Source organism: Dreissena polymorpha, chromosome 4 (genome assembly GCF_020536995.1).
Source record: "Dreissena polymorpha isolate Duluth1 chromosome 4, UMN_Dpol_1.0, whole genome shotgun sequence".
Taxonomy (NCBI): domain Eukaryota; kingdom Metazoa; phylum Mollusca; class Bivalvia; order Myida; family Dreissenidae; genus Dreissena; species Dreissena polymorpha.
This window is the reverse complement of record NC_068358.1, coordinates 57,055,361-57,299,153: the sequence shown is the minus strand read 5'-3', so window position 1 is coordinate 57,299,153 and position 243,793 is coordinate 57,055,361. Positions and strand designations below refer to the sequence as shown.

The 243,793-nt window shown below is 35.3% G+C and overlaps 8 protein-coding genes and 1 non-coding gene across 18 annotated transcripts; 6 read left to right on the top strand and 3 right to left on the bottom strand.

Annotated features, from left to right (window-relative positions):
• Positions 1-531: 531 nt before the first annotated feature.
• LOC127878917 (kinase D-interacting substrate of 220 kDa B-like) lies at positions 532-85,762 on the bottom strand. 8 transcript variants are annotated; one of them, XM_052425465.1, is made up of 27 exons: positions 85,683-85,762; positions 56,586-56,656; positions 51,176-51,323; positions 47,612-47,710; positions 46,949-47,047; positions 45,983-46,081; positions 45,097-45,195; positions 44,622-44,720; positions 43,379-43,477; positions 42,791-42,889; positions 42,077-42,175; positions 35,416-35,514; positions 34,882-34,980; positions 34,562-34,739; positions 33,714-33,875; positions 33,031-33,210; positions 30,078-30,234; positions 28,826-28,974; positions 25,451-25,468; positions 19,753-20,453; positions 17,160-17,222; positions 14,352-14,381; positions 10,873-11,080; positions 10,202-10,364; positions 9,580-9,767; positions 7,922-8,241; positions 532-6,527 (listed from the first exon to the last, which is right to left on the bottom strand). In XM_052425465.1, exons 3-27 carry the CDS (start codon positions 51,296-51,298, stop codon positions 5,244-5,246), a joined length of 4,914 nt encoding a protein of 1,637 aa, XP_052281425.1. In that variant the 5' UTR covers positions 51,299-51,323; positions 56,586-56,656; positions 85,683-85,762; the 3' UTR covers positions 532-5,243. The 8 variants fall into 8 exon arrangements, with proteins under 8 accessions (XP_052281425.1, XP_052281426.1, XP_052281430.1 ...); XM_052425466.1 differs by lacking the exon at positions 85,683-85,762 and adding an exon at positions 76,624-76,674; XM_052425470.1 differs by lacking the exons at positions 14,352-14,381; positions 17,160-17,222 and adding an exon at positions 18,578-18,610.
• LOC127878442 (uncharacterized) lies at positions 69,306-69,845 on the top strand. The gene has a single exon (XM_052424966.1). It carries the CDS (start codon positions 69,306-69,308, stop codon positions 69,843-69,845), a length of 540 nt encoding a protein of 179 aa, XP_052280926.1.
• Positions 85,763-93,924: 8,162 nt separating the features above from the next.
• Positions 93,925-106,125, top strand: LOC127878919 (NK-tumor recognition protein-like). 2 transcript variants are annotated; one of them, XM_052425475.1, is made up of 5 exons: positions 93,925-94,052; positions 97,578-97,652; positions 97,990-98,148; positions 101,656-101,916; positions 102,585-106,125. In XM_052425475.1, exons 1-5 carry the CDS (start codon positions 94,021-94,023, stop codon positions 104,884-104,886), a joined length of 2,829 nt encoding a protein of 942 aa, XP_052281435.1. In that variant the 5' UTR covers positions 93,925-94,020; the 3' UTR covers positions 104,887-106,125. The 2 variants fall into 2 exon arrangements, with proteins under 2 accessions (XP_052281435.1, XP_052281436.1); XM_052425476.1 differs by having other exon boundaries at positions 93,932-94,052; positions 97,582-97,652.
• A 1,533-nt stretch (positions 106,126-107,658) lies between these two features.
• Positions 107,659-116,880, bottom strand: LOC127878932 (uncharacterized). The gene is made up of 4 exons (XM_052425499.1): positions 116,551-116,880; positions 109,623-109,730; positions 108,832-108,916; positions 107,659-108,404 (listed from the first exon to the last, which is right to left on the bottom strand). The coding sequence occupies exons 1-4, from the start codon at positions 116,654-116,656 to the stop codon at positions 108,167-108,169; spliced, it is 537 nt and encodes a 178-aa protein (XP_052281459.1). The 5' UTR covers positions 116,657-116,880; the 3' UTR covers positions 107,659-108,166.
• A 6,493-nt stretch (positions 116,881-123,373) lies between these two features.
• LOC127878927 (carbohydrate sulfotransferase 1-like) lies at positions 123,374-135,385 on the top strand. Its single transcript, XM_052425493.1, has 3 exons — positions 123,374-123,682; positions 131,643-131,880; positions 134,244-135,385. Exons 1-3 carry the CDS (start codon positions 123,529-123,531, stop codon positions 135,133-135,135), a joined length of 1,284 nt encoding a protein of 427 aa, XP_052281453.1. The 5' UTR covers positions 123,374-123,528; the 3' UTR covers positions 135,136-135,385.
• A 39,128-nt stretch (positions 135,386-174,513) lies between these two features.
• On the top strand, positions 174,514-187,227 carry LOC127878928 (carbohydrate sulfotransferase 1-like). The gene is made up of 2 exons (XM_052425494.1): positions 174,514-174,739; positions 183,938-187,227. Exons 1-2 carry the CDS (start codon positions 174,582-174,584, stop codon positions 184,827-184,829), a joined length of 1,050 nt encoding a protein of 349 aa, XP_052281454.1. The 5' UTR covers positions 174,514-174,581; the 3' UTR covers positions 184,830-187,227.
• On the top strand, positions 185,487-185,577 carry Trnav-gac (transfer RNA valine (anticodon GAC)). The gene is given in 2 exon segments: positions 185,487-185,523; positions 185,541-185,577. It is a non-coding gene; the product is annotated as a tRNA-Val (tRNA).
• A 15,533-nt stretch (positions 187,228-202,760) lies between the features above and the next one.
• On the top strand, positions 202,761-213,183 carry LOC127878923 (cyclic nucleotide-gated cation channel alpha-3-like). 2 transcript variants are annotated; one of them, XM_052425487.1, is made up of 4 exons: positions 202,761-203,084; positions 208,043-208,155; positions 208,970-209,181; positions 210,882-213,183. In XM_052425487.1, the coding sequence occupies exons 1-4, from the start codon at positions 202,863-202,865 to the stop codon at positions 212,513-212,515; spliced, it is 2,181 nt and encodes a 726-aa protein (XP_052281447.1). In that variant the 5' UTR covers positions 202,761-202,862; the 3' UTR covers positions 212,516-213,183. The 2 variants fall into 2 exon arrangements, with proteins under 2 accessions (XP_052281447.1, XP_052281446.1); XM_052425486.1 differs by having other exon boundaries at positions 208,037-208,155.
• A 1,908-nt stretch (positions 213,184-215,091) lies between these two features.
• LOC127878930 (uncharacterized) lies at positions 215,092-219,421 on the bottom strand. The gene is made up of 3 exons (XM_052425497.1): positions 219,242-219,421; positions 217,236-217,351; positions 215,092-215,886 (listed from the first exon to the last, which is right to left on the bottom strand). The coding sequence occupies exons 1-3, from the start codon at positions 219,337-219,339 to the stop codon at positions 215,369-215,371; spliced, it is 732 nt and encodes a 243-aa protein (XP_052281457.1). The 5' UTR covers positions 219,340-219,421; the 3' UTR covers positions 215,092-215,368.
• Between the last annotated feature and the right edge of the window lie 24,372 nt (positions 219,422-243,793).

The window sequence follows — 243,793 nt, the reverse complement described above, 5'->3', positions numbered from 1 at the left end:
GCATTTGTAGTCCCTAGAAAGTTTTATTTAATTAAAGATCTTTCAAACCAGATTCAAGTTTGTAAGGCTTCATCTCCAACCCTTAGATACTGATAAGCAGCAAACAGCATAAAACCTGAACAGAATGCGAGTGACTGGCAGGCTGTTCTGGTTTTATACTGTTTGCACATAGCCATTTTCACTTTGCCTCTGAGTGGGAAAGGGTTAAAACAGCACATTACAAATAAGACAACTAACAAGCACCATTAACCGGACAAAAATGAATTATGTAAGCATAAATGATTGTTTTGTATTGTATTCTAGATGCATTCTCTGTATTTTTTGTGCACCACATTTTACAACAGTTACCTTAGTATAGTTCAGTGGTATTCTCTTAACTATTTTACTCAATTCCAGTACATAAACTAATGTATTCATCGTAACGGTATTTGAGCATATTTCTATTGTCAACATAAGCTTAGCAGTGTATATTTTCACTATTCAGATTATTTTTAAACAGATAACTTATTGATAAGAAAACAAGGAAACACAAACTTTGTTATCATTTATTGCACCTTAAGTACTGTTCTTTCTGGCTTCAATAAGGTGGTGTAAATAATACATAAAAATAATAATAATATATCAAAACAAAAGAATTTTGTATCCATCAATATTTGATAACTACAACAATAAATATGAGACCACACAAGGTACATGTCCAAGGAATTGTGCTTGAAAAACACATAACACACAACATTGGTAGTGTAGGAATTGTCAACTTCATAAAACATGTTTGAACATAACAAACAACTCTGCATATTTTGTTCTGAATACAGATAACATTAAATTGATCATTTATTTTCACTTGATGGAACCAAAAATGACTTTGAAATAACGGTGTTCAACTGTATTATGAGTAATACAGAAGTATGCTGAAACCTTATGAAAAATACAAAAGTATGTTGAAACCTTATGAATAATACAGAAGTATGTTGAAACCTTATGAATAATACAGAAGTATGTTGAAACCTGACATGTTGACTAAGATGTCAATAATTGAGTACAAAGAATTGTTTGTTTAATTTAGTTTAAACTTCATTTCATTGCGGCGAAAGCCTAAGGCTTATTTGAAATTCTCGAGCCCGTTTCCTGGGACTAGAACAAGTACTTGGAGTCTATGGGGAGATCTAGAGAACGTTCCCAGTGGGGATCGAACCCATGACCTCCTACTCGGTAGGCAGACAACGTATCCTATATGCCATGGCGGTTTTTGAATTTTTTTAATCAAAAGAATTATTTATCTTTACAATACAAATACTTTTCAATTTTCGATGCCTAGATATAAGTACCGCTCAGATTTGTGTTCGTTGACATAACAGACAAAACTATGTTGGATACCATGGGCTCCACACAAAATTATCATAACACTACTTTTTTGAGAAAATGACTTTGGCATTTTTCATAGTATTTTAATGCTATACATATACTGTAAAATTACTTGCACTACATTTCCAATTTTTATAGTTGAAATGCTGATAGCGCAGAAATAACGTAACTCAAAAATAGCTGTTTTCCCTGCAAGACTATTGTAACTCGAGTTACGATAGTCTTGCAGACAAAACTGGAAAAAATACTTGTATTATTGCATGCAAAACTATCGTTACTTGAGGAAAGATAGTTTTGCAGACACAAATGCAAAAGATCATGCAAAACTATTACAATATATCAGAAATAGTTTTATTTCATGCAGAAAGCATGTTCAGAGTTGTTTTCAAAGATAATATTAATTACAAAAGATTGTTCAAAAAAAGGTAAATTATTACTCTTTTCAAAGATATTAACACAACATAGCACACTTCCACTTTGGAATAACAATAATAGAACAAAGGACATTTACACTTTTCAACAATAATTACAGTACATAGCACAATTGAAAAGAACAGCAAATTTTAAGTACAAACACAAATTTAAACAAGAGGGCCTGAAACGCCCAAAGTCGCTCACCTGAGACAAAAAGAAATGACCTGTTCTTTGCAGCCCAAGATATCAATAGAACAAATGTTCTAACCAAGTATCATGAAGAATGAACAACAAATGGCCCCTTGGCGTCCATGTTTTTTTAACAGACCTGAACCATTTTTAAACTCTTCCAAGACTCTTCCAAGATATGTCCAAATTTCATGAAGATTGGGAAAAAAATGTGTCTTCTAGACTGTTCACATGTTGTCACTATATACATATAAAGAAAACTGCCCCACTTCCTGGCGGCCATGTTTTTACACTGATCATGACCATTTTCAAACTCGTCCGAGACATCCACATAACTAATGTTTTAACAAAATTTCATGATGATTAGGCAAAACATGTGACTTCTAGAGTGTTCACAAGCTTTAAATATAAGGAAAAAGACCCCCCTGGTGGCCATTTTTTTTACCGATCCAAACCATTATCGAACTCAACTGTCCTATCCAGGTGTGGTAGTGTGGTCTCCTTCGCTGACGCAAATGAACCGGTCACAGGACGGTTACAAGTTACTTTGTGAGCACTTATGTAATGCGGAAATATTTATTTGACGAACTCTTATTTCCGGTCACGATGACTATACTGACTGGTTGTAATTCAATTAACTAAAGGCGTTCAGTCAGGGACGCCTAAATACACTCAAAGAATTTATTTATAAGTAAAAAACCAAGGCAGCTTTAACAAAAATAACTTATTTTTATTCCAAGAACTCGGAAAATGAAGAACAATGACAGAAAATTAAGAACGGGTACAAGCCAAGTCTAAAGAATCTAAGTATCGTTACAAAAATGAACATTATACAGCAAATACCTTAATGAATGTAAAAAGAAGTTCAAAATCTGTCAAAAAAACTGATATAAATATAAGTTACTGTTAGTCTAGAAAGTGCCTCAAAAATCTAGTTTACAAAATAGGTCTAATTTAATCTAAAGAACAATATTTATGGAGATTAGAAAACTTCAGTGAATCAAATGTAAAAATAAGAAAAATTTACTAAAGTTATTGAAATAGAATAGAGTTTTTCTAATTTAGAAAATGTCAAATAAAAATATTCTAAATAATAAGAATAATTTCGAAAATAATGCCAAATGTCTTGATGCTGGTGTAAAAAATAATTAAGAGTTAAACTATTTCAAAATTCCAACCTTTTTCAAGAGCTGTTAACTTTTCAAGAAAGCATCAAGAGGTGTTTAAATCAGCCAAAACAGCTTATTTTATACAGTTCAGAAGAGATCAATGGCAGAGTAGTCAATTTTCCCTCAGAACAGTGCATTTATCAATGATAAATATCTTCCCAAATTCCAGAGCAGAACTAAAAATAGATAACTGAACCAGGTTAAACAAGGGAGATAAATACTGCATAAATACTGCAAAATCATGTACATGTCTTTCTTTCAGTTATCTCTTAGTTGAAAGGCTTATCATAAGTGTTAATGACTAAAACAGTTATGTTAACTATGAAAATTCTGTGTTATGAAAAATTACACAATACAGTTAATGTCACATAATATTGACATAATAAAACCAAACTTTACTACACAGGAAACAAATGTTCTGACCAAATTTCATGAAGATCGAGCAAACTAGAAAGTAAACAAGATTTTACTAAAGCCATATAAGGAAAAATGCCCCGCCCCTTAGCAGCCATGTTTTTCAAGCCAAGGTTACCATTTTTGAACCCATTCAAGATATCATTGGGACAAATCATCAGAGCAAGTTCCATGAAGATTGGAAAATAAATGTGGCCTCTAGAGTGTTAACAAGATTTTGCTATAGCCATATATAGTCATATAAGGAAAAATGCCCCGCCCCCTGGCGGCCATGTTTTTCAACCAACCAACATCATTTTCAAACTCGTCCAAGATATCATTGGGTTCAATCTTCTGACCAAGTTTTATGAGGATCGGACAATAAATGTGGCCTCTAGAGTGTTAACAAGATTTTGCTATAGCCATATAAGGAAAAATGCCCCGCCCCTTGGCAGCCATGTTTTTCAAGCAAACGTAACCATTTTCGAACTCATCCAAGATATCATTGAAACCAATCTTCTGATCAAATTTCATGAAGATTGGACAATAAATGTGGCCTCTAGAGAGTGAACAAGGCAAGTGTTGACGTCACACAAGGGACAAAAGGCGATCACAAAAGCTCACCATGAGCACGTTGTGCTCAGGTGAGCTAAAAATGCATTTTCTTTTTTTTTAAAGAATACTTCATTTGAACAACTTCAAGTTCACAGCAACAACAGAATTGTTACAAAGGAAATACAAAAACAACAGTTTCAGTTTCGTTGGTTATAAAATCACTTCATACCTAACAATTTAAAGTATTAAACCTCAAAATAACAAACACTTAATGTTACAAACTTATATACATATGGTCCAAGTGATAAAATCTGCTGATTTTAAAAAATCAGACTTTAGTAAACAAATATTGAATAAATGTGATTAACACAATAAACACTTTTGAATTAAAAGCCTGATTATAAAAAAATCATAAAAAAACACTTCATATTTTAATATAAAATTACATAAACCACCTCCAAGACTCAATCCAACATAACATTTGTAACCCACATTTTTAAACGCAGTATTACAGTTGACACATTTATTAAGTTATTAATGGACTTTCATAAAATAAACATCGACAAGCTTCAACTGTAATTATAAATAACAATCAAATTACATTAATAAGCATCAGCATTAAAAAAAGAGACAATACAGGTGAAAAAGCACGTTAAAATGCAACTATGTCATCCATTCCGTTTTCTCCATTTCCACAAATGATAAGTCCCCCTTATTCCCAGAATAAATTCAACATTTGTAACATGTACATAACTTCAGTTTTTTTCAATGATGCAATAACCTTGATTTCCGATAATTCTTTAACAGACAACATATTTGTAGATGCAATGCCGATGCAGAACAAGTACAAACTAATTCTAGTATCCATATATCTAGACCAACAGCACAAAAATCAGCTGTTATTCACAATGCCCTTATCAGGAAAGACAAATCATAAAGCAAATAAATTATTCTAGCTATCTCCAAGAGTTTCTGACAACTTATCAGAATTGTAGACAAATATAGATTGTTTAATCTGTAAATTTGCGCAATGATGTTTGTTCAAGGATTTCTAGTAAATCAAAAACGATTGCATTATGCAACCATGCGCTATTGCTCATCACCGGAATTCTAAATCCATCATTGGCAAACACAATCCTTGATTTAAATCAAATACAATCAAACAAACGATTCTGACTCTTTTTCCCCCCACTTTTTATCTTTCTTTGTTATCAACTGAGCGCTGGAACTGGTCGTCTCAAAGGACCCAGCCCCCCCAAAGGACCACAGTGATGAATCCTCAACACGCGGCTGCCTGGCTCTTTCCAGTGTAAACTGTGATATGCTCTCCTGAAGGCTCAGTTTCTTGCTGGAATCTTTGCCCTTGGGGTCAAGCGTCTCATTGACTAGAAGCAGTCGCTCATCAAGGCCGCTGTGATCCAAGTCCAAAGAAGCTTGCTGTGTGAAGTCTGCTTCAGCAACGAATCCTCCAGAAGAAGTTGAATCAGCACTACTCAAGGTTGGCACTATCATGAAATCATGTCTTAAATTATAATTTTCAAGGTTTGTGTCAGACATTGTCTTTGATTCCACCGTGTCCTGTTTGGTAAATTTGAGAATTGGTATTGGCGATTTCCTTGGTATCACCAAAGGATCAATGTCAGTCGACTGCAGCAGTGGTTCAAACTCTGTGCTAAGGTTGTCATCAGTGTGGCCCTCATGATCGTCCTGCTGCTGATTGGACACATCTGACAGGGAAAACATGACAGAACTTGTTGTCTGCTCCTCCTGGTAGTTTGAGTTGGAGTTGTTGAAAGAACATTCCTCTGTGTTGCTTAACCCATCTTCATCTCCCTCTGAAATGTTCTCAGTGAAATTTTGCATAAAATCATGCAGAAGGCCACTTTCGTACAAGGCCTCAGCAACCATACTATCGTTTCGCTTCATTCCCTTGGGCAACGTTCCACCCAAAGATGACATGTCGGTCGACCCCCTTGATTTTGTGTCCTCGTCTTCCTCTAGGATCGGATCGAAACCAACCACAGGCTCTGCTTCCTTTGAAGAATCTGACTGGGGAGTCTGCGACGATGACTGGATATCATTCATGTCTGACGTGGATTTGTCTGACTTCGAGAAATGGATGGACCTACTAGACATACTAACAGTCCTAGAAATGGGCGAGGGAATGCCTTCAAAGTCATCATCATCATTAATATCAAGTTCTCTCTCTCTGAGTGAACTGATCGCAGATCGGAATAATTGCCAGTCTCCAAATTTCATCTGCAGGCACTTTCCTAGTTCGTCAAGGCCACACTGCGTTAAGACTAGGCCATTGATGTTGTTTTCTACAACAGCCTGCTGATACTGGGATAGGAGACGGTGATTCAGACCATTTATACGCTCCAGCAAAGTAGAAACTTCTTCAGTACTCATTTTGCTCAGCTTTTCTTTATCTTTAAAGCCCTGGAAATTAAATGTAAAGGTAAAAAGAAGTCCAAATAGAAATGAACACAAAGACAATACATGACCCAATCAGCTTTTGAAAACATAAGATTTATTAAGCTAGTTTCAAATGCAATCAAAGATTGTGAGCATTATTTTTATGAAATTTGGTCTCAAACTAGGTCACAAGGGGTCAAATAGGTCATTTGAAGAAAAAGCTTGTGAACACTTTGTATAGGTTACATTTATTGCCAAATCTTCTTAAAACGTCGTCAGAACAAAAGTTCGGACAAGAAAGGTTCACCTTGAATCAACGGTTTTTCTATTGTTAGTAACAGTGACTTTCAACTTGACCTGACAGACCACAAATGCTATCCCAAGCTAAGTCTTTATGTAAGCTACCTACAACCAAAACTTTCACTGCAATATGTCCATTCCAACTGAAGTTATGAAGCATAACTGGTCTCCTTATTCAAAAAGTATTGATCTTCACCTGATATGCCCCAGATACGATTCAAAGCTAGGTCGTCATGCAAGCTTGCTGTTTCACATGTTTAATTTAGATCTTTTAAATCAAACTAAACTGATCATCCTGAAATCAGCTGTTGGACGCCACCTCCACCCCCCATCCCCCCCACCAGCCATACCATAACCTTATATCCAGGATTTTCAACTTCGATGTAAACCTAGTAAGGAATGTTACCCCTGGGTTGAAACCAGTTTTGAGAACAGGGGCATGTGGTGTTTATTTAAATGTACACAATTTTATATACCACATACAAAACTGTGGTTCCAGACTCAAACATTTTCAACTTATTTAATATACAAGTCTATAAAAATAATGTTATCGCAGGGATGTGGCCTTTTATGGTCTTATGGGAATGCTTCAGAAAATATAGACCAAAATGATGTTACATAACAATTATTAAATCTCTGAGCCTTTTGGTTTGAGAGGGAGAAAGAGTAAGTTACTGGTCTATAGAAGTCCATATCACCTTGTGACACCCACGGCTAGGCCAATATTTACCCAAGGGGCATAATGCAACAACATTACATACCAAATATAAAACATATTAACCCTGTGGTTTGAGAGAAGCTAAACAAGAACAACTTTACAAGCACAGCTTCATATTATTAGGAACAATTTTAAAGTTTATGAAAAAAACAAACACCTGCACACAAGTTTGTGTCTACAAACAGTGGACAGAGGAACTGAACGAAGTTCACAAGTATACACCATTTACTTCGTAAAGTGTGTGTGTGGGGGGTGGAGGGTACAAAAAGCAGTACAAGTATTAAAATTACCTAAATCTTCAGCAGTGGTTATCTGTCATTATGTTTCTGAGAAATAAGATTATTTTTCCATGATTAACACTGCCACTCTAAAGATAAGGCAAGACAGCATGCAAACTTACAGCAATGAGCTGGCCAGGATGTGTGGATTTTTTCACACCAGCATCTTCTGTTCCCATGAATTGCATGCCCATCCCTTGCATATTCATCATATAAGGCTGTGGAGACATGGCCATATACGGCGGGTACATCATGGGCTGATAGTTCATCATGTTTCCACCGGGTGAGGTGACCATAGGTGGCTTCATTCCGGGCCAGTTTGCACCTGCCCTGTACTTGGACAGATCTCCAGAATCAGGCTTGGATGCTGGCCCTCCTGGTCTGCCATTCGATGTAGGTGTGAACAGGGCAGGATTCATATCTGCATGGTGCGAGCGGAAACCTGAAACATTGAGTGATCAATTGATCAACTGTAAAATTAAACAAAATGATTTGGTTTTTAAAATATGACCCTTTCTTGGGAAAGTGAATAAGCAGATTTCCAAAAGATTAAAAACAGTTTCTTTCAAGAAATGCATTGCGTATCATGGTACCGCCATATAGTGCTCGTCACCGATTATGGTAAAAAATTGTTCCATAGTGCTGGAAAAGAACCCCATTATTAACCTGTCAGTTCAGCATTTGATGCCCATTATGCAAACATGACAAGGCAATGCAGTAAACAGATTTGACAATAAACCCATGTTCAAAACATTGGAAAAAATTACCGGCAAGTTTAATCAATTGCTATTGTCAACAAACTGTAGAACATCATAATTACTTACATCAATTAGCAAAGGTGGGAATATCTTTTAATTTTTCATCAATGCAACACTGAATTGTCACTTAAATGGTAATATTGCAACATAGACAGTGTTTTATTTGCATATAAATCGTTCTTGGCTAACTGAAAAAAATTAATAACATAATCAGTTAAATTATTATGTCAAATGTCATTCATGTACACAGTGAATTACCTGTAAGCCAGGCTTTAGAATGAAAGCACATAAAGACAGATTTGAATACCACATGCAATTACACTAGATATTATCCCTTTCCCCCATATGAAGCAAAGTGAAAACGGCTTTTGCAACCAGCATAAAACCAGAACAGCCTGCGAGTAACTCGCAGTCTGTTCAGGTTTTATGCTGTTTGCTACTGATCAGTATTTAAAGATTGGAATAAAGCCTTTAAAACTTGATTCTAGTAAGAAAGGTCTTAAATTAAATTAAACTTTCCAAGGGACTTCAAAATTGGAAACTAACGTTTTACAATTGGTTGCCCGTGTGGGCAACCATCTTTCCATTTTGGTTGCCCAGCTAAAGACTAACGAGCCCAGTACAATGTACATGTAGTGTCATGTGTATCTAATACTTTCTTTAAATAAAAGATAAATGAACAAAATTGCTTACATTACACACTTTCTGTGTATAATGTCTTAATAGTCAGTTGAATAATTTCCTTGGTCTTTATGAATAAATATTATTAAAATTATTAATCAACAGTCGCCAATTTTATTAAATGTTTAGAATCTAATTGTACTTGAATGTTTCAAGCTTAAAAAATCTAGTTGCCCGGCTGGACTACCAACTTTTGAATTTAAGTTGCCCAGGCTAAAATCTACTTGCCCCGGGCTCACGGGCAACCACTAATTTCCATCGCAAATGCGTCAAACACGTATCTAAGTGGTAAAGGGTTATATTTCTGCACCGATATATAATGCTCCAACAGGGCCACTTACTTCTGATCAGTTTGCGTAGGTAGGGATCCAGGTTGATGGTGCATGGCAGGAACTTCTTGAGGTCTGCAATGGCCAGCATGGGGGAGCTGGTGGACTTGCTAGACAAGATGGCCTGCAGCTTGCGTATGTTTCTGTCTATCTCAATCAGGGGCTCAACATCACTGGAGCTTGGGATCTCATGCTCTATCCTGTGGCAGATGAAACAATATGTTGTAAATATTATTAATTAATGATTATTTGTTGAAAAAATGTAGGAGAAAATTATTGTTTCAAGTTACATGCCAAAAACAAAAAGGATTTGAACATTTTGCAACCTTATCATGAATAACAGTGACTCTCTAGTTTCCATCTGTGAATTTGGTGAAAGTGTATACACATAGTAGGTAAGGAATTTGGAAACATAACTATAACATATACACTAACTTGTTATAATTGAATCTTATATAGCTTTGCATCATCACTGTAACACCCACACTTACGTCTTATAAACGAACCTTAGTATGTTGTCCTTATTATAACATAATAACATTTATACTGTTTATAAATAAAACTTGATTCTTGAAGATGCAAAGGAACATAAATATTACTTACTTTTCAATAATCCCTCTAAGCCAACACTTACTTCTCATAGATGAACCTTAGCGTGGTATCGTCACTAAGGTCGTCGTTCTCTTCAAAGTACATGATGATCCAGGAGAGACGGTATGGCCACTGCTCCACCACGTTCACCCACGCCGCCAGACGGTACCAGTTGAAGTCGATGTTGTATGCTCGCAGCAGACGACCTGGTGGATAGTAATTGCAATCATTTCTTATTAACAATGCTGTTGTTAGTAACATAAGTATATTATTTTCATCATCATTTTCCACCTTGAATCAAAATTAATATTAAAAGCCAGGAATTTGTTATATAAATTATCAAATAAATCTCTATTTTTCATAAGCATGCAGAAAAGGACCTGAATAATGTTGAGTGAGTGATTTGTTGAGTGATTTGTTGAGTTATTTGTTAAGCATCACAATAATTGTAGTGTAGTTGTGTTTTTTTTATTATAAATTTCATCATTAGCATATTGGTATCATTACAAAATTGTAATTATTATTATTCTAAATTCTTAATCAATGCATTTTAAGTACTATCTATTTGTTCTTATTTCTTATACTTCTTAATAAACATGCAAAACACACATACTTGATGCCCAAACCATAATCTCATTTAACAACACTAACAGACATTGTTCACATCCAAGAGTTCACATTCAACATCATCTATTCCCTAGCGTTCGCACCCACCTGTCACGGCCACAATGTTCATCAGTCGTCTCATGCTTTTGGGATTGATGTCACTGAAGTAGTCGTTCTTGGTGAGTGTGTTGGAGATGTCAAAGCTGGAATGCGTTGCCTGGGTGATGCTGTTTTCCCGAGGTCGAGACCGAGCACGTTTGGGAAGCTGGTCGATGACAGTGATACCTGAGATCTGAGATATCATGGACTCCTGATGCTGGAAAGTAAATGAGTCAGGGCTGAATTCAAGTGCGTTAAGTGTTGTCCCTGATTGAGCCAGGGCTGAATTCAAGTGCCTTAAGTGTCGTCCCTGATAAGCCTCTGCAGTCTGAACAGGCTTATTAGGAAGACAGTCTCTGCCTAGACTGGTTGTTCTGAACAGGCTTATAAGGAAGACAGTCTCTGCCTAGACTGGTTGTCTGAACAGGCTTATTAGGAAGACAGTCTCTGCCTAGACTGGTTGTTCACTGCAGTCTGAACAGGCTTATTAGGAAGACAGTCTCTGCCTAGACTGGTTGTTCTGAACAGGCTTATTAGGAAGACAGTCTCTGCCTAGACTGGTTGTCTGAACAGGCTTATTAGGAAGACAGTCTCTGCCTAGACTGGTTGTTCACTGCAGTCTGAACAGGCTTATTAGGAAGACAGTCTCTGCCTAGACTGGTTGTCTGAACAGGCTTATTAGGAAGACAGTCTCTGCCTAGACTGGTTGTCTGAACAGGCTTATTAGGAAGACAGTCTCTGCCTAGACTGGTTGTCTGAACAGGCTTATTAGGAAGACAGTCTCTGCCTAGACTGGTTGTTCTGAACAGGCTTATTAGGAAGACAGTCTCTGCCTAGACTGGTTGTCTGAACAGGCTTATTAGGAAGACAGTCTCTGCCTAGACTGGTTGTTCACTGCAGTCTGAACAGGCTTATTAGGAAGACAGTCTCTGCCTAGACTGGTTGTCTGAACAGGCTTATTAGGAAGACAGTCTCTGCCTAGACTGGTTGTCTGAACAGGCTTATTAGGAAGACAGTCTCTGCCTAGACAGGTTGTCTGAACAGGCTTATTAGGAAGACAGTCTCTGCCTAGACTGGTTGTCTGAACAGGCTTATTAGGAAGACAGTCTCTGCCTAGACTGGTTGTCTGAACAGGCTTATTAGGAAGACAGTCTCTGCCTAGACTGGTTGTTCTGAACAGGCTTATTAGGAAGACAGTCTCTGCCTAGACTGGCTGTTCATTTAGAAAAGACTTCTAAACTCCTTCCTAATTAACCTGTGAGGACTGCACATTCATTAAGACCCATGTTTTAAGAGTTGCCAAAATATATTTGTTACTAATTACTTTTGCTTGCATGAGCTTCATCATTTATGAACTGGGTCCAGGATTATTATCAGAAGTATATCTGCTAATGCAGCTTTAACATTACTATATTGGAAACAAATGTTTCGAGCTCAGCAATTGAATGGCCAAGAAGTAATAACTTAGTGTAGTACAAATATCTTAAAAAGTAATTTTTCAGCACTTGAAAATTTAAAAAAAATAAGCAGATAATGTCTTAGTTATAAACATGTTTTCATTACAAAGCAAGGAGGAATGTCAACACAAACATTCACTGTTTGCCATGAAAATTATGATAGACCTGATTATCAACTTAAGAAAAGGTTGCCACCTTACTGGTACAGATTGCCTCAGGCAGGCCTGAATTTGGCCTTGGATTCCTCATCATTCCCAAAATGCTACAAGCTGGCCAGTAACATTACTGAAAATCTTAACAATCTAACACCTTTAATTGGCTAATTGTTATCATTAAAAAAAAGAAATTTTATAAATAATAACCAATTATATTAAAGTCATTTTCGTACAATGATAGTATATTTAGACATTTACTATATCAATTAGACCCAAGAATTGAGTCCATGATAAGATTCATGTGAAATCTGTAGAACTGCGCATTTCATTCTACATGAACTTACCATACTCCATAAAGACATGCTTTGAAACAAAGTAAAGATCAATGGCAAACTGCACTCTGGTTCAATTAATGTGCATTCAACAACAGTTAATTTTAAATAAGATTGTAAATATGAAGTGCTGCGAGGTGTGAAAATGACTTCAGTGTTTCACTCTTTTATGAAATACATTTGTGTTAATTATATTCAGTTTCATGTTTTCAGCCAACTGTATCAATCTGTATCTATTAATTGAATGGTATTGTATTGCTTTTTACCCTGAATTGATGACATTCTGAGCACTATATATAAGTTATTAATATGGTACAAAAACTAAGTATAAACTCATTGACCCCAATCGACTCAGATTTGAATCTGATATGATTGGTCTAAACTTTATGTTCTGATGTTTGTATTATGGATATCGGGCAATACATTTGTCCTTTAGAATGTTATCAATTCTCCCCTTCAATTTAAAATTGCAACCTAGGTTTTGACCCCACAAAACCCAGTTTGGAACTTGGCCAATTTATCAATTGGACAGATGTTCTGACCAAGCTTCATGAAGATTTGGCAAAAAACTGTGACCACTAGATTGTTCACAATCATTTCTTGAATTTTACCCAGTGACCTAGTCTTAAAAAGCTTTTTTCTTCACTTTGGCCTAGTTTCATGCCTTTCATGACCCAGTTTCACAGAAAACATGTTTTACAAAGTTGCATAATGATTTGATAACTGTGAAATCTGTAAGTTTTTACAAACTAAACATGGACGATACATGACAGTTATGTTCAACAGAATGTCCATATTGCAACATAATTATAGACAATGTTGTCATGCAATTGAATTATTTTTCTTTTGCAGAAGTGTCCAGTCTATATTTGTTATGTACATAAAATGTATATTCATGTATACATCCAAACACCAAGATATCACATGTTTGTACACTATTTAAATACAACAAAATTGTCAGAATAACAATAAATAAAATATTGATCAACAAATACATGTTGTCTGTTTCATCCCATGCACTATTCACAGTGAAACAAAAAGTCAAGGATTTTCAAATTGGATTCAATGTCACATTCAAACATAGGCATACAGACATTTGGCAGAAAGAGTTATGCAAGAAAAGGCATGTCTGAAATAAAATCATTTTTTTATTAATGTATAAATTCAATCAACAAATGAAAAAGAGTGAGCAGCCCAAAATCTCTCCTCTTCCACTTACATGACTGATAAAAAGCAAAAAATTCAAACAAACAAACATAGCAGAATGCAAATATATAAAGGGTAGGAACAAATGAGGAATCACAAAAAAAAACATTTGCGAACCTTGTTTGTTTTTTAATTACTGTTTTCTTGTCTTGACCGAACAACTAAAATTTTCACCTTGAATAATACCATGGACATAAGTTTTTTTAATTTAATAAATAAAAAAATTCAAGGGTTAAACAAGCGTACAGTCTGGAACCAGCATGTTCTCAATAAAAAGCATCAAAGCGTTTAAAAATGAACAAGCGAGTGATGATGCAAAACCTATGCTTCTACTGCACCTTTTCTGCTACTCTGTGCTCTCCTTCTAACTGTAAAACCATATTGTCAGACATAGTTTTACTTAAATTATATAAAAAAACTATTAAAGATAAAATATTTGCTTTAATAAAAATCTTAAATGTAGTACTAACCTTAATCACAATAATTTTATTATTTCATAAATATTGGTTTTATTTGTTCCTTATTCTACATTATGAGTATCATCAAGTGAGGCTGGATGGCTTAATTCCTACCATGCATGACTACAAATCTATAGGCAGTATAAATCAATGCCTAGCCCACCAACATTACTGCTCCTACTTCAAAATAAAGTATACTGCTTATTCCAAAGCTTTGTGTTTTGAAACCGTCCTAGAAAATGACCAGAGCACTTGTTTAAGACTTTGACAAGTTCAATAAAAACAAGAGATGTTTGAAAATCAAATGTGCATCCCTGACTTGCAGGCAAGTTGCTGGTAAATTTCAAGTTGACACCTCTATATAATTTTATTGAGATATGCTCCAGAAAAAATTAATATGAAAATAAACAAGGGCATGTTGTTTTACAATTTACAAATTGAAAAATAGAATACCTTTTGATATTTTAACATAAGACAATAAATATTGCACAATTTCATATCATGAAAAAGATGCCTGCAAGTTTAAATGTTGTACGCTCAACAGTGTATGAGCACTGCAACGGGCAGGCTTTGCTCTATGGACAGACAGACGCACAGACAGTCAGACATACATGAGGATTCCAGTAACTTAGCTACATTGCTGGAGGCATAATGAAATTAATTATGCTATAATCAAGTGTATGCACCTACAAAAGTGACATCTACAATTAAATAACAGCTCTTTACAAAGTTACAATACACAGTTATGCAAATAGTTAAATGCATATTAAAATAAGGCAATCCAGTAACAGCGAAAATAAAATATGTACACAATTGAACATAGATATTGTCGCAACCTATGTAATCTGTTACTAGGATTTTTACAGGGGAAGTCATTTCATACACCAAAGGTTAGGAGAAGTCCTGAACCAAGGTCACATAGTTAAAGGACCAAGGAACCAGGTAGACTGAATAAGCCTCATTAAACTGGATTTAATGAATGTTCATTAAGTGCCATCCCAGAATAGCCTGTGTAGTCTGCACAGGCTAATAAGGGTCAATTCTTTCAGTCTAAGCTTGATTTTTTGCTAAGAAGAGACTTAAAACAAAACAAGCGATGTGTTTGTGAAACACTATGTCCCCATATATTTGACCTTTGACCTTGAGGGATGACCTTGACCTTTCACCACTCACCATGTGCAGCTCCATGAGATACGCATGCATGCCAAATATCAAGTTGCAAAAGTGTACATTAAATGAGCGATTTTGACCCATATATTTGACTTTTGACCTTGAAGGATGACCTTGACCTTTCACCACTCAACATGTGCAGCTCCATGAGATACACATGCATGCCAAATATCAAGTTGCTATCTTCAATATTGCAAAAGTTATGGCAAATGTTAAAGTTTGCACAAACAAACAAACAAACCAACAGACAGGGCAAAAACAATATGTCCCCCACTATAGTGGTGTGGGACATAAAAAAGCATTACAACTGAAAGTGTTGTCCCTGATTATCCTGTGTGGGCTGAACAGGCTAATCTGTGACAACACTTTACACATTGCATTAAGCCCCTTTTCCCAAAACGATACTCAAATGATGAAATGATTGATTCATAAGAGCCTATAAAAAAGCATCTCAAAGCTGAAATCAGTTATATGTATAACAGCAAAATAGCAACTGCAAAACTAGTAGAACCACATTAACACATGGGTTAAATATAAAAAACTTGTGATCTGAAAAACTGCAGGGTGCTGCTCAAAGATAATTATGAGAAAAAGGGCAGACATTTTCTGAGTCAAACAAGTACAAGTAATAGTACATGTGATACTTTAATGCCAACCAAAGTCAAATAAAGGACTTTTGGAAAATGCAATGAACAATAACACATTCTTTTGTACCTTCCTATTTACGGAATGATTTTCAAGCTATGCATCCATTAAAAATATAATCGTAAAAGCCCCATTTGTAGTAGTCAACTGCATCCTTCATTTATTATACAAAATAGTACAGTGTCGCTATAACATTGTATTTGTATTTCTGATGTAAGCCAATATAGCCATAAAATACGAAAAGTTGAAAAGTTAATTGAAAATGACTCAATACACATGAAAACTCGTATTTTTGATAGAAATATTATAAAATGAAATAATTAATCAAATAATGTTGAAGAAACTTGCTTAATATTTGTTCCGCGTATGTGTCAACATGGGAATTATAATTCTAAGTGTGAACCTTAAATATTATTCTGGCTTCACAGTAGACCATTTGGGTCGTGTTCGGAGAAAACTAGGCATAATGCATGTGCGTAAAGTGACGTCCCAGATTAGCCTGTGCAGTACGCACAGGCTAATCAGGGACAACACTTTCCGCTTTTATGACATTTTTTGTTTAAATGAAGTCTCTTCTTAGAAAAAATCCAATTTAGGCGGAAAGTGTTGTCCCTGATTAGCCTGTGCGGACTGCACAGGCTAATCTGGGATGACACTTTATGCACATGCATTATGCCCAGTTTTCTCAGAACACCACTCATTTAAATCTAGGGAACAGTGTGAAACAGTAGCATCTCCACTACATCTAAATATCAGATACAAAAGTTTCCCACCAAACTGGAAAACATTATTAACGGTAAAGAGGGACTGTTAAATACGCCTAAAGCAGCACCCAACTGTTTTTCACTTGTCTTTCCCAACAACATACTGCACCTGGTATACAGGGGGCTCAAAAAGTGAGAAACCCGACACTTTAGACACAGTCGAATCCTTATGCTGCAAAATACACAGTGCACAAATTACACAATCATATAGGCCACAAAAAAGTTAGGCCAAAAATAAATTTTGTGTTACCAGCAACAATTTTTAAAAAAGGTGAGTTTTTTCCATTTGTAATTGGTATAATACCTGAACCACACCACTGTTTTCCATTTGTAATTGGTATAATACCTGAACCACACCACTGTTTTCCATTTGTAATTGGTATAATACCTGAACCACACCACTGTTTTATTGGTATAATACCTGAACCACACCACTGTTTTTGGGGGGAGGAGGATGGGGAAGGGACGTGTTGGCAGACAACCCTTAGGACTTTTTTTTATAGATTTCTTCAGCTCACTAAATATAATTGCTGATAATCATTCAAGAAAAGGACCATAAACTGCTCAAATACAGACATTTTTATAACAAAAGTTAAAACAAAACTATTGCCAAGCAATATAAGTCCCTTACCAGTGAAACTCCACCATTTCTAGTCTATTTGATGCCAAAGCAACCAGAATTCTTGATGTAGGAACAAATTGAAATGAAGTGCATAATCTCCATATTGCCATCTATCCATGTTTCAAGCTTCATGAAAAAATATGAAGAACTTTTAAAGTTATAGCATGATCCACTATTTTCAGCAATATTTCTAGTCTATTTGTTAATATTTCTAGTCTATTTGTTTTCATAGCAACCATAATTCTTGATGTAGGAACAAAATGAAATGACGTGCATAATCACCATATTGCCGTCTGTCCATGTTCCAAGTTTCATGAAAAATATGAAGAACTTTTAAATCTATGCAGGATTCAGAAGTGTGACGGACTGACGCACAGAGCGCAAACCGTAAGTCACCTCCGGTTTCACCAGTAAGGGACAAAAATAAGCTATGCACAAGTGATTTGTTAGCTTATTTTACAGCCTTAGTGTGGTTTTTGGAATAGTGTTATAAACCAGGAAATTGAGAAATTTTAAATTGTATAAATATTACTAAAATATAACATTATTCAAATTGTTTTTCAGTAAAATTATGGAACAGAACGAATCTTTGACTATAAGAAAATTGGTAGAATATTCAAATCCAAAGTTAATATTCAAATATGCACATTTTATGCATAGGAACTTCTAAACAATTTAAAAGTGCAAAGACACATTTTTGGTTCAGTGAAGACGACTTTTGTGTATCAGTCATTGTTTTGAAAAACAGCTGCCATCAATTAAAGAGATGATATTTTGCATACTGAACAGTATCGGAAGACGGGTAGGGGAAGGATAGTGTCTTTTTTGGTTTTATCTGGCAGTGTGCTTGGGTGTTAATACAACGTGTTTAATATAATGTGTAAGATAATTGACATGATATTCACAGTTTTTATATCGTCATGGTTCTTAAGTCCGTTCTGAAATTTTTCACAGAAACAAAATAATAAATGTTAGCTAATAATTTAGTAAAGTAAGGAAATAAATAACAAGAGATGTGTTTGTCAGAAACACAATGCCCCCTAATGCGCCGTTTTTTTTGCATTTTCTTTAATTTGACCAAGTGGTCTAGTTTTTTTGTCTAAAATTACCCATTTTTAAACTTGGCTGAAGTATCATTGAGACTCAAATTCTCATTGACCTAATTTTTAACCCCACATGGCCCAGTTTCAAACAAGGCCGAGATTTTTTTTAAATGTTCTGACAAAGTTTCATGAAGATTGGACAATAAATGTGGCCTATTGATTGTTCAGAGTGTTTATTGTGACCTCACACGACCGAGGACAGATGACGAACGATGGATAAAAGACAATCAAAAAAGCACATCGTGACCTAAAAAATTCAACGGCCACAAACAGAAAATTCTGCATTTTATGTTATGCATTTTACTGCATACTATTGTTATTTAATTAAGATAACTACAACTGAAAGAGATTGAAGGGATATTCACAAGCTCAGATATTTTGCAAAATCCAAATAAAACGTCACACAGTTTAACAAGAACTTATAATTCCGAAAAAAAATAAATGGAATATACGTTGTTGCTGTGTTTTTTTTTCTTGTGTAAATGTGGCCAACCATTTAATAATACATCATGCTGTTAACTTCAGCTGTCAGTAAAAGCAATACAAATCCACATTAAATTCATTAAAAACTGAAAACATTAAAACTAAAAAGAAATAAAATGCTAATAAAAATTATGACTGCTTAAATCAAACAAGACAAAAACCAAAGCCGGACATAACATATTGAAAGATAAAAGGATATGGAAACAAAAATAATCTTTTTGCATTATCAAGTAAATGAATTAATTTGGCCACAGTTTGTTAATAAAAGTTTCTTGGTTCTGCAGAAGGATGATAATTGTTTCCATATCATAATCACAAACTATACATTGAATAAATAAAAGTCAATTAGCAAATACATTTAAATAATTTTTTGTCATCAATTTAATCACCCCCAGCCCTGTTCCAAATGGCAAGATTTTCTTACATGCCTAAGAATCTAAAATGAAAAACCTCAGGCCTAATCATCAATTTAAACAAATGACAATTTATCTTACCCTGTATGCTTTCTGGTTGTGTTGTGGGGACTCATAGCCCACATCATATGTTGAGATACTCTTCGCCAACTCCTGTCTCTTCACTTGAATTCCCTGGCTTTGCAAGTAAAATGGCAAGTGAACAATGTTCCTCAAGTAATCAAATCCGTTCACGTTCGTGTCGTGAAAAACTGACTTCAGATTCTGATCTATGCCCTTTATAATGATCTGCGGATCTACGGCAAGAACGACGACAAAACAGGAATTATCCTCGTTGAACAATGCATGAATGATATCTAAGACGTGCAAAACCTTCTCCTGCTCACAACTGTCCAAACCGTCCACAACCACCACCAGCCTGGTTGTGTTCTTTGTGAAATTGTCAACCATTTCTACGAAGTTGTTCATGAGCGCAACCTCACGTTTGAGGACCTGCATAAAACCGTCGATCTTGATTCGATGCACATTGCTAGCAGCTTTCATGATGCGTCTCTTTTGTGGAATGCTAAAAGATATCACAGCCTTCCCAAAGTTGTGGATGTTTAGAAACACAGAGCCCCCGACAATACATGCAAACCCAATCATGAGACCGTTTGCTGCTTTGTTTTCGAATTTGTACGTCATTAACAACGTCACTCCAGTGACCAGACTCAGGAGAACAAAAACTACGAGAACAAAGAGTGGAATACAGCACAGCGTCTTGAAGCGTCCAATGTAGGTCTCTGAAAAAGACAAAAAAGAAAATTTAACAAACGTGATCAATATTTTTACTTATATTTTTATAGATGTTGTGCATTGTGTTTATTTTTGTACAAATAAGATTTAGAAATTAAGTCAAAAGAAACAGTAATATTTTGAAGGAATAATTATATGCTTAAGTTTCACATTCATTAAATTTGTTCTAGTCAAATTCATCTATTTGTATTTAGGACAAAATATCACTTAAAATACTGCAATCATGCACTTGCAATAAACTGCACACTAAATGCCAAGCTATATAGACTACCTATAAGACAAATTGGAACAATCTTGTTTATAAATATTACTAATAAATATATTCACTGCATATTTAAATGAGCCAAACAAAAAATACATATTTCTACCATTTCAGTTCATACATTATTTAAGCTACCATCAAATTCATAAAATGTACATGCACATGTATAGACCATTTTATAATGTAAATTATAAACTGGTTTACAAGTCATCACACCTTCTACAATACACAATTAAGTCATGACATGATAAAGATGTTCAACGTGAAACAGTCAAACTACAGTGATACAAGAGATGCAATAAAAAATCATATAGGAATCCAATAATATGTGTTTCTGAGTTTGAGATGGAGCATGCATAATGAAATAACATGAATTGTTTGTGGAATAAAATGTATAGAATAAAAACAGTTGTTTAACCTTACAGGTGTAGCCTGCCCTATCAGTTTATTTTACTTCTGCACACGTTTTTTGTAAAGGGTTATTTCTTTGATTTATACACTTTCACTGACACAGATACTCCATTCACAAAGAATAGCCATTTAGTTTATGTGTTTTGAAACAGAATGGAGCCCAAATAAAGTAGTTGTTAGCATGTTGTACGCCACGATGTGACAAACAACTAATTACCAAATAGTGAAAGTTTGTTAATTAAAGAAAAACTAGTTAGTTGAAATGTGCTTCATTTCAATTCAGAGCCATTCATGCCAGTTGTGTTATCCACCACATGGTTTTTCAGGGTTAAATTATATATTTGGGCAATGATCTGTGAAAAGGGGGTTAAATGCATGTGCGTAAAGAGGCGTCCCAGATTAGCCTGTGTAGTCCACACAGGCTAATCAGGGAGAACACTTTCCGCCTTAACGTAATTTTTGCTAGGAAGAGACTTTCTCTAAACGAAAAATATCTTATACCAGGCTAACCTGGGACCACACTTTACGTACATGCATTGAACCCCTTCTTATACCTGGCTAACCTGGGACCACACTTTACGCACATGCGTTGAACCCCTTTTTCACAGAGCACAGCATTATTTACATTTTAAAAACTTACTTCTTTATTGGGTAACTGGCTGATGAGATGGAAACAAACACACAACTGACAATAAACACTTTGTTAATATTTTTGAAAGAACATCAACAAGTTAGACACTGTCGGAATGATATTTCTTTTAAGTTTGGTAACATCCGCAGATAACCAAACTTGAGGCCATGCATTTTTCCAGCCTCTGCAGATGTAAGTGGCGAAACAAAGGTGCATCGTCACTATATATAAAAAATCACTTTTTTATTATAGTGTGATCAAATCAAAAGTGAGTGGCAATTAACTGTAAACAAGAGGCCCATGAGGGCCTGAATTGCTCTACTGCTATAAACACTGTGCAAGTTTGGAAAGAATAAGATGGAAACTGTGTACTTAATCGCGCAAACAAGGAGAATTTTCTCAAATTCAAGGGGAGATTATTGTGTACTTATTTCTCCGATACTGCTCATATTCAATAGGGTTCAAGTCCTCATTGATATAATTATACTGTGCAAATTTAGAAATAATTGGATGAAAACTGTGGAATTAATTGTGTAAACAAGCGGGATTTCAAAATTTTCTCATATTCAAGGGGAAGTCATTCTGGACTTATTGCTTCGATATTGCTCTTTTTAAAAAAGAGTTTGAGTCCTAATTGATACAAAGACACTGTGCAAGTTTGCCAAGAATTGGATGAAAATTATGGACTTTGTCACATAACAAAACTGAATTTTCTTTTTATTCTCAAATTCAAGGGGAGATAATTCTGGACTTATAACTCCGATATTGCTCATTTTCAATAGGGTTTGACTCATCATTCAGATAAAGACACTGTGCAAGTTGGGAAATGATTGGATGAAAACAGTGGACTTTATTGCATAAACAAGCCTTATTTCACAATTTCCTCAAATGCAAGGGGAGATAATTCTGGACTTTTTACTCTGATGTAACCCATTTTCAATAGGGTTCGAGTCCTCATTAATTTAAAGACACTGAACAAGTTTGAAAAGAATCGGATGAAAACTGTGGACTTAATTGCGTAAACAAGAAAAAGTCTAAAGCACGCACGCACACACGGACGACGTAAACCACGCCATGACATAATCTCTTCAGGCCTCCGGCCAGTAGAGCTAAAAATGATTAAAATAGTTTTTTGTAGCAAAATTTATTACGTACCTTATTTTAATGTTAATTATCAGGTCTTGTTACACACAAGGAAAAGCATGGCTTTATTGGCATGTGAATACATTGAGTAGTACAACACCTTTTTTGTTGACAACAGCCAACTTTTAGATAGTTTATCAACTGAAAAGCAGGGTCCAATAAACATGTATGTGTAATGTGAGATGAACACATAGAAACATTAACATTGGAGCTGTAATTCAATGGCACACTAAACGATTGACTTAGTACCTTCTTTCTTGATGCTAAAATGTTGTTTGTATTATTTGCATCATGCAATTTAATCTATTCTGGGTGCTTGGGTGATTCTAATATAGTACTCTATGGCTATGTATTTGACTATAACTAATAAACACAAAATTTCTCAAGGCAGGCAAAAATATACCATAAAACATCATAAACACAGAACATGACTGCGTTCAAAAGAATACCTTCAATGACTGGTGCTATTTTAAAAGATAAACACAATTGTTATTGATTTTTTTGCGATACACTTCTTCATGCAATCCTGTTCGTCTCCATAGATGTTACAAAGGTGGTTTACATAAATGAATGAAAGATGATTTCTTGGAAATGTGGTACATATTTACCTGCTAAACATATAACTACCGTATATATCCATGTAAAAAATTTAATATTTGCTTATTTAGCTAATCAGCAATATGGATTTTTTGTTAAAACCGCAGTGCATATAGAATGCTTTAAAGTATTTTAGGGCCTCAGCACACATTTGACGATGCAAACATGGGCCATAGACCTGAATAAAGCATAACAAATAAATCTAAGGAAATTTAATAGAAACAAATAAGAAAATTGCTTGAAAACACAATAGATTTTTAGATTAGTGTAGCCCAAAACTGAGACACCTATGACAATTAATTAATTGATTTAGCTAAAATTACTGGCATTAATGGAGCAACTTTTTCCTAATGAATTAAGTTTTCTTCCGTAAAATAAAGAGACTGAACATTGACTTTGTGTGCAAAAATCATGACAAAAAAAAACACCTGAAAAATAAATCGGTGCAATGCATTGTCTCTTCCTTTCAATCGCACACAGTCTCACTGCACAAATTGAACACATTTCCTTGTTTGCAATTGCCATTGATATATAAATTAACTTGTTTAAAAAATTAAATTGTATTAACAGATTAAGTTAAACTAACATGGCAAATTTGTAAACAGGTAAAATATTTGTAACTAATACAATCCAAAAGGGCATATGTCACCCATTTTAAGACTGCAGAATAAATTAATGTAAGCACTTTGTAAATACATGTCTCTTCTTCAATCTGTAAAACAGCAAATTCACTAATGACTTTCAATGTTCTGCAATACTGAGTGCCATGATGCCATATTTGAATTTGCGATCACATTTGGATACTCTATATAGCTGGCCAATATTGACCTGATACTATCCTAACTGCATGTTTTATATATGAGTCGTGTTCTGAGAAAACTGGGCATAATGCATGTGGGTAAAGTGTCGTCCCAGATTAGCCTGTGCAGTCCGCACAGGCTAATCAGGGACGACACTTTCCGCTTTTATGGTATTTTTAGTTTCAAGAAAGTCCCTCCTTACCGAAAATCAAGTTTAGGCGTAAAGTGTTGTCGCTGATAAGCCTGTGCGGACTGCACAGGCTAATCTGGGAGGAAACTTTATGCACATGCATTAAGCCCAATTTTCTCAGAACAAGGCTCATATAATAAAATACTGATATAAAGAATAAATTAATTTCCATACTGGAAGTTCAAATCAATCAAGCATACCTCACCAAGTCTACTGTTTAAAGGCCGAATAAAACTCTGCGCAACTAACACAAAAATTGATGCAAATATTAGAAACAATCCAAGCCTAGGATTTATTCTAATAAGAGTTGACATTGTCAGGTAAATGATTTCACCTACAACACATGAACATAAGAACGATGATTGCAACAGATGTTAAAAGTGGCACTTTAACAAAGCAGGTCCCAATTCTTATCAATACCCATTAAGGTGAAAGCTTATGCCAATCACCTGCTAAAAGCTTACATACAAGTGACATTCCAAGCTACATGTAGTTCAGTATCAAACTTGAGCTTTGTTACAAACATGACTACCAATAATACCCCTTGAATACTATGCAACACTATGTAAGCTATTTTTACCGGCGAATACATAATTTAATAAGCCAAATAAAAAAATGGATCTGTCAATTTACACTTCACGGTGATGACATATTGAAAATTAAATGTTGATTGAGAACTGTGTAAGTATTTCACACCACAAACATATAACAATTTAAGCAGACAAACCCACCAAAAGACACACCGACGAACAGACAGAAATGACGGACAGTGTGACTCCATTATTTCCCCTACCTGCATTGTTATTACTATTCAGTGTGAGGCTGATGTACCGTGCAAATTTCAACCACTGTTGCTGTAGTAACTAGTGCTTGATAGACAGGATTCAAACATGGAGGATGAAATAGGATCACTTTAGTGTATCGATTGTCATACACATGTATATACGTACCTGGGTCATCATGAACGTCTAAGGAATATTTAAGCCAAAAATGCATTAAGTTACGGCATCACAATGATTGCAAGCGGAATAAACAAGAGCTTCAGAGGACAGCGCGCTCGACTATTCAAGTGCTGACAGTATAACTTAAGCCATCATTGGGACATTGTTCATATTCAATAATTTATAAGACAATCTTTAAAAAAAAAAAAGGAAAAAAAAAATATATTGGGGGGGGGTAGGGGGGGGTAAGGGGGTGAGAGGAGGGTATAATGTGGGGTGTAGTAATTTATTACCGTAAAATGCTGTGTATAACGCGCATTTATGTATCACGCGCATCTCCTTTTTGAAGCATAAAAATCGGGAAAAAAAGTTTTTGAAGCAGAAAAAAATTTATGCAAAATTTCCGTACCGTAGGCTCACTGAAAATCGTTTTATTTATATTGCTGATCTCACGTGTTATTTTATTTTTCAATACTTAATCATCTTAAAGACGATAACAATAAAGATACAACTTGTTTGTGTGTTTTTTTTTATATAAATATTACGCGTAAATGTTTCGATTTAAATGAATTATGCATGAAATGCACAATTTCCACGAGGATACCATTGAGGTTTTCATCATAAGTCTACGAAGTAACTGTCCACGATTTTATCGTGGAAATATACACATTGCGGACCGATTAGTGTGCTTGGTATAACTAAGACACTGAAATTTTTTATTGGTATTGGCACTGGGTTATTCACACATGACTAATTCACAACCGCGCATTTATTTACATTTCCCATCTCACGCGTTCTATTTGAGCGTCTATAATTGACAGGAGACTTTAACGGCTCAAACTTCTCAACACCATTACTGTCATTACCGGCGTTAAACAAACAATGGAGGTGTGAAGTCATTTGCCGGTTCGCATGTTTTGATAATAGCCCAGCTACACAAAACTTGACAGGTGACGCAAATTGCTCGATAATCACAACCCCAATCTTGACAAGACGTATGAAAACGTGTAAACAAACACAACATCAATTTTATTAACACATTAGAAAAGCAAGGAAAATAATAAAAAATATATCGCGAAAGACCTTGCCAACATACTATTGTAAATCGACAAGTTCCCCAAAATAAATTATGTAACCCTAGTACAGTAGGGTATAATATTGTGGGAAAAAAAACAATAAAGTTAAAATAAAAATGGCTTCCTTGTTTTCATTTTCTTCTTCAAATTTATTTGATTTCAATGCTCTGTATGTACCTGAAAAAGATAGAAAATATTAATGTTAACTTTATAACGTTTGTCCATCTATAATCAGATTGTAAATATAACACAATTATTAACATAGTTACAGTTAAAACAACAGGGAACAGAATGATGCGAGTTACCGTAACTGGGTAACTGACAGGGAAAAAATGTCTTGGCATGGCTGTAGTTGTGCATAACGCGCATCAAGTTTTTTAAATTAAATTTGGGGGTAAAAATGTGCGCCTTATACACAACGTTTTACGGTAGATGATGTTTAAATGACAAAATGCTTGATAGAGTTGTCTGCTCTTGTTTATAGGTTGGGGTCATGATGGTTAACAAGTATGCAAAATATGAAAGCAATATGTCGAGGGACATTGAAAATAGTTGGGGTAGTACGCAAACTTTAACATTTGCTGCATATGCTAAGTGGAAAAGGGGCCATAATTATAACAAAATGCTTGATAGAGTTGTCTGCTCTTGTTTATAGGTTGGGGTCATTTTGGTAAACAAGTATGCAAAATATGAAAGCAATATGTCAAGGGACAAAGAAAATATTTGGGGTAGTACGAATACTTTAACATTTGCACGCTAACGCTAACGCAGACGCCGACGCCGGGGTGAGTAGGATAGCTCCACTATATATATTTCATATATAATAATCGAGCTAAAAATGCAAGATCATTAGACATTCCAAACAATTTTACTAAATTGAAAAACAGAGGATATTAAGTCAGTTACTGAAAACCGTTGGATGGAGACAGTTTATAAAGACCATGTTAAAAAGTTCAATATGCTTATCATTAAATTTAATTAGCAATCATGTGTGCATACCAAATGGAATAAATAATGAAAATAACAAGATGTGTTTGTGAAACACAATGTCCCCCTATATGATGTTTGACCTTGAAGGATGACCTTGACCTTGTGAAGGATGACCTTGACCTTGACCTTTCACCACTCAAAATGTGCAGCTCCATGAGATACACATGCATGCCAAATATCAAGTTGCTATCTTCAATATTGCAAAAGTATTCATAAAAAAAGAGATTTGGGACACATATATTTGACCTCTGACCTTGAAGAATGACCTTGACCTTTCACCACTTAAAATGTGCAGTTCCATGAGATGCACATGCATGCCAAATATCAAGTTGCAATCTTCAATATTGCAAAAGTATTTATAAAATAAGCGATTTGGGCCACATATATTTTACCTCTGACCTTGAAGGATGACCTTGACCTTTCACCTCTCAAAATGTGCAGCTTCATGAGATACACATGCATGCCAAATATGAAGTTGCTATCTTCAATATAGCAAAAGTTATTGCAAAATGTTAAAGTTGGCGCAAACAGACCAACGTACAGACCAACGTACAGACCAACAGACAGGGCAAAAACAATATGTCCCCCACTACTATAGTGGGGGACATAAAAATAATGCAAAATTTGTTTAAATTTGATAAATAAAGTGTTAAGAACTTATGATGTTTGCAATATGTGACAAATTCCTCTCCTGGCTTTGTACACTTCTTTGAATAAAAGGGACTTGTTTACAGATTTTAACATTTAAAAAAATCATAAAAGGAATTACCGGACAAAACTGTAATAAAGGGACAATTATATGCAGAAATGTGCCGGTCCTAGGGTTCAAACTTGAGACCTCTAGAGGCAAAAGCCGACATGGTACCTCTGCACCACGCAGACTTTAAAACATGCATGATTATTTCAAAACTTTGCTGGTAATACCCAATTTTGCTAAAATTTTGATGAAAAATGTTACAGACACTTAATTATTTTTCTGATTTGGATTGATGGTTATCAATCAACAAACATGTATGTTCAACATATTTAATTAGTCATAATCATTATTTTTCTTAAATGTAATTCATACACGTATTTTTGAATCATTTTACTCTTTTTAATGCCAGATTCCAAACTGTGAACAAGTTCCTTTAAATGGATACCAAAACATGTGAAAGCTCTTGTAGCAACAGAAGGGATCTCCAAAAACAGTATTGAATGGCTGTCCACTTCAACTTATCTGGTACGTTGACTTTCAGAAAAACATAGAGGGTTTGCAATAACAAAGATCCGTTGTATCTAAAAAGCTTGAAACACCAACATTATCATATTTACTTACTGTCAGTGGAATGCTTCAGCACTGTGAAGATTCTAGAAGCAAGCATGCCATACTCTTTCTCCACTGACTCACTTAGACCTGCCACCATGGCGCCCAGTGCCTTTTCTCCACCCACACTGTTCAGCTTTGTGCTTTCCGAGAACAGGAATCTTCACAAGAAAAAAAATTGCCAACACCAATACAGCAGTGGTGATTTACTCAGATCTATATCTCATATGAGCAGAATTTTTTTTCAGGTTTGTAAGATTTAAGTACACCAGCCTTATAAGTAAGAAAATAATTAAAATAAACAAAATCTATTTTTATGTTATCAAAACATTATTGTATTGTTTGAAATGCTCAAATAATGAAATCAAAAATGGTTAGAGTTTAAATCTTGAAATGGGTTGCTAAAGAGAATCTGTGCCAAAATGTTATTTTATGGGATAAAAAAGCAAAGCACAACATAGCGTATGATACTCTAGCGTAGTATAGCTGATAACATAACGTAAAAATAACATAACATAAAAGAAAAATATAACATAAAATAACATAGCATAACATAATAGAACATACCATAATATATAGCACATAACATTATATGACATGACATAGGATAAAATAACATAACATACTATAACAGATAATATAACATAACATACCATAACATAACATACCATAATATAGCACATAACAGTTTATGACATGACATAACATAAAATAATATAACATATAACTAACATGTAACAAAACATAACTAGAGCTTTGTCACAGACATGACGAATACCCCCACATGCCGCATGGACAAAGAATATTTTGCATGTCTTCACAAAAAACAGCTGACACCATGCTCAATGTTTAAAACGCACTAAGTGACCCCATGACCTAGTTTTTGACCTGCTATGATCCATGTTCGAACTTGGCCTAGACATCATCTAGATACAACTTCTGACCAAATTTGGTGAAGCTCGGATGAAAACTACTTGTATTAGAGAGCGGACACCATGCTCAATGTCTAAAACGCACTTAGTGACCCCATGACCTAGTTTTTGACCCTGCATGACCCATATTCGAACTTGACCAAAACATCATCTAGATACAACATCTGACCAAGTTTGGTGAAGATCAGATGAAAACAACTTGAATTAGAGAGCGGACACTTAATACAGACAAACCGACAGACAAACTCACTCCTATATACCACCCTAAACTTCGTTTGTGAGGGTATAACAAAACAAAACCTAATAGAGTGTACCCATTGTGATTGACTCACTTGACTAGTGGCTGATCCTTAGAGCTGGATCGTTTCACAGGGTTACAGAAGAGAACCTGTAGAGGCAGCGCCAGTATCTGGAGACGCTTGCCAATCTCCTGGCTGATACGCGCAGCAAACTTCACGTTGTATCTAGTTGAGCACAGCCATATCAAACCTGTGGGGGATATTTTTTTAACCTTAACCCATTTATGTCTAGTGGACTCTCCCATCCTTCTAAATTTGATCAATTTATTTCCAAAATTAGGGATGTCTAGTATATTTATTTCTATATTTAGAATATTTCTTACAGAAATTCCTTTAAGCAAACAGCGCAAACCCAGATGAGACGCCGCATCATGCTGCATCTCATCTGGGTCTAAGCTGTTTGCCAAGGCTGTTTTTCTAGATGCTAGGTATAAATGGGTTAATTGCATGCTTTTTAATGTTAGACCGCCATTTTCTTTCCAAAGCTGTCATGACAAACAAAACAAGACGATGTTTTACAAAATCTTCATCAAAGTTACAAATCACTATGACTGAAGATGCAAAACATACACAAATGATCATGACCACAGGTTAGAAATACAAATTGGTAAATAATTGTGATTAAGGCTTTGGCCACAAACTCTGGAACAAATAAGACTTTAAAATGAACATTATTGACAAGAGGGCCATGATGGCCCTGAAACGCTCACCTGACTAACCTTGCTACATCAACTTAAATTTTATCCGACCCATATACAATCCCAAGAAAGAGTTCATTAATTAATACATTCTGACAAAATGTCATTAAGACGTGATGAAAACTGTGACCTCTTTCATCTACACAAGGTTTTACTAGAATTGGCCCAGTGACCTAATTTTTGACCCCAGATGACCCATATACGATCCAAAATCAGATATTATCAAGATAAACATTCTGAACATACTTCATTAAGATCACATGAAAACTATGACCTCTGTTGTCTACACAAGGTTTTTCTATGATTTGACCTAGTGACCTAGTTTTTGACAACAGATGACCCATATACGATCCAAAATCAGATATTATCAAGATAAACATTCTGACCATACTTCATTAAGATCAGATGAAAACTATGACCTCTATTGTCTACACAAGATTTTTCTATGATTTGACCTAGTGACCTAGTTTTTGACAACAGATGACCCAAATACAATCTCAACCCAGATTTCATCAAGATTAACATTCTGGCCAAATTTAATTAAGTTTGGATGAAAACTGTGACCTCTACTGTTTACAAATTTTATTTTTTTTAATTTGACCTAGTGACCTAGTTTTTGACCCTAGATGACCTAAATTCAATCCCAACACAGAGTTTAACAAGACAAACATTCTGACAATATTTAATTAAGATCTGATAAAAACTGTGACCTCTATTGTCTACACAAGAGTTTTTCTATGATTTGACCTAGTGACCTAGTTTCTGACCCCAGATGACTCAAATACAATCCCAATCCAGATTTTATCAAGGTAAACATTCTGACCAAATTTCATAAAGATTGGATGAAAACTGTGACCTCTATTGTCTACACAAGGTTTTTCTTTTATTTGACCTAGTTTTTAACCCCAGATGACCCAAATACAAGCCCAACCCAGATTTCATCAAGATAAACATTCTGACCAAATTTCATAAAGATTGGATCCAAAAAATGTGACCTCTATTGTCTACACAAGGTTTTTCTAATATTTGACCTATTGACCTAGTTTTTGACCCCTGGTGACCCGAATACAATCCCAACCCAGATTTCATCAAGATAAACATTCTGATCAAATTTTATAAAGATTGGATGAAAACTGTGACCTCTTTTGTCTACACAAGGTTTTTCTATTATTTGACCTAGTGACCAAGTTTTTGACCCCAGATGACCCAAATACAATCCCAACCCAGATTTCATCAAGACAAACATTCTGACCAAATTTCATAAAGATTGGATGAAAACTGTGACCTCTATTGTCTACACAAGGTTTTTTCTATTATTTGACCTAGTGACCTAGTTTTTGACCCAAGATGACTCAAATACAATCCCAATCCAGATTTCATCAAGATAAACATTCTAACCAAATTTCATAACCATTGGATGAAAACTGCAACCTCTATTGTCTACACAAGGTTGTTCTATTATTTGACCTAGTGACCAAGTTTTTGACCTAGTGACCTAGTTTTTGACCCCAGATGACCAAAATACAATCCCAACCGAGATTTCATCAAGATGAACATTCCGACCAAATTTCATAAAGATTGGATGAAAACTGTGACCTCTACTGCCTACACAAACAAATTGTTCACGGTTTTTCTATTATTTGACCTAGTGACCTAGTTTTTGACCTCAGATGACCCAAATACAATCCCAACCCAGATTTCATCAAGATAAACATTCTGACCAAATTTCATAAAGATTGGATGAAAACTGCGACCTCTATTGTCTACACAATGTTTTTCTATTATTTGACCTAGTGACCTAGTTTTTGACCTAGTGATTGGTTTTGACTCCAGATGACTCAAATACAATCCCAACCATGATTTCATCAAGATAAACATTTTGACCAAATTTCATATAGATTGGATGAAAACGGTGACCTCTACTGTCTACGCAAAAAAATTGTTGACGGACGCACACACGCACGCACACACGCACAACGGACGCCGGACATCACACGGTCACAAAAGCTCACCATGTCACATCGTGACTGGTGAGCTAAAAAACAAACAGAAATGTACAAACTATGTGTTAATAGAACAAAATAATGACAAAGGATGGCGCTACTTAAAATTCAACTAATAAATTCAAACTCGCAGTCTGTTGAGGTTTAATGCTGTTTGCTTCTCCTCAGTATCTTATGATTTGAAATGAAGCCTTTTAAACTTGAAACTAGTAAGAAGGGTCTTTAATTTAAATTGATTTTCTAAGGGACTACAAACACGTCAAAAAATGTATCTGTAAACTGTACCCAAAAATCCATATTCAAAGACAAACAGTCCAAATCCGACCCCCAGCCCGACCTGGTACATCACAGTGAGGGCCAACAGGGAACCAACTATGCTGTTCATGATCAACAGGAATATAAACAGACTCCATGTGAACTCCAGTTGGTTCTCGTCATTGGCTTTTGTGAACGACTTCATTTCACCTGGAATGAGATAAGGTTTATTTTGTAAAGAGTTTGATGTTAAAAGTAATTGACCATTAAGAGTGTTCTTAATTTACAGACGCTTCTTGCATATTTGTAAATTGATTACGTGTTTAAAATGAAAGATGTGCTAAAACAGGTCTTATGCCATATGAAGCCAGCCAAGCTCAAAACCAGCCAGCACATTTGCTCAGTCTCATCAGGGGCTTTGCTGTCCAGTGTAAGTCAAGAAAGGTTTCGTCTCCTCATGGTGAGACAGGCAGGGATTGAGCTATGCTGGCCTAATATGGCATAAGACCCATCGTGGCATTATGTGACTCAAATCAATGTAATCATTCCTAGGGTAACTGTAATTAATAAGTAATATTTCAATGATTTGAACAGTAAATAAATAGCAGTTAAATTAAGAAGACAGGTTGGAAGTCAACAAGAAGGACTAAAGTACAAAAGAGATAAACGCAATGATCATTTCACCGAAGAAAATCTCAAATGGAAGGGCTCACTTTGTAGCTTGTTAATTAGGAAGGACTTCCCACTGCCCCACTTGGCATACAGGCCGACCGTGATGGGCGTGTTGAGGGAGGGGTCACTCAGGATGTCGGCCAATGAGCTACTGTAGATCTCATACCCCAGCAGGTTCTCACCATCACTTGCATTCAGCTGTCCTGTAATGGCAAGTACATATAAGCCTCATTTTGGGAAAACTGGGCTTAATGCATATGCGTAAAGTGTTGTCCCAGATTAACCAGCCTGCACAGGCCAATCAGGGACGACACTTTCCTGTTTTATAAAATGTTTCTATAAAAGGAAGTCTCTTCTACACAAAAATCTAGTTAAGTCAGAAAGGGTCGTCCCTGATTAGCCTGCGTGGACTGCGCATATAAATTTATCAGAAGGAGGCTCGTATTATCGTGAACAAATCTTTACATTAAAGAATATTACTTTCAATTAAGCGTTTTTTTTTGTATTATTGAAATTTCAACGCTAGTCTTAAAAAGATTGTGAATCAAATCCGGAAATCATTCTTGTTGAGACAATAAATAATATTCTTTTGATGGCCATTTTTCGGAATTCTGAAATGCAATTTTTTTAGCCTATTTCAGCTTTATGGTAAACCTGGTTAACCCATTTATACCTAGCGTCTAGAAAAACAGTCTTGGCAAACAGCTTAGAACCGCATGATGCGGCGTCTCATCTGGGTCTGCACTGTTTGCTTAAAGGAATTTCTGTAAGAAATATTCTAAATATAGAAATAAATATACTAGACATCCCTAATTTTGGAAATAAATTGATCCAATTTAGAAGGATGGGAGAGTCCACTAGGCATAAATGGGTTAAATAGTTTTCATACTATGCCCGTGAATCTGTGTGAGGATGCTCTTCTGGTGATAGGCGTCGATGTTGTAGGGGGTCTCCCCGGACTTGTTGGGCCTGTACAGCAGGCGACTGTTCCGTGGGTTGCGCAGCAGCAACTCTGTGATCCGCTTGCTCCTTGCTCGTAAGGAGATGTGTAACGCTGTGTCCCCTTTCTGTAACAATCACTCAACATCTAACCCAGTATCACTCAGATCAGCACTTTGATACGTTTGGAAAGCCTTAGAATAAAATGAGCCTAAGCGCATTGTAGTTTCAGAGAAGTTTTGAAAAGAGAATCATAACGCATACACATACCTTATCAAAGACTCCCACTTTAGCCCCCTTGTCAAGCAGTAGTCGCACAATCAGCTCATACCTGCTTCTCACTGCACGCATTAACGGTGTATCACCATCCTAGAATAGGAGGTAAACAAGAAGTGATTGCATTTTAAAATATAATATTTCAAATTGAACTATTTTGGGAAATACCACGCATACGAAAAAATGAAGCAAACAAAATACAATGTCTTAGATGGAGTCCAAGTTAAATGGGCTTGTTGTTGGTTTTTATTTTGGGAAAGGGCTAATCCTGTCATGTGGTGAATATTATATTAACAAAACTGAGAACTGGATTAATGTTTCAATCTTAAACCAGAAATTTGTGGAAAAATGCATTAATATAAAGAAATTCTCTGGGGGGGGGGGGGGGAAGGGGCCTATATTAGAAAGGGGCCAATATTAAACACAGCTAAAAAAGCATAAAAAAGCCTTGTGGGTATATATATTCACTAATCATAGTAATACTCTAGTCATCAGTATTACATAAGTGTATGTAAACAAGAGTAAAACCTTAGTGGAAATTTCCATGTCTGCATCGTTTCCTAGCAACAGCTTCACAATGTCAGCATGACCCTTTTCTGCGGCCCAGTACAGCGCGGTCTTGTGATCCTGCAAAAGAAATAGGTCAGCTTTGGGTCAAAAGGTCAAGCAAATGTAGAGGGAGTTCCGCACAAAGATTTTTAAATGTAATTTTGAACAAATGGCAATAACTCTTTTAAAAAATTAAATAATCCCACAAACATGACAATATGAACAGCAGCGCTTTAAGATAATGTATTTGTAATAGTTTTAGACAAGAGCACCGCCTTGCGGGTGCAGACCGCTCATCTATTTTTCTTTTTAAAGGTGTAGGGACCTATCTCACTTTCAATCACAAAGGAGGGAGGGGTGGAGTGGAGAGGGGTGTTTAGTGTGGGGGTGTGGTCAATCATTACATTATCTTCCAAAAATGCAAAAAAAATGCAAAAAATAATATTTTTTGGGGGAGGGGATTCTTGGGTGGGATGGTTGGACAGTATTTCAAAAATAAAATAATAAAAATAAATATTTGTGTTTTTTAACCATGTTTGAAAAAAACAAGAGATGTGCTTGTCAGACACATCATGCCCCCTTTTGCGCCACTTTGAAAAAAAAAAATGTTTTTTTTACATTTGACCTTGAAGGATGACCTTGACCTTGAACTTCCACCACTCAAAATGTGCAGCTTTATGAGAACACCGCTTTGAAATATTATTTTTTGACCTTTGACCTTAAAGGATGACCTTGACCTTGAAGGATGACCTTGACCTTGAACTTCCACCACTCAAAATGTGCAGCTTCATGAGAACGCCGCTTTGAAAAAAAAAAAAATATTGAAATTTGACCGTGAAGGATGACCTTGACCTTGAACTTCCACCACTCAAAATGTGCAGCTTAATGATAACGCTGCTATGAAATTTTATTTTTTTGACCTTTGACCTTGAATAATACCCTTGACCTTGAAGAATGACCTTGACCTTGAACTTCCACCACTCAAAATGTGCAGCTTCATGAGAACGCCGCTTTGAAATTAAAAAATAATAATTGACCTGTGACCTTGAAGGATGACCTTGACCTTGAAGGATGACCTTGACCTTGAAATTCCACCACTCAATATGTGCAGCTTCATAAGAATGCCGCTTTGAAATTTTATTATTTATTTATTTTTACCTTGAAGGATGACGTGACCTTCAACTTCCACCACTCAAAATGTGCAGCTTCATGATAACACCGCTTTGAATTTATATATTTTTTTTTTTACCTTTGACCTTGAAGGATGACCTTGACCTTGAAGGATGACCTTGACCTTGAACTTCAACCACTCAAAATGTGCAGCTTCATAATAACGCCGCTTTGAATGTGTTTTTTTACCTTTGACCTTGAAGGATGACCTTGACCTTGAAGAATGACCTTGACCTTGAACTTCCACCACTCAAAATGTGCAGCTTCATAAGAACGCCGCTGTGAATTTTTTGTTATTTTTTTTACCTTTGACCTTGAAGGATGACCTTGACCTTGAAGGATGACCTTGACCTTCCACCACTCAAAATGTGCAGCTTCATGAGAACGCCGCTTTGATTTTTTTGATTTTTTTTTTGACCTTGAAGGATGACCTTGACCTGGAACTTCCACCACTCAAAATGTGCAGCTTCATGAGATACACATGCATGCCAAATATCAAGTTGCTATCTTCAATATTAAAAAATGTATGGCCAATGTTAAAGTTTTCGGACGGGCAAACGCCATATATTTGACATTTGACCTTGAAGGATGACCTTCACCTTCACCTTTCACCACTCAAAATGTTCAGCTCCATGAGATACACATGCATGCCAGATATCAAGTTGCTATCTTCAATATTGAAAAAGTTATGGCCAATGTTAAAGTTTTCGGACGGACAGACACCATAAATTTGACATTTGACCTTGAAGGTTGACCTTGACCTTTCACCACTCAAAATGTGCAGCTCCATGAGATACACATGCATGCCAAATATCAAGTTGATATCTTCAAAAGTGAAAAAGTTATGGCCAATGTTAAAGTTTTTTTGGACGGACTGACAGACTGACTGACATACTGACGGACAGTTCTACTGCTACCTATATGCCACCCTACCGGGGGCATAAAAATTATTTTTTTGGGGTGGGGGGTGGGGGGGTATAGTGTGAGGGTGTGGTGGTCATTTATTTTATCGGGGGGGGGGGGGGGGGGGGGCGGGGGGCGTGGGGGATGGTTTGGGTGGAGTCTATTGTGGTATGTCAGGTAAAAGTTGTTTTGTCAAAGTATCAATCAAATCTAATCATAAATAAAGAAGTTATGGCAATTTTAGCAAAATTTAATAATTTGACCTTGAGTCAAGGTCACTCAAAGGTCAAGGTAAAATTCAACTTGCCAGGTACAGTACCCTCATGATAGCATGAAAGTATTTGAAGTTTAAAAGCAATAGCCTTGATACTTTAGAAGTAAAGTGGATCTAAACACAAAATGTAACCATATATTCAAAGTTACTAAGTCAAGAAGGGGCCATAAGTCCGTAAAAATGACAACCAGAGTTATGCAACTTGTCCTTTACTGTCCCCTTATGATAGCTTGCGAGTGTTCCAAGTATGAAAGCAATATCTATGATACTTTAGGGGTAAAGTAGACCAAAACACAAAACTTAACCAAATTTTCAAGTATAAAGGGCCCATAATTCCGTCAAATGCCAGTCAGAGTTACATAACTTTGCCTGCACAGTCCCCTTACGATAGTTAGTAAGTGTTGCAAGTATGGAAGCAATAGCTTTGATACTTTTGGAAACAAGAGGGCCATGATGGCCCTGAATTGCTCACCTGACTAACCTTGCTTCATGAACTTAAATTTTATTAGACCCATATACAATCCCAAGCCAAATTTTATTAATTAATACATTCTGACAAAATTTCATTAAGACGTGATGAAAACTGTGACCTCTTTCATCGACACAAGGTTTTACTAGAATTTGCCCGGTGACCTAATTTTTGACCCCAGATGACCCATATACGATCCAAAATCAGATATTATCAATATAAACATTCTGACCATATTTCATTAAGATCATATGAAAACTATGACCTCTATTGTCTTCACAAAGTTTTTCTATGATTTGACCTAGTTTTTGACCCCAGATGACCCTAATACAATCCCAACCCAGATTTCATCAAGATAAATATTCTGGCCAAATTTCATAAAGATTTAATGAAAACTGTGACCTCTACTGTCTACAAAAGTTTGTTTTTTTAATCTGATCTAGTTTTTGACCCTAGATGACCCAAAGTCAACCCCAATCCAGATTTTAACAAGACAAATATTCTGACTATATTTCAATAAAATCTGATGAAAACTGTGACCTCTATAGTCTACACAAGGTTTTTCTATTATTTGACCTAGTGCCTAGTTGCTGACCCCAGATGACCCAAATAAAATCCAAACAGGGCTCCTCTTGCCCAAAAATTTCTTTGGCCAACATTTTAGCCAAATGAAATTTTGTGTAGCCAAATTTTAGAAACTGTAGCCAAAGTTTTAGCAAAGCATTTGCAGGGGTCAAAGTTGGATATTTTGAAAATCCTGAACTTAAAGCTGGGGGCCAGGGGGCCGCAGGGCCCTCGGTGGGTCCAGGGGACAAGGGGGCCAGAGGCCCCCAGAAGCTCCTGGATTCGACACATTTAAAGGGTGCCTGTACCTGTTCTGGTGATTCTATTTTCTTAAAAAAAAACAACATACACATATATTTAAAAATCTTCATGTATTTGATAAGGAACACACAAAACTTAGTCAAAAGGCAATTCATTCACATGCACCCTATGTCTGGCATGGACTCGACTGCAGGTGTTGCTTTTGAAGAACCAGATAAAACCTGTAACAGTGGTTACAAATTATATTTTTCACACATACTTTAAAAAAGTCAATAAAACATGTTTAATTAATGCAGAATCAAATGTCACCATTTATATTCACAGAATCATGCTGCCAGAAGCCTCCACATACACCTAAGAAAATTGGGTATGGTGGCTTCTGCTAAACAGTTAAAATTGAAAATTTCAGCATGGGTTCCCCTAGTTTTTATCCCAATCGTTGTTTGAATGCTAAATAATTGTATCCTGGTGTGACCCAAATTTGACGATGCAACGGTTACATGAAGCAATATTTAGCAAATAATTTAAGAAATAATGAATGTTAAATAGCACAAAAAAATAATTTTAAACTCGGCTGTATTACTTTGAAATGATTCCAAGACAATAATCATCCATTTAATCGATAAAAATAGAACATCGTCGAATTAAGGTGTCGGCGAATTTGGATTACGGTAGGTTGCCCATATTTGTTTTACAAAAAGTAAAAAAAACAACATTTCTTGCTGCTGGGCTCATATGTTGGGGACAATAAAACATTTTATTTAACTAAAAAAGACCTGTCCCAGTCAGCAAAAATGGCGTATTTGATCGTATTTTCAATTACTGTTAAAATTCTTTTCCTGATTTATGCTTTATTCAAAGGTCAAAATGTTTTAAAAGCTCACAATCAATGAATCATACGTTATTAATAAAAAAAAATTGGCAAATTTGCTAGATCTATCTTGCCGATTTTTGATGCAAAACAACCTAAACAGTAAACTTTAGCAACAGAAAATACGACCAAATTCGGGGTGTTAGTTTGAAAAAATAAAAACCCTACCTGGTTGGTCTTGATGGTTCTTATATTCTTTATGTGATAAGGGCCCTCTGCGTGGAGACGCAATGCCTTCTTCCCACAAGACTGATAATTCAGGGTTTTCTTACAAACTTCTCAAACCGCTTTTCCACAAGCTTCCACTTTTCTCAACCAGTTCACTACCCACCCATAGACTACAGCTGGGAATGGCCACCCATTATAAACTGTACGCTGAAGTTTCTTTAGCTACCAACAGGCAAGTATCTCGTTGCCATTTTTCTCAACTTAAGTCTAAACACAGCTTCCCATTCGGCATCAAATATACGCAAAAAGTACTCAAATTGATTTAAATCGGCAGCAATCTTTAATCTTTAATCAGATGTAATTGTTTATTTAATCCTCTACGATGTACGATTTGTTTTCACATCAGTAATTTGTCTCGATGACCGGTGTTAATGCCGACTGCGTATGAATTTTTCAGGTCAATAACACGGCGATGTATTGATGCACAGTCTACAGCTGAAAGCGGTTAATATCTGGGACGGCATGTCAGGAAAAAAATCAATACCGATAATTCGCATTGTTCATTAATTAAGCAACGATTGATAACACTTATCCTTTATGGATTTTCATGAAAGAAAAACCATAATAAAGAAAATTTTATTCTCTTTAATCTGATATATAAACAAGTTTGGAAAGAATTGGATGAAAAATTTGGACTTTATTGCATAAACACCATTTTCTCAATTCAAGGGGAGGTAATTCTGTACTTCATGGACCAATAATGCTCATTTTTTGTAGGGTTTGTGTCCTCATTGATATAAAGACACTGTGCAAATTTGGAAAGGATCGGACAAAAAATGTGGAAGATTTTTGAAAGTTTTCACAAAATAGGCAAAAACGAATAAACATGCAAAGTTCAACGAGCTCCTGCGGCCATGTTTTTTGACGAATCAAATTTCTTTGAACAACTTTTTCAGGGGAGCCTTTAAAGGTCATCCCTGTGAAATTTTTTGAAAATCTGATAAGCGGTTTCTGACAAGAAGATTTTTTAAGGTTTTTACCATATATGGTCATTGCGGCCATCTTGGTTATGTGATCAAATTTTTTTTAACAATTCTTTTGTACCATGACCTAGGGATGCTCCACATGAAATTTAGTTGAAATTGGCTCAATGGTTTAGTAGAAGAAGATGTTTACAAATTGTTTACAGACAGACGGACGGACGGACGCCGGACGCTGAGTGATCACAATAGCTCACCCCGAGCTATCGCTCAGGTGAGCTAAAAAGTGGACCTAAAAAGTATAAAAAGGGCACATAATTCTGTCAACATGCCAGTCAGAGTTACATAACTTTGCCTGCACAGTCCCCTTATGATAGTTAGTAAGTGTTGCAAGTATGAAAGCAATAGCATTGATACTTTATGAGAAAAGTGGACCTAAACGCAAAACTTAACCGGACGCCGACACCGACGCCAAGGTGATGACAATAGCTCATAATTTTTTTCAAAAAATAGATGAGCTAAAAATGGGGTGAAAATGGAGTAGCAGACTGAAGCTTTTATATGTAATTATAAACAAAAGACAATAAGTCCTTAACAAATAATGCAATCTTGAATCCTTGACATAATGCACTGTTACCCTTGTATATTATCACTCTGTAATAGTTTGTTTAAAATCGCATGCAATATTAAAGTGTTGTGCATAGAAGCTATAGGTTGTTGTTTTTTTAAAGCAAGACAGTAACTCTTAAAAAAATAATGCAATTATTGAAAAACTTCCACAAAAGGCGCTGTTCCACTTCGAGATGATACATCTGTAAACGTTTGACAACATTGACAACATTGATAAGCAAAATAAAGGACGAGTTACCAACACAAGTATATGATGGACAGAAGCACTCATGCAAGAAATGATGCCCACAATTTCTATATCCCTACGCCTTTCGGCAGGAGGCAATAAAAGATCACACATGAATACCCACCGTTCCAGACACATCTACGTCAGCAAATCTGTTGAGCAGTGCACGAACAATACCATGGTAGCCGCCCTTGACAGCATGAATCAGGATTGTATCCCCTGCCTACAATACAGTCAAACGCTAATGTATTCTTCAATTACTGCTCAATAGCTATGAAAAACATACTGGAACAATCAAGCATAATACACTTCAACCAATGACAGCAAGAAGGACTTATCAGTCTTGCAACTGTGAAAAATCTTATGAGAGCCAGTGTGTTCTATCTGCTTTCTTTGCATATTTGCAAATAGGACCTTATGGCTTTTAACGAAAACTATCTGTAATAATATATGTACATAATTAACCATTTTTTTAGCAAGATATAAAGAAAACAACAATAAATTATTAAACCAAATTATATGTTTATTATTATTTATAAGTTTTCTTTGAATCATGTAATGAATAAAAACTAAAATCAAAGTGAGCAAATACAAGCAATAAAGAATAGTTTAACTCTTTCAGTGCTAAAACCGAATTTTGAAGGCCTTTGCAAACAGTTTGGATCATGATGAGACGCCACAGAACATGGTGTCTCATCAGGATCCAAACTGTTTGCTATTCTTAAAGTATTATTTGAAAAAAATGGAAGAAAATGCTAATTTTAGAAATTCAGCAGACGACATTTTAGCAGACAACAAATTTCCCAGCATGCAAAGAGTTAACTACAAAAACACATACCCTGTCAGCCACATTGACATAGGCCTCTTTGGCCAGCAACTCCTGAACAATGTCTTCATAGCCCTCTTTGGCCGCTATCATGAGAGCTGTAAATCCATCCTGCAAGGAGATCATAAAGGATAATGTCAGTTAACCCTTCAACATTCTGATATGTATTTTGACCTGTTTGAAGTCCCTTAGCAATCTAATTTAATTTATGAACTTTCTAAATAGATTCAAGTTTTAAATGCTTCATTTCGAACCCTAAGATACTGATGAGCTGAAAACAGCATGAAAATCTTTAAAGACAGCGAGTTCCTTGCAGATTGTTCTCGTGTTATACTTGTTGCATATAACTGTTATCACTTTGCTCCTAGGTGGAAAAGAAATTACTGATTTCACCAATTTATTGGATCATCTTAAACCTATTCATTACAGCTCTCAGAGCTCGCACTCAGAAGGTGTTTTCGCAACTGTTTATACCCGAAATACAGCTCTGAACAAATCAATTAAGTAAATAGAGACACATTAGGTCATCAAAACGCTTCCCTCATGAACACTATTCACTTTGGGGTCATGATTCCACATTTGTTTCACAGCAATGCTCACCTTATCAACTCCGGCTACGTTGGGGTTATGTTCCAGTAAGGACTGTACGACCTCTGTGTAGCCTCCCTTTGTAGCAACCAGCACCGCAGTCAGGGAGTCCTGGGAACAGAATGTGGTTTACAATCAAATACAAGATAAGAATCAAAAGGGTTTGATCCAGGCCCTACAACGACCCCTATTTCCAGGCCTAATCCTACACTACATCGTAAGTTTGGGTTTGATTGTTCCTTTTTTTAGTCAAATCACAGCAGTCAGTTTGTTAACTCAAACTTTTCTTAGTTTTAATCAACAAAATGAACTTTTAAATGTCACAAAAAGGTTATGAGCAAATTTTATAAAGATATGTTTAAACTGTGATTGGACAAACAAGTGAATTCTAGGTCTTTTATAATTTTTAACTTTAACCTGCCGGCCATGTTTTTAACAAAATGAATCATTTTTAATTCAGATGAGATATCGTTACAACAAATGTTCTAGGCATGTGTGATGATGATATGAAACAAAATGTGACTTCTAAGGTTGTAGATTATTCAGAAGGTTCCACTATAGCAATATAAAGAAAACTGATCCGCCATGTTTTCCAACGGACTGGAACAATTTTTTTTATCTGTAAACTATCAGTGTAAATGTTCTGTGCAATGTCCATGATAACTGGCCAGAAAAAGTAATTTCTAGTGTGTTCACAAGATTCGCTACACCTATTTTAGGAAATTTGCAGCATTTTTTTCTAACAATTGGCAACCAATTTCAAACTCAGCAAAGAAATCATTGCAACACATATTCCATGCAACTTTCAAGATGATCTTGCATAAAAAATGACACAACATTTCAATTATGCAAGAAGGAAAACTGCCTCACCACTGGAAGCCATGTTTTTCAATGGACATTACCAATTTTTAACACTGCTGAAAAAATCATGAACACATGTTCTGAGCAATTTTTATGACCGTTAGCCTTAATGTTTGATCTCTACAATGTTCAAGGTTTCACTAAACCCGAAAAAGAAAACTGACATGTCCCAAGTGTTTTTCATTAACGTTTTCAAGCTTGGCCAAGAAATTGGTAGAACAGATACAGAAAAAGTGTCATGATCATAGGGCAAAGTTTTCCTGAAATTTGCGTAGTGACGTAGCCTTTAATCTTATACATGTTCTTACCTGATTTCATAAAGAGATAAATGCAGCCTTTGTTAGCAAGTCACATGTTGACAAAAGACGAAGAATGACGGACAAATAGGACCTACCATGCCCGTGTTATCCACAAGAGCCCCGCTTTCAAGGAGAATTTTGACAATCTCTGCATGGCCCTTCCTGCAGGCCCAGATCAACGGGGTGGTGCCGTACTGGAGACATAAACAGGATCAAACTGGAGCATCGCTCTGAGATAACTGGGCATAATGCAAATGAGCAAAGTGTTGTCCCAGATTACCCAGTGCTGTCCGCACTTTCTGCTTATATAGAATTTTTGTTAAAAGGAAGTCTTTTCTAAACAACAATCCAGTTCAGAAGGAAGATATTGACCCCCTATTAGCCTGTGCAGACTGTGGAACAAACCTAGTACAAGTACCATGTACAAAAAGATAACATTCTTAAAATACCGCAGCTTATATTTTGTTATTATTAATAGTAATTACCCTAAGATGTCCAATTAATCAGACTCCACTTAAACTTAAATCATTCAAATGTTTAAAAAAAATATGGATAAGAAGATGGCTTCACCTTGTCAGTGCTGTTAACCTTGGCCCCTTTTTCGACCAGCGACCTTACCACCTCCAGGTGACCCCTACCAGCAGCCCAGCAGAGACAAGACATGTTGTGCTGAAAGGGTCATAGATGGATACATTTATAACAATACTGATGCTTAATTGCTTATAAGTAACTTATACTTTTATCTTTTCTATTTAATTACCTTAAATGGCTACAGTCTTAAATAAAGATGCACTGTGATTTAAATACAACACTATGATAGCCAAGCAAAAATTGAGAAAAATACAAGGTCATGGACATAATAAGTCTGTCGTATAAAAGTGACCCCACATCTGGTAAGTTTGCGGAGGATTTGATAAAAACTGTTCAACTTCGACAGCAAAAATACTAAACATGCTCATCTGCCTGTTAATCCACAAAGGATGATACTATCATGATACTAATAAGAGGCCTGAGTATGACATTTAAACATAAACATGAAAATCAGTCTCACAGTCACTAAATGTATGGTTTGCACAATAATCTGCTAGAATTATCTAAGAAATATAGTGTATTTCATGTTGCCTATATAACAAGCTGCACACCAGACTGTTAAACATGGTATGTTTGGAAAAAAAAAGGTATTGTGAATGTCTTTGAACCCTTTCCAGCTTAGAAGGAAAGGGAAAATGATACACAATGGATAAGGCAAACAGCACAAAACCAAAACAGCCTGCAAGTAACTCCCAGTCTATTCAGGTTTAACACTGTCTGCTACTCATCAGTATCTAAGGGTTGGAAATAAAGCCTTTAAAACTTGAATCAGGTAAGAAAGATCTTAAATTTGTAGTCAATTACAAAATCTAATTAAATTTAGAAGACCTAACTTACTAGTGGTAAAGCGTCAAACACCACGTACCTCAGCTTTGATGTTTGGGTCCGCTCCCCGGTCTAGCAGCTCTTGAACGACCTCTGTACGACCCTTGTACGAGGCCCACATAAGGGCTGTCCAATAGTACTGAAATAGTTGCCCCACTTTAATTTGAAAACTGGGCTTAATGCAAAGGCGTTATGTGTCATCTTAGATAAGCTAGTGCAGTTCGCCCAGGCCAATCAGGGACAACACATTCTTCCTACACTGGATTTTGGCTAACAAGAGAAATACCACAGAAGCGAAAAGTGTTGTCCCAGATCAGCCTGTGGAGGCTGCACAGGCTAATCTGGGACAATGATTTACGCATATGAGTTACACCCAGTTTTTTAACAGCAAGGTTCAACGGCATTTGAAACTGTACCAAGCACACAAAAGTCACACAAAACTTTAAGAAATGTTTTACTTCATTTGCTGTTTTTGTTGTTGTTTTGTGGTAGTTTTACTGTTACTTTACAGTCCCTCATGTTTCAAGAAAATTTCTTGCCATGATTTACGAAGATCAAGATTGAAGGCCCCCTACACTGCTTCAGATGTGTATTTGGTATACCATTTTGTATGAGACTGCAGTGGAGTAGTGCATGCATGAAGTCTGACTAACAACCTGGAGGTTGCATGTTCGATATCCACTCGTGCTTTGTTCTCAATACTTTGCTTTAAGATATCAAATTCTTGTTCTTTCAATGAAACATATTTGAGAGCGACTCAATACTCTCCGGCAAACAACAAGACAAACAGACAGTCAAACAGGACAAACGTTCAAGGCCATGAAAATTCATAGACATAATTATATTGCTGTGATGTTGTTTTTTTCCACTCAAATTCTGGCTTGTATTGAGTTAACAGGGATATCAAGTGAAGATATAAGCACATAAATGGCCAGAAATGTAATGGGTATTTCTCTAAGAATAGTACATGAACTCTAGTACAAGGAAAAGACAATCCATTGGTTACCATATCCCTGTGCTCAACGTGTGCACCTTTCTCGAGAAGTTCTATACATATCTCCAGGTAGCCATCTTTAGCAGCGTAGGTCAATGCTGTCCAGTTATCCTAAGGGAAAATGTGATCACATGTATGTATATGTATAGTAATTGACTGTTAATCTATAACATTTCTCTGATTTAAACAGAATTCAAAAGAGTTTAAATGCATGCTTCCATGACAATACCTCTGCAAAATTAAATACACAAGAAAATTGCAACCATCAGTGATTGTTAAGTCCCCACACACATTAACGCTTTCATAAAACAAATTACCTTGAATAAACAGTTACAGAGTGTGAAATATTCCTTATTATTTCCATTAAAGTTTCAATTTAAAAAGGTTATTGACAGCTCTATCTGATCACAACAAAACCAAATCAATAAGCTGCGTTGGCTGCATAACTAGAATATAAGGCCTTATTATACTGAGGAACAAGTACATATGTTTTTACAAATTTGTTTAGCAAATATGACCAAATTATCTAATCCTCAATGCATTCATGAAATAGTGACTGAAATAAACAACACAATGAATAACTAATTTCAATTCACTGACATTCCCTATAAATCAACAGTAACTGAAAAACAGTGCAGGGTTTAACACAGTTCATTACTCAAGTAGAGCACTCACATTGTCCTTAGCGTTGGGGTCAATGCCGGCCTCCAGTAGCTCCCTTACTAAGCTTATCTCCCCTTTCTGACATGCCAGCATCAGGAACGTCTGGCCGCTCTGAACGCAACAAACATACTTGTAAACTTGTTAAGAAAGCCAAGTGTGTGAAACCTGCATTTTTTTCATTGGTTTTGAACACGTTTTCTTTGACACGTTAAACTTTTTTGAACTTAACTTTTACAAGCGTTTGTATGAACATTATCTGATCTCGTACTTACATTGGGGACAAATATGGTTATTCTGTCAGGGTTGTGGTTTTGCCATATTCTTTGCAATAGAGGTAGACAAGTGCAAAATGTTCTAAAAGTCATTTAGCAGTTAAAGCTTCAGCCAAATCTTGCTAGCAAATGGCCAAATATAAGAGGTCTTAAGTGCACAAAGTTGTGAGGCTTATTTATAATATTCTAAAACAGAAAAAAAGGCCATTATTCTGCAAAAATTTGTTACACCCAAAATGCCTTCCTTCAAGACAATCTAAACACTAGAAATGGCGCGGCCGCGGCCGATGCCTATCCCCACGCTGCAACTTTTGACCCAGGGTCAGATCAAAATTCTAAATAGTGCACTGTTGCACATAATTATGCTCATAGCTACCATGTGTTTAAATTTCAAGGTTCTAGTGCTACTAAAGGAGGAGATAGTGGCCAGAACTGACGGATGTACGGCGGAGATAACCACATAATTAAGGCCATTCAGCTGTGAAAATTTAAGCTATATTCACCAAGCCATTAAAAAGAAATTGAAACATTAGCTTAAAGACATGCATACAGACGTACAGATGAACTGTTTTATGAACAGATGGACACGTGCAGTGCTAGATGCCTCCCAAGATCTGTGTACTACACCTAGTCTCTTTTTGCTTCCACATGATGCGCCTTAAGGCAGGGCACACAGAAATGTTGGATATGTTTTTAAATTTTTATATATTTTTTGTTCGTAATATATATCATTATTTCCAAACTAAAAAAATTAATCCTTGAAAAAATGTTAACAGTCTGGGCCAGGTTTCCACCCTTTTCTTAATGACTTTTTCAATTGCTATCGTAAGATAATAATACTTGCACATGTACAACTTTATATCGGAAGAAAATGTTATGAGCACTTTGTCAAACAAAGTTGTGTTGAGCACTTTGTCAAACAAAGTTGTGTTGAGCACTTTGTCAAACAAGTAAGACAAGATGCGTTTGTGAAACACAATGTCCCCCTATATGACGTTTGACCTTGAAGGATGACCTTGACCTTGACCCTTCACCACTCAAAATGTGCAGCTCCATGAGATAAACATGCATTTCAAATATAAAATTGCTAGCTTCAATATTGCAGAAGTGACATTACATGAGCAATTTTGACCTATATATTTGACCTTGAAGGATGACCTTGACCTTGACCTTTCACCACTCAAAATGTGCAGCTCCATGAGATACACTTGCATGCCAAATATCAAGTTGCTATCTTCAATATTGCAAAAGTATTCATAAAATAAATGATTTGGGCCACATATATTTGACCTCTGACCTTGAAGGATGACCTTGACCTTGACCTTTCACCACTCAAAATGTGCAGCTCCATGAGATACACATGCATGCCAAATATCAAGTTGCTATCTTCAATATTGCAAAAGTATTCATAAAATGAGCGATTTTGGCCACATATATTTGACCTCTGACCTTTAAGGATGACCTTGACCTTTCACCACTCAAAATGTGCAGCTCCATGAGATACACATGCATGCCAAATATCAAGTTGCTATATTCAATATAGCAAAAGTTATTGCAAAATGTTAAAGTTGGCGCAAACCAACCAACCAACAGACCAACCAACAGACCAACAGACAGGGCAAAAACAATATGTCCCCCACTACTATAGTGGAGGACATAAAAAGTTGTGTTGAGCACTTTGTCAAACAAAGTTGTGCTGAGTACTTGGCCAAACAAAGTTGTGGTGAGCACTTTGTCAAATAAAGTTGTGGTTAGCACTTTGTCAAACAAAGTTATGTCTACTGACATACATACATCTATGGTGGTTCCAATATATTCCTATCCTACTTAACACAGGTTGAATAATCTTTCAATTACTGATTTGAAGAAGATCAACTGAAGAGTCATACAAGGGCTGTTTGTAAAACATGCATGCCCCCCATATGGGCTGTCAGTTGTAGTGGCAGCCATTGTGTGAATACGTTTTTTGTAACTGTGACCTTGACCTTTGACCTCGTGACCTGAAAATCAATAGGGGCCATCTGCCAATCATGATCAATGTACCTATAAAGTTTCATGATCCTAGGCATAGCATTCTTGAGTTATCATCCGGAAACCATTTTACTAGTTCAAGTCACTGTTACCTTGACCTTTGACCTAGTGACTTGAAAATCAATAGGGGTCATCTGCCAGTCGTTATCAATGTACTTATGAAGTTTCATGATCCTAGGCGTAAGCATTCTTGAGTTATCATCCTGAAACCATTTTACTATTTCGAGTCACTGTGACCTTGACCTTTGACCTAGTGACCTGAAAATCAATAGGGGTCATCTGCGAGTCATGATCAATGTACCTATGAAGTTTCATGATCCTAGGCGTAAGCATTCTTGAGTTATCATCAGGAAACCATTATACTGTGTCGAGTCAACGTAACCTTAACCTTTGACCTAGTCTCCTGAAAATCAAAAGGGGTCATCTGCCAGTCATGATCAATGTACCTATGAAGTTTCATGATCCTAGGCTTAAGCATTCTTGAGTTATCATCCGGAAACTGTTTTACTGTTTCGAGTTACTGTGACCTTGACATTTGATCAAGTGACCTGAAAATCAATAGGGGTCATCTGCGAGTCATGATCAATGTACCTATGAAATTTCATGATCCTAGGCGTAAGCGACCTTGAGTTATCATCCAGAAACCATTCGTTGGACAGACCGACCAACTAACCGACCGACATGTGCAAAACAATATACCCCCTCTTCTTTGAAGGGGGGCATAAAAATTGAAAGAGAAGCGAAGGGCTGTTACAAAAGGAGAGCAAAACACTTAAAGGGGCTTGTTGACAGTTGGTAAAATGACGATTTTCAAAATAATTGTAATAGGTTAAAGAAAAGAATGTATACATTATGTTTAAACAAGTAAAATAACGCTATTGACTAAGACTAATGTTAATGATATTGTTTCATTAAAAATAATGTATAATTGTCTTTCAAAATCTGTAAAATAATAAAGCGTTTGTAATGCTTTTCATCCATAATTTGGAAAATTAGTGCAGTGGTTACATAACATATGTAATTCACAGTTCAGTGTGAAAGCTGGCTTAGCGCAGTTGATGCACACTGGCTTTTGCTTTCAGAGAACCCAGGTTCCAATCCTGGGAGAGGCAATTTTTTTCATTCAATTTTTGTCTTGCTGTTGTCATTAGTTTAAACTATTAAAAACATTATCAATTTATTAATAAACATATTTAATTACATTTTCAAAAATACGAAAATCTATTAACAAGTCCCTTCCAGTCACATTCTATACAACCAAAGCAATGCTTACATCATCTCTTTCCTCCAAGTTGATGGTTTTATTCTGTAGCAGTGTTCGGACATTGGAGAGGTCGCCTCGCCTGATGTTTTCCCACAACATCTGTGACCGCAAATTGTTTTGTGCAAGTGCCATCCTTGACTATGTGTTGCATTACCCTCTGGAAAAGTTCCATAAAAACAAATGGAAGTCCTAAAATTGATCACTTTACAATCGATTACACTGCATCAATTTCTTAATCAGTAAACTGCTGAAATGAAAGCTATATATATAGCTGCAGTGTAAAGTGGCCCAAAAGTCAAAGTATGCATGAATCATGTGTTGCATACAAATGGAAATATATGGAATCAAAATGTAATCTTACATGTACCCATAAACAACACAGATGCATTAAGGTGTAAGGAACAGTGTGTTTGCACTGCAATGGTGGGACTCCCTGGTTGTATTCCTTTGTATTATAACCTTTATATAAGCACATTAAAGTCCCGTTAGCGGAGATATTAATGGGCAGAATCGTAAGAAAACGTGTTTTTATTGAGGATATCACTGAAAATCCGGTTGAAGACAAGCGATTTTTAATTTGGGGTCGAGTACGGTAAATTACGAAAACGACCTAATTAATATTCATGAATTGACACGTTAATTCAAACCTAAACAAACAAAATTGCGGATACGGGCGAATTAAGCGGAGAGAAGGTAAGAACAAATGCAAATACATCTGTTACAGACGGGAACCGAGTTGCAACGCTATGTTTTTGCTAAATGTATTTATCTTACATATGCTAATAATCTTTAGCGAAAGCTAAATATAGATATAACTTGCATAACTCGTGACGCTGCAATGATTTATAAATGAAGTTTATTTCTCGCTATACTATTTATTTATAGGGACTTTAAGCAAGAAAACATGTAACAAATAATGCAGTAAATAGATACATGGCTAGATAGGAGAAGTTTTTCACCAAACTCGAGAGAAAATGATCAATACAATACAAAATAGTGAGTTCCATTTACCAAAAGAGTCACAATTTAATAGGTTAAAACCTTAATGTAAACAAAATAAAAAATTGCATTGTTCTGCCATTTTTCAAATGTTACTATTCAACAAAGTTATTTTTTAATTTGACAAAGTGACCTAGTTTTTAAATGAATCTGATCTAGAATCAAACATGGCCTAGACACAGTCAATATAAACATTCAGACAAAGTTTCATGAAGCTTGCGTCAAACATATTAAACGTACAAATGTACAGTGGTAAGATTTGTTATGAAGATTTGACCTGGTGACCTACATGTAGCTTCGAAACACAAATGACTTAAGTTCGATTTTGGCCTAAGCATTGTCCAGATCATCATTCTGACCAATTTTCATATAAACTGGGTCATAAATGTGGCTGCAGAGTGGTAACAAGGTTTTTCTAAGATTTGACCTGGTGACCTAGATTTTTGTCATGTGACCTTGCTGAGGTATTACCAAAATGAACATTCTAACCACTTTGAACTATTTGATTGATGAGTTTTATCTAGAATGGTAACAATTTTTATATGATTAGGCCTGGTGACCTAGTTTTAAACCCACATAGATTTTAACTTGGCCTAGATAAACATTTAGACCAAGTTTCATGATTGAGTAATAAATAAGGCTTTACCCAGAATAAAACTCGGCTTAAAAAAAAGCTAGACATTCTGACAAATTTAATAGAGATCGAATCATAAATGTGGCCTCTAGAGTGACAACAAGGTTTTTCTAAGATTAAACCTGTTGACCTAGTTTTGTGAACCAGATTGGTTTCCAGGGCTTTTCACCCTTATATAACAGGGACCGAAATTTGGCCCTTCCCAATTAAAAATAAGGTTATTTTTCCTAAAATTGATAAAGGAATTTCCCAAATTGTAAAAAAAGAAAAAAAACATTTATTTTTATTTTTTTACTTAGACATATTGGGCATCTCCCAAATTGAAAGCAATGAGCTCTAATATGATTAAGAAAGCACCACAATGTGTCTTTTAATACTTCTGCACAATGAAAAAGACCCTGTTTCAAAAACTTTTAAAAACACGGTCTTCCCAAAATGAGCAGTTATCACACATGAAATTCCCAATTTGAAAGGCTAGGGCCTCTTCCCAATTTCCTGATGAAAAGCCCTGGTTTCCTAAAGATTGAATCATAAATGTTGCCTCCAGAGTGATGACAAGGTTTTTTTAAGTTTTGCCTTGGTGACTTAGATTTGGACCAAGAGAGCCAAGATGGCCGTAGTTCGCTCACCTGAGAGGAGTCGGTTCATTCAATCTTTACCAAACGTCAAACTTGACCTAGATATTGTCCAGACAAACATCCTGGTCAAGTTTCATCATTATTGAACCAAAACTCTGGCATATGGATTTTTTTTTGTTTTTGTACGATTTGACCTGGTGACCCATATTTTGAGCTGAACCCCCTTACCAAACATCAAACTTTGCTTTCAAAAATAAATATTATGACCAAGATTCATAAAATCTGAAACAAAATTGTGACCTCTAGAGTGTTTACAAGGATTTTGTATAATATAATGAAAATTTGGACAATCTAAGGGCAATAATTATGGCATTGATTATGTGATATATATAAAACCAATCTTTGTACCAAGTTTCATGATGATTGGGCAAAAAATGTCATTACTAGAGTGTTCACAAGCTTTTTTTACCATATAAATATATGAAAACTGCCCTCCCCCCCCCCCCCTGACAGCCATGTTATTCAACTGACCGGAACCATTTTCATACTCAACTCTCATATCAAGTAAACAAATGTTCTGACCAAATTTCATGAAAATTGGGCCAAAAATGTGACTTCTAAGAGTGTTCACATGTTTTCACTATATACATATACAGTACACTCCACGCGTTTTCCCCAAAAAACGCGCTCCCTCCGTGGGGTTTTTTCTGCTAGCGAGTGTTCACGCGGCGTTGGAAGAGCGAGGTGAACTCGATAAAACGCTCGGCGTTACGCCGCGTTCGCTAATTCCCGCGGCGTGTATTACTTTAGGCTAGTCGGTAAATGCAGACACTTTCCGTTCTTATCAGTGATCGCCGCGCAACGCCGCGTTAGCAGTGTGCTACTGGGCATGCCAAAAAATAAAAACATTGTTATAATAAATTGTTTAAATACTGTAGTACATGTATAAAAAAGATAATTGTATAGAAAATTAATACGTATAAAAATTATGTTTTTTAATTCACAGGTACGTCTACAATATGAATTAGTCTAATATAATACATTTGACAAATTAATATTTAAATCATAACACATATGACACAAGAATAAATGTTCCGTAAAATTTCCAAATGAGAATAATAATTAGTAATCCGAAACACACTACGATTTTTAATTGTTAACACGACGTTTACAAATGCTTCCAATATACAGTCATGTATATTTCCCGACAAAAGCGCGCGAAAATTATGCTGCAATGTACAAGGTCAAGGTACAATGTATACTCCTGCAAAGCGTGCGTGTATTGATTTTTTTGATACAAACTTTGTAGCGCAGAGAACATTGAATTTTGTTGATTTCGGTTAAAAGTTTCTTTGGTATTTATTAACGAAATTATATCGCGAATAAGTTGATATTTCCTCTAAAATAGTTTCAAATCGAACACGCCGAATGTTTATCGTTACGGTATTTTAGTAGAGTAATTATTTTAACACTAATTGTATAGTAAACTGATTAAAGAAGACATCTGGGCGGAACTGGATTTTAAGTGTTTGACGTTATGAAAACACGCAAAGCTTGTCTACTGACCTATTGTGTAGACTGCTGTCTGCGGTGTTTTGACAAAAGGGATTAAAATGTGTGATGTCACTCTGCCGATTTGGTCCATAATTACTGGTATTGGTAAACATTGTTTAGAATGTCGACGCAACAAGAATACAACTGTGAATATTAAATGCAATTATCAACTCAATAGTTACCACCTTTTATCAATCAATGGAATAACCTACAAACAAAGAGAAAATCAATGCATTAGCTAGCAGAGAATTGACTTTGTTCCGACAATTAAAACCATTCCTTATGCATTCGTTGAACGTGTTTACTTGAGTAAGACAGGAAGCGGCTTTTCTTTGATTACGTCAAACTGTAAATTCACACAGATTTGCGAGATTTTTAGGGTCCTTGGTCATTTGTATACATGTTCAGTATAGAAAATCACCTGCTAACATGAAAACTTTGGATTAAATTATCAAAATAAAAACAATGTTGCAAACTGTGTTTATATCAATTGGTAATTATTAGTTAAAAGACGACGTTTTGTGTGTCGTAAATCAACGAGTTTTCTATACAACAACAACTACTTCTACAACCACGTCGGGATCGATCTATCTTGGTTGTTTTTTTAATTGTAAATATTATACTACATGTACATGTATTTACTTGTAATAAATGTAATTTTATTTGAAAATCAGGAAGTCAAACAAAATTAATTTGATCGTTATCTCGTAAAACGCGGAGTTTCCCCTGCGTTACCAACGCCGAGGACCGCCGCGTCGGCCTATCAGTTTTGCCGATCGTTAACCGCCGCGTCCAAAATCATGCAAACGCCGCGTATAGCGGGATTTTCTTAATCTCCCTCCAGGTCGAAACCCGCGGAGTATGGAGGGAAATTGGGGAAAACGCGTTGAGTGTACTGTAGAGAAAAATGCCCCGCCCACTGGCAGTCATGTTTTTTCACCGATCTGGACCATTTTCGAACTCGTCCGTGATATCAATAAAAACCAATGTTTTGACCAACTTTCATTATGATTGGGCAAAAATTGTGACTTCTAGAGTGTTTACAAGGTTTCTCTATAGCCAAATAAGGAAAACTGCCCCGCCCACTGGCTGCCATGTTTTTCAACGGACCGGAACCACTTTTGAACTCGACCAACATATCATAAAGGCAAACATTTTGACAAAGTTACATGAAGATTGGGCATGAAATGTGACTTCTACAGTGTTTACAAGGTTTTTCTTTTTTTGACCTAGTTTTTGACCTGGCACAACCAAGTTTCCAACTCGGCTGAGATTTTATTGGGGCAAAGCTTTTGACCAAGTTTCATGAAGATCCGACATGAAATGTGGCCTCTAGAGTGTTTACGAGCAAATGTTTACGGACGGACGGACTGACGGACATACGACGGACAAAGACGGGTCAGAAAAGCTCACCTGAGCAATCAGGTGAGCTAAAAAGCCATTGAGAAAGTTTCACAAATGAGGATTGAAAAATTAGGCTTTGACTGGGATAACAAGCTAAAAGTGCACCATGTGCATTGCAATTACGTGCTTAAGTTTGGAAGGGGACTATCAAAGAAACATTTGTGCATATTTCCGTGAAGAAGACCACAATTTTTGTATATTGTTTCACAAATCTTACCATATGGTTAGGAAAAGAAGGAACAGAACTTACCTCAAATAATTTTCAGCAAATTGTATCAACTGATTCTTCAAAACTGGACCGTTTTGTCTTCAAAATCTCATCTGAAGCACAATAGTTAAAAATCCACTTACATCACTATAAAATCCATTTACTAATACACATTATCCTCTGTTAACAGTTGTCAATCTCATTTTAAACAGGAAATACGGTTTATTTGCTAAAACATAAATATGTTCATGTACTGGGTAGGTGGCAAATCGGTCAAGATAATCAGCTGTAAACAAATCAAGTGTTACCTAGTAGAACATGTTTGACAGATAACCCATGATATAAAATAGCACAAGCACACAAAATGTGACCCTGCTATCATTCTGTACTTTAAGTTAAAACTACAGCATGACAGCATGCAAACAAGACAGAACCGTGTTAAGGCATTCTTTCAACTTCTGTTTCTGAAATCTTTATCCTGAAATAAGTCCTTAAAGGCTTTACAGTATAGGTCAGTGACATACTGAACAAACATGAGAAAGCATTCGTAATCATGCATTCCAAATCATGTTTATATAATGACAAGATTTAAAGGCACATGATGAAGCATTTGTAATCATGCATTCCAAATTATGTTCATATGATGCATGCCATTAAAGGCACTACATCACAGATTTTCATAAGTATCCAATAACAGTCTTAACTTGATTGAATAAAGCACGTCTGGAAAAAATGCCTAAGTACAGGTATACAACATTCAAGAAGGGCAAACAAAGGCACTAGGTCGCTCACCTCAGTTGAACAAGATATGACACTAAAATCACTATAATGAGATTTTGCCTTCGGTAACAAGGATATCAACTCACATGATTGTACACAAAATAAACATCTGAGATTGCAAAATTATGAATAAAGCAATATAAGAAAAACTGCTATGCCCACTGGCAGACAATTGTTTAAAAATAAATCAGATATTAAACTGGACTGCTTTCCTATAAAAAAACAAAAACAAGATGACCTTGACCTAGACCCGACTAGTCCAAAAACAATCCCAAGAGAGGTCTGCATGTGTGTTTGCTGCATCCAATAATTCATCAAGCCATACCACTGTCTACAAACTAAGATTTTCAACAGAGTTGAAAACCTGGTTATAAACTTTTAAGTAAGCATTCTATGAACAAAACCCTTTAATAATAATCTGGAAAGAACCGCTTTTGTAAAGATGTTACAATATTTACTCAGAATATCAATTCTATCTTAAATCTAAAGACTAAAACATAGATCCAAACCAGACCAGTTGTTTAATGCAATGCCCCATATTTCAATATCTTTAACACCCTTAGAAAAATTAACTCTCAATCATGTTAAGAAGCCATTGTTTTCATTATTAGAGCCTACCTTCAATAGGTCTAAACACTATGATTTAATCTTTAAAAAAACATTTCTGTACTGTTTGTCATAGGGTGAGAATTTAATAATTTTATATCGTCAAAATGCCACCTATGTAGTTAGTCATTAATCAGTTATTGACGTTAGGTAGTCATTGATAACTAGTTAGGTGTAGCCTTTCTAACAAATTATACTAACACCGGTTTATGCACAGGATACCTAATCCTTGCCGCCACTTTCAAATACGCCAGATCTACACTGACGATCGGACGCCTTTTTTGTGCGAGCGTTATATGCTGGCATACATATATATATCTGCAGGTAAATTCTATTACAACTGTCTAAATAAGTATTATGACGCTTTTTATGTTTATGATTATGATTATTATGATTATTATTATGATTATTATTGTATTGATAGGATACGATTAACGAATGTCATATCGTTTGTATTCTTTGTATTATTTAACGGCTTATCTATTTTACTATTTTATCGTGTGATTACGTTTATAATGTTATATTAAGATTTGTGGATTGTTGCAGATCATAACATCATAATACTATCATCAGTCTGCAATATAGTCAACGAAACCTACAAATTTGTTGCTTGTCATTACCCCAGAAGGGCTGACTAGGCCGGCGACAATGGCGCCCAACGTGTTTTGACTTCCCAGACGTCGATGATTTCTACGCACGGAGAAAGAATACAGTCTCCTATGGAAAGGTATTCTACATGGCCATTATAAAAGAACTGTCCATGGACACACATATTATACCCGGGTGTGTGTTTCATTACTGTGAAAACATAGCATGCTTTAAATGAAATGAGCTCAATACACATTTACTTGATTACCACACTATAATGCACTTGTCCCGAGGATCCCGTAATTTCGCAGTTGGATATTAGATCGGACATTGATATTTGTTGCAAAATGAGTGATTAAGACACTTGTATATGCTTCATACTTTATTGATTCATTTTTAATATAAAATTGTGCATGTTTAGTACATAATAAGGTATAAATCTAAAATTTATATAAGTATCATTGTGTGTATACAAGTATATTGTAATTTATATTTTTGTCCAATTTTTTTAATTGAACAAAGCAAAGCCTTCAAGGTCACTGCACTAATATTAAGGTATTAAGTGCCCCTGCATGAAAACTAACTGCTCATTCCACAATCAACTTGTGTTCACTAATCCGTTTATACAGTAGTTCAGGTTTGGTAGCTGTACAAAAGTTGTTGAATACCGGTAGTAAAAAGAAACGTGGTATTTTGAAGATAAATATATTTCGAAGATATATTTATTTTGGGAAAATTTCATTCATTTCAAAATGATTGAAATTTGAATTAATTGTTCGTTGACAGGAACAATTTACTTGTGAATACATATTTAACACATGCAATCATTGATTTCGGTAGTAAATACTGTTTCAATGATTATTAAACATATTTCACGTAGCAATTATCGGGAAACATTGTGACAGATCGCAGATTTTCGTTTAACCGTTATAGTATACTGTGTATACTATACAAGTGTTAACAGTGTGCGATGTGCGTAAAGAATTGTAAAATTTGCAAATAAATTTTACAATAAAGTGTTTGCGCACTGCTGATTATTATGCGCGAAGGTTGTTAATCGGACGCTGTGTATCGCATACAACAATTAGCTATTAGAAAAACATTGACAAGTTGTAGTGCAGACATTGCGGGTTAACACGGAATTTCACTGCATGTGGGAAAATAAATACTTTTAACTCCTTTAAAGCGGACAGTAATAGAGCTTAATAAGAAGATTAAAGTAGTAGGTTTAAATAAATTAACTTAACACCGGAGAAAGTTAATACAATATTTTGCATATAAAAATATAAAATTAAATAAATAATATAGATTCATAACCATATAGAGAAAAATTAAATAAAAACAAATTTAATTCAATAAAAGTTGCAAAGAAAATAACTTAAAAGAAAATTAATAAATAATTATAATTGCAATGAAATAACATAATTGGATTATTAAACTTAAATTAAATTTAATTGCATTGAATTAATGAGTTGAGTTAAATTAAATTAACTTAAATTAACTTGATTTAAATAAAACTATATTAAACTTTATTAGGCTGAATTAAACTAAATAAACAATTTAATTGAGTGAAATTTAATTTAATAAGATTAACTAAATTGAATAAATTTTAATTTATTTAATTTAATCACTGAATGAGATGATGTGATATTAATGGAAAAAAAAATCGTCAAACGAAATTGATTTAAATTGTGTTAGATCGTCAAATTGAATTAAATTCAATTGAATTGAATTAAGTTTAATTAAATTAATTTTAATAAAGTTAAATTAAATTAAACTAAATTAAGTTGATTTAAGTTAAATTAAATTAGATAAGATTAAATTAAATTATAAATAAATTAAATTGAATTGAATAAAATTGAATTAAATTAAATTAAATAAGTGAAGTTGAAGTGAAGTTAAAGTGAAGTTGAAGTGAAGTTGAAGTGAAGTTGAAGTGAAGTTGAAGTGAAGTTGAAGTGAAGTTGAAGTGAAGCTGAAGTGAAGTTGAAGTGAAGTTGAAGTGAATAAGATTGGATTTGGTTAGATTCAATTAAATTTAATTGACTTAATTGAATTAAATTAAATTAAATTACAAAGATGGATAATATACATTTGACTGAAAGAGAAAAAAGGATACAATGGAGAGAAGAGCTTAAGGCAGAGATTGCTCAGAGTGAAAGAGAAATACAAGAGAGAAGAAATGAGAATAGATTGGAACAAATTAAACAAAGGGACAGAGACATAGTAATGTTACAACTTCAAGAATTACAGCGACAAAGAAATGAGCTGATAGAGAAAAGGAGACAGACAAGACATGAAAAGGATGAGCAACATAGAGTTGTTGAAGAACAGAGAACAGAATTAAGAGATAAGCCTTTGAGGACCCAAAGTAGGACTTCAGACTTTGAAAGTCAAAGACTAAAGGAGACCGTGATTAATATAGAATATAAGGACGTTGAATTGAAAGGAGCATGTGGGCATACTAACTTCCATCCGGATATTGAGGAAATCGAATTTAAGGAAAATAGATATACTGAAAGGACATATGCGGATCGGTCACCTATTACAATTGATGAATACGGATATGTCGACCGTATTGTGCCAATGTCTAAGGAACTGGATCACTGTGAATATTTTGACCATTCTTCAGCCGTAAGCAATGACACAGTAGACAAAGAATTAGAGTGGTTAAGAGGAAAGGAAATTAAACATAAAGCAGAACATCGTGCAAATTCTGAGGACAGAATTAAAATGGAGGGAGAATTAGATAGAACATATTCTCATCAGATAACCAACAAACGCAACAAGAGTCACACTGACTACAAAATTGAAATTGAAAATTTGCAGAAGCAAATTGACTCAATGAAAGTCGAGGAGGGGGAAGCAATCAGAAAGATTCAGATAAAGGAGCAGTTAAGAGAAACAAAACATCAAGACATGCTGCGAGAAAAACAAAGACAGAAAGATAAAGACACATTGAGGGCACTTAAACAAGAGAAATATGAACTAGAACAGAGTTTATTAGAAAAACAGAGCGTTTTGAGCTCATTGGATGAAGAACTAATAGATTATGGCAAAGAACGAAATAAACCACAAGACAGTAAGACAAACGAGATCAAACAAGGTTTCATGATTAAACAGGGGTGTCAATTGGCCTTAATCTTAAATCCTGAAAATCATCCTAGAATTAGGGGGACAGAGTCAAAAGAGTTTTAATTATTCATTAAATTATGTTTCCTTTGTAAACAATATGCCAAAGGTCAATAATTTGTGTTGAAGATGACATTTTGTGACAAGAATGCTTAAAATAACCAAAACAATCCTCTGTTTTATATCAATATCAAAACTTTTCCTTGAGGGCTTAAATCCTGAATTCAGGAATAATCCTGAAAATTGACACCTCTGTTAAACCAAATATACCAAAATTCACAGAACCAAGCAATTTTCCAGAATGGAAGATAGAGATAGAAGCCATGCTCAGCTCAAACATATACAATACAGAAATATTGAGACAAGCAATTAGAAATGCCATCGGTGGAAAACCCCGCAAGGTGTTAGCAACCTTAAAGCCTACAGCCACAACAAAGGAAATATTAGAGACATTGGAAAGTAATTACGGTGATATCAAAAGCGGAGAATGTATCATGGAAGAATATTACAAAGCCAAACAAGAGAAAGAGGAAGACATTTCTGCATGGGGAATACGCCTAGAAGAGTTAGTACAGAAGGCTATAGATAGAGGTGAAATACAAACGCACAGAAGGGAGAAAATGCTACGAACACTGTTCTGGAAATACCTAAGGAACAAAGAACTCAAGAATGCAACGAGAATATTTTATGAATCGAACATACCGTTTGAAGAATTGAGAAAGAAGATGAGACGAGAGGAACAGGACATAAGTGTTTCTAAGGAAACATCCCAACAAATAAATGTTCATCAGATTGATGACCACACGAAACTGTTGAATGACCTTAAAGAGCAGATAAAGATTATGGAGGCTAAATTGAATTGACAGAGGAACAACACAGACCTATAGACCCAGAGAGAAGAAATACATTTAGATATGACAATAGAGGTCGGTCCTACAGGGGATACCGAAACAACTCAGCGTTCAGAGGTCGAGGTGGATACCACCAGCGCAATGATAGATTTAACCGCGGAAATCGTTCATATGAACCGAGGAGAGATATTACTCAGACATATACACAACAGAAAGGTACATTTGAGACTCCTTTAAACTAGATGATGCTCTGATCGACGGGTTAGATGAGAGCAGAAGAAGCAGCACTAAGCCCGACCCCAAACCATACAAAATAGAAGATGTTTTACAGAAAATGATAGGAGATGCTAACTTAGATGAAATTAGAATAAATGGACAAGAAACTACAGCGTTAATTGATAGTGGATCACAGGTCAGTACCATAACTGAAGTGTTTTACAATAAAATGTCTCCAAAACCAGATATCCATTCTATGGAAGAATTCAACATTTCGTTGAAAAGTGCAAACGGCAGCGAAATTCCATATATGGGCTACATATTTTCTAATATAGAAACAGCGTTTACCAAAGAAGCTATGTCTACCATATTGCTTGTCGTACCGGTGGAGGAATACCACGGAACAGCTCATGTGTTATTGGGACAGAACATTTAACGGGAATTAAAACCAGTTGCTGAGAACATAACATTGAATAATGTTTGGCAAGCAGGGTTCATGTCTATCGACGCAGATGTTGGACTTGTGACAGCTACAAGACCCATTACTCTCCATCCCGGAGAAAGTAGAACAGTAACCAGCTTCTTTAGAAAACCAAGAAATGTCAAGACAGCAATAACAGAACCAGTAGATGATATGCATAGCCACAGTGCTATAGTTTGTCCAAGAGTTGTACAAGTTGATAAGCCAGGAAGAACAGCCAGAATACCAGTTCGGATTTGTAACGTTTCAGCTAAACCAATCAAAATTAGGGCAAAGCAGAATTTATGTAAACTTGAAGAAATTACAGTGTTGAGAGAAGCTCCTATTTTCGAACCTGTCACAAATGCGTCCGTTTCTTTAGAGGCAAAGTCACATGAACATGCTTACAAGTACAATAAAACCAATATGAAAGATACATATGGAATTGATTTGGAAGATACTGATTTGTCAGAAGAACAGAAAAACAGGGTGTACCAATTGTTTGAAAAACACAATGCAATATTCCCGAAGTCCCCACTTGATCTTGGTAAAACGTCAGAAATTAAACATACCATCAAACTTACCAACAATGAACCATTTAAAGAACCCTATAGGAGAATACCACCAGCTGTTTATAACGAGGTTAGATAACATCTGAAAGAAATGCTTGACCTGGGTGCAATACGTGAATCAAATAGCCCATGGTCCTCCAATTGCGTTATAGTTCGAAAGAAGAATGGTGAAATCAGATTTTGTATCGACTTTCGAAAGCTTAATGAGAGAACCAAGAAAGATAGCTATGCTATACCCAGGATTGAGGACACCTTACACTTACTTTCTGGATCTAAATATTTTTCAAAACTTGACCTTAAAGCTGGATATTGGCAAGTTGAACTAGATGAAGAGGACAAAGAAAATACGGCTTTCCAGGTCGGTGGTCTCGGTTTTTATGAATGCAACCGCCTTCCGTTTGGACTGTGCAATGCCCCTGCCACTTTTCAACGTCTAATGGAACAATGCATGGGAGATTTGAATCTAAGAGACTGTTTGATATACTTAGATGACATCATTATTTTCTCCAATGATATAAATTCTCATATTTCACGACTGGACCAAGTGTTTTCGAAGTTAGCATCGTTTAATTTGAAAATAAAGCCATCAAAATGTGAATTCTTTAAGACCAAAACCACTTACCTCGGTCATGTTGTTTCTGCAGATGGTATAAGTGCAGACCCGGAAAAGACAGAAGCCGTCCGAAATTGGCCTACACCTACTAACGTGAAGGAGGTTAGGAAGTTCCTCGGATTTGTAGGCTATTATCGACGATTTATAAAGGGGTTCTCCAACATCGCTAGACCTTTGAATGACCTGCTGATTGGGCAGTCTAATTGCAAAACAGTTACATCCATCAAGAAGGTAAAATTTGAATGGGCAGAGGAGCAACAGAAAGCTTTCGCGAACCTAAAGCAGCAGCTGGTAAATCTGCCTGTACTCGCCTATGCAAATTATGAACTTCCGTTTATTCTTCACACGGACGCTTCTTCACAAGGCTTTGGCGCTGTGCTGTACCAACATCAAGATGGTAAAGACAGGGTTGTCGCCTATGCTAGTCGTTCCCTAAAACCGGCCGAAAAGAATTATCCAGCACACAAACTGGAATTTCTCGCATTGAAATGGTCGGTTACAGAGAAATTTCTCGACTATTTATATGGTGCTACATTTGAGGTTGTAACTGATAACAACTCACTCAGGTATGTAACAACGACAGCTAAATTAGACGCCACGGGGCAGAGGTGGATGGCAGCTTTGGCGAACTACAATTTTGCACCACGCTTCCGAGCGGAACGTCAAAATGCCGACGCCGACGGACTGAGTCGTCTTACGGTTGACCATGACACCATCACTGCTTTATCTTCTGGTGTGACTGCAAGGGTAGAAGATACTCCGCTTTGCTTCAGTATAGTCAATTGTGAAACATTGTCAGAAGTGGACTGTTCCACTACAATACCCGAGGAAGTGATGCAATCATATGCATTAAGTTCCAAAGATTGGCATCAAGCTCAACATAGTGATCCCGTCATCTCTGATCTGATTAAATGCATTCAGCAAGGCACCAGGCCGACAGCTTTGCGGGCCTCGGGCACTACTTCAGCTGTTACTAGATATAACAGAGATTGGGATAAACTGGAACTACATCAAGGGGTATTATATCGAGACTCCATGGTGGGAAATCAGTCTTGCAAGCAGCTCATACTACCAGAAGCGCTGAGGGATGAAGTGTTTCGCGCACTTCATGATGATCTAGGACATCAAGGTAGAGATCGAACAACATCCCTGTTTAAACAAAGGTTTTATTGGCCTGAAATGGAAACCTTTATCCGTGACAAGGTTGCAGCTTGTGATAGATGTATCAGGCGTAAAGCAATTCCTCAATCAGCATCCCTAGTAAATATAACAACTTCTGCTCCGATGGAAATGATCTGTTTAGATTACCTCAGTCTAGAACGCTCAAAGGGTGGATTTGAACACATTCTTGTGATAACGGATCATTTCACGAGATAAGCACAAGCATATCCTACTACCAATCAAACAGCCAAGACAACAGCACGTGTGTTGTTTGATAAATTCATTGTGCATTATGGATTTCCGGAACGCATCCACAGCGATAGGGGAGCTAACTTCATGTCAAATATCAGAACTGTGTCATTGAGGAGGAAAAAACCAGTCACGCACCACACCATATCATGCTATGGGAAACGGTATGGTTGAAAGGTTTAACCAAACACTCTTGAAGATGTTAGGTACATTAGAAGAAAACAAAAAGAGTAATTGGAAAGATTTTTTGGGACCAATGGTACATGCGTACAACGCCACTTTACATGACAGTACAGGCTATTCGCCGTATTTCCTTATGTTTGGTCGTCATCCAAGACTCGCCATTGACGCTCTTTTGGGTCTCCATTTCCACGATATTAATGCCAGATATGCAAATGAATATACGCGTAAACTACGTCAACGTCTTACAACGTCATATCAGAAGGCAAAAGAAATTGCGTCTAAAACGGCAGAAATCAACAAACGGAAGTATGATTTGAAGGTACGCGCAGCAAAACTAGTCCCTGTCGACTTAGTTTTAGTACGAAATGTTACGTTGCGTGGGAAACAGAAGATTGCCGATCGATGGGAAAATGAACCTTATATTGTGGTTTGTCAGCCCAATGTTGACATCCCAGTCTATGACGTTAAGAAAGATAACCCACGAGCGAGGCGAATCCGTCGATTACATCGAAATCTCATACTTTCTCTGGGTATACAGAACGAAGATGTTCCGGAAACAGAGACTAGAGCCACCGGAACTACTCCGAAATACGTTATCCCACAGAGGAGACGGAATATTTCCCTGGTCGACGACGAAGGTAGATCCGACACAACACCAATATTACGCAGATCAACGCGGATCCGCCGCACACCAAATGGTTCACAAGTGATTAGTTTGCAGGATCTAAACTTGTAAAGTAAATGACCGGAAATGACTGATTTTAGTGTTATTGTATTGTGCAAAGACAGTGATCGATGTGCTCCACATTGAAAACAATTTTTTTTGGAATTTACATGTGTGAATTATCAAATTATTTCGAAAAGCTATATGTGTTAACTATGTACATAGATGTAACTCAATTTTTATTATTCAATGGTGTCGATTCATTGTGCTTAAATATATGTTTGATATATTTATACGTTGTAAATAAAATGATAAAATCAGCATACTTAACGCGTATGTCTTGTCATTGTTGTTTATCTATGCAATTAAAGAATAAACAAATGTCGAGACGACATTTTTCAAATAGGGGGGATTATGTCATCAGCGATTTTCCTCCTTCTTTATAACGTACCAGTAAACGGTACTTTCCCAATCGAGCGAAAATTCCCAAATTCCCAATCAGCATCTGAAAAAATCCCAATCGGCGTCCGAATTTTTCTCAAAACAATCGAAAGTTTCGTAACAAAACCCAACTTTCGGCGAGCGAACAAAGAAAATTGTATAGTTGTGTGAAACCACGCGCTCGATTAATATCGGGTTTTATTATTCAGCGCGTTCAATCAATAGAGTCATTACTGTTTGCAGTTCTTTTGTCAGGCAGCCAGCGTACTGTTTGACGTCGGTTTAAAACCTTATCGTAGTTTGAAATGCCCTCCAGCACTGCCTCTGTGGAAAGGTTGTTCAGTCTAATGAACAATCTTTGCACGACCAATCGGAACCGTCTATCACAGGACACATTGACAGCTCTAATGATGCTGTGCAGAGAGGGATGCCAGCAACTGAGTGATGATCAAACATCAAAGATTGTTGAAATTTTCAAAAAAATGAAAGAGAGAGACATTGCTTTATAAGAGATTAAAACAACTAGTAATTGATTTTGTGTCTTCTATATAATATTTTGTTATTTATATCATCTTTATTACTTAAAGTAATGGTCACTAAGGCATGCCTGCAAATGATTATTTTAATGGGTATGTTCAATTAAGTTTGAACTGTATGATGTATTCAATAAGACCCAAACTTCACAAGGCGATTTTCCCAATTTAAGGATTTCACAACTCGATTTTTCCCAATTTTGAGGTTTTCACGACTCAATTTTTCCCAATTGGACCGGTACGGATACTTTTCCCAATTAGACAAGGAAAATCGCTGGTCATAGGGTGAGAATTTAATAATTTTATATCGTCAAAATGCCACCTATGTACATGTAGTTAGTCATTAATCAGTTATTGACGTTAGGTAGTCATTGATAACTAGTTAGGTGTAGCCTTTCTAACAAATTATACTAACACCGGTTTATGCATGGGATACCTAATCCTTGCCGCCACTTTCAAATACGCCAGATCTACACTGACGATCGGATGCCTTTTTCGTGCGAGCGTTATATGCAGGCATACATATATATATCTGCAGGTAAATTCTATTACAACTGTCTAAATAAGTATTATGACGCTTTTTATGTTTATGATTATGGTTATTATGATTATTATTATGATTATTATTGTATTGATAGGATACGATTAACGAATGTCATATCGTTTGTATTCTTTGTATTATTTAACGGCTTATCTATTTTACTATTTTATCATGTGATTACGTTTATAATGTTATATTAAGATTTGTGGATTGTTGCAGATCATAACATCATAATACTATCAGTGCCCCAGATAATTAGTTGGGAAATAGGGTTTTCACTCATTGATTTTGAAAAATAGGGTGATTTCATTCTTGAAATAGGGTGAAATGAGATATAAAAATGCATATTGTAAAATCATTGCCGCTTTACTTCTGTTGAAGCTGCACACTTGTATTGATTCAATAAAACTATAAGCTATCATCATTAACTTTAATTAACTGAATGTTTCATAACACATTCAATCCTTGAAACTGTCCATAATATAAATTGTTAAACTAAAAAAAATGATAACACGAATTAGTCGGCACTTATTGGCTTTTTCTTTCTTGATTCGAAAACATTTGCGATTGATTGATATTTTGGCGCAACAATCGCGGAATCTTTCGACCTCTTTTAGACTTTTTATTACGAATCGTTATAGAAGCTGAACGTACAGACGCTTTACAAAGACATTCACAATGAACGACGGATTAAGTCAGATTTAAAACGCATGTATGTCGTCGTAAATAATTTGGTCAGACGCTTTATTTAACAATGAAATCTAGTCCGCAGAGCGTTTTGATAACTGACTGTTTTCCTGCTCCATCATCCAGACGCTTGCTGAATGAAAGCGTTGCCACATTACGATAATATTTCCAAAGAGAAAATACCTAAAATGAGCAAAGCATTTTCAATCAAAGCTAGCATTTTCCATCAAAGCTATTGTATCGCACGCATTAAATGTGACGAATTTGCGTAAAATTCAAATCTGTTGCGTTTTCAATACGCATGATATTGTATTTCGTTGCGTTTTTAAACATTTTAATAGGGTGAAAAACGCAGATACGCAGCTTATCTGGGGCACTGATACTATCATCAGTCTGCAATATAGTCAACGAAACCACCAAATTTGTTGCTTGTGATTGAAGACTCGACCGAAGATGTCAACTCGATAGTCTTCTTTACAGATGCCATGTCTGTATTAGAAGCCCTGACCAACAACAAGGTTCCTCAGCTTGCAAATGCCTTACAAAGAATCAGCACCAACCTAAACGTGACCCTCCAGTGGATCCCAGCACACTGTGGAGTGGCCGGAAATGAAGATGCTGACCAACTGGCAAAACAAGGTGCTCAGTTAGATCAGCCACCTGTGCAAGTAAGCTACAAGGAGAAAGTTACCATCATTAAATCACTTACCCGGCCAAGACAAGAGGCAGATGCATATCATCTCCTAAGCAGGGCAGAGCAAGTGATAATGGTCAGACTCCGATCAGGGCACTACCGACTCAATGCACACATGCATAAAAAATACAGACTGGCCCCGTCACCGACCTGTCCGTGTGGCACAGAAGACCAAACAGCTGAACACATCCTCCAAAGATGTAAACGTCACGACCAGGAGCGAGCTACAAAGTGGCCCCAGGACACAACCCTCCATCAGAAACTTTATGGAGACGTGGATGACCTGAGACGGACCACATCATTTATTGAAAAAACTGGTGTGATCGTGTAGAGCGAACGCCAAGAAGAAGAAGTTGCTTGTCATTACCCCAGAAGAGCTGACTAGGCCGGCGACATGTTGACAAGAAAGAAGTCTATAATCCAACTTATTTAATTACAGTACTTGAGTAGGTAACTAGTATCATAGCCAGTGCTAAAGCATTTTAACTTGAGTAAGCTAATTATGATTCATAACTTAATACTACTTTAATTTTTATTTATTCACAGAAATGGTTAAATATGTTATAAACAAGAGATGTGTTTGTCAGAAACACAATGCCCCCTACTGCGCCGCTTTGAAGCCATATATTTGACCTTTGACCTTAAAGGATGACCTTGACCTTTCACCACTCAAAATGTGCAGCTCCATGAGATGCACATGCATGCCAAATATCAAGTTGCTATCTTCAATATTGCAAAAGTTATGACCAAGGTTAAAGTTTAGTGACAGACACACAGACACAGAATGACAGACAGGCCAAAAACAATATCCCCGATCATTCCATAATCCACAATCCTTTAAAATTTCCTGACAAACCAGAATATTCAGCTCATTCTGGACCTAAGTTCATTCCTCAGTATTAGCAGACATTTAGTGCAATTTTACCGACCTGATTGCATAACAACACCAGGGAAATCAACATATGGTACATTACAAATTGAACAAAAGATTGGGCCACAATTAAAATATTGTTGGTTTGCCCTTTACCGACCCTAAATTTTACAGGTGGGTAGGTAGGTAGGAAAATTATTTTATTTTATTTGAGAAATTATATTTTTAATACACTAATAATCTATGAATATTTAAAACACTTATTAAAGCACTGTTGCAGTGTACGAAGCCCTATGTAGCTTAACATTATCTTGTTTGCTGTTTCTTGCATATATTAATATCAAATGCATGCTTGTGTGTTATTTATTACATCAAATATTTGTTCATTATATGATTTTAATTGCTCAAATGCATTTGTAATTATTTAACAGCCAGACAGCTTTTATTTTTAACTTAAACCTTTCCCTTAAATTGGGCTTAATTAGCATGCAACAAGCATTGAAGGAGTGTAGAAAGACAGCCCAAAGCCTTTAATGGAAAAATTCAGACGTGGCGAAAGACCATCACATTTTACAGGCCAGACTTGCCTACCAGGAGAAACAATTCACAGGCCTGTTGAAGTTTTTACAGGCCTTAACTTTAAGTGTTTGACCGGTTAGTGCATAGTCTCAGCATGGAAAAGTAAATTCATAAAAGTGCAAACTGAACATTATTATAAAGCATTATTTCTTCTTGAATGCTCTGAGCTTTTATGAGTACATACGTACAGCTCAGAGGGTCAATAGCTGGGAGTTGTATTATTGCAACTAACATAAGCATGAAAACTTGATTTGGGGAAATAAATTCTGGATCTGGATAGGTACGTTGCAGGACCTTTCGGTGTAGGCGCAACGGGGGAGAGGGTGGTTAGTCCCACTGTAGGACAGTGGGTGTTAGTTTCAGTTTGTGGATATACTAACGCTTTAAACATATATACTTGAGTGTTGTCGATGTATTTAGCTAAGAGACATTAATAAATTAAATAAGTTTACCTTTACATATCCATTTCACTAACATGCCATTACAGTAAACTGTTCAGTGTGGCAAACATAATAAAGCAGAATATGCACATGAATCTGATTAAACACAGATCCACTTGCATATAAATCAAATCATGTTTGTCTTTTATTTTGCATTTTCGACAAAAAAAATCCTGTAACTGTTAGATGTATTTTTCTTTGCGAGTAGACTGCATTCCAATTTTCAAACACTTCATCACTTGTTCTGTGACATTCAGTTCATACATTTGCAAAAAAAAGAGTTTTATTTGTATCTAAAACCTATGCTCAATCGTAGAATGACACGCTCTTTTCATTAATCGATACTAATTATATGATGTCCGTCGTAAATTCGATAGTTATTTGTTCTCGCTGAGCATCGTTATTTCTTTTAATTGTCGGCCATCTTGGATCACGTTAACAACATGTGTACAACGAACGTAAACTCGTATATGTCCGACTCCTTTCGCGAACCAATGGTTAAGTATGATGTCGTTCGGCCATTTTCACGGAACACCGCCGATCGCGATGCTGGTTATAGACGCTTGCATTACTGTCTATTCTGGGGCGAATGAAATTCCAACCATCGGAGCGACCTAGATCGGTCAGGGGCGATAATAATAGACAGGGATATAAATACGCGCATGAATAAATATTGCTTTCGGCTCTTTTGTCATCGTCGAAAAAAACGAAAATAAAAAAAATAAGTTTTCAGAAATCGCAATAAAATTTTTTGGGTCGGGGGGTAAAAAGTGGGTCGGTCGGTAAAGGGCAAACAAACTCAATTTTAATTTAGGCCTTGCCAAGCAATATTGTCCCCTACCGGTGAAACTCCACCATTGTCAGTATTTTTTGTTTGTTTTTTTACATATTTGTTGCCATAGCAACCATAATTCTTGATGGATAAAAAAACAACAAGATTTCTTTGAGAAATACAATGCCCCCCAGTAAGCCAAATATGAAGTTGCTATGTAGTTTATCAGGGTTGCCACCAACCTGGTGGACGGACCGACCGACCAACCGACCGACCGACATGAGCAAAGCAATATATAAGCATAAACCGTAGTTGTTTCCATCTACTGACCGGTAGTAGTAGTAGTAGTAGTAGTAGTAGTAGTAGTAGTAGTAGTAGTAGTAGTAGTAGTAGTAGTAGTAGTAGTAGTAGAAGTAGTAGTAGTAGTAGTAGTAGTAGTAGTAGTAGTAGAAGTAGTAGTAGAAGTAGTAGTAGTAGTAGTAGTAGTAGTAGTAGTAGTAGTAGCAGTAGCAGTAGCAGCAGCGGTAGCAGCATTACAATACCAATACTTAAGAATGATCAAATGGGAAAAGGTAACCTAGCACTGGCAGTAAATATGGGGCTCATTTACAGGTCAGATTTGGAATCTCTGCTGTAAAATGAGATTTTGAATGAATTAAAGGGAGGCAAATCTGTAATAAAAAGAACATGCATAAACCGTAGTTGTTTCCACCTACCAACCGACCGACCGACCGACATGAGCAAAGCAATATACCCCCTCTTCTTCGAAGGGGGGCAGGTGGTGGTGGAGGAGGAGGAGGAGGAGTAGTAGTAGTAGTAGTAGTAGTAGTAGTAGTAGTAGTAGTAGTAGTAGTAGTAGAAGTAGTAGTAGTAGTAGTAGTAGTAGTAGTAGTAGAAGTAGTAGTAGAAGTAGTAGTAGTAGTAGTAGTAGTAGTAGTAGTAGTTGTAGTAGTAGTAGTAGTAGTAGTAGTAGTAGTAGTAGTAGCAGTAGCAGTAGCAGCAGCAGTAGCAGTAGCAGCATTACAATACCAATACTTAAGAATGATCAAATGGGAAAAGGTAACCTAGCACTGGCAGCAAATATGGGGCTCATTTACAGGTCAGATTTGGAATCTCTGCTGTAAAATGAGATTTTGAATGAATTAAAGGGAGGCAAATCTGTAATAAAAAGAACATGCATAAACCGTAGTTGTTTCCCTTGTTTGAACCATGCTTAATCCTTATAATGCCTATTTCCAGTAACTGTGACCTTCACCTGTGACCTTGACCTTTGACCTAGTGACCTCAAAATCAATAGGGGTCATCTGCGAGTCATGATCAACGTACCTATGAAGTTTCATGATCCTAGCCCCAAGCGTTCTTGAGTTATCATCCGGAAACCACCTGGTGGACGGACCGACCGACCTACCGACCTACCGACCGACATGAGCAAAGCAATATACCCCCTCTTCTTCGAAGGGGGGCATAATGACATGCATAATCTCCATATTGCCATCTATCAATGTTTCAAGTTTCATGAAAAAATATGATGAACTTTTAAAGTTATCGCAAGATCCAGAAAAGTGTGACAGACTGGCTGGCTGGGCTTGGCTTGGCTTGACTTGACTTGACTTGACTGACTGACTGACTGACTGACTGACTGACTGACTGACTGACTGACTGACTGACTGACTGACTGACTGACTGACTGACTGACTGACTGACAGACTGACTGACAGACAGAGCGCAAACCATAAGTCTCCTCCGGTTTCACCGGTAGGGGACAATTAATATATAAAGTGCGCGATTTTATGCCACCTACCAAATGTCAATTTACTTGGCTTGGCTTGACTTGACTTGACTTGACTGACTGACTGACTGACTGACTGACTGACTGACTGACTGACTGACTGACTGACTGACTGACTGACTGACAGACTGACTGACAGACAGAGCGCAAACCATAAGTCTCCTCCGGTTTCACCGGTAGGGGACAATTAATATATAAAGTGCGCGATTTTATGCCACCTACCAAATGTCAATTTACTTTGTCTAGATCAGCATTTACATGTACATGATTTTAAATCAATGTTGTTACATAGAGAAAATTATAAATATACTAAATACTTATAACACTGCTTATACTGACATATAACACTCATCTCCCCAAATGCAAACATTCTATGTAGTTAAATGCGAATATGCTATGTAGTTGCCTCTATAAATTAAGTTAAAATACTGATAGTCATATTTGCTTTGATATCAAAATCGGCCTGAGCGTCATCAAGAGGGGATTTACATGTTATCCATCCGGGAGAGAAATATTTAAACATGTACATGTACTCCTTAGCTTGTCCTGAATGGGGACATATTTAAGCCTGAAATTGACATTAAAAAGTCGCTGTTCTTGTACACATGCTCACTTTGAGCATCAGTTACTGTTGAACCTTATATTTTCGTCCGCATAAAATTGTGTGTTGCTTCAAACAAAACAAAACAAGATCATGTGAATTAAAATTCAGGTATTTCCAATTATATTAAAAAATTCATTGCTTAATTATTTTGGAACTCATTATGGTCCAAAAAATGTGTCACTGCATGAAGTGTGCCCTATTATAAACCTGTACATTATAAGCATTTAACACCTATAATGCAAACACTAAAAGTCACTCTACATCACTGTGGGAAATATGGTCCCACTAGACAGCGTTCATAATTTATCTGTCCATCTTCAATAAACAGATGTTTAATACCATAAAGCCTGATACCAATTACTGGCAATCAATGGCAATATTAATTGAACAAACCAAAATGTAATTCTTTAGCATTACCATTTACCAATCGCTGACACTCAAATATCATTTAATGTTTTTTTAGCAGTGCAGCACTAAACTATCACTTAAATGTTGACTTTGCAACATGGAAAGTGTTGATTTTCACTTAAATTGTTACTCGGCTAACTAAAAAAGCTACCATTGAGTATATACCATAATATTTAGCACAGGCAGCTAATAATAAGTGTCATGCATGTAAACTTTTTATGAGAGCCTTGTTTTGAATTGTGAGCAAATTGACATAACAAATAAAATATTAATGTACTCATGATACAAAATGCACATACTATTTTGCATAATGTTTTTTTATTTTATGCTTTCTTATGGTTTATAGAGAAATATTAGTGAATTAAAACTGATATTTCACTGTTTCAAACAATGAACTATAACAGTGAAAATTATCGATTATTTTCATTGTTTTACTGGAACTATTTTTAGATATCTTTAGTTTCCCCATTGTGACCCCCCAATTTTACCAAGGGCAACTACTCTGCATTGAATGTTTATAACAAGGGACAAAATTGTCACAAAACCAGGTTTTTATTGTGAAAAAAAAATCTGATAAAGGGAGAAAACTCAAACTGAACTTTTGAAATGAACAAACAAAATTAACCCCCTTTGTAAGTTTGTTTTTTAAAAAAATCTATTTTTAGTCGTGGCGACCTTGACATTGGAGATATTGACGTGATTCTTTCGTGCGACACACCATCCCATGATGGTGAACAAATGTGCAAAATGATTTTAAAATCTCACAATGAATGACATAGTTATGGCCAGGACAAGCTCATTTATGGCCATTTTTGACCTTTGAACTCAAAGTGTGACCTTGACCTTGGAGATATCGACGTAATTATTTCGTGCGACACACCGTCCAATGATGGTGAACAAATGTGCCAAATGATTTTAAAATCTGACAATGAACGACATAGTTATGGCCCGGACAAGCTTGTTTTGCCCGCCCGCCAGCCAGCCAGCCCGCCAGCCAGCCAGCCAGCCAGCCAGCCAGCCAGCCCGCCCGCCCGCATTCGCCAATCTAATAACCAGTTTTTTCCTTCGGAAAACCTGGTTAAAAACATACGGATTACATACATGTAATTACATTTTGGGGCGCCTAATCGGAATTATATTGTCCGAAATTGGCAAAAATACAAAAATAATCAATTGTAAGCATATCATAAATAGAAAATGTGTTGAATTTGGTGGAATATTTGTAATATCCATATAATCGTGATGATTAAAAAAATATATTTTCACTCCTTGCTGAGCCACTCGTGAAAATATCATTTTCTATGATCACTCGTGAATTAAAATCCATATTCCACCAAACCCAACACATATCCTCTATATCACAAAAATATATTTTTATCAAACCCTAATACTTAATTTTACTGAAAAAAACACTACATTTATATTTATTGTTTGTAGGTATACATCCTCGAAAACTTAACATCAACACACATTTGGCAATTGAAAAATAAATTATTCCTGATATCGTCCCACGAATAATAATGGTTTTACAGAATTAATACATGATTGCATGTTACTTACAGACGTTTTTGCTATAAATGTAAATGCATGCCAAACTGACTGAAATCAGATTTCAAAACAATACATTCCAACTTTGAAAAACAAACCTCCAGATACACTTATTATTATGCCACGTTGGAAGGTCTAATAAGTTTTATACACATTATAACAAGTAAGCAAAGACAAATCACATGCTCTTATATTATTTCCTTCGTGTAATCATGTCATTACTCACCCATCATTTTCTTTATTTGCCAACACTTGAACACACTTATACAGTGCAAAGAGCAAAACATATGTGTAGTGTACATGTATGTGAATATTTAACTTAAGCCTTATGGATCCATATACATCATAAGTGAATTATCTACATTTATATGGAGCTGATATGTTTTAAAGCAAACTAATTTACCAACCTATGTGCCAAAAAAATAATTAATTAAAACCGAACAAAGCTCACAAAAAATCCAATAAAGAATTATGTTACATTAAAAAATAATGTTCAATGATGTTTTTGCCTGTATTGATGTGCATCAGAACTTGTTTGTTGATAGAATGCTTTTGTTGCTGTTGTTGTTATTTTGTAATTTTAAAAATAGATGACAACTGCTTCAAGAGACTACGATCACTGTAAGAGCTCCAGAAAAGAAGCATATCTGTGAATTTAAGCAGCAGACATTTTAAAAAAGCATTGAAAATGAGCAGAATGCGTGACAGCACATATTGGAAATCTTGCTTGGCATTTTTTTTTCATCAAGCTCTGCAACCTGAAAAACTAAAATACCTCATAAAGGTTATAGTGTAAGTTAACCTAAGAATCAATTTCAAGTGTATCAAGTGAACCAAGATTCCTCATCAAACTGTATCTTGATACAAATGCCATTTTAATCAGAAGCCTCTCTTGGCAATATATTATTCAGATATATCAGCTGCAATGATTCTAATGACAGTTCTTCGATATTATGAGCAATTCTTGATGACCATATAGCTACAACAATCCATAAATCAAATATGACAAAAAAAAGTTAAATTCGTTCCCAAAAACATCGAAATCATGAAAAGCTAATTACATTTAAACATTAGTAAACCAAGATGAGCAAGAGATCTGATTGATATGTAGAATATGCATACCATAAAAAAATCAAAGTAAGTGGGCAATTGGTTCTGGTAAGGGTTTCTGCTGCTCCGGCAGGAATTTGCTAGCAGTATCTAGATGCTGCCCGACCAGCATTTATTTTTAGAATAAGCCCTTGAACCCGTCAGCAAATCAAATTTGAGCTTACAAATGGAAAACATAAGCTACCTCTACGAAAACGAAATAGACCTGACACCTGACAATAACTTTAGAAAAACTGATAAATCAACAGACAGAGCAAAAACAATATGTCCCCCAGTATAGACTGGGAGACATAAAAAGGCACTGTTTAACTACAATAGTCAAAGTCTGATGTGTACAGAGTATCTACACTATTTTCAGCAAGTTGGATGAGCATCAAAGTTTATTTGCAAGTATCCAATTTTATCTGTATCCACACTAGCCCTGTGTTTGCAATCTGATTATAGAGAAAATTACTAATTATACAGGGCATGATGGTATACAAAGCAAGAGAATATGAATAAGCCATTTCTTCCAAACAAACCAGGTTCGCAGCAAATGGAAAATATAACAAGAGTTCTGATTGGCTGATGCCATAATCTAACAAGAAATGTTTTTGTCAGAAACACCATGTCCCCTACTGCGCCGCTTTGATTTATTTTATTTTTTGTTATCATTTGGCAGGTTCAGATAATTATCTCCCTTTAAAGCTTCTTACTTCCCTTGGATTTGTTTTTTTTACCTTTGACCTTGACCTGTGACCTCGAAGGATGACCTGGACCTTTCACCAATCAAAATGTGCAGCTCCATGAGATACACATGCATGCCAAATATGAAGATGCTATATTCAATATTGCAAAAGTTATAGCAAAATGCTAAAGTTGGGGCAAACAAACAAACAAACCAACGGACAGGACAAAAACAATATGTCCCCCACTATAGTGATGGGGGACATAAAAATGCTGGTCGAGCAGGATTTTTTGGTGCGCCATACATCAGAGGCTATTATCAACTAAGATTACAGCTGCCCATAGGTTGAGATTAATCAGTTAAGATAAAAGCTTACAGATAATAAATGATAAGTTGTTTTAGTCTGGATCTAATAAGCAGTAGAATACCCAATGGAAGGGCCAGAAAGTTCTACAAATATCCATTTACCTTTTAATTGTTAATGGAGATCAACTTCTTAATGGTTATGATTGTAACATTGTAAAATCTCTTAACATAGTTTTTGTTGTTTATATTGACTCAATAATTGCATTCAATGTGATTAATCTACCCATTCTGTGTCTGATTAACACAATTATGCAAATTTTGCATACCAACATAGTATACATGTAGCCATAGGGTTTTATAAAGAGTCATTGATAAACTTCCAAACTATCCTTTAAAAGCCAATAGTTTAAATTCAGATATGTCCAACAATATCTTAATTTCATACTAGTATTACAAATCATACAGTTGCAGGAGACACAACATACATGTAGTGATGTACTATCAACAATTGGCAAGTTACATAAAGGTTAGTGCCTTTTATTGGCAGTAAGAGGCAGTTACCATGTTCCATTCTGACACATATATGCATTGCAGACAGTAATCAACATGCAATACTTATCAAAGACCACAGCATTGTACTACAAGGTCGTGTAATCCGTTACTGTGACTGTAATAATGCTAAATGAACATTAATTACAGAAATCTCTTTGCTGTTGTTTTTATTTAGATTATTATCACAATTAGCAGCATCACCATTTCTTTTTTATTTCAGCAAATGGCAATATACTAGTCTTGTGTTAATGCAAGCAATAGATCTGCAAAATCATTATTCTTATCCATTATGGCATACATTATTTGCTCACTTAAATGTGCAAAATTATTAAAATTTCCTATTTGTCAGCATATAACACCATATCATATTAACTTTTTAACACAAATTAACATTAAATTGATTCTGCGCTATGTATTCACAGATCTTACTTTAAGCTTTATTTCCTGCATCGAAAAACATTGATTTATAGCCAATATCAAAATAATTCCAATGAGAGGTTAGTTTACACTAATTCCGATTCCCACAGGGTACCATTATCAAATAGCCAAATTTCAAGGAAATTTTCAAGCACTTCCCACATTTCTGATTATGCAAGCCTAATGTATCAGTTAAAAGATAGATAAGTTTTCTTTCAAAAATTGAAATAATAAAAGGTATGTAAAAATACGTCTAAGAAAATGCATCTCTCCTGTATGCAGCCACTGGCAGAAGAAAGGCTTTAGGCAATTTCTACAAAAGCACAGTACCACATTATTAAGGCATCCCAAAACTTTATTCTTTGTTAAAAGATTCTCCAATAAAAGGCACCAAAATGTTGAAAACAAACACAGGCAATTGGTAATAACCAGAAAAGGAATATTGTGATTCATAAATGTTTTTATACCAGAAGAGAAAAGTAACTCTTTAGAAATAGTTGCTTTGTTTGATGTTGGTCAGATCATTAATTATTAAGTGGTCTTTAACCTCAAAACACAACATGTATGATAATATACAAACCATTTCTGCAGTACATTATTTTTATCTGTATACGGTTGCACACACTTCCCAAATGTAAAATTAATACACTTAGATATATGACTCCAATATAGAATATATTTTTACAAAAAGTCATGTTGAAAAGTTATAATGTTATGTTAACAATATGGCATTCACATCATAAACAGTCTTTATATGTGCATGTACAATAAAATGTGTGTACATACTTTGTCATGTATTTTCTTTCACTTGCGAATACACATATAAGCAGATATACTTAAGATGAAACGTTTGGTTATTCATAGAAAAAGCACAGAATGAGGGTATGAACATAGATATGTCCATCCAATATACAGTATGCAAATGTTGAGTGGCAGCTTTTCATGCACAATCATGATAGCGCAAAATGAAACTTGCACTACAGTAGAACCAATCACAGAACAACCACAAAGGTTTGTTGAGAAGCCACATGTGTACACAATGCATGTATAACAATGTAACAATGTAACAATGTATTAAACCTGCAGATAACTCAAGATTGGAAAACAAGTAGTGCTTTTCATTAGTATTGGCTTTACGACTGACATATATGTATCATTATCTATAGGCTTATTGATAATGCCTACTTCAATGAATCCAATATCAGATATTGGGAGAAATGTTCATCACTTCTGCTTCCCATGAATAAAATGCAGAAACAGCATGCTTTGAACTGAAAAGCAGTCACATTTCTCATTGAAAGTATTGTCATAGTAACGTACACTGATTCAATAAGAATATACTAAAGAATGTACTACACAGGACACTTTAAATACCGTATTTTATTCTTTTGACATAAGAGGTAACATGCGATGTTTGTAAAACATGTACAGAGCTCCAGATAAGGGTCGTATTTTCGTAATTACGAATTATTTTCAAGTCCGTTACGTATTTATTTTAAAATCTTGTCGTACCATTAAGAATTACAAAATCAAGTTACGAATATTATTTTTACATCGGTCCGTATCGATTTTTATTGAGTTCTTTTCGAGTATTAAAGATCTTTGCGGTGCTCATATAGAATGGTTATCGGGTTTGTTTAACAAAGCGCATTTTTCCAATAAAAGCGGCGTATACAGTCTATCTGTCAAAAAACAATGGCGGCGCCCAGAGAGCGTCCTAAAAAACTGCAAAGCGTCCAAAAACACGCTTTTAACATATTGTACGCAAAGTGAGCCGAAGTTAAATGTTAAGAAAGACATTATAGAAAAGATCTTATACGATGTTGTATGTTCAGTTGCCGACACAGTCGGAAAAGCTAAACAAAAACGCGACACGACGGGTCCAAACTTAAACACAAAAAAAACATTGAACGAGTGGAAGGGACAAGTCCCGTGGCAAATCGTTGAAAAGATTGAAGGGGAGGAAGATTGAATTTTAATTGTGAAATATGTAAAAATTCATCCAAGGCATGCAATCTACCCGGTAAGCACAGTTTGGGCATATTTGAAAAATAAAATTGTATAATACTGAAAAGACACTGTTGAACTCGTATAAATAAAGTTGCTAGTATGTTTATTTTGTTCTTTTTTTGCATGAAAATAACCATTATTATTTTTTTTAGGTCATTTAGAAAAATAAGAATTATTTTCCAAAACTTAGTAGTAACGTTAAGAATAAAATTTCAGAGTTAAGAATTCTTTTTGAAAATCTGGTTGTAATTTCAGAATTTCACAAAACCTTATCTGGAGCTCTGCATGTATGTCAAAAATAGCCTATCCTTTTTTTAAATGTGCATGTCTCTGTGACCTTTACCTTTGATCTCATGAACCCTCAAGACAAACTAATTTATATGAGTCAGGATCTAAACTTAAGCAAGTGAAAAATTTCATGCAAAGGTGTGGGCTCTAGAGTGTTAGCAAGGGTTTTCTTCGACCTATTGTTTGAACCCAATTGACCAAGTTTCAAAATCTGTCACAATGTTATAAGCACAAATGTTCTGACCAAGCTCCATACAAATCGCGCAATAAATAGGGCCTCTAGAGTGTCTACCAGTTTTTTCTTTCATTTGACCTAGTTTCATGAAGATTGGGCATTAAATGTGGCCTCTAGAATGTTCACAAGCTTTTCCTATCTCTTGACCCACTGACCTAATTGTTGAACCTTCATGACCCAGTTTCCACTCACTCTAATGAGCATCTGTGCTTGAAAAAAATCTGAGAGAAGGCCTGAAAATGTACCTGTTTTAATAATACCTAGTTTTTGAAAGGAAAATGACCCAGTAACAAACTTGGTCAGGATAAAATTGGTGCACATTTTCTGTTGTTCCCCTGGACCAAACTTGTTATTACCTGTGTTTCATTTCCATCTAAAATTTGACCAGATGCCTTTTTATTGTTTTTAAAACAAGTATTGTCTATAAAAGTATCTTAACACTCATGAAGCAGGGTAATCAATTGCAACCTGTAATTATATTCATCCTTTTTATATTTGGTTTATCAAATTATCCAAAAAGTGTACAGTATGAGAGTGTGAGTGGAAAAAACTTGTAAGAGTGCACTGTTTTTGCATGCAATCCAATGAAGAACTCCAATTACTGAATGTTATATATAATTTTTTCTAGTCAGAATGCATTTAGATTTTGAAAGGATAACATTAAAAGTAAAAGTTTAGATTACTTTTTTATAGTAATAAATTCATTTATGTTCTACAATCAACATCCATATACCGGGTACTTGTTCCTGGTGAGTTACATTTGTATGTTAATGTACATGCCTAAATATTCGCTTATAATGGCTGAAATATTATTTCATATAAATTTGTATAGATTTTAGTGCTTACCACAGGCCTTTTTACAGTCCTTTACCCGCGCACTTGAATTTTGCGCCGAAAATTTTGAAAGCTGATTTCAGATCCTTTGTCTATTACATGTATCTATTTACCCCAACTTAAGCCAGCCTTTTTAAAAAGGAATATACAGAATTATCTACCTACATGTATCAAAAAAAGTAAAATACAAAAACCTGACTAATGACTAGTGACAAGACTTCCCTACACAACAAACTAGCAAAGCATAAACCATATTTAAATGTACTATAATAATGTGTGATGTCAAAGGTGCCTTTTCACATTTTGGTAAATTGACAAAATTTTAAAAAAGTTGTTTCAGATTCGCAAATTTTTGTTTTACTTATGATATTTGTGAGGCAACAGCAATGCTGAACATTTACCATGCTCAAAAATATCCATTATAGACGAGTTAACGCGTGACGTCACACGCACCTGCAAAGTTTAGACTCCGCCCACTGGTTGGCAAAAAGAGGTGGAATTCATATAAGCGCATATAGAGAAGGTTGACATAATCATCGTTTTTATTGATAATCATGAACTGTATCAAATATAATTTTACTATTTATGTCTGAATAAAACATAAGCATGCGTTGAAATTCATTTTTGGAACGATAATATTGTTGTTATTATTTGTTTTTACTAAAAACGAGCTCTTGAGTGGAACACTATCTACGAGCTCGGTATGTGGTTACCACAAAAATCTCTACTAAACGCATCTTCACGTCCATTTTAGATACAAAATTTCAGAAATGTTAATTATTTTAGAATAAATTAAATTTAATGAAAGAACACAAATAAGGATGAAAACAAACAACAAATAGATCGCTTTTTGTTCGCAACATATAGTAACTGATTTTAGCCCTAATATATCTGTACCAATTTACCTTGATACACAGCAAATACATTCATAAATCTAATTGTTTTATTTAATTGTGCATACCAATTTTGACACTTTTGTTTCAGCATTTCTAACCGTGTTTAATTGCACCGTTGTTCGTCACAAGCATATTATCTCGTTATGATCGGAGACTGCCCAGACAATTACACAGAAAACATGCCGGTGTCATAAACATAGGGACCTATTCTTTAATTGGGTCCCTGCATAGACCACATGTGGCAGACTTTATGATACCTCCATGTCATCTCTTGGCATATTGAGCAGTTATATTGAGCAAGCCAAATATTAAAGCCAAAATACATAACATTTGCTTTAATAAATAATTTAATATATTAAAAAAAGAAGATATTTGTCCGAAACGGATTAACAGGAACATGTGTTTCTATATGTTAGCCAGTTTAATCATAATAATACAGTGCTTTATAACTTTAAATTTAAAATATTGTGCAATATTACTGCTACACAATTGATGTATTTAACGCGGGTACCGGCAAATGTGAACTCGGCAATTTAGTGTAAAGATTGTACGTTCTTGCAGTGCACGTAACACCATCATGAAACCAAGCAATCACAATGGATAAACAATATTTGCGTAAAATAAATTATATTTATCATAAAATGCTAGATTGTTACATGTATCACTCCTTATTACTTGTTAAGAGATTTCAATATACATGCAAAGACAGTTCAATTTGCACAAGATGCAGGTTTTATTTCCATTTGTTTATTAAAATTTATTAATATTGTAATTCAATGGAAACGAAACGAAAATTCAATCCATGGAAAAGAAAATTACCACAACATTTAACGATTGTAATGTATTCCGTTCTTATGGCTTTGTTTTATAATTGATTAAATGCGCCTCTTATAATGCACTTTCGATCGCTGATGAACAATAACAATATCCACACCGTTTATATTTATAATCAAATTAATATATGTTTTATAAGTTTTGAAATATCATTTTTTAAAGTCTTACTGTACAAAAGAATACGGCTAATTTATTGTTTAGTTGTGTGGTATTGTCAGCATTTAGTCTTCCGACCACGTTTACTCTGATGCTAATAACTAATTTGTATTTTATAAAGAGGAAATTATATATATGAATATACATTTGTTGGTACTAAATATGATATATTTGCACTATTGTTTAAAAGTTGTAATGTTTATTTCGGATTTTTTATCGTTTAATTGACTAAACAAAAGCCCTTTATACATGTTTTACGTGACTGTAACCAGTGTTTTTGCCAACCAATCAGTGCGCATGCGCGGAAAATCCCGAATGTAAACAATAACAATTAACTCGTCTATATGCATCTTTTGACAATTTAAAAACCTGAACATTATAAATTATTATAGGCCCCTTAAATAATCAATAAATAAAAACAAAGCAGTTCTTCACCACATTGAGCAGTTCTCCTATAAATATGAGGTCGATATAGATTGGTAGATTGCGTCTAATTATAGTAATTATTTGGACTAATTGAACAGTAACCTATCATTTAACCTGTTGATAGTTGCAATAATCTAACTCCCAGCTATTGACCCTTCGGATCGCTGTATGTATGTACTCATTCAATCTCAGAGCATTCAAGAAGAACTAACCTGTTAAATTGCACAGAAAGACTGAATCCGAATTTATGTTTAATCCGAACTTTACACACAATTAGGCAAAAACGGAGTGCCATAAATATGACAGTTCTAGACACATAAAAACAATTATATTATACACCAAAGTATGTGGCTATTAAATTTAACAAATTGTTTCAGACATAAATACACGAAATCAGACGTTTTAACGTTTAAGAAAAATGTATACCTTAAGCAGGAATCTGAAGAATCGTTACACATCGGCTATCACCGGATTGCTCCGTAAGCACTCTGGATCAGAAGACGATTTATTTCATAAATACATATATCTTACGGAGGAATCCGAGATAGCCGATGTATTACGATTGCTCCGTAAGATGTAAATCGACAATCGTGATACATCGGCTATCTCGGATTTATGAAATAAATCGTCTGCTGATCCAGAGTGGTAAATCGATTGCTTATGCAGAGTGGAAGCTGGCAGGTCGATCACCCTATATATTATGCATTCGTGAAGAAGCCATTGAACCTGTCAATAAATTGAGAACTTCACAAACAAAAGAAGCTGGGGGCTGTCCATTTAGCGCAATTTATTGTACACGTGCTTCTCACTTCGACGCACAGGTCCAATCGCCGTTCCCGCGAGCATATTACCGGTAGTTGCATGGGTTGTATTTCTTTTGACCTTTCAGTCACGGTTAACCCATGCAAGTGCAAGCACTTATTTCCAATGGGACCCTTTGGTTTTGCTGAAGAGACATCAAGCAGAAGAGACAGTAGTGAGATACAATTAAGGAATCCGGGTGCGATACCCTAGCTCTTTGCGAATACATCCCTTGGTCATTTTACGTGCTCAGTGTATAGCACCGATACACGTGAGAATTACATGGGTTTCATACCAGTACATCTCTAGTTGGGCGGGAAACACTTTAAGCATTTCTGAAATTTCCAGTGCCTCGGCCAGGGATTGAACCGGGGACCTCTGGAATGGTAGACCAGAGTGTTACCACTCGACCACCGCAACACGTACTAGCTATAGTGATCACCAACTGGACAGGTTGGGTTTCCACCGAGTCCCCCGGCTTCACTGTCTGCAAGCGTTTAGGAAAGAACGTCCGGAAAACTATTATTCTATAAAAACAAATCCTAAGTCCAAGGCCCGTAAATTCGTCAAAAATCAATGAACCGGAACGCAACTCGAACCTGACATGTAATCCATGTCGGGAGACCCACACCAAAAATCAGGTAAATATCTTTAAGCATTTATTAAAAACTCCAGAAACGGAATGACGGGTGGACGGACGGACAATGCGACTGCTATATGCTATCGTATCGTGGGAAAAAATCACCGGTTTCCTCGTTCATATATTGTGTGATTTCCAATGTTATGAGGAAATGCAAAGGTATCTGGGTATGCTAGCTGATATCTTCCAAAGGTCCGTGTGTATTTCGCGCTCGATGCTGCATAATGCATGATCCGGATTGTGTCTCAGCACGGATGCATAATTAACTTACAAGACTCACGTCTGTGACAAATGTTGATAATACTAGGAGTTTCAATTTTAGTGTGATCTTGTGCTGTGGTCATTTGGGAAGCTGGAGTACCCGAATGAAACCCGATGCACCTGTCCGGTATCTTGACCACTAATCAATCTCTGTGCGCCGGGAGCGGGGATTGAACCCGGGTGGCTATTTACATTGATAGCATCACGAGTTAAGTTAAGAATCCGCCATAGGTTAGCACGAGGTGGTGGTAGAAATCCTAACAACCCGAAATGGTCCAGAGTTGAAAATCTGGTGTTCGGGGGATTTCAAAATGTGGACCCTGACGTTTTCGACAAATGTATGAGTAGTTTGACGGAATTCGGCTCCGAATAGTTTGAGCGAGAAAGCGAAATAAATATAAAATGCGAGAGTTCATCTTTTGATGTGAAAGAAATCATTAATATTTATGTAAAATTACGCCGTCGAATGTTACTTATTAATCCATTGTTCATGAATGTAGAACTTGTTTGTATTTTAAGGTCGTTAATACGTTTTCTTTCGCGTTATTGCTTTTATAAGTGAATTAGTGGATTACAACAGCTAGCGTCATATTTGATATAACGCGTGCGTATTTCGAAGTTTACGAGGTCGTCACGTGCCAGAGTTTGAATTATCACCCCGGAAACCCGACATGCTGTGAAAAGTTGGACATGCTAGGAGATGTAGCCGATATATTTCAAAGAATTTCGGTAGGGTAAGTAAATCCAGTTCTAAAATTGTTTAGAGGCATTTTTGAAATAAAATAATAATTTGGTGCATGCAAAGGAGGTATTACCATGTATGTTATAAAATCCTGGTTGTTAATATTCAGGATTTATTTAAATATGGCTATTTAAAGTCGACGATGCAGGGACGATGCAGGGATTTGTTCCATATTTAGCACTTTATTTACAAATTTCTTTAAAGGTATGCCAGTGAAAAAGATTTTTCACCGACAGTTATATTAGCCAATGTCTCCGAGTAACATATCCGCCAGGGTTTCTTAAAAAAGAATAATAATAATAATTATAATAATATTCGCTCTGAAGCTAAGTTAATTTCCAGCTAATTTGTATCTTTTTTATTGTTTGAAAATCATTGTAAATGTAAAGCAATTGATTCATACAGGTAAAAATATACGTCCGGTAAACAATCTAAATATTCATAATAATATGTTGTGCCTATAGTCCCAATTAAGCTTGATTGGTCATTGTCGGCTCGGGTACTACTTACAAGTACCTCGGGTACTCTTAAGTATACTTACATGTACCCCGGGTACGGTAAATATACTAAAACGTACACGGGAATTTGAAAGCTATTAAATCGGTCGTTGTCGGCTGTTTTTTTAACTAATTATGTTCACATTTATGTCAAATTTTCTGTTAAATGGCCTATATATTACCGAAACTCATACTCAAAAAGCATGTTGAAGCAGTTTTTTAACAGAGAAGTTTGTTTTAGATAAACAATATCGTTTTACGGTAATCGGTAGCGCGTTTTACGACATCGGATTTTTAGCGGGAAAACAACTCGGGTACAGTCTAATATCGATCGGGTACGTTTAAGTATACTTACCGTACCCGGGGTACATGTAAGTATACTTCAAAGTACCCGGGGTACATGTAAGTACACAACCCCTCTTAAGCAGCCAGTCAAGGGAAACGGCCAAATTGGCTGCTTTAGCGGGGTGGCCTTTTAAGAGGGGGTTGGGTCATAGGGAGTCTAGAGTTGATGGCCAACTGTTCATTTTTTGTATAAACAAAATGGTAAATATGTGTACATGTACTAAACAATGTATAGACTTAAAATAATTTCATTTCTTCCTTTCTAAAGTCAACTATAAAACAACATTTTCATTCAAAAAAATATTCCATTCATCTTTCTAATCATCATCAATATCATCCTCATCAGAATCAAGTCAATGAAAAAGAATCATTCTCATGATTCGTTGTTTACAGAATGCGCGTTGTATGGCCCCAATGCACTTAAGATGGGAACAGTTGTGAATCAGTTATGTGTGAATAACTCCCGTGTCACTATTAATCGATAATTTAATTGGTTAATTGCAGTTTTATGTCTTTGTAATACCTACCGCACGAATTGGTCCCGACAGTGATCTCCTCCACGATAAAATCGTGGCCAGTTACTCAAAAGTCTGATAATAGCAACCAGGTGAAATCCTACTGTTAATCGTGCTTTTCATGCATAATATTATAAAAACATTTATTTCGCCGCGAAAATGGTTTTATCAAAATTAATATTGAAATCATTGTAAATATAAATCAAATATAAATGTTTTGTTAAATTCCCAAATGAGAATCATAATTTATAATCCAAAACACACTCCCGGTTGATGTATGTTAACGAGACGTTTACAAATCCTAGCATCCAAAAAGTACTCATGTATTTCCTTTGTCCGGACAAAAGCGCGCGAAAATAATGCACCAATATACAATGTCACGTCATACCCATGCAAGCGTGTTTTGATTTTTGGATAAAAACTTTGCAGCACAGAGAACATGTAGAGCAGTTGATTTCGGTTAAAAGTTGCGTTGTTCTTTTTAACTTTTAATAAGCCGATAATTGTCATAAATATGTGCTTGAAATAGTATGATTCAACAGCCACAAATAATCAATTATAAATTAAGAATCTCTTTTCCAGTACTAATAGATGATATTCGCATGTGCGGAAACAAAAAGATCAAACGGTCGAATATTGCTTTTAACCTGATAACCCGATAATCAGTCGCTAATTAATTGCAATTTTGCAAACTGGCTGTCAAAATGTTTATCACACGTTGCGTCGGTGTAATTTTGCCAGTATACTTGACTGACTTGCTCGCGCGTGACCACTCGTATGGGGGGAATTTAACATTTGGGATGCAAAATTGCTGGCCGCTGGCCGGAGAAACGGGGTTACCGCTAAAGAGGGGTTCATTATATAGTGTTTATCGACGGTCGCGGCACAGACCGGCCGCCTACACGGGGCGACCGGCGATGAGGGGTGACCGGAAGTAGGGGTTGAACTTTAGTATCCGAGCCGACAATGACCAATCGAGCCCCAATTAAGGGCGGTAGACTTTCATAAATGTGAACTAAATTTGGATCTATTATACATGACTTCAAGTTGACAGCTTTGCAAACATCTCCGACAATGCACGCGTGTAAATGTTTGTTTCTGTTCGTTCTTTTTGGTAATGATATATGCAAAATATAAACATTTATTTTCAAAACGAAACCCACGCCTCCTTCTAATGTGTATTTGCATAGATAACACGCATTTTTCATCTGATGAAGCCCCAAGCCTTGAAGGAATATATTCAGCCAGATTTCAGCAAATTATAACATCGTACCATCGAATTGTCGCCATCGTACTATCGCGATGTCGCATTGTCGCCATCGTATTGTCGCACTGTCGTCATCGTGCTATCGAATTTTCGTCATCGTATTGTTTTACTGTCGCCATCGTAATATCGCATTGTCGAATTGTCGCCCTCTTGATTTTAATGTGTAACCACAATGTCCCTAACGATATTCCGTACTCTCCTATTTGCAAACTATACACTGGTAATTCATAACCTATATCTCATTATTTTTGTTTCAGGTCAACATGTTTGCCTTCACTTGCTTTTACTGTCCCAAGAGGTTGATATCATTGAAAGAAACTGTCAAACACAGTAACAAATGTCACAAAAACGACACACTACGTTACAAGCAGCTGGAACTTGATAGTGCTACCGGATTATTCGGTTATCGGACTCAAACATATGAAGGGGTTACTCCATCTACCCATACAATTGTAGTCATAGACGACAATTTAGTAACCGAAAGAAGACTCTTGAATTATAGGCACAAAATATTATTATCAATGTTTAGATTGCCTACCGGACGTATATTTTTACCTGTTTGAATCAATTGCTTTACATTTACAATGATTTTCAAACAATAAAAAAATATACAAATTAGCTGGAAAGTAACTTAGCTTCAGAGCGGATATCATTATAAAACCTCAAAGTTCAATGAAAATGATCTACAATGCGTCAGAGTGGGCATAAATCAGCTGAAATAGTGAGCTTTTAATTTTATAAATGAACTTAACACATGTCATATCTCGACATCTTTGTACAGCACCATGTCATATCATTTTTTCATCAACACGTTGTATGTAAAGTCGAATTTTTTCACCAATACGAACTTTTTTAAGAAACCCTGGCGGATATGTTACTCGGGGACATTGGTTAATATAACTGTCGGTGAAAAATCTTTTTCACTGGCATACCTTTAAAGAAATTTGTAAATAAAGTGCTAAATATGAACTATAGGCACAAAATATTATTATATAAATGTTTAGATTGCCTACCGGACGTATATTTTTACCTGTTGTAATCAATTGCTTTACATTTACAATGATTTTCAAACAATAAAAAAAGATACACATTAGCTGGAAATTAACTAAGCTTCAGAGCGGATATCATTATAAAACCTCAAAGTTCAATGAAAATGATCTACAATGCGTCAGAGTGGGCATACATCAGCTGTAATAGGGAGCTTTTAAGTTTATAAATGAACTTCACACATGTCATATCTCGACATCTTTGTACAGCACCATGTCATATCATTTTTTCATCAACACGTATGTAAAGTCGAATTTTTTCACCAATACGAACTTTTTTAAAAAACCCTGGCGGATATGTTACTCGGGGACATTGGTTAATATAAATGTCGGTGAAATTTTTTTTTCACTGGCATACCTTTAAAGAAATTTGTAAATAAAGTGCTAAATATGGGACAAATCCCTGCATCGTCGACTTTAAATAGCCATATTTCAATAAATCCTGAATATTAATAACCAGGATTTTTCTAACATACATGGTAATACCTCCTTTGCATGCACCAAAATATATTTTATTTAAAAAATGCCTTTAAACAATTATAGAACTGGATTTACTAACCCTACCGAAATTCTTTGAAATATTTCGGCTACATCTCCTAGCATGTCCAACTTCTCACAGCATGTCGGGTTCTCGGGGGTGATTATGTGCCAGCACTCCCACCTCACCACCAATTTCGACTCACGAAAATTGGGACGAATTTTGCATTATAGCTGCAATTTATATATTTGCGTTTTTTAATTAAATATATGTTTGGCGTGATCATGTCCACTGCAGGTTAAATCGGAGTACCCGTAGGAAACCCTACCTGTCCGGTATGGGAATCATCAACGAAACGCACGTGCTGCAAGGAATGAACCCAGATTGTCTATGTGAGGAGCGCTTGCACCGATAACTGCGTCAAATGGCTAGCCTCTCTTACAAAAGCGCGTTCCACGCTTGGCTTCCTTAGATGTAATCTAAAACACTGCCTTTAATGATGCCGTTTAACAGCATATATTCCTGTGGTAAGATCCACCCTTGAAATAAACTGTAATGCAAAACCTACAAAAAGACACAAAACTTTTAAAGAAACCACAAGCAATCTTCGAAGCTCATCACCGGTTGATACTATAACAGAACACCAGGCTGCGTCACAATCATGTAAGAAGGCATGAAGATCCAACCACTCCAGGAACGAAGGTAGGCAACCATGTTTATCTTCTGTTTCAAGGTGGTTGCGGGCCTTGTCATGCCAATACTTCATATCTCCAGTCCGTCAATCTACGTCTCTGGTCAATCCAAACACGAAGTTTCCACAAAACGTTATCTTGATTATAAATTAAGGCCGATAATATCGTTAACAGATTTGTCATAAATAACTCGAAGTGTTGTCGAGTTGTCATATCATATATTATTCTATTAAACGCATTCATGAATTTTGATAGTAAGCGAGACTTTGGCGAGCTTACTAACGAATTTCCTGGACGAGTTTAATAAAATATTATATGAAATAACAACGAGTGTCAGATCTTTTTTGCCACATGCTTTTAAATGAGCAAATTAAATAAATATTTAGGCAAACATAATGATAAATCCCGAAGGTTGTTTACATTTCGTGACGTCATTTGACGTTGCAACGTCATTTCAGCAAAATAACCAAATGCGATTGGTAAATCGAACGAAAACTAAGCCAATGAAAACGCTTAAAAAGTATATTACACATGAATCAGATATAATTAATAGGGTCTGGCACGAGTTGTGATATATCATACCATATTTTATTAAACGAGTTCATGAATTTTGTTAGTAAGTGAGCCTTTGGCGAGCTTACTATCGAATTTCCTTGACGAATTTAATAAAATATGGTATGGAATGACAACGAATGTAAGATCTTTTTTAACACATGCTTTTAAATTAGCAAATTAAATAAATATTTGCGCAAACATAATGATAAATCCTGAATGCTGTTTACATTTCGTGACGTCATTTGACGTTGCAGCGTCATTTCAGCAAAATAACAAAATGCGTTTGGTCAATCGAACGAAAACTAAGCCAATGAAAACGCTTGAAAAGTATAGTACACATGTGTAAGATAAAAATATTCGTAATTGTTATATTACATTGGAAACAGGGTATGACATGTGATAAAAAATATTCGTAATGTTTATATGACATGAGAAACAGGGTATGGCATGTGATAAAAAAATCATTCTTCCCTGGGATATAAATCGAGTGGAACAAACTTGGAAAAAGTGCAGTGCACACTAAAATAGTTGACAGCTTCAGGTCCACTGTCCTAAACTGAGATAAAACTACCCACTCTCATGTTGCGCAAACGTTGAAAGGCTCTGTAACGTTTTACATGTATATATTTTCACCGATATTACATCATAGAAGATCAATAGGTTACAAATGTGATAAAAATATATCAAACTGAAGGCTCCCATCAAAAAAATCGTTAAACCCCCGTATTTATTTATTTCGCATGAAACTGCAACTGATGGTATTGCATTTTGAAAACAAATACCGGTGAATCAATTGCTATCTGTACTACCGGTATCCGCAAAATACACGATTGTGTCGAAGCATGCGCACAGTGATATAATCGGTGTTTGCTTCCGGTCAATTTTATCAATGTTCACTAAAATCTCACAGAATATATGCTAAAGCATGAGTGACAGTGATCCTGTTACTTTAGAAGGGTAAAGCGGTGTACACTTGTTAAATATAATTTTTTTTTAGCAATTTTATCAAAATTTAGACAAATAGTAGTTTGCTATATGTTTGGAACCTTTCAACATCACCCCACCCTTTAAAAAGTTTAATTTTAAGACCATGAGTATATCTGCCAATTTGAAGGTAAAATTTAGACTGGTTTATAAACCTTCCAAAAATTTTAATAATGTTTTGAAAAATCAATACAAATAAAAGATGCAATCGGACAGTTCACTGTGATATTCCTTGCGTTAAGTTTACACCTAAAAACCAATATTTACTCTGAACACGTACATAACAACATGCACCTGCTGTATGAAATGTACAATCACAACTTAATGTTCAATGGAGTTCTACTTTCGTAATAGACCTGCTTTTAAAAAGGTATTTAATTCAATGAAAAAGTGTCTCATTGGTCAGAAATTACATGTTTGAACATCAGATTTTGTTGAAGGAAGCCATACAAAGGAATCCGGGTCCGTTCGCCCTAATTTCTGTTCGCCCTAATTTCTGTTCGCCCTAAATCCTGTTTGCCCTAAAACCTGTTCGCCCTGGGTTTGCCCTAAATTTTATTATCAAAGCAGGGAAGCAATAAATATAACGAAAATTGTTATCTTTTTAACATTTTAATATACAAATGACAATTTAAGCTACAAACTTGCCTAAATGTGTGAAAAAACAAGAAGGCGCATATACATATGGGGCCTGCTTTCTGCGGACGATATATACAAATTTCATGAACTTACAATGACATCGGCAAATTTCACTGACAACACGGCTTTAATTGCTTAAAATATAGTTCTGTTATAATTAATTAATAATAATCTTCTTCCTTAATGTATTTATTATAATTGAACATTTTCTTTGAGACCAATTTCTACACAATTTAAAATATACCGCTCTGTTTCATTTACATAATTTATGTTTATTTTCTTAATCATCCGCTAATAATCATATTAAAGATAATTTCTAAAAAAATAATAATAACAGTTCTGTTTTATAAACATGATTTATGCATGCATCAATATTAAGTATACTCTTTAGGATAATAGTTTCAACTTAATAATCATATTCTACATAACTAATTTCTATATGATTTAGTAATTGTTCTCAATGTTAACTATATTAGGTTAATACGACACTCAATCAATCAGTTAACACAGATCGTTATCTCTATAATCTCTTAATTAATCAACACCGATCAATAAAGGCCGGTTGCTACTTCACACCGCGCAATACACGCGAGAATTATTGGAAGTTGATCAGTTTAGTAAATTGAATATTGATGATGTTTTTATTGAGATTTAATGATATTTATATGAATTTTAAATTTATTTGCCTATGCAGGGATCGACAAGAATACAAGAATTTAGATAATCCGACAGACGGTGGTTATATATTGCTGAATGAAAGAACCATAAACAACGCAAGAAGTTACACTCAAAATCTCATAATCTTAATTACTATATTACACATATTAATGTACAAATAATTTATAAATTTAATATATACAGGTTATATATAGAATAATAAATGATGCACTTTATATTGTGTACATATTTGTAATATTTAAATTTCCATTTTAACTTATTTAATACTTTTAATTAATCATAATTAATAAAGTTTTGCTTAATTTCAATTAACAAAATTTTATAATTACTATTGCATATTTTTTAAACTAACTATTGCATATTGTTTAAAATGACTAGTGCATATTGTTTAAAATAACTATTGCATATTGTTTAGAATAACTATTGTATATTGTTAGAAATACTTAAGGAATTGCGCAGTCCGTATCACGCATTTAGCCCAGTTTTCACAAAACCACATCGGTATACTTTTTGTGCTAGGTGAGCTACAAACTCTAACATATGGAAAAATACATTGATGTACTATAATAAAACAGTTTAGTAAGCTAAGAGAGCGAGTAGCAAATTCCAATCTAAATTGTTTACCAAATCAAGAACGCAAACGTAAGCTTCTTTAATTAATTACATCTATTATGGATCAAAGGATATTAGCGCTTAACGCTTATTCGCATAAGTCGAAGAATGGTAGCATTAAATGCTAATTGAAAATGAAATACGATAGAGACAATATTAACTAAGACCGTAATGGACAGAATGATTAATTATTAAGAACTAAATAATTTATCGTACGTAAATGAAGATCTCGTTACATTAGATGGAAATAATGAAATCCTCAAGGAACATTAAAATATATAGAAAAAGTACGTACGATATGTTTTTATTATATGCAATTGACAAATTAAATTAAACTAACCAGTTCCACATAGCCGATGCTGCCACCGTTCACAAACGTCGCATGTAATCGCATGTTGTCTTGGTCGTACCTCCAAATTGCACGAAATGCACAACACATCCATTTTTGAAATAATAGAACCAGACATTTGAGCTCCATTTTATATACTGGGATAATTCACAGTTAGGTTATTCCGAACACATCAAACAAAAAAGTGTTACCGAAATATAAAAGTCGGCGCTCTTTAACTTGTAAGCGTATTTGTAACAAAGGCCAGTAATATTCCCTAATTGCTTATTATATTAATTTATGATGAAATCTAAGGTACAAACTTGCTTACATGTGTGAAAAAATCAAGACGGCGCTCTATAACTCGTAAGCGTGTTTGTAACAAAGGCCAGTAATTTTCACTACTTGCTTTCTATATTAATTAATGGAAACTTAATGTTCAAACTTGCTTATATGTGTGAACAATCAACTGTTCATACCCCGATATACACATGATAATATAGGGCGAACGAACCCAGGGCGAACGTGTTACTAGGGCGAACGGACCTGATACCCATACAAAGTTATATTTTCAACAGTTTTTATGTACTTCACCAAACATGCAGAAAATAACTTTAAAAGCCAAAACATGGATAACTAAAACTTAGCTAAGATCAACATTTGATGTGATTGAAAATAAAATCTAGAAAGTCCAGTTTCAGTATGTTTCAGGTTTTTTTTCCCACTTTTTGGGAAGATAGCCCATGGCTTTGGAATTGGGAATTTAATCAGCATTTTCATTTAATTGGGAAAATAAATTTATTAGCCTTTTTTTCACATGAAAAGTCCAATGATTAGGGAAATACTAAATTTGATATAACTCTTTATAATCATTCAATTTAAAAGAACAAAATCATATAATACTTTGTTAGATGTAATTGACTTAAAATTGAGATAAAATGCGCATTAGACACTTCTTTCTATGAAAAAATGATGTTGTTTTTTTGAAAATTTGGAAATTTTCGCCACATTTTGGGAAAAAAGTATACTTTTTGGGATTGGGAACATAGCCGAATTTCGGCTATAAAATCGGGCCAAAAAAACCCTGTGTTTAATTCATCATATTGTGAATTAAGTCCTCTTGTCCACTTAAAAGCCTTGTTTATTTAATTGCAGTAATTGTTGATACTGACTTATTGTTGTGTGTTATGACTAAAGCTGTGACTGCTTAAAGATCTTATAGTTATTATTTATTATTCCAGACAGGCAGTAGAAGAAATTCTCAAAGAAGCAAGACGGTCCAAAGAATTAGCAAAAGATTTTGGTGCCCTTGCATGGTAATTTGTAAATATTATTGAATGAATCACACAAACAACAATATCAACAGTAGATGGTTAATATTGTAATTCAATTTTTTGTAGGAATATCCTGTTATGTGGAAGTTTGTATGTTCTTCTTGTGGATTTAATAAATTTCTTTCAGTTATTTTTTTACACAATATATACACATTATGCTTTATCTTAACATTTAGATGCACACTTATATTAAACTGCTAAAAATTGGGTGTTAGTCAGTGTTGTTTTTCATTAAAGAAAATTTAATTTAAATCCAGATAACAATATAATGGACACATCCTGGATCAGGATTTTCTCTATAAATCCGTTTTCATTGTAGGCAGAAGAGGGATGTGTTACCAAATAAACGTTTCTTGAACAACACCCTTGTAAGCACTCTGAGGCACGGTTACCGTCAAGATAAGAAAATGAAAGATGGCAGTTACCTTAAGTACAAGCAACACATGTCCAGTCGCAGACGTATAGGGGGCAGAAGCAGGTCAGTTTTTTTGAGAAAATTTATTTTGAAATTTAATGAATCCTTAAAAATTCACATTTCATGTTTTGCATTTTTGACACTTTAAGAAATTTTTTATGCCCCCATATCGAAAGATCGGGGGCATATTGTTTTTGGCCTGTCTGTCTGTCTGTCATTCATTTATTGTATGTAGTGTTTTTCCCAGGAGGGCAAAGGGGCATGGCGCATTACTTTCAAAAAGGGCATTTTAGCGCGCAGTTTAGGCAAAAAAGGGCAAAAACGTTCCCTGAATACCTGAATTACGGGGCAACATGTAATCGAATCTGAAGCAGTTGTGGAAAAAATAACATATAAACAATCACATTTAATGGTAATTGATGTATTTAACTTACTATGATTTATATTAATATATTTACCTTGCAATGTACATTAAAGTTCCATGCTGTTTCAATAAACTGTACAGCACGACAAACATAATAAAGCAATATATGAATATGAATCTGATTATACACAGATCCACTAACATATAAATGAAACCATGTTTGTCTTATCGCCAGATGTTTAAAATAACATTGCGAGTAAATTGATAGCTAAAACATGCAAACACTCGTTTCCGTGAAATACATCCACCAAGTAGATTACAAATAAATAAATAATGTTGTTGCTATCTAAAACATTTTTATGCATCGTTGATTATCACAGACATTTCATTAATTCCTTCTTTATGTATAATCTCCATCGTTAATTCGATCGTTAACGACGTTATTTGCCATTTTTTCGGAGTCGCAATTTAATTCTGTATAGTCCTCCATGTTGTTCAAATGTCAAATGATGTAAGCGACAGGTGCGCATAGCAACGCTAAAACGTATACGCGATTCGCATTTTGTTAAATTAGTATACGTCTCAGTAATTATTTCAATAATTAGATCTAATTATCTTTAAGACGAAAGCGATAAAGAATAAATTTGTTTGTGTTTTTAAATGTAATTATGCATAAAAATATATGTTTTGATATAACTGAATAATGCATGCAATGCACAATTGCCACGAGAATTACATCGAGTTTTTCATCAAAAGTCTCAGAAGAAACGATTTTTACACATTGCCGACCGAAAAGTGCGCTTGGTATAACATAGCCCCTGGCATTATCGATTGATACTGACACTGGGTTATTCACGCATGACTAATTCACAGCTTTGGAGCAGCAGTGCCCCAGATAAGCTGCGTATCTGCGTCTTTTACCCTAATAAAATGTTTAAAAAAGCAAAGAAATACAATATCATGCGTATTGAAAACGCAACCAATTTGACTTTTACGCAAACTTGCAAATGGGATGCGTACAATACAATGGCTTCGATCGAAAATGCTTTTCTCATCTTCGGTATTTTCTCTTTTGAAGTATTATCGTAACGAGGCGATGCTTTCATTCAGCAAGCACCTGGATGTTGGAGCAAGAAACAGTCAAACTAAATAAAACGCTCTGCGGACTAGATTTCATAGTAAAATAAAGAGTCTGACCAAATAATTTACGACGACATACATTCGTTTTCAATCTGACTTAATCCGTTGTTTTATAACTCAGTTCACCCTATTTCAAGAATGAAATCACCCTATTTTTCAAAATCAAAGGGTGAAAACCCTATTTCCCAAATAATTATCTGGGCCACTGGAGCAGTCTACCTATAAATCGAGCACTGTAATAGATTAAATTTGCTCAAATAATATAGTCGATTAGACGTTGACGTCTCTCGAGTAAATCAAGCACAGTCAGAGTGTCACAGAAAATCAAGGACGCTGATTTTGCGGACCAAGTGAGATCGTAAGGCAATAAAGATGTTATCGATAAGGGCGCGTGGCGAAATTTGTCGTTGAAAAGAAGGGCGTGTGGCGAAATTTGCCTTTGAAAAGGGCAGCGTGGCGATCCGGGAGGGCGGCGTGGCTTTTCGCCACGCTAAAATGGCCTGGGAAAAACACTATGTATGTGTGTGTCCCAAAACTTTGACCTTTGTTTAAGTTTTGCAATAACTTTTGCGTTATTAAAGATAGCAACTTGATATTTGGCATGCATGTGTATCTCATGGAGCTGCACATTTTGAGTGGTGAAAGATCAAGGTCATCCTTCAAGGTCAAAGGTCAAATATATGGCTTTAAAGCGGCGCAATAGGGGGCATTAAGTTTTGGACAAAAACATCTCTAGTTTGTAACTCAAACTGTCCTGTTAGGAAAAAATGTGTATATAATTCAGGGGAGAAAACCAAGCGTTTGTACGCCAAAAAGTGGCTTTCAATATGTTGATCCATTTGTTTTAATTGAAATGTACTTATTTTATTATGTATTTTTTAAATGCCCGTTTTTCAAAATGGGACGTATTATAGTTTCACTCTTGGCGGGCGGGCGGCGTCCACAGCAGTTTCCGCTCTCTAATTCAAATAATTTTCATCCGATCTTCACCAAACTTGGTCAGGAGTTATATCCAGACAATATCTAGGTCAAGTTCGAATATGGGTCATGCTGGGTCAAAAACTAGGTCAAAGGGTCACTAAGTGCATTTCAAGGATTTAGCATGGTGTCCGCTCTCTCATTGAAGTAGTTTTATTCGATCCTACAAAACTTGGTCAGAAGTTGTATCTAGACAATATCTAGGTCGAGTTCGAATATGGGTCATGCCGGGTCAAAAACTAGGTCACGAGGTCACTTAGTGCATTTCAATGATTAAGCATGGTGTCCGCTCTCTAATTGAAGTAGTTTTCATCCAATATTCACCAAATTTGGTCAGAAGTTGTGTCTAAATGATATCTAGGTCAAGTCAAAATATGGGTCATGTTGGATAAAAAACTAGGTCACAAGGTCACTTAGTGCATTTCAAGCATTTAGAATGGTGTCCGCTCTCTAATTAAAGTAGTTTTCATCCGATCTTCACCAAATTTGGTCAGAAGATGTGTCTAGATGATATGTAGGTCAAGTTGAAATATTGGTCATGGTTAAGTTATCAAGTTGTCCAAAACCTTCAAACGGACGTATATTGTGACAGTTTGGCACTCTTGATTTTACTTAAAATAATCATTTTTTGCTCTACCAGTGGTGTTTTGAAATAAAATCACTTTAAAACTGTAAAAATGTATTAAATTTAAAATAAAATTTTGGGAAATATATATATATATATATATAACACCTTAAAAAATACACTGTGATGAAAAAGGCAATATATACAATGTAAATAAGAACTATCTGCGTATATTTTCTAAGAATTTTTAGTCTTACACTAGTAATTAGGGAGTTGACACAAATTCTTACTGTTTGTCATGAAATATTTGCAACAATATATTAAATTTTAAAACATGTTCACGCAATTTGTGTTTACCAGTCCAGATGGGCAGCAAGGAAGAAGCTACAAGGAGCAGGGCTCAGCACCCTTCTATTTTGATCTAGATATTTTTTCCATATAATTATAGTGTAGCCTTGAGTGATATTGTTTCAAAAAATGTTTTATCTTGAAAGACAAATTTTAGGTGTACTTATGCTTGTAGATTTCAATCGCATCATGATCCTATTGAAGAAACAGGGCAAGAGCCGGAGATTGTTGATTACGGAGAATTTGATGCAATGAAGTATGCAGAACAGTGCACTGGTCTGTACATCAGAGATTCACACAAAAAGCATGCAAAAATGCGAGAAAAATTTGTGGAGAAATCAGGCAACACCAGCTCTGATGATTCAGAAGAATCATTTACAGAGTATGATGATGCTTCTACTGCACGTGGTGATGACAAAACACGGAGACCTGATAAGTGAGTGCATTTCTGTGTGACTTTCGTTATTGCTCAAGTTCATGAAACAATAAGATAAATTGTGGTCAGCTAATTGACCAATTCTCTTACTGTCCTGACAGTTTTTATGCCCCCGAAGGAGGGCATATAGTGATTGGACTGTCCGTCCGTCTGTCTGTCACACGTTGCGTTTAGGTTTCGAAAAATGCTCATAACTTCTATGTCGCTTCAGATAGCAATTTCATATTTAGCATGCATGTGTATATGGACAAGGCCTTTCCATATGCACACAAATATTGACCCCTGTGACCTTGACCTTGAACTTAGGGTCCGCGTTTAGGTTTCGAAATCTGCGTTTAGGTTTTGAAAAAAGCTCATAACTTCTATCATTCGTTTATAGGGAGCATAAGTCTTCCTATGGTGACAGCTCTTGTTCAGTACCCATATTTGTAAGAACTGCCATACTTTAGCTTACAAACGCTGAATTGATGGTGAATCTCTGTACAAAATGAGATAACCAGCCCACCTGGTATTAATTAAGATGTTAACAGCAATGAATTGTACACATTATCTCAATCACAACAGTTAATGATAACAACACTTGCAAAGTCTTGTTCTTAAATGAAATTAAAATAAATTATTACAAGTAAATACAATTTGAATATTACATTTTTGCGATGTGTTTTCAGGTTTTCAAGTAAATGGACAGACACCGGTTCAGCGGATGAATACAATGACGAACCCAATGAACCAAGTGACAGCAAAGATGCTAAGCGTTCTAGTGCAGTCAGACACCTTGAATCTGATCCAGGGTCAGAGGAAGAAAGCAGTCTACGCAGTGAATACAGGAAGTATGAAAACTCAAGAAAGAAGAAAAAGGATGCAACCCAGCCTGGTACCTCCAGAGATTATGACAGTGACAATGAAAGTGATCCTTCTGGGACTGAGCAGACAAAAAGAATGGGGCCAGAGATAGAAAAGAGAAAAGCTGAAAATGTTAGTAGTGGAAATAATTCAGGGACCGAAAGCACGGATAACTCAAGGCAAAAAAATGTGACTAAAAAAGAAAGGAAAACCAAAAAATTGCCAGTGAAAGGTAAAGATCTCATGGAAATCATTAGCAATAGAAGTATGTATGCAGATATTGAAGAGCTGAGAGAAAAGGGTGAGAAAGTTGTAGATGATGATTTGCCACAATCTAAGTTTGAAAAAGACAGAAGAAAAAGAACAGCAATTATATGCAGTGAGAAAGAAATCGAAAATGAAAAAGAAAAGAAACCAAAACCTTCAAGAACTTCAAGTGAAAAGGAATCTCAAAGACATAAATCTCCTGAAGGTTATATTAAAAAATCTCAAGGTAGAACAGCGATGTTGTATGAAGACAGAGATGACGATGAAGAAAGCAGCGCAAGTCACCATCATGAAAGAAATAGCAGGTCAGACAGGGTCAGGCATGACCAAAGTGAAGGTGACAGACCAGTGAGGCACAGCAGATTTGAAGATGAAAGGGGTAGGAGAGAAAATCATAGGTATCACAGAGGTCGAGGGAATTTTCATCGCTCAGATAGAGGTTTTGGTAGAGGCAGAGAATCAAGATTGCCCGATCATGATAAAGGCTATCAAGAAAGAAGTAATAGCAATGCACGTAGGAGAGAATCAAATGAAAGAGAAAGTAGTTCTCACAGACATTCTGAAGAAAGAAACAGAAGGAATAGGTCAGAGTCTCCAAGAAAGTCTGATGTTGATGGTTTTTGGAGGGGCAAAGATAAATTGGAAAAAGACAGGAAAAAAACTGATCAGCTAGATTTTGATGAATCTACTGACATAAGTGAACTTGGAATACCGTACAAAACTGTTGGAGATGAATGTAAAGAGGAAGACGACCTCTTCAATAATGAGCATAGAAATGAATTTAGTGGTGATAGAGTTTCAGGGTTTAGATCTCGAAGACCTTATCGTGGTAGGCCGTTTAACATGAGGGGATTTCCTTTCCCAAGGGGACGACCATTTAGAGGCAGGCCACCATTTAGAGGTGGTGGTTTTCCAATGATGCCGATGCCTGTTGACCCTTTTTATGCCACCTTTATGCAAGAGTTCTTGAAAGAAAGTGGTTTTGAGGAATGGTTAAAAAAGAAAGCTAAGAAGTTTCACAGGCGCCACTCTGATTCGGATTCAAGTTCTTCCAGGTCTCGGTCTTCTCACAGAAGGTCACACAGATCCAAAAGGAAAAAGCGAAGACATTCATCATATAGTGACAGAAGTAGCTCCAGGTCGAGGTCCAGACATAGGTCTAGAAGCAGATCGCGACGTAGATATTCCTCCTCCTCTTCTAGGCACAGAAGTTCTTCTAGAAGCCGCAGTAGAAGCTACTCACGTTCTAGAAGTAGGTCTCGAAAACACAAATCCAGGTCTCACAGTTCAAGAAGTAATAGTCGCAGCAGGTCACGCCGTAAAAGCTACACCAGAAGCAGATCTCGTCATTCTAGCCACTCAAAACATTCAAAAAGTTATGGAGATCGTAGTTGGTCTAGAAGTAAAGAAAAATCAGTTGAGAGTAAAGATGTGTCAAGTAAATCAAATAAAGTTTCTGAACAGGAAGCAGAATCAACAAGTGCTCTTGCTCTTGAAATTGTTGAAGAGGAATTGTTGAGCTCTCAGGCTTTATTGAAACATAAAAAATCTAAAAAGAAGGAAAAGCACAAGACAGCAAAAAATAAATTACAGTCTAGTCAAAACCAATTCATAGTACCTGGTGGAGATATTGTGGTAAAGAAACGAAAGAAGAAAAGTAGGAGACCAAAGTTTAAGAAAACATTTGTGGAAGCTTCAAGCACTTTTGATGCAACAGAAGTGATGGACTTTGATGTTGATGATGGAGAAATCATTGACTCTGAAGCTGAAAACGTTGTGATAAATAATGAAAACTTTGAAAATGTTTCAAGTGATAATGGTGCTGCTTGGAGTAGCGAAGAAGAGGGGGAGGTGTTTTAAAATGTTTTTTCTAAAAATGTGTAACCGTATTTAATGAATTGAATTTCCGTGTTTATTACCATTTTTAACTGTGGTAAAACTTATTAGAGTTGTGTAATTAGTTTACTAAGTCTATGATACAGTAATTTCTGCAAGGTTGAATACTGCCCTAGATAACATTTAATTTTTATTTCGCATTGTGAGTAGACCATAAAAATAGTCTTATGATTTTGTTGCGTATTTTTTATTTTCATTCAAGTAATGATTTATTGATACAATTTTATATTGCGAATTGCCAATAGTATTGCAAACACATGGTTTACTGTTGTGTTTAGTGAATTGGAATGGACATAAGTCTGTGGTTCACTTTTCCTACATTATTTGTAATCAAGTGTATTTGATCTGAAATCCTCAATAAATAATAAACAATTAAACATGAACATACTTTGAGGTGTCATATCACGTGTGATATTGATACTTAACGTTATTTGATAGTAGATATTGGAATTAAAATTTGTATTTAAAACTGTAAATTGAAGAATATTTAAGCTATATTATTAAGTCTAGATTTTTGTGGCACTTTGTCAGTACTATATTTTAATACTTTGTGTAAGCTGAACAACTAAACCGGTACTAATCTCAATTAGCCAATGAACACGAGCACCATCATATATGGCATGTTCCTGTTGACGCATAGCATAATCTGTTTCTAAAAGTAGTGCAATGTTCTTTCTTTGTGGCAAAATGTTTAAAGCACTTGAACTGCTCATTTCTGAAAAACTAATGAGAAACAATGGAGTCCGTGTATGTGTTATTTTGCGACGAATAATAGTCATTGAGTACAGAACATTAACACTGTATATAATTAAAATAAATTTTGTTAATGAACTTTAATTCAAGCTTAATTTGGTCAATTTAATCTGATTACAATTAAAATCATTTGCATTAATCAATAACATATTTGTGGTGGGCGTATGATCACGTGTATACTAAAACTATAAGTGAGCATTTCAACGAACTTGTTTTTGATTTCGCAATCAGGTTGAAAACAGTAGACTCACTTCCACACCTCCCCAGTCATATGATAGAACGACGGTGTATCAATGGTTAAGCAATCGGCATCGCCTCCCCCTTTCGTCCGGCATAAAATTGCAATTTTTGCACAAGACCTGGTGTGTGCAGTAAATGTGTGTTTTTTGTGTGCTGGGCTTGTAAGTCATATTTGGTTTAACGTATTGAAATACATTATTTTATGTATTATTTGACGTATTTTAATGTCATTTTGATATTATTATACATAGTATAATATGATTGAAGGAGCAAAACCAGGATGTTATATTTAAAAAAGTGATGAAGATGCTGGCCGAAATGGCTGCTAGAAAGAAGATGGCTGCTAAAACCAAGATCATTTCTAAAATTTGCAGGAGAATAATGAATTAGAAAATGTTCTAATACAATTTAGTAACAACTAAGTCTTAAATATGAATTGAAGTTCAATAATACATATGCGCAGTATAGTGAAAGATAAACACATCGACCTAATCCTGACCATTGAAGACACATTACATTACTCTTGTATACAGCACATTCGTCAAATGTATTATAAGTTTCATGAAAATACACAGATAAAATGTCATGAGGCAAAATATGTATCAGTGCACAGTGCGTATTATTCAACTTTTGTTGAGTAATGTAAAGAAGTATGTGTACATGCTTGGCTCGTTCTAGGAGTTGTCGGGTATAAATAGTAGGACATTAAATATATTTTCTTAAGTAAATATTAGTTTAGAATTACATAGGACAAGTCACTATAAGTCTTCATTTTTCATTTCTTATCGACAAATTAAGTAATATAACAGTATGTTTTGTCTGCTCGTTGTTATAATACATGTTTATTTTATTATGTCAGCATGAACCTTTTGACAAGCACAACAGATAGTACATTGTAGTCGCACTTGATTACATGAGCACCGAAACGTTGCACATGGACAATCGCTTGTACAGCCACATTTTATAATTTAAGCCCGTGGGTTGAAGCTTAAGCAACGCTTGATTATATTATGGATAAAATGGTGTTTTAGGTCCCTGCTTGAGCCAACCGTTACCACATGGATACAGATCTGGAGGGGTTGTCTGCTTTTAATGCGTGTTTTCATATACATGCCCCTATGTTCACATGTTCAAAAATGCTTTCGTGATAGGTAGCAAAATTGCTTCTGCTGTACCAAATTTTGCTTATCTTTTTGTCCAAATACGTTGTGCTGTTATATACATATTTTTGTATTAGGCTTTCCATAGCATGCTTAAACAGGTCTGGTCGATTCCTTCACAACTGCTTTCATACTAGCTGTCATTTCGCCTAAGTCTGTTAGAGTTGCCTGCGTTCAGAATATTTATTAATTTACCCGTACCGATACAAGCATATCTAGCCACAATATTGGCCAGTGAATGAAATACAGGACAGAAGATCCGTCTATTACTGAACACGTGATATTGTTGTTAACATGCCGCTCAGACACTTAAAGCTGTTTTTATAGCACCGAGTTGGGTTTTCCTATTTAGAGTTCCCGTGTTTTTGAAGGTTATAAGTAAGCAAAGTGTGTGAAACCAGCATTTTTGTCATTGGTTTTGAACACGTTTTCTTTGACACGTTAAACTATCGAAATTACCTTTTACAAGTGTTTGTATTACCAATATTCTGATCTCGTACTTACGTCGGGGACAATCATGGTAATTCCGTGAGGGAAGTGGTTTGGTCATATTCTTTACAAAAGGGTAGAAACAGACAAACTGTTCTAAATTTCAGCAATTTTAACATTTTTAGTCGAATGTGCTCGTAACATAAGCGAGATCATATTCGTTAAACGGAAAGTAAGGCGGCTCGCAGAACCAGCATGCGTGTACATCAATTAGCAAGCTATTGAGATATAGATCATTAAACATGAAAAAAATACACCTGTTCATATTTGCATTTTCTAAATTACACCAAAACGAATACAAACACTTTTACAAACATTAATATAAATCAAACATACACGTTCTCTAATATTTGTTCATTTATAATAAACATATGAATTTCAGAATTGCATTGAAGAAAACACAACTAAGTGTGGATTTGATTGCACAAATAAAAAAAGGCCTGGCGGCATTTGCGTGTAAGTATTGGATCGTTCAATAAACACACAGAACAATCAAGCGGTGATTGGATGCACGTTTTGATAAAATGTAATTACTATTGCAGGATTTTCCGAAATCCTATGTCTTGTACAAGATCTTTATTGTCTCAAAAGAGCATTATTAATTATCGAGCGTTCTTGCTCCACAGCTCTTCATCCGAATCACTTTCAAATAAATCTGGATGTTTGGGCAGAGATTTATATTCCTGTCCCCTGCTCGAGTGACTCGCGTCTGATCCCCGTGCGGCAGTGTATCCGGGCATTTGTTGAAGCTCGGTTTCCGATGTGGTAGGCATATATACCCCGGCATGCATCCTGGACGTGTGCAGGACCTTGGATTCGGTGTCCCTTTCCTTTCGTTGCCTGCAAATGAATTGCACGATTTTCGGCCAGTATATGAAGTTTGATTTAAAATTATATGTAGTTTTGTTGGTTCGTTAGATTTTTTTTCGCGGTTATCAACACTTTTTCAGTCATAAATACTGTTGGAAACGTTGAAAAAAATCCGAAAAACGCACACTAAATAATCAAACTAAGATGTTATCAAACATATGTTGCATACCCAGATTGGATGACGTTGTTCATAAAGTTCACTTTCAGATATTATAAGTTAGAATATACACTGACCTGGCACTCGTTAACACATTAGCATAAATTATACATATTATTTGAATTAATATGTGTAGCACAAATGTCACAAACTTTATCTTGGTGATAAATGTCTTGCATATTTCATAAATAGCATGCACGTATTTCAAAATAACATATATAGTTAAAAGAGAAAAAATACCGTCTTTGCTTGAAATACATCCCCACCACGAACGCGAGAAAGACCGCGGCCACCAAAACGCCAAACACTGTACCCGCTATGGTCCCTATAATGAATGAGGGATATTACATGCCATGGTATACATGAAGTCCCGCTATGGTACCTACCAAGAGTGGACAAATATAATATGCACATGAATATATACGCAGTTACGCTATGGTATCTACAATGAGTGGAGAGATATTACATACCACGGTATACATGTACATATAGAGTCCCGCTATGGTCTCTACAAAGAATGGAGAATATAACATAACAATGAATACATACGCGGTCGCGCTATGGTATCTACAATGAGTGGATGGATATGGCATACCATGGTATAAACATAGAGTCCTGTTATTGTCTCTATATGAGTGGAGAATTATAACATTACAATGAATACATACGCAGTCGCGCTATGGTATCCACAATGAGTGGATGGATATTACATACCATGGTATACATAAAGTGAGCCGCTATGGTCTCGACATTTAGTGGAGATATATTTTATTTAATGCCATGGCATACATGTAGAATTCCGCTATAGTATTAACAATAAGATCCGCTATGTTCTCTACAACGAGTACAGACATATGACATGCAGTGGTATGCATATGCAGTCCCGCTATGGCTTATAAAGATCATATACATATTTATAACACACCATGGTCTATGCAACCCGTGATTCCATGTGTATAACGGAAAAAAAAATATTTCGTTAAAAAGCATGCGCGTCTGCACATTTCTGAAAAATCTACAAGAATGATTACCGGCTTCTGCTTTGACACTGTCAGTTTCGTGGGGTGTGTCTTTAGAGTCCTCATCATCGTGGCCGTAGAAGTCGTAGTCATCATCTCCGTTGGGTGTTGTTGTTTGGACTGGAGATGAAAACATAAACCTGTATGGTACCTTTTCCTATATGAGCCGCGTCATGCAAAAATGGGTCGTAAGGCATGTGGCGCAAAAATGGCCCCAGTCGCAATTGCGCAGCCAGGAGCTTCGAGGTCCGGTTTAACGTTACGCAAGGTTGCGTGGTCTCATAATCGGCCAGCGTAGCTCCAGACAAGCTTGTCCAATCAGGGCAGTCAAGTTAGGAGCATCGCTTTGTCGGGTATAACGTCGCGCGAGATTTCGTGGTCTCATTAGCGGACAGTGTAGCTCCTGATCAGACTGTGCGCATGCGCAGGCTCGTTTGGAGCTTATCTCACCGTTAATGACATAAGGTCAATTTTCGCATGACGAGGTCGTATAATATAAACGCATTGAGATTACACAAACCTATGTTGAAGAAGAGCTTATGAACTATTGAAATCGTGTGTTGAACATGCGAAGTGAATTTCAACGCGTTTTGAACTGGCAATATGTTTAAATATCGTAGTGAAACATTTGATGACTATTCCAAGTATCTAAAGAATATTTATTAGTTTTGCTAAATGAAAGACATAAATTGTTTTCAATTAACATGATTTTGTAACAAAACAAAACTTAACGAGAGTGGTCTTTGTGGCATTTTTGTTTTGTTTTTATTGATAGAAGTTTTAAATATTTTCCCCAACTTTTACATAAATTATAATATGAACCTATCATATTTTTTCCCCAACTGAGTTGGCGGCATTATACGTTGGACTTGTCTGTCCGTTTTTCCGTACGTCTGTACGTGTGTTTGTCAAAAAGCTGGTGTTTTCAACAAATACTTAGTGAATCTCGCTTTAACGTTGACAGTTGAATGACCTTAATGTGTACAGGATCGTAAAAATGAATTTTTGGGGTAACATGTTTTTGCAGAGATATGGGCCTTTTTCTTTTTTCACTCAAGAATATATAGCCCTAAAAGTTTGTTTTGATCTCCCCTTTTAAAACTGGTTGGATGTCGTTCAGCTTAATGCCCTAAAGTGATGTAATTAAATGAATTATTGCTGCAACAAGATTTGTCAAAATGATTGCCCTTTGTCTGTTTTCCACTATATAATTGGCGTCGCTCCGGAGAGCGGCGACTAGTATGTAATGCATTTTTTTTTTCGCTTATGGGAGGAGAAGTTATTTTACGGATCAATGTATATATTTTTGTTTTAAGAATATCTTGCATAGTGGTGATTTTTTGTGTAAATTAGTGTAAATAAGTACTGCATTTGTGCCTATTACATTTATTACAACATTTATTGCCAATAATGCAAAGCTAATTGTTTTAATTAATAACTAATCAACAACTGATCACAGGGGAAAGATCACAGGGACTGGGCAAATACCCGAAACTTTCTGGTTTTGTATAAAAACAAAACATAATCAAAATACATTTATTTTGTGGTTTTTCTAATCTGCTTATTTAGTGGAGAATCAATGTAGTACGATATTTGACGACCTATCGCGCAAGCAAGTTTATTGGAAGGCGTAGTGGTACGAAAACGTACAATGTATTAGTTTATTAATAGACATATCATAACGATCGCTATACACAACTTCACCAAATAGCAGTACATAAATGATGTCAGTCGGAATAGCTCAGTTGGGAGAGCGTTAGACTGAAGTTGTTTACGCAACAATCATCTCTAGGCCCCCGGCTTCCGGCACGAACGGAACAGTTCGGCGGCTGACAATTTTTTTCAGTCAGGTTAATAAATATAATAAAGCTTTATTTTATGTAGACATTTTAAAATCCATTTTACTACTATTGGACATTTTTATTAAAATAAATGGATGCCGCTTGGTGACAACGTTAATTAAAATTTCTTACATCACTTAAATATCTTATAAAAAAATACACGTGTTTTTATATTAACAAATAAGTGCAAACAACACATCTATTATCCATGTATTTTTATGGATGTCTATCATAGGCTCTAAGTACTATCCCTACCACATATAGAGCGCGAAGCGCGACACGTATTATTGATTGTAACAATGAGTTGCGATAAAGGAAGCAGCCGCTTACCAAGGAGGAGCTGTGTCCCAGCAACCCGTTTCCCTAGAGTCAAGCACTCCTCGGAGTTTTTTTTTAAGAACCACATATAGAGCACGAAGCGCGACACGTATCACTATCCAGGTGGTATGGGCCCTTTAGCATTATCCGACCATTACGTTCATAGTTATCTTCCTTAGAATTTGAGATATTTTGAAATCGTTGTTCGAAGTCCAAAATTTTCATCCGATTGTTCCCAAACTTGCACAGGTTTTTTTTTTTATCAATGAGGACCCAACCCAAACTCTATATGAGCAATATCGGACCATAAGTCCAGAATTATGTCTCTTTGAATTTAAAAATAAAAGTGAAAAACTGGTTGGTTAGGTGATTATGTCAACATTTTTTATCAGATTCTTTCCCGACTTACAGTGTCTTCATATCAATGAGCATTTTTACCTCATTTAAAATGAGAAACATCGGGACAATAAGTCCAGAGTTTTTTTCTATTAAATTTGACAAAATAAACAATTTCCACTTGTTTAAAAGATTTCACAACTTTCTTCTGAATCTTTCCAAACTTGTTAAGTGTTTTTATATCAGTATTACTCGAACCCTATTGAAAATGATGAATATCGGAGCAATAAATCTATTATGTTCTTTTACTGAATTTCAAAGTATTGTGAAATGCAGCTTCTTTATGCAATTTACAGTTTTCATTCATTTTTTGTCAAACTTTTACAGTGTTTTCATATCAATGAGTACTCAACCCCTATCGTAAATGAGCAACGTAAGAATAAGTTCAGAATCATCTCCCCTTGAAGTTGAGAAAAATATTAAATTACGCTTACAAGATGAAGCAGATTGTTTTAAACCTACTCAGTTCTGTTCCATTAATGAACTGCACACGGATGCCAGTAAAACAAGGAAACCAATGTAAATAAAATGAACTATGAAATATTTGGGGGTTACAACACAAAATCATAGATAATGATTATTTGGAGGTTATAACACAACATCATAAATAATGGTTATTTGGGGGTTATAACACAAAATTATAGATAATGGTTATACCAGTATCTTTTTCTATTTTGTTTAAAATAATCGGCCAATATATTAATATTTACATTAGAAAAAAATCGTTCCATGTAACTTCATTGAGTGCCTTTTACTCTGAAATTCCCGACGCCCTTTGATGCTTTGCATCAATACTTATCTTGTATGTTCATGTAATACCAAAATTGTGTTTGAAACTCCTCTATAACAATTGGCTAGTTGTCCCTGAAACCATGGAAACATTCATGGTTGAATGACCTTAAAGAATTCAATTTTGACATATAAACTGGCTTTTCTTATGCCCAAACATGTGTCCTGAGAGCATTATTGCGTGATAAACTTGCTTGTTTAGTTTTCAAAACACATTAATGTAGCTATATATTACAAACTTTTTTCTTATTCTGGGACTTGTTAAACAATTATATAGTCTGAAAAAAGTCAAATGGTGTCATTTACATAATCAAAGCGCTGAAGGCACTGTTGTTGTTCGCTATTGCATAATTTAAGACGCAACTCATTTTTCAAACTTTATTGCAAGTTTGAAATGAACACACGCCATTCAAATTCATAAAGAGTGTGTCATAACGCACGGGTCGAGATTTGTGTGCACTTTTTATCATCATATTTATTTTTTAGAGATAACTTAGACAAAATAACAACAACATGGCCCTTTTTGGGCGTTCTGAAAGCATAGAAAGTATGATGAAAATGATAATGAGAACTGAATATAAAGACAATTTGCAATCACCATCATATTAAATGAATATTGTTGGAATATCGAATACCTTTCTCACTAAGAATATAATTTCATGATGAAAATTCCCTGTACACAACTTTCGATTTTTGACACCATATACAAATTCAAAATATACAATAAGATAATTGATGAAAAAAAACTGCGAGCAATACTTTTACTCACGAATTAGGTAGTCATAAAGACAGCCCTGTTGACCCGTACTTTCTTGTTTATGCATTACTTGTTACACTAGCAGTTCACACGGTGTCAACAACTCTAACATAAACAAACGCGCTTTTTCGGCATAGCTGTTTTACCCAGCTTTTGACATTAACTAACTTTTAAATAACGCCAGAAGACACGCGTGAATATTTTCGAATATTTAATAGGCTGATTCGAGATAAAAACCTCTGAACTTTGGCTACCCAACGGTGTCTGTGCTCAAAGGATGTTGCACTTTTCAGTGTAAAGAATTGCGGACTACCGTCTGTATGTTCAAACGACACAAAATGTGGCCCAGTTACAATTACGCGTTAATTAAAACCCAAGTTTGCTATTTTGAAATCAAGTTTGTATCGAAATGCATTGTTTTAAAATGTGCCATTTACAATTCGAAATGAGATTTTTAATGACCCTCGTCATGCGAAAATGGGTCTTATTCCATATGCGCCCATCATATATATATATATAGCCCACTCAGCCTGCGCATCTCTCAGTCTGGTCAGGAGATACATAATGATACCATAACACATTGATTGATTTTATAGCGAACAGCATCGCCTCTGACCAGACTGCGCAAAATTAATGCACATGTTGAGTTTAAGATACGCTGGCCGAAACGCATAAGATCCATTTTCGCATGACGCGGCTATGAAAGTGTTATTTAAATGTGTGTCGAAAGAGAACTGCGTTTAAATCAAATATTAACTTACGATATATTTCGATAGTGAAGAAATATACTCAATAAGGCACGTGAAGACACATATGATGTGCACTTCCGTAGTATAATTTTAATCTACTAACACTAATTTGTGGTTTGACAAACAGACATTTCATTCGGTGAATATGCGACTTACAAGTGAAAAATAACACAATAGTTAAACTTTTGTTTTCAGTTTATTTATTAAGAAACGTAAATTGCAAACTTTATTTCAAAGACAGCTTTTACGCCGACTACCTTTTTAAAAGATATTTCTTGTTATATTTAGTTGTTTTTTACTATTCGGTTTTAGCGATTATACAGCATTTTTGAGGTTGTCTATAGTACACCTGTAGTAATTGGTGAATTCGTGTTCAACGTTTTATAAATTGAGAACTGTTAATATAAACAAGCTTAACCTTCTACTATTGCGTTGTTAGCACCCGTAAATACAAAAGATCGCCGCTATCTGTTGAGAACAAAATAACGTTTCCCAGAAATATTAAATTCAAGCCCGCTGTATAAGCATGAACGAGATTACGAAACAGATAATTCTTGTTATATTTAATTGTTTTTTTTATATTCGGTTTAAGCGATTATGACGCATTTTTGTTGTTGTCTATCGTATCCCTGAAGTTATTGTTGAACTCATGTTCAACTTTTTATAGAGAATATAAACGAGCGTAACCTTATACTATTGCGTTGTTTTCCCGATTCTATTAACAGCCCCTGTAGGCCTACTACGTTATTAAGACGCAGCGATTCTCCCGAATTTATTAATAGTATTAGATTATGAATGACCTGTACTACGTCATTAAGACGCAGCAGATAGTGGACTATTTTAATCATTCATAAATAATTTCTTCCACGACGGGTATACCCGGTAATACATGTACAAACATTGTTAAATGATTCTTTTCTATATAAGCTCCGTTCAAAAATATTCCATTTAACACGATATTCACATAATGTTTCCATTTGTGAATGAATATAGTTGGAGAACTCAAACCTCTTGCATAAATTATACAACTCTTCCTCGCGCGGATACGGCATGTGTGGAGGGTAGTAGGCTTTCCGTAGATAACGCGCACTGACTTGACATTTTCAGTAACAATATTAGCTGTTCGCTTCCCGAACCCATAAATAATTTCTTCCGCGACGTGTATAATACAAACATTGTATATTGATTCTTTTCTATATAAGCTCCGTTAAAAAATATTCCATTTAACACGATATTCACATAATGTTACCATTTGTGAATGAATATAGTTGGAGAACTCAAACCTCTTGCATAAATTATACAACTCTTTCTCGCGCGGATACGGCAGGTGTGTAGGGTAGTAAACGCGAACTGACTTGAAATTTTCAGTAACAACATTAGCTGTTCGCTACGCGAACAACTAAAAAAAGACGAATTGATTTCCTATTTTCACTACCAGTAAGTTTAAAAGAAATATGTTTCGTGTGTTTGTTTTAATACTTAAATTCTTTACATTATTTTCGTTCGTGAAACAAAGTATTACAACCAGGAATTTGCACTTATTTTTCTTTTTCGAGACATTTCCCAGAAACTACTGATTGAGTATGGAGATATCTTGACAGATGGCACTAAAAGTTCATTTGTTATGAATTGAGAACGAATAACTTCATTAAAGTGCATTTCATATATGCGGCGTAATCTTTGAAAATTTTCAGTTAATCACCGCATTCTTGATTTGCTGTTATCATTCGTAACAGCTTGCTTTTGTAATCCGTTAAACTCGTTTGATGATCCTTTTTGGCGTTCATGTTTTCGGTGAAAAGTGGAGATTTTACGTATGTTTAAAGACGTTATCTATTTCTCCTCCACTAAACAAATCTTACAATCAATGTTCGGGAATATGTTACAATTACATATATGTTTAACAATGTAGTTCCCATATACTGGAAACTCTACATATTAACACATATTAAACGAAAAAAAGTTATATCCCTTACACAACACACTCTGAAGTAATATTGTTAGTTACACCTACACACTGGTATGTAAATCAAATGATTAAAGTAAACAATGGAAATGAAATTATATAATACTATATTACAAAATCTCACCAGTTTTGTTTCCAGAGGACCACATAAACCCATGGCATACCGAACATTTCAAAGCCAATACCAAAATCACAAACTCATACCGATAAAATGAATGCATGATAGTCATAAATATCCCGTGTCACTTATTCCTAAAATGAATGCGTTTATTTCTCTATACATGTTTATGCAACCTAATAGTTAAATGCATTTTAGTTTTACTAACAATTATTTACTGTAAGGTGCACAATTTTCGGAATGCTTTGGAAAGAATACTGTCAACACTTCGTACACATACTGCGTACAATTGCCCTTTGTTTTTATGTTACACCTAAAATAGTTACACATTACTTCAGCTGTATTGCAACGATATAAATGAGAACAAAACATGGAACTCAAAAATAATTATAACAACATTTTAGTTAATATATTTAAAGGTTTGTGAGAACATGTAATGTACGCGAAAATGTATGTGCGCAATATTTACTGATTAACGGCATATGCTTTTGTGATGTAGCTACTGCGATAGCATTATCACAGTCCAACGTCCATTGTACGATAACAATGACGAGGTCATCAGGCACAGTGGCAGGATTTTAAATTATGAGGGGTGGCCCATTTAACTATAACCAACCGTTCAAAACAAAACTCTTTACAAACTAGCATTCACTTGACACAAACTCATATGATATTGCACGTTTAAGTATTCACAAATACAGTTAACTACAATGTTTTCAATCCCATACATATGAAATGATTTTATTTTTTTCGAAAATATCAAAACAATCGAGGTGGGTTGGGGAAATTGGGGGATACGCCGTTAGGAAAAGGCGTACGCCATTTCAGGGATTGTGCGCATTTCCCTTACATGCTTTCTTTGCCTACATAACAAACAAACACAACTCTGTTTTTTTGGTACTAGCCGCTGGGACTCACATACCGGCTACTAGCCGCTGGGACTCACATACCGGCTACTAGCCGCTGAGACTCACATACCGGCTACTAGCCGCTGGGACTCACATACCGGCTACTAGCCGCTGGGACTCACATACCGGCTACTAGCCGCTGGGACTCGCATACTGGCTACTAGACGATGAGACTCACATACCGGCTACTAGCCGCTGGGACTCACATACCGGCTACTAGCCGCTGGGACTCACACACTGGCTACTAGCCGCTGGGACTCACATACCGGCTAATAGCCGCTGGGACTCACATACCGGCTACTAGCCGCTGGTACTCACATACCGGCTACTAGCCGCTGGGACTCACATACCGGCTACTAGCCGCTGGGACTCACATACCGGCTACTAGCCGCTGGGACTCACAAACTTGCTACTAGCCGCTGGGACTCACTTACCGGCTACTAGCCGCTGGGACTCACATACCGGCTACTAGCCGCTGGGACTCATATACTTGCTACTAGCCGCTGGGACTCACATACCGGCTACTAACCGCTGGGACTCGCATACTGGCTTCTAGCCGCTGGGATTCGCATATCGGCTACTAGCCGCTGGGACTCACAAACCAGCTACTAGCCGCTGGGATTCACAAACCGGCTACTAGCCACTGGGACTCGAATACCGGCTACTAGCCGCTGGGACTCGCATACTGGCTACTAGCCGCTGGGACTCGCATATCGGCTACTAGCCGCTGGGACTCACATACCGGCTACTAGCCGCTGGGACTCACATACCGGCTAATAGCCGCTGGGACTCACATACCGGCTACTAGCCTCTGGGACTCACATACCGGCTACTAGCCGCTGGGACTCACATACCGGCTACTAGCCGCTGGGACTCACATACCGGCTACTAGCCGCTGGGACTCACATACCGGCTACTAGCCGCTGGGACTCACATACCGGCTACTAGCCGCTGGGACTCACATACCGGCTACTAGCCGCTGGGACTCGCATACTGGCTACTAGCCGCTGGGACTCACTTACTGGCTACTAGCCGCTGGGACTCACTTACCGGCTACTAGCCGCTGGGACTCACATACCGGCTACTAGCCGCTGGGACTCGCACACTGGCTACTAGCCGCTGGGACTCACATACCGGCTACTAGCCGCTGGGACTCGCATACCGGCTACTAGCCGCTGGGACTCACATACCGGCTACTAGCCGATGGGACTGACATACCGGCTACTAGCCGCAGGGACTCACATACCGGCTACTAGCCGCTGGGACTTGCATACCGGCTACTAGCCGCTGGGACTCGCATACTGGCTTCTAGCCGCTGGGACTCACATACCGGCTACTAGCCGCTGGGACTCGCATACCGGCTACTAGCCCCTGGGACTCACATACCGGCTACTAGCCGCTGGGACTCACATACCGGCTAATAGCCGCTGGGACTCACATACCGGCTACTAGCCGCTGGGACTCACACACCGGCTACTAGATGATGGGTCTCACTTACCGGCTACTAGCCGCTGGGACTCGCATACCGGCTACTAGCCGCTGGGACTCACATACTGGCTACTAGCCGCTGGGACTCACATACCGGCTACTAGCCGCTGGGACTCGCATACCGGCTACTAGCCGCTGGGACTCACATACCGGCTACTAGCCGCTGGGACTCACTTACCGGCTACTAGCCGATGGGACTCACATACCGGCTACTAGCCGCTGGGACTCGCATACCGGCTACTAGCCGCTGGGACTCGCATACCGGCAACTAGCCGCTGGGACTCACATACCGGCTACTAGCCGATGGGACTCACATACCGGCTACTAGCCGCTGGGACTCACATACCGGCTACTAGCCGCTGGGATTTGCATACCGGCTACTAGCCGCTGGGACTCGCATACTGGCTACTAGCCGCTGGGACTCACATACCGGCTACTAGCCGCTGGGACTCACACACCGGCTACTAGCCGATGGGACTCACTTACTGGCTACTAGCCGCTGGAACTCACTTACCGGCTACTAGCCGCTGGGACTCACATACTGGCTACTAGCCGCTGGGACTCGCATACTGGCTACTAGCCGCTGGGACTCGCATACCGGCTACTAGCCGCTGGGACTCACATACCGGCTAATAGCCGCTGGGACTCACACACCGGCTACTAGCCGATGGGACTCACTTACCGGCTACTAGCCGCTGGGACTCACTGACCGGCTACTAGCCGCTGGGACTCACATACTGGCTACTAGCCGCTGGGACTCACATACCGGCTACTAGCCGCTGGGACTCACATACCGGCTACTAGCCGCTGGGACTCACATACCGGCTAATAGCCGCTGGGACTCACATACCGGCTACTAGCCGCTGGGACTCACACACCGGCTACTAGCCGCTGGGACTCACCTACCGGCTACTAGCCGCTGGGACTCACATACCGGCTACTAGCCGCTGGGACTCACATACCGGCTACTAGCCGCTGGGACTCACATACCGGCTACTAGCCGCTGGGACTCACATACCGGCTACTAGCCGCTGGGACTCACTTACCGGCTGTCCGTTTATTATTAAATTCAACATCCTAACAGCAATCATAAAATATACATCAAATAATAGCACGCATGATAATACAATCTTTCCTCAGTCATCATACAGTATCATGCTATGTCAATTTAGTTCGATACATGTATCAACTATTTAATTTAATATATCATTTCCATAATATGAAATAATTCACACATTTCTATAAAAATAACGTGTACCCTATGCGAGTTCCGAGGGCCGAATGACAAAAACTGACCACTGTTCACTCATGCACGCATATCCTCGTGTTTCTACAGCGCTCGCCTAGTGGCATATTCATACTGAAGGGAAAGTAATTTTCGTCTCTGTCAATAAATTTCAAACGCCGAAATTTTTTTAAATCCTCGGATCAGAAATGAACCAGTATGTATCAGACCGCTTCTGTGTCCCTATATTTTTCACAGTGTACCGGTTCATATCTGTTATTATTAATATGATAATTACGTCCATATGCACGCGGACTATTTCAAGCGTTATAGGATGAAATCATATAAAGATTCTATTATCAATAAAAAATAGTCGTGCATATATTTTGTTTTAAGATAAATAAATTCGTGATAATTAGTAAATAATTGCGTTATATATATCTATACGTTTATTTATTTTTATTTTTTGATATGGCCCTTTCATTTAAATAAAATCTCTTGAATAAATTAACTAATTCGTCATAAATACTGGGGTTATTGTTGAAACGTGCTGAAACGGCTGATATTCTCTCAATATTGTGTATTTATGGTCACTGTGTCAATAAATGTGTTTGAACACTACGCACGAAGCGATACTCGATATTTTGCGCGATACACGAAGCGACACGCGATATTTGTACTGTTCAACTATCGCTGTAATAATAGGCATTTTACGCATGATCATCGTTTTATTTAAAAAAGTAAGGCCGAGGAGCAGCTGGCGGAGGAGCAGGCTGATATCAGAGCTGGCCGGAGAACAGTGGAACAGATCATCAAGTGCAGGGTCATCATTGAGAAACACATGCAACACCAACGTGAGCTCTTTCTTCTCTCATAGACTTGAAGAGAGCATTCGACCGCGTGTGACATGATGGTCTATGGTAGACTCTGAGTGGGTTTAACATCGACTTATGCCTCAGTCACAAATAATCTGGTCGCCGGCCGATGTCTCCGATCTCCAGGCATCGGAAAGACTGGACACGTCGGAGCTGTCCGCCATCCGATGAGTGACAAAGTTTAAAACCTCAGTCACTAATAGACAACAATCAGCGTCGATCAGCGACCGACGTTTTTTTTCCGCTCATCGGGCTGGCGCGGTCCGATAATCGCACGCATATCGGGTCATTTTTTAGTCCGGATTGATTTTTTTTATATCACAGTTTGCTTTACCCGACATCGGGCCCGGGGGGACTCGAGTTGAGATCGAAAAAAGAGCGTACGATCAACGAACGGTTATCGCCCAGCGTGCGCCCGACACCGGATTCATTGTACGTGTATCATAACGAGCATCGTCAGGCGTCCGTCGGGCATCGTTCGGAGGCCCTCCGGCAATCAGACGGTCGCCGTCCGATGTATATGCCTCTGGGAAATACATTTACTTTTGCCGATACACGTTCAATGAATCCGATGTCGGGCGATCGCCGGGCGATACCCGTGCGTTGATCGTCCGATCTTGTTTCGATCTCAACTCGATTCCTTCCCGGGCCCGACGTCTGGTAAATTTTTAAGTGAGACTTATAATTAATCCGGACGCCGCCCGATGCTACAAATTGGCCCGGTTTCCGATCGATAATCGGCCGGTCGCCAGCCCGATGAGCGGAAAAATACGTCGGCCGCTGATCGGGTGGTGATCGGTGTCTATTTGTGACTGAGGTATTAGGGCTGGTAAAATAACTATACGGAAACACCAGTAGCGCAGTCTTTCCCAATGGACAGATGGAAGATTTCTCCATGATATCAATAGGCGTCAGTCTGAGATGCCAGCTCTACTCCGTCATGTTGAACATTTTTTTCTTGAGATATTAATGCAGGAAACTCTCGATGTCCAAAATACCCCCTTTTCCTTGGGTGGGAGTCCCATATTTAGCTAAAAATGAGTGTTTTGTGAACGACGAAATTTTTTTACAATTAAAATAATTTCAGGAAGTTCAATAGACCTAAATGTCTGCATTTTGACACCATAAAGTCCTGACAAAAGAGTCAACATCATTCAATCATAATGACCCAGTTCTGATTTTAATAGACATCACGCCTGTGTATTTTAAACACCGTCTTGATTGAAGGGGATCCCTTAGACATCGTTGATCTTATCTCAACTTCTTTCATTTTGCTGAAATAAATCATTAGGAAAAGCACAATAAGCGCTATACACATATTAGCATATTTATCTTTTGTATGCTATTGACACAGTATTGGTTTAACTGCTTCGACCGTTTAAGTTAATAAAATTATTCTGACGATTAAGTTAAGTGGAGCTAACAAACCTTACATTATTCTTTGGTCTAATTGTCATGTTTCAAACCGATATACAAGACAAAATCTTTCAACAGCTCAAAAATAAAATTGTCGTCTCCCGGTGAATTCGTTTGCGTCAATTGGTTCCTATTATATATTCACATGCTTTTGTTATATCAATAGGATAATTCAGAATACTTTGGATTGGGCTATCGCCATTTCAACTGGCTTTATCAATTAATGAAATATATTCTGTCGTGTAGAACTTTTTGTATAAATATCGTGTTCGGCAATTGAATACCGTTAAATTGCTTTCATGATATGTTTTTTACAGTAAAAGAAAAAAAGTTAATAGTGTTAATTGAACAAGGGAAAATGTGAATAGTATTTTACCTGGACTCTTTTTCCCCAACCATATCTTTATACTGAAATTGATGGAACGTCTAAAATTATATCGTTAAAAATGCTTTACAATTGAATATAACTCTGTCTAGGCCTCCGCTTATTGTATTTTAATTAAAAAAGAACATTATTTTAATAAATACAAAATAAGGGAAATACGTAATTACTTAATATGAATACCCGCACTTAATCTGCTATTTCGTTTAAAGTGGAGAAAAAAATAAATGAGACCGTATACAGGCAGGGTTGTCTTACGATTATCATATTAATGTGAAACGCAGAATTTAATGCATAGTGAACGACGCTCGTCTTCACTAGGATATACAGCAAAAAGCTGCAAGATGGCTGAAAATAAAAATAAAATGTCAAAAACATAAACGTGTTAAGTAATTTGGTGTTATCTTGCAATCTTAAACAATAAACTTACCAATATATTTATAGAATTTTACAAAACCTACTGTCACGCGGTTAGTGTCAACTTACACCGGTACGAGTACAATAAAGACAATAAATAGATCTTTACAACGCCCAAATGCTGTTCCGCGGTCCGCATTTACCTATAACAGGGACCCTACGATAAAAATACGGTTTAAAACAATAAATTAATGTCATGCAAAAAGTGCGTGAAGGAGGCAATAAATCTCTATCCGTGAATTACATGACTATTTCGTCAATATAATACGTGTAATGCGGATACGGTCGTTCACTGCAAATCGCTGTCGATTCGTAGCGATGAAGAACTCACAGAAAACTGCGTGTTTCATTCTAGTGATCGTTTGGATATTAATCTTCTGTAAAATTGGACTTAATAAAACTTCATCTAGAAACTTTGTTTCTCAAGGTAAAGTATTATTGTATTCTTTAATTACTTCAGAAATTTTTGTCACTTATTTGGACGCATAAAGACAGTAAAACAAACATCAGTATTAAAAAAAACACATTAGAAATGTAATGTTTTCATATAGAAAACGATGACCGTGTATTCATTTCACAAACAACAAACAACTTATACTCATAAGTTTTCTTCTGTTTTGCTACAATGCCCTATAGTCGATTAACACCTGGTAAACATTTTGTTAAACATTTTAATCAAAGTTTTAAAGTTTGAGTTAACTTTACATTTAAACGGAAGTTGATAAAAAAAACCACATTGAACCTTCTTGTCTGAAATTTGATATAAAAATCACAACGACTTATAAAAGGTTTTGTTAAGGTTTGTTAATGATTGAAGTACTAGTATACTAATAAAAGATCTTCTGCATAACGTGATGTGATCAAATGCAGATAAAATATATTTTGGTAACTTGATATTTATCATGTGGTCGATTTGATTAAAGATCGTCCAAACGTTACACAATTCAAATCAACGCAAAACATAACTTAGCGTATCAAAGAGCTATCAATATTTTTTTGTATTTATCAATACGCTCGACGAATTCTTAAAATATGTTATACATATCTTTTTAAAAGACATAAGTTGTTGATGTTAGTTTGAGTTGGTAAAATGTAATCATTGATTTCCTCAAAAATGATAATGTTTTTAAAACTATGTTAGCAATCTTGAGGAATGCTGAAGAATTTAAAAGAACACAACAACGATGTTATCTGTATCTATTAACACACAGCTTTATTTGCAAACTATGTATGTATAAATATAGTACCGTTTAGCCCACAGTCTATTGAAATTTTTATCGACAAAATGTAACATAATTGTACTTTATCAGGCCGTAATTTTCTCAAAGCAATTCAACATAAGAGTCAATTGCAAAAGAATCATGTTTGAGTATTGAATACGGTGGCAAGTATCGGTCTTCAATAAAAACATGAACGTATTTGGCACGCTTAAGAATCAGTGCGGAAGATAAACTAGTCTACTAATGTAAATGTAAGCTCTGTTTTGAAACAAATGCAACCTGTTACCATATTGTGAGAGAACGTAACATCGCTAACACAAATAGTCGGTGACTCACTTGTGTTTTTTAAATAAAAATAAGAACCTCATAATATACAAAAATAAAAAGGAAAAACAAATGTTTGCCTTGTTTGGTAATCACAATTATAGACAGTGAGTGTCCGTTCTAGCGTATACATCTCAAATATACTTAGTAGCGTTTTGCAGCGCATATATTTCTATAAACGTACTCTACCTGTCGACGGATTTAGAACGTTTTCAAATAATGACATATGTTTAATGTAATATACAACATGATCAAGTTGCTATAATATGCATGTTTATCTGCATGCTTCATTGTCGGAAAATAATGTAAGTCGAATTCATAAATGTGAGGAGGATACGAAGGCAATATATTTGAGTCTCTCGGACTGGGAGAGGCAAAGATCGTGTACGCAATTATAAACGTACCGGTAATCGTTTTATATAACATAGCAATTATGACGTACTTTGGCACCATAATCAATCATATGTATCATACGTATAACGTTCATTTTAATAGCAATGTATAATTATCATTAACTAAACGATCACTAATTAGATATCAGACATATATCACAGATTTGTTAAGACATATGTTAACACGCATATTTTGTTGGAACCTCTATGAATACTGATGTTTTTTATAAATGAAAGCATGGCTAAATTCCACAACAGCATGATTATGTTTACCATTCTTATAAATGAAAGCATGGCTAAATTCCACAACCGCATAATTATGTTGACCATTCTTTTTCTGACAAGCCCAACTGTTAACGTTGATTGTAGAACGTGGCAATCGCTTTTTGAAATGAGACATTTCTTAGGTGCACACACGTATATTTGTTTTTGCTGTCCTATACTCTGGTTTCTTGATAGACGCATTACACAATACCAGACAGAAATAAACGCAATATGAAGACATTGTTTACGCATAAATAATCGATACAGTGAAATATTATATTCTATATATGTACAGTAAAACATTATATTATTCACAAGACCCTGAAGAAACACGCGCAATCGTGAGACATTGTTCACGGGAAATAATAGATACCAATTATTTATAAAAGGCAGTACATACCGTCAACCAGTTGCATGCCACATTTAGGAATGATACATGTAATGTAAAATGTTGTTCAATATAGATATAAGTATATGCATAGAAAGAATAATCTGATAGTCATTTTCGTTTTTTTTATTATAAACAATTGCAAGGCATTACTATAATTATAATCATTTGTAGGAATTACTTGTATAAAAAAGGGAGAGAGGCACATTTGTAGCGTAATTTTCAGAAGTCCATTAAAACCACAAGTTCCGGTTCAGGTCTTGTGAATTTACGCTACAGTCTATAAAAATGGTAAGCCGTAAAAATGCGCGTCCTATTTGCTTCATTTTGCTATTGTTTGTTAAATATGGAGATGTTTGACAACATGTTATTGAAAAGAACCGGAGGCGACTGAGACTGTTTCAGTACGTTGCCCCAAGTGATGCACTCATAACAAACACTTATAATTGTGCCTCGCTCTGTGAAAAGGGGATTTAATTCATGTGCGTAAAGTGTCGTCCCAGATTAGCCTGTGTAGTCCGCACAGGTTAATCAGGGACGACACTTTCCGCCAAACTGGATTTTCGCAAAGAAGAGACTTTCTGTAAACGAAAAATACTATAATACTATATGTGCGGACTGCACAGGCTAATCTGGGACAACACTTTACGCACATTCATTTGACTCCCTTTTCACAGAACACGGCCCATATATTAAGTGACATAGTGGATTTAGATATGCCTTACACCAAAGGATGCATTTCTAAAATAAGATACAATATGTACAGTTATTTTTAAAATATGTCAGCTGATCTGCAGACATTTTTTTCAAAAGTTACACGGAATGACCTTACCCCTTCCGTAACTCCTATAATTATATATGCGTTCGGTATTTAAACAAACATCAAATTGGTAAGTAATTATATTTTCCGGTAGCAATATTTCAATATGCAAATTAATATTTGTCACTTATTAAAATACATTTAAACTAGCATTAAAGGGACTGTCAACCACGAATGACGAAAAAAAGTAGTTCTAAAATACCGTATTTTTTCTACAATTGTTAGTTTATATTGATTAAAATATTACGACAAGTATATTACATTGCTTGAAAAAAGTTCATATTTTCAGTATATTCGGTAATAAAATTTCGCGATGTGAAATCGAAAGTACATCGCGAAAATAGGTCACATAAAGATATACACACTATAAATAACGCAAGTAGATTGATCATTGTATATATAAAATATATACAATTCACTACGCATACACAAATTGCATTCCTGTGTTTACCACTTGACAATTATGATCAATCTACTGGCGTTATTGATAGTGAACTGGTAGTTACCTTGTAGACATACCCAGTAAAATTTAGTACCAAATATACTGAAAATATGAAAACTCAACAACTTTGTTCAAGTAATGTAATATACCAGTCGTGATATTTTAATCAATATAAACTAATAAATAGTTCCGTATATATAGTACGTTGTGCATATGCGATTTTTACCCTCATACGTTTAACATAACACAAGTTATACCGGTTTTTTCCACTTAAGATTACGGAATGTAAATAAAGACTTTATTAGCAATTAATACCTTCGAAGCTATTAGATCCAAAAGTGTTCTATTTGATATGAAACATCGTATAGTTGGCCGTCGACTTTGTTTACTTTTATCATGACTTTAGTGTCAGAACTGGTCACATCCATTAAGTCAAATATTTTACATAGACGTATACATATACCACAATAACTTATACAATAGTTTTCTCCCGGACATATGCCCTATACTAACGATATTTTAGCATAGCTTTCTTGGACATACGCCATGCCAAATATTGACCCTCCCAACATTTAATAAATCATGGCTTTATGTTTTCACGTTTTGACGTAAGGCACCATTAATTAACTGTTTATAATAATTCAACCAATGGTCCCGAAAACTATCCACAATTAATTGTTAAAACTATTAAGTACATGTGTCATTGGTGGCAAACTAGGTGGCAAACATTGATGGGAGGGCATACATCAGTCATTCGCAAGTAAAACCAACATAACTTAGCATATGTTATGATGCACAAAGATAAATTTTATGTATTGAAGCATGTTGAGGGTCTAAGAGAAAAGTACAGATCGACAGAACACTTTTGTCTCTATTATTCTCGAGCGTTTTACTGCCAAAATATTAGAATATATTGCTGTTGCTAGCACAGCTTAGTGTTGTAATGTGTATATTCATGCGCACACTTCAGTATGTGGTGTATTAAATCTAGTGCAATCATGTATTTACTACATTGTCAGATACATGTATAAAAGTACATAACATCAGTGCTTAAGATATTAATAAGAATAAGAAACAAAACTGTCGCATATTTTTTAAACAAAGGTAATGCATTAACTTTGTTAAACTTCCTAAATTGGGAATGACATTGTCAAAAATGTAAAAAAAATATGCAGCGACACATTACATAGACGATATTATTTCTTTATCACAGTCAATTCCCTAATGTTGTGCTTTTGCTTTCAAAGTATGAAAGTCATATCACGGGGATAATTTACTGACGCACGCATTTCCTGGTCCAGCTTTGCACATTGACTTTTCAGAAATTAAAGCACACCATAATGCCTGAGATTGTATTGTACTGAAAATAGTTTTAAACAAATTGGCTTGTAATCAGCTTACACAACGGTATGCTTTAAGATCCCCATGAGCAATATGTGCTCGTGTGAGCTTAAATAGAACAATTATGCCGGATTTAATTAATATCATTTAAGAGTTTAAAATATATCTTACAATCAATTTAAACCGGTTTCTAATATAAATGTCATGCGAATTTAATGGATGATAAAAAATATAAATATTTAGCCCAAATATGACATATATCATTATTATGCAAAATACTCAAAGTATTACAACGAAAATTTACATATAGATGTTTTTTTTCAATATGAAAACTTTTTTTTTCAATCATACTTTTTACATCAATCTTGAGCAATTTAGCAATCAGATCTCTTTGAATTATATTTAAGGCAATTTATCTTGCAGATGGAAATACTATTGTTCAGTTTGTTCTTGTTAAATTATATGTTTTATCTTTTTGTTACATTTTGCTGCAAAGCATGGTGTTTGTGCACATGTTTTTATGTACGGAGTTCGTGGTCTGTGTTCTCTTCTTCCTGGTTCTTTGTTTAAATTCCTGTTCAAAAGATTTATGTCATTTCGTAAGGCATTTACGTGATTTGTTTACGTTTCGTTTATATATATGCCAATGATAATTTACCATATGCTACTTAATAGAGAATGATTTATTATGGACTGTCATCCACCGATACAATTTAGTGTAATCAGTTAAAATTGCTGAACCAGAGCTCCAGATAATTCTTAAGATAAAGAGTATTTCACTCGTGACGATTTTAGCTGATGAGTAAAATACAAATAAAAGACTTTTGCGAGAGTATTTAAAATACTCCCGCAAAAGTTTTTGATTTTGTATTTTATAAAAAAATTAGATACATGAACATGCAGAAAACACGTATTAATAATAAAGAACATCTTCTCTTGTAAACATAAACATGCATTTTAAAATGGCTGATCAAATAATCCGAATTGGGGCACTGTTGGTCCAACTGATAATTGCACAAATGCATATGCATATTTTATGATGATTTTTTTCACTCATCAAAAGTATAATTCATGCGTATTTGAAAATTTTCCATTAGTATTTTACGCAAATACGTATCTTATCTGGACCTCTGGCGCTGAACTAAGCATTATTTCTTTTATCTGTCGGGTTTAAATGATAGTAGAAAATGAATTACATAAAAACGCTTAACGCCGATATCTTTGTTTACAAGACGTTCATTGTACTAGTATTGGGTACAATGGATACATGGGCAGTACTATGTATATAATATGTGGAGACTTAAATTTAGTACTTGACCAAATGTAAGATTATGTTAACTACAAAAAAATTAACAGTAATAGGAAAGACAGAGACTTGTTATTGGGGGAAATACTAAAAAGAGATTTTAAGGACACTTTTAGAAATCTAAATGGTGAGAAAAAGGATTCATTTGGAGACACACTAACCAATTGCAAAAGGGTAGTCTTGACTTATTTCTAATTACAAACAATATGATTGAATATTTACATAAATTTAGTAAATTCTCAAATTCAAACAAGCTATAGATCAGATCATTCTATTATTGACATGGTTTCAAGTTTTGAAAAAATATATACATGGTAAAGGTTTATGGGAATTCAATTACTCGTTGCTATCTGATATAGAATTGTTTAAAGTAATTAAAGAAATTAGATCAAATCTGCAAACAATTAATTATTTGTGTGTTCGTCAGTGGTAGTCCAAAATCCGATGTCGTAAAGCGCGCAACGGAATACGAAACAATATTCTCTTTGAACAAAACCTACCTAAACATGCCTTTTTGAGTTGGAGTTTCGATATTAAAGAGGCCATTGTACAGAATATTGACATTGATGAGGAAAAAGTTAAATATTAAAAAGTAGCCGACAACGACCGATTAAGCATAAGAATTTCCGGGTACGTTTCAGTACATTTTTCGTACCTAGGGTACACTTCAGTATACTTAAGAGTACCCGTGGTACATTTAAGTAGCCCTCGAGCCGACAATGACAAATCGAGCGTTATTTACCCAATTACGCAATTGATATGGTCTATTGCCCTAATGCATTTACCTGCTAGGTTTATTTACGCTCATTGGGGTATTGTCGACCTGAAATGGCTTGAAGTCACCCTGGGGTGACTAGAAGCCGATTCATGTCACCCTGGGGTGACTTCAAGCCGATTCTTGTCACCCGGTCGGCTTGAAGTCACCCTAGAGTGACATGAATCGGCTTGAAGTCACCCTGGGGTGACAAGAATCGGCTTCTAGTCACCCCCGGGTGACTTCAAGCCATTTCAGGTCGACAATGACCCAATGCGCTATACTCATCTGGTCATTGGCGACCTGAAATGGCTTGAAGTCACCCGGGGGTGACAAGAAGCCGATTCATTTCACCCTGGGGTGATTTCAAGCCGATTCTAGTCACCCGGTCGGCTTGAAGTCACCCTAGGGTGACATGAATCGGCTTATAGTCACCCCCGGATGACTTCAAGCCATTTCAGGTCGACAATGACCCAATGAGCTTTATTAACATAGTCCGGTCATAAAAACGCATGGTGGAAGTCCCACCAGATAGGCGAAAACATGGAAGAAATTCTATAAAATAACGCTGTAAAATGCACTTTCAGAAAATTTAAAGTACCGGTTATAAATAACTGACCAAAACCCGTATTTCCGAACATTTTGAGTCCCGAAAAATAATTATCTTGGACAAAGAGGGTATGCCAGAACATTTAGAGTGGCCATAATCTTAAAGTTATTACGATACCTTTATATTTGAAAATTACATTAATAAATTTAGTTAACACTAAACTATAGGCAATAATGAAAGCAGTCTTGTATTCATTCGAAATAACAATGTTCATATTTTAAAGGTGTTGATTTTCAACGATATTATTTATAATTATGATAATATTATTATAGTTTTTCTTATTAAAGAATATTAAAAAGAGGCTTCTCATGATATTACCAGTTGCAATTAAAGATATTGTCAGGTGTCACCTCAGATCTACGTTAAACGTGCATTGACCGTTAAATGCTATTGACATCTACGCAATCAACAGCATAGCTGAAGAGGCATTATACATTAGATTTGTGCGCGTTGATACAACTGGAGCAACCTTGTTCTATGGACGCATTTTCACTTTCTCTTGTACACTTACACAATCTATTTACAGTGGTGATTACCACCACAGATCGCCCACAAACGACGCCCAAGACATCGAGCGATGCTCAAATAATTCTGGTGGTGGCCTATATGCGGACAGGCTCGACGCTGCTGGGTGAAATATTACACCAGATCCCAGGTTCCTTCTACCTGTTCGAGCCACTTCGTACCCTGGAGAACACTCGCGCCGATGCTATTGAAGCAAACCGGACGTCTTTCACGCTGGAATACTTGTTTAAAAAGCCTCAGTAAGTCATGTAATTGATGGAAAATCTTCCTCGAGTGATAACAAAAGAGGCTAGTATATAATATCAGTCATACAACAACAATGTCGTTTACATTCTATTCGAAAACTTACACTTTTACTTATCCAATTTAAGCAATTATCATGACACAATTATTGCTCGTTAAAACCCAAATTACATTCTTTTCGAAAACTTAAGAATAAAAGTGGAATGTAATTTTCATTCCTCTTAAAATTCAAATGTAGAAAAGATAAAACCTGAACATGCAATTAAGGTTAATACAGTTTAATGACGTTAATAAATTATTTTCATTTTGATTTTCACGGAACTTATATTCGCCTTTCAACTACCAATTATATGGATTACACTTTTACTTATACAATGTAAGCAATTATCATGACAGAATTATTTATCGTTAAAACCAAAATGAGGCAAGCCAAGTTCAGTTGAATAGGTGTCACATATCTCCACGCCGAGCTGTCGTTCAATGATCTCACATACAATCTCTGCCATCACAAGAAAATCCTACCAGATTTGGAAGGATTTTATTTTTTTGTTTAAGTATTATAATATGAAAAGTAGTACCATTTTCTTTAATATTTTGAAAATAGTGTATGAGTTTAGGTTCATAATAAACAGTTAAATGAATTAATTAATAATTTAATAACATACATTAAAAAAAGTAAAAATAACAACGGTAAAATTATTGTACCACGTGGCTCGGCTATCATCACGTGGTTGGCTATGAAGACTGGGATTTAATCCAACTATGCTGGTCCCAATGAAATCTCTGCGCGGAGGTTAAGGTGTTACTACTAGCTGCAAATATATAGCGCACATTTACGATTATTATCTATGTATAATCACGAACATTAATTTTGGAATATTACGATTAGCTTAACATTAAAATGATATTTGTCATTGTATAAGTAAAGTGTCGCTAAAAAGAAAACCATACAATTAAGCAAAGAGGTCTTTCAGTAAAACTGACAGTCGAAGCATTCCTGCATAACCTTTTCTAATAAATTGTTAGATCATAATCGTGAATATACACATGACAACTAGGTTACCAAAATGTGTATTGTTTGTTGCTTATTAAAGGATGGCACCTTGCGCTAACGTAATAAACAATATATACTATTGCTGTTGATAAGAAAATAAGGTTACGAATTGTACGTGCGTTTGTACCGGGATAGAAGTACTGTAAGATAGATCTCTGGGGAGTTCTTAAAGGAGTTTCAATACATTAAATGGTATTCGACCATTGTGCTTGCCGAAACGGGTTGTGGAATCACGTTTTAATCAATGTGTTATTTTTCTTTTTAAATTGCTTTTGTGTATATCATAGGGAAGTAAATTTCAAGTCTTTTAATATGACTTTGTAGCGCAAATAATTGTTCCAAAATTGTTTTCTCAGTGATGTATTGAACGATGTATTGTATAAGCAAGTTAATTGAGGGTTACCAATTTACGAAAAGAATGAAGAAAATTATAAAAAAAACAAACATTTTATTCAAATATATATTTTCTCAAACAATGTGATAATGAATATGATAATGGTTGTAGAAGATAGTAATATTGTCATTATATCATTCAGGAATGAGATAAAATTAAAGGGACTGCCTTTGTATCACGCACAATATCTTTTTATAATAACCTAAGAATTTGAAACATATCTACATTTTTACACACTCCAAATGTTATTTCAAGTGTAAAACTTCAAAAGACTTTTGAAACATATTTCGTTATTTTATTAAACATTTTATCTATTAAAGGGATCTTTTCACGCTTTGGTAAATTGACAAAATTGAAAAAAGTTGTTTCAGATTCGCAAATTTTCGTTTTAGTTATGATATTTGTGAGGAAACAGTAATACTGAACATTTACCATGGTCTAATATAGCCATTATATGCATCTTTTGACGATTTTAAAACCTAAAAATTATAAAGCGTTGCAACGCGAAACGATTGAATAATTTGGAGAGTTCTGTTTTTGTCGTTAAATTTTGTGAAACTACGAAGATTGCTTATATAAGGTATAAAATACTTCAAGTATATGTACTCGGCGGAATAGCTCAGTAGGCTAAAACGTTTTTACTTCAGGACTCTGGCAGGACTCCAGGGGTCACTGGTTCGAAACCTGGTCCGGGCAATGTTCTTTTCCTTTTTTTAATTTTATTCTTGATTTTTTACTGGAGCTTTTACGATCCAATGTTTACATTTATCGATATAAAGCATTTAATGAATAAGTTAAAAAATGCCAAAATCTGTGAAAAGGCCCCTTTAAACATCGTACGGTCTCTATATGCAATTCCGATGCAATGGGAAAACTAACCAAAACATTTATCATATTGTTTTCCATTTCAGGCAGTTTAAAATATCATCGTACGACGGAGTTATTCACAGTGTGATGAAGTCCCTATTAACTTGCTCCCTGGACGAGTTGCCAAGTGATATTCTTACGGACCGCCATCATTCTGTGTTTATCGACTCACTGAATTATTTCGAAGACTGCAGCTCAAAACACATAGCAGATCTCAAAAGCATGCACACGATTCTGAACCAAACGCAGACGACGAACAGTACCAATACCATCACCAAACTACGATTGAACGACAATTTAAGGAAATGCCTGCTGCCTTACACAGCAAGCTGTAGAAATTCTTCTGCAGTTGTGATGAAATTCATTCGCCTAAGAATGAGGCATGCTATTCGTTTACTTTCAGATTTTCCCAAATTGAAAATCGTCCATCTGGTCAGGGACCCCAGAGGGATAATAGATTCACAGATGAGAACGGGCTTCTTGAAAAGCGGAACAGCTATTGCAGAAGAATGTCATGCTATAGCAAGCGATCTGGTGTTCACTAAATATTTGATGGAAAATAAGCCAAGTGCAATCAAATTAATCCAATACGAAGACTTCGCAGAAGAACCGTTGAAAATGTTAAAGGAGCTCAGACAGTTTACGGGTCTAAATTTTGGGGCTGATATTGAACAATTTATTTTCAATAAAACGTCAGCAGCGAAAGACAACGGTGAATACACAACGGGTAGAAAAAATTCCACTGAAACAGCTTACAAGTGGAGAACTCATTTAGATTTTCAGTTAGCCGTGGACATAGAAAAGGCGTGTGCCGTGTCAAACAGTGTTCTAGGGTATCTTCCATTTCACAGTAAAGAGAGCCTTAAAAACATCTTGGTTTCGCCACGAAGGCGTACCAATGTAACGCATTCACTGATCACAAACATTAATTTCTAGAATTGTCCACCATTACTCACCGCCAACGGAAGGTCATGCATTATTGCAAACGTAAACAAACATGCCATCAGCGGTGTTTTTATTATCGACAACTATTAATGTGGACAATTTACAGCACATGGCTTATACATACCTTGAATACCCGGCAGCTTGCTCACATTCTTTAACAGTGCAGTATAAGCATTTGTCAATAGGTTAAAACAATACACATATGTGACGAAAGGTTTGAATAATAAATTGAATTCAAGTTTTTATTTCTTATTCATATTTCAGGGCTTAAAAAGTTGAACTTGATGGAATTTCGAAGACACAAATACGAGTTGTTTTGCTCCGCATAATAAAGAAACTTTTTTAGACATTTTATTGACTGAAGCGTGATCAATGTAGACAAAACACGCTGTTTAATCACTGTTTTAAATAAATGCAACATGTTAATCATATTTTGAGAGACTGCAACATCGGTAAGGCACATAGTCGGTGACCCTATTGTGTATTTAAAATAACAATGAGAAACTCATTATAAAAAATGAAAATGAAAAACACGGATTTAAAACGCTTTCAAATAATGACATATGTTTATGTAATATACTACATGATTAAGTTGCTGTATGGAGAATGTTTATCTGCATGCTTCATTGTCGGAAAATTATTTAAGTCGATTTTATAGATGTGAGGAGGCATAGATGTGCAAACTATTCGAGTCTCTCGGACTCAGACAGGTATGCAAATATCGTGTACCCAAGTGTAATCGTTTTATATAACATAGTAATTATGACGTACTTTGGCACCATAATCAATCATTGGCTTCGCCCTGGAGGACGGCGACCAGTATGTAATGCATTTTTTTTCGCTCATGGGAGGAGACGTTATTTTACGGATCAACGTATATATTTTTGTTTTAAGAATATCTTGCATAGTGGTGATTTTTTGTGTAAATTAGTGTAAATAAGTACTGCATTTGTGCCTTTTACATTTATTACAACATTTATTGCCAATAATGCAAAGCTAATTGTTTTAATTAATAACTGATCCACAACTGATCACTGGGGAAAGATCACAGGGACTGGGCAAATACCCGAAACTTTCTGGTTTTGTATGAAAACAAATGATGTTTTGTATATAAAAAAAAATGTTTTGTGGTTTTTCTAATTTGCTTATTTAGTGGAGAATCAATGTAGTACGATATTTGACGACCTATCGCGCAAGCAAGTTTATTGGAAGGCGTAGTGGTACGAAAACATACAATGTAATAGTTTATTAATAGACATATAATAACGATCGCTATACACAACTTCACCAAATAGCAGTACATAAGTGAATGTCAGCCGGAATAGCTCAGTTGGTTTAGCGTTAGACTGAAGTTGTTTACGCAACAGTCATCTAAAGGCCCACCCCCCGAATCAATCCCGGGTTCCGGCACGAACGGAACAATTCGGCGTCTGACAATTTTTTCAGTCAGGTTAATAAATATTATGAAGCTTTATTTTATGTAGACATTTTAAAATCCATTTTACTACAATTGGACATTTTTATTAAAATTAATGGATGCAACGTGGTGACAACGTTAATTAACATTTCTTACAACACTTAAATATCTTATAAAAAATATACGTGTTTTTATATTAACAAATAAATGCAAACAACACATCTATTATCCATTTATTTTATTGTTGTCTATCATAGGCCTATCCCTACCACATATAGAGCGCGAAGCGCGACACGTATTATTGATTGTAACAATGAGTTGCGATAAAGGAAGCAGCCGCTTATCGAGAAGGAGTTGTGTCCCAGCAACCCGTTTCCCTAGAGTCAAGCACTCCTCGGAGTTTTTTTTTTAAGAACCACATATAGAGCGCGAAGCGCGAAACGTATTACTATCCAGGTGGTATGGGTCCTTAAGCATTATCCGACCATTACGTCCATAGTTATCTTCCTTAGAAGTTGAGAAATTTTGAAATCCTTGTTCGAAGTCCAAAATGTTCATCCGATTGTTCCCAAACTTTCACAGGTTTTTTTTATCAATGAGGACCCAACCCAAACTTTATATGAGCACTATCGGACCATGAGTCCAGAATTACGTCTCTTTGAATTTAAAAATAAGAGTGAAAAACTGCTTGGTTAGGTGATTATGTCAACTTTTTTTCATCAGATTCTTTCCAAACTTACAGTGTCTTCATATCAATGAGCATTTTTACCTCATTTTAAATGAAAAAAATCGGGACAATAAGTCCAGATTTTTTTCTATTAAATTTGACAAAATAAACAATTTCTACTTGTTTAAAAGATTTCACAACTATCGTCTGAATCTTTCCAAACTTGTTAAGTGTTTTTATATCAGTATTACTCGAACCCTATTGAAAAAGATGAATATCGGAGCAATAAATCTATTATGATCTTTTACTGAATTTCAAAGTATTGTGAAATGCAGCTTCTTTATACAATTTACAGTTTTCATTCATTTTTTTTTCAAACTTTTACAGTGTTTTTATATCAATGGGTACTCAACCCCTATCGTAAATGAGCAACGTAAGAATAAGTTCAGAATCATCTCCCCTTGAAGTTGAGACAAATATGAAATTTCGCTTACAAGATGAAGCAGCTTTTTTAAAACCTACACAGTTCTGTTCCATTAATGAAAACTGCACACGGATACCAGTAAAAAAAGGAAACCAATGTGAATAAAATGAACTATGAAATATTTGGGAGTTACAACACAAACTCATAGATAATGGTTATTTGGGGGTTATAACACAAAATCATAAATAATGGTTATTTGGGAGTTATAACACAAAATCATAGATAATGGTTATACCAGTATCTTTTTCTTTCTGTTTACAATAATCGGCCAATATATTAATATTTACAGTGGAAAAAAAATCGTTCCATGTAACTTCATTGAGTGCCTTTTACACTGAAATTCCCGACGCCCTTTGATGCTTTGCATCAATACTTATCTTGTATGTATCATAAGTAAAACTTATATTTTAATAGCAATTTATAATTATTATAAACTTAACGATCACTAATTGGATATCAGTCATATATCACAGAGATATGTTTAGACATATGTTAACACGTATATTTTGTTGGAACCTCTATGAATACTGATGTTTTTATAAATGAAAGCATGGCTACATTCCACAACCGCATGATTATATTTACCATTCTTTTTCTGACAAGCCCAACTGTTAAAGTTGATTGTAGAACGTGGCAATCGCTTTTTGAAATGAGACATTTCTTAGGTGCTCACACGTATATTTGTTTTTGCTGTCCTATACTCTGGTTTCTTGATAGACGCATTACACAATACCAGACAGAAATAAACGCAATGTGAAGACATTGTTTACGCATAAATAATCGATACAGTGAAATATTATATTCTATATATGTACAGTAAAACATTATATTATTCACAAGACCATACAGAAACACGCGCAATCGTGATACATTGTTTACGGGAAATAATAGATACCAATTATTTATAAAAGGCAGTATATACCGTCAACCAGTTGCATGCCACATTTAGTAATAATACATGTAATGTAAATGTTGTTCAATAGCGATATAAGTATATGCATGGAAAGAATAATCTGACAATCATTTTCGTTTTTTTTATATAAACAATTGCAAGGCATTTATATTGTTATAATCCTTTTGTAGGAATTACTTGTATTAAAAAGGGGGGAGGGACATTTGTAGCGTATTTTTCAGAAGTCCATTAAAACCACAAGTTCCGGTTCAGGTCTTCAGAAAGCAGTTTATAACACTCAATCATGTCCCCACATATTCTTCTATAGGCCAGACTTGGAAGATTTAGAGATTTTAGTCTTTCTTCTTAACTAAGGTTGGAGAGTCCCGGAACAAGTTTGGTCGCCCGCCGTTGTACATTTTCAAGCATTTCAATGTGTTTCATCTTATATGGCGCTTACACTTGGTTCGCATACTCAATGTGCGGTCTCACAAGCGCTTTATATAATGTAACCAGTGAGTTTATATCTAGATATTCGAATGATCTGCGTATTAAACCGAGTATCTTATTATTTTTATTGACATTTTCTGTCAAATGTTCCTCAAAATTTAATTTACTGTCTATTATAACACCAATGTCCTTTTCTAAGTTTGAATTTTCCATAGGTTGCAGGTTATCATTTAGAGTATATTGAAAGTTTTCTGTATTATGTTTATTGGTTATACACATGACTTTACATTTTAGCGGATGAAACTTGAGCTGCCATTTCTCAGACCAATCATCCATGCAATGGATGTCTTCCTGTTATTTCAGACAATCTTCATAGTTTCTGATTTCGCGAAACAATTTCGTATCGTCGGCATATAAAAAGACTTCGCTGTCGTTTTTCATGGACTCAGGGAAGTCGTTTATAAAGGCGACAAACAAAAGAGGACCCAAAACGCTCCCTTGAGGGATTCCGCTTGTCACATCTTTGGATGTAGAGCTTTCATTATTCACTACTACTATCTGTTTTCTGTCAGACAAAATGCCTTGATCCAGTTAATGTAAACTGGGCCAAATCCATACATTTTAGTTGATGTGTAAGCAGGGGGTGACTAACTTTGTCGAACGCCTTCATAAAATCGCAATATGCGGTTTGAATGTAGTAACCAGCGTCTATAGAATATGTCCACATATCCAGTACAGTAGTACAGTAAGTAGCTTTAGCACAGTTGATCTCCTTGGTATGAATCCAAATTGCTTATCTGTGAATAGTTTATTGACAGTCATGTGTTTTATCATATGTTCACGAACGATAGATTTCACTACCTTGCAAATTATGAATGTCAGGCTCACCGGCCTATAATTTCCGGGATCCTTCTTGTCCCCTTTCTTGTATATTGCAGTGACTTAAGCAAATGTCCACTCTGCTGGAAGTTTAGCTTCAGACAGAGATTTGTTTAATATTATTGAAAGCTATTTACTTAGCACGGTTCACAGTTCTTTCAATACTCTTAGACTAATGTTATCAGGCACAGATGACTTGTCTATTTTAAGCTTTTCCAACTGTTTTCCCAAATTTACTGGAGTTATTTCTATACTGTTTGCATTGTTTTCAATAACTTTATAATCCAGAGATGGTAATTATTGATCTCTGTCCATTATGAATACAGAAGTAAACACGGGACAAACTTGTCACAAAACCAGGTTTTCAATTATAAAAAGCATGATAAAGGGAGATAAACAAAATGTGCATTGTTACCCCCCTTGTTTCAAATTAAAACTATTTTTACTCGTGGCGACCTTGATTTCAATTTGAAAAAAAGTCTGATTAGGGGAGACAACTCAAAATGTGCATTGTAACTGATTGTTCATCATAGTTACCCACTTGTTTCAAAATCTATTTTTAGTCGTGGCGACCTTGACCTTGGAGATATCAAATGCACGGTGTATAACCATATCGGTCCCCCTCTCGGATGAAAACGCTAAATCGGTACCCCTCTCGGATGCGGTACCGGTCATTCTCGGATAAAAACATGATTCTGTCATGGAAAGTGGTAACGAAAAAATTGTTTTTGACCTTGCAGAAAACGACGTACGTCAAAAGTAAGTATTGCAAGGAACATTACAATAATTGACCTATGTTTGTATGTACTTCGTTTTTAATATTCCGTTAACTGGAGTTTAGATATAAGCCACACAATTTCACGCTGCACTGTTGACTTTCGCATCGTTGTGTTGTTAAAATGACTTTTCATTCGCAACAATACACATAGGCCTAAAATGTATATCAGATGCAAGTCAGTTATAACTAAGGAATATTTTTAACTGATATTTATAAATGGAACGTATGTACAATGTTCAGAAAATTGACATTTTTGGTTTGCATGAAGCACAGGTATCCCTTTCTTTTATGGGATTTCAGCGCACGGGCAGCCTCTCGGATTTTATTCACTAACAGCAGTTCGTTTATTCACGTAAATGGTCATATTTTTAAGCCTTATTTAAAAATCACTGTAGAGTTTATAAATATATATGTACGTGAGTAAAGTATTCACTTCGAAGTTACTAATATATAACTAAATAAAAAAATAAAATAGATATATATAAACAGCTTACGGTGAGGTAGGCAGACGTTTAATTATTAAGGTTCGATTATGTTTCTATAAAAAATAACAACAAAGCAAATCTGTACTGTATAGAAAAACAGCAATACTTTGAAAATCGCCAGGTGTACTCGAACCAACGTTATCTGGATATCAAGTGAAGTGTCTTATTAGTAACACACCCTTCAAGCTAATTCGAAACAATGTCAAGTTTACCTTCACATGTTAAATATATGGCACGTTATGCATTAGCAGGGACAGTGCATTTGCCAGAAAGACGACGCGAAAAGCAGAGGAAGTCGAAAAGATCAGACGTATCAAAGCCCTCTGGCGTTGCGAGAGGATGTCACCCCGCGCGCTTACACCGCAAGTGCGACGAAACAAACCTTTTGCTTTCCAGAAGACTTGCTATTGAACTACAGGAACTTGATTATAAAATGAACTGTACTTGAGCAATTTGAGGAACTTAACAATGAATTTGTTGAAAAAATATTTTCTTATCCATATATGTATATGTATATACCAAGTTTTAAAGGGCGACCCAATAATACAATATTTTATTTCAGGAATTATTCAAGACATTTCAAGCATTTACTAAATGATCAATTAAAACACAAACCTCTTTTAAAGATTCTTAAAAAAAAGGTATTTAAGCATTGATGCCAACATTATATTTACTTTTTCCTTAAAGATTACATCAAAATAGTATAATCTCTAGTAATATAAATTTGCAAACATTTAAAATATTTTTTTGTAATACATGCCTTCGTAGAGTAGATATTCAGTTGATATGTCCTTTTAAACTGTTAACTATGTATACTTCTTTGTTTATAAAGCAATCGGTTAGTATGTTTTCCTGTTTCAAGCAATGCCAATAACTGTTTAATTATTTATTGTGCAATGTATACTTAAATAAAATCTGGTTGATGATCTGGAAGTTATGCAAGATATTCGTTAAGCATGGGACAACACATCTAACGCCCCTTAGCAGTATCTTTAGCGGAAATTCATTTTCTGTAAAGTATGATCATCAGTAAATGCTACAAATAAACATCCTCCGCCAAATAGTATTGATTGTGCAAAAGATTGGTATTTACTGAGAACTGTAAAGAAGACAAAAACGCGCGTGTACACCACAGGACTATGGTAATAACACCAAAAAAAGAGGAAAAACAAATCACTTAAGTTCTATCAATTAAAACCCTTTAGCTCCTACATGTTCGAGTCATTCTAGAAAAACTTGTATAAAACCCACCGAAGAAAGATGATGCAAATTCATGTACGCGTGCACCACCGCAGTTTGATAATACACACTTATTGTACGTTTCTTGAAATTGCATTCAGCAGTTATTCACAAACAGCTCCGGACGAATGAATGGACAACACCAAAAACAATATCGCTTCGCTGTTGTCGGGGAATAAAAAAACAACAGACAAAGACGTGTTAACAAACAAGTAAAATTTAAGTTTTATTAAACACAATCGAACATCAGACCACTACGGTAATTGACTAGATTAACACCATGACGTTATGTATGCCTGCTCCAACGAAAGTAAATAGTACTTATATAATCATACCATCTCAACATCAAATTATATCACTATACCAATTTCGTTTAGCTGCATATTGGCGATTCAGTGAATTGTGGTGATTGAAAGCGTTTCAACAAACTATACAGTGATACAAGTTGTCACCTTCTTTGTGTTTAAGGCGATGCTCTGTATCAAAGTATCGCTTTGCATTAAACAAAAATTTGCCCCATGTTTCACATTTGAAACTTGCCTCTTTGTCGCATACGTCTGACGTCTGTCTTTTACGGCTGCATCGGCTTTTAAATGAACCTGCGCAATTTTCACAGTGATATGTTTTACACTCTGTAAAATGAGTTTTAGAATGGTCATTGTAATCAGTTTTATAATAAAATCTCTTTGCACACACTTCACAATAGTAAGTAAACGCGCCTGAATGTGTCTTCACATGAAGATTGCATCCTACTTTAGTGATGAACACTTTGTCGCAATGTTCGCAGTTATAACGTGCATCCTAGTGGGAAAGTTCGTGTTCTTGTAAATGTGCTTTCAATAAAATATTTTTTCCACACACCTAAAAATCAAAGCGCGAGTCGATTTGAAGCTTGCTTTGTCGTTTTAAGTTGTGGTTATGTGTAAAGGTCTTTTTAAAAACTATACATTGCAAAGGTTCCTTTGATAGTGTGCTCAAAACATCTTCTGCCGCAGACACGATCGAACTGTCCGCGTTTGCTAATACTGATCCTTGATCACATATAGGTAAAATTGGATCTTCGTCCACCGGAAGAAATGATACCGTCGTTTCTCAGCTTGCAGCCACGAACAATGTATCTGACTCAATAATTGACCAGTCGCCAGCTGTCAATCAAACTCACGAAATAATCAATCAGATTTCGTTTATCGCGGCCACATGGTCCGACAAACAAAGACTGTCGGAGTAATGGACAAAGCGTTTTATGAAAACACAACTTAGTGGGCGGAGCGATCTCGTATTTGGCGACTGGTCAATTGCTTCGCATCAAGATTCAAGAACACTGCCAACAAATGGGGACTCCGACTTTTCATCCTCACTCGAGTCGCAACTTTTGCTGAACCAATAGTTCTAAGCGGAGCCAATCCTCCTTAAAAAAATATAATATAATAATTTCATTTTGCATGCCCGTGTCTGCTATCATTAACCCATTTATGCCTAGCATCCTGAAAAAAGGACATTGCAAACAGCGTAGACCCAGATGAGACGCCGCATAATGCGGCGTCTCATCAGGGTCTACATTGTTTGCTTAAACGAAATTATGTAAGAAATATTCTAAAAATAGAAATAAATATACCAGACATCCCTAATTTTGGAAATAAATTGATCCAATTTAGAAGGATGGGAGAGTCCACTAGGCATAAATGGGTTAATGCGATTTTTTTTTAATGGTCGGTTTAGTTTTTTCGCTGAGTTATTGTGCCAGGAATCAGTGTGTTTATATTGAAGAGTTCCATTAAAGTGGCTGCATTGACCATATACACTCGAAATAAGTGTTTCACCGAACTTACAACGAGCGATATGTCACAATCTATTTTTATACTTCTAAACTGTTTTTAACCTAATAAACAATAATTCTTTATTCTTACAAAAGATGTGTAATAAGTAACTGATAAAAAATAAAACCGTACCATTTAGTTTCTAAATTTCTACGGAGGCAGCCTCATGTTCAGAACTACGGTATCTGAAACAAATAACTATCTGTTAGTTAGAGATTAAATGTGTCAGATCGAAGCGAGCGCAAAATACCATTTTTGTTACTGTTGTTTATATGCCAGCGTAAGAAAGCTATTTACTGTCGATAACTTACAGAATTATTATTGAACTCTAAAGTTGGCGATGCGAAATATGCATACACGCTGATTCGCCGTGTCAGATTATCTTTGAATACATGTACGCTTAAATCAGAAATACAGTTAGTAGCATTCACAACAATACAACCAGCTAGCTACATACTATGGCAAGCGGTTCGACGCATTATCCCAAGAAACTAGGTTTCTCATGAGAACCTAGGTTCTCAGAATGAGAACCTAGGTTCTCGCTTGAAAATTGCACATGGCTTCCAGAACCCAAGTTTTCAAATGAGAACCTAGGTTCTCATGAAAAACCTAGTTTCTTGGGATAATGCGTCGAACTGCTTGCCATATCCGTAGTTTTCAGTTGGGAACCATAGTTCTCATAAGAACCTAGATTTACAGAATTACGCGTCTTTAATACTAAATCCGTGGTTATCATTTGGGAACCACCATAGGTTCTCATGAGAACCTGGGTTTTCAGAATTACGCGTCTTTAATACTAAACCCGTTTTCAGAATTACGCGTCGGACGGCTTAAACTTGCTCGTTTGGAATACGAGACACATATTATTCAGGGCGCAGGATCAATGCGATAATACATATGATTACACACGGGCTGGACATAATGAAAACACCCCGTTACGAACTTTATTTTTGCAGATATCTCAAGTTATTGAAATATGTTTGCAAAGTATTTTATAGTACATAAGTTTGTCTTGCAGTGTGGGCCGATATCTTATGATTTAACAATACATTATTACACATTATCAATTGAGATTAAACTTCTATTTATACCATAATGATAGCTTACTATATCACAGACATACTTAAAATAGAAAACTGTACCGTACAGTCGTTTGAGGCCCGAACAAGGGAACTGAATATCTGAAACTCATTTAATGCTGTAACAATGAATTATGTAACGATTAATCTAAATTTGTTTCAATTTTTAGTCTCAAAATAATATTTACAATTAAAGATGTATTTCATAAATAGTTTAATTATTTATTAACGTGTTCAGACCAATGTCGACCGATTACTTTACTAATTTCATTCCTCAAGAAGTTTCCTACAAGTTTCGTTGAATATTACTAAGCCTTGTCTGAACATTGTTAAAAAAATGTTATTGGGGAGTAACATTCACTGTTTCACGTCTATTTCTTATCATTCTACACATATGCCGCCAGCGTGTACCAAGCAATGGGGGACAACTGGAGGTAATTATGGCAAGCGGTTCGACGCATAATCCCAAGAAACTAGGTTTCTCGTGAGAAACTAGGTTTATGAAATCCCAAGAAACCAGATTTTTCATGAGAACCTAGGTTCTCATAGGTTCTCACGAGCACCTAGGTTTTCATCAGAACCTAGGTTTTCATGAGAAACTAGGTTTATGAAATCGCAAGAAACCAGGTTTTTCATGAGAACCTAGGTTTTCATGAGAAACTAGGTTTATGAAATCCCAAGAAACCAGGTTTTTCATGAGAACCTAGGTTCTCATGAGAAACTAGGTTTATGAAATCCCAAGAAATCAAGTTTATCACGTGAACCTAGGTTCTCATTTGAAAACCTTAGTTTACGCTTGAGAACCTAGATTCTCATGAGAAACTAGGTTTTTCATAAGAACCTAGGTTTTCATAGACACACATTACTTAGGTTCTCATGAGAAACTGGGTTTTCATGAGAACCTAGGTTCTCATTCTGAGAACTTGAGTTCTCGTTTGATATCCGACGTTTTCACAAGAACCTAGGTTCTCGACAGCTTTTCGCGTCGTTCTCTCTGATAACCTTGGTTCACGAGAACACAAGATTTCATTTGGGAACCATAGTTCTCATGAGAACCTAGGTTCTCATTCTGAGAACCTAGGTTCTCATGAGAAACCTAGTTTTTGGAATTATGCGTCGAACCGCTTTCCATAACATACTTCAGGATAAGGCATACACAAAATTGTCCTGTTTCTGATTGCCTAACCGACCCTCTACAAAAAGCATATAATCATTTTCTTTATGCATACTTATTAAACAAAACATTAGGAAGTGAGATTTCACACCTATCGTACATGTTTAAAGCATGGACTTGGTGACATGTATTTGGTGATGTTCAATCAAGTGTTAAGTATCATGCAGAACAAGATTGCCAACCGTGTTTTTGCAAGGGATGCTTTACAGGCGCATGCATTTGCTTAATCTGGGCTTCGTTTGATGATTAATATTGGTTTTGCACACTCATTTATAGATACAAATGCCGACCTACCGCCCATGAAAATTCGTTTTTTCTCCTGAAACGTTTTTTTAAGTGAAAATATGTTTTGCAGATACCGATTTGTATCACCGAAATCTGAAACTAGAAATGGCGCGGCAGAGGCCGACGCGTATCCCCACGCTGCATGTTTGACCCAGGGGCGCCCCAGGGTTGGTAATGGGGCCATGCATAGTTGAGATTGAACGTATGGTCATAGGAGAAGTTCAGTATCAATTAGAAGTGAATCCGTGTGGAAATGAAAAAGTTATAGTAAAAGGCAATTTTGGGTGGGTGTGGTCTATGTGGGCGGGGAGCCCCAGGGTTGGTAATGGGGCAATGCATAGTTGAGATTAACCGTATTGTCATAAGAGAAGTTCAGTATCAATTAGACGTGAATCAGTGTAGAAATGAAGAAGTTATAGTAAAAGGCAATTTTGGGTGGGTGTGGTCTATGTGGGCGGGGCATCACAGGGTTGGTAATGGGGCCATGCTTAGTTGAGATTGACCGTATTGTCATAAGAGAATTTCAGTATCAATTTTAAGTGATTTGGTGTAAAAATGAGGAAATTATAGTAAAAGGCAATTTTGGGTGGGTTTGGTCTATGTGGGCGGGGCGCCCCAGGGTTGGTTATGGGGCAATGCATAGTTGAGATTGACCGTATTGTCATAAGAGAAGTTCAGTATCAATTAGACGTGAATCAGTGTAGAAATGAAGAAGTTATAGTAAAAGGCAATTTTGGGTGGGTGTGGTCTATGTGGGCGGGGCATCACAGGGTTGGTAACGGGGCCATGCTTAGTTGAGATTGACCGTATTGTCATAAGAGAATTTCAGTATCAATTTTAAGTGATTTGGTGTAAAAATGAGGAAATTATAGTAAAAGGCAATTTTGGGTGGGTTTGGTCTATGTGGGCGGGGCGCCCCAGGGTTGGTTATGGGGCCATGCATAGTTGAGATTGACCGTATTGTCATAATAGAGGTTTAGTATCATTTTGAAGTAAATCGGTGTAGAAATGAAGAAATTATAGTAAAAGGCAATTTTGGGTGGGCGTGGTCTATGTGGGCGGGGCGCCCCAGGGTTGGTAATGGGACCATGCATAGTAGAGATTGACCGTATTGTCATAAGACATGTTCAGTATCAATTTGATGTAAATCGGCGTAGAAATGAAGAAGTTAATGTAAAATAACATAAAGAAAATGAGTGAAAATCTCTGACCCGGCTCAGTGTAAAAGGCACTCAATGAAGTTACATGGAACGATTTTTTTTTCTACTGTAAATATTAATATAGTGGCCGATTATTTTAAACAAAATAGAAAAAGATACTGGTATAACCATAATCTATGATGTTGTGTTATAACCCCCAAATAACCATTATCTATGATGTTGTGTTATAACCTCCAAATAACAATTATCTATGATGCTGTGTTGTAACCCCCTAATATTTCATAATTTATTTTATTTACATTGGTTTCCTTTTTTTCTTACTGGCATCCGTGTGCAGTTTTCATTAATTTAACAGAACTGTGTAGGTTTAAAAAATCTGCTTCATCTTGTTAGCGTAATTTCATATTTTTCTCAACTTCCCCACCCTCTCACACATATATTTCATGGGCATAATATAAACAAAAAATGGTTACAATAAAACAGCATATTTATTTAAACTAAAATGTCTACATCAAAACAAAAAGTTAACATAGAACACAAATAAAATAATTTGATTCTACTGGGGCTCGAACCTTGGGCCTCTCACATGTGAAGCGAGCGTGTAACCACTACACTACGGAACCGCTCGAAAAATCACCTTCTAACTAAGATATTAATTAGCGATTAATTGTCGGTTTAAATGTAAACCCGGAAGTTTAAACGCTGGATAGTGAGCGGGGTTAAAGGAATCTTTTTACGGTTTGGTAAATTGACAAAATGAAAAAAGTTGTTTCAGATTCGCAAATTTTCGTTTTAGTTATGATATTTGTGAGGAAACAGTATTACTGAACATTTACCATAGTCCAATATAGCCATTATATTATCTTTTGACGATTTGAAAACCTAAAAATTATAAAGCGTTTCAACGCAAAACGGTTTAATAATTTGGAGAGTTCTGTTGTTGTCGTTTAAATTTACAAAACTACGAAGAATGCTTATATAAGGTATAAAATACTTAAACTGTGTATATCCGGCGGAATAGCCGAGAGGGTTAATGCGTTTTTACTGCAGACTAATTCCAGGACTCCGGGGTCACTGGTTCGAGCCCTGATACCGGCTACTTTTTTTCCTTTTTTAAATTTTATTCTTGATTTTTTACTGTAGCTTTTAAGATCCAATGTTTACATTTATCAATATAAAGCATTTAATGACAAACTTCAAAATATGCCAAAATCTGTGAAAGGCCCCTGTAAAGGTCCATACCAAAGGGTCCATACCACTGGCAAGATACGGGTCAGGCCTGCGGCCTTCATTATGTGGTTCTTAAAAAAACCTGTATGAGGACTTGATAGTAATGAGACTGGGGTGCTGTGATGGTGCTCCTCATTGATAAGCGGCTGCTTCCTTTATCAAGATTCATTATTACAATTAATAATACGTGTCGCGCTTCGCGCTCTTTAGCGCCTTTATTAATAACTAGGTGGTTGCTATGATAGTGGAACAAAGAAGTTTTGTTTTCATACACAACCAGAACGTTTCACCGGTTCGCGTATTTGCCCAGTCCCTGTGATTTTTTAGTATTGCCCAGTCCCTGTGATCAGTCATTAATTAAAAGAATTAGCTTTGTATGATTGGCAATAAATGTTGTAGTAAATGTAATAGGCACATATGCAGTACTTATTTACAATAATTTACACAAAAAATCACCACTATGCAAGATATTCTGACAACAAAAATATATAGACAGACAGACATTTTATTCAAGACTTGTACATAGTACATCGTCTAAACACATACATTAACAAATAACATGTCAACATGCTAGGACATTTTCTTTTCCGCATTTCCGATAAAAAAAATTTTTTATATAATAATAACAACAACAAATCAACAGGAAGGAAAAAGGTGTGAAGTACACATACATGACAATGCCATCTCTGTAGTGGAGATGAGCTAGATATGAATATACATTTGAATTTGCAAAATATATTTATACAGACGCGGTTAACAATTTTAATAAATACAACTACTATTTGCTCTATGCGTATTTAATCACAGTTAACAATTTTAATGTAAATACAATTACATTTGTTGCAATCGATCAGTTCAAACAATTGCTCCATGTGTATTAATACATAAATAGATCAACAAACATAATACGTATTGGATATATCAAGAGCATTTAAAATTTCAGACCGCATAGTGAGTGATTCTTTTATAAAAAGTGATAGCTTAATAAGTTCTGCTCTGTTACTTGATTTAAGTAATTCTAAATATTTATATACTGATGCCATTATATAGTATTTACGTTTGATATATTTTTTTCTTATTATTTCATATCTTGGGCACACACATACGAAGTGATATTCATCTTCTATATCGTTTGTGCTACAAATTAAACAGTGTCGTTCCTGTCTCGGTGTATTATTTCTTGCATATCTACCTGTCTGAATACGTAATGGATGTGCCGACATGCGCAGTCTACAAAGATAAAATCTTAGACTTTTGGGGAGAGCATCAAGATATATTTCATACTCCAGCGTTTGTTTGAATTGCATATAGATTTCTAAAACAGAGCTCTTTTCTAGGGTACCAAACCATTCTTGTTTGAAGGTGTCAATCACACGTTGTTTAAAAATGTTCTTTAGGGTTAATGTTGTAAAAGTTATTAAACACATCAGCAAAACCATGGTTTTCCAACATCAGCTTAATATTATATACCCAGTTACGGCTACCTTTCGAACAGTTATCAAGTGCTTGTTCGTAAACCTTTTTTAAAATAATATTATCTGTAGCTATAAGCTTAAACCAATAATTTAACATACGGATGTACCTATTTACATATAGTGGGTATCTACCCAATTCACCATAAACTGTGGCATTACAAGTATTAAGTTTAACATTAAGTATTCTTTTACAAAATTTTAAGTGTACTCTTTCGATTTCTTTCGATTTTGAATATCCCCATGTTTCTGCTGCATAATTTAACGTAGATCCAACAAAGGCATCGAATAATTGGCAATATGTTCTAGGTTTTAAATCAAATTTATTACACTTACTTAATAAAACATTCATAGCTTTAAGTGCCTTACCCACTAAGTGCTCTTGATTTAGGTTAAAAATACCAGTATAGTTAAATACAGTACCTAGGTAATTAAAAGCATTAACTACTTCAATTTGATCAAATACATTGATCCGTAAAATAACTTCTCCTCCCATAAGCGAAAAAAAAAACAACGTACTACATACTAGTCGCCGCACTTCAGTGCGACGCCAATGATCACACATTGGAGAGGGATACCTGTGCTTCGTACAAACAGAAAGAAGACATATTTTTTTTATATTTTTGACAATGTCAAGGGTCTGTTCTCGTTTCCATTCAATCATACAACTAATGTAATCAAGGCGATCAGATGTTTGCATTATACAATGTACACGCAAAAGCATTTAAAAATAATAAAACTCATCAATCGCGGGAAATCCCTTAAGTGTGTCGCTTATATATAGTTAATCACTAACGAAGCAATGAAATTAAAAATAAAACTATAAAGCAGCATGGTTCAAATGTTCCGTGCAATACTAACTTGGAATGACTCGTGTCCCTTTTTAACAATACATTGTTGTTTTGTGGATGACCATTCACACAAAACCATGTTTTTATCCGAGAATGACCGGTACCGCATCCGAGAGGGGAACCGATTAAGCGTTTTCATCCGAGAGGGGGACCGATATAGTTATACACCGTGAAATGTGCCAAATGATTTTAAAATCTGACAATGAATTCCATAGTTATGGCCCGGAAAAGATCATTTATGGCCGTTTTTTACCTTTGAACTCAAAGTGTGACTTTGACCTTTGAGATATCGACGTAATTCTTTCGCGCGACTCACCGTCCAATGATGGCGAACAAATGTACCAAATGATTTTAAAATCTGACAATAAACGACATAGTTATGGCCCGGACAAGCTTGTTCCGCCCGCCCGCCCGCTCGCCAGCCCGCCAGCCCGCCAGCCCGCCCGCATCTGCAAATCTAATAACCATTTTTTTCCTTCGGAAAACCTGGTTTAAAGTCTGCTAGTACATCTGCCTTTTCACGATCACCATCTGATACCTTTAATGTACCATTATCAGCATATTAGTCTGAAATTGATGATTGAGTCTTGGATTTCGACTGAACATATGACCAACATTTCTTCGAGTAAGACTGAATTCCCGTAACAATGTCTTTTTCGTATAATTTCACGGCTTTTCTAGTTAAGTACTGTACTTTATTGCGTATGCGATTATATTCTTCTATATCCTTATTTTTCCAGAATTTTTATATTTTTGCCATAGCCGTTCTTATCTCTTGAAAGCACTTTTCAATTTTTTTGTAACTGTAAATGTTCTTATTTCTTTCTTCTTTTTCTATTACCTTTTATTACTGCCTTTGGTACACACGGCTGCGTATATTTTTGTTTTTATTATAGTCCACGGTGTTTCAATATCCTTCGATTGTAACACATTTACCCAGTTGATATTTAATTAGTCTCTCATACTTTCATAATCTCCCTTATCGTATTTGTATCTGTTTTTTTCATGATCATTTTCCACGTACGCATTAAAGTAAAAAAATATTACTGACTGGTCGCTCTTGCCTAGCGGCGCGCCTACTAGCATATCCGATATCATTCCTTCGTCGTTTGTAAGTACTAGATCCAACAGTGACGGGTTGCTAGTTCCCCTGCCTCAAGTTGGTTGAAACACATGTTTAAACCAGAAAAAGTCCTTTAAAGTTTCGACCAGGCCCTCCATTAGTTTAGTAATTTTCCCAGCATATATTGTCATAATTGAAGTCACCGACCGTTAAATAATGAGAACAACGTCTTTCAGATAACAACTTTAGCAGTTCGTTTAATTTAGTATTATTTTTATCACTGGAGCTTGGGTTTCTATATATGGAAGTAAATAATAGTTAATCATGTATATTTATTGAGATTTCCACACACTGGCACTCCGAAAAATTTACATCAAGTGACAATGGTGTAAATTTTAGCTCATTGCTAATATAAGTCAGTATTCCCCTATCAGTTGTGTTCTTTTCTATATTTTTGCCTATCAATTCATATCCTTCCAAATTGTATTCTGATAAACTCCTCTCAAATTTAAAACTTTCTGGGTTTATTTCTTGCAAGGTTATCAACATTGGTTTTGTCCATTTCTTCAATACGTATTTTTATCTCTGAAATTTTATCTTGAGTAAACGTATCTACATTTGAAACGAGAACAGTGAACTTATTTACATCATTATTTACAAACAGTTCTTTTCATTCTGATCATTGTTTATGCCGCCTCCAGACGGGGGTCGACAATCTTTTGTATTTTCACTTTTATTTTCTCTCTGTTCCCTATGGGTCCCCGAACTAGGAACAGAAAATGTTCATAAGGTAATTCATCTTGGCGCGGTTTCGCTTCTTTTCTTAATTCCGATTCTGTTAGTATGTCGTTCTTGTTCATATCGTGCTTTAAACAAATTTTCCTCATTGTATCTGATTCTGAGTACTGCAATTTGTAAGCACTTCTCATCATTTTGGCTTTTACAGTTTCACTGAATGTTGCTAATACTGGTCTTATAGTCACAAATTCTTGTCCGTTTACAATTTTTACCGTTCCTTTTGTCCCAATTCTTCGCACATTCAAAATATCTTCATCATGAAGAGTTATTCAAATTTAATAGCCGACTGCTTTTATCTCATTGGTGTCATGCTTAATGCGTTCGCTCTTCAGATTTCCTTTGTATTCTTTAATATTTAAAAAATATATGTTATTTCTCTTGTTGACATCGAATATATCATTCGAATTCCATCCATTGTTGTCATTAGCGGAGATTAAGTGAATAAATAACTCATATATCCTAAATGACAGTTTCTAAATAGCCAAACAAGACGGTTTATGCTGTAAGAAAGTTTTGACACGAGTGTCAACATTCTCTCATGGGCGCGGCCATTGTTGTTTACATGTTGTTATCATGTGGGCGGACTACTTCCAACCCGTACTTCACACGAGTCGATTATTGAGGGGTACCGAATGCAATAACGAAGTCAACAGGCACAGTGCCATGATTTTAAATTGTGAGGGGCGGCCCATTTAACTATAACCATCCGTTCAAAACAAAACTCATTAAAAACTAGCATGCACTTGACACAAACTCATATGATATTGCACGTTTAAGTATTCACAAATACAGTAAATCACAATGTTTTCAATCACATACATATGAAATGATTAAAAACGAATATAACATGTGAAAACAATGGCGGTGGGTTGGGGGAGGTGTAAAGTAAGCCGTTAGGAGAAGGTGTACGCCATTTCAGGGGTTGTGCGCGTTTATATCTATATCAATGAAAAATGGGTAAGATAATTAACCATTGTTACACATTTTGTACAAATCCTCGGATTAAAAAATTAACCAGTATGTATCAGACCGCTTCTGTGTCCATATATTTTTCACAGTGTACCGGTTCATATCTGTTATTGGAGTCGCCCTGGAGGGCGGTGACTAGTATGTTATGCATTTTTTTCGCTTATGGGAGGAGAAGTTATTTTACGGATCAATGTATATATTTTTGTTTTAAGAATGTCTTGCATAGTGGTGTATGTTTTGTGTAAATTAGTGTAAATAAGTACTGCATTTGTGCCTATTACATTTATTACAACATTTATTGCCAATAATGCAAAGCTAGTTGTTAATAATTAATTACTGATCCACAACTGATTACAGGGGAAAGATCACAGGGACTGGGCTAATACGCGAAACTTTCTGGTTTTTTAATAAAAACAAATGATGTTTTGTATAAAAACAAAACATAATCAAAATATTTTTATTTTGTGTTTTTTTCTAATTTGCTTATTTAGTGGAGAATCAATGTAGTACGATATTTGACGACCTATCGCGCAAGCAAGTTTATTGGAAGGCGTAGTGGTACGAAAACGTACAATGTATTAGTTTATTCATTGACATATAATAACGATCGCTATACACAACTTCACCAAATAGCAGTACATAAGTGAATGTCAGCCGGAATAGCTCAGTTGGGAGAGCGTTAGACTGAAGTTGTTTACGCAACAGTCATCTAAAGCCCCCCCGGTTCAATCCCGGGTTCCGGCACGAACGGAACAGTTCGGCGGCTGATAATTTGTTCAGTCAGGTTAATAAATATAATAAAGCTTTATTTTATGTAGACATTTTAAAATCCATTTTACTACAATTGGACATTTTTATTAAAATGAATGGATGCAACGTGGTGACAACGTTAATTAAAAATTCTTACATCACTTAAATATCTTATAAAAATACACGTGTTTTTATATTAACAAATAAATGCAAACAACACATCTATTTTCCATGTATTTTTATGGTTGTCTATCATAGGCCTATCCCTACCACATATAGAGCGCGAAGCGCGACACGTATTATTGATGGTAACAATGAGTTGCGATAAAGGAAGCAGCCGCTTATCAATGAGGAGCTGTGTCCCAGCAACCCGTTTCCCTAGAGTCAAGCATTCCTCGGAGTTTTAAGAACCACATATAGAGCGCGAAGCGCGACACGCATTACTATCCAGGTGGTATGGGCCGTTTAGCATTATCCGACCATTACGTCCATAGTTATCTCCCTTAGAAGTTTAGAAATTTTGAAATCCTTGTTCGAAGTCCAAAATTTTCATCCGATTGTTCCCACACTTTCACAGGTTTTTTTTTATCGATGAAGACCCAACCCTAACTCTATATGAGCAATATCGGACCATAAGTCCAGAATTATGTCTCTTTGAATTTAAAAATAAAAGTGAAAAGCTGCTTGGTTAGGTGATTATGTCAACATTTTCATCAGATTCTTTCAAAGACAGAGTCTTTATATCAATGAGCATTTTTACCTCATTTAATATGAGAAACATCGGGAAAATAAGTCCAGATTTTTGTCTATTAAATTTGACAAAATAAACAATTTCCACTTGTTTAAAAAATTTCACAACTTTTGTCTGAAACTTTCCAAACTTGTTAAGTGTTTTTATATCAGTATTACTCGAACCCTATTGAAAATGATGAATATCGGGGCAATAAATCTATTATGATCTTTTACTGAATTTCAAAGTATTGTGAAATTTAGCTTCTTTATACAATTTTCAGTTTTCATTCATTTTTTTTCCAAATTTTTACATTGTTTTATATCAACGAGTACTCAACCCCTATCGTAAATGAGCAACGTAAGAATAAGTTCAGAATCATCTCCCCTTGAAGTTGAGAAAAATATGAAATAACGCTTACAAGATGAAGCAGATTTTTTAAAACCTACACAGTTCTGTTCCATTAATGAAAACTGCACACGGATACCAGTAAAAAAGGAAACCAATGTAAATAAAATTAACTATGAAATATTTGTGAGTTACAACACAAAATCATAGATAATGGTTATTTGGGGGTTATTGCACAACATCATAAATAATGGTTATTTGGGGGTTATAACACAAAATCATAGATAATGGTTATACCAGTATCTTTTTCTATTTTGTTTAAAATAATCGGCCAATATATTAATATTTACAGTAGAAAAAAATCGTTACATGTAAATTCATTGAGTGCCTTTTACACTGAAATTCCCGACGCCCTTTGATGCTTTGCATCAATACTTATCTTGTTATTAATCTGATACGTCCATACGCATTCGGACTATTTTAAGCGTTAAGAGCTTCATTAAGGATGACATCATATGAAGATTCTATTACCAATAAAAAAATTCGTCGTATATACATTTTGCTTTAAGAGAAAAAAAATCGTGATAATAAATAAATAATTGCGTAATATTATAAATAAGAATAATAATAATGCAATTATCCTGGAGGAAATTGACATGTATGATAATTATAAATCGAAACATGCATTAACCAATATTAGCTCATTTTTCATAGTTTTATATTAGTATTATTAGTCGAATGTAAACGCCAATCAGTTCAATTAAAAACCTCGGACAATCAGTCTTATTCAGAAGGCTCCGGTGAATCATTTTGCAAGTGGCAAACGTTACACAGGTGCAGCACTATTTTTATTGAGACGTATTAATTCTCTTTTTATATGTTACTATTAAATTTTTAACGAATAAACATTTGTCAAACTATTTCTGACAGATTTCCTACACTCCATCTCTCAAAAACATGCCGCTTGAATTCTTCTAATACGGTTTAAGAAAACACATGAATGCTGGACAAAGTGTAAAGGGCCGATTTTTTAATTAGCCAGCAACCATGCCCATATCGACCCGATGTTGGATGTATACTGCTTGTACCCAACACTTGAGCCGATGAAGTGCCTATATCGGCCCGACGTTAAAGTTATGTGTTTGCTCTGCGCTATTATTTATCCGTGAATTGCGTGACTATTACGTCAATACGCTTTCGATTCGTAGCGATGAAGAAATCAAAGAAAACTGCGTGTTTCATTCTTGTGATCGTATGGATAATATTTATCATGTTTAAAACTGGACTTCATAAAACTTCATTTAGAAAGTTTGTTTCTCAAGGTAAAGTATTTTTTGTATTCTTTAATTACTTCTGAAATTTTCGTTTCTTATTTGGACGCATAAAGGCAGTAAAACACAAACATCAGTATTTGTAGATTAAAAAATACATTGGAAATGCAATGTATTCATATAGAAAACGATGCCCGTGTGTTCAATTCACAAACAACAAAAAACTTATGCTCATAGTTTTTCTTCCGTTTTGCTACAATGCCTTATAGTCGGTTTATACCTAGTTAAACATTTGTTAAACATTTTAATCGTAAGTTTTAATGTTTGGGTTAACTTTACATTTAAACGGAAGTTTACAAAAAACACAACCATTGAAACTTCTTGTCTGAAATCCGTTATGAAAGTAAGAATCCGAATACCCGGCGTGTTATACTGTATGATGAAAAAACATGTTCACGATAAAATTAGTTTGATTTGTACACAAATGATCAAAATGGCTGGTGGCTTATTGTATATTAAAATATTGCTTACGCAAATTTATTTTCAACTGTGTGGCATATCTGTAAACAAAAAAAAAAGATTACAATGCTACCATAAAAATAATTCTTTGTAAATTTAGAAATGATGAACAAGAGGGTACGAATGTGAATGTACATATCGCTGTTTTATTGAGAAAAGTAAATAAGCATACCGCACCTCTGCGGCTGTGGTCAGTTGTAAAAAGAAGTAATCCAGCGATACAAAGTTCGAAAACCGTGATCTTAAGTATTCGGTTCTGTTTTCATAATGGTTTGTCTTTCTGATCGTATAACCTGTGCCTACCGTTTTTTTTACGTTTAATACATTTTACATCATATTTGTAAATATGGCTCAATAAAATATTAAATTCTGAAGACAATGCGTATTTAGACTGCTCTTTAAACACATAACACGTTAAGTATTTACGCAAAAGAATCTTTAAGTGATCGTCTGTCGGGGGGATAATAATTTATAAGTTGTGGAACCGTTTTAAATATTTACTTAACACAAGTTGTTTGCAGTAAAAATAAATAAGTTAAAAGTACAATACAAGCTCCTCATATTGTCTGCAATAAAAACACCGTTAAATTCTAGGTAATTCGTCATAATATGTATATAAGTTATACATAGGATCTGGCACGAGTTGTCATATCATACCATACTTTATTAAACGAGTTCAGGAATTTTGTTAGTAAGCGAGCCTTTGGCGAGCTTACTAACGAATTTCCTGGCCGAGTTTAATAAAGTATGGTATGATATGAGAACGAGTGTCAGATATTTTTTATCACATGCTTTTACATGAGCAAATTAAATAAATATTTACGCACACATTATGATAAATCCCGAATGTTGTTTACAATTCGTGACGTCATTTGACGTTGCAACGTCATTTCATCAAAATAACAAAATGCGATTGGTCAATAAACGAAAACTAAGCCAATGAAAACGCTTAAAATGTTGTATTAAATATGTAATGGTTGTAATACATAGGAACAGGGGACAGTACTGGTGTGACGATGCTTTTTAAAAGGATTGATATAAAAACATCTATTTAAGTTTATCTACATCACCACAATTGTGTATGTGAGTACGAAAATGTTCGGTAGGAAAATAAATGGGTACGAAAATTTTGGATAAGAAAATTATGCCCAAAAAAATAACTACGAAAAAAGATTTGGTTACGAAAAAAATTGGGGTAAGAAAAAAATTGGTTGCGAAAAAAAATGGATACGAGCAAAAATTTATGTAGGAAAAAAAATGGGTACGAAAAAAATTTGGTGGGTGTACGGGGAAGTAGTACCCGTGGGGAGCTTGATCCATTCCACGAATTTATATGCTGAAACGTAATGTTATAACCCACAAAAGTTTTACTGTAACAGAACGTTTTCAAAGATAAGTGGTACAGAAAATACACGTCGATTATCTTCTTTAAGATATTTCGTGTTATATTTGATCGAGAATGTAACCCGCCTGTATATCATACAAAACGTTATATTTCGTTGTTTTCTTTCCTAAGTTAATGATGCTATGTGTACGGACGTTATTTCACATACCCATGTGCATGAACATATATTTTTTCTCTTTTGATTATTTTTTTCTCTAATTCAATAAGCGTAGACATGTTTTTTCGCTAAGTACGGCAATAATTTCATGATGATTCCCGAAAGTAGGCATGAGCACATAGTCGTAAGAGCACTTGAATACGTGAGTTCGCCCATGAACACATGGTAAGGTTAACTAAATCTCCGCGATATGACCTAATATGTGTTTATAACAGCAAACAATATCCAACAAACGAATGAATTATCAAACATAGTATGTGCACTGACGTGGCTCTGTAATTTCTGTTTGAAAAGTTTATTAAATATGCAAAATGAGAAAGCTCGCATAAGAGCGAGTTTCACAAATATGTTAATGCTATTATGTTGTTTATATACAATAGTCGCTACAACGTTTACAAATGTCAGGTTCGAAATAATATGTTTTCTTTACACTAATGATCGCGTTGAAAGTTAATAATACACGTTTTAATTCGCAATTTATTTACTAAATCTCGACCAATGTCAAATACAATACAGAAATTGAAAAGTTGTTTCATTGATCTATAAACATATAATAGATTGAATATAACTGATTTAAAATTAACGTTTTCAAACTATTATTTAATCTTTTCCCCAGAATATGCTGTCCTATTTATAGCTGAGCTTGTTGAAACACGAACGACAACTCTGCTAGGAGAATCAACGAGCAATCTCCTACGCAGTGGCGTATGCCCAAGGGAAGTTACTGAAAAATCGAGTTATCTCAACCGGACTGGCTCGGTCTTTTTCATAGGTCGCCATTGTGATTTTTTTATGGTTATCATACCTTAGACGATGCTGTTTCAGCATCGTCAAAAATGGATATGATGACACATGATAATTACGTAAAAAGCGTGGACCAATATCAATAGCAGCAGCTGGTTACTGTCTCGAAAAGTTAAACATCAGTTATGTATAGCAAAAGGTAAATAATGTTTTTTAACTTATGTATGGGTTTGACGCATTGTGTATGATCGCGGTGTATTCTCAAAACAAAGCGCGTAAACAATGGCGAAGATCAAGTAAAAACAAAACAGGTCAATATCCTCTAGTTACATATATTAGAACAAAACAACCATTTGTATAAACGTAATTTTTCATCGCTATTGTCAACAAGTACAACAGTATAGCATTGCATTTTTATTTAATGATATTCTATTGTTATTCAGACAGCTGTTGTTGAGTATTTCCGTTTTTGTTAATTTTCGTCAAATAGTCGCGTGTAACGTTTCCATTGTTGCATTGGGTCACATTGCCTGCAACAGCTTAATTTACATTGCGGCGTTACAGATGTCGCAAGATACCGGTATATATTAAACAATACCAATGTTTAGTATTTAGTAATTGCGCTAGTGTTAAGCTGCCTCGCAATACTAATAAAACGATATTGTTTTATTGATTTACTAACAAAATTGATATTGCTGTATAATTTAAAGCTAGGGATTTCCTGTATGTTACTCATGATTCAACGCGATACCATTATAATGTTAGAATGTGAACTTCTGATAAAACACATCTACAATTTGCTTTTAAGCTAATACAGTTCAAGAGACAATTACATCAATATTGCTTAACTTATGCTTATTGCAAACATGTACCGACCCGAAACAAACTGCACTCATTTAAACCACGATCAATTTATATTGACAAACATACAACTATGATCTTAAATAATGTTGTTTTTTTTCAATGAACATATTGTCAATCACAGCAACGTTGTTAAAAGGGGCTTTGTTGTGTCTGTCAGATTCTGTATACTTTAATCCTTGCAATGAAGCTGTAAACGTCACTGACATTATTGAAATCAGAATTTTGACATTGGGCAGTGAATATTTATATTTGGGTATACAATCAAACAATCTTTTATCGCAAGACAGGAAATTCTACTTGTGCACCTCACGATGTCTGCTAACTTCGACACAGCCAGAGTCATACATACTTTACAAAAGGAAAACAATTGTTTAAAACTACATTTTGTTTCACGTATGTAATCAGTAAAACACATTGCGACTGATTGCTTATTCAATTGCCAAGGACGAGTTTCAGAAAAAAAAGGTCAAGTTCATTTAACAATAAGCCAGTTAAAATGCACTTCCACTACCAGGCGTCTGTCAAATGTGAGAAAATTCAAAGTTGTATTGCTGCGCTCTGATAAAACTAAGCTATAGAGTTTTTTGTTATATGCCTTCCAACTATCAATAGTTTGATGATATAAAGTAACAAGATAAGTATTGATGCAAAGCATCAAAGGGCGTCGGGAATTTCAGTGGTGTAAAAGGCACTCAATGAAGTTAAATGGAACGATTTTTAACTACTGTAAATATTAATATATTGGCCGATTATTTTAAACAAAATAGAAAAAAATACGGGTATAACCATTATTTATTATTTTGTGTTATAGCCCCCAAATAACCATTATCTATGATGCTGTGTTATAACCCCCAAATAACCATTATCTATGATTTTGTGTTGTAACCCCCAAATATTTCATAGTTAATTTTATTTATATTGTTTTCCTTTTTTTACTGGCATCCGTGTGCAGTTTTCATTAATGGAACAGAACTGTGTAGGTTTTTAAAAATCTGCCTCATCTTGTAAGCGTAATTTCATATTTTTCTTAACTTCAAGGGGAGATGATTCTGAACTTATTCTAACGTTGCTCATTTACGTTAGGGGTTGAGTACTCATTGATATGAAAATACTGTAAAAGTTTTAATGTGTTTACGAACCCCCCCCCCTTCCCCCACTCCCACTCTAACACATATATTTCATGGGCATAATAAAAACAAAAAATGGTTACAATAAAACAGCATATTTATTTTAACTAAAATGTCTACATCAAAACAAAAAGTTAACATAGAACACAAATAAAATAATTTGATTCTACTGGGGCTCGAACCTTGGTCCTCTCACATGTGAAGCGAGCTTGTAACCACTACACCACGGAACCGCTTGAAAAATCACCTTCTAATTAAGATATTAATAAGATATTAATAGTCGGTTTAAATGTAAAGCCGGAAGTTTAAACGCTGGATAGTGAGCGGGGTTAAAGGTCCATACGAAAGGGTCCATACCACTGGCAAGATACGGGTTAGGCCTGGGGCCTTCTATATGTGGTTCTTAAAAAAAAACCTGTATGAGAACTTGATAGTAATGAGGCTGGGGTGCTGTGATGGTGCTCCTCATTGATAAGCGGCTGCTTCCTTTATCAAGACTCATTATTACAATTAATAATACGTGTCGCGCTTCGCGCTCTATAGCGCCTTTATTAGTAACTAGGTGGTTGCTAGGATAGTGGAACAAAGAAGTTTTGTTTTTATACAACACCAGAAAGTTTCACCGGTTCGTGTATTTGCCCAGTCCCTGTGATCTTTTATTATTGCCCAGTCCATGTGATCAGTTTTTAATTAAAAGAATTATCTTTGCATTATTGGCAATAAATGTTGTAGTAAATCTAATAGGTACAAATGCAGTACTTATTAACACTAATTTACACAAAAACTCACCACTATGCAAGATTTTCTGACAACAAAAGTATATACATTGATCCGTAAAATAACTTCTCCCATAAGCGTAAAAACGTTTTACATACTAGTCGCCGCACTTCAGTGCGACGCCAATAATTACTATGAGTAAACATATAATGTACAATGGGTTTAATTTAATGAATTGAAATAATACAAGGAGAAAATCCGTTCCATTTCAAATTCTTTCATTTGCAAATGGAGTACAGAATAATGTTGGCTGGACACACCAAATAACTTTAGCTCAGCATTTGCAAGAACAAGTTGACAAACATGCCTGTTAAATTACTGCATGTAGTTATGCCTCTTTCAATTATTGGATATCATGTTGCACGCATTTTAGTTTGTGCAAGTAGTTCACAGAGGCACATTTGTTTGGGGTTAAAGCTCATGTTCATAATTTTATTGTTTTGCTTTTCCTTGATTGGTAAAACTGTGTAAATGGCCAGCTTTCTGATCCGTTATGTACGCGTCAGTTAGGTATTTGTAAGAAGAATAATCCAGCAATATTTAACAGTCATGATATCATGAGTAAATTTACTCGATATACCATTGATGTGATATTATTCTTTCTTACTTGCACAAATTAACTGTTTTTACGGATGTTTTTAATGCAAATATGCATGAATGTGCACATAATTTAGAAACGTATTCCACAACCACTCATGATTTGAACAAAAAAGTGTTCCTTTGAGGCCTGATTTGTTTATAATGATGTCGATCTGTTATTGACTTTCAACAAACATATTTCAAAATGTATTTGCAAATTTTAAGAAAAGTGAATTTTGTGTACACAATAGACTGTTGATAAGCTAAATCTGAATAAAGGTTTGTGGTGTTCTGGATAAACTTTTGGACTAATAATTTGAATATACTAATATCACTGTATAATACTTTGTCATAGCTGTTTATCTTCAACGTTACAGAAAATTTCCTGTGATATATTGTTTATCACGTTATTGAATATTGAATATTGAATATATTCTATATTCTGAACAATATTGCACTGTTTTTGTTTCAGGAATACATTGTTGCTATTACATTCTGTTGATATTTTCTATTTGACAATATTGACTTTTAAGTGTGTAAATCGATGTGATTTAAATGGCATTTTCAAATCCATAACTATACAAATTACAACGGAAGTATTGTATTTGTATGAAGTTGCGACATGATTCATGAATGTCCAAGGACCAAACTTGTGTATTGTGGTCCTTTTATTTAATAGTCATATAACAAGATGTGTGTGTGATTTAAAAACAAATTGGAACCATGTTTAAATTTGCAGTGGCAATATTGCACATATTTCAAGTTTGTGCATAAATGAAGGCAAACAGCTAAAGAAAGTACCCGTGCTGTGTTTGTTCCAGAATAATGAAGCACATATTTCAAGTTTGTGTAATGAAGGCAAACAGCTAAAGAAAGTACCCGTTTTGTGTTTGCTCCAGAAAAATGAAGCATAATGTTGCTGTTATTGCTTATTTTTCAATAGCCAGCGTGTGTCTTACGTAAGTGTTTTTGTAGATACATGTTTTAAATATTTGTTAAATTCGAGCCTTTTTACTAAATAGTGGTTTCATATTTATGTTAATATCTCAAAAAATAAAAATGATAGAAGCCGGTTTAAGTTTTTGTTTCTTAAAAAAAAATTAGAAATGACATTGACAAAAACATGAAAATTATATTTTTGAGCCGTAATACCCATTTTCCGAGCCACTTCAAAATATATCAGATGGCCTATTGTACTTATATCTACTCGGATTACTGACTAATTCCCGCCTATTCTAACAATCAACAGTGCTGTGATTGTACAAGCCTTTCAATTTATAAAACATTGATGGTCTTCGCTGCCGCTGCTCCCGGTGGAAAGAGCCAAACTATGGAAGCTCGTTCTCTCTTCCTTTTTTGGTCACGTTTTTTGTAAAAATGAAAACCGCTTCGATGGTAGAAATTTCTGCTATTGTTTCCATTCACGTTAACAAAAGCACGATGAAAGTCAAATTTGCAATTTCAACGCAGTTCCGGTTTTCGGGAAACCGGAAGCCGCATCATTTCCTCCAGCATACAACAAAATATAGGCGATTATTTAGTATTCAACAACGTTTATATTGCTTATTGTCTTTGAATACCTCACAGGTTGTTACCAGGGTAAGACAGCAATTCTGTTTACTCCTGGCTTCTGAAGTGCTTTAGTAATTGAGTCCCCAGTGCTGAGTGTGTTTCTACATGTACGCGAGCTTGTGCATTGCACAAATTGGCTGCAATTATAATTATAAGTCAGAAAATGTTTTTCAGTAACAAGAGAGACGGTATGTTGCTGCCGTAATGGGCGTTAATCCTATGCAGCTAAAGTTGTTGAAAATTTGGTCTTATGTACAGCTCTAACTCGTGTCTTTTAGAGTTGCGTTTAATCCGTTGTTTTGACGGAAGTATTAAACAAGTCTGGTATGAACATGCAAAGTTCAAAAGAAGGAGAGGGTGTGGCGTCAACAACTTCGGCTAGCTAAAGCTATATCTACGGGATACCGTTAGGACCATTGTGGTTACACATTAAAATCCAGAGGGCGACAATGCGATAGTACGATGGCGACAATGCGATAGTACGATGACGACTATGTGATAGAACGATGGCGACAATGCGACAACGCGATATTACGATGGCGACTATTCGATAGCCAACGTACTGTTTTTATCGTATTATCGATTGTCACCATTGTACTATCGCACTGTCGCAATCGTATTGTCGCACTGTCGCATTGTCGTCATCGCACTGTTACATTGTCGCCATCGTACTATCGCACTGTCGCCATCGTATTGTCGCAATGCCGTCATCGTATTATCGCACATTCGCATTGTCGCAATGTCGCCATCGTACTATCGCTTTGTCGACTATTCCCTTCCGGTACACAAATAATCTTAATGCAGAAATAAAATAGATGACTATAAAGATGAACTTTGAAAGAGGTTACAGTTATAATGAAATCAAATTCTTATTATGTTATATAATGGGTATTGATGTACGGTATGCCAAACTGTAAAGTATTTTTTTAAATGGCTCCATCTAGCAATCAAAGCGCTGAAGACACTGAAGCTGTTCGCTATTGCATAATTTAAGACGCAATTCATTTTTTTTCAAAATTTATCGCAAGTTTGAAAAGAACGCACGCCATTGAAATTTATAAAGAGTGTTTTATAACGCACGGGTCGAACTTTGTGTGCACTTTTTGTCATCCTATTTATTTCATAGAGATAACTTAGACAAAATAACAACAACATGGCTCTTTTTGGACGTTCTGAAAGCATAGAAAGTATGATAAAATGGTAATGAAAACTAAATATAAAGACAATTTGCAATCACTATCATATTAAATGAATATTGTTGGAATATCGCATATCTATCTCACTAAGAATATAATTTCATGATGAAAATTCCCTGTACAAAACTTTTGATTTTTGATACAAATTCAAAATAAACAATTAGATAATTGATGAAAATAAATAATAAAAAAATCTGCGAGCAATACTTTTTACTCACGAATAAGGTAGTCATAAATACAGCCCTGGACCCGTACATTGTTGTTTATGCATAACTTGTTACCCGAGCAGTTCACACGGTGTCAACAACTCTGACCTAAACATAGGTATAAAGCACTAATGCGCTTTTCGGCGTAGCTTTTTTACCCAGCTTTTCATCTTAATGACTTTTACATAAAGCCAGCAGACACGCATGAATAATTTCGAATATTTCATAGGCTGATTCGAGATACAACCTCTGAACTTTGGCTACATCACTGTGTCTGTGCTCAGTGCAAAGGATGTAGCACTGTTCAGTGTAAGGAATTCTGGACTACCGGTACTCTCTGTATGTTCTAACGACACAAATTGTGGCCCTGTTATAATTGCGCGTTAAAATCCATCACGCATAATTTCAGCTTTGCTTTCAAGATGAGAAAACAATCATTACCGGAATAGTATAGTGTCACGATAAGAGGAAATCGTTTAATTATCCAACCACAATGTATGCCGTACTTTGTCGCACGTCTGTAAATCGTTCCTGAACGCCTGGATAGGCTGCCATCATTAACAAGTTTGCCATTTTGAATTCAATTTTGTATCGAAAAGCATTGTTCTAAAATGTGCCATTTACAATTCGCAATGAGATTTTTTAATGACCATCGTCATGCGAAAATGGGTCTTATTCCATATGCGCCCATCATATATATAGCCCATCCAGCCTGCGCCTCGCTCAGTCTGGTCAGGAGATACATAATGAGACTATTACACATTGAGTGATTTTATAGCGAACAGCATCGCCTCTGACCTGACTGCGCAAATGCACATGTTGGGTTTACGCTACGCTGGCCGGAACGCATAAGACCCATTTTCGCATGACGCGGCTATGAACGTGTGGTTTAAATGTTTCGAAAGAAAACTGCGTTTAAATCAAATATTAACATACACTATATATCGATAGTGAAGAAATATACTCATAATAAGGCATGTGAGGACACATATGATGTGCACTCCCGTAGTATATTTTTATCTACTTACACTAATGTGTGGTTTGACAATGGTAACACAAATTTCATGCGTTGAATATGAAACTTACAAGTGAAAAAAAACACACACTATAGTTAAACTTTTGTTTTCATTTTATTTATTTACTTAGAAAAGTAAATTGCAAACTTTATTTTAAAATTCAGCGTATACGCCGACTACATTTTTAAAAGATTTTTCTTGTTATATCTAGTTGTTTTCGGTTTTAGCGATTATACAGCATTTTTGAGGTTGTCTAAAGTATGCCTGTAGTAATTGTAGAACATGTCCAAAGTTTAATAAATTGAATATATAGGCTAAACAAGCGTAACCTTATACTATTGCGTTGTTTTGGTTACAGTATACTAAATAACCGTTTCATGTAGCTGTACTCTCTTAAAAAATATCATAGTTTATTCGAAGGCATGTTGTACACTTTAAACTATTGTTCTTGCTTTATCATTTGGAGAAAGTAGTAGGGCATGAATATGTGTTCACAACTAAATCCCTGATATATGATAAAGTTAGAGAAATACTAAAACATTGCACTGAAAAAGGTTACATTCCACAAAAAACGGCCGGAAAAAAAGTTGCAAAGACAGTCGATTTTGACTTTTGACAAGTTCTTTCTTGGTTCGTACATTACATATCTTTTTTATTGCACAAATCGACTCCGCTTAGAATAACCTTTAAGAAAAGTATGGTTATGGGGGTTGCTAGTTGCAAAATGTTGCACTAATTTTCTCTTAAACATGTCACTTTTACATTGAATTATATAGGGAAACTATTTAGAATATTGTGACCTTTTCCCAAATCTATTAATAGCCTCAGATTATGAACTACCTGTACTACGTCATTGAGGTGCATGTGAGAGCAAGGAACGACAACACTGCGTTGAGAATGCCGTGCAATTGGACTCTTCCTTGTTTATCGGCAGCCGCATCCATTAATAGGCTTCGATTATGAACGAGCTGAGCAAAAATACTACGTCATGAAGACGCAGCAGAAAGTGGATTATTTTAATCATGCATTAAAATCTCTCCCGCGACACGTATAATACAATCATTGTTAATTGATTCTTTTCTATATAAGCTCCGTTCGAATCTATTACATTGAACACGATATTCATATAATGTTTCCATTTGTCAATGAATATGGTTGGAGAACTCACACCTGTTGCATAAATTATACAACTCTTTCTCGCGCGAATACGGCGTGTGTAGCAGGTAGTAGGCTCTCCGTAGATAAACCGAACCGAATTGAAATTGAGAGTAACAACGTTAGCTGGTCGCTACGCGACCAACTAAAAATGACATGCCTAAAAAATGCGCGTCTTATTTGCCTTATATTGATTTAGTTCATTTATTTGGACACAAAGCTAGATTGGGAATGGAGTCTATATTCGTATCTACATGAGAGGAAAACCCAGAGTCCTGGTTTAGCATTGAAATTTTGAGGCGACTCTTTTTTCGGAAATTCTTGTGGGATAAATCGAGAGACTTGCACATTCAAAGCCAGATATAGTTTCCAGCGTAGGTTGATTTCACTCATACAATTTTGAATTCATTTGTAAAATATAAACTTTTTGTTTTTAAAAAAAATCAAGTATTTTTCTGTAGCTGACAGGTTTATTAGAGTTAATCCAGGTTTTTTTGGTAATTTTCGGAAGAACTTCATTGTCAAAAGCTGGCGTATGTAGTATTTCCATGTCCACTTTGGATTTTATTTTTGATATCATTTAGCTCACTTTATTGGAGAGTACTGAAATCAATCCAAAATCAAGATCACCCAACATCGAGAAAATTCCCACAGGCTTTGGAAACTCCTAACATTGCTTTTTTTGCTATTATTTATTATATAGGGAGATGTTGGACACCATATTATTGAAAAGAACGGGAGACGATTTAGACTGTTTCAGTAGGTTGCTCCAAGTGATGCACATATATCAACAGTTATATAAGCCTCGCTCTGTGATAAAGGGGTTTAATGCATGTGCGCAAAGTGTCATCCCAGATTAGCATGTGCAGTCCACACAGGCTTATCAGGGACTACACTTTCCGTCTTAACTGGATTTTTGCAAAGGAGAGACTTTTTGTGAACGATAAATAACATAAAAGCGGAAATTGTCGTTCCTGATAAGCCTGTGGACTGCACAAGCTAATCTGGGACGACACTTTACGCACATTCATTTAACCCTCTTTTCACAGAACACGGCCCATATCATAAGTGACATGGTGAGAGTTGACATGCAGTTCCCCAAAAGATGCACTCTTAAAATAAGATACAATATGTACAGTTATTTTAAAAAGATATGTCAGTAAGCTGATTTGCAGACATTTTAATCCAAAGTTTCCCGAAATGACCTTACCCCCTCTCTTAACTCCTATACTTAAATATACGTTCGGGGTATTAACAAACACCAATTTGGTCAGTTCTATTTTCCTGTAGCAATATTTCATTCCGAAAATTAAGACTTACCACTAATTAAAATTCACTTAAACTAACATTGATAGGTCCTTATATGGACGTTGTGCATATGCGATTTTTACCTTCTTACGTTTAAAATTACAAAAGTTATGCCCGTTTTTCAACTTAATTTTACGGAGTGTAAATAAAGACTGTATTAGTAATTAACACCAACGAAGCTATTATAAACAAAAGCATTCTTTTTATATGAAACATCGTATAGTAGGCCATCGACTATGTTTGCTTTTATCGTCTACAGTCAGAACTGGTCACATCCATGAAGTCAAACAGTTTACATAGACGAGTATATACTCAACTAATTTATACAACAGTTTTCTCTCGGACATGTACCCTAACTTAATTTTAGCATAGCCTTCTTGGAAATACGCCATGCCAAATATTGACCCTCCCGATATTTAATAAATCATGGCAATATTTATTTATCATGGCATTATGTTTTCACGTTTTTTATGTAGGCAACCATTAATTAACTGTTTATAATAATTCAATCAATGACCCCGAAAAATATCCACAATTTATTGTTTAAACTTTTATGTAGATCTGTCCTTAGCGAGTAAAACCAACATAACTTAGCATAAGTTATGATGCACCAAGATAAATCTAATGTATTAACGCATGTTGAGGTTTTAAGGAAAAAGTTCATATTGACATTCAATTTTGTCTCTATTATTCACGAGTGTCTTACTGCCAAAATATAAGAATATATCGCTGTTGCTAGCACAGCTTAGTGTTGTAATGTGTATATTCATGCGCACACTTCAGTGTGTGGTGCATTAAATCTAGTTCAATCATGTATTTGCTATATTGTCAGATAAAAGTACATACCATCAGTGCTCAAGATATTAATAAGAATAACAAACAAAACTGATTTACTTTGTTAAACTTAAATTATTTCTTTATCACAGTCATTATCCTAATGTTGTGTTGTTGTTTTTTCACAGTATGAAAGTCATATCACGGTGATAATTTACTTACGTACGCTTTTCCTGGTCAAGCTTTGCACAGTAACTGATTTTTCAGAAATTAAAGCACCACATTTTACCAGGTAGTACTGTCCTGAAAATAGCACTAAACATATTGGCTTGTATTTAAGCTTTCAAAAGATATGCTTTAAGATCCCCATGAGCAATATGCGCTCGTTTGAGCTAAACTAGAAAAATTATGCCGAATTTAATTAATATCATTATAGAGTGTTAAATATAGTTTACAAGTAAAACAGTCCTGACATTGTATTATCAATTTAAACCGGTTTTCTCATATAAACGTCATGCGAATGTTATGGAGGATAAAAATATAAATATTTAGCCCTAATATGACATATATCATTATTATGCAAAATACTCAAAGTATTACAACGAAAATTTACAAATATGTTTTTTTTTCAATATGACAGCGATTTTTTGTTCCCTACCGGTGAAACCGGAGGGGACTTATGGTTTGCACTCCGTCTGTCTGTCAGTCTGTCTGTCAGTCCGTCACACTTTTCTTGATCCTGCGATAACTTAAAATGTTCTTCATATGTTTTCATGAAACTCGAAACATGGATAGATGGCAATATGGAGAGTATGCACGTCGTGTTATTTTATTCATACGTCAAATTTTCTGGTTGTTATGGCTACAAATATATATATAATTTACTGACAATGGTGGAGTTTCACCGGTAGGGGACCATATTGCTTGGCAATCTCTTGTTAAATCATACTTTTTACCTCAATCTTGAGCACTTTAGAAATCAAATCTCTTTGTATTATATTTAAGGCAATTTATCTTGCACTTGGAAATGCTATTGTTCAGTTTGTTCTTGTGAAATTGTTTTATCTTCTCGTTACATTTTGCTGCAAAGCATGGTGTTTGTGCACATGTTTTTATGTACGGAGATCGTGGTTTGTGTTCTCTTCTTCCTGGTTCTTTTTTATTCCTGTTCACAAGATTTATGTCATTTCATTAGACGTTTACGTGATTTGTTAACGTTTCGTAGGAGAGATAATGAGCATACAAAGAAACCGAGAGAGTAGAGAGAGAGAGAGAGCGAGATGAGAGAGAGAGAGAGAGAGCGAGATGAGACGAGAGAGAGAGAGAGATAGCGCGAGCGCGCCGCGAGAGCGCGCGTCGCACGCAACGAGAATATCGCGGACGCACCTGAGCAGCCCGCGCGCGCGCGCTCGCGCAGCGCGGCTAGGCGCGCGGCGATCGCTCGGCGCGCGTCGCGCGCGCGCGCGCGCGCGCGCGCGAGCGCGCTCGCGCGCGCGGCTCGCGCGAGCTGCGCGCGCGCGCGTCGCGGCGCGCGCGGCGCGCGCGCTCGCGCGCGAGAGAGAGATAGAGAGTAGAAATGAACGAAAGATAAGAAAGAATAAAGATAGATAGAGAGAGAGAGAGATATATTATTATATAATATATATATATATAGTTAGTATATATATATATATATATATATAGATATAGATAGATATCATATATATATATATATATATATATATATGCCAATAATAATTTACCCTATGCTACTTAATGGAGAATGATTTATTATGGACTGTCATCCACCGATACTATTTTATGTAATCAGTTATAATGGCTGAACTAAGCATTATTTCTTTTAACTGTCGGGTTTAAATGATAGTAGAAAACGATTTGATGTAATGAATTACATAAAAACGCTTAACGCCGATATCTTTGTGTAAAAGACGTTCTTTGCTCTAGTATTGGGGGCAATGGATACATGGGCAGTACTGTGTATATTATATGTGGAGACTTAAATTTAGTATCGACCCAATGTAAGATTATGTTAACTATAAAAAAAACAGTAATAGGAAAGCAAGAGACTTGTAATTGGGGGAAATAGTAAAAGGGGATTTTAAAGACACTTTTAAATATCCAAATGGTGAGAAAAAAAGGATACACTTGAAGACACAGAGACCAATTGCAAAAGGGTAGTCTTGAGTTATTTCTAATTACAAACAATAAGATTGAATATTTAATAAAATTTAGTAAATTCTTAAATTCAAACAAATGATCAGATCGTTCATTTATTGACATGGCTTCAAGTTTTGAAAAAAATTATACACGGTAAACGGTTTATGGAAATTGAATTGCTCGTTGCTATCTGATATAGATTATTTTTTGTTATTAAGGAAATAAGATCAAAATCTGCAAACAATCAATTATTTGTTTGTTCGTCAGTGGTAGTGTAACAATTGTTCGTATAGTAACAGGGGTGCATTACGCTCTCGAGCTTTTATTATTTGTCACAGTTATCTCTCTGCGGGTAAAACCATTTTTATTACCCATATAACTACATGGATGTTTACGCTCAATTGCTCATTGTCGGCTAGGGTACTGTTTAAATGTACCCCAGGTACTCTTAAGTATACTCAAATGTACCCCGGGTACGGAAAAGATGCTAACACGTACCCGGCCATTTAAGAAAATCCAATATCGTAAAGCGCGCAACGGACTACGAAACAATATTCTCTTTGTTCAAAACCTACCTAACCATGCCTTTTTGAGTTGGAGTTTCGATATTAAAGAGGCCATTGTACAGAATATTGACATTGATGTGAACAAGTTTAAAATAAAAAAGTAGCCGACAACGACCGATTGAGCGTAAGAATTTCCGTGTACGTTTCAGTATAATTTTCGTACCCGGGATACAATTCATTATACATTACTTAAGAGTTACCTGGGTACATTTAAGTATCACCCGAGCCGACAATGATCGAGCGTTATTTACCCGATAACGCAAATGATATGGTTAATAGCCATGAGGCATTTATCTGTTAGGTTTTTGAACTTAATCCGGTCATAAAAACGCATGATCAAGTCCCATCAGATAGGCGAAAACCGAGATAAACTCCTGCTAAAATAGCGCTGTAGAATGCACTTTCCGAAAATGTATAGTTCCGGTTATAAATAACTGACCAAAACCCGTATGTCCGACAATTTTGAATCCCGAACAATAATTATCTCGGGTAAAAAGGGTATGTCAGAAAATGTAAGAGTTTCGATAAACTTAGAGTTATTACGTTACCATTACATTTGAAACTTACATTAAAAAATTCTAAGTTAACACTAAACTATATGCAATAATGAAAGCAGTCTTTTATTAATTCGGAATAACAATGTTCATATTTTCAAGGTGTTGATTTTCAACGATATTATTTATAATTATGATTATAATATTATAGTTTTTCTTCAGTCTGCGTATTAAAAAGAGGCGTATCGTGATATTATAAGTTACTGTCAGATGTCACCTCAGATCTACGGTAAACGTGCATTGATCTTGAAATGCTTTTGACATCTACACAATCAAGAGCATAACTGAAGAGGCATTAGACACTATATTTGTATGCGTTGATACAACTTGAGCAACCTTGTCCTATGGACGCATTTCCACTTCTTCTTGTACACTTACACAATCTATTTCCAGTGGTGATGCCCACTCCAGATCGCCTACAAACGACGCCCAATACATCGAGCGATGCTCAAAAAATTCTGGTGGTGGCCTATATGCGAACAGGCTCGACGCTGCTGGGTGAAATACTACACCAGATCCCAGGTTCCTTTTATCTGTTCGAGCCACTTCGTACCCTGGAAAAAAATCGCGCAGATGCTATTCAAGCAAACCGGACGTCTTTCACGCTAGAATACTTGTTTAAAAAACCTCAGTAAGTCATGGCTCGTTAAAACCAAAATGTTGCAAGCCATGTTCAGTTCAATATGTGTTGTCGTTCCAATATCTCATATGCAATCTCTGCCATTACAAGAAAATCCTACCAAATTCGGTAGGAATTTATGTTTGTAGTTTAGTTATCATATTATGAAAAGTATTTCCATTTTCTTTTATATTTTAAATAGTGTATGAGTTTAGGTTTATAATAAAAAATAAATTACCTAAATTTAAAAAAGGGTTAAAATAACAACGGTAAAATTATTATACCATGTGGATCGGCTATCATCACGTGATTGGCTTTGAAGACAGGGATTTAATCTAACTATACTGGTTCTAGTCAAATCTCTGCGCGGAGGTTGAGGTGTTACTACTAGCTGCATATATATAGGGCCAATCTACAATTATTATCTATTTATAATCACTACTACTACTTTTGGAATATTAAGATTACCTTTACTTTAAAATGGCATTTGTCATCGTATAAGTAAAGTGTCGCTAAAAAGGAAACCATGCAATGCAAACAAGTGTTTTTTCAGTAAACCTGGCAGTCGAAGCATTCCTGCATAGCATTGTCTAATAAATTGTTAGATCATAAATAAATAAACACATGACAACTAAGTGTTAATTTCATGTTATATAACTCTTGAATACTCTTCATTAAGAAAGAACAATTGTGACGTCGTCATGACGTCATGATGTAATAACGTGATTCTCCTACTTAGCAACGCCATTGGTGTTTGAGTGTTAATGTAATGTTTCACCGGGGATAATTAAAGTTTATATTATCATTTGGTGTTGGTGTTTATCTGGTGTTAGCTGTTAACAAGTGGTAGCAGAGGCTTAAAAAATAAATCCTCGGTGGAAAATTAGTGTGGCATAGTGTAATTCTGGCGTGGTGTAAACCTATGAAAGATATAAACAAGAGCTATTGGCGTGGAGAGAAATTACTGACATCAGTAAAGAAAAACAAGGAATTGCCGTTGCATTAACACTACCTGAAAATGATGAATCACAAATTCGTGAAAAAGTTTTCGATCAACTAGGTTTGGATGAACTTAAAAACAATGATGGTTTGAAGGTCCTTATTCAGTTCTTGGTTCGACATCTTGCAAAGGATGACTTAACTGACAGCCTGGAGAAATTTGAAGACTTCGAAGATTTTAAACGGTTAGATGGACAATCAATTTCTGAATTTGTTGCTATGTTTGACTCTAAATATAGAAAGATAGAAAAGAAGAGCATGACACTTCCTCCTGAGATACTGGCTTTCAAACTGCTAAGAAAGGCTAACATTTCAAAAGATGAGAGGTTGTTGGTACTTACTGGCATGAATTATGACAACGAGAAGACACTCTACGAGGAACCAAAGAAGTCGTTGAAGAAATTCAAGGGCAGTGAAGGTTCATTATCAAGCTTACAAGAAAGCATTAAGTTAGAGCCGGCTTTTCTGGCAGCTAACGAAGAGGCTTTGATTGCAGCTGGGTATTAAAGAATACGGAGCGGCTACCGAGGTAACTACAGTAATAACAGAGGGAGTAGCTGGAGTAAAGGGTTGCGACCCAACATGAGAGAGAACCAGAGAGGGGAGTTTTCAACGGACAGTCGCAAGAATGGATGCACGAAAAACATTAACCCAACAGGACAAGACGGTAAACCATTGACATGTAAATCATGTGGATCTTTTCGACACTTGTTGCCTGCATGTCCTGACAGCTGGGAAACATGAAGAGGGAAAATGCAGTTAAAGAGGAACATGCCGTTTTGTTTACCGGGCACGATACCAACGAGATCAGACGATTAGGGGCTGATGCAAGACACTGTGCAGTTCTAGACAGTGCATGCAGCAGTACAGTGTGTGGAAGCAGTTGGATGAAGACCTATATGGAATCTTTGGACCAGACTGACATAGAAAAGGTGTGCCAATCAGTGGGTCAGAGAGTTTTTTAATTTTAGGGGGGACCTGCCTGAAATCAAAAGGTGTTTATAGCATACCTGCTGTAGTTGCCGGAAATGCAGTTACCATAAAGACTGATGTCGTAGAATCAGATATCCCTTTACTGCTTTCCTGTACAGCAATGAAAAGAGCAACCATGAAACTCGATCTTGAAAATGATACATCAACAATAATGGGACAGGAGGTAGCGCTGAGTTTGACAACATCAGGTCATTACTGCATTCCAATAGATAAAAATGTGGGAGTCATAGTAGAAAATGTGTGTGCAGTAAAACTTGAGGATCTGAGCAAACAAGAGAGGCATAAAACACTTCTGAAACTGCATCGTCAATTTGCACATCCTCCAAAGAACAGGTTAGTAGCACTTTTGAAAGATGCTGGCATATGGAAAGATGATTATGAAGAAGATCTCGATATTATTGAAACTGGATGTGAACTTAGTAAGGTATATGCAAAGACTCCTTCAAGACCAGTTGTTGGTATGCTAATGGCCTCCAAATTCAATAAAAAAAAGTTGCGATTGACCTGAAACAATGGAATGGGCGTTGGATTTTACATATCATAGACATGTGGTTAAGATATACTTTGTCGGTTTTTGTGGACAGAAAGAGGATATGCAATATCATAGATGTCTTAATGAAGGAATGGGTTGGGGGATTTGGTGTTATGGGATCTTTGATGACAGACAATGGAGGGGAGTTCAATTCAGATGAGGTAAGAGAAATTACATCCATATTGAACATTCGGTTATGCACTACATCAGCAGAAAGTCCGTTTCAAAATGGATTATGTGAAAGAGTTCATGCAATAACAGACATGATGTTGACCAAGCTCCATGCAGATAACACAAACATCAACTTACAAACACTCTTATCATGGGCGAATATGGCGAGGAATTCATTGCAAATGTGGAGCGGCTACAGCAGCCACCAGCTTGTGTGTGGCCAGAACCCCAATGTCCCAAACCTCATGAGTGATAATTTGCCAGCTTTACAAGGATCAACTAGCAGTGAGGAGTTTGCCAAGCATTTGAATGCACTGCATGCAACTCGAAGGGTGTTTATACAGTCTGATGCTGATGAAAGAATAAGACGAGCACTTAGAAATAAAGAAAGAGCAGCAGAACATGTTTTTGAACATGGTGACTGTGTCTTCTACAAGTGAGATGGAAAAGAGCGCTGGCTTGGACCAGGGAAAGTGGTTTTCCAAGATGGTAAAGTTGTGTTTGTACGCCATGGAGCAATTTTTGTGCGCGTGTCTCCCAATATATTACAAAAAGTGAACAATTTGTTTGATCATAGAGAAGACATTAATGTGAAGGAAAATCTAAGATTGGATGGGGAAAAGGCCAAAGTTCAGGAAGATATGATAAAGGCAAGTGATCAACAAATTATTTTTGAAGAACTACCAATAAAAAGCTTGGACAACGAACCAGACACCATGTTTGATAGAGATAGACAGCAGCAAAATACCAGGCAAGTGAATAAGATACTGAAAACCAATGATGACAATCAGTATAAAACACCAGAAACTGATGAGTGGATCCATGCAAAGGTTCTTTGAAGGGCAGGAAAAGCAACCGGTCAGAACAGAAACTTGTATAACATCATTGAGGAAACAAGAAAAGAGAAAAAGAGCATTAATTTGGATAAAGTTGAATGGGAACCTTTGACAAAAGTGAATGTGGTGATGGAGAACAAAGAAGTCAATGATGATGTTCTACAGGCAAAGCTTGCAGAATTACAGAAACTGAAACAATTCAGCACGTACGTAGAAGAAAACGACTGTTGTAAAAATACTTTATCAACTAGGTGGGTAATTACTAAAAAGAAATATCAAACAAAAGCTCGACTTGTTGTAAGAGGTTTTGAAGAAGAAATCTCTATGCAAAGTGACAGTCCGACAGTTGGAAAAGGAACAATGAGAATTTTTCTTTCCTTAGCATCGATCAACAGCTGGATTGTCAAGACTACTGACATCAAGTCTGCATTTTACAAGGCCAAGAGATTAAAAGGGACGTGTACATAAAGCCACCAAAGGACTGTGATATTGCTGAAGGAGTTGTCTGGAAGCTACGCCACGGATTGCACGGACTGAAAGATGGAGCAAGACAGTTTTATCTGAGTGTTAAGGAAGAACTAATGAGGCTTGGGTGTCAAAAATGGACCCAGCAATGTTCTTTTTGCATACAAATAGAAAGTTGAGTGGCATTATATGTTGCCATGTTGATGATTTTCTCCATGCAGGAAACGAATGTTTTGAGAGAATTATGGCAATTTACGTAAAAGATTTGTTGCCGGAAAAGTAGAAGAAGGCAATTTTAATTATATTGACTTCAAAGTTATGCAACAGCCAACAGACATAGTTTTAGATCAATCCAAGTATGTAGAAAACATAAAGAGTGGAAGTTTAGATACAGAAAGGGTGCAGCAGAAGGAAGATATGTTAACAACAGAAGAGCAATCTCGATACAGACAAATCATTGGACAAATCAACTGGGTCGTACAGGGAACCAGACCAGACTTGGCTTTTGAACTCATAGACCTAAGCACTAAACTGAAACAAGCAACTGTAGGTGATTTGACAAGAGCAGTTTAAGCAGTCAACAGAGTGAAAGATGTGAGATCAATGATATCATTTCCAAGACTCAGCAAAAATATCAGGGACTGGAGGATTGTTGTCTTCACTGATGCTTCTCTGTGCAATATTAACAGTGGCACAGGAAGTACTGCGGCCTATGTTGTATGGTTCGCTGACAACCAAGGAAAATGTTGCCCACTTGCATGGCATACAAAATTGCTGCAGAGGCGCTAAGTCTACAAGAAGGCCTTGAATGTGGATACTATTACAGACAGATGCTGGAAGACATCATGAAACTTGAAGGAAACACCATACCAATAATAGCCTACATTGACAACAAGAGTGTCATCGAAGCTGTTCATTCCACTAAGTTAGTAGATGACAAGCGTTTGCGTGTCGATATTGCAGCTATAAGTGGATCCCTGTCCAGGAACGAGGTGAAGGAAATCCGATGGTGTTAAGGTAAATACCACCTTGCTGACTGTATGACCATGCGTGGAGCTTCAGGATATAATCTACTGGAAGTGTTGCATGGAGGGCGATTCTCAAGAGAATTTATATAAACTGACACTGACTATGTTTATATTATCTATAATGTTTTGTTCGAACTTTTTTTAATTTAATTATTCAATCTTACTTATACAGACTGAACTGAAAAAGAGAAGAACATATAATTAATGTTAATTTCATGTTAAATAACTCTTGAATACTCTTCATTAAGAAAGAATAATTGTGACGTCGTCATGACGTCATGATGTAATTACGTGATTCGCCTACTTAGCAACGTCATTGGTGTTTGAGTGTTAATGTAATGTTTCACCAGGGATAATTAAAGTGTATATTATCATTTGGTGTTGGTGTTAATCTGGTGTTAGGTGTTAACACTAAGTAACCAGAATGTGTATAGTTTGTTGATAATTTTTAGATGGCACTTGGCGATAACGTAATAAACAATGTCTAAATATTGCTGTTGATTAGCAAATAAGGTTGCGAATTGTACGTGCGTTTGTACCGGGATAGAAGTACTGTAAGATAGATCTCTGGTGAGTTCTTAAAGAAGTTTCGATACATGAAATGGCATTAAACAATTTTGATTGAGGAAAAGGGTTGTGGAATCAAGTTTAAGAAATCATTATTTTTCTTTTTACACTGTTTTTGTGTATATCATAGGAATGTTAATTTCAGGTCTTTTAATATGACTTTGTCGCGCAGATAATTATTTCAAATTGTGTACTTATTGTGTATAAGACGATTTGTTTATGATCACATTTTTTCCCTAAGCAAGTTTTCTTAGGGTTACAAATTAAAGACAAAATGTCTATACCAAGTACAAAATCAAGTTAATATAATTAAGATCTTAATATTGGAACACACACAAAATATATTTATTTTATCATACAAAGTGTTTCCGCGTTGCAAAAAAATTTGAAGAAAAATATAAAACAACATTTTATTTAAAGATATGTTTCTCAAACAATGTGATAATAAATATGATAATGGTTGTAGTAGATAGTATTATCAAGGTGCCTGTACCACGTGATTTTTTCGGCTATGTGTAGGACTATCGGTTGTCAACAAAACATCGCTTCAGGTAACGTTTTTGATATTTGTTTCATTAATTCAAAACCATTAAAAAAAACAAAGACGAGTGCCCGGTCATTGTCAAAATACACAACTTTGTTAAGTTTGCGCAAAATTAATTACGTATTTTTTTTTCCAAAAGTGCAACCGCGCGCTCGAAAAGTCACAAAGTGAAATGCTATGTGTGGTATATTTTTATTCAATCAACAGAAACGTCCATTATAATATTGTCGAAGGTTAAAAAATAGGGCGGACATTGTAATTTTTCACCTAGAAGCTACATGCATTGTATATTTGCGCAAATACATCTGATTCGGAGTGTGTGTATTAAAATGTAATAATGCTATGTGTGGGGCACATTTTTGAAATGCTATGTGTGGTATACAAACTAAACTAGAGAATCGAAAGATTGACATAAACGTCAATAATATTTTAAGTCTTTCTAAATAACAAAATGGTCAATAAAACATTGTTGGTACTGTTTTGCGCGCTTAAAATATGATAATCACGACGTTCATGGTACTCAAAATTATCATGATTGTCGATAATTTATATTCATATTTTGTTTACTTGTAGAATGCCATTTATTTGCGAACAGTGTGGTAGAGAGGTCAAAACACAGTCGGGGATCTCCAAACACAAAGCCACCCACGCACGGACAGGCACATATTTCTGTTGCGGCAAACCTTATCTTGTGAGTTTCCATAAAATTGATTGTTGCAAAATGTAGAATTTTCAGTGAATTGTTACTGCCAACTATAATGCATTTGTTTAATACACAAAATCGTAAGGATTGTTTGTGCAAAGTGTCATGTGAATATAATTGTAACAAAACTACAAAAAGTAAGTTTTACAGTTTATTTCATCTGTATTTTGTTCTTTTCAGGGAGACTAAAGTATTTTTGGAAGCACCTTGAAGAGACGTACTGATATCTTGGTCAATGAAAAGTTGTCATATATAGTAAATGTTCAAAAGTTTAAAAGACTGTTTGTTTTTATTACCAGATGGTGCAAGTATTGCAGTGAAAGAAATCAATCAAAGTAAACATTAAATAACAATTTGACAATTCAACAAATTTAACAACATTTAATGTTTATAACTTGGTGCAGTAGCAACAAGATTTTTTAGCCCCATTTCATGACCGGGCTAAATGAGTATTATCATGAAATATCTTCAGTTATTCAGATTTCATTTGAAATTGAGTTCATGAAGTATTAAAACAATTCAATATGTTTGTTGGTATAATAAACCCCCAAGTCACGAAATTTTGGCGATGATAATTTGTTCCGTGTTAATTGGAGCATGTATATATTTGTAAAGCAATATTAGCAAATTCATAAATTGACTGATTACAATTACTTTGTGAATACTGATGTACTTCTTTATGTATTTGGTGCTTTAATTTCTATTGTAACATGTGCATGCTTGTTATAAAGAAATGTTAGTTTAATGCAGTGTTTATTTTGATATACTTTTAAGATATTCATACGGGGATGAAATGGGAAACTTCATAAACTTAATAGACGACAAACAAGCATCATAAGGTTTATATTGTTATTTGTTATGAAACAACTGTCTTATTAACATACATAATCAGATTTAATATTCATCTTATCATTTTCAGTAATAACATAGATACAAAACCCATAAATATACACACATATCAATACAAACACTTTGTTTTGATTATGCCAAAATACATATCAAATGGTATGTTTACATAGTAAGTTGAAAAAGCTTTCCGTGAACATCACAGAATGAAGCTAGGTCCCTGTCTCTGTCACTGTGTTTTTGATAATTAACTTGCCGCATAACACCTTCCGTGTTGTTTGATGGTGTTCCTGTTATTCTTACACAGCTTCGCACTTTAAAAGCGTTACAAATCCTTCGACTTATCCTTGTCAAGTCTGAAAAACAACAGAAGTAAAACCCATTTTAAAGCAAGTGCTTTTACTTTCTGCATCATTCATTTACAAAAAAAAATGACCAAATTTAATAATCTGGCAGAAATATCAATCTAGATATTTATTTTAAGACGATAAGTCAAAAAAAGAAAATATTATATTTCAACATAACATGTTTGTTAAAAAAGACAATTGATTGGATGTAAATTATACAGTGTGTTTTATTTAAAATTTATGTTCAGTTAAACAAAAATTGTTTAAACATTACACAATTACTTCAGTATTCCATCATGTAACATTTGTTTAATTTGATATATTTTCAGTACAGACTGAAGTATATGATCTAAATTCTTACAAAACTGTGTTCAGATTAAATGCACTACTGACGGGCAACTTCTTGTATACCACACATAGCATTCCAAAAATGTGTCCCACACATAGCATTATAACATTTTAATACACACATTCCGAATCAGATGTATTTGCGCAAACATACAATGTATGTAGCTTTTCTATTAAGAATTACAATGTCCGTCCTATTTTTTAAGCCTTCGACAATGTTATAATAAACGTTTTTGTTGATTGAATAAAAAATATACCACACATAGCATTACACTTCGTGTGAAACACGCCGTTGCACTTTTTGGAAAAAATACGTAATTCATTTTGCGCAAACTTAAAAAAGTTGTGTATTTTGACAATGACCGGGCACTCGTCTTTGTTTTTTTTTTGTAAATGGTTTTGAATTAATGAAGAAATTATCAAAAACGTGACCTGAAGCGATACTTTGTTGACAACCAATAGTCCCACACAAAGCCGAAAAAGTCACGTGGTACAGGCACCTTGATTATTTTCTTTATTTTATTCAGGAATAAGATAAAATTTAAAGGACTGCCTTTGTAGCACGCACAACATCTTTGTACAATAAACTTTGAAACATAACTACCTTTTTACACAATCCAAACGTTACAGCAAGTGTGAAACTTCGAACGACTATTTAAAACCTTTTGTTATTTTATTAAACATTTTATCTACCAAACATCGTACGGTCACTACATGCCATTCTACCTTCAACATCGTTCACGATCATTTTCATCAAGGGAAGCCCACAGAAGCCCATGCAGGAAATGGGAAAACTTACCAAAACATCTATTCTAATGTTTTCCATTTCAGGCAGTTTAACATATCATCGTACAACGGAGTTATTCACAGTGTGATGAAGTCCCTATTAACTTGCTCCCTCGACGAGTTGCCAAGTGATATTCTTACGGACCACCATCATTCTGTGTTTAGTGACTCACTGAATGATTTCAAAGCCTGCCGCTCAAAACACATAGCGGATCTCAAAAGCATGCAAACGATTCTGAACCAAACGCAGACGACGAACAGTACCAATACCATTACCAAACTACGATTGAACGACAATTTAAGGAAATGCCTGCTGCCTTACACAGCAAGCTGTAGAAATTCTTCTGCAGTTGTGATGAAATTCATTCGCCTAAGAATGAGGCATGCTATTCGTCTACTTACAGATTTTCCCAAATTGAAAATCGTCCATCTCATCAGGGACCCCAGAGGGATAATAGATTCACAGCAGAGAACGGGCTTTTCGAAAAACGGAGCAGCTATTGCAGAAGAATGTCATGCTATAGCAAGCGATCTGGTGTTCACTAAATATTTGATGGAAAATAAGCCAAGTGCAATAAAATTAATTCAATACGAAGACATCGCAGAAGAACCGTTGAACATGTTAAGGGAGCTTAGACAGTTTACGGGTCTAAAGTTTCGGGCTGACATTGAACAATTTATCATCAATAAAACGTCAGCAGCGAAAGACTCCGGTGCATACTCAACAGATAGAAAAAGTTCCACCAAAACAGCTTACAAGTGGAGAACTCATTTAAATTTTCAGTTAGCCGTGGACATAGACAGGGCGTGTGTCGTGTCAAACAGTGTTCTAGGGTATCTTCCATTTCACAGTAACGAGAACCTTAAAAACATCCTGGTTTCGCCCCGTAGGCGTACCAATGTAACGCATTCACTGATCACAAACATTAACTTCTAGAATTGTCCACCAGTACACGTTTCTAACGGATGTTAATGCATTATTGCAAACATTAACAAACATGCCATCAGCGGTGTTTTTTATGATCGACAACTATTACTGTGAACAATTTACAGCCCATGACTTATTGGCGTCGCCCTGGAGGGCGGCGACTAGTATGTAATGCATTTTTTTTCGCTTATGGGAGGAGAAGTTATTTTACGGATCAATGTATATATTTTTGTTTTAAGAATATCTTGCATAGTGGTGATTTTTTATGTAAATTAGTGTAAATAAGTACTGCATTTGTGCCTATTACATTTATTACAACATTTATTGCCAAATAAGCTAATTGTTTTAATTAATAACTGATCCACAACTGATCACAGGGGAAAGATCACAGGGACTGGGCAAATACGCGAAACGTTCTGGTTTTGTTTAAAAAAAATGATGTTTTGTATAAAAACAAAACAAAAATATATTTATTTTGGTGGGTTTTCTAATTTGCTTATTTAGTGGAGAGTCAATTCGGTACGATATTTGACGACCTATCGCGCAAGCAAGTTTATTGGAAGGCGTAGTTGTACGAAAACGTACAATGTATTCGTTTATTAATAGACATATAATAACGATCGCTATACACAACTTCACCAAATAGCAGTACATAAGTGAATGTCAGCCGGAATAGCACAGTTGGGAGAGCTTTAGACTGACGTTGTTTACGCCACAGTCATCTAAAGGCCCCCCGGTTCAATCCCGGGTTCCGGCACGAACGGAACAGTTCGGCGGTTGACAATTTTTTCAGTCAGGTTAATAAATATAATAAAGCTTTATTTTACGTAGACATTTTAAAATCCATTTTACTACAATTGGACATTTTTTATTAAAATTAATGGATGCAACGTGGTGACAACGTTAATTAAAATTTCTTACATCACTTAAATATCTTATAAAAAAATACACGTGTTTTTATATTAACAAATAAATGCAAACAACACATCTATTATCCATGTATTTTTATGGTTGTCTATCATAGGCCTATCCCTTCCACATATAGAGCGCGAAGCTCGACACGTATTATTGATTGTAACAATGAGTTGCAATAAAGGAAGCAGTCGCTTATCAAGGAGGAACTGTGGCAACCCGTTTCCCTAGAGTCAAGCACTCCTCGTTTTTTTTAAGAACCACATATAGAGCGCCCTTTAGCAGTATCCGACCATTACGCCCATAATTATCTTTCTTAGAAGTTGAGAAATTTTGAAATCCTTGTTGAAGTCCAAAATTTTCATCCGATTGTTTCCAAACTTTCACAGGTTTTTTATCAATGAGGACCCAACCCAAACTCTATGTAAGCAATATCGGACCATACGTCCAGAATTATGTCTCTTTGAAATTAAAAATAAAAGTGAAAAACTGCTTGGTTAGGTGATTATGTCAACATTGCTCATCAGATTCTTTCCAAACTTACAGTGTCTTCATATCAATGAGCATTTTTACCCCATTTAAAATGAGAAACATCGGGACAATAAGTCAAGAATTTTTTTCTATTAAATTTGACAAAATAAACAATTTCCCTTGTTTAAAAGATTTCACAACTTTCGCCTGAATCTTTCCAAACTTGTTAAGTGTTTTTATATCAGTATTACTCGAACCCTATTGAAAATGATGAATATCGGAGCAATAAATCTATATTGATCTTTTACTGAGTTTCAAAGTATTGTGAAATGCAGCTTCTTTATACAATTTATAGTTTTCATTCTTTTTTTTTCAAACTTTTACAGTGTTTTCATATCAATGAGTACTCGACCCCTATCGTAAATGAGCAACGTAAGAATAAGTTCAGAATCATCTCCCCTTGAAGTTGAGAAAAATATGAAATTACGCTTACAAGATGAAGCAGATTTTTTTTAAACCTACACAGTTCTGTTCCATTAATGAAAACTGCTCACGGATACCTGTTAAAAAAGGAAACTAATGTAAATAAAATGAACTATGAAATATTTGGGTGTTACAACACAAAATCATAGATAATGGTTATTTGGGGGTTATAACACAACATCATAAATAATGGTTATTTTGGGGTTATAACACAAAATCATAGGTAATGGTTATACCAGTATCTTTTTCTATTTTGTTTAAAATAATCGGCCAATATATAAATATTTACAGTAGAAAAAAAATCGTTCCATGTAACTTCATTGAGTGCCTTTTACACTGAAATTCCCGACGCCCTTTGATGCTTTGCATCAATACTTATCTTGTAAATATTTGTTTCCAATTAAATTCTTGTTCTTGAAGACGACTTTGCCATTTATTTTGAATCTAAGCGTTTTCTGCATGGTGTTAAATTTGTAGTTTGTAAAACATTTTGTTTGTTTTGTTTTGTTTTGCAAGTATGTTTTCCGTGAATGATGTTTGAGTACATGGTGTGTTATTTGTATTAATTGTAGATTTAATATGTATGGGTAAGCTTTTAATAAATGTGTAATACATAAGGAATTTGCTTGAAGTTATTCCGTATATATAACATATATTCTCAAAAGAATAGAAGTCCTTTATTCTGTAATCGTACAATTGGTCGACATATTAAATGTTTTGTTCAAACCAATGTTTATAGAAAAAAGTCTTATTGTTTGAAGTTATGTCTTTATTGTTACATAAAATAGTTTAACTGTTGATTTGGGTTTCTAGATTATGAGTAACATTGGTCCATGCCGATAAAACATTAGATAGAAATATGTTTTCGTTTGCAATTTCATGCAAAATGGTATTGCTGATATTACATTCAAAAAGTAAGGAGTCACCATATATTTTGAGGATTTTCTGGTAGAATAATTTTCATTTACTCGAATTGGTATTATCTAGGTATCTTTTAACCCAGCTGCATTTGATTGCATTCAAGAATGAGTCGATGTCCGTTAATTGGATGCCTCCATTTTCTACAGATTGAATTAACAGAGTTCGTTTTATTTTATCAGGCTTACCGTCCCATATGAAATAAAATATTGCTGATTTTATATCGCTAATAATATCATTTGGTGGATTTGGAAGAACTGTTAGTACATAAACTCATTTAGGGAGTGCAAACGTTTTCAACACCGTGTTTTCCGATTAGTGTAAGTTTACGGTGTTGCCATGATTTTAAGCAGTTTTTAAATTTCTGTAATTTAGGCAGTATGTTTTTTGTACAAAACTTAATATGTCACAGCATTAACATTCCACACATGCGGTACCAGTACATTTACATCACACATAATTAGCAAGTATGCATCTCTTAGTAGTATTAAAAAGAAGAATGCTTAAATCACCCAATGAATATAATTATATATCATTTAAACATACAATAAAACAATAAAATGAAGACATCATAATTTAGAACATTTATACCATGCATGTATTAGAAGGTTTTGTTATAGAAATCGCCATGCGAAACTTAATGTATAAATACTGTTATAAATAAATGGTAAGTTTTGAAAACATTAGTAACATAAAGTACCATAAATACATTTGATATATAATATTGATAAATTGATTAACGTTCTCATACAAGTGATAACATCTTATTGTTGTGTTTTATACAAAATACAACAGAGGAACCTTGACAGTTGACTTCATTTCAACTGCCGATATTTAAGCATGTAAATAATAATAATAATAATAATAATAATAATAATAATAATAATAATAATAATAATAGAATAAAAGTGATATGTATAATACGAGTTGTCATATTAATAATTAGGATTATGGACTTTCGTAATTTTGAATTTACTATTATTCCTATATTTATAATAACAATAATACAAACAATGATAATTATAATAATAGTTATTATTATTTTTATTTTTTTTAATTATTATTATTATTAATATTATTATAATTATTATAAATATAGGAATTAGAGTAAATTCAAAATTACGGAACTCCATAATCATGTTATCAATGATGACATTTCTATTACATATGTTTACATTTTTCACTATCTATAACGTAACTATGTGTTGTATTGGTCCCAAATGTGACCTATGTTTGGTATTGAATTATACTTTGAAATGGATTTTCTTTTATAAAAATAGGACAAATAGAAAACTTGTATGTTGTATGGTATTCGATTTTTAAGGTATTGAAGACAAAAAACATTAAAATGTTTTTATTCACATCCTTAAAAAAAGTACAACATATACTTATTATTAAACACTATACAATAAAGATATATATGTTCAAGTTTTCCTAATAAAATCTATTTCTTTAATTTTAAATTTGAAACATCAGCGCTAAGAAATATATATTCTTTATTTAGCATGGGCTTTTAAGTGAGTTCTTTATTATTATTTTTGGTTGATAATTAATAAGTCATATAAAGCTCAATATTTAATATGGGTTGTACATGTATCAACACTTTCATTCTTCATCGATCAGGCAGAAATTAAGAAAATAATGCCGCACACCAGCGCATTACACACACTCACGCGCGAATCACTTTAACGAGTGTGCGTCTTTATTGAAATTCGATTGTTTTTGTGGTGTTTTAAATGTCTTCCGTGTTTGTTCTGACATCATTCAACGGAAATGTTATTTTCAGAGGTATACTTTCCGCAAAAGTGAGATTTGTTAATGGAGTTCCTCGCTAGAGGGCGAACATATTACCGGTGTGTGTGTGTGTGTGTGGGGGGGGGGGGGGGTGTCTGTGAAATTTTGAATTTTTTAGAAATGAAAGCTATGTTAAGACCACATACTTCGTTCTAGGTTATGATAGGTTCATGATAAATATGTATAAATATGTTCGCGTCATATTGTATGATGAAATGAATTGAAAAAAAATATGTTTAATATGGTGAACAACGTGCCAGATCATCCATCCACAAATAAAATACCAAATAAATTGCATTTAACTATGTGACATAAGGTTTGTGGATTTTTTAATTGATATATTTTCGTTTTTTATAAATTGGTGTTGTGTGCTTATTTGCTATTTCACTTAGCATTTATTATACTTATTGCCATGTTATTATTTTAACGCAGTTTACAAGTATAGCGATAACTTTAATAATGAGCATTTTAATTCACTGCCGACTTCTTATGACATAATGCTTATATAGAATACTAGACATAAATATACGCTTATTTAGCGACACGTAGAATACATAAACCAGACGCATTGTCGTTTTGAGTATTTGTGCCGAGAAAGTAAATTGATATATTTTTAAAACTTACCCAATATTATTTTACCCCGTCATTGTCTCTTTTTTATTTTCGACAGTAAACGCGTATATAGTTTACAAACAGTATTTGATACACAGTGCGTGGTTCGTACTTATTAATGCGAGTATGCTGATGAGATACAATATATGTGCTCAGTTTCTGAGATATACATACAACTTCTAGATAAAGAATAAAAACATTTGACATTGCAAGTATATATATAATGAAGTATTCAATTTCTTCTTCACTGATTGGTGATTCGCAACTTGATAAATTATGGGTGCATGTAACACACAAAAATAAAAAAAGAGTACCTAGCACAGATATTCTCAGAAGAGAAGTCGTAACATACTATAAAGTTGTATAGTTTTTTTTTCTAACTATCATTTTATTATTCTGTCCTCAACGAAAGACACATTCATTTGTAATTAAAAGGCAGTATGGAAGTAACGCGTCACAAGAAACCTTCTTACATTTATTTTATAAACCGAAATGTTGTGAAATAAAACACAATGTTATTATGTAAAGCGATATATTAATTTATAATTTATAAAAGTCTTACATTGAAACAAAAAGTTACACATTTTTCAACGAAATTTTGAATCAAGTAAACTTAATCTACATACATAAATAATTCATTCATTCATTCATTCATTGAATAACAGTAAGTCCATTTTTTTTTACGGAATCGAGTTAATATTTCTCAAGAAATTGTTAAAAGTGAGGACCGCCTTATCGTTTAAAATTCATTTAACATTCACAAGTTCCTTCACAGGTATAAATTTAACATGTTAATATATAGCAATCGACAAAACGCAATAATGTACGCAACATGATGAATGCATGCACACATATATACACAATTACCTTTCTAAACACACAATTCGGAAAACAAAATATTTAAAAAAAACTGGTGTAAAATAAAATACTCAACCATATTTTATAATAAACAAAACACATTTATTATGTTCACGAAAAACAAAGCAATAAGGGGAACAGCAAGTTTAATTTCATTTGCAAAATTAGTTTTAACATATTTATATTAGATCGATTGCATCGAGTGGGGATCGACACCGTGACCTCCCTATCGCTAGGCGGACATCACTTCTATTACGCCACGGCGAACACATTACAATATTGGTAAATATGAAAGTAATATGCAAACAAGTGTTATGTGCGCTTTTGTGAACATGAAATAACAATCGTTATTGATCTGAAGCAGGTGGGGGGGGGGGGGGGAGGGGGGACATGCGTATACGTGAGCAACAATTGCGGTCGCTGTGATGCTTTTCATAAAGGGGCATCGTGTCTTTTCCATGCCTTTAAACAAGCGTCGGGAAATTTAAATAATCGTGTTTTGTGTTATACTTCAATATAGATATGCACAAATACGGTTAAATATCAGATAAAATAATATCCATGCATACCAAATCTCGAAGGTCAAGAAAATAAACGACACATTTGTGAACGGACTTTTTCCAATATTTCTTTTTCGACGTTTGCGATCTTGAAACAAAAAAACAACAAAAGTGAAACATAAAACAAGAAGAGCCTAAAGGGCGTATTCATTTAAAATAAATAACAAATATAAAGTGGCGTGCCTGTAGAAATTACACGCTTCTTGTTAACGAAAATGACAAAAACGACGCCATTTTGTAAGTCAGTTCCAACAAACCGCACTTAAACGATGTCAAGTCTCGTATACTTTTCGCCTGTTAAGTTACATAGTACAACGCCTGATAAGACATAAATAAGGTATCATAAATAATCATGCCGTAATTGAAATTTAATTGAATGTTTAAGACTGGTAAATTTTTCTTAATATCATACGAAAATATGTTTCCAATTACAATATGCACAAACTAGGTATGAAAACGCAACCGCGACCACAAAAGCACAGTCTGCCGACGATGTCGCGAACAATAAACTGTACTGATATTTGCACTTATACTTCTTTAATGTCATTGACATCATGTTATACAAATTGGTGCAGATTTGAGCTGCGGTGCGTTCGGTCTCTTTTTTTATACGATGCGCTTATTTCTTTACCGGATGACATCTGCTAATGACGTATGTTGTCATGGAAGTTGTCTCTAAACAATCCGTTTTCTGCATGTATTTAGCTCATTTTTTTATTTGAGGCATATGGGTGGAACCTGAAATAAACATAACAAATAAATTTCCTGTATGGGATTAAAAACCGGTCGCATAACTGGTGTCAATAATAAATGTACATTTATCATACCACTACCTGATATAAACAGAATAACAGGTTACTGTCCCATCGTTTTGTAATGTATCAGGCGAGGCTTAGAATAATACAACTGCGAGGCTTGCCGATGTGTATTGAAATTGACATTTTGATGATGGTGTCAATATTGACATAAGGCGATGATAAGCGTGTTAAATCGTTTGTTTCAATAGTTGAGGATAAGCATACAGTTATCATTTGTCTTGACTTTTTGTGCAACACTTGCGAGTGCATTGACTTTATCGATATTTAAGATGTATTGTCCCTTTGATGACGTCATTTAACTTCTGTAGAGCGAGCTGTGGTGATTTTAAAAATAAATAAACGGTTTTGTGATCTATGACTTAAAACTAGAATAAAATATGTACGTTCTTGGTATCGAATTGTTTCTTTTGTTAAACCAGATTTACGTTGATAGAAATTGTTGACTTTATTGCATATCCCACGTAACTCCAAACATTGACTGATATAAGAACTTCCTGTTGACCATGATATAAAAAAAATATATCAGGCAACGTGATATCGGGCAGATACAAATGCGGTGGTATGCTAAATTTTCATATCATGTCTGTAGATGTTTTTTATCAGTCAATGTCTGGAGGTACGTCATAATACTCAGACCCAACGTAAAAGTCATATTATTTGTAAGCAATGAATCAGAATAAACCAAGCAAACAATGTGATACCAATATGTTGTAGATCGTATACAAAAAGCAACAAAAAGAGAAACAAACGTTTTTCAAAAAAAAAATGCAGAATGAATAGGATACTTATACAGTGAGGAAGTCGGAGAAAGTCGTTTATTAATGTAATAAACACGATTTCGTCTATACATATACACTACGGAAAAAATGTAATGCAATTTATTAACATATAATATACACACCTATTTTTTAAATGTGGAAGTAGTATTCGGAATGGGTATTGGAATTGTTCTTTTTACCAAAGCACGCAAATGTTCGAAGCGCCTGTCACTTTCGTTTGTCGGCATAAAAATTAGCGTTTGTTTCAGAAATACCATTTGGACATTTATTTATCTGTTGAATATTGTGTTTATTCGGTAGAAAACAAACTTATTATTACGCAAAACTTTAACTTATTGACTGTGTATTGATTGTTTTTCATATATATTAATTAACAAGCAGAAAACATGTTTCAGAGCGACATGTATTCAAAATTACTTTGTTAAGAGGTTATTAATTAAATCCAAGAAAAACTAAATTACACGTTTTTGTGACTGCACAAAACCAGTGAAGTCCAATATACTAAGTTTTCTTTGTGTATTTGTATTACTTCTATTGAGGTTCGGAAATATTTCTTTAAAAATTATATTCACGAATTGAGGTCGCTGTCAGGTTGAGGAGTGGAAGTAGTAAAAGAAAAAGTAGTAATAGTAACAGAAGTCGTAGTAGTAATAGTAGTAGTAGTAGAAGAAAAAGTAGTAGTAGTTGTTGTAGTAGTAGTAGTAGTAGTAGTAGCAGCAGCAGTAGCAGAAGTATTAGTAGTAGTAGTAGTAGTAGTAGTAGTAGTAGTAGTAGCAGTAGCAGTAGCAGTAGTAGTAGTAGTAGCAGTAGTAGTAGTAGTAGTAGTAGTAGTAGTAGTAGTAGTAGAGTAGTAGTAGTAGTAGTAGTAGTAGTAGTAGTAGTAGTAGTAGTAGTAGTAGTAGTAGTAGAAGTAGTAGTAGTAGTAGTGGTAGTCAGGGGCGTAGCTGGGCATACGCAAATACGCACATGCGTACGCTGTTTGGAAAAAATACAAAACTAAAGTGCTACTGCTGCTACTACAGGCAGGAATAGTAGTAGAAGTAGTTGCTGTTATGTTATTTAAATGATTATCAATAGCATTAACCCTCTTATTTATATGTTTCATCATAATAATTAACAGCATCGAAATCATGTCGCACTGCTTCGTACCGAATGAAGTGCAGATATTTTTACTATTCTACATGTGTTCTCTTAGTTTTTATTAAAGGATGAAACCTATACAGGCTGTAAACTATCAGACTGTGTTATAGAATTTAAATAAATACATCGGCCTGTTTCAATGTGGGGGATTTTTTAATAACAAAATTATACGATTCATTTTCTAAGAAAAAAAAAAGAAACCAGAACATAATCAACACATCCAATTCTTTCGGATAAATTTTAGACACTAATTTTCAACAAATTACATCAGAAGTTGCAGCGGCGGTAGTAGCAATATAAAACGTAGTTTATATTCCTGCTACATAAACAATTTATTCATGCATTATTATTATTATTTTCTATTATCATTATTATTTAATCACAACTCTTTAACATAAAATGTATACACCTATATTCGAACTTTAAATTTAAACATGGTGTTCAACAATAATAGTTAAAGCACATTACAACTCCCATCATTCCAATGGAGAGTAAGTTGGTTCCATTTTCCTAGTTCCTTATTCCTTATTCGAATAAGGAATAAGGAACTGTTCCTTATGCCTTATTCACGGGTAACAAATTTGTAACATGGTTTTAAAGAAAATAATTCAAACATTTCTGAAGTAAATCAAAACAAAATTACTCGAATACATTTACTTTGTGTATTACGTTACATTTTCATGTTTCTTCTTCGCGCTTGCATTGGGTTTCTTGTTTAAACCGAACCGATATTTTCTAATTCGAATACTTACTGCACATCAACAAAACCTAAAGCATATACTATTATTTTACATGTATGTGATATAAAAGTGCAATATTGTACATTTAAACATGTTTGTTTTTATTTATAATCAAATTCCTTAATCGCGATTGAATAATGGAAAAGGAACCAATTCCTTATTCCTTATTCAAGCCGAATAAGGAAATGGCATTTTCTTACTTAAATATCAATGAAATTGAGTGAAAGTTAACCACATGTAAATGAACTTATTATTTATATATTGGTTGCATATGTAAAAAACTAATTTAGCAATACATTTCTGCTATGTTTAAAAGTAATGATAATCCAGTTACTTTTTCAGTTTGAATAACGAATAAGGAGCTGGTTTCTTATTCCTTATTTAAATCGAATAACGAACTGGAATGGTCTTTCTATAAATTATTAATCAAAATGAAACAACGAGACGAGACGAATAACTCAACAAAAATTATTGTAAATGTATGTCGGGTGTAAAATATATTAATTGCAGTGCATTTCTACTTTGTTTTATTTAATGATAACATAGCTCCTTATTCCGTTTGAATACGGAATAAGGAACCAGTTCCTTATTCCTTTTTCAATCCGAATAAGAAAATAGGTTATAATTACATTTTTATTTGAAATTTAGTATACTGTATTTTATTTTTTTTGATACATAACCTATATTAATATAAAGAAGTGAAACTCCAGCTGCTAGAGCAGTATTGAATTCTTATTATAAACAATTAATTGGTCCTTTATTTAAGGCAAGTGACCGATTGCCCAAACAGTACAAAACAGCACAAAACAGCACAATACAAAACAACATAAACACATATAAGAATAAAGCTGGGGTCACCGCCTTGGAACGGTCAACGGCAACTGTTCTGTTCATAAAATGGCAAAACTTTGCCATGCGATCATATTGCCAAAAATGACAGACATAATAGAGGCTAATGGCGTGTTTAAGGGTGATCATGTGCCAACAAGTCATGTTCAGCACACACACAAAATAATAAAGACATATTTAAAAACATCCGGCAACAAACACAATCAAGAAATAATGGAAGTGGGAAGCTAATCTTTGAACGGTCAATGCAAACTTTGTAAAAACATTTATATGGGCCCCAAGCTCTTTGTCATGGAACACGAATGCTATAAGAAATTGTGTAAATGAGCGCTTGAAAAATGTTTTATTATGAGAAGACTGGTTACGAAAAAAATCAACGTGTTCAATCGTATTTCGTGACAATATCAGAGTTACGATATTGAATAACAACGCTGGTCATCCGGATAATTCGATATAAGGATGGCACCTCGATCACCGAGAAAAGCCACGCTCGAGAAGAAAGTTCTTCAGTTTTTTTTTTAAATTTATATCCTTAACAGAGACTTAAAAAAATGGGCTCTCTGATATCAGAGTTCTACTTTCAACTTGAAATGCAATTATTTACCTTGTAACTGTTCGTCTTCACACAACTAAGCACAAAACACAACACGTTTTGCATTGGGCAAGGCTTGCGATAGAACGTTACCGCTTTCCGACGGAAAAAATAAACTTATAACCGCCATTTACTACATCGAAAATGTACTTACTATCAGTAGTCTCCTGCTACTTAACCGCGTGGGCCTTCCTTCAACTTACCGGCGAACTATACTTGGATCCTTTTGATCACGTTCGACTTTAGGAACTTTCTGTACGTTACGTTTTCCGACGAACACGAAACTACCAATTTTCTGATAACGGGGTTCTATACATAATTAACTTAACTTATTGGTCGAGCTGTTTGCTGAACATCCAGCTGCTCCTTTCCGATGACCCGGTCCGCCACATGCGAAACATAGTCCTGTGCGTCTCAATGGTAATTGAGTTTCAGCCCCTTGTGTTGCGATGTTAGATGAAGCTTCCGGCTTCTGATATGACCCGTCAAGAGCGCCGCGTGGCGTTATGTTTCCGCCTTTTTATATGCCATCGCCTCTACCTTGTATTTTTCTGCAAATAACATTACGTCATCAGACTCGTAAAACATTTACACATATGCATATAGAATGTATACAACACCACAAAGAATAGCAATTTATTCCCCATTAAGTTCGAAAGCTTTTGTCGTGTTCTACCATTAATGACCTGTGAATTTTCGGTCACGTGCCATCAATATTTCTATTTGTAAATTGATCGGCTTTCTCTTGTGCTGAAATTGTTACTTGAAATATACATCTTTTCAACTCTGTTACTACATCGTTACACTCGATACTATGCTCGAGATTCAGTATAATGGATTTAACAGATTTACGTTTCTTTTAGCACTTATCTTTTCTATGATGCGTTCCAAATCTTGCAGCATGGACAATCTGTGTTCTGCTAAAGTCGACAACACGATGTAGGATTTTTACACGAACACAAGTTAACTGATCGAAGTCTAGCGTAGAACTGACCAAACAATGAACACCCCGTGCAAATTCCCGCCTATGTCCACCTGAGTGACCATCACTCACGTGACAACCACACGCATGAACGAACCGCACATATACCTGGTTTGTGCGGTGCGTTATGTTTAGACTCACGTTCTGTGCTATACTCCGTAACGCACAGAACTGAAAATTACTAAGGTGTTTGCTATTCTTACCACGGTGTTTGCTATTCCTTCATTTAGAGCAATTACTGTGCTTTAATTACTGAGATTTAGATGGTATTCAATGAAATATGGACGAAGATAAAGCATGTTTTAATAGGTGGTATGAATGATGTTGTAAACACTTGATTCCCTGTTTCGGACAGGTCAGATAACGGCGACTATTAACCATTTTGGCACTCTGTTATGACCGGCGAGAGTACTGGTGTAGTACCAAGGAAAGATGCGTCGAGAGGAATGTATTTTAACTTAAACTGTACAACCGATACAAGATAAATGAGTTTAAACTTCTCGCTTAAATGGTCAGATTATAATCCACAGGATTTCGTGTGATCATGTCATAAAAAACAAAAATCATGATCATATTCCAAAGGGAAAGGAATGAAGCACGTCTCCGGTGATATTTCTAATTACTGGGTAACGTTAATGCAAAAATTGTTAGTTATTGCCTTCTTAATACATTTATAGTATTCGACAGCGAGTTTTGCACTTTTGTTTTTCTAAAAATAGTGTGTTGTATCTGTTAAATTAATAATAATAGACCGTATGATCTTTTATTCAAATAGATGACGTTCTTCATTTATTTCTCAGTTTTTTTAGTTTTGTTAAAAAATGTAGTGATCTGGATGTTCATGCTGATTTGCGATGGACTTTTTGTCGTTTTGTCATGAAAAACAATAACGGGCAAGTTTCTTTCTTCGCATTACTTAGTGCTGTACCATTTATCGGCCAAAAAAATGTTCCGTGTCTGAAAACACAATAAAGAGAACATATCTATAGATGCAAATAACAATAAAGAACTCATCTCTCGTGCGTTGCTTTTGTCTTTCTATTTCATCGAAGCAAGTTGATATATCTATGATAGAAGTGCCAAAAGTATAACGAAACATCGGAATGGCCGGCGTGAAGAGGACTCGGATTTAAACAGGATGCATGGAAGCTCAATGTATTGGTATCCGGTTGGAAAAAGCAGTCAATGGACACAAACATATGAATTAAGAAATCAAAGATGTTTAATGCAGACACAATAGCTTTTGTTTTCGTAACTTAGGATGATGTCATAAGAGAAAGTATTGCCTTTTAATAAAGAAGGAACTGAATAACAATAAAAGTTAATTAGTCATGTACCATAAAACATTTCTTGTGGAAAAAATTGTACCGTAGACAGATTTAAATAAATATTGCGTTATTCGTTATTTGTTAAATAACATCTTATAGAAACCAATGTTTATAAAAAATGATATTCAAATGCGGTCGTTTCAGATGCGTCGGAGCTGGGGCGGCGGGCGCCCCCCCCCCCCCCCCCCCAATATTTTCGGCAAAAATGAAATTTCGGCAAAGACCTTTTTCATTTCAATACCCGTATATTTGAAAATATCTTTACCACGAAGCAAGGTAATCACGCTTTCGCGATTATGACAGGTGTATTGTTGATTGTCATCACCCGCCCGCGGTAATGTACGTGTCAATTATGTTGTTAATTGATCGGTGTCTTTTATAACGATAATCCCTTTATTCTTGAGTAATTTAACCTAGGAATCTTTAATTGTCGGTATGATCTAAGCCTTTGCTTCTTTTTAATAATATAAACGAAAGTATGACATGAAACAAATGTGCCGATATCCAATAGTGCTTAATTATCACAAAATAAAAGATACCTCAAGCGGCCTGAATTAATTGTAATAACTCAAAGTAAATATATAATAAAAAAAAACGTATTTAATGTTTTTTACCACTTTTTGTGTCATTTCAATATGTCTTCTCCAAACCAACCAACGAATTTCAAATTTCCAAAACGGAATTTCGGGGGGAAAATCCCCAAGAACGTTCTTTCAACCCACATGATCCCTATTATTGTGTCGCCTGCTACAAAGTACAAACTGCGACATATAGAGATCACTTCTCGATCGGCTGTCCGTCTGTCACAACTTTTGTTATTCAAATCAAAGTACTGACAGTACAGGTGTGACGATGCTTTTGAAGAGGATTGATATAAAAGCATCTATTTAAGTTTATCTACATCACCACAATTGTGTATGTGGGTACGAAAATTTTGGGTGGGAAAAAAATGGGTACGAAAATTTTGAGTACAAAAATTATGCCAAAAAAAATTCAGTTCGTAAAAAGATTTGGTTACGAAAAAAATTTGGTTACGAGCAAAAATTTGGGAACGAAAAAAAAATGGGTACGAAAAAAATTTGGGAACGAAAAAAAATTTGGTACGAAAAAAATGGGGGTACGGGGAACCTGTGGGGAACTTGATCCCAGGGATTTCAATAGATTTTAAAAACCAGGAGTCAATGACACCTGGACTGAAGTTTTGAGGAGTCAAATTGAAAAATGCTGGGGTCAATTTTGAAGTGCGTTAATTGTGTTTTTGTCTGTATTATTCAATTTTTTAAGATAAAAATATGCTCTAGGAGTAACACAATATCTTAAAAAGTTATACTGCTTTATTAAATAACAATACCATGATACATAGCACAACATATTTTAATGAATTGGTACATTAAAATCTACTTCCTTATAGCACTTTTAAGTCTTTTAACACATTTAAGATCTGTGCCGGTAGCACCTTTTCATCACATATTTATCGTTATTATATTATCATCATTACTATGATAGCTTTTCTAACAAAACACAATCTAAATGCATGGAACATCTAGTATACCTATTACTGTTTATCCGAATACTATGCATGTCCGAAATATGGACACTTAAGAATGCCTGACCTGTAATATTTTTGCTTTAATAATCCAAATTTTTTTTTGTTATCTGGTTTAACAAACCTTATCAAATGTTTTTAAATCCAGTTAATGCTTTCTCCATTATTGAATCACCATTACTTGCAATTTGAATCGCCAGCTTTGAATTGAACGCGGGTTGAATGTTATACCGGCCATTTACAGTGTCGAAGGTCGACGTTGCAATGAAATTCTACTCGGATAATTTATACATTATCGAAGAAATGTATTTTCTCAATGTTTATGTGTAGTATTATGACTTGTTAGTATAAAAAATGAACTGTGATTCCAGTTTATATAAGATGGGTGTTACTCGTAATTATCGGTGGATTAACAAACTGACAAAACTCGCTGGATTTATCATACTAGTTGATCTACGTAATTAATAGACCTTTGATCAATTTTGTTTTTTTCTTTAATTACTTTTGCCGACTTTCTTTAACTGTGCCGTCTGCAAAGTCTGCAAAAGACCATGCAATTATCGGATGGTCAATCAAATATCACGTAATCGCTGCTGCTAATTACCCAGTTAGTGCGCATGCACTATTTAGACGGTGACGTGTATTGGAAGAGATCAGATAAGTTAAACAACTTCCGGGGTATTCCCTCGATAAAAGACCGAGTTTCAAATACTGAAACATTAATTTCAATTAGGAGCACAGCGGGATTTATTACCATGGAACTCGAGATGTTAACTGACTGACGCACGGGTCAAATTTTCGATGCGTCAAAATGACGCACGGCAGAAAAAAGGGTCGAGTCAAAAACGAGTCATTTTAAATTTGCTTGCGTCAAAACGCAGGATTCTGCGTCTATTGAAATCCCTGTGATCCTTTCAGCGAAACTGGGAGGCGGGTTACATTCTCGATCAAATATACCAAGAAATATCTTTAAAAAGGTATTCGACGTGTATTTTCTGTACCACTTATCTTAAAAAACTGTCTGTTATAGTTAAACGTTTGTGGGTTATAACATTACGTTTCAGCATATAAATTCAAAACTTGACATGCTCTTTAATTACACTATGCTCTTTAATTTTACATGGTTATCATACCAAACTTTATATTTCGTTGTTTCCTTTCCTAAGTTAATGATGCTATGTGTACGGACGTGATTTCACAATCCCATGTGCATGAATATATACTTTCCTCTTTTGATTATCGTTATTTTGCTATAATTCAATAAGCTTAGGCATGCTTGTTCGTTAAGTACGGCAATAATTTCATGTCGTTAGAGCACTTGAATACGTGAGTTCGCCCATGAACACGTGGTAAGGTTAACTAAATCTCCGCGATATGACCTAATAGGTGTTTAAAACAGCAAACAATATCCATCAAAAGAATGAATTGTCAAACATAGTATGTGCACTGATGTGGCTCTGTAATTTATGTTTGAAAAGTTTATAAAATATGCAAAATGAGAAAGCACGCAGAAGAGCAAGTATCACATATACGGCTATTATATGCTGTTTATATACCATACTCGCTACAAAGTTGACAAATTGCAGGTTCGAAATAATTCGTTTTCTTTACACTCATGATTGCGTTGAAAGTTAATTAAACACGTTTTAATTCGCAATTTATTTACTGAATCACGACAAATGTCAAATACAATACAGAAAATGCATAGTTGTTTCATTGATCAATAAACATATACTGGATTGAATATATAACTGATTTAAAATTAACGTTTTCAAACTATTATTAAATCTTTTCCCAGAATATGCTGTCCTATTTATAGCTAAGCTTCCTATACCTTTATCAATGATAATCAGCGAGGTTTGCCGATTAGAAAAATCGAGCTATCTCAATCGTACTGGCTCGGTCTTTTACATAGGGTGCCATTGTGAAGAAATTTTTTCATGATATGATAACTTAGACGATGCTTCGCAACATCGTCGAAAATGCCTGCAATAGACGTGTATAAGGTCAGGTATCAGGCAAAAAACGCACCAGAATGCGCCATTTGATGCTAAAATTTGAAAAAAAATCCGGGAGACCCCGGACCCCCACCAACGGGAGGATACCCTCTCCCATATCCACCCTATCCGCCTCCCCAATGTCAATTTGCTTCCGACGCCCCTGCGTTTGCGACTTTAATCTGGTTTCATAAAAACACCACTACTTTTGCTAAAGCATTTCATATGTTTTATATATTCTGATCTCTAATAAGCATTATGCATTATTACCAAAATTTACTTATTTAACAGTGTTTTAATCATTACCTCTTTCATGAAATTCTCCGTCAATACAATATATAGCAATGCAAACGTTTATCTAGGTTTTATCTCTCGTTGTTAACCACAATTGAATCATAAATATTAATTCTATTGCTATTTTACTAATGATTTATATAAAATAATATAAAATATATAAGACATGCTATTTTTACGAACTGGTTAAACAAAAATTCCTAAAGCTATCCACGATAAATGCGTAATTTAAATAAACCGCTTTCTGCACTTACGAAGAATGACGTCATCAGTGTTCCTAGGTAAAAATGGACGACGACGCACTTCATTAAAGAAAATAAAAAGATAGACATTCTAATTTTTGATGTTATACAATATTACCCAATCACAATGGCAGAGAAATCTGAACATGAAACTCCAAAAGTTTCCAAATTCAGATGGAGAAAAGCAGAGAAAACAGATACTACAGCGAAGTCAGAAAAAACAGAAACATTAGAGAAGCCAGTAAAAGCAGAAACAGCAGAGAAGTCAGGAGAGAAGTCAGACCCTGAGACTCCAAAAGTTGCATCAAAGTGGAGAAAAGCTATTGTCGGTGTTAGAGCGATTACATCGGTAGGTAAAATTATAGCAAAGCAAAAGGATGATTATTTTAGTTTATTTTGCATCAAATTCATTCCAACTCGTGTAAGTTAAACGAACATATGTTGTAACAAATGTGTAAGCCTCAGAATAATTTTTTTAATGGAACTAATTGTCGAACAGGGATGACAAAATCTTTTTAGGAAATAGGGATTTGTTGTGGGTTTTTTTTATACAATCTTGGTTTGGGATTAGGTCCGTTTGCTTTGGGATAGGGTCCCTTTAAGGGCTTTTTTTTACATTGCAAAAAAACTCCCTGTTTTGTACCTGAATATTTAAGCACAATAGATAGAGCATTAATGAAAGAGCATACTAGAAAATGTCAAGGATATAAAAAGGATATTTTAAATTGTTTCTACACAGGGTTTTGAGATATTGACATTTATAGTCTATTAATTACAATTTGTATAGTGAGTATTGAAAATTAATTGGACAAAGTCAGTCGCCCTGACTCCAAAATGCACAACTCTGACCATTAGAATACCTGATGATATTGCTTCCCATATAAAGCTATTTTTATTTTATGAATCAAACTAATTCCCATAATAAGGCTTAAAAAGTTGTTTGTTTCTTCATCTCCAAAGAAATAAAAGGTATGTATGTCAGTTTAAAGGGATCTTTTCACATTTTGGTAAATTGACAAAATTGAAAAAAGATTTTTCAGATTCACAAATTTTCGTTTTAGTTATGATATTTGTGAGGAAACAGTAATACTGAACATTTACCATGGTCAAATATAGCCATTATACATGTTTGCATCTTTTGACGATTTAAAAACCTGAAAATTATAAAGCGTTGCAATTCGAAACAATTGAATAATTTGGAGAGTTCTGTTGTTGTCGTTTAATTTTGTGAAACTACCAAGATTGCTTATATAGAGTATAAAATACGTCTCATATATATACTTGGCAGGATGGCTGAGCGGTCTAATTGGTTTTTACTCCAGGACTCTGGGGGTCACTGGTTCGAGCCCTGCTGCGGGCTACTTTTTTTTCCTTTCTTTTATTTTATTCTTTCAGTTCAGTTTATTTTTTACTGGAGCTTTTTATATCCAATGTTTACATTTATCAATAAAATGAATTTAATGACAAACTTCAAAACATGCCAAAATCTGTGAAAAGGCCCCTTTAACATTCTTTGTTTCATTTACTTTTTTAAACAAACACAAGTTTTTTTCTCTTAGTGTATAAGTACATTCTATACCGTCCAAAATCTAATATTTTTTCAGAATAGCTGTTAAACCTTGCTTTTCACCTTAGTTGACCTTTGTAAGTGTCCAATGAAATTTGAATAAAAATATCCCAAAGTTGGCCAGACACTTTTTGAAATAGGAAATGTGCAATCTATAAAAAGTTATGTGATTTATGTTACTATTAATTAATGAAATTGATTTAATTTTCCACAGTGCATTTTGTTACAATGTTAACTGTTCACAGTGCATTTTGTTATAATGTTAACTGCGTGTTCAGCATGAAACAATTTTATCTCCAATCAGGGACCATAATACAAATTTTGGTATAGGTTCCTGCTTCAATAAAAATGCTTGAGGGATAGAACAGTTTTACACTTGTGTGGACATCAATAAAGTTTGTGTGTGACTCTTTATATGTAGAAGATTGTCAGTGCCAGAGCAATTGTTCCGAAAGAAAATGTTCTCATATTTAGTCATCACTAATATATTGCATTATGTGTACTTCTATAATTTAGATCATACATTAAACATGTAAAAGTATCAAGTTTGAAACAAGCTGTCATTCCAGCAGTGGAATCCTGACCTCACTTTAATGCCTTGCATTCCAACCCGCAAGATATAAGGGCAGTTTGCAGTCATTTAAAGCTATCGCGTTAATGAGGTGAACTGGCATTTTATTATAAGCAGAAATATCTTAAATGAAGATATTTAGTGAAATAATTATGGTATGTCAATAATAGATTTTTAATGTGTTTTCAACAGTTGCATGATAAATACTACTTTTGATAAATTTAACAATAATTATTCAACCATATTGCTAAATTTATTAACTTAGCATGAATGCCATGATTCCAGAAACTATTAATAATTGGATCAAATAACAATGTCCAACAACTGCTAAAACAGGTCTGTTTGAAGAATGCCCATATAAATATTTTATATCTGTACTTATAATGTGCGTGTGGCCGGTTGACTTATATGTTTTCATTTAATTTCAATTCTTCCTTTGTATTTCTGTTCTGTATCTATAGATATATCATCATATTAAATAACTTATATTGAGAAATTAGCCAAAAAATCTGGCGTAACACCCTGTAATTTTTTGTGTTTCATGAAGCTTAAAACTGTGCAGAAAAAAGAAATTTGCAATCTTTATTCTAATTGATATAACTCTTTATCTTTCACCAACACCAACCGCAATCAATTCCGTATATCTTTTTAAATAATTATATTTCTTGTTTAATCTATCAGACAGTCAGAGGAACACAAACATTCATATGACAAATATTGCTCTGTCAGACAATATGCCTGTTCGGTAAACCTGAAAACATCTTTTGTAAATTATGTTTAAACCTTACATAACATTCATTGTATTCAGTCTTTTTGTCAATAAAAATGGAGCTTTCATCTGGAATGATGCCTCAGCCAATAACAAATTACCAGAGTCTTAGAAGGTGTGGTTTAAAGATCATCATTGGGTTATTGCAACTGTCCAATTGCTATGTAGCAGGAGGGCTATAAAAGGTTCTGCACAGGGCTTATCAGAACTCTAAAACTAAATTTTCAAACAGTTGGAGTCACAGTCCCCAAATCTTGTAGTAATCATTAAATTTGGCATTTAAGGACATTTCCAAGAATATGTCACGCTTGGAAGAAAACAACTGAATTAAGACATTAATAAATGGAAAAAAATTGAATACTTATTGGCTTTAATTACTGGGAACAAAGACGCCATGCATCTGAAGAGTTATAGAAATATTGTAATATTAGAACCAATTGTATAGTGAATAGTGAACTGAGTGTTTGATGTTTATTGGATATTACTTGTTGAATAAAAATTGAAATAACAGGGACTTATCGTATGAACAAGTCGGTGGTGTTGGCCACAACCTGTCTTCCCTTTCCCCCTCAGAAGCAAAGTGAAAATGGCTATGTGCAAACAGCATAAAACCAGAACAGCCTGCGAGTAACTCGCAGTCTGTCTGTTCAGGTTTTATGCTGTTTGCTGCTCATCAGTATCTAAGTGTTGGAATTAAAGCCTTTTAAACTTGAATCTAGTAAGAAAGGTCTTTAATTAGATTTACCTTTCTGAGGGACTACAAATGCGTAAAAATACATATCTAAGTGGCAAAGGGCTCATATGAATAGTGCCCAGAACCCAGTAGTGTTTTACTGATATAATGTAGTAACAATCAATAAATTTCCCAGATTACAGAATTGCATGTCATAAGAATTCAGACCAAATGTCTGACAAGACTCTGGACTTGTGGAGTAACATATTCAATTACAGAAATATCTTTATTCTTTATTCAACATTCTTTATTATGCTGAATAAATATAAAATGATTTAGCAAATATATGTATAGCAAATGTAGCAAAATTGATTGGAAATTAAAACCTAGAATACCAAATTAAGTTAGGTGTCCGCGTAATTAAATAGTTACAGTATGGGGTTGATCAGATTAGTGAAAAAAACAACTTTTTCAGCCTCAATGATATTTAAGTCCAACCATGAACTTGTTCACAAGTCTAACACAACTTGTAGGTGTCTCATCAACAATTTTGAGATACCTGTATGATATATATTGCAATATTATCTCACAAGCCATTTCAAATTATTATGAGAAAACTATAAACTGGATTCAATACTTATATAGTGAAAACTTTAAAATCATTCTTCCAATTTATTAAGCTGAAGTCTTGATACTTGGTATTTAATATCATGTAGGGGTCAAACTTATGCCACTAGACTCAAAACTAGCCATGCCTCAAAGGTCACATGATTTATGTAAACTAACTTCAGTTTCAAAATGACTTTAAAAATCATATCATTTGATATTAAAAGGCACAGTTAATATTTTTATGCAACATCATTTGTGGTCTTCTATAAGTTTTGTTCAAATCCTGACCCCAGGGTGAACAATTTCCCCACTCGGAGTGTAAATTGTTTTCCTCATACTGGAAACTGTTGAAATCTTCTCCCAACCTACAATGTTGAGGGCCTAGCGATAGGATATTCAGCATCATGTAGTGGACCTTAACCAAATTTGCTAAAATCCTTCCCCCTGGTATCAAAACTGACAACACTCTGGGGGTTACATGGTTAATGAAGGCTTTATATGCAAAATAACTTACAAAATATATTTCTCTATAAGGATAAGGCCCAGAGGTTTTATAAGTTCTAAGTTTGTTTCAAATCATGAATATCCACAATGTCTTCCTGTGGGTGCTAGTAAACATATCTTCTAAGGCAACAGGCCACACCCATTGTGTTGATTGCTTCATATAAGCATTATTTAAAATCTTCTCAAAAACAACAACAAGGCAGAGAGATGTAATATTTGTAACACCATATTGTAGTCCTCTTAATACAAAGTTTGTTCAAATTATACTCCTGGGTACAAAACTAGCCATGCCATGGGGTCTCATTTTAACTACAGACTTTATAGATCCAAAAAAAAAATTACTTGCTCTCTTAAACACAAAACCCATATGTGTGATATTTGGTATGTTAGATTGTACATAGTGGTACTATACTTATGTTGTTCACACAATGACCCTATGATTAAAACTGGCAACAGCCCAGGGGTTAACAATGTTAATAGTCTGCATAGGCAACCTTACTTTTCTTCTTTCAAGAACATTACACGAAAGAGTGAAATAGCCCTTCCTTGCTCTCTTGTTAAATAATGTTAGTTAGGTATTTCTTTAATGTGCACATTCTGATTTACATATGAAGGCAAAAGGCCCACCAAAGGATCCGTTTTTGGACCGTTTCACCGTCACAGGACGTTCATATTCAGCAGAGAACGAGGCTCCTGTGTATCACTTCAAAGATCTCTTTACTACAAAGTAAGTACAAAATTATGTTCAACATTTAACCCTTTGCTTTCTATAACCTATCCATGTTATTTTTAATAACATGAAATACGCCCATTCATATTACAATAAATTACCTCCCATGGTCACAGTACGGAAACAGTCTATCTTGTGTAGACCCGTCAACCTAGCTCAAAGGTCATGGTAACAACGGGGTCAACAATCATATATGGGCATAATATATCTTGTCAGGACTGTAACCATGTAAATGTTGATGATGAGACTGCATGTTGCATTAAGACTTTCTCAAAGAGCAAGATTGCACTTTGAAGTCATGACAGATTTTAACATAACAAAGCTGGTATAGACTGTTAAACTTCATCATCCAAAATATTAAAGTTGCATGAGAAAATAGTTATTAGCCAAGAAACAAAGTACAATTTATTATAATTGTGTATTAAATACATGCTTTATACACAATAAAGTTAGATCTTATGAGATTAAACAGTAAAACATTGTTGATGAGATGTCATTTCCATACATTCTGATGTTAATCAGTTTGAATCCTCATAATACAGTCAACGTCATGGATCACTCATATATCCCACAAAATTACTTAAAACTTGAAAAGTCTCCAAGCCAGACTGCCAACTTTTAAAAATTAACTTGTCAATGCAACAATGTACTAGCCCCAAGCAAACAGGTGCCCACTATTTTTTTATCTCTACCAATAAACAGACAATTGTTCATCTCAAGTCTTGATTTACAAACTCACACTAGTTCAAAAGTTTCAATCTAAGATCTAGGCCTGGAGTATAAATATCTGAACATGCTTGTTTTTGTCAAGGTTCTGGAAGACCATTCATTTTGACCCGTCCACCACAGGCTACTTCTACTGGTCCATGGTGATAATGTTTGCCGTCTTATACAACCTAATGATCATAATACTACGATGTGTGTTCATTCAGCCCAATGAGCAGTACTTAGTGATGTTCATAACATTGGACTACATCTGTGACACTCTTTACCTGATTGATATGTTCTGCAAGTCGAGACTTGGTAAGTTGTCACGGGTATTTAAGTTGCTGTATCTTATCTGTCATCTTTTTTCTTCCAAATGTGTTACTTTTCCGAATGACATTGAATACAACAAGAGCACGGCATAACGGGTGCCACGCTCGGACCTTTGACCTAGTGACCCAAAATGGTTGTGGCGTGTAGAACTCATCCAGGTGCATCTACATATGAAGTTTCAAAGTTGTAGGTGGAAGCACTTTGATTTTAGAGTCAATGTAAAGGTTTTAGCACGACCCCGGCGGACGGCTGACGTCGGACGGCAGACTACCAGCAGGCTATGACAATACCTCGGGTTTTCTCCGAAAACAGCCTCGCTAAAAACCATTTTATATTCTGATTGAAATATGTTTTTGGGTATAACTTGTCATGTTATCAGCAAAAACAGAAATTTACAATGAAGTACATGCATTAAGACAATTTTTTTGTCTGGATGCTTTTACTTCTATGTTGATGTTGATTCCACACGATGGGGGGCATTAAACAATTTACATGTGCATCAAATCTTATATATATCCTTAAATTAGATGGTACTGTAACTTCATTAATAAGTCACTTATTTAAAGGTTAAGGTCAAAGGCCAAATATGGCAAAAATAAGGCAAAAAACAGCATGACCGTATTGAAACTTAATCTTAAACTTAACTGTAACTTACTTTTTCTAGCAGTTACTGATTTGACTAAAGAGCTTATTGAGTATATTTTCAAGTTCTTTTACTGATTTGTATGCCCCCCTTCGAAAAAGAGGGGGTATATTGTCTTGCTGGATGAAGGTCGGTCTGTAGACCTGTTCATTTTTTATCAATAACTTGTGAACGGATCGACCAATTGGCTTGATAATTCCCATGTACATTGGCCTTTGCCAGTAGATTACCCCTATTGAAATTGGGGTCACTAGTTTTCTAAGGTTAAGGTCACTGTCAAACTAAGAGTGAAAATTGTTTCAGATCAATAACTTGTGAACGGATTGACCAATTGACTTGATACTTTCCATGTGCATTGGTCTTTGCCAGTAGATGACCCCTATTGAAATCGGGGTCACTAGGTCAGTCACTGTCCACTAAGTGTGAAATCGTTTCCCATCAACTTGTCAACTAATTCACCAATTGGCTTGAAATTTCCCATGTGCATTGGCCGTGGACAGTTGATGACCCCTATTGATATTGGGGTCACTAGGTCAAGGTCACTGTCACAATAAGTGTAAAAATTGTTTCCGATCAATAACTCATCAATGCATTGACTGATTGGCTAGATACTTCACATCTGCATTGGCATTGGGCAGTAAATGACCCCTATTGAAATTGGAGTCACTAGTTCAAACTCAAGGTCACTGTGACATTAAGTATTAAATTGGTTTTATCCTGTTTCAAGGCCCTGTTTGAGGGGGCATAGCGGTCTCCGACAGAAGAGCTCTAGTTTAATATGATAATCTGATTCAAATGTTCATTTAGATTGGGAACAATTGCCAAATAATTGGAGTGGGAGATGTACAGAGGAAAAATGATACAAACAAAGTGGGCATAATACAGCTTTTATATATGCATTGTGACTTAAAATATGCAACACATCTTTTGTCAGTAAACAAACATGTAAAAGGGGGCATCAGGGTTTGTATCTCCTTTTAGTTATTGAATAACCAACTGATTTTGGTGTATTTTGGTACATATAGATTTTTTACATTTACAGGTTTTCTAGAATCAGGTCTGCTTGTAAGAGATGTGCCCAGGCTAACAAAAATGTACTTGAAGTCAAAGTATTTAGTGTTAGATATCATCACTCTCCTACCCTTTGATATTTTGTACATTGTTCCAGCACTTAAATTTGGAACGTATGTACGATTTAACCGACTGGTGCGAATCTGGCGCCTGAAAGAGTTTTTCCATATGGCCGAGACTCACACAAACTTTCCCAATATTATTCGCATCGCAAACCTGATCTTGTATATCATAATAATCATTCACTGGTTCGGATGCTTCTACTTCCAAATAAGCTACACCATAGGCTTTGGTACCGATGATTGGGTGTACCCATCTCTCGCTAATCCGGGCTATGAAAAGTTTTGGCAGCAGTATTCCATGAGCTTTTATTGGTCTACATTGACACTGACAACTATTGGCGATACTGTTTTACCCCATACCGTAGAAGAGATTTGGTTTTGTACTGGGTGCTCCCTCATGGGTGTGCTGATATTTGCTACTATTTTCGGTAATGTCGGCGCCATGATCAATCACATGGATGCCTTAAGGACTGAGTTCCAGAACAAGGTTGACAATGTTAAGACTTACATGGACCTAAGAGGTATAGGACCAGAGTTGCAGGAGCGTGTAATCAAGTGGTTTGATTACACTTGGAACAATAAGCAATCGGTAGACGACAAAGAGTCCCTCATGTTTCTGCCCGAAAAGTTACGTGCTGAGATCTCAATTCATGTCCATATGCATACATTGAGAAGAGTGGCAATATTTCAGGATTGTGAGCCCGGACTTTTGGTTGAGCTGGTGTTGAAATTGAAGCTACAAGTTTACAGTCCAGGTGATTTCATTTGCAAAAAAGGTGACATAGGAAAGGAAATGTACATTGTCAAACGTGGAAAACTGCAAGTGGTTTCGGACGACGGAACAAAAGTGTTCGTCACCATGTCAGATGGAGCAGTATTTGGGGAGATTAGTGTTTTAAACATAGCTGGCAACAAGACTGCAAACCGCAGAACAGCAAACGTGAAAACTGTGGGCTACTCTGATCTCTTCTGCCTCACAAAGAATGATCTGTGGGCAGCTCTGGAGGAATATCCTGAAGCGAAGAAGATGCTCATAGCAAAGGGGAAGCAACTGCTGAGAAAGGACAAGCTTCTTGATGAAGAGATGGCAGCGAGGGAAGAAAAGAGGCAGACTGGTATGATCACTAAGGTTGACATGCTGGTAGAAGCTGTAGAGGAGATTAAGCATAATCTTGAGAAGTTGAACGAAAAGATAGATAAATCGCCAGCTGGACTGAGACCTATTAATGTGTCTTTGTTGTCAGACAATGCAAGGTCTTCTTTGACATCCTTGCATAACCTGGATAAACACAAAATGCCATCAACAATTCCAGAGGAAGATGAAAAGAAACAAGAAAAGAAGGAATCCGAAAAGAAGGAGCCTGATGAAAAGGAACCAGTAAAGGAGACAGACAAAAAGGAACCAGAACAGAAAGAAGAAATAGGTGAAGCATCAAAAAAGATAACTCTTGTTCATGTTAAATCAAAACATGAGGAAAGTAAAGAGACAAAACCTGAAAATGCAACAAATACAAATGCAAATGATCAACAGACAAACAAATGATGATAATTTATTGCACAACTTGTGATGGTATTGTAAAAGCATGCTTGTGTTTTACAACCTTGGTGATGGAGAATTTCTTGTTTGCTACGGAGTGTTTCAAATAGTGAACATTTATAATTCAACATTTTCATGTGGTGAAGGTACTGAAAATATTGTTGAAAGTGAATCATGTGCGAATTTTTGAACTGATAAGAAAGTCATGTCAAATCATATAAGTTTAATAAGGTTGCAATATAATGAACAGAATAAAGTTGTACCAACATTATCAAATTATTCACATATTATAGACATGTTTTTACTCAAATTTGTCTCATCTTACCTGTTGTAGGTTACCAATTGTCTATGTGTTAGAAAGAGTTTAAATACTTAACCTTTCTTGATTATTTGTTTAAAAAAAGAATAACATTTGTATTTGTTACTGTTTGTAATTTTAAATGTGATTGTAAATACTTTTTAAGATTGCCAACTTTTAATTGTAAAAATTAACATAATTCTGGGAATATTTAGTTAAATATGATTGTATTAAATAAATGAAATAATTTTTCAGTGATTTGGCATTTTAGCATAATGGTATTTTAGTACAACTATGATACACTTATTATTATGTTATGTTCTATATGTTTTGATGATTTAATGCGAGTCAAATAAATTGTGTTTGTTGTTTCGGAGCAGAGTATTTTTACAGTTTTCTAACTAGCTTCCATTTAGGATAACTGCATGTCCTTGTGCTACCATTTTTTAGATTCAGAAATGAAAATGTTACATATATAATAACATATCTATGTAACTACTTAAAAAATATATTGTAATTTAAATTGTACTTTGGCTATATTTTTTCCAGATATTATCATAAGGGTTTTGCAACAAATACTTATATCGGTACTAAAATATTGAGCATCTAATTGAATCAGATATTCAAAATATTAATTTTGGCAAAACCTTAGGTAAAAGAAAATGTCATTATTTCTGAAGTTTGAATCTTGAAAGAAACTAAATAACTTCATTTACATTTTAAGTCAAAGACTTCAAAAAAAGAATAAAATTCTATTAATAAAGAGTTATACGTTAATTTATTGATAACTTTTTCACCTGTAATGACTTGATGTTTGATCACAAGTCTGTATTACCTTCTTTTGGAAACTGTTTTCACAATTCATTAGGCAATACTCATAACTTCCAATAAACAGTTTTGATTTGCTTCTGCCTTATGCTACTGCGCAATACAGATGACTGCACAAGTGATGGTGACACAGTGAATTTATCTTCATTATAAAAGTTTGAAACATGACACTGGACCATATAAACACGGTCTGAATGCTGCAGTTGAATTGCTTATTGAAAGAGGAAATAGTTGCGTATTTAAGACAAGGCTATTGTCAAGCAATATGGTCCCCTTCCAGCTCCACCACTGTCAGAAATTCCACCATTTTCAGATTTTTTTTTGGTTACCGTAGCAACCACAATTCTTTAACGTAGGAACAAAATTAAATGACGTGCATAATGTCCATATTGCCATCTATCCATGTTGCAAGTTTCATGAAAAAATATTAAGAACTTTTAAAGTTATCGCAGGATCAAGAAAACCACCATTTTCAGCAGTATTTCTAGTCTATTTGTTGCCATAGTAACCAGAAGTTTTGACGTAGGAACAAAATGAAATGACGTGCATAATGTCCATATTGCCATCATGTTTCAAGTTTCATGAAAAATATGAAGAACTTTTAAAGTTATCGCAGGATCCAGAAAAGTGTGACAGACTCACAGACGCACAGAGCGCAAACCATAGGTCCCCTCCCGGTCAGAGCTCCAGATAAGGATTAAGTCTAAAGGGTATTTCACTCCCTGATATTATTGTTAAAGCGTATTTTACTCCTTTGTTTCAGCCATAAAGAGTATTTAGGAATATTTAGGGGTATTTTCCATTTCCATAGAAAACTGGAAAAGTAAAATAAAATGGCGTGTTAAATCTAGAAATATTATTATTTGATATTTATATTATTAAATGCAAACAGAGTGAATTTAAAATGATGATATGAACAGACTTTCTTTAAAAATATTCCCGCAGGAGCCGTTGGTCGCTTAAAACGTCCCTTTTTTGATCCACAAACAGGATGGGCCGCCATTTTTATTACAAGCTTATTTAGATTGACTTACCTTTGATTCTAAAAACTCAACTAGATTATTGGTTAAACCGGTTACGCACTTAATTCAATTTAAATTACGTACCAAGATTTGTATTGCGTTTTGTTACGTACTGGGCTAATTTTTAATGCGTTTTTATTTTGAATGCGTAAATACGCAGATACGCCTCTTATCTGGAGCTCTGCTCCCGGTGAAACCGGTAGGGGACAATAATAGTTATTTGCAATAATTAGAATCGTGTTTCAACTTTCTGCATGGCAATTAGTTAATCGAATATTCCTATAGTTTTTGAATCACTTATTATTTTGAAATACAGCGATTATTTTATTACACACTTTTCAAAGTTTGCTAGCAAAATCAGGAATGGAAACCATATTCTTAAGATATTCCTTTGCATTCAAGGAATTTTGTACAGGACAAATCCAAGACCAAGATCAGTCATGAAAAAGTTTAATTAAAATCCAACAAAAAGTTTACAGATAACAAATTTATGTTTAAACAAGAAGACGGACACAAGACATTTAATGACCACAATATCTCACCATTGAGCACCTAGAGCTCAGGTCAGCTTAAAAGCAGCGGTATTAAAAATTATGATCTCTAAAGATCATTTCGAAACTCATATAGTATCAACTTGTCATTGAAATTGCTAGATTAAAAGCATAACACAACTATACAGTAATTCTGTTGCTATTACAGCACAAAGGTTCATCATTGATCTAATAATGCGTCAATCAGATCGCCCTTTTTTTTCAGAACGCGTACCACCCTATTTCTGTCCATGCCAGTCTGTTCCATCATGACAGCAATGTCTCTTTGGTCCACGTCATCTTCGTTTTCAGCTGCCTCCCCAAACACTTGATAAACTGCCTTGTTTTTCACAGTTTCTATTATATTTTCTCGACTCATAATCTTCCCTTTGTGAATGATTTTAAGGTTTTCTAGAGGAATGTGCAGGGAATGTGCAAAATATTTATATAATGCTTCCCCTGTCCAGGACAACTGAACATTTAGTGAGCGCTTGTCTTTATTGTATTTAACAGTAATCAAAGCAAATGGTTCCTCTTCTGATACAACTGGAACATCAGTGTGATACTCGTTGTCATGGAGATAGCACTTTCCCCCTGGATTAGTAGTTACAGGATTATTGTTTTTGTTTTTAACTGCTAATGAGAAGTTAACCAAAGGCGGGTGATGGTAGCTTGCGGTTGAAGAATTCTCTAGGTCATCTGCAAGAAAGAAAATCAGCTAAACATTCCGGTTAATCTTGTTCAATCAAATTATTATTGTGCTTGTGAATAAGAACCTTTTAATCTTTTGAGTAGGAATAATAATTTTGAAGTGAATGAAAAAGTTGTACTGTAATTTCCCTAATGTTGCTTCATAAATATTATCTTATGCCAAAGATTGTTATAGTTTGAGTTTCTCTGATGTTTCCATAAACCATGTGCCAAGACTTGATAGTACTGAGAGGAAGAACTAAATGATAACTTGAACAAAAATATAAATTATGGTAATCATGTATTAACATGCATTGAAAAGTCAACCTTGGTTTGAGCTCAACTAGATTTACAACTAAACAGTTTAGAACTCCTATCCATAAGGGATGAGTACAATATCATTCGCTATAAAGGATCAATGTTCAGCTTATTTTTTAATGTAATTATTGTTAAAATATGGTCCAGTTGTATTTGTGTTTATTGTTCAATAAATCGTGTTGTAAGGTATGGGTACCTGGCCCCAAAATGCAATCCCAAGCTTGGTCTGCATGCAAGCTTTAATTAAAAGAAACATACATTTCAGCGGAATTCCCCGTTCACAATTCAAGTTCCCGCTATTTAATTGAAACCTCTGTCCTCTGATAGTAACAGTTACATTGACCTTGACCTCACTGGCTCAAAATGGACACCCATACTAGGTATGCACATGCCTACCTGAACAAAACATTTTAGTACCTTTCCTACATCAAAACTCAAGTAGATACCACTTGCCTAATATTTTTCAAGATATGGTCAAGAGGAAATTTAAGTACAAAATTAAAGGTCAATAACTAAAAATATGTAAGCAAGAGTTATGGTTCTTTTACAATGCTCATTCTCTGAATTTAACTACCTACCTATGAAGCTTGAAGTTTAAGTTTTAAGACTTTGGACATAATAAAAGCTTGTATAAAAGTTAAAGACAAAAAAATGGCACTAACTCTAAAAGTATGGGGGCAGGATTTATGGCTCTTGAGCAGTGCACTTCCCCTCGATGAGATCTATATTTAAATGAAATTGGAAGCTGATGACTTTTTTTACTTTTCAAGATGTGCATGGGGCAAAATTTATTTATTAAAATAAACACAGGTAAGTATTAAAGCAAGAGTTATTTCTCTTGAGCACTGAACTTTCCTGCCATGTGATCAAACTACCTCTGAAATTTCAAGGGGACACCTCTAATGGTTTTCAAGATTTTCTCAGAAAAAGAAATAAAACATATACGGAAGTTGCATGGATGGATGAGTATATAAAAACATAGGTTCAGTCAGGTTAGCGAAAACATTTTTAAAGTTAACAACATAATAATTGGTGTATACCGAATATGCTTTTGTCAGGCTGTGTCCTCTTTTCTACTGGAATTTGTTGTGCCACACTTATTGGGTAGCATACTGTCTTGTGCACAGACCAGTCTTTGGTTTGACATTCCCTGGAACTAAAAACATTTTATTGAAATGTTTGATGGCAATCTCTTATCATTCAGTTGCAAATAACAAATAGAGCAACTTGTTGGCTTTTAGTGAGTCAGTTGGTAAGACACTCAGCTAGTGTTTCAGTGGTCATGGTTTGAGCCCTACAGTGGGGTCACTTTTCCTCTAACGTTTTCTAATGAGACATTTACAACACTCTTTCGAAAGTTATTTTTTCTAACATTACCTTTTTATTTGATTTTTTTTTTTAAAGTCTCATACAAAATGACATAAAGAGTTCCTTAGAAACATAAACATAACCCATTACAAAGATGATTTCTCTGACTGGTTATATAGCGCATATCCCAAAACAACATCGAATAGTCATGGCAATACAACGTATTAACAGAAGAAAAACAATATCATGATTAGTTATACATGCAAATTTAAAACATTTAAGTGTTGAGTATAAAGACACAAGTTTTCAGTAATATATATTGACAGCATCCATCTGAATATAATCTCCCCTCTTCCCCTTTCCCTTCCTAAAATCCTGTTCCCAAAAGGTCCTTTATATATTACCGCCATGACAATTAGCCATTATGCATATTTCTGATAAAATGACTCAGTAGAGACTCAGATTTTGAAACCTAAACGCAGACCATAAATTCAAGGTGAATGTGAAAGGGGTAAAAATGTGTGTGTGTATGGAAAGGCCTTGTCCATATACACATGCATACCTAAACGCGGACTCTTTAAGTTGAAGGTCAAGGTGAAAGGGGTAAAAATGTGTGTGTTTATGGAAAGGCCATATACACATACATACCAAATATGAAGGTTACATCTGAAGCGACATAAATTGATATACATAAATTGATGCCTTTTTTTTGTTTGTAAAATGCAACATTTGTTAGTTTCTCTATGCAGCTCTATGGTTTGAACCTAGGTAAATATAATATTGACAGCTTGAAAACACTTAGTTATCCATTTTTAAGTATTTGGGAGCATAAAATCAAATACACCAATTTCCCAATTTGAGGGTTTCACAACTAGATTTTCCCAATTTTCAGGCTTTCAAGACTCAATTTTTCTCAATTGGACCGGTACGGGTACTTTTCCCAATTGGACAAAAAAAATCGCTGCATTAGAGCAAGAAATAATTGATTTGTATTGACTAAGGTTTTGTTTTGTACGCTGTTTCCGCCATATTGGAAAATTGACCCAATTTAAGTCAGGTCGCATTACACCGGTATTTTGTATGTCGCGTTATGTGTTGGAGCCAAAAAGTCGATAACGATGTGGTATTCGATACAGAATACACTGTTTCAAATTTAAACATAACAATGTCAGCGAGAAAAGTGTGTTGAAACATCATGGTGTTTTTATCAGATGCGTGCAAAGGATAACAATGGCAGGTTTCCATTCAGGAAAATTTACTATGGTTATGAAGTTTATTCATTATTTTCCTAAATTTGTCTCGAATGACGTCTGTGACTCTGTTTAGTGAAGCGCACAGAGTCTGTGCGCTAAACTGCACCCATGTGTATGAAGGAGTGCATATGGACTCCCAGAGCCCCAATAGCAAAAATTGTTAAAGCTTCTCGGAGTCCGTTTATATGGACTAGGGGGGGGGGTGATTTGACAATAGTTAAATGAAACTCTCGTCTTTTGTCTATCTATCTCATAGTACTGCCTCACGCCTCTCAAACAACAATGGTTGCAAATGCATTTTACTATATCCGTTTGCTTAACAAGCTCCTTGTAAATAATACGATTTAGCTCAGTGAGTTGTGGCCAAGCCTAAACTATGAGTCTATGACTTCTAAACCCTAATATAGTAAAAGGAGCTGGTTTTATGGGCGACTGGTCCTTGACCTCGCATACTTCAACCCACAATAGAACAACATAACACGTACCAATATAACACATTTCTGCATCTCGAGCATCTTTTCATGACGTTCAGTTGAGTTTTACACACATGGCAAAAGGTTGGCCCTTCGATCCCGTTTGACATAATCGTCAATAATAATTATATTGTGGTTACAATACACTAAATGATCGCTTCATGAAGGGCTGTACTCTCTAAAAATTCATAGTTGACAGGAAGGCATATTTTACACTTTTTACCATTATTCGGGTGTTATCTTGCGGAGATAATCGTAGGGCATGAATAGGTGTTCACTACTGAATCCCTGAAATATGATACACTTGAAGACTATAGTAAACCATTGCACAAAAAAAGGTTACATTCCACTAAGAAACGGCCGGAAAAAAAGTTGCAAAAAGAATCGATTTTGATTTGTGTCAAGTTCTTTCTTGCTTTGTACATGACATATCTTTTTTATTGCATAAATTGATTCCGCTTAGAATGGCCTTTAAGAAAATGTATGGTTATGGGGGTCTCTATGTGCAAAATGTTGCATTTATTTTCGCTCAAAGTTGTCTCTTTTACATTGAATTATATAGGGAAACTATTTAGTGTATTATGACCTTGTTGTTGTTGTTGTTGTTAAATCCTATTATGGCGTCGTTGTCAACTATGTCCACGATTTGCTTTCACGACTCATCTTGTCGTTTCCGACTCGGTACCGTTCATGATAAACATTGATTGTTGTCTACTGAAAGATTTCAATGAATGCTACTTTTTTCGGCGTAAGCTGCATAAGCCAGCTTTTCACCTTAGCCTGACCTTTGTAAGTGTCCAATAAAATTCCAATAAAATTTCCCGCGGCTAGGTACGAATGAATACACTTCATTTATTCCATTGGCTGATTTGAGTTTACCACCAAAACATTGGAAACATATCCGCGTCTTTGTAACACTGTTTTACTGTATGAAACAATTTTATCTCGAATGAAAAGGCTTTATAGATAGAACAGTTTTACACTCAATTCTCGACATCAATACAGTTTGTGCGTACACCTTTTATTTTCAGAGTATTACCAGCGCAAGAGCGTTTATACTTAAAAGGCTATGTTCTCATATTTAGTTCTTACTTCCTTATTCCTGTCAACATGTTAACATGTAAAAGTATAAAGAGCAATGGAAGCGAGGCCTCACTTTAAAGCATTGCATTTCAACCCGCGAGTTCAGAGTTTATATACAGGTCATCACCGGAGTTGGCGGCCAGTAAAATAATCGTTATATAATAAAGACGCTATCCGTGAACTAGGTGACCTGGAATTTTCTTTAGACCAGAAATATGTTAAATGAAGATATTCAGCAATATAATTATGGTATGTAAATAATAGATTCTTAATGTGTTTTCAACAATACAATGATAAATATTATTGTTGATAAATTTAACAATAATTATTCGTCCATATTGCCTAATGAACTAAAGTGATATTATGAGCATGTAACAGTTTATAGGTGTCTATTGCAACCGTTGATTATTTTTGATGTTTCTACTTCATATACACTTATATTAATTAATGCAGCATCATCATACTAAAACAATATACCAGAAAGAGAAAAATAATGCATTTGAATATCAACCGTACTTTCGTTTGACAACTGATCATGCGTTTACGAGTTGAACCTAAATTTAGTTTTAGTGCAGATTTGTTCATACGACACAAAGACACGAAATTTTTTTACGGATCATTTCAGCTTACAGGACTGGGTGGGTCACGTAAGAATATCGAATATAAAATATATTTTTATAAACAACTGGTAGCAAGGTGAGTTGCAGATAATTAATCAGTAACCACATTTTAACTAACTATTTTGACCTGTTAATTCTTTTCAGCTCAATTCAACAGTGCAAAATGCCCATAATATCACTTTAAGCATTAGCACGATGATAATTGATACTGTTAATAATCGAATCAAATAGCAATACCCGACAAACCACTAAAACAGGTTTGTTCGAAGAACGCGCCTATAAATACGGATACTTCTCGTGTGGCCGGTTGACTCATATGTTTAAATTTCACTTCCATTCTTCTTGTGGTTTTCTGTTTTGTATCTATAGGTTTATGACCAGCAATATGTTATAATGTAAAATAAGCCGCGAAAACTCCCCGTAACATCCCGTACTGCGTGTGATGCAGCTAAGAACTGCACAGAAAAAGACATTCGCTATCCTTGATCTCATTCATTAAACTATTTACGCCGTATATCTTTTTTAAAGATATTTCTTGTTAACTGTATGCCTATTTATACAACACACTTCAACGAGTATGGAGAAATCGAATAGAACAACAGTTGGTCATATTAAACAAGAAATATCTTTAAAAAAGATATACGGCGTAAATAGTTTAATGAATGAGATCAAGGATAGCGAATGTCTTTTTCTGTGCAGTTCTTAGCTGCATCACTCGCAGTACGGGATGTTACGGGGAGTTTTCGCGGCTTATTTTACATTATAACATATTGCTGGTCATAAACCTATAGATACAAAACAGAAAACCAACAGAAGAATGGAAGTGAAATTTAAACATATGAGTCAACCGGCCACACAAGAAGTATCCGTATTTATAGGCGCGTTCTTCGAACAAACCTGTTTTAGTGGTTTGTCGGGCATTGCTATTTGATTCGATTATTAACAGTATCAATTATCATCGTGCAAATGCTTAAAGTGATATTATGGGCATTTTGCACTGTTGAATTGAGCTGAAAAGAATTAACAGGTCAAAATAGTTAGTTAAAATGTGGTTACTGATTAATTATCTGCAACTCACCTTGCTACCAGTTGTTTATAAAAATATATTTTATATTCGATATTCTTACGTGACCCACCCAGTCCTGTAAGCTGAAATGATCCGTAAAACAATTTCGTGTCTTTGTGTCGTATGAACAAATCTGCACTAAAACTAAATTTAGGTTCAACTCGTAAACGCATGATCAGTTGTCAAACGAAAGTACGGTTGATATTCAAATGCGTTATTTTTCTCTTTCTGGTATATTGTTTTAATATGATGATGCTGCATTAATTAATATAAGTGTATATGAAGTAGAAACATCAAAAATAATCAACGGTTGCGATAGACACCTATAAACTGTTACATGCTCATAATATCACTTTAGTACATTAGGCAATATGGACGAATAATTATTGTTAAATTTATCAACAATAATATTTATCATTGTATTGTTGAAAACACATTAAGAATCTATTATTTACACACCATAATTATATTGCTGAATATCTTCATTTAACATATTTCTGGTCTAAAGAAAATTCCAGGTCACCTAGTTCACGGATAGCGTCTTTATTATATAACGATTATTTTACTGGCCGCCAACTCCGGTGATGACCTGTATATAAACTCTGAATGTCCGCGAATTGACCCGATATACCTCGCGGGTTGAAATGCAATGCTTTAAAGTGAGGCCTCGCTTCCATTGCTCTTTATACTTTTGCATGTTAACATGTTGACAGGAATAAGGAAGTAAGTACTAAATATGAGAACATAGCCTTTTAAGTATAAACGCTCTTGCGCTGGTAATACTCTGAAAATAAAAGGTGTACGCACAAACTGTATTGATGTCGAGAATTGAGTGTAAAACTGTTCTATCTATTAAGCCTTTTCATTCGAGATAAAATTGTTTCATACAGTAAAACAGTGTTACAAAGACGCGGATATGTTTCCAATGTACTGGTGGTATACTCAAATCAGCCAATGGAATAAATGAAGTGTATTCATTCGTATCTAGCCGCGGGAAATTTTATTGGAATTTTATTGGACACTTACAAAGGTCAGGCTAAGGTGAAAAGCTGGCTTAAGACAGCTTACGCCGAAAAACTGCCATAAAAGCTGTCCAGACCGAAGCCACTGAGAAAGAGAATAGAGTACACGATTTTGCATACTGGCAGAATACCAGAATTGCCAGTATGAACTTTTTTTCTGACAATGGAATATATTCCCTTCTGAGGTCAGAAATTATTCTTTTTAACTTAAATTAAAGAGAAAATCTACTCCAACTCAAGCTAAGTCATATTCAGTGTTCAACTTTAATGTAAGAACATTGCAAATCTGTCACTCTCGATTACAACATTCTCCTTTACGAACTTGGATGCTTTTGACCAATACATGTGTGCGGTGCAGCCGAAACTTCAAATCACGTGTTTTTTTCAGTAGCCAATTATCACCCCATACGTAAACCATTTTTCTCAAGTCTCTCATACGCAATTACCGGTATTCTTAACCTTTTTTTTTACGGCGAGAAACACATCAGTGTCCATAATTCTAACACGGCACGCGACTTGTTTTCTATAGACAAAGAAGGAAATCGAGTGTGGGTAATTCTGCAATAATGTATGGGCGGAGCTTAATGTTTCGAAAATAGTTCCGAATAAATAAAGAAAATTTTGCAGTAAAATGCACGTGCTAAAACCCGCTCTAAAAGAATTGTAATAAATGTAGCATGTATATAAATGTAATGAAACAACAAATTGTATATTTGGATTTGGATAAGTGGCATAACCACGTCTACAAAGAATATTATTTGTAAGGAAACATTATTCAGAAAACATTAATTGAATGTCAGCTTTAACCTTTTCAGTAGCATCAATAAACGTGACATCATTAAGTTTCTAGTTCTCAATGAAATTGACGTCATTTGCAAAATATTTATGAATAAAAATGGCGTCATATGTTTGAACAATTCAATGACGTCACTAAATAGTGAACAATGTACTAAGAAGGGCGTAGTAAAAATATAGTTCACGTCCAAAAGCTTGAACCAAATCATTCAGAATCGTGTTAGAATCGAAATAATATTTTTATATGATGGTTTGTTGTCGAATAACCCACAGTAAGGAGTATAGATGCGTGTAATCAAATCACTTGTGCTTCGCACTCGTGATTTAATTTCTACGCACCTATACTCCTTACTGTGGGTTATTCGACAACAAACCATTATAGAAAAATATTCTTTCTTAAATAAACATAAAGTTATTTCAGTTCAGCACCAATTGAAGCTACAAATAGATTTGACGCATAGTAATATTCGGATATCGACGTGGCCGAATATTCAGGGGTCCTCTTGTGATACAACGCCTATGTACTTGATTAACAATTTAATGTTTCGTTTATTTCTTTATATGTTAACTGGAGCGCCACATACGTAACCTACCACAAAATGACATATATGTACATAAATTCTCAGTTATTATTGAAATGCAACATTCTTTTTTACATGAACATGACCCGCATCATGCGAAAATGGGTATGATGTCATATACGGCTAGCGTAGCTTCTGACCGCGTTTGCGCAGTCTTGTCAAAAGCAACACTGTAAGCCCCCCCCCCCCCCCCCCCCCCCCAAAAAAAAAATAAATAAAAAATGCGTGACTTTATAACGGGCAGGGTAGCTACTGACCAGACTGCGCGAATGTCAAAATGCATAAGACCCATTTTCGCATGACGAGGCTCATAAAATAAATCTTCTCTCCCATGGCAAGTAATTAATTTAAGCTGATGTGCTTGTTTTCCAATCCATGTCTATACGATGTCTAAATTTTTAAACTAAGGAATCGCGAATACACACCCTTTTGCTTCCTTCGCTCTGTCCGCTTATACCCCTAAATGTCAGCACAGTCTACATTATTTATTTATATTATTTCCCGTCAGTGTTTCAGGCGGGATCCGTTTTGGGACATTTTTTAAGGGAATTTGTATATTGCGTACACAAAGTTGTTTGTCACTGCTCACCCGACCGAACCTCGTGTTTCGATTTTTTTTGCTCATATTTGCTTAATTTACTTTTAGATAATATATCCGGCTTCCGCAAGACCACAACAAAATCTCAAGACCACAACAAAACATGGAAATTGCAGATTTTCTTAAAATAATACGTCCCAACTTATGTGAGTCCCGTAAGCAAATAAAGCAACTCGGTAGAAGAGTAGGTACTCACACTGGGTCCTCACATAATGCAGCGTACGGCGAAAACTCACGCAAACAAACACACACATACACGCATGCTGCTGCACACACATTCGTACTTGAAAAACATCCGAACCTGGGACAAGTTCGAACAAAAATTGTACATGAACATTATTAGAGGTATAATGCTCAATGAGTGAAAATTGTACCTGCGAACCGGGGAATACATTGCGTACAAACTTTGGAATCAGTGTCAACAGGGAAATATAGCTTCTATCAACAGGAATAATTAAGTGCGTACCAACTGCGAACATGCGATTGGTGCCAACTGGCGAATTCTGTAAACAAGTGCACAAACAATATATTGATACCGAAGTTAAAGTGGAATCGACCAAACATTAGCTGATAATGTGAAATGTGCTCGACGAATACCCTTAAATGATAACATTTTATCCCCTTCCTTCTCTTCCTCGAAAACAATCATGACATTGAGACCTTGATATTACATGACCAATTTGTCCAGGAAAGTTTAAGTTGCGCCATGTTTGATTAAGGTCATGTTCGATAAATGTCGGTGGTTTCGCTTATATTGTTATTGGTCATTAGGGGATGCGAAAACATGTCCGCTTACGCAATACGACTACGTGAGCATTCCGTCTTCCATGCATGTGTATGTCTACTGGTAAAGCGAGCGGCGCGATATTCGTGTACAACGTCACACATAGTATTCATTCAAGTAAGATTTTATATACGTAGTTGCATATCCTTGCCTTGTAACGGAATTTTAGACAAATGTACCATTAATATTAACACGTGCTTTTAAGTAATAAACTATTTCAAAGTCTATGAAAAACTAATCCCTGGAGTATTGCTGTGAGTTAGCGTTGTTTGACGTATCCGGGCGGGTAGACGTCCTCCTCATCCGAGGAATACCCAGCTTATCATCTAGGAGGTGTGATTGTATGTCATCAAGCCACATCAGAGGACAATGCCACCCGTGACGCAGACTGAAAAGTGCCACCACCACTTGGGATGCTTGGAAAACTCACCACGCAGGTACGCTTCATCTGCTTCTGCACCCATATTCCTATTTGGTTGCTTTCCTTGAGCCCAATTGGTTATTGTCGACCTGAAATGGTCCACAAGCCACCCTGGGGCGACTAGAAGCCGATTCATGTCACACTTGGGTGACTTCAAGCCGATTCTTGTCTACCGGTGGTGGCTAGAAGCCGATTCATCTCACCCTGGGGTGACATGAAGCCGATTCTAGTCACCCGGATGACTTGTGTTCCCTTTCAGGTCGACAATGACCCAATGAGCTTTACTTGACGGACGCATATGTGTTTCAAAATGCGTTGGTCAGTGCGAACAAATCGCACAAATGTGTACATTTTATTTTCTAAGTGTCCTCAATGTCGAATTTGTGGCAACACAAATAAATGTTGTCCATATGCGTTGAGAGATAAAATTAGTGTATCATCATTGTTAACAATTTTGTTATATTCATATAATAAATACATATTTTGCACACAACTTACGTTTAAAGTTAAAGTTACTAATTCTCATTGATCTACAATGTATATAGAAATCAAATGTTCAAGATGCTATCACTAGTCCCAGTTACAATAACCCAACCCCATGCTAATGACCCTCCGGTCTGTACACATAAGTTGTACGTATGTACTCATAAAAGCTCAAAGCAGATAAAGATCGCTAGGTCTTTTAAAGTTGCTGAATGTTTGAATAGTTGTACAACAATGTCACACATTGCTCCTAAATACAAATATCCTGCAATATAGTAATATTCATACTAGATCGTGTGCTCTTTCCTGTGTTTCAGGATAATCAATACTGGAATAAATGATTGTATATAATACACCATAATACACCATTTTATTCGGAGCTAATTCCGGTGGAGTCAACAGGGTTTCAAATCAGTTTAAGATTAAAATTGTTGTAATGTATCATATTGGTATACTTTATCTCTTTAATTCCATTAAATATAATCAAGTTGGGGTATAAAGGGACAAAGTTTAAACATGCCTTCAATCTGTGTCCCTGTAAACTTAATAATTCAAGTGAAAACAATGGTAAATTGTTGTGCTACGAATTACAAATTAGATATGTTGTTGTGTTAGTTTTTAAGTAATTCTGCTGAGAAAAATAACACATTTGAGATAATGTTGTGATTGTTAAAATTTACATGTATTATGTTATACTAATAAACCGTCGGAGCTTAGGATTTTTCACTTAAATGGCGACGAGGCATTCACGAACTGTTAATAAGTAAACTGCATTGAGCTTGTGTAAAAGTTTCTGGGAGGGCTATGATGATGCAAGACCCGCTATAGCGGACGTGTATGGGCCTTTACAGATAATGAGAGGGAGAAGTGTAGTAAAATAAGATCACTCCCAACAGCCTTGATTTTGGTAAGCTTTTTTACTAACAAGTTTAGAGTGTCTGGTTCCAACTCGGGAGACCCTGGTTCAATCCCGGTTTGAGCTCAGGATTTTTCACTTAAACTCTAATGCCTACTTCAAACAGAGTAGACTCATCTATAGACTTACCTGACGACGAGATAATCGACAACATGATCAACCGATATGATGCTGATGATGATGATGATGATGATGATGATGATGATGATGATGATGATGATGATGATGGTACTTAGACTGTGGTTCTGACAAAGAAAGTGACGACGAGAGCAACCCGAAAGGACTCGACATGTACTGCAAGTGACGATGCAGTCCGCGCCAATGAGAAGTTTTTGTTGGTGGGAATAAATCTCGATTGCCTTTTTTAAGCAAACCAATAAATATTTTAATAAAAAGAAAATACATTGCCAAAAAGAATATATTCAAAGAGCATTCAAAACAGAACATACAATCAATGTCTAGCAAAATAATGGGTATATAAATAACGCACAAATCTACGAAACGAACAAATACATCTATCTTTGATATGACATGCATCTACGTTTCTTCATAATTTTCCATTCTACAAGTAAGTTTTTTATCAATACACTACGTTGATTGTTTTCACTGTAACAGACCAGATATATGCTTTTCTTTTAAAGCTATATTCGTCTCGGTCTGATTCATTCATGCAGTATTTCTAAACAAGGATAACATACACACACCTTTGTCAATCAAACAGCACAGGATATGACCTCTTTAAAACGTAAATAATGATAATTCAACAGTGAAGTTTTTTTTTAGATTTAAACAAAAGTAATACCTAATATATGTGTTGTCATCTATTGCATTAATAAACAATCTCTTAGCAGGAAAGCCGAAGATAGACTCATTCACTATAGTTAGTTTAGAGAGTATCAATCGTAGACTCCCGCCCTAAATGTAGTTTAGAGAGTATCCATCGTTGACTCACGCAATAAACGTTTTTTTAGAGAGTATCACTCGTAGACTCACACACTAAACGTAGTTTAGAGAGTATCAATCGAAGACTCACACACTAAACGTAGTTTAGGGAGTATCAATCGAAGACTCACACACTAAACGTAGTTAAGAAATAATCAATCGTAGACTCACCCACAAGCGTAGTTTAGAGGGTATCAATCGTAGACTCACACACTAAGCGTAGTTAATAAATAATCAATCGTAGACTCACACACTAAGCGTAGTTAATAAATAATCAATCGTAGACTCACACACTAAAACGTAGTTTAGAGGGTATCAATCGTAGACTCACACACTAAACGTAGTTTAGAGGGTATCACTCGTAGACTCACACACTTAAGGTAGCACTATACAGTTTTGAGCCTTGGTGTCGAATTGGCAGGGGAGAAATTTCTTATAAATAGGGATACAATAAAACTGAGCAGCAATAATAGTGTTTTACAAGTTTAAAGTATCAGATTTGAGTGGTGGTGGTTTGAAATGCATGCTTAGTGAATTCGAAAATGTGTCTAGTGCCTAGCCAGTGTGTCTGCTGGGCAGTCAAGGTCATGAAATACGTACATGCTGGTTTCTAGCTCCGAAGGCTAATTTTGCATGAATTTTAAAGGTGCCTCCACTCATCTGAATTTCTGCAAAAAACCGCGTGGATGACCCTAGGATTCTTCGGTGTCGGTCAAATATCTCTTTAGTGATGCAGTAAAACAGAAAGTGTTTAATGAACTGGCATTTGCAGTTAAGTGGTAAATTTGTGTTGAAAATCACAGAAATGGCCTCGAAAACAGGTGACGTTCAGACCCCTAAATTGGCTGATTTTCCATGATAAAAATATACAGCAAGTGGGTGCACCATGGCTATCCATGTATTTTTTGGAAGACATACCCCCAACAATACTGAAGATATGTTTTGTATGATTTCAGGTGTAGACGTTGTGTTAGCTGTGAGGACGGACAGTGCCCCCACCCCCATTCTATACATAGATGGTGACGTCACTACGTTATTATCACCTCTATACTTAGACGCATCACGCACCTCCATTTGGAGGCATTTATGACTACGACACAAAGAAGTCCGCGGATGAATGAAGAATTTGCTTTATAAGTAAATTTTCATGTTATGATTTAAAATTTAAGTATAATTTTGTTCAGTCTTACGGTCTTATGTAAGTATCAATTAAAATTTTCGTAAGTTTTCAACAATTTCGCTCTTTATTCATTTTTTTTAAACTGTACTTTCACTTTTGGTTGTATAACAACATGTATCCTTTATTGACGAAAGTTTGCAATGAAAAAGCGTTTTCAAAACCGCTTAAAAAGTTTCAGAAGGTGTATCTGATGCATGTTATGAATAGACACAATGTCATAGCTATATTGCCGACTAGTATGGGAACAATTTGGTATTTCAAGTGGCTCCATTTGAATTGCAAGAGAAGTTCAAATTGACTTGTTCAGTTTGTTAAATTTTGACACCCTAATTATATATTTTTTTTATAAGTGCCTGATAGATTTTTTTCTTTAAATAATTGAGATCAATGAAAATTTTAGTAAACGCACAGCATTGATGTCCTATGATGGTCATTTTTTAGTGGAATAGTATGTTACAATAAAACAATTATAACTATTGTATTAATGAATTTAGATTAGGTGTCATCTTTAAATGGGGTAGTAATTCATTATATGAGATTAGCACATTACATAGTTGAAAAATAAATAACACTTTAATGACTTACCATAGTAAAATAAAGTAGCATAGAATATGTTGCAGGTCATAAAATGTAAAACTGAAATTGAAGAAGCTTTACAAATATTTTACACTGACAACACTGCTGGTTTTCCAAAAAAAAAATCCTTCCTATCTACCTGCCCTAGTTTTTTGGGGCAAATTTAAATATTATTAATATAATTGAGTTAAATTATTAAAATATCAATATGTTTTGATTACATTAGCTTATTATATTATTAATAATAAATACTTTGCAAGGAAAGTCCAATTCTGTTTTTATTAGTCTTAATTAGGTACTAGTAAAATTGAAAATATCAGTGACATCCAAAACTTGGCTTATATGCGTATGAATGCATATTTTCTTTGACAGTTACATAGTACCCTATTTAATTGGATTAAAAACAACAAAAAACTATAGTTTTACAACCCAGCCCAAGTTGACTCAAACTGAATTAATTCATCAATTGATCCTATTTAATTATATTAAAAACAACATGTGTAAGATTTTGAGAATATCCCATGTATTCCTCTAGTATTCCTCTAGTACACCAACATGCACGTCTTTCTAATGATTTACATGCACTCCTTAAACAGTTTAACAAAAATAATGAATGATTAATCCAAAGAAAACAACAAACAAGCTGCTTCATATAAAAAGTTTATTACATAAGATTACATAAGCAAAATAATCATTTTGATAATAAATCAAGATTATACTTCAACCAAACCATTATAAATTTATTGTGGGGTGGGGGGGGGGGGGTAATGTAAGCACTAAAACTAAAATGGGGGAAATGTCTGGGGAGGGAACATCTTAGGGCGGGCGTCCGGAATTCCTGCTAAGGGCGACAGTGTTGTTAATGTGTCTTTAGAAGAAATAACTGAAGGAAAGTACTTATTGGTGTATGCCCATCCAGAAGCATTTCTGAGCATATCAATTGGAACAGCAATATTGAATGCATTTGAAAGAGATATAACTGTTTCATGAATTGCTTTTGTTGAAGCCCACAAGTCATGGTCCTTTAATGGTAGCTTTCCTATTAGGGAATTTTATACTTATTTTTTACTCTACAATCTAGCTCTTTTGTCATAAAATGAGAAGTTTTATTATTAGTTTTAAATGGAAAACATACATTATGTCATTGTCAAGAAAAATAAAGCTGTAAAAATCTCACCTGCTCGTCTTTGATGTTGCAATTAGCACATTCAGCATTTTCAGTATCTACTAAATAAATATATGAAAGTGCCAAATGTCCAAGATACCATGACGTCCTCCTCAAAATGTTAGATCCTTTGAACTCCATTTATTTTATCCCTGATTAATCCTCTCACACATGAGGCCTACATGTAAGATTCCTTGTAATGTTCACAGCGTTTATTTTAAATTGTTTACGTTCTCAAATTTTAGCAGGTATTTAATTATAAATATTTATTTATGATTTTGATTTATTTACTATTTCGAAGATACAGTCTTGCAACGTGTTTAGTTAGTCTAAGTTACGTGTTTAGTGATTCTTACAAACAATAGACTGACATAAAAAGTGGCTCCTTTTGAAGCACAAACTGCATCCATGTATATATTACAGCTGGCCCGGTTTGATGGGGCCTGTTTTTGATAATAATTAATTACCATTTTTCACTTCCGTGTTTATTATGTTTACCAACGCCATGATGGAAAAAAGTTCGTTTCCCACAATCCTTAGCGCGCATTCACACAGGTCAGTAAGACCGGTGTGACACAATGCCCACACCCCGGCAGCCAGTAGCCGATTTGTGAAAAACTGTAGTGTGCCCCAAACGTAGTTTAGGTTACAATATACTAAATGCTATACCCTCTAAAAAATGGAACGTCATTTATTTGAAGACACAATTCTCTGTATGTGCACTTGCCATGACTTTATTTTTGAATATTTCTGTGTGCATGTGGTAGGGAAAACATTGTTGTATACTACAAATTCAGTTTTGCTTATAGGTTGGAGACTACATGAGATTTTGACAGATGGCGGGAAACCCACATCAACTGGAGTCAGCCGGTAAAAAGGTGGCCTTAAAACAGTGACCGTTGATTCGCGTCGAGTTCTTTCTTACATACTGCATTACCTATCTTTTTTATTGTTTAAATCCATTCGGCTTGGCATGCTCTTTAAGAAAAGGTATGGGTACGGGGGTGTCTACGCGCAAAAGTTTGACTTTATTTTTCGTTGAAGTTGTTGATTTTACATTGAATTTGTTAAGGAAATCTTTTTGGTATATTATAACCTTTAGAGGGTATCAATCGTAGACTCACACACTAAACGTAGTTTAGAAATAATCAATCGTAGACTCACATACTAAAACGTAGTTTAGAGGGTATCAATCGTAGACTCAAACACTAAACGTAGTTTAGAGAGTATCAATCGAAGACTCACACACTTAACGTAGTTAAGAAATAATCAATCGTAGACTCACACACTTAACGTAGTTAAGAAATAATCAATCGTAATGTTTTACAATGTTTGTAAGAATTTCACTTTAAAATTTGAAGTCATCGTCCTGTGTGCGAGTTGGTTCCATTTTGGTTCAAATCATTTTGAGTAACAATATATATTAAGGCTAAAAGCAGCATCCCATCAATTAATACACACAACGACGGGTGTAAAATGATCCATAGATTTCCTGCCGAAGCCCTCATCTTCCATCTATTTGTAAAGAAGTTGGTATTGTATAATTAAACATCAAAGTTTTGCGATTGTTACAACGTGATATGGCATGCAACATTTTGGAATTTCTTGGTGCATAGAGTGCCACACATTCGGCACGTTGCTTATGTTCATTACTGTCTGCTATTGAAGCATCAATATGATATAATATAACTTTGCCGGTGCAAAAGTCCGTGGCATAGCATTCACTATTCTACATAATAAATTGTTTTTGTATCTGATGTCATTTTATGTTCTCTGTCAGTGGTGCTGTTCGTATTAGTTTAAACCTATTTATTTTACGCTCGATTGCATCGAAAGCCTCAGGCTTTCGATAAACGCTCTCGAGTCCGTTTCTTGGGCCTAGAACCAGTACTTGGTGTCTTTGGGAGAGATCTAAAGAACGCCTCCACGGTTGGGATCGAACCCATAACCTCCCGGTCGCTAGGCGGACACCCTATATATCCATTAAACCACGGGGACCTGTTTGTATTCGTCCGAAGAAAGCATCTATCTGGTATGATATGGCTGCGTCGGTGCAACACTCTGTGGCGAAGTGTTCACAATTGTACTGAGTGAAACTATTGGGTGTCTCTCCAATGTGGATTTCTTCTCTACACAATACTGTTGTGGGTTTTGCTGCTGCGCTTAATGGGTAGTTGGTTTTAAATAAATTTAAGTTCATTCATAATAACGACTGTTCTTTCCACAATTCCAGAGATTGTCATTTAAATTATACAGAGTTGTCCATGTACTTTACCGACATGTTAAAAAATTGCGTGGTGGATTCTTTTTTCGAGAGTTCGTTCAAAGAATATATGATCTCCAGGAATCAATAAATGAATACATGTAGTATTCACGCTGACTTTAGTGATTCCTTCGGGAGACTGTGTGATGTTATTTTCCATCCAAAATTGCAATAAGCTACTTCAACAACATTGAAGGGGCCTTTTCACAGATTTTGGCATATTTTGAAGTTTGTCATTAAATGCTTTATATTGATAAATGTAAACATTGGATCTTAAAAGCTCCAGTAAAAAATCAAGAATAAAATTTTAAAAAAGGAAAAAAACTAGCCGGTACTTACTCGAACCAGTGACCCCCGGAGTCCTGGAGTAAGTCTGAAGTAAAAACGCATTAGCCATCTCGGCTATTCCGCTGGGTATGCACAAGTGTAAGTATTTTATACCTTATATACGCAATCTTCGTAGTTTCGTACATTTAAACGACAACAACAGAACTCTCCAAATTATTCAATCGTTTCGCGTTGCAACGCTTTATAATTTTTAGGTTTTCAAATCGTCAAAAGATACATATAATGGCAATATTGGACTATGTTAAATGTTCAGTAATACTGTTTCCTCACAAATATCATATCTAAAACGAAGACTTACGAATCTGAGACAACTTTTTTCAATTTTGTCAATTTACCAAACCGTGAAAAGATCCCTTTAAAACTTAGCACGCACCAAATACCGGTTGAGTTGGGGTTTTTTAAATTTCATAAGAGATTTGCAATGTCTACTGTTATGTTCGACGAAAAATAATACGATAATTCTACTTCAGGACGAATGCATGTGTAAGCTACGTACTGAGCTTCTCAATGTTCACTATCCCGCTATGATTTTAATCGATTTCGCGTTAGACTGTACATGACTGTCATGCCATAGGCAAATGAAATTTATAATCCTGAACAATGTCTTTTGTTACAATTCAGTTTTATATTACTGACTTCAGACGGTATTGCAAAAATGGCATTGTATTGGTTTTTAGAGCAATAACTAAATTAAAGAGTACGTTGATTTTAGAAAGGCTTCGATGTTCACAAGAAAAAAACTCATCAAATGTCACAAAGACACAATATATCTGACATCGCGATTGTTAAATAACTTTTAAATGCTAGAAGATTATTTGTAACGATAACTTTCATAATCATGAAAGTAGGCAGCGCAAGCGAACATATTAAACGAAAACTCGCACGCGCACGAACTAACGCGCACGCACTCAAGCACACACGCAAACACACACGCACACACACGCGCGCATGCACGCACACACAAACACTTACACACACAAACACGCTCACATTGCACGAGCACGAACGCATGATGCGCACGCAAGCACACACACACAAACACACGTACGAGCGAGCACGCACGCACACAAGAATACATACACAAACACACGTAAGAGCGAGCACGGACGCACGCACACATACACAAACGCACGTATGAGCTAGCACCACACATACACAAAGACACGTACGAGCGAACACGCTCACAAACACACAACCACACACAAAAACACGCTCACTCCACTTGAGTGGAAATTTGGATGTTTACGCTTCTTTCATGAAACAATTCTCAGACTTACGTGTTAGGATACAGAATATTCTTTAAATTGGAATATTTAGGAATACCTTTAATATTGAGTCAAACTTGGTTATAACTGCCTTAATCTTCATTAATCATCATATAGAACATTCTGTCAAGTAAATTATCACCCGTGGAAGCATTTATATTTTCAAACGCTGGAGTATTTTTGTGTGTTTGTAAGTCTATTGTTTATTCTTAAGTCTAAGAATGGGTTGGTAAACACGGGCCCTGAGTGTAGTTGGACGGGGGTTTATCTTGAGTTGATTCTCCTGTGTATCATACAGTTATTGAAAAAGTGTGACCGCGCACTTCATGCAGCCAGGATAGGTCCCTGATTTATATCAATGTAATTTTGATAGTACGTTAATGCTTTCATTAAGCATTATTTACTAATGTAAATCACAACATGAACAGTTTCCCGTTGCTTAATTTGTGTGCGAGGCCTTCCTCTGTATCTTACTTGTGGCAGTATTGCTAACATGAACGCGATACTGAACTTACAATACAAATCTAAATACGATTCTTCCTGGAACCTATACAGTTTCAAGTACATCCAACTGAAATCGTTGTGTCGGTCTGTGGCAATTGCAGGCCAGATACATGACATACAAATAAAATAGTGCGAAAAGACACCAGAAAATATCAATTACACCAACACTCAGACAAAGTCCGGCACAAGTCTGTGTACATCATTCCATCAGCAGGCACGTCAATAAAAAAGGTAGGCAAAGGTCATTCATCTAGAACAGAAAAGTAGCAAATGTAAAGTAAATTAGATAACGAATGTAAGGTTCTCAGAGGACCAACTGATGCACAGCAGAGTTAATATAAATTAAAATAAATAAATATAAAATAAATTATAAATATAATATAAAAATATAAATTATAGCTTTATCAGAGCCAACATGTCAAAGCAAGCGGCGATCTCATTCTTTGTACTCAATATTACATAAGTCATATGCATCGCTTTATGAAATAATGTGTGGCGAAACAGTGGGCGATCCCGCCCACTTCTCATTAAATCAGCCACCAAGCATGCTACGATCCTGAAAGCGCGTGAATGATTTTAATGTAAAAGATTACAATACAAATAACTTAAATCTTAATATTAATGTCAAGCTTTGTGTTAATCCATTCAATTGTTTGAATGTATAAAATAATGCGCTTTTCAATCACTTTTGAGACTTTGTGTCTATGGTGAATAGAGCGAGAACATAATTTCGGGGGTATTTCCAGAGATATCGATTATTTTATCAACTGTACGTGAAACATGGCACGGCATCGAACGCCATACGTTAGAAGCCACTTATACAGCGCTCCCAAGCGACCTCCAAACAGTTTCAGTACTTCATTAATCCAATATGCGTTGTATCATTCCAGAATATCAATATATTTGTTTAATATACTTTTAAGTGTTCCCTTTTTCCTGAATTGAGTCGTTAAAAGTATAATGAAAAATAAATAGCAGTGGTTCAACAAGCAAATCATTAATTGGTTGTTTATAATCACATATAAAAGAGTATTTTCGTGTTGATCTAGATACTCTCGTACACCATTCTTTAAATTGGCACGACATATAGTTCCCATTTTCTTACCGTTGCCGTCAGCAATCTTTCTGAAATCGTCAAAGATATAATAAGGAAAATGACAGCTGTCATTTCTACTGCCATCTTTCAATTTATAGAAATTGCCAAATATCTATTCAAAAGGTTAGTACTTAACACATCCTATTTCTCAAATCCGTTCGAGAGAGTCTATATCACGTGTATAAAATTAATCGACAAATAAATATTGTGGATGCACAGTAAAGAATAAATATTTATTACACAGTTAAAAGAATAAACGCTATTACAAAGAAGACAAAATAACTTAACCATAACTAACCAAACACGACCTTCTGCCTCCTTCTGTACAGTGTATGCACAGACTATTCACATCGACGTACGGCATCACCTCAATGGGATTAACGGCACGTGCATCTCTGTCCCATGTTTTGCGTGAGGCCGCTTTCACTTCGAGATGCTCTCTACCCGGACCTTCATAAAAAGGATTGGACTCGCTCAATATACTTGTCTTCAATAGTCTTCCTCGTAAGTACTGGGTCAACAATAAAGTTTCTAGTAACGCTGAAAATGCTTATATTATCCTCTTGGAAATAACTTTTTGGTGGCTCAAATACAGGATTCAAAATGATTAACATGTTGAAATTGTCGTCAGTTTCTTTGATTATGAATGCCCTATTGCCTATTGAAGGCTTGGATGTCTTAAGGAATAGCCTTCATACCCGTGCGCTTGTTGAAACGGTCTGTTAAGACCAACTTTCTGGCCGAACGGCCGGTGCAACATAAACGTACATGTAAAGCGAGCTTCCCGTGCCAGTCTCCTCTTTTTGTTTGAAGGCACAACATATGGGCGATATTTGAATACTAAAATATCGTGTATCGCTTCGTGTGTCGCGCAAAGTATCATGTGTCGCTTCGTGTTTCGTGTGTCGCCCTTTGAACGCGAGACCCGATATTTTGCGCTATACTCAACGTGACAAACGATATTTTGCGCGATACACGAAGCGACACACGATATTTTGCGCGATTGATGTTCTATGATGGTCATTTTTTAGTGGAATAGTATGTTACAATAAAACAATTATAACTATTGTATTAATGAATTTAGATTAGGTGTCATCTTTAAATGGGGTAGTAATTCATTATATGAGATTAGCACATTACATAGTTGAAAAATAAATAACACTTTAATGACTTACCATAGTAAAATAAAGTAGCATAGAATATGTTGCAGGTCATAAAATGTAAAACTGAAATTGAAGAAGCTTTACAAATATTTTACACTGACAACACTGCTGGTTTTCCAAAAAAAAAAAATCCTTCCTATCTACCTGCCCTAGTTTTTTGGGGCAAATTTAAATATTATTAATATAATTGAGTTAAATTATTAAAATATCAATATGTTTTGATTACATTAGCTTATTATATTATTAATAATAAATACTTTGCAAGGAAAGTCCAATTCTGTTTTAATTAGTCTTAATTAGGTACTAGTAAAATTGAAAATATCAGTGACATCCAAAACTTGGCTTGTATGCGTATGAATGCATATTTTCTTTGACAGTTACATAGTACCCTATTTAATTGGATTAAAAACAACAAAAAACTATAGTTTTACAACCCAGCCCAAGTTGACTCAAACTGAATTAATTCATCAATTGATCCTATTTAATTATATTAAAAACAACATGTGTAAGATTTTGAGAATATCCCATGTATTCCTCTAGTATTCCTCTAGTACACCAACATGCACGTCTTTCTAATGATTTACATGCACTCCTTAAACAGTTTAACAAAAATAATGAATGATTAATCCAAAGAAAACAACAAACAAGCTGCTTCATATAAAAAGTTTATTACATAAGATTACATAAGCAAAATAATCATTTTGATAATAAATCAAGATTATACTTCAACCAAACCATTATAAATTTATTGTGGGGTGGGGGGGGGGGGGGTAATGTAAGCACTAAAACTAAAATGGGGGAAATGTCTGGGGAGGGAACATCTTAGGGCGGGCGTCCGGAATTCCTGCTAAGGGCGACAGTGTTGTTAATGTGTCTTTAGAAGAAATAACTGAAGGAAAGTACTTATTGGTGTATGCCCATCCAGAAGCATTTCTGAGCATATCAATTGGAACAGCAATATTGAATGCATTTGAAAGAGATATAACTGTTTCATGAATTGCTTTTGTTGAAGCCCACAAGTCATGGTCCTTTAATGGTAGCTTTCCTATTAGGGAATTTTATACTTATTTTTTACTCTACAATCTAGCTCTTTTGTCATAAAATGAGAAGTTTTATTATCCAACAGGTTTTGTGTTTGAACCTCACAAATTTTATAATACCAAAGTCCCATCATATAATCATCATCACAATCAGCAGCAGCATTATCATATTCATCATCATCATCATCGTTAGCAGCAGCATCATTGTGTTGTATTATCAGAATTCAATACAAATACAAACACAACCATTACAACTCTTACTACTACTACTACTACTACTAATTAATAAATTATCTACTACTACAACAAGAACAACAACTACGACTACTACTACTGATCTTACTTCTACTACTACTAGTCTACTACTACTACTACTACTACTACTACTACTACTACTACTACTACTACTACTACTTCTACTACTACTACCACCACCACCACCACCACCACTACTACTACTACTACTACTTCTACTACTACTACTACTACTACTTGGTACACCAGAACTTGTTGTCCATGAAGACGATAATGAGAACTCCCAGAGTATTGATCGAACCCTCGCCCAGTGGACATCATTCTCTACACCATAGCGACCATGAATTAATATTTGATGCCATGTACAACATAATTCACCTTATTACACAAAACATGGAATACACAAAATGAATGAAAATGCTTTAAAATAAATGCAAATTTGAAATTTGAAACAAAACAACCTAAGCAATACATAATAAGAAACACTACATTATTGAAACACTGATACCATGAACATTTTAGGGTGTAACACCTTATGTACATGTACCAGACCTTTTATGTACTACCGGCACTTTGAAACTTTACGTACCACCTACATAAAATACAGGTGTTATTTCCATTCATTCATAGCAGTCCTAATGAATTAAGGTCATTCTCTAAACATGATTAAAGTCTAAAGAAGGAAATAGTTTGATTTTTTTACAGTTTGAACATTAAGGTCATTCTCTCTTCTCTTCAAAGTATCACATTTCAATTATACAATATAATACAAACATTTTAGACTTTATAATCCTTAGTCAGGATAAGATAAGAGACAAATGAATTTTTATAATTTACTTCAATTTCAGGTAAGACTAATAAATCATTTATTAAGTACTACATGTACTTGGGCTAATAAATTGAACTAAGACACTCAGTGACACTTAGACAATCTGACAAAATATAAAATCTATGGCCAATATAGATCTATAAGTCTAAATTCATAAATACTATCACACAAAATACATTTCATCAATAACACACATTCATATTAAATTAGTTATCTCTTTATATTATAACTATGGTACATAAAGTGTCAGATAGTGGTACATAAAGTGTCGGTACATAAACGGACTGGTACGTAATGTGCGACATTCAACATTTTAAAAATGTTAACAATATATGGACTTCATTGTTTGGCATATACGCAATCAAAGCATATTTATTAAAAATTAAAACACACTGTTCATGGCTGTATCTTTTTATTTATACATGCATCAACTATTCTGGTTATTAATACATTTTTAAAATTATATATAAACAAGAGCACCACATTATGGGTGCCAAGCTAGGCTGCGGTGCAGTTTTGAATAAATGAAATTTATTAAAAGAATTTTTAGAGGTTAGTGACCTTGATCTTTGACCGAGTGACCCCAAAATGGGTGTGGTGTGTAGAAATCATCAAGGTGCATATACATGTGGGGTTTCAATGTTTTAGGTGGAAGCACTTTGATTTTTGAGCCTATGTAAAGGTTTTAGCACGACGCGGACGTCTGATGATGAGCTGTCTATGACAATACCTAGGGTTTTCCCCGAAAACAGCCGAGCTAAAATTGAGCGCCATTAGTCCAATTTTTTGACGCTCTTAAATATTAAGCTACTTTTTATATAGGTAATATTTGTAGCAAAGAATTTAGCCCATATAAAAAGTATCTCTAAATTCTTTGCGCGCCTTATAAAAGACTAGAGCGCCATATAAATTAAATGGAAAACATACATTATGTCATTGTCAAGAAAAATAAAGCTGTAAAAATCTCACCTGCTCGTCTTTGATGTTGCAATTAGCACATTCAGCATTTTCAGTATCTACTAAATAAATATATGAAAGTGCCAAATGTCCAAGATACCATGACGCCCTCCTCAAAATGTTAGATCCTTTGAACTCCATTTATTTTATCCCTGATTAATCCTCTCACACATGAGGCCTACATGTAAGATTCCTTGTAATGTTCACAGCGTTTATTTTAAATTGTTTACGTTCTCAAATTTTAGCAGGTATTTAATTATAAATATTTATTTATGATTTTGATTTATTTACTATTTCGAAGATACAGTCTTGCAACGTGTTTAGTTAGTCTAAGTTACGTGTTTAGTGATTCTTACAAACAATAGACTGACATAAAAAGTGGCTCCTTTTGAAGCACAAACTGCATCCATGTATATATTACAGCTGGCCCGGTTTGATGGGGCCTGTTTTTGATAATAATTAATTACCATTTTTCACTTCCGTGTTTATTATGTTTACCAACGCCATGATGGAAAAAAGTTCGTTTCCCACAATCCTTAGCGCGCATTCACACAGGTCAGTAAGACCGGTGTGACACAATGCCCCCACCCCGGCAGCCAGTAGCCGATTTGTGAAAAACTGTAGTGTGCCCCAAACGTAGTTTAGGTTACAATATACTAAATGCTATACCCTCTAAAAAATGGAACGTCATTTATTTGAAGACACAATTCTCTGTATGTGCACTTGCCATGACTTTATTTTTGAATATTTCTGTGTGCATGTGGTAGGGAAAACATTGTTGTATACTACAAATTCAGTTTTGCTTATAGGTTGGAGACTACATGAGATTTTGACAGATGGCGGGAAACCCTCATCAACTGGAGTCAGCCGGTAAAAAGGTGGCCTTAAAACAGTGACCGTTGATTCGCGTCGAGTTCTTTCTTACATACTGCATGACCTATCTTTTTTATTGTTTAAATCCATTCGGCTTGGCATGCTCTTTAAGAAAAGGTATGGGTACGGGGGTGTCTACGCGCAAAAGTTTGACTTTATTTTTCGTTGAAGTTGTTGATTTTACATTGAATTTGTTAAGGAAATCTTTTTGGTATATTATAACCTTTAGAGGGTATCAATCGTAGACTCACACACTAAACGTAGTTTAGGGAGTATCAATCGTAGACTCAAACACTAAACGTAGTTTAGGGAGTATCAATCGTAGACTCAAACACTAAACGTAGTTTAGGGAGTATCAATCGTAGACTCACACACTAAACGTAGTTTAGGGAGTATCAATCGTAGACTCACACACAAAACGTAGTTTAGGGAGTATCAATCGAAGACTCACACACTAAACGTAGTTTTGAGGGTATCAATCGTAGACTCACACACTAAACGTAGTTTAGGGAGTATCAATCGTAGACTCAAACACTAAACGTAGTTTAGGGAGTATCAATCGTAGACTCAAACACTAAACGTAGTTTAGGGAGTATCAATCGTAGACTCAAACACAAAACGTAGTTTAGGGAGTATCAATCGAAGACTCACACACTAAACGTAGTTTTGAGGGTATCAATCGTAGACTCACACACTAAACGTAGTTTAGGGAGTATCAATCGTAGACTCAAACACTAAACGTAGTTTAGGGAGTATCAATCGTAGACTCAAACACTAAACGTAGTTTAGGGAGTATCAATCGTAGACTCAAACACTAAACGTAGTTTTGAGGGTATCAATCGTAGACTCAAACACTAAACGTAGTTTAGGGAGTATCAATCGAAGACTCAAACACTAAACGTAGTTTAGGGAGTATCAATCGAAGACTCAAACACTAAACGTAGTTTAGGGAGTATCAATCGAAGACTCACACACTAAACGTAGTTTAGAAATAATCAATCGTAGACTCAAACACTAAACGTAGTTTAGGGAGTATCAATCGTAGACTCACACACTAAACGTAGTTTAGGGAGTATCAATCGTAGACTCAAACACTAAACGTAGTTTAGGGAGTATCAATCGTAGACTCAAACACAAAACGTAGTTTAGAAATGATCAATCGTAGACTCACACACTAAACGTAGTTTTGAGAGTATCAATCGAAGACTCACACACTAAACGTAGTTTAGAAATAATCAATCGTAGACTCACATACTAAAACGTAGTTTTGAGGGTATCAATCGTAGACTCAAACACTAAACGTAGTTTAGAGAGTATCAATCGAAGACTCACACACTTAACGTAGTTAAGAAATAATCAATCGTAGACTCACACACTTAACGTAGTTTAGAAATAATCAATCGTAGACTCACATACTAAAACGTAGTTTAGAAATAATCAATCGTAGACTCAAACACTAAACGTAGTTTAGAAATAATCAATCGTAGACTCACATACTAAAACGTAGTTTTGAGGGTATCAATCGTAGACTCAAACACTAAACGTAGTTTAGAGAGTATCAATCGTAGACTCACACACTTAACGTAGTTAAGAAATAATCAATCGTAGACTCACACACTAAACGTAGTTTTGAGGGTATCAATCGTAGACTCAAACACTAAACGTAGTTTAGAGAGTATCAATCGTAGACTCACACACTTAACGTAGTTAAGAAATAATCAATCGTAGAATCACCCACT

Coding starts and splice junctions, on each gene's coding strand:
- LOC127878928 (XM_052425494.1), top strand. CDS start 174,582: ATGCGAACAGGCTCGACGCTGCTGGGTGAAATACTACACCAGATCCCA. Junction 174,740..183,937: donor TACTTGTTTAAAAAACCTCA/GTAAGTCATGGC, acceptor TTTCCATTTCAG/GCAGTTTAACATATCATCGT.
- LOC127878927 (XM_052425493.1), top strand. CDS start 123,529: ATGCGGATACGGTCGTTCACTGCAAATCGCTGTCGATTCGTAGCGATG. Junction 123,683..131,642: donor TAGAAACTTTGTTTCTCAAG/GTAAAGTATTAT, acceptor ATCTATTTACAG/TGGTGATTACCACCACAGAT. Junction 131,881..134,243: donor TACTTGTTTAAAAAGCCTCA/GTAAGTCATGTA, acceptor TTTCCATTTCAG/GCAGTTTAAAATATCATCGT.
- LOC127878923 (XM_052425486.1), top strand. CDS start 202,863: ATGGCAGAGAAATCTGAACATGAAACTCCAAAAGTTTCCAAATTCAGA. Junction 203,085..208,036: donor GTGTTAGAGCGATTACATCG/GTAGGTAAAATT, acceptor TCTGATTTACAT/ATGAAGGCAAAAGGCCCACC. Junction 208,156..208,969: donor AAAGATCTCTTTACTACAAA/GTAAGTACAAAA, acceptor GTTTTTGTCAAG/GTTCTGGAAGACCATTCATT.
- LOC127878442 (XM_052424966.1), top strand. CDS start 69,306: ATGTCTGTATTAGAAGCCCTGACCAACAACAAGGTTCCTCAGCTTGCA.
- LOC127878932 (XM_052425499.1), bottom strand. CDS start 116,656: ATGACTATCATGCATTCATTTTATCGGTATGAGTTTGTGATTTTGGTA. Junction 109,731..116,550: donor GTCCTCTGGAAACAAAACTG/GTGAGATTTTGT, acceptor TTTCATCTCCAG/TCCAAACAACAACACCCAAC. Junction 108,917..109,622: donor CAGTGTCAAAGCAGAAGCCG/GTAATCATTCTT, acceptor CATTCATTATAG/GGACCATAGCGGGTACAGTG.
- LOC127878917 (XM_052425465.1), bottom strand. CDS start 51,298: ATGGCACTTGCACAAAACAATTTGCGGTCACAGATGTTGTGGGAAAAC. Junction 9,768..10,201: donor CTAAGGTTCATCTATGAGAA/GTAAGTGTTGGC, acceptor CATCTGCCACAG/GATAGAGCATGAGATCCCAA. Junction 8,242..9,579: donor CCTACGCAAACTGATCAGAA/GTAAGTGGCCCT, acceptor TCAATGTTTCAG/GTTTCCGCTCGCACCATGCA.
- LOC127878930 (XM_052425497.1), bottom strand. CDS start 219,339: ATGTCAAACGGGATCGAAGGGCCAACCTTTTGCCATGTGTGTAAAACT. Junction 217,352..219,241: donor TGCAGAAATGTGTTATATTG/GTACGTGTTATG, acceptor AAATGTTTTTAG/TTCCAGGGAATGTCAAACCA. Junction 215,887..217,235: donor GCCTGACAAAAGCATATTCG/GTATACACCAAT, acceptor TCTTTCTTGCAG/ATGACCTAGAGAATTCTTCA.
- LOC127878919 (XM_052425475.1), top strand. CDS start 94,021: ATGAGTGACAGTGATCCTGTTACTTTAGAAGG. Junction 97,653..97,989: donor GATTTTGGTGCCCTTGCATG/GTAATTTGTAAA, acceptor TTTTCATTGTAG/GCAGAAGAGGGATGTGTTAC. Junction 98,149..101,655: donor CGTATAGGGGGCAGAAGCAG/GTCAGTTTTTTT, acceptor TTATGCTTGTAG/ATTTCAATCGCATCATGATC.